This window comes from Atractosteus spatula, chromosome 16, assembly GCF_055471065.1.
Source record: "Atractosteus spatula isolate fAtrSpa1 chromosome 16, fAtrSpa1.hap1, whole genome shotgun sequence".
Lineage (NCBI taxonomy): Eukaryota > Metazoa > Chordata > Actinopteri > Semionotiformes > Lepisosteidae > Atractosteus > Atractosteus spatula.
The window spans coordinates 17865762-18154119 of record NC_142721.1 but is presented as its reverse complement, the minus strand read 5'-3'; positions in this window follow the sequence as shown (position 1 = coordinate 18154119).

Here is a 288358-nt window from a genome sequence, read left to right as displayed (position 1 = left end):
TGGCTCAGAAGAGCACACTGAGTCAGCCCTTAACCCCAGTGTGCAGAAATTGTCACAACTTGTTTTTCAGCAGAAATAAACACGTTTTGGCAACTTTGGTCACCACCATGTAACTTATAGGGCTGGAACAACACAGTTTTCAAAACGTGTTTTTCAGCCCGAAATAAACGCGTTTTCTCAGCCCTTGGAATCGCAGTGTAACTGCCTGGCTCAGAAGAGCACACTGAGTCAGCCCTTAACCCCAGTGTGCAGAAATTGTCACAACGTGTTTTTCAGCAGAAATAAACACGTTTTGGCAACTTTGGTCACCACCATGTAACTTATAGGGCAGGAACAGCACAGTTTTCAAAACGTGTTTTTCAGCCCGAAATAAACGCGTTTTCTCAGCCCTTGGAATCGCAGTGTAACTGCCTGGCTCAGAAGAGCACACTGAGTCAGCCCTTAACCCCAGTGTGCAGAAATTGTCACAACGTGTTTTTCAGCAGAAATAAACACGTTTTGGCAACTTTGGTCACCACCATGTAACTTATAGGGCAGGAACAGCACAGTTTTCAAAACGTGTTTTTCAGCTCGAAATAAACGCCATTTCTCAGCACTTGGAATCGCAGTGTAACTGCCTGGCTCCGAAGAGCACACTGAGTCAGCCCTTAACCCCAGTGATCAGAAATTTTCACAACGTGTTTTTCAGCAGAAATAAACACGTTTTGGCAACTTTGGTCACCACCATGTAACTTATAGGGAAGGAATAGCACAGTTTTCAAAACGTGTTTTTCAGCCCGAAATAAACGCGTTTTCTCAGCCCTTGGAATCGCAGTGTAACTGCCTGGCTCAGAAGAGCACACTGAGTCAGCCCTTAACCCCAGTGATCAGAAATTGTCACAACGTGTTTTTCAGCAGAAATAAACACGTTTTGGCAACTTTGGTCACCACCATGTAACTTATAGGGCAGGAACAGCACAGTTTTCAAAACGTGTTTTTCAGCCCGAAATAAACGCGTTTTCTCAGCCCTTGGAATCGCAGTGTAACTGCCTGGCTCAGAAGAGCACACTGAGTCAGCCCTTAACCCCAGTGTGCAGAAATTGTCACAACTTGTTTTTCAGCAGAAATAAACACGTTTTGGCAACTTTGGTCACCACCATGTAACTTATAGGGCTGGAACAACACAGTTTTCAAAACGTGTTTTTCAGCCCGAAATAAACGCGTTTTCTCAGCCCTTGGAATCGCAGTGTAACTGCCTGGCTCAGAAGAGCACACTGAATCAGCCCTTAACCCCAGGGTGCAGAAATTGTCACAACGTGTTTTTCAGCAGAAATAAACACGTTTCGGCAACTTTGGTCACCACCATGTAACTTATAGGGCAGGAACAGCACAGTTTTCAAAACGTGTTTTTCAGCCCGAAATAAACGCGTTTTCTCAGCCCTTGGAATCGCAGTGTAACTGCCTGGCTCAGAAGACCACACTGAGTCAGCCCTTAACCCCAGTGTGCAGAAATTGTCACAACGTGTTTTTAAGCAGAAATAAACACGTTTTGGCAACTTTGGTCACCACCATGTAACTTATAGGGCAGAAACAGCACAGTTTTCAAAACGTGTTTTTCAGCCCGAAATAAACGCGTTTTCTCAGCCCTTGGAATCGCAGTGTAACTGCCTGGCTCAGAAGAGCACACTGAGTCAGCCCTTAACCCCAGTGTGCAGAAATTGTCACAACTTGTTTTTCAGCAGAAATAAACACGTTTTGGCAACTTTGGTCACCACCATGTAACTTATAGGGCTGGAACAACACAGTTTTCAAAACGTGTTTTTCAGCCCGAAATAAACGCGTTTTCTCAGCCCTTGGAATCGCAGTGTAACTGCCTGGCTCAGAAGAGCACACTGAGTCAGCCCTTAACCCCAGTGTGCAGAAATTGTCACAACGTGTTTTTCAGCAGAAATAAACACGTTTTGGCAACTTTGGTCACCACCATGTAACTTATAGGGCAGGAACAGCACAGTTTTCAAAACGTGTTTTTCAGCCCGAAATAAACGCGTTTTCTCAGCCCTTGGAATCGCAGTGTAACTGCCTGGCTCAGAAGAGCACACTGAGTCAGCCCTTAACCCCAGTGATCAGAAATTGTCACAACGTGTTTTTCAGCAGAAATAAACACGTTTTGGCAACTTTGGTCACCACCATGTAACTTATAGGGCAGGAACACCACAGTTTTCAAAACGTGTTTTTCAGCTCGAAATAAACGCCATTTCTCAGCACTTGGAATCGCAGTGTAACTGCCTGGCTCCGAAGAGCACACTGAGTAAGCCCTTAACCCCAGTGATCAGAAATTTTCACAACGTGTTTTTCAGCAGAAATAAACACGTTTTGGCAACTTTGGTCACCACCATGTAACTTATAGGGAAGGAGTAGCACAGTTTTCAAAACGTGTTTTTCAGCCCGAAATAAACACGTTTTCTCAGCCCTTGGAATCGCAGTGTAACTGCCTGGCTCAGAAGAGCACACTGAGTCAGCCCTTAACCTCAGTGTGCAGAAATTGTCACAACGTGTTTTTCAGCAGAAATAAACACGTTTTGGCAACTTTGGTCACCACCATGTAACTTATAGGGCAGGAACAGCACAGTTTTCAAAACGTGTTTTTCAGCCCGAAATAAACGCGTTTTCTCAGCCTTGGAATCGCAGATTAACTGCCTGGCTCAGAAGAGCACACTGAGTCAGCCCTTTACCCCAGTGTGCAGAAATTGTCACAACGTGTTTTTCAGCAGAAATAAACACGTTTTGGCAACTTTGGTCACCACCATGTAACTTATAGGGCAGGAACAGCACAGTTTTCAAAACGTGTTTTTCAGCCCGAAATAAACGCGTTTTCTCAGTCCTTGGAATCGCAGTGTAACTGCCTGGCTCAGAAGAGCACACTGAGTCAGCTCTTAACCCCAGTGTGCAGAAATTGTCACAACGTGTTTTTCAGCAGAAATAAACACGTTTTGGCAACTTTGGTCACCACCATGTAACTTATAGGGCAGGAACAGCACAGTTTTCAAAACGTGTTTTTCAGCCCGAAATAAACGCGTTTTCTCAGCCCTTGGAATCGCAGTGTAACTGCCTGGCTCAGAAGAGCACACTGAGTCAGCCCTTAACCCCAGTGTGCAGAAATTGTCACAACGTGTTTTTCAGCAGAAATAAACATGTTTTGGCAACTTTGGTCACCACCATATAACTTATAGGGCAGGAACAGCACAGTTTTCAAAACGTGTTTTTCAGCCCGAAATAAACGCGTTTTCTCAGCCCTTGGAATCGCAGTGTAACTGCCTGGCTCAGAAGAGCACACTGAGTCAGCCCTTAACCCCAGTGTGCAGAAATTGTCACAACTTGTTTTTCAGCAGAAATAAACACGTTTTGGCAACTTTGGTCACCACCATGTAACTTATAGGGCTGGAACAACACAGTTTTCAAAACGTGTTTTTCAGCCCGAAATAAACGCGTTTTCTCAGCCCTTGGAATCGCAGTGTAACTGCCTGGCTCAGAAGAGCACACTGAATCAGCCCTTAACCCCAGGGTGCAGAAATTGTCACAACGTGTTTTTCAGCAGAAATAAACACGTTTCGGCAACTTTGGTCACCACCATGTAACTTATAGGGCAGGAACAGCACAGTTTTCAAAACGTGTTTTTCAGCCCGAAATAAACGCGTTTTCTCAGCCCTTGGAATCGCAGTGTAACTGCCTGGCTCAGAAGAGCACACTGAGTCAGCCCTTAACCCCACTGTGCAGAAATTGTCACAACGTGTTTTTCAGCAGAAATAAACACGTTTTGGCAACTTTGGTCACCACCATGTAACTTATAGGGCAGGAACAGCACAGTTTTCAAAACGTGTTTTTCAGCCCGAAATAAACGCCATTTCTCAGCCCTTGGAATCGCAGTGTAACTGCCTGGCTCCAAAGAGCACACTGAGTCAGCCCTTAACCCCAGTGATCAGAAATTGTCACAACGTGTTTTTCAGCAGAAATAAACACGTTTTGGCAACTTTGGTCACCACCATGTAACTTATAGGGCTGGAACAACACAGTTTTCAAAACGTGTTTTTCAGCCCGAAATAAACGCGTTTTCTCAGCCCTTGGAATCGCAGTGTAACTGCCTGGCTCAGAAGAGCACACTGAGTCAGCCCTTAACCCCAGTGTGCAGAAATTGTCACAACGTGTTTTTCAGCAGAAATAAACACGTTTTGGCAACTTTGGTCACCACCATGTAACTTATAGGGCAGGAACAGCACAGTTTTCAAAACGTGTTTTTCAGCTCGAAATAAACGCCATTTCTCAGCCCTTGGAATCGCAGTGTAACTGCCTTGCTCCAAAGAGCACACTGAGTCAGCCCTTAACCCCAGTGATCAGAAATTGTCACAACGTGTTTTTCAGCAGAAATAAACACGTTTTGGCAACTTTGGTCACCACCATGTAACTTATAGGAAAGGAATAGCACAGTTTTCAAAACGTGTTTTTCAGCCCGAAATAAACGCGTTTTCTCAGCCCTTGGAATCGCAGTGTAACTGCCTGGCTCAGAAGAGCACACTGAGTCAGCCCTTAACCCCAGTGATCAGAAATTGTCACAACGTGTTTTTCAGCAGAAATAAACACGTTTTGGCAACTTTGGTCACCACCATGTAACTTATAGGGAAGGAATAGCACAGTTTTCAAAACGTGTTTTTCAGCCCGAAATAAACGCGTTTTCTCAGCCCTTGGAATCGCAGTGTAACTGCCTGGCTCAGAAGAGCACACTAAGTCAGCCCTTAACCCCAGTGTGCAGAAATTGTCACAACTTGTTTTTCAGCAGAAATAAACATGTTTTGGCAACTTTGGTCACCACCATGTAACTTATAGGGCAGGAACAGCACAGTTTTCAAAACGTGTTTTTTAGCCCGAAATAAACGCGTTTTCTTAGCCCTTGGAATCGCAGTGTAACTGCCTGGCTCAGAAGAGCACACTGAGTCAGCCCTTAACCCCAGTGTGCAGAAATTGTCACAACGTGTTTTTCAGCAGAAATAAACACGTTTTGGCAACTTTGGTCACCACCATGTAACTTATAGGGCAGGAACAGCACAGTTTTCAAAACGTGTTTTTCAGCCCGAAATAAACGTGTTTTCTCAGCCCTTGGAATCGCAGTGTAACTGCCTGGCTCAGAAGAGCACACTGAGTCAGCCCTTAACCCCAGTGTGCAGAAATTGTCACAACGTGTTTTTCAGCAGAAATAAACATGTTTTGGCAACTTTGGTCACCACCATGTAACTTATAGGGCAGGAACAGCACAGTTTTCAAAACGTGTTTTTCAGCCCGAAATAAACGCGTTTTCTCAGCCCTTGGAATCGCAGTGTAACTGCCTGGCTCAGAAGAGCTCACTGAGTCAGCCCTTAACCCCAGTGTGCAGAAATTGTCACAACTTGTTTTTCAGCAGAAATAAACACGTTTTGGCAACTTTGGTCACCACCATGTAACTTATAGGGCTGGAACAACACAGTTTTCAAAACGTGTTTTTCAGCCCGAAATAAACGCGTTTTCTCAGCCCTTGGAATCGCAGTGTAACTGCCTGGCTCAGAAGAGCACACTGAATCAGCCCTTAACCCCAGTGTGCAGAAATTGTCACAACGTGTTTTTCAGCAGAAATAAACACGTTTCGGCAACTTTGGTCACCACCATGTAACTTATAGGGCAGGAACAGCACAGTTTTCAAAACGTGTTTTTCAGCCCGAAATAAACGCGTTTTCTCAGCCCTTGGAATCGCACTGTAACTGCCTGGCTCAGAAGAGCACACTAAGTCAGCCCTTAACCCCAGTGTGCAGAAATTGTCACAACTTGTTTTTCAGCAGAAATAAACATGTTTTGGCAACTTTGGTCACCACCATGTAACTTATAGGGCAGGAACAGCACAGTTTTCAAAACGTGTTTTTCAGCCCGAAATAAACGTGTTTTCTCAGCCCTTGGAATCGCAGTGTAACTGCCTGGCTCAGAAGAGCACACTGAGTCAGCCCTTAACCCCAGTGTGCAGAAATTGTCACAACGTGTTTTTCAGCAGAAATAAACATGTTTTGGCAACTTTGGTCACCACCATATAACTTATAGGGCAGGAACAGCACAGTTTTCAAAACGTGTTTTTCAGCCCGAAATAAACGCGTTTTCTCAGCCCTTGGAATCGCAGTGTAACTGCCTGGCTCAGAAGAGCACACTGAGTCAGCCCTTAACCCCAGTGTGCAGAAATTGTCACAACTTGTTTTTCAGCAGAAATAAACACGTTTTGGCAACTTTGGTCACCACCATGTAACTTATAGGGCTGGAACAACACAGTTTTCAAAACGTGTTTTTCAGCCCGAAATAATCGCGTTTTCTCAGCCCTTGGAATCGCAGTGTAACTGCCTGGCTCAGAAGAGCACACTGAATCAGCCCTTAACCCCAGGGTGCAGAAATTGTCACAACGTGTTTTTCAGCAGAAATAAACACGTTTCGGCAACTTTGGTCACCACCATGTAACTTATAGGGCAGGAACAGCACAGTTTTCAAAACGTGTTTTTCAGCCCGAAATAAACGCGTTTTCTCAGCCCTTGGAATCGCAGTGTAACTGCCTGGCTCAGAAGAGCACACTGAGTCAGCCCTTAACCCCACTGTGCAGAAATTGTCACAACGTGTTTTTCAGCAGAAATAAACACGTTTTGGCAACTTTGGTCACCACCATGTAACTTATAGGGCAGGAACAGCACAGTTTTCAAAACGTGTTTTTCAGCCCGAAATAAACGCCATTTCTCAGCCCTTGGAATCGCAGTGTAACTGCCTGGCTCCAAAGAGCACACTGAGTCAGCCCTTAACCCCAGTGATCAGAAATTGTCACAACGTGTTTTTCAGCAGAAATAAACACGTTTTGGCAACTTTGGTCACCACCATGTAACTTATAGGGCTGGAACAACACAGTTTTCAAAACGTGTTTTTCAGCCCGAAATAAACGCGTTTTCTCAGCCCTTGGAATCGCAGTGTAACTGCCTGGCTCAGAAGAGCACACTGAGTCAGCCCTTAACCCCAGTGTGCAGAAATTGTCACAACGTGTTTTTCAGCAGAAATAAACACGTTTTGGCAACTTTGGTCACCACCATGTAACTTATAGGGCAGGAACAGCACAGTTTTCAAAACGTGTTTTTCAGCTCGAAATAAACGCCATTTCTCAGCCCTTGGAATCGCAGTGTAACTGCCTTGCTCCAAAGAGCACACTGAGTCAGCCCTTAACCCCAGTGATCAGAAATTGTCACAACGTGTTTTTCAGCAGAAATAAACACGTTTTGGCAACTTTGGTCACCACCATGTAACTTATAGGGAAGGAATAGCACAGTTTTCAAAACGTGTTTTTCAGCCCGAAATAAACGCGTTTTCTCAGCCCTTGGAATCGCAGTGTAACTGCCTGGCTCAGAAGAGCACACTAGTCAGCCCTTAACCCCAGTGTGCAGAAATTGTCACAACTTGTTTTTCAGCAGAAATAAACACGTTTTGGCAACTTTGGTCACCACCATGTAACTTATAGGGCTGGAACAACACAGTTTTCAAAACGTGTTTTTCAGCCCGAAATAAACGCGTTTTCTCAGCCCTTGGAATCGCAGTGTAACTGCCTGGCTCAGAAGAGCACACTGAATCAGCCCTTAACCCCAGTGTGCAGAAATTGTCACAACGTGTTTTTCAGCAGAAATAAACACGTTTCGGCAACTTTGGTCACCACCATGTAACTTATAGGGCAGGAACAGCACAGTTTTCAAAACGTGTTTTTCAGCCCGAAATAAACGCGTTTTCTCAGCCCTTGGAATCGCAGTGTAACTGCCTGGCTCAGAAGAGCACACTGAGTCAGCCCTTAACCCCAGTGTGCAGAAATTGTCACAACGTGTTTTTAAGCAGAAATAAACACGTTTTGGCAACTTTGGTCACCACCATGTAACTTATAGGGCAGGAACAGCACAGTTTTCAAAACGTGTTTTTCAGCTCGAAATGAACGCCATTTCTCAGCCCTTGGAATCGCAGTGTAACTGCCTGGCTCCAAAGAGCACACTGAGTCAGCCCTTAACCCCAGTGATCAGAAATTGTCACAACGTGTTTTTCAGCAGAAATAAACACGTTTTGGCAACTTTGGTCACCACCATGTAACTTATAGGGTAGGAATAGCACAGTTTTCAAAACGTGTTTTTCAGCCCGAAATAAACGCGTTTTCTCAGCCCTTGGAATCGCAGTGTAACTGCCTGGCTCAGAAGAGCACACTGAGTCAGCCCTTAACCCCAGTGTGCAGAAATTGTCACAACTTGTTTTTCAGCAGAAATAAACACGTTTTGGCAACTTTGGTCACCACCATGTAACTTATAGGGCTGGAACAACACAGTTTTCAAAACGTGTTTTTCAGCCCGAAATAAACGCGTTTTCTCAGCCCTTGGAATCGCAGTGTAACTGCCTGGCTCAGAAGAGCACACTGAGTCAGCCCTTAACCCCAGTGTGCAGAAATTGTCACAACGTGTTTTTCAGCAGAAATAAACACGTTTTGGCAACTTTGGTCACCACCATGTAACTTATAGGGCAGGAACAGCACAGTTTTCAAAACGTGTTTTTCAGCCCGAAATAAACGCGTTTTCTCAGCCCTTGGAATCGCAGTGTAACTGCCTGGCTCAGAAGAGCACACTGAGTCAGCCCTTAACCCCAGTGTGCAGAAATTGTCACAACGTGTTTTTCAGCAGAAATAAACACGTTTTGGCAACTTTGGTCACCACCATGTAACTTATAGGGCAGGAACAGCACAGTTTTCAAAACGTGTTTTTCAGCTCGAAATAAACGCCATTTCTCAGCACTTGGAATCGCAGTGTAACTGCCTGGCTCCGAAGAGCACACTGAGTCAGCCCTTAACCCCAGTGATCAGAAATTTTCACAACGTGTTTTTCAGCAGAAATAAACACGTTTTGGCAACTTTGGTCACCACCATGTAACTTATAGGGAAGGAATAGCACAGTTTTCAAAACGTGTTTTTCAGCCCGAAATAAACGCGTTTTCTCAGCCCTTGGAATCGCAGTGTAACTGCCTGGCTCAGAAGAGCACACTGAGTCAGCCCTTAACCCCAGTGATCAGAAATTGTCACAACGTGTTTTTCAGCAGAAATAAACACGTTTTGGCAACTTTGGTCACCACCATGTAACTTATAGGGCAGGAACAGCACAGTTTTCAAAACGTGTTTTTCAGCCCGAAATAAACGCGTTTTCTCAGCCCTTGGAATCGCAGTGTAACTGCCTGGCTCAGAAGAGCACACTGAGTCAGCCCTTAACCCCAGTGTGCAGAAATTGTCACAACTTGTTTTTCAGCAGAAATAAACACGTTTTGGCAACTTTGGTCACCACCATGTAACTTATAGGGCTGGAACAACACAGTTTTCAAAACGTGTTTTTCAGCCCGAAATAAACGCGTTTTCTCAGCCCTTGGAATCGCAGTGTAACTGCCTGGCTCAGAAGAGCACACTGAATCAGCCCTTAACCCCAGGGTGCAGAAATTGTCACAACGTGTTTTTCAGCAGAAATAAACACGTTTCGGCAACTTTGGTCACCACCATGTAACTTATAGGGCAGGAACAGCACAGTTTTCAAAACGTGTTTTTCAGCCCGAAATAAACGCGTTTTCTCAGCCCTTGGAATCGCAGTGTAACTGCCTGGCTCAGAAGACCACACTGAGTCAGCCCTTAACCCCAGTGTGCAGAAATTGTCACAACGTGTTTTTAAGCAGAAATAAACACGTTTTGGCAACTTTGGTCACCACCATGTAACTTATAGGGCAGAAACAGCACAGTTTTCAAAACGTGTTTTTCAGCCCGAAATAAACGCGTTTTCTCAGCCCTTGGAATCGCAGTGTAACTGCCTGGCTCAGAAGAGCACACTGAGTCAGCCCTTAACCCCAGTGTGCAGAAATTGTCACAACTTGTTTTTCAGCAGAAATAAAGACGTTTTGGCAACTTTGGTCACCACCATGTAACTTATAGGGCTGGAACAACACAGTTTTCAAAACGTGTTTTTCAGCCCGAAATAAACGCGTTTTCTCAGCCCTTGGAATCGCAGTGTAACTGCCTGGCTCAGAAGAGCACACTGAGTCAGCCCTTAACCCCAGTGTGCAGAAATTGTCACAACGTGTTTTTCAGCAGAAATAAACACGTTTTGGCAACTTTGGTCACCACCATGTAACTTATAGGGCAGGAACAGCACAGTTTTCAAAACGTGTTTTTCAGCCCGAAATAAACGCGTTTTCTCAGCCCTTGGAATCGCAGTGTAACTGCCTGGCTCAGAAGAGCACACTGAGTCAGCCCTTAACCCCAGTGATCAGAAATTGTCACAACGTGTTTTTCAGCAGAAATAAACACGTTTTGGCAACTTTGGTCACCACCATGTAACTTATAGGGCAGGAACACCACAGTTTTCAAAACGTGTTTTTCAGCTCGAAATAAACGCCATTTCTCAGCACTTGGAATCGCAGTGTAACTGCCTGGCTCCGAAGAGCACACTGAGTAAGCCCTTAACCCCAGTGATCAGAAATTTTCACAACGTGTTTTTCAGCAGAAATAAACACGTTTTGGCAACTTTGGTCACCACCATGTAACTTATAGGGAAGGAGTAGCACAGTTTTCAAAACGTGTTTTTCAGCCCGAAATAAACACGTTTTCTCAGCCCTTGGAATCGCAGTGTAACTGCCTGGCTCAGAAGAGCACACTGAGTCAGCCCTTAACCTCAGTGTGCAGAAATTGTCACAACGTGTTTTTCAGCAGAAATAAACACGTTTTGGCAACTTTGGTCACCACCATGTAACTTATAGGGCAGGAACAGCACAGTTTTCAAAACGTGTTTTTCAGCCCGAAATAAACGCGTTTTCTCAGCCTTGGAATCGCAGATTAACTGCCTGGCTCAGAAGAGCACACTGAGTCAGCCCTTTACCCCAGTGTGCAGAAATTGTCACAACGTGTTTTTCAGCAGAAATAAACACGTTTTGGCAACTTTGGTCACCACCATGTAACTTATAGGGCAGGAACAGCACAGTTTTCAAAACGTGTTTTTCAGCCCGAAATAAACGCGTTTTCTCAGTCCTTGGAATCGCAGTGTAACTGCCTGGCTCAGAAGAGCACACTGAGTCAGCTCTTAACCCCAGTGTGCAGAAATTGTCACAACGTGTTTTTCAGCAGAAATAAACACGTTTTGGCAACTTTGGTCACCACCATGTAACTTATAGGGCAGGAACAGCACAGTTTTCAAAACGTGTTTTTCAGCCCGAAATAAACGCGTTTTCTCAGCCCTTGGAATCGCAGTGTAACTGCCTGGCTCAGAAGAGCACACTGAGTCAGCCCTTAACCCCAATGTGCAGAAATTGTCACAACGTGTTTTTCAGCAGAAATAAACATGTTTTGGCAACTTTGGTCACCACTATGTAACTTATAGGGCAGGAACAGCACAGTTTTCAAAACGTGTTTTTCAGCCCGAAATAAACGCGTTTTCTCAGCCCTTGGAATCGCAGTGTAACTGCCTGGCTCAGAAGAGCACACTGAGTCAGCCCTTAACCCCAGTGTGCAGAAATTGTCACAACTTGTTTTTCAGCAGAAATAAACACGTTTTGGCAACTTTGGTCACCACCATGTAACTTATAGGGCTGGAACAACACAGTTTTCAAAACGTGTTTTTCAGCCCGAAATAAACGCGTTTTCTCAGCCCTTGGAATCGCAGTGTAACTGCCTGGCTCAGAAGAGCACATTGAATCAGCCCTTAACCCCAGTGTGCAGAAATTGTCACAACGTGTTTTTCAGCAGAAATAAACAAGTTTCGGCAACTTTGGTCACCACCATGTAACTTATAGGGCAGGAACAGCACAGTTTTCAAAACGTGTTTTTCAGCCCGAAATAAACGCGTTTTCTCAGCCCTTGGAATCGCAGTGTAACTGCCTGGCTCAGAAGAGCACACTGAGTCAGCCCTTAACCCCAGTGTGCAGAAATTGTCACAACGTGTTTTTCAGCAGAAATAAACACGTTTTGGCAACTTTGGTCACCACCATGTAACTTATAGGGCAGGAACAGCACAGTTTTCAAAACGTGTTTTTCAGCCCGAAATAAACGTGTTTTCTCAGCCCTTGGAATCGCAGTGTAACTGCCTGGCTCAGAAGAGCACACTAAGTCAGCCCTTAACCCCAGTGTGCAGAAATTGTCACAACTTGTTTTTCAGCAGAAATAAACATGTTTTGGCAACTTTGGTCACCACCATGTAACTTATAGGGCAGGAACAGCACAGTTTTCAAAACGTGTTTTTTAGCCCGAAATAAACGCGTTTTCTCAGCCCTTGGAATCGCAGTGTAACTGCCTGGCTCAGAAGAGCACACTGAGTCAGCCCTTAACCCCAGTGTGCAGAAATTGTCACAACGTGTTTTTCAGCAGAAATAAACACGTTTTGGCAACTTTGGTCACCACCATGTAACTTATAGGGCAGGAACAGCACAGTTTTCAAAACGTGTTTTTCAGCCCGAAATAAACGTGTTTTCTCAGCCCTTGGAATCGCAGTGTAACTGCCTGGCTCAGAAGAGCACACTGAGTCAGCCCTTAACCCCAGTGTGCAGAAATTGTCACAACGTGTTTTTCAGCAGAAATAAACACGTTTTGGCAACTTTGGTCACCACCATGTAACTTATAGGGCTGGAACAACACAGTTTTCAAAACGTGTTTTTCAGCCCGAAATAAACGCGTTTTCTCAGCCCTTGGAATCGCAGTGTAACTGCCTGGCTCAGAAGAGCACACTGAATCAGCCCTTAACCCCAGTGTGCAGAAATTGTCACAACGTGTTTTTCAGCAGAAATAAACACGTTTCGGCAACTTTGGTCACCACCATGTAACTTATAGGGCAGGAACAGCACAGTTTTCAAAACGTGTTTTTCAGCCCGAAATAAACGCGTTTTCTCAGCCCTTGGAATCGCAGTGTAACTGCCTGGCTCAGAAGAGCACACTGAGTCAGCCCTTAACCCCAGTGTGCAGAAATTGTCACAACGTGTTTTTAAGCACAAATAAACACGTTTCGGCAACTTTGGTCACCACCATGTAACTTATAGGGCAGGAACAGCACAGTTTTCAAAACGTGTTTTTCAGCCCGAAATAAACGCGTTTTCTCAGCCCTTGGAATCGCAGTGTAACTGCCTGGCTCCAAAGAGCACACTGAGTCAGCCCTTAACCCCAGTGTGCAGAAATTGTCACAACGTGTTTTTCAGCAGAAATAAACATGTTTTGGCAACTTTGGTCACCACCATGTAACTTATAGGGCAGGAACAGCACAGTTTTCAAAACGTGTTTTTCAGCCCGAAATAAACGCGTTTTCTCAGCCCTTGGAATCGCAGTGTAACTGCCTGGCTCAGAAGAGCACACTGAATCAGCCCTTAAACCCAGTGTGCAGAAATTGTCACAACGTGTTTTTCAGCAGAAATAAACACGTTTCGGCAACTTTGGTCACCACCATGTAACTTATAGGGCAGGAACAGCACAGTTTTCAAAACGTGTTTTTCAGCCCGAAATAAACGCGTTTTCTCAGCCCTTGGAATCGCAGTGTAACTGCCTGGCTCAGAAGAGCACACTGAGTCAGCCCTTAACCCCAGTGTGCAGAAATTGTCACAACGTGTTTTTCAGCAGAAATAAACACGTTTTGGCAACTTTGGTCACCACCATGTAACTTATAGGGCAGGAACAGCACAGTTTTCAAAACGTGTTTTTCAGCCCGAAATAAACGCGTTTTCTCAGCCCTTGGAATCGCAGTGTAACTGCCTGGCTCAGAAGAGCACACTGAGTCAGCCCTTAACCCCAGTGATCAGAAATTGTCACAACGTGTTTTTCAGCAGAAATAAACACGTTTTGGCATCTTTGGTCACCACCATGTAACTTATAGGGAAGGAATAGCACAGTTTTCAAAACGTGTTTTTCAGCCCGAAATAAACGCGTTTTCTCAGCCCTTGGAATCGCACTGTAACTGCCTGTCTCAGAAGAGCACACTAAGTCAGCCCTTAACCCCAGTGTGCAGAAATTGTCACAACTTGTTTTTCAGCAGAAATAAACATGTTTTGGCAACTTTGGTCACCACCATGTAACTTATAGGGCAGGAACAGCACAGTTTTCAAAACGTGTTTTTCAGCCCGAAATAAACGTGTTTTCTCAGCCCTTGGAATCGCAGTGTAACTGCCTGGCTCAGAAGAGCACACTGAGTCAGCCCTTTAACCCCAGTGTGCAGAAATTGTCACAACGTGTTTTTCAGCAGAAATAAACATGTTTTGGCAACTTTGGTCACCACCATGTAACTTATAGGGCAGGAACAGCACAGTTTTCAAAACGTGTTTTTCAGCCCGAAATAAACGCGTTTTCTCAGCCCTTGGAATCGCAGTGTAACTGCCTGGCTCAGAAGAGCACACTGAGTCAGCCCTTAACCCCAGTGTGCAGAAATTGTCACAACTTGTTTTTCAGCAGAAATAAACACGTTTTGGCAACTTTGGTCACCACCATGTAACTTATAGGGCTGGAACAACACAGTTTTCAAAACGTGTTTTTCAGCCCGAAATAAACGCGTTTTCTCAGCCCTTGGAATCGCAGTGTAACTGCCTGGCTCAGAAGAGCACACTGAATCAGCCCTTAACCCCAGGGTGCAGAAATTGTCACAACGTGTTTTTCAGCAGAAATAAACACGTTTCGGCAACTTTGGTCACCACCATGTAACTTATAGGGCAGGAACAGCACAGTTTTCAAAACGTGTTTTTCAGCCCGAAATAAACGCGTTTTCTCAGCCCTTGGAATCGCAGTGTAACTGCCTGGCTCAGAAGAGCACACTGAGTCAGCCCTTAACCCCACTGTGCAGAAATTGTCACAACGTGTTTTTCAGCAGAAATAAACACGTTTTGGCAACTTTGGTTACCACCATGTAACTTATAGGGCAGGAACAGCACAGTTTTCAAAACGTGTTTTTCAGCCCGAAATAAACGCCATTTCTCAGCCCTTGGAATCGCAGTGTAACTGCCTGGCTCCAAAGAGCACACTGAGTCAGCCCTTAACCCCAGTGATCAGAAATTGTCACAACGTGTTTTTCAGCAGAAATAAACACGTTTTGGCAACTTTGGTCACCACCATGTAACTTATAGGGCTGGAACAACACAGTTTTCAAAACGTGTTTTTCAGCCCGAAATAAACGCGTTTTCTCAGCCCTTGGAATCGCAGTGTAACTGCCTGGCTCAGAAGAGCACACTGAGTCAGCCCTTAACCCCAGTGTGCAGAAATTGTCACAACGTGTTTTTCAGCAGAAATAAACACGTTTTGGCAACTTTGGTCACCACCATGTAACTTATAGGGCAGGAACAGCACAGTTTTCAAAACGTGTTTTTCAGCTCGAAATAAACGCCATTTCTCAGCCCTTGGAATCGCAGTGTAACTGCCTTGCTCCAAAGAGCACACTGAGTCAGCCCTTAACCCCAGTGATCAGAAATTGTCACAACGTGTTTTTCAGCAGAAATAAACACGTTTTGGCAACTTTGGTCACCACCATGTAACTTATAGGAAAGGAATAGCACAGTTTTCAAAACGTGTTTTTCAGCCCGAAATAAACGCGTTTTCTCAGCCCTTGGAATCGCAGTGTAACTGCCTGGCTCAGAAGAGCACACTGAGTCAGCCCTTAACCCCAGTGATCAGAAATTGTCACAACGTGTTTTTCAGCAGAAATAAACACGTTTTGGCAACTTTGGTCACCACCATGTAACTTATAGGGAAGGAATAGCACAGTTTTCAAAACGTGTTTTTCAGCCCGAAATAAACGCGTTTTCTCAGCCCTTGGAATCGCAGTGTAACTGCCTGGCTCAGAAGAGCACACTAAGTCAGCCCTTAACCCCAGTGTGCAGAAATTGTCACAACGTGTTTTTCAGCAGAAATAAACATGTTTTGGCAACTTTGGTCACCACCATGTAACTTATAGGGCAGGAACAGCACAGTTTTCAAAACGTGTTTTTTAGCCCGAAATAAACGCGTTTTCTCAGCCCTTGGAATCGCAGTGTAACTGCCTGGCTCAGAAGAGCACACTGAGTCAGCCCTTAACCCCAGTGTGCAGAAATTGTCACAACGTGTTTTTCAGCAGAAATAAACATGTTTTGGCAACTTTGGTCACCACCATGTAACTTATAGGGCAGGAACAGCACAGTTTTCAAAACGTGTTTTTCAGCCCGAAATAAACGCGTTTCTCAGCCCTTGGAATCGCAGTGTAACTGCCTGGCTCAGAAGAGCTCACTGAGTCAGCCCTTAACCCCAGTGTGCAGAAATTGTCACAACTTGTTTTTCAGCAGAAATAAACACGTTTTGGCAACTTTGGTCACCACCATGTAACTTATAGGGCTGGAACAACACAGTTTTCAAAACGTGTTTTTCAGCCCGAAATAAACGCGTTTTCTCAGCCCTTGGAATCGCAGTGTAACTGCCTGGCTCAGAAGAGCACACTGAATCAGCCCTTAACCCCAGTGTGCAGAAATTGTCACAACGTGTTTTTCAGCAGAAATAAACACGTTTCGGCAACTTTGGTCACCACCATGTAACTTATAGGGCAGGAACAGCACAGTTTTCAAAACGTGTTTTTCAGCCCGAAATAAACGCGTTTTCTCAGCCCTTGGAATCGCACTGTAACTGCCTGGCTCAGAAGAGCACACTAAGTCAGCCCTTAACCCCAGTGTGCAGAAATTGTCACAACTTGTTTTTCAGCAGAAATAAACATGTTTTGGCAACTTTGGTCACCACCATGTAACTTATAGGGCAGGAACAGCACAGTTTTCAAAACGTGTTTTTCAGCCCGAAATAAACATGTTTTCTCAGCCCTTGGAATCGCAGTGTAACTGCCTGGCTCAGAAGAGCACACTGAGTCAGCCCTTAACCCCAGTGTGCAGAAATTGTCACAACGTGTTTTTCAGCAGAAATAAACATGTTTTGGCAACTTTGGTCACCACCATGTAACTTATAGGGCAGGAACAGCACAGTTTTCAAAACGTGTTTTTCAGCCCGAAATAAACGCGTTTTCTCAGCCCTTGGAATCGCAGTGTAACTGCCTGGCTCAGAAGAGCACACTGAGTCAGCCCTTAACCCCAGTGTGCAGAAATTGTCACAACTTGTTTTTCAGCAGAAATAAACACGTTTTGGCAACTTTGGTCACCACCATGTAACTTATAGGGCTGGAACAACACAGTTTTCAAAACGTGTTTTTCAGCCCGAAATAAACGCGTTTTCTCAGCCCTTGGAATCGCAGTGTAACTGCCTGGCTCAGAAGAGCACACTGAATCAGCCCTTAACCCCAGGGTGCAGAAATTGTCACAACGTGTTTTTCAGCAGAAATAAACACGTTTCGGCAACTTTGGTCACCACCATGTAACTTATAGGGCAGGAACAGCACAGTTTTCAAAACGTGTTTTTCAGCCCGAAATAAACGCGTTTTCTCAGCCCTTGGAATCGCAGTGTAACTGCCTGGCTCAGAAGAGCACACTGAGTCAGCCCTTAACCCCACTGTGCAGAAATTGTCACAACGTGTTTTTCAGCAGAAATAAACACGTTTTGGCAACTTTGGTCACCACCATGTAACTTATAGGGCAGGAACAGCACAGTTTTCAAAACGTGTTTTTCAGCCCGAAATAAACGCCATTTCTCAGCCCTTGGAATCGCAGTGTAACTGCCTGGCTCCAAAGAGCACACTGAGTCAGCCCTTAACCCCAGTGATCAGAAATTGTCACAACGTGTTTTTCAGCAGAAATAAACACGTTTTGGCAACTTTGGTCACCACCATGTAACTTATAGGGCTGGAACAACACAGTTTTCAAAACGTGTTTTTCAGCCCGAAATAAACGCGTTTTCTCAGCCCTTGGAATCGCAGTGTAACTGCCTGGCTCAGAAGAGCACACTGAGTCAGCCCTTAACCCCAGTGTGCAGAAATTGTCACAACGTGTTTTTTAGCAGAAATAAACACGTTTTGGCAACTTTGGTCACCACCATGTAACTTATAGGGCAGGAACAGCACAGTTTTCAAAACGTGTTTTTCAGCTCGAAATAAACGCCATTTCTCAGCCCTTGGAATCGCAGTGTAACTGCCTTGCTCCAAAGAGCACACTGAGTCAGCCCTTAACCCCAGTGTGCAGAAATTGTCACAACGTGTTTTTCAGCAGAAATAAACACGTTTTGGCAACTTTGGTCACCACCATGTAACTTATAGGGCAGGAACAGCACAGTTTTCAAAACGTGTTTTTCAGCCCGAAATAAACGTGTTTTCTCAGCCCTTGGAATCGCAGTGTAACTGCCTGGCTCAGAAGAGCACACTAAGTCAGCCCTTAACCCCAGTGTGCAGAAATTGTCACAACTTGTTTTTCAGCAGAAATAAACATGTTTTGGCAACTTTGGTCACCACCATGTAACTTATAGGGCAGGAACAGCACAGTTTTCAAAACGTGTTTTTTAGCCCGAAATAAACGCGTTTTCTCAGCCCTTGGAATCGCAGTGTAACTGCCTGGCTCAGAAGAGCACACTGAGTCAGCCCTTAACCCCAGTGTGCAGAAATTGTCACAACGTGTTTTTCAGCAGAAATAAACACGTTTTGGCAACTTTGGTCACCACCATGTAACTTATAGGGCAGGAACAGCACAGTTTTCAAAACGTGTTTTTCAGCCCGAAATAAACGTGTTTTCTCAGCCCTTGGAATCGCAGTGTAACTGCCTGGCTCAGAAGAGCACACTGAGTCAGCCCTTAACCCCAGTGTGCAGAAATTGTCACAACGTGTTTTTCAGCAGAAATAAACACGTTTTGGCAACTTTGGTCACCACCATGTAACTTATAGGGCTGGAACAACACAGTTTTCAAAACGTGTTTTTCAGCCCGAAATAAACGCGTTTTCTCAGCCTTTGGAATCGCAGTGTAACTGCCTGGCTCAGAAGAGCACACTGAATCAGCCCTTAACCCCAGTGTGCAGAAATTGTCACAACGTGTTTTTCAGCAGAAATAAACACGTTTCGGCAACTTTGGTCACCACCATGTAACTTATAGGGCAGGAACAGCACAGTTTTCAAAACGTGTTTTTCAGCCCGAAATAAACGCGTTTTCTCAGCCCTTGGAATCGCAGTGTAACTGCCTGGCTCAGAAGAGCACACTGAATCAGCCCTTAACCCCAGGGTGCAGAAATTGTCACAACGTGTTTTTCAGCAGAAATAAACACGTTTCGGCAACTTTGGTCACCACCATGTAACTTATAGGGCAGGAACAGCACAGTTTTCAAAACGTGTTTTTCAGCCCGAAATAAACGCGTTTTCTCAGCCCTTGGAATCGCAGTGTAACTGCCTGGCTCAGAAGAGCACACTGAGTCAGCCCTTAACCCCAGTGATCAGAAATTGTCACAACGTGTTTTTCAGCAGAAATAAACACGTTTTGGCAACTTTGGTCACCACCATGTAACTTATAGGGCTGGAACAACACAGTTTTCAAAACGTGTTTTTCAGCCCGAAATAAACGCGTTTTCTCAGCCCTTGGAATCGCAGTGTAACTGCCTGGCTCAGAAGAGCACACTGAGTCAGCCCTTAACCCCAGTGTGCAGAAATTGTCACAACGTGTTTTTCAGCAGAAATAAACACGTTTTGGCAACTTTGGTCACCACCATGTAACTTATAGGGCAGGAACAGCACAGTTTTCAAAACGTGTTTTTCAGCTCGAAATAAACGCCATTTCTCAGCCCTTGGAATCGCAGTGTAACTGCCTTGCTCCAAAGAGCACACTGAGTCAGCCCTTAACCCCAGTGATCAGAAATTGTCACAACGTGTTTTTCAGCAGAAATAAACACGTTTTGGCAACTTTGGTCACCACCATGTAACTTATAGGAAAGGAATAGCACAGTTTTCAAAACGTGTTTTTCAGCCCGAAATAAACGCGTTTTCTCAGCCCTTGGAATCGCAGTGTAACTGCCTGGCTCAGAAGAGCACACTGAGTCAGCCCTTAACCCCAGTGATTAGAAATTGTCACAACGTGTTTTTCAGCAGAAATAAACACGTTTTGGCAACTTTGGTCACCACCATGTAACTTATAGGGAAGGAATAGCACAGTTTTCAAAACGTGTTTTTCAGCCCGAAATAAACGCGTTTTCTCAGCCCTTGGAATCGCAGTGTAACTGCCTGGCTCAGAAGAGCACACTAAGTCAGCCCTTAACCCCAGTGTGCAGAAATTGTCACAACTTGTTTTTCAGCAGAAATAAACATGTTTTGGCAACTTTGGTCACCACCATGTAACTTATAGGGCAGGAACAGCACAGTTTTCAAAACGTGTTTTTTAGCCCGAAATAAACGCGTTTTCTCAGCCCTTGGAATCGCAGTGTAACTGCCTGGCTCAGAAGAGCACACTGAGTCAGCCCTTAACCCCAGTGTGCAGAAATTGTCACAACGTGTTTTTCAGCAGAAATAAACACGTTTTGGCAACTTTGGTCACCACCATGTAACTTATAGGGCAGGAACAGCACAGTTTTCAAAACGTGTTTTTCAGCCCGAAATAAACGTGTTTTCTCAGCCCTTGGAATCGCAGTGTAACTGCCTGGCTCAGAAGAGCACACTGAGTCAGCCCTTAACCCCAGTGTGCAGAAATTGTCACAACGTGTTTTTCAGCAGAAATAAACATGTTTTGGCAACTTTGGTCACCACCATGTAACTTATAGGGCAGGAACAGCACAGTTTTCAAAACGTGTTTTTCAGCCCGAAATAAACGCGTTTTCTCAGCCCTTGGAATCGCAGTGTAACTGCCTGGCTCAGAAGAGCACACTGAGTCAGCCCTTAACCCCAGTGTGCAGAAATTGTCACAACTTGTTTTTCAGCAGAAATAAACACGTTTTGGCAACTTTGGTCACCACCATGTAACTTATAGGGCTGGAACAACACAGTTTTCAAAACGTGTTTTTCAGCCCGAAATAAACGCGTTTTCTCAGCCCTTGGAATCGCAGTGTAACTGCCTGGCTCAGAAGAGCACACTGAATCAGCCCTTAACCCCAGGGTGCAGAAATTGTCACAACGTGTTTTTCAGCAGAAATAAACACGTTTCGGCAACTTTGGTCACCACCATGTAACTTATAGGGCAGGAACAGCACAGTTTTCAAAACGTGTTTTTCAGCCCGAAATAAACGCGTTTTCTCAGCCCTTGGAATCGCAGTGTAACTGCCTGGCTCAGAAGAGCACACTGAGTCAGCCCTTAACCCCACTGTGCAGAAATTGTCACAACGTGTTTTTCAGCAGAAATAAACACGTTTTGGCAACTTTGGTCACCACCATGTAACTTATAGGGCAGGAACAGCACAGTTTTCAAAACGTGTTTTTCAGCCCGAAATAAACGCCATTTCTCAGCCCTTGGAATCGCAGTGTAACTGCCTGGCTCCAAAGAGCACACTGAGTCAGCCCTTAACCCCAGTGATCAGAAATTGTCACAACGTGTTTTTCAGCAGAAATAAACACGTTTTGGCAACTTTGGTCACCACCATGTAACTTATAGGGCTGGAACAACACAGTTTTCAAAACGTGTTTTTCAGCCCGAAATAAACGCGTTTTCTCAGCCCTTGGAATCGCAGTGTAACTGCCTGGCTCAGAAGAGCACACTGAGTCAGCCCTTAACCCCAGTGTGCAGAAATTGTCACAACGTGTTTTTTAGCAGAAATAAACACGTTTTGGCAACTTTGGTCACCACCATGTAACTTATAGGGCAGGAACAGCACAGTTTTCAAAACGTGTTTTTCAGCTCGAAATAAACGCCATTTCTCAGCCCTTGGAATCGCAGTGTAACTGCCTTGCTCCAAAGAGCACACTGAGTCAGCCCTTAACCCCAGTGTGCAGAAATTGTCACAACGTGTTTTTCAGCAGAAATAAACACGTTTTGGCAACTTTGGTCACCACCATGTAACTTATAGGGCAGGAACAGCACAGTTTTCAAAACGTGTTTTTCAGCCCGAAATAAACGTGTTTTCTCAGCCCTTGGAATCGCAGTGTAACTGCCTGGCTCAGAAGAGCACACTAAGTCAGCCCTTAACCCCAGTGTGCAGAAATTGTCACAACTTGTTTTTCAGCAGAAATAAACATGTTTTGGCAACTTTGGTCACCACCATGTAACTTATAGGGCAGGAACAGCACAGTTTTCAAAACGTGTTTTTTAGCCCGAAATAAACGCGTTTTCTCAGCCCTTGGAATCGCAGTGTAACTGCCTGGCTCAGAAGAGCACACTGAGTCAGCCCTTAACCCCAGTGTGCAGAAATTGTCACAACGTGTTTTTCAGCAGAAATAAACACGTTTTGGCAACTTTGGTCACCACCATGTAACTTATAGGGCAGGAACAGCACAGTTTTCAAAACGTGTTTTTCAGCCCGAAATAAACGTGTTTTCTCAGCCCTTGGAATCGCAGTGTAACTGCCTGGCTCAGAAGAGCACACTGAGTCAGCCCTTAACCCCAGTGTGCAGAAATTGTCACAACGTGTTTTTCAGCAGAAATAAACACGTTTTGGCAACTTTGGTCACCACCATGTAACTTATAGGGCTGGAACAACACAGTTTTCAAAACGTGTTTTTCAGCCCGAAATAAACGCGTTTTCTCAGCCTTTGGAATCGCAGTGTAACTGCCTGGCTCAGAAGAGCACACTGAATCAGCCCTTAACCCCAGTGTGCAGAAATTGTCACAACGTGTTTTTCAGCAGAAATAAACACGTTTCGGCAACTTTGGTCACCACCATGTAACTTATAGGGCAGGAACAGCACAGTTTTCAAAACGTGTTTTTCAGCCCGAAATGAACGCGTTTTCTCAGCCCTTGGAATCGCAGTGTAACTGCCTGGCTCAGAAGAGCACACTGAGTCAGCCCTTAACCCCAGTGTGCAGAAATTGTCACAACGTGTTTTTAAGCACAAATAAACACGTTTCGGCAACTTTGGTCACCACCATGTAACTTATAGGGCAGGAACAGCACAGTTTTCAAAACGTGTTTTTCAGCCCGAAATAAACGCGTTTTCTCAGCCCTTGGAATCGCAGTGTAACTGCCTGGCTCCAAAGAGCACACTGAGTCAGCCCTTAACCCCAGTGTGCAGAAATTGTCACAACGTGTTTTTCAGCAGAAATAAACATGTTTTGGCAACTTTGGTCACCACCATGTAACTTATAGGGCAGGAACAGCACAGTTTTCAAAACGTGTTTTTCAGCCCGAAATAAACGCGTTTTCTCAGCCCTTGGAATCGCAGTGTAACTGCCTGGCTCAGAAGAGCACACTGAATCAGCCCTTAAACCCAGTGTGCAGAAATTGTCACAACGTGTTTTTCAGCAGAAATAAACACGTTTCGGCAACTTTGGTCACCACCATGTAACTTATAGGGCAGGAAAAGCACAGTTTTCAAAACGTGTTTTTCAGCCCGAAATAAACGCGTTTTCTCAGCCCTTGGAATCGCAGTGTAACTGCCTGGCTCAGAAGAGCACACTGAGTCAGCCCTTAACCCCAGTGTGCAGAAATTGTCACAACGTGTTTTTCAGCAGAAATAAACACGTTTTGTCAACTTTGGTCACCACCATGTAACTTATAGGGCAGGAACAGCACAGTTTTCAAAACGTGTTTTTCAGCCCGAAATAAACGCGTTTTCTCAGCCCTTGGAATCGCAGTGTAACTGCCTGGCTCAGAAGAGCACACTGAATCAGCCCTTAACCCCAGGGTGCAGAAATTGTCACAACGTGTTTTTCAGCAGAAATAAACACGTTTCGGCAACTTTGGTCACCACCATGTAACTTATAGGGCAGGAACAGCACAGTTTTCAAAACGTGTTTTTCAGCCCGAAATAAACGCGTTTTCTCAGCCCTTGGAATCGCAGTGTAACTGCCTGGCTCAGAAGAGCACACTGAGTCAGCCCTTAACCCCAGTGATCAGAAATTGTCACAACGTGTTTTTCAGCAGAAATAAACACGTTTTGGCAACTTTGGTCACCACCATGTAACTTATAGGGCTGGAACAACACAGTTTTCAAAACGTGTTTTTCAGCCCGAAATAAACGCGTTTTCTCAGCCCTTGGAATCGCAGTGTAACTGCCTGGCTCAGAAGAGCACACTGAGTCAGCCCTTAACCCCAGTGTGCAGAAATTGTCACAACGTGTTTTTCAGCAGAAATAAACACGTTTTGGCAACTTTGGTCACCACCATGTAACTTATAGGGCAGGAACAGCACAGTTTTCAAAACGTGTTTTTCAGCTCGAAATAAACGCCATTTCTCAGCCCTTGGAATCGCAGTGTAACTGCCTTGCTCCAAAGAGCACACTGAGTCAGCCCTTAACCCCAGTGATCAGAAATTGTCACAACGTGTTTTTCAGCAGAAATAAACACGTTTTGGCAACTTTGGTCACCACCATGTAACTTATAGGAAAGGAATAGCACAGTTTTCAAAACGTGTTTTTCAGCCCGAAATAAACGCGTTTTCTCAGCCCTTGGAATCGCAGTGTAACTGCCTGGCTCAGAAGAGCACACTGAGTCAGCCCTTAACCCCAGTGATTAGAAATTGTCACAACGTGTTTTTCAGCAGAAATAAACACGTTTTGGCAACTTTGGTCACCACCATGTAACTTATAGGGAAGGAATAGCACAGTTTTCAAAACGTGTTTTTCAGCCCGAAATAAACGCTTTTCTCAGCCCTTGGAATCGCAGTGTAACTGCCTGGCTCAGAAGAGCACACTAAGTCAGCCCTTAACCCCAGTGTGCAGAAATTGTCACAACTTGTTTTTCAGCAGAAATAAACATGTTTTGGCAACTTTGGTCACCACCATGTAACTTATAGGGCAGGAACAGCACAGTTTTCAAAACGTGTTTTTTAGCCCGAAATAAACGCGTTTTCTCAGCCCTTGGAATCGCAGTGTAACTGCCTGGCTCAGAAGAGCACACTGAGTCAGCCCTTAACCCCAGTGTGCAGAAATTGTCACAACGTGTTTTTCAGCAGAAATAAACACGTTTTGGCAACTTTGGTCACCACCATGTAACTTATAGGGCAGGAACAGCACAGTTTTCAAAACGTGTTTTTCAGCCCGAAATAAACGTGTTTTCTCAGCCCTTGGAATCGCAGTGTAACTGCCTGGCTCAGAAGAGCACACTGAGTCAGCCCTTAACCCCAGTGTGCAGAAATTGTCACAACGTGTTTTTCAGCAGAAATAAACATGTTTTGGCAACTTTGGTCACCACCATGTAACTTATAGGGCAGGAACAGCACAGTTTTCAAAACGTGTTTTTCAGCCCGAAATAAACGCGTTTTCTCAGCCCTTGGAATCGCAGTGTAACTGCCTGGCTCAGAAGAGCTCACTGAGTCAGCCCTTAACCCCAGTGTGCAGAAATTGTCACAACTTGTTTTTCAGCAGAAATAAACACGTTTTGGCAACTTTGGTCACCACCATGTAACTTATAGGGCTGGAACAACACAGTTTTCAAAACGTGTTTTTCAGCCCGAAATAAACGCGTTTTCTCAGCCCTTGGAATCGCAGTGTAACTGCCTGGCTCAGAAGAGCACACTGAATCAGCCCTTAACCCCAGTGTGCAGAAATTGTCACAACGTGTTTTTCAGCAGAAATAAACACGTTTCGGCAACTTTGGTCACCACCATGTAACTTATAGGGCAGGAACAGCACAGTTTTCAAAACGTGTTTTTCAGCCCGAAATAAACGCGTTTTCTCAGCCCTTGGAATCGCAGTGTAACTGCCTGGCTCAGAAGAGCACACTGAGTCAGCCCTTAACCCCAGTGTGCAGAAATTGTCACAACGTGTTTTTAAGCAGAAATAAACACGTTTTGGCAACTTTGGTCACCACCATGTAACTTATAGGGCAGGAACAGCACAGTTTTCAAAACGTGTTTTTCAGCTCGAAATGAACGCCATTTCTCAGCCCTTGGAATCGCAGTGTAACTGCCTGGCTCCAAAGAGCACACTGAGTCAGCCCTTAACCCCAGTGATCAGAAATTGTCACAACGTGTTTTTCAGCAGAAATAAACACGTTTTGGCAACTTTGGTCACCACCATGTAACTTATAGGGAAGGAATAGCACAGTTTTCAAAACGTGTTTTTCAGCCCGAAATAAACGCGTTTTCTCAGCCCTTGGAATCGCAGTGTAACTGCCTGGCTCAGAAGAGCACACTGAGTCAGCCCTTAACCCCAGTGTGCAGAAATTGTCACAACTTGTTTTTCAGCAGAAATAAACACGTTTTGGCAACTTTGGTCACCACCATGTAACTTATAGGGCTGGAACAACACAGTTTTCAAAACGTGTTTTTCAGCCCGAAATAAACGCGTTTTCTCAGCCCTTGGAATCGCAGTGTAACTGCCTGGCTCAGAAGAGCACACTGAGTCAGCCCTTAACCCCAGTGTGCAGAAATTGTCACAACGTGTTTTTCAGCAGAAATAAACACGTTTTGGCAACTTTGGTCACCACCATGTAACTTATAGGGCAGGAACAGCACAGTTTTCAAAACGTGTTTTTCAGCCCGAAATAAACGCGTTTTCTCAGCCCTTGGAATCGCAGTGTAACTGCCTGGCTCAGAAGAGCACACTGAGTCAGCCCTTAACCCCAGTGTGCAGAAATTGTCACAACGTGTTTTTCAGCAGAAATAAACACGTTTTGGCAACTTTGGTCACCACCATGTAACTTATAGGGCAGGAACAGCACAGTTTTCAAAACGTGTTTTTCAGCTCGAAATAAACGCCATTTCTCAGCACTTGGAATCGCAGTGTAACTGCCTGGCTCCGAAGAGCACACTGAGTCAGCCCTTAACCCCAGTGATCAGAAATTTTCACAACGTGTTTTTCAGCAGAAATAAACACGTTTTGGCAACTTTGGTCACCACCATGTAACTTATAGGGAAGGAATAGCACAGTTTTCAAAACGTGTTTTTCAGCCCGAAATAAACGCGTTTTCTCAGCCCTTGGAATCGCAGTGTAACTGCCTGGCTCAGAAGAGCACACTGAGTCAGCCCTTAACCCCAGTGATCAGAAATTGTCACAACGTGTTTTTCAGCAGAAATAAACACGTTTTGGCAACTTTGGTCACCACCATGTAACTTATAGGGCAGGAACAGCACAGTTTTCAAAACGTGTTTTTCAGCCCGAAATAAACGCGTTTTCTCAGCCCTTGGAATCGCAGTGTAACTGCCTGGCTCAGAAGAGCACACTGAGTCAGCCCTTAACCCCAGTGTGCAGAAATTGTCACAACTTGTTTTTCAGCAGAAATAAACACGTTTTGGCAACTTTGGTCACCACCATGTAACTTATAGGGCTGGAACAACACAGTTTTCAAAACGTGTTTTTCAGCCCGAAATAAACGCGTTTTCTCAGCCCTTGGAATCGCAGTGTAACTGCCTGGCTCAGAAGAGCACACTGAGTCAGCCCTTAACCCCATTGTGCAGAAATTGTCACAACGTGTTTTTAAGCAGAAATAAACACGTTTTGGCAACTTTGGTCACCACCATGTAACTTATAGGGCAGGAACAGCACAGTTTTCAAAACGTGTTTTTCAGCCCGAAATAAACGCGTTTTCTCAGCCCTTGGAATCGCAGTGTAACTGCCTGGCTCAGAAGAGCACACTGAGTCAGCCCTTAACCCCAGTGTGCAGAAATTGTCACAACTTGTTTTTCAGCAGAAATAAACATGTTTTGGCAACTTTGGTCACCACCATGTAACTTATAGGGCAGGAACAGCACAGTTTTCAAAACGTGTTTTTTAGCCCGTAATAAACGCGTTTTCTCAGCCCTTGGAATCGCAGTGTAACTGCCTGGCTCAGAAGAGCACACTGAGTCAGCCCTTAACCCCAGTGTGCAGAAATTGTCACAACTTGTTTTTCAGCAGAAATAAACACGTTTTGGCAACTTTGGTCACCACCATGTAACTTATAGGGCTGGAACAACACAGTTTTCAAAACGTGTTTTTCAGCCCGAAATAAACGCGTTTTCTCAGCCCTTGGAATCGCAGTGTAACTGCCTGGCTCAGAAGAGCACACTGAGTCAGCCCTTAACCCCAGTGTGCAGAAATTGTCACAACGTGTTTTTCAGCAGAAATAAACACGTTTTGGCAACTTTGGTCACCACCATGTAACTTATAGGGCTGGAACAACACAGTTTTCAAAACGTGTTTTTCAGCCCGAAATAAACGCGTTTTCTCAGCCCTTGGAATCGCAGTGTAACTGCCTGGCTCAGAAGAGCACACTGAATCAGCCCTTAACCCCAGTGTGCAGAAATTGTCACAACGTGTTTTTCAGCAGAAATAAACACGTTTCGGCAACTTTGGTCACCACCATGTAACTTATAGGGCAGGAACAGCACAGTTTTCAAAACGTGTTTTTCAGCCCGAAATAAACGCGTTTTCTCAGCCCTTGGAATCGCAGTGTAACTGCCTGGCTCAGAAGAGCACACTGAGTCAGCCCTTAACCCCAGTGTGCAGAAATTGTCACAACGTGTTTTTAAGCAGAAATAAACACGTTTTGGCAACTTTGGTCACCACCATGTAACTTATAGGGCAGGAACAGCACAGTTTTCAAAACGTGTTTTTCAGCTCGAAATGAACGCCATTTCTCAGCCCTTGGAATCGCAGTGTAACTGCCTGGCTCCAAAGAGCACACTGAGTCAGCCCTTAACCCCAGTGATCAGAAATTGTCACAACGTGTTTTTCAGCAGAAATAAACACGTTTTGGCAACTTTGGTCACCACCATGTAACTTATAGGGAAGGAATAGCACAGTTTTCAAAACGTGTTTTTCAGCCCGAAATAAACGCGTTTTCTCAGCCCTTGGAATCGCAGTGTAACTGCCTGGCTCAGAAGAGCACACTGAGTCAGCCCTTAACCCCAGTGTGCAGAAATTGTCACAACTTGTTTTTCAGCAGAAATAAACACGTTTTGGCAACTTTGGTCACCACCATGTAACTTATAGGGCTGGAACAACACAGTTTTCAAAACGTGTTTTTCAGCCCGAAATAAACGCGTTTTCTCAGCCCTTGGAATCGCAGTGTAACTGCCTGGCTCAGAAGAGCACACTGAGTCAGCCCTTAACCCCAGTGTGCAGAAATTGTCACAACGTGTTTTTCAGCAGAAATAAACACGTTTTGGCAACTTTGGTCACCACCATGTAACTTATAGGGCAGGAACAGCACAGTTTTCAAAACGTGTTTTTCAGCCCGAAATAAACGCGTTTTCTCAGCCCTTGGAATCGCAGTGTAACTGCCTGGCTCAGAAGAGCACACTGAGTCAGCCCTTAACCCCAGTGTGCAGAAATTGTCACAACGTGTTTTTCAGCAGAAATAAACACGTTTTGGCAACTTTGGTCACCACCATGTAACTTATAGGGCAGGAACAGCACAGTTTTCAAAACGTGTTTTTCAGCTCGAAATAAACGCCATTTCTCAGCACTTGGAATCGCAGTGTAACTGCCTGGCTCCGAAGAGCACACTGAGTCAGCCCTTAACCCCAGTGATCAGAAATTTTCACAACGTGTTTTTCAGCAGAAATAAACACGTTTTGGCAACTTTGGTCACCACCATGTAACTTATAGGGAAGGAATAGCACAGTTTTCAAAACGTGTTTTTCAGCCCGAAATAAACGCGTTTTCTCAGCCCTTGGAATCGCAGTGTAACTGCCTGGCTCAGAAGAGCACACTGAGTCAGCCCTTAACCCCAGTGATCAGAAATTGTCACAACGTGTTTTTCAGCAGAAATAAACACGTTTTGGCAACTTTGGTCACCACCATGTAACTTATAGGGCAGGAACAGCACAGTTTTCAAAACGTGTTTTTCAGCCCGAAATAAACGCGTTTTCTCAGCCCTTGGAATCGCAGTGTAACTGCCTGGCTCAGAAGAGCACACTGAGTCAGCCCTTAACCCCAGTGTGCAGAAATTGTCACAACTTGTTTTTCAGCAGAAATAAACACGTTTTGGCAACTTTGGTCACCACCATGTAACTTATAGGGCTGGAACAACACAGTTTTCAAAACGTGTTTTTCAGCCCGAAATAAACGCGTTTTCTCAGCCCTTGGAATCGCAGTGTAACTGCCTGGCTCAGAAGAGCACACTGAGTCAGCCCTTAACCCCATTGTGCAGAAATTGTCACAACGTGTTTTTAAGCAGAAATAAACACGTTTTGGCAACTTTGGTCACCACCATGTAACTTATAGGGCAGGAACAGCACAGTTTTCAAAACGTGTTTTTCAGCCCGAAATAAACGCGTTTTCTCAGCCCTTGGAATCGCAGTGTAACTGCCTGGCTCAGAAGAGCACACTGAGTCAGCCCTTAACCCCAGTGTGCAGAAATTGTCACAACTTGTTTTTCAGCAGAAATAAACATGTTTTGGCAACTTTGGTCACCACCATGTAACTTATAGGGCAGGAACAGCACAGTTTTCAAAACGTGTTTTTTAGCCCGTAATAAACGCGTTTTCTCAGCCCTTGGAATCGCAGTGTAACTGCCTGGCTCAGAAGAGCACACTGAGTCAGCCCTTAACCCCAGTGTGCAGAAATTGTCACAACTTGTTTTTCAGCAGAAATAAACACGTTTTGGCAACTTTGGTCACCACCATGTAACTTATAGGGCTGGAACAACACAGTTTTCAAAACGTGTTTTTCAGCCCGAAATAAACGCGTTTTCTCAGCCCTTGGAATCGCAGTGTAACTGCCTGGCTCAGAAGAGCACACTGAGTCAGCCCTTAACCCCAGTGTGCAGAAATTGTCACAACGTGTTTTTCAGCAGAAATAAACACGTTTTGGCAACTTTGGTCACCACCATGTAACTTATAGGGCAGGAACAGCACAGTTTTCAAAACGTGTTTTTCAGCCCGAAATAAACGCGTTTTCTCAGCCCTTGGAATCGCAGTGTAACTGCCTGGCTCAGAAGAGCACACTGAGTCAGCCCTTAACCCCAGTGTGCAGAAATTGTCACAACGTGTTTTTCAGCAGAAATAAACACGTTTTGGCAACTTTGGTCACCACCATGTAACTTATAGGGCAGGAACAGCACAGTTTTCAAAACGTGTTTTTCAGCCCGAAATAAACGCGTTTTCTCAGCCCTTGGAATCGCAGTGTAACTGCCTGGCTCAGAAGAGCACACTGAGTCAGCCCTTAACCTCAGTGTGCAGAAATTGTCACAACGTGTTTTTCAGCAGAAATAAACACGTTTTGGCAACTTTGGTCACCACCATGTAACTTATAGGGCAGGAACAGCACAGTTTTCAAAACGTGTTTTTCAGCCCGAAATAAACGCGTTTTCTCAGCCTTGGAATCGCAGATTAACTGCCTGGCTCAGAAGAGCACACTGAGTCAGCCCTTAACCCCAGTGTGCAGAAATTGTCACAACGTGTTTTTCAGCAGAAATAAACACGTTTTGGCAACTTTGGTCACCACCATGTAACTTATAGGGCAGGAACAGCACAGTTTTCAAAACGTGTTTTTCAGCCCGAAATAAACGCGTTTTCTCAGTCCTTGGAATCGCAGTGTAACTGCCTGGCTCAGAAGAGCACACTGAGTCAGCCCTTAACCCCAGTGTGCAGAAATTGTCACAACGTGTTTTTCAGCAGAAATAAACACGTTTTGGCAACTTTGGTCACCACCATGTAACTTATAGGGCAGGAACAGCACAGTTTTCAAAACGTGTTTTTCAGCCCGAAATAAACGCGTTTTCTCAGCCCTTGGAATCGCAGTGTAACTGCCTGGCTCAGAAGAGCACACTGAGTCAGCCCTTAACCCCAATGTGCAGAAATTGTCACAACGTGTTTTTCAGCAGAAATAAACATGTTTTGGCAACTTTGGTCACCACTATGTAACTTATAGGGCAGGAACAGCACAGTTTTCAAAACGTGTTTTTCAGGCCGAAATAAACGCGTTTTCTCAGCCCTTGGAATCGCAGTGTAACTGCCTGGCTCAGAAGAGCACACTGAGTCAGCCCTTAACCCCAGTGTGCAGAAATTGTCACAACTTGTTTTTCAGCAGAAATAAACACGTTTTGGCAACTTTGGTCACCACCATGTAACTTATAGGGCTGGAACAACACAGTTTTCAAAACGTATTTTTCAGCCCGAAATAAACGCGTTTTCTCAGCCCTTGGAATCGCAGTGTAACTGCCTGGCTCAGAAGAGCACACTGAATCAGCCCTTAACCCCAGTGTGCAGAAATTGTCACAACGTGTTTTTCAGCAGAAATAAACACGTTTCGGCAACTTTGGTCACCACCATGTAACTTATAGGGCAGGAACAGCACAGTTTTCAAAACGTGTTTTTCAGCCCGAAATAAACGCGTTTTCTCAGCCCTTGGAATCGCAGTGTAACTGCCTGGCTCAGAAGAGCACACTGAGTCAGCCCTTAACCCCAGTGTGCAGAAATTGTCACAACGTGTTTTTCAGCAGAAATAAACACGTTTTGGCAACTTTGGTCACCACCATGTAACTTATAGGGCAGGAACAGCACAGTTTTCAAAACGTGTTTTTCAGCCCGAAATAAACGTGTTTTCTCAGCCCTTGGAATCGCAGTGTAACTGCCTGGCTCAGAAGAGCACACTGAGTCAGCCCTTAACCCCAGTGTGCAGAAATTGTCACAACGTGTTTTTCAGCAGAAATAAACATGTTTTGGCAACTTTGGTCACCACCATGTAACTTATAGGGCAGGAACAGCACAGTTTTCAAAACGTGTTTTTCAGCCCGAAATAAACGCGTTTTCTCAGCCCTTGGAATCGCAGTGTAACTGCCTGGCTCAGAAGAGCACACTGAGTCAGCCCTTAACCCCAGTGTGCAGAAATTGTCACAACTTGTTTTTCAGCAGAAATAAACACGTTTTGGCAACTTTGGTCACCACCATGTAACTTATAGGGCTGGAACAACACAGTTTTCAAAACGTGTTTTTCAGCCCGAAATAAACGCATTTTCTCAGCCCTTGGAATCGCAGTGTAACTGCCTGGCTCAGAAGAGCACACTGAATCAGCCCTTAACCCCAGTGTGCAGAAATTGTCACAACGTGTTTTTCAGCAGAAATAAACACGTTTCGGCAACTTTGGTCACCACCATGTAACTTATAGGGCAGGAACAGCACAGTTTTCAAAACGTGTTTTTCAGCCCGAAATGAACGCGTTTTCTCAGCCCTTGGAATCGCAGTGTAACTGCCTGGCTCAGAAGAGCACACTGAGTCAGCCCTTAACCCCAGTGTGCAGAAATTGTCACAACGTGTTTTTCAGCAGAAATAAACACGTTTTGGCAACTTTGGTCACCACCATGTAACTTATAGGGCAGGAACAGCACAGTTTTCAAAACGTGTTTTTCAGCTCGAAATAAACGCCATTTCTCAGCCCTTGGAATCGCAGTGTAACTGCCTGGCTCAGAAGAGCACACTGAATCAGCCCTTAACCCCAGTGTGCAGAAATTGTCACAACGTGTTTTTCAGCAGAAATAAACATGTTTTGGCAACTTTGGTCACCACCATGTAACTTATAGGGCAGGAACAGCACAGTTTTCAAAACGTGTTTTTCAGCCCGAAATAAACGCGTTTTCTCAGCCCTTGGAATCGCAGTGTAACTGCCTGGCTCAGAAGAGCACACTGAGTCAGCCCTTAACCCCAGTGTGCAGAAATTGTCACAACGTGTTTTTCAGCAGAAATAAACACGTTTTGGCAACTTTGGTCACCACCATGTAACTTATAGGGCTGGAACAACACAGTTTTCAAAACGTGTTTTTCAGCCCGAAATAAACGCGTTTTCTCAGCCCTTGGAATCGCAGTGTAACTGCCTGGCTCAGAAGAGCACACTGAATCAGCCCTTAACCCCAGTGTGCAGAAATTGTCACAACGTGTTTTTCAGCAGAAATAAACACGTTTCGGCAACTTTGGTCACCACCATGTAACTTATAGGGCAGGAACAGCACAGTTTTCAAAACGTGTTTTTCAGCCCGAAATAAACGCGTTTTCTCAGCCCTTGGAATCGCAGTGTAACTGCCTGGCTCAGAAGAGCACTCTGAGTCAGCCCTTAACCCCAGTGTGCAGAAATTGTCACAACGTGTTTTTAAGCAGAAATAAACACGTTTCGGCAACTTTGGTCACCACCATGTAACTTATAGGGCAGGAACAGCACAGTTTTCAAAACGTGTTTTTCAGCCCGAAATAAACGCGTTTTCTCAGCCCTTGGAATCGCAGTGTAACTGCCTGGCTCCAAAGAGCACACTGAGTCAGCCCTTAACCCCAGTGATCAGAAATTGTCACAACGTGTTTTTCAGCAGAAATAAACACGTTTTGGCAACTTTGGTCACCACCATGTAACTTATAGGGAAGGAATAGCACAGTTTTCAAAACGTGTTTTTCAGCCCGAAATAAACGCGTTTTCTCAGCCCTTGGAATCGCAGTGTAACTGCCTGGCACAGAAGAGCACACTGAGTCAGCCCTTAACCCCAGTGATCAGAAATTGTCACAACGTGTTTTTCAGCAGAAATAAACACGTTTTGGCAACTTTGGTCACCACCATGTAACTTATAGGGAAGGAATAGCACAGTTTTCAAAACGTGTTTTTCAACCCGAAATAAACGCGTTTTCTCAGCCCTTGGAATCGCAGTGTAACTGCCTGGCTCAGAAGAGCACACTAAGTCAGCCCTTAACCCCAGTGTGCAGAAATTGTCACAACTTGTTTTTCAGCAGAAATAAACATGTTTTGGCAACTTTGGTCACCACCATGTAACTTATAGGGCAGGAACAGCACAGTTTTCAAAACGTGTTTTTTAGCCCGAAATAAACGCGTTTTCTCAGCCCTTGGAATCGCAGTGTAACTGCCTGGCTCAGAAGAGCACACTGAGTCAGCCCTTAACCCCAGTGTGCAGAAATTGTCACAACGTGTTTTTCAGCAGAAATAAACACGTTTCGGCAACTTTGGTCACCACCATGTAACTTATAGGGCAGGAACAGCACAGTTTTCAAAACGTGTTTTTCAGCCCGAAATAAACGCGTTTTCTCAGCCCTTGGAATCGCACTGTAACTGCCTGGCTCAGAAGAGCACACTAAGTCAGCCCTTAACCCCAGTGTGCAGAAATTGTCACAACTTGTTTTTCAGCAGAAATAAACATGTTTTGGCAACTTTGGTCACCACCATGTAACTTATAGGGCAGGAACAGCACAGTTTTCAAAACGTGTTTTTCAGCCCGAAATAAACGTGTTTTCTCAGCCCTTGGAATCGCAGTGTAACTGCCTGGCTCAGAAGAGCACACTGAGTCAGCCCTTAACCCCAGTGTGCAGAAATTGTCACAACGTGTTTTTCAGCAGAAATAAACATGTTTTGGCAACTTTGGTCACCACCATATAACTTATAGGGCAGGAACAGCACAGTTTTCAAAACGTGTTTTTCAGCCCGAAATAAACGCGTTTTCTCAGCCCTTGGAATCGCAGTGTAACTGCCTGGCTCAGAAGAGCACACTGAGTCAGCCCTTAACCCCAGTGTGCAGAAATTGTCACAACTTGTTTTTCAGCAGAAATAAACACGTTTTGGCAACTTTGGTCACCACCATGTAACTTATAGGGCTGGAACAACACAGTTTTCAAAACGTGTTTTTCAGCCCGAAATAAACGCGTTTTCTCAGCCCTTGGAATCGCAGTGTAACTGCCTGGCTCAGAAGAGCACACTGAATCAGCCCTTAACCCCAGGGTGCAGAAATTGTCACAACGTGTTTTTCAGCAGAAATAAACACGTTTCGGCAACTTTGGTCACCACCATGTAACTTATAGGGCAGGAACAGCACAGTTTTCAAAACGTGTTTTTCAGCCCGAAATAAACGCGTTTTCTCAGCCCTTGGAATCGCAGTGTAACTGCCTGGCTCAGAAGAGCACACTGAGTCAGCCCTTAACCCCACTGTGCAGAAATTGTCACAACGTGTTTTTCAGCAGAAATAAACACGTTTTGGCAACTTTGGTCACCACCATGTAACTTATAGGGCAGGAACAGCACAGTTTTCAAAACGTGTTTTTCAGCCCGAAATAAACGCCATTTCTCAGCCCTTGGAATCGCAGTGTAACTGCCTGGCTCCAAAGAGCACACTGAGTCAGCCCTTAACCCCAGTGATCAGAAATTGTCACAACGTGTTTTTCAGCAGAAATAAACACGTTTTGGCAACTTTGGTCACCACCATGTAACTTATAGGGCTGGAACAACACAGTTTTCAAAACGTGTTTTTCAGCCCGAAATAAACGCGTTTTCTCAGCCCTTGGAATCGCAGTGTAACTGCCTGGCTCAGAAGAGCACACTGAGTCAGCCCTTAACCCCAGTGATCAGAAATTGTCACAACGTGTTTTTCAGCAGAAATAAACACGTTTTGGCAACTTTGGTCACCACCATGTAACTTATAGGGAAGAAATAGCACAGTTTTCAAAACGTGTTTTTCAGCCCGAAATAAACGCGTTTTCTCAGCCCTTGGAATCGCAGTGTAACTGCCTGGCTCAGAAGAGCACACTAGTCAGCCCTTAACCCCAGTGTGCAGAAATTGTCACAACTTGTTTTTCAGCAGAAATAAACACGTTTTGGCAACTTTGGTCACCACCATGTAACTTATAGGGCTGGAACAACACAGTTTTCAAAACGTGTTTTTCAGCCCGAAATAAACGCGTTTTCTCAGCCCTTGGAATCGCAGTGTAACTGCCTGGCTCAGAAGAGCACACTGAATCAGCCCTTAACCCCAGTGTGCAGAAATTGTCACAACGTGTTTTTCAGCAGAAATAAACACGTTTCGGCAACTTTGGTCACCACCATGTAACTTATAGGGCAGGAACAGCACAGTTTTCAAAACGTGTTTTTCAGCCCGAAATAAACGCGTTTTCTCAGCCCTTGGAATCGCAGTGTAACTGCCTGGCTCAGAAGAGCACACTGAGTCAGCCCTTAACCCCAGTGTGCAGAAATTGTCACAACGTGTTTTTAAGCAGAAATAAACACGTTTTGGCAACTTTGGTCACCACCATGTAACTTATAGGGCAGGAACAGCACAGTTTTCAAAATGTGTTTTTCAGCTCGAAATGAACGCCATTTCTCAGCCCTTGGAATCGCAGTGTAACTGCCTGGCTCCAAAGAGCACACTGAGTCAGCCCTTAACCCCAGTGATCAGAAATTGTCACAACGTGTTTTTCAGCAGAAATAAACAATATTTGGCAACTTTGGTCACCACCATGTAACTTATAGGGTAGGAATAGCACAGTTTTCAAAACGTGTTTTTCAGCCCGAAATAAACGCGTTTTCTCAGCCCTTGGAATCGCAGTGTAACTGCCTGGCTCAGAAGAGCACACTGAGTCAGCCCTTAACCCCAGTGTGCAGAAATTGTCACAACTTGTTTTTCAGCAGAAATAAACACGTTTTGGCAACTTTGGTCACCACCATGTAACTTATAGGGCTGGAACAACACAGTTTTCAAAACGTGTTTTTCAGCCCGAAATAAACGCGTTTTCTCAGCCCTTGGAATCGCAGTGTAACTGCCTGGCTCAGAAGAGCACACTGAGTCAGCCCTTAACCCCAGTGTGCAGAAATTGTCACAACGTGTTTTTCAGCAGAAATAAACACGTTTTGGCAACTTTGGTCACCACCATGTAACTTATAGGGCAGGAACAGCACAGTTTTCAAAACGTGTTTTTCAGCCCGAAATAAACGCGTTTTCTCAGCCCTTGGAATCGCAGTGTAACTGCCTGGCTCAGAAGAGCACACTGAGTCAGCCCTTAACCCCAGTGTGCAGAAATTGTCACAACGTGTTTTTCAGCAGAAATAAACACGTTTTGGCAACTTTGGTCACCACCATGTAACTTATAGGGCAGGAACAGCACAGTTTTCAAAACGTGTTTTTCAGCTCGAAATAAACGCCATTTCTCAGCACTTGGAATCGCAGTGTAACTGCCTGGCTCCGAAGAGCACACTGAGTCAGCCCTTAACCCCAGTGATCAGAAATTTTCACAACGTGTTTTTCAGCAGAAATAAACACGTTTTGGCAACTTTGGTCACCACCATGTAACTTATAGGGAAGGAATAGCACAGTTTTCAAAACGTGTTTTTCAGCCCGAAATAAACGCGTTTTCTCAGCCCTTGGAATCGCAGTGTAACTGCCTGGCTCAGAAGAGCACACTGAGTCAGCCCTTAACCCCAGTGATCAGAAATTGTCACAACGTGTTTTTCAGCAGAAATAAACACGTTTTGGCAACTTTGGTCACCACCATGTAACTTATAGGGCAGGAACAGCACAGTTTTCAAAACGTGTTTTTCAGCCCGAAATAAACGCGTTTTCTCAGCCCTTGGAATCGCAGTGTAACTGCCTGGCTCAGAAGAGCACACTGAGTCAGCCCTTAACCCCAGTGTGCAGAAATTGTCACAACTTGTTTTTCAGCAGAAATAAACACGTTTTGGCAACTTTGGTCACCACCATGTAACTTATAGGGCTGGAACAACACAGTTTTCAAAACGTGTTTTTCAGCCCGAAATAAACGCGTTTTCTCAGCCCTTGGAATCGCAGTGTAACTGCCTGGCTCAGAAGAGCACACTGAATCAGCCCTTAACCCCAGGGTGCAGAAATTGTCACAACGTGTTTTTCAGCAGAAATAAACACGTTTCGGCAACTTTGGTCACCACCATGTAACTTATAGGGCAGGAACAGCACAGTTTTCAAAACGTGTTTTTCAGCCCGAAATAAACGCGTTTTCTCAGCCCTTGGAATCGCAGTGTAACTGCCTGGCTCAGAAGAGCACACTGAGTCAGCCCTTAACCCCAGTGTGCAGAAATTGTCACAACGTGTTTTTAAGCAGAAATAAACACGTTTTGGCAACTTTGGTCACCACCATGTAACTTATAGGGCAGAAACAGCACAGTTTTCAAAACGTGTTTTTCAGCCCGAAATAAACGCGTTTTCTCAGCCCTTGGAATCGCAGTGTAACTGCCTGGCTCAGAAGAGCACACTGAGTCAGCCCTTAACCCCAGTGTGCAGAAATTGTCACAACTTGTTTTTCAGCAGAAATAAACACGTTTTGGCAACTTTGGTCACCACCATGTAACTTATAGGGCTGGAACAACACAGTTTTCAAAACGTGTTTTTCAGCCCGAAATAAACGCGTTTTCTCAGCCCTTGGAATCGCAGTGTAACTGCCTGGCTCAGAAGAGCACACTGAGTCAGCCCTTAACCCCAGTGTGCAGAAATTGTCACAACGTGTTTTTCAGCAGAAATAAACACGTTTTGGCAACTTTGGTCACCACCATGTAACTTATAGGGCAGGAACAGCACAGTTTTCAAAACGTGTTTTTCAGCCCGAAATAAACGCGTTTTCTCAGCCCTTGGAATCGCAGTGTAACTGCCTGGCTCAGAAGAGCACACTGAGTCAGCCCTTAACCCCAGTGATCAGAAATTGTCACAACGTGTTTTTCAGCAGAAATAAACACGTTTTGGCAACTTTGGTCACCACCATGTAACTTATAGGGCAGGAACACCACAGTTTTCAAAACGTGTTTTTCAGCTCGAAATAAACGCCATTTCTCAGCACTTGGAATCGCAGTGTAACTGCCTGGCTCCGAAGAGCACACTGAGTAAGCCCTTAACCCCAGTGATCAGAAATTTTCACAACGTGTTTTTCAGCAGAAATAAACACGTTTTGGCAACTTTGGTCACCACCATGTAACTTATAGGGAAGGAGTAGCACAGTTTTCAAAACGTGTTTTTCAGCCCGAAATAAACACGTTTTCTCAGCCCTTGGAATCGCAGTGTAACTGCCTGGCTCAGAAGAGCACACTGAGTCAGCCCTTAACCTCAGTGTGCAGAAATTGTCACAACGTGTTTTTCAGCAGAAATAAACACGTTTTGGCAACTTTGGTCACCACCATGTAACTTATAGGGCAGGAACAGCACAGTTTTCAAAACGTGTTTTTCAGCCCGAAATAAACGCGTTTTCTCAGCCTTGGAATCGCAGATTAACTGCCTGGCTCAGAAGAGCACACTGAGTCAGCCCTTTACCCCAGTGTGCAGAAATTGTCACAACGTGTTTTTCAGCAGAAATAAACACGTTTTGGCAACTTTGGTCACCACCATGTAACTTATAGGGCAGGAACAGCACAGTTTTCAAAACGTGTTTTTCAGCCCGAAATAAACGCGTTTTCTCAGTCCTTGGAATCGCAGTGTAACTGCCTGGCTCAGAAGAGCACACTGAGTCAGCTCTTAACCCCAGTGTGCAGAAATTGTCACAACGTGTTTTTCAGCAGAAATAAACACGTTTTGGCAACTTTGGTCACCACCATGTAACTTATAGGGCAGGAACAGCACAGTTTTCAAAACGTGTTTTTCAGCCCGAAATAAACGCGTTTTCTCAGCCCTTGGAATCGCAGTGTAACTGCCTGGCTCAGAAGAGCACACTGAGTCAGCCCTTAACCCCAATGTGCAGAAATTGTCACAACGTGTTTTTCAGCAGAAATAAACATGTTTTGGCAACTTTGGTCACCACTATGTAACTTATAGGGCAGGAACAGCACAGTTTTCAAAACGTGTTTTTCAGCCCGAAATAAACGCGTTTTCTCAGCCCTTGGAATCGCAGTGTAACTGCCTGGCTCAGAAGAGCACACTGAGTCAGCCCTTAACCCCAGTGTGCAGAAATTGTCACAACTTGTTTTTCAGCAGAAATAAACACGTTTTGGCAACTTTGGTCACCACCATGTAACTTATAGGGCTGGAACAACACAGTTTTCAAAACGTGTTTTTCAGCCCGAAATAAACGCGTTTTCTCAGCCCTTGGAATCGCAGTGTAACTGCCTGGCTCAGAAGAGCACACTGAATCAGCCCTTAACCCCAGTGTGCAGAAATTGTCACAACGTGTTTTTCAGCAGAAATAAACAAGTTTCGGCAACTTTGGTCACCACCATGTAACTTATAGGGCAGGAACAGCACAGTTTTCAAAACGTGTTTTTCAGCCCGAAATAAACGCGTTTTCTCAGCCCTTGGAATCGCAGTGTAACTGCCTGGCTCAGAAGAGCACACTGAGTCAGCCCTTAACCCCAGTGTGCAGAAATTGTCACAACTTGTTTTTCAGCAGAAATAAACACGTTTTGGCAACTTTGGTCACCACCATGTAACTTATAGGGCTGGAACAACACAGTTTTCAAAACGTGTTTTTCAGCCCGAAATAAACGCGTTTTCTCAGCCCTTGGAATCGCAGTGTAACTGCCTGGCTCAGAAGAGCACACTGAATCAGCCCTTAACCCCAGGGTGCAGAAATTGTCACAACGTGTTTTTCAGCAGAAATAAACACGTTTCGGCAACTTTGGTCACCACCATGTAACTTATAGGGCAGGAACAGCACAGTTTTCAAAACGTGTTTTTCAGCCCGAAATAAACGCGTTTTCTCAGCCCTTGGAATCGCAGTGTAACTGCCTGGCTCAGAAGAGCACACTGAGTCAGCCCTTAACCCCAGTGTGCAGAAATTGTCACAACGTGTTTTTAAGCAGAAATAAACACGTTTTGGCAACTTTGGTCACCACCATGTAACTTATAGGGCAGAAACAGCACAGTTTTCAAAACGTGTTTTTCAGCCCGAAATAAACGCGTTTTCTCAGCCCTTGGAATCGCAGTGTAACTGCCTGGCTCAGAAGAGCACACTGAGTCAGCCCTTAACCCCAGTGTGCAGAAATTGTCACAACTTGTTTTTCAGCAGAAATAAACACGTTTTGGCAACTTTGGTCACCACCATGTAACTTATAGGGCTGGAACAACACAGTTTTCAAAACGTGTTTTTCAGCCCGAAATAAACGCGTTTTCTCAGCCCTTGGAATCGCAGTGTAACTGCCTGGCTCAGAAGAGCACACTGAGTCAGCCCTTAACCCCAGTGTGCAGAAATTGTCACAACGTGTTTTTCAGCAGAAATAAACACGTTTTGGCAACTTTGGTCACCACCATGTAACTTATAGGGCAGGAACAGCACAGTTTTCAAAACGTGTTTTTCAGCCCGAAATAAACGCGTTTTCTCAGCCCTTGGAATCGCAGTGTAACTGCCTGGCTCAGAAGAGCACACTGAGTCAGCCCTTAACCCCAGTGATCAGAAATTGTCACAACGTGTTTTTCAGCAGAAATAAACACGTTTTGGCAACTTTGGTCACCACCATGTAACTTATAGGGCAGGAACACCACAGTTTTCAAAACGTGTTTTTCAGCTCGAAATAAACGCCATTTCTCAGCACTTGGAATCGCAGTGTAACTGCCTGGCTCCGAAGAGCACACTGAGTAAGCCCTTAACCCCAGTGATCAGAAATTTTCACAACGTGTTTTTCAGCAGAAATAAACACGTTTTGGCAACTTTGGTCACCACCATGTAACTTATAGGGAAGGAGTAGCACAGTTTTCAAAACGTGTTTTTCAGCCCGAAATAAACACGTTTTCTCAGCCCTTGGAATCGCAGTGTAACTGCCTGGCTCAGAAGAGCACACTGAGTCAGCCCTTAACCTCAGTGTGCAGAAATTGTCACAACGTGTTTTTCAGCAGAAATAAACACGTTTTGGCAACTTTGGTCACCACCATGTAACTTATAGGGCAGGAACAGCACAGTTTTCAAAACGTGTTTTTCAGCCCGAAATAAACGCGTTTTCTCAGCCTTGGAATCGCAGATTAACTGCCTGGCTCAGAAGAGCACACTGAGTCAGCCCTTTACCCCAGTGTGCAGAAATTGTCACAACGTGTTTTTCAGCAGAAATAAACACGTTTTGGCAACTTTGGTCACCACCATGTAACTTATAGGGCAGGAACAGCACAGTTTTCAAAACGTGTTTTTCAGCCCGAAATAAACGCGTTTTCTCAGTCCTTGGAATCGCAGTGTAACTGCCTGGCTCAGAAGAGCACACTGAGTCAGCTCTTAACCCCAGTGTGCAGAAATTGTCACAACGTGTTTTTCAGCAGAAATAAACACGTTTTGGCAACTTTGGTCACCACCATGTAACTTATAGGGCAGGAACAGCACAGTTTTCAAAACGTGTTTTTCAGCCCGAAATAAACGCGTTTTCTCAGCCCTTGGAATCGCAGTGTAACTGCCTGGCTCAGAAGAGCACACTGAGTCAGCCCTTAACCCCAATGTGCAGAAATTGTCACAACGTGTTTTTCAGCAGAAATAAACATGTTTTGGCAACTTTGGTCACCACTATGTAACTTATAGGGCAGGAACAGCACAGTTTTCAAAACGTGTTTTTCAGCCCGAAATAAACGCGTTTTCTCAGCCCTTGGAATCGCAGTGTAACTGCCTGGCTCAGAAGAGCACACTGAGTCAGCCCTTAACCCCAGTGTGCAGAAATTGTCACAACGTGTTTTTCAGCAGAAATAAACAAGTTTCGGCAACTTTGGTCACCACCATGTAACTTATAGGGCAGGAACAGCACAGTTTTCAAAACGTGTTTTTCAGCCCGAAATAAACGCGTTTTCTCAGCCCTTGGAATCGCAGTGTAACTGCCTGGCTCAGAAGAGCACACTGAGTCAGCCCTTAACCCCAGTGTGCAGAAATTGTCACAACGTGTTTTTCAGCAGAAATAAACACGTTTTGGCAACTTTGGTCACCACCATGTAACTTATAGGGCAGGAACAGCACAGTTTTCAAAACGTGTTTTTCAGCCCGAAATAAACGTGTTTTCTCAGCCCTTGGAATCGCAGTGTAACTGCCTGGCTCAGAAGAGCACACTAAGTCAGCCCTTAACCCCAGTGTGCAGAAATTGTCACAACTTGTTTTTCAGCAGAAATAAACATGTTTTGGCAACTTTGGTCACCACCATGTAACTTATAGGGCAGGAACAGCACAGTTTTCAAAACGTGTTTTTTAGCCCGAAATAAACGCGTTTTCTCAGCCCTTGGAATCGCAGTGTAACTGCCTGGCTCAGAAGAGCACACTGAGTCAGCCCTTAACCCCAGTGTGCAGAAATTGTCACAACGTGTTTTTCAGCAGAAATAAACACGTTTTGGCAACTTTGGTCACCACCATGTAACTTATAGGGCAGGAACAGCACAGTTTTCAAAACGTGTTTTTCAGCCCGAAATAAACGTGTTTTCTCAGCCCTTGGAATCGCAGTGTAACTGCCTGGCTCAGAAGAGCACACTGAGTCAGCCCTTAACCCCAGTGTGCAGAAATTGTCACAACGTGTTTTTCAGCAGAAATAAACACGTTTTGGCAACTTTGGTCACCACCATGTAACTTATAGGGCTGGAACAACACAGTTTTCAAAACGTGTTTTTCAGCCCGAAATAAACGCGTTTTCTCAGCCCTTGGAATCGCAGTGTAACTGCCTGGCTCAGAAGAGCACACTGAATCAGCCCTTAACCCCAGTGTGCAGAAATTGTCACAACGTGTTTTTCAGCAGAAATAAACACGTTTCGGCAACTTTGGTCACCACCATGTAACTTATAGGGCAGGAACAGCACAGTTTTCAAAACGTGTTTTTCAGCCCGAAATAAACGCGTTTTCTCAGCCCTTGGAATCGCAGTGTAACTGCCTGGCTCAGAAGAGCACACTGAGTCAGCCCTTAACCCCAGTGTGCAGAAATTGTCACAACGTGTTTTTAAGCACAAATAAACACGTTTCGGCAACTTTGGTCACCACCATGTAACTTATAGGGCAGGAACAGCACAGTTTTCAAAACGTGTTTTTCAGCCCGAAATAAACGCGTTTTCTCAGCCCTTGGAATCGCAGTGTAACTGCCTGGCTCCAAAGAGCACACTGAGTCAGCCCTTAACCCCAGTGTGCAGAAATTGTCACAACGTGTTTTTCAGCAGAAATAAACATGTTTTGGCAACTTTGGTCACCACCATGTAACTTATAGGGCAGGAACAGCACAGTTTTCAAAACGTGTTTTTCAGCCCGAAATAAACGCGTTTTCTCAGCCCTTGGAATCGCAGTGTAACTGCCTGGCTCAGAAGAGCACACTGAATCAGCCCTTAAACCCAGTGTGCAGAAATTGTCACAACGTGTTTTTCAGCAGAAATAAACACGTTTCGGCAACTTTGGTCACCACCATGTAACTTATAGGGCAGGAACAGCACAGTTTTCAAAACGTGTTTTTCAGCCCGAAATAAACGCGTTTTCTCAGCCCTTGGAATCGCAGTGTAACTGCCTGGCTCAGAAGAGCACACTGAGTCAGCCCTTAACCCCAGTGTGCAGAAATTGTCACAACGTGTTTTTCAGCAGAAATAAACACGTTTTGGCAACTTTGGTCACCACCATGTAACTTATAGGGCAGGAACAGCACAGTTTTCAAAACGTGTTTTTCAGCCCGAAATAAACGCGTTTTCTCAGCCCTTGGAATCGCAGTGTAACTGCCTGGCTCAGAAGAGCACACTGAGTCAGCCCTTAACCCCAGTGATCAGAAATTGTCACAACGTGTTTTTCAGCAGAAATAAACACGTTTTGGCATCTTTGGTCACCACCATGTAACTTATAGGGAAGGAATAGCACAGTTTTCAAAACGTGTTTTTCAGCCCGAAATAAACGCGTTTTCTCAGCCCTTGGAATCGCACTGTAACTGCCTGTCTCAGAAGAGCACACTAAGTCAGCCCTTAACCCCAGTGTGCAGAAATTGTCACAACTTGTTTTTCAGCAGAAATAAACATGTTTTGGCAACTTTGGTCACCACCATGTAACTTATAGGGCAGGAACAGCACAGTTTTCAAAACGTGTTTTTCAGCCCGAAATAAACGTGTTTTCTCAGCCCTTGGAATCGCAGTGTAACTGCCTGGCTCAGAAGAGCACACTGAGTCAGCCCTTTAACCCCAGTGTGCAGAAATTGTCACAACGTGTTTTTCAGCAGAAATAAACATGTTTTGGCAACTTTGGTCACCACCATGTAACTTATAGGGCAGGAACAGCACAGTTTTCAAAACGTGTTTTTCAGCCCGAAATAAACGCGTTTTCTCAGCCCTTGGAATCGCAGTGTAACTGCCTGGCTCAGAAGAGCACACTGAGTCAGCCCTTAACCCCAGTGTGCAGAAATTGTCACAACTTGTTTTTCAGCAGAAATAAACACGTTTTGGCAACTTTGGTCACCACCATGTAACTTATAGGGCTGGAACAACACAGTTTTCAAAACGTGTTTTTCAGCCCGAAATAAACGCGTTTTCTCAGCCCTTGGAATCGCAGTGTAACTGCCTGGCTCAGAAGAGCACACTGAATCAGCCCTTAACCCCAGGGTGCAGAAATTGTCACAACGTGTTTTTCAGCAGAAATAAACACGTTTCGGCAACTTTGGTCACCACCATGTAACTTATAGGGCAGGAACAGCACAGTTTTCAAAACGTGTTTTTCAGCCCGAAATAAACGCGTTTTCTCAGCCCTTGGAATCGCAGTGTAACTGCCTGGCTCAGAAGAGCACACTGAGTCAGCCCTTAACCCCACTGTGCAGAAATTGTCACAACGTGTTTTTCAGCAGAAATAAACACGTTTTGGCAACTTTGGTTACCACCATGTAACTTATAGGGCAGGAACAGCACAGTTTTCAAAACGTGTTTTTCAGCCCGAAATAAACGCCATTTCTCAGCCCTTGGAATCGCAGTGTAACTGCCTGGCTCCAAAGAGCACACTGAGTCAGCCCTTAACCCCAGTGATCAGAAATTGTCACAACGTGTTTTTCAGCAGAAATAAACACGTTTTGGCAACTTTGGTCACCACCATGTAACTTATAGGGCTGGAACAACACAGTTTTCAAAACGTGTTTTTCAGCCCGAAATAAACGCGTTTTCTCAGCCCTTGGAATCGCAGTGTAACTGCCTGGCTCAGAAGAGCACACTGAGTCAGCCCTTAACCCCAGTGTGCAGAAATTGTCACAACGTGTTTTTCAGCAGAAATAAACACGTTTTGGCAACTTTGGTCACCACCATGTAACTTATAGGGCAGGAACAGCACAGTTTTCAAAACGTGTTTTTCAGCTCGAAATAAACGCCATTTCTCAGCCCTTGGAATCGCAGTGTAACTGCCTTGCTCCAAAGAGCACACTGAGTCAGCCCTTAACCCCAGTGATCAGAAATTGTCACAACGTGTTTTTCAGCAGAAATAAACACGTTTTGGCAACTTTGGTCACCACCATGTAACTTATAGGAAAGGAATAGCACAGTTTTCAAAACGTGTTTTTCAGCCCGAAATAAACGCGTTTTCTCAGCCCTTGGAATCGCAGTGTAACTGCCTGGCTCAGAAGAGCACACTGAGTCAGCCCTTAACCCCAGTGATCAGAAATTGTCACAACGTGTTTTTCAGCAGAAATAAACACGTTTTGGCAACTTTGGTCACCACCATGTAACTTATAGGGAAGGAATAGCACAGTTTTCAAAACGTGTTTTTCAGCCCGAAATAAACGCGTTTTCTCAGCCCTTGGAATCGCAGTGTAACTGCCTGGCTCAGAAGAGCACACTAAGTCAGCCCTTAACCCCAGTGTGCAGAAATTGTCACAACGTGTTTTTCAGCAGAAATAAACATGTTTTGGCAACTTTGGTCACCACCATGTAACTTATAGGGCAGGAACAGCACAGTTTTCAAAACGTGTTTTTTAGCCCGAAATAAACGCGTTTTCTCAGCCCTTGGAATCGCAGTGTAACTGCCTGGCTCAGAAGAGCACACTGAGTCAGCCCTTAACCCCAGTGTGCAGAAATTGTCACAACGTGTTTTTCAGCAGAAATAAACATGTTTTGGCAACTTTGGTCACCACCATGTAACTTATAGGGCAGGAACAGCACAGTTTTCAAAACGTGTTTTTCAGCCCGAAATAAACGCGTTTCTCAGCCCTTGGAATCGCAGTGTAACTGCCTGGCTCAGAAGAGCTCACTGAGTCAGCCCTTAACCCCAGTGTGCAGAAATTGTCACAACTTGTTTTTCAGCAGAAATAAACACGTTTTGGCAACTTTGGTCACCACCATGTAACTTATAGGGCTGGAACAACACAGTTTTCAAAACGTGTTTTTCAGCCCGAAATAAACGCGTTTTCTCAGCCCTTGGAATCGCAGTGTAACTGCCTGGCTCAGAAGAGCACACTGAATCAGCCCTTAACCCCAGTGTGCAGAAATTGTCACAACGTGTTTTTCAGCAGAAATAAACACGTTTCGGCAACTTTGGTCACCACCATGTAACTTATAGGGCAGGAACAGCACAGTTTTCAAAACGTGTTTTTCAGCCCGAAATAAACGCGTTTTCTCAGCCCTTGGAATCGCACTGTAACTGCCTGGCTCAGAAGAGCACACTAAGTCAGCCCTTAACCCCAGTGTGCAGAAATTGTCACAACTTGTTTTTCAGCAGAAATAAACATGTTTTGGCAACTTTGGTCACCACCATGTAACTTATAGGGCAGGAACAGCACAGTTTTCAAAACGTGTTTTTCAGCCCGAAATAAACGTGTTTTCTCAGCCCTTGGAATCGCAGTGTAACTGCCTGGCTCAGAAGAGCACACTGAGTCAGCCCTTAACCCCAGTGTGCAGAAATTGTCACAACGTGTTTTTCAGCAGAAATAAACATGTTTTGGCAACTTTGGTCACCACCATGTAACTTATAGGGCAGGAACAGCACAGTTTTCAAAACGTGTTTTTCAGCCCGAAATAAACGCGTTTTCTCAGCCCTTGGAATCGCAGTGTAACTGCCTGGCTCAGAAGAGCACACTGAGTCAGCCCTTAACCCCAGTGTGCAGAAATTGTCACAACTTGTTTTTCAGCAGAAATAAACACGTTTTGGCAACTTTGGTCACCACCATGTAACTTATAGGGCTGGAACAACACAGTTTTCAAAACGTGTTTTTCAGCCCGAAATAAACGCGTTTTCTCAGCCCTTGGAATCGCAGTGTAACTGCCTGGCTCAGAAGAGCACACTGAATCAGCCCTTAACCCCAGGGTGCAGAAATTGTCACAACGTGTTTTTCAGCAGAAATAAACACGTTTCGGCAACTTTGGTCACCACCATGTAACTTATAGGGCAGGAACAGCACAGTTTTCAAAACGTGTTTTTCAGCCCGAAATAAACGCGTTTTCTCAGCCCTTGGAATCGCAGTGTAACTGCCTGGCTCAGAAGAGCACACTGAGTCAGCCCTTAACCCCACTGTGCAGAAATTGTCACAACGTGTTTTTCAGCAGAAATAAACACGTTTTGGCAACTTTGGTCACCACCATGTAACTTATAGGGCAGGAACAGCACAGTTTTCAAAACGTGTTTTTCAGCCCGAAATAAACGCCATTTCTCAGCCCTTGGAATCGCAGTGTAACTGCCTGGCTCCAAAGAGCACACTGAGTCAGCCCTTAACCCCAGTGATCAGAAATTGTCACAACGTGTTTTTCAGCAGAAATAAACACGTTTTGGCAACTTTGGTCACCACCATGTAACTTATAGGGCTGGAACAACACAGTTTTCAAAACGTGTTTTTCAGCCCGAAATAAACGCGTTTTCTCAGCCCTTGGAATCGCAGTGTAACTGCCTGGCTCAGAAGAGCACACTGAGTCAGCCCTTAACCCCAGTGTGCAGAAATTGTCACAACGTGTTTTTTAGCAGAAATAAACACGTTTTGGCAACTTTGGTCACCACCATGTAACTTATAGGGCAGGAAGAGCACAGTTTTCAAAACGTGTTTTTCAGCTCGAAATAAACGCCATTTCTCAGCCCTTGGAATCGCAGTGTAACTGCCTTGCTCCAAAGAGCACACTGAGTCAGCCCTTAACCCCAGTGTGCAGAAATTGTCACAACGTGTTTTTCAGCAGAAATAAACACGTTTTGGCAACTTTGGTCACCACCATGTAACTTATAGGGCAGGAACAGCACAGTTTTCAAAACGTGTTTTTCAGCCCGAAATAAACGCGTTTTCTCAGCCCTTGGAATCGCAGTGTAACTGCCTGGCTCAGAAGAGCACACTGAGTCAGCCCTTAACCCCACTGTGCAGAAATTGTCACAACGTGTTTTTCAGCAGAAATAAACACGTTTTGGCAACTTTGGTCACCACCATGTAACTTATAGGGCAGGAACAGCACAGTTTTCAAAACGTGTTTTTCAGCCCGAAATAAACGCCATTTCTCAGCCCTTGGAATCGCAGTGTAACTGCCTGGCTCCAAAGAGCACACTGAGTCAGCCCTTAACCCCAGTGATCAGAAATTGTCACAACGTGTTTTTCAGCAGAAATAAACACGTTTTGGCAACTTTGGTCACCACCATGTAACTTATAGGGCTGGAACAACACAGTTTTCAAAACGTGTTTTTCAGCCCGAAATAAACGCGTTTTCTCAGCCCTTGGAATCGCAGTGTAACTGCCTGGCTCAGAAGAGCACACTGAGTCAGCCCTTAACCCCACTGTGCAGAAATTGTCACAACGTGTTTTTCAGCAGAAATAAACACGTTTTGGCAACTTTGGTCACCACCATGTAACTTATAGGGCAGGAACAGCACAGTTTTCAAAACGTGTTTTTTAGCCCGAAATAAACGCGTTTTCTCAGCCCTTGGAATCGCAGTGTAACTGCCTGGCTCAGAAGAGCACACTGAGTCAGCCCTTAACCCCAGTGTGCAGAAATTGTCACAACGTGTTTTTCAGCAGAAATAAACACGTTTTGGCAACTTTGGTCACCACCATGTAACTTATAGGGCAGGAACAGCACAGTTTTCAAAACGTGTTTTTCAGCCCGAAATAAACGTGTTTTCTCAGCCCTTGGAATCGCAGTGTAACTGCCTGGCTCAGAAGAGCACACTGAGTCAGCCCTTAACCCCAGTGTGCAGAAATTGTCACAACGTGTTTTTCAGCAGAAATAAACACGTTTTGGCAACTTTGGTCACCACCATGTAACTTATAGGGCTGGAACAACACAGTTTTCAAAACGTGTTTTTCAGCCCGAAATAAACGCGTTTTCTCAGCCTTTGGAATCGCAGTGTAACTGCCTGGCTCAGAAGAGCACACTGAATCAGCCCTTAACCCCAGTGTGCAGAAATTGTCACAACGTGTTTTTCAGCAGAAATAAACACGTTTCGGCAACTTTGGTCACCACCATGTAACTTATAGGGCAGGAACAGCACAGTTTTCAAAACGTGTTTTTCAGCCCGAAATGAACGCGTTTTCTCAGCCCTTGGAATCGCAGTGTAACTGCCTGGCTCAGAAGAGCACACTGAGTCAGCCCTTAACCCCAGTGTGCAGAAATTGTCACAACGTGTTTTTAAGCACAAATAAACACGTTTCGGCAACTTTGGTCACCACCATGTAACTTATAGGGCAGGAACAGCACAGTTTTCAAAACGTGTTTTTCAGCCCGAAATAAACGCGTTTTCTCAGCCCTTGGAATCGCAGTGTAACTGCCTGGCTCCAAAGAGCACACTGAGTCAGCCCTTAACCCCAGTGTGCAGAAATTGTCACAACCTGTTTTTCAGCAGAAATAAACATGTTTTGGCAACTTTGGTCACCACCATGTAACTTATAGGGCAGGAACAGCACAGTTTTCAAAACGTGTTTTTCAGCCCGAAATAAACGCGTTTTCTCAGCCCTTGGAATCGCAGTGTAACTGCCTGGCTCAGAAGAGCACACTGAATCAGCCCTTAAACCCAGTGTGCAGAAATTGTCACAACGTGTTTTTCAGCAGAAATAAACACGTTTCGGCAACTTTGGTCACCACCATGTAACTTATAGGGCAGGAAAAGCACAGTTTTCAAAACGTGTTTTTCAGCCCGAAATAAACGCGTTTTCTCAGCCCTTGGAATCGCAGTGTAACTGCCTGGCTCAGAAGAGCACACTGAGTCAGCCCTTAACCCCAGTGTGCAGAAATTGTCACAACGTGTTTTTCAGCAGAAATAAACACGTTTTGGCAACTTTGGTCACCACCATGTAACTTATAGGGCAGGAACAGCACAGTTTTCAAAACGTGTTTTTCAGCCCGAAATAAACGCGTTTTCTCAGCCCTTGGAATCGCAGTGTAACTGCCTGGCTCAGAAGAGCACACTGAATCAGCCCTTAACCCCAGGGTGCAGAAATTGTCACAACGTGTTTTTCAGCAGAAATAAACACGTTTCGGCAACTTTGGTCACCACCATGTAACTTATAGGGCAGGAACAGCACAGTTTTCAAAACGTGTTTTTCAGCCCGAAATGAACGCGTTTTCTCAGCCCTTGGAATCGCAGTGTAACTGCCTGGCTCAGAAGAGCACACTGAGTCAGCCCTTAACCCCAGTGTGCAGAAATTGTCACAACGTGTTTTTAAGCACAAATAAACACGTTTCGGCAACTTTGGTCACCACCATGTAACTTATAGGGCAGGAACAGCACAGTTTTCAAAACGTGTTTTTCAGCCCGAAATAAACGCGTTTTCTCAGCCCTTGGAATCGCAGTGTAACTGCCTGGCTCCAAAGAGCACACTGAGTCAGCCCTTAACCCCAGTGTGCAGAAATTGTCACAACGTGTTTTTCAGCAGAAATAAACATGTTTTGGCAACTTTGGTCACCACCATGTAACTTATAGGGCAGGAACAGCACAGTTTTCAAAACGTGTTTTTCAGCCCGAAATAAACGCGTTTTCTCAGCCCTTGGAATCGCAGTGTAACTGCCTGGCTCAGAAGAGCACACTGAATCAGCCCTTAAACCCAGTGTGCAGAAATTGTCACAACGTGTTTTTCAGCAGAAATAAACACGTTTCGGCAACTTTGGTCACCACCATGTAACTTATAGGGCAGGAAAAGCACAGTTTTCAAAACGTGTTTTTCAGCCCGAAATAAACGCGTTTTCTCAGCCCTTGGAATCGCAGTGTAACTGCCTGGCTCAGAAGAGCACACTGAGTCAGCCCTTAACCCCAGTGTGCAGAAATTGTCACAACGTGTTTTTCAGCAGAAATAAACACGTTTTGGCAACTTTGGTCACCACCATGTAACTTATAGGGCAGGAACAGCACAGTTTTCAAAACGTGTTTTTCAGCCCGAAATAAACGCGTTTTCTCAGCCCTTGGAATCGCAGTGTAACTGCCTGGCTCAGAAGAGCACACTGAATCAGCCCTTAACCCCAGGGTGCAGAAATTGTCACAACGTGTTTTTCAGCAGAAATAAACACGTTTCGGCAACTTTGGTCACCACCATGTAACTTATAGGGCAGGAACAGCACAGTTTTCAAAACGTGTTTTTCAGCCCGAAATAAACGCGTTTTCTCAGCCCTTGGAATCGCAGTGTAACTGCCTGGCTCAGAAGAGCACACTGAGTCAGCCCTTAACCCCAGTGATCAGAAATTGTCACAACGTGTTTTTCAGCAGAAATAAACACGTTTTGGCAACTTTGGTCACCACCATGTAACTTATAGGGCTGGAACAACACAGTTTTCAAAACGTGTTTTTCAGCCCGAAATAAACGCGTTTTCTCAGCCCTTGGAATCGCAGTGTAACTGCCTGGCTCAGAAGAGCACACTGAGTCAGCCCTTAACCCCAGTGTGCAGAAATTGTCACAACGTGTTTTTCAGCAGAAATAAACACGTTTTGGCAACTTTGGTCACCACCATGTAACTTATAGGGCAGGAACAGCACAGTTTTCAAAACGTGTTTTTCAGCTTGAAATAAACGCCATTTCTCAGCCCTTGGAATCGCAGTGTAACTGCCTTGCTCCAAAGAGCACACTGAGTCAGCCCTTAACCCCAGTGATCAGAAATTGTCACAACGTGTTTTTCAGCAGAAATAAACACGTTTTGGCAACTTTGGTCACCACCATGTAACTTATAGGAAAGGAATAGCACAGTTTTCAAAACGTGTTTTTCAGCCCGAAATAAACGCGTTTTCTCAGCCCTTGGAATCGCAGTGTAACTGCCTGGCTCAGAAGAGCACACTGAGTCAGCCCTTAACCCCAGTGATTAGAAATTGTCACAACGTGTTTTTCAGCAGAAATAAACACGTTTTGGCAACTTTGGTCACCACCATGTAACTTATAGGGAAGGAATAGCACAGTTTTCAAAACGTGTTTTTCAGCCCGAAATAAACGCGTTTTCTCAGCCCTTGGAATCGCAGTGTAACTGCCTGGCTCAGAAGAGCACACTAAGTCAGCCCTTAACCCCAGTGTGCAGAAATTGTCACAACTTGTTTTTCAGCAGAAATAAACATGTTTTGGCAACTTTGGTCACCACCATGTAACTTATAGGGCAGGAACAGCACAGTTTTCAAAACGTGTTTTTTAGCCCGAAATAAACGCGTTTTCTCAGCCCTTGGAATCGCAGTGTAACTGCCTGGCTCAGAAGAGCACACTGAGTCAGCCCTTAACCCCAGTGTGCAGAAATTGTCACAACGTGTTTTTCAGCAGAAATAAACACGTTTTGGCAACTTTGGTCACCACCATGTAACTTATAGGGCAGGAACAGCACAGTTTTCAAAACGTGTTTTTCAGCCCGAAATAAACGTGTTTTCTCAGCCCTTGGAATCGCAGTGTAACTGCCTGGCTCAGAAGAGCACACTGAGTCAGCCCTTAACCCCAGTGTGCAGAAATTGTCACAACGTGTTTTTCAGCAGAAATAAACATGTTTTGGCAACTTTGGTCACCACCATGTAACTTATAGGGCAGGAACAGCACAGTTTTCAAAACGTGTTTTTCAGCCCGAAATAAACGCGTTTTCTCAGCCCTTGGAATCGCAGTGTAACTGCCTGGCTCAGAAGAGCTCACTGAGTCAGCCCTTAACCCCAGTGTGCAGAAATTGTCACAACTTGTTTTTCAGCAGAAATAAACACGTTTTGGCAACTTTGGTCACCACCATGTAACTTATAGGGCTGGAACAACACAGTTTTCAAAACGTGTTTTTCAGCCCGAAATAAACGCGTTTTCTCAGCCCTTGGAATCGCAGTGTAACTGCCTGGCTCAGAAGAGCACACTGAATCAGCCCTTAACCCCAGTGTGCAGAAATTGTCACAACGTGTTTTTCAGCAGAAATAAACACGTTTCGGCAACTTTGGTCACCACCATGTAACTTATAGGGCAGGAACAGCACAGTTTTCAAAACGTGTTTTTCAGCCCGAAATAAACGCGTTTTCTCAGCCCTTGGAATCGCAGTGTAACTGCCTGGCTCAGAAGAGCACACTGAGTCAGCCCTTAACCCCAGTGTGCAGAAATTGTCACAACGTGTTTTTAAGCAGAAATAAACACGTTTTGGCAACTTTGGTCACCACCATGTAACTTATAGGGCAGGAACAGCACAGTTTTCAAAACGTGTTTTTCAGCTCGAAATGAACGCCATTTCTCAGCCCTTGGAATCGCAGTGTAACTGCCTGGCTCCAAAGAGCACACTGAGTCAGCCCTTAACCCCAGTGATCAGAAATTGTCACAACGTGTTTTTCAGCAGAAATAAACACGTTTTGGCAACTTTGGTCACCACCATGTAACTTATAGGGAAGGAATAGCACAGTTTTCAAAACGTGTTTTTCAGCCCGAAATAAACGCGTTTTCTCAGCCCTTGGAATCGCAGTGTAACTGCCTGGCTCAGAAGAGCACACTGAGTCAGCCCTTAACCCCAGTGTGCAGAAATTGTCACAACTTGTTTTTCAGCAGAAATAAACACGTTTTGGCAACTTTGGTCACCACCATGTAACTTATAGGGCTGGAACAACACAGTTTTCAAAACGTGTTTTTCAGCCCGAAATAAACGCGTTTTCTCAGCCCTTGGAATCGCAGTGTAACTGCCTGGCTCAGAAGAGCACACTGAGTCAGCCCTTAACCCCAGTGTGCAGAAATTGTCACAACGTGTTTTTCAGCAGAAATAAACACGTTTTGGCAACTTTGGTCACCACCATGTAACTTATAGGGCAGGAACAGCACAGTTTTCAAAACGTGTTTTTCAGCCCGAAATAAACGCGTTTTCTCAGCCCTTGGAATCGCAGTGTAACTGCCTGGCTCAGAAGAGCACACTGAGTCAGCCCTTAACCCCAGTGTGCAGAAATTGTCACAACGTGTTTTTCAGCAGAAATAAACACGTTTTGGCAACTTTGGTCACCACCATGTAACTTATAGGGCAGGAACAGCACAGTTTTCAAAACGTGTTTTTCAGCTCGAAATAAACGCCATTTCTCAGCACTTGGAATCGCAGTGTAACTGCCTGGCTCCGAAGAGCACACTGAGTCAGCCCTTAACCCCAGTGATCAGAAATTTTCACAACGTGTTTTTCAGCAGAAATAAACACGTTTTGGCAACTTTGGTCACCACCATGTAACTTATAGGGAAGGAATAGCACAGTTTTCAAAACGTGTTTTTCAGCCCGAAATAAACGCGTTTTCTCAGCCCTTGGAATCGCAGTGTAACTGCCTGGCTCAGAAGAGCACACTGAGTCAGCCCTTAACCCCAGTGATCAGAAATTGTCACAACGTGTTTTTCAGCAGAAATAAACACGTTTTGGCAACTTTGGTCACCACCATGTAACTTATAGGGCAGGAACAGCACAGTTTTCAAAACGTGTTTTTCAGCCCGAAATAAACGCGTTTTCTCAGCCCTTGGAATCGCAGTGTAACTGCCTGGCTCAGAAGAGCACACTGAGTCAGCCCTTAACCCCAGTGTGCAGAAATTGTCACAACTTGTTTTTCAGCAGAAATAAACACGTTTTGGCAACTTTGGTCACCACCATGTAACTTATAGGGCTGGAACAACACAGTTTTCAAAACGTGTTTTTCAGCCCGAAATAAACGCGTTTTCTCAGCCCTTGGAATCGCAGTGTAACTGCCTGGCTCAGAAGAGCACACTGAGTCAGCCCTTAACCCCATTGTGCAGAAATTGTCACAACGTGTTTTTAAGCAGAAATAAACACGTTTTGGCAACTTTGGTCACCACCATGTAACTTATAGGGCAGGAACAGCACAGTTTTCAAAACGTGTTTTTCAGCCCGAAATAAACGCGTTTTCTCAGCCCTTGGAATCGCAGTGTAACTGCCTGGCTCAGAAGAGCACACTGAGTCAGCCCTTAACCCCAGTGTGCAGAAATTGTCACAACTTGTTTTTCAGCAGAAATAAACATGTTTTGGCAACTTTGGTCACCACCATGTAACTTATAGGGCAGGAACAGCACAGTTTTCAAAACGTGTTTTTTAGCCCGTAATAAACGCGTTTTCTCAGCCCTTGGAATCGCAGTGTAACTGCCTGGCTCAGAAGAGCACACTGAGTCAGCCCTTAACCCCAGTGTGCAGAAATTGTCACAACTTGTTTTTCAGCAGAAATAAACACGTTTTGGCAACTTTGGTCACCACCATGTAACTTATAGGGCTGGAACAACACAGTTTTCAAAACGTGTTTTTCAGCCCGAAATAAACGCGTTTTCTCAGCCCTTGGAATCGCAGTGTAACTGCCTGGCTCAGAAGAGCACACTGAGTCAGCCCTTAACCCCAGTGTGCAGAAATTGTCACAACGTGTTTTTCAGCAGAAATAAACACGTTTTGGCAACTTTGGTCACCACCATGTAACTTATAGGGCAGGAACAGCACAGTTTTCAAAACGTGTTTTTCAGCCCGAAATAAACGCGTTTTCTCAGCCCTTGGAATCGCAGTGTAACTGCCTGGCTCAGAAGAGCACACTGAGTCAGCCCTTAACCCCAGTGTGCAGAAATTGTCACAACGTGTTTTTCAGCAGAAATAAACACGTTTTGGCAACTTTGGTCACCACCATGTAACTTATAGGGCAGGAACAGCACAGTTTTCAAAACGTGTTTTTCAGCCCGAAATAAACGCGTTTTCTCAGCCCTTGGAATCGCAGTGTAACTGCCTGGCTCAGAAGAGCACACTGAGTCAGCCCTTAACCTCAGTGTGCAGAAATTGTCACAACGTGTTTTTCAGCAGAAATAAACACGTTTTGGCAACTTTGGTCACCACCATGTAACTTATAGGGCAGGAACAGCACAGTTTTCAAAACGTGTTTTTCAGCCCGAAATAAACGCGTTTTCTCAGCCTTGGAATCGCAGATTAACTGCCTGGCTCAGAAGAGCACACTGAGTCAGCCCTTAACCCCAGTGTGCAGAAATTGTCACAACGTGTTTTTCAGCAGAAATAAACACGTTTTGGCAACTTTGGTCACCACCATGTAACTTATAGGGCAGGAACAGCACAGTTTTCAAAACGTGTTTTTCAGCCCGAAATAAACGCGTTTTCTCAGTCCTTGGAATCGCAGTGTAACTGCCTGGCTCAGAAGAGCACACTGAGTCAGCCCTTAACCCCAGTGTGCAGAAATTGTCACAACGTGTTTTTCAGCAGAAATAAACACGTTTTGGCAACTTTGGTCACCACCATGTAACTTATAGGGCAGGAACAGCACAGTTTTCAAAACGTGTTTTTCAGCCCGAAATAAACGCGTTTTCTCAGCCCTTGGAATCGCAGTGTAACTGCCTGGCTCAGAAGAGCACACTGAGTCAGCCCTTAACCCCAATGTGCAGAAATTGTCACAACGTGTTTTTCAGCAGAAATAAACATGTTTTGGCAACTTTGGTCACCACTATGTAACTTATAGGGCAGGAACAGCACAGTTTTCAAAACGTGTTTTTCAGGCCGAAATAAACGCGTTTTCTCAGCCCTTGGAATCGCAGTGTAACTGCCTGGCTCAGAAGAGCACACTGAGTCAGCCCTTAACCCCAGTGTGCAGAAATTGTCACAACTTGTTTTTCAGCAGAAATAAACACGTTTTGGCAACTTTGGTCACCACCATGTAACTTATAGGGCTGGAACAACACAGTTTTCAAAACGTATTTTTCAGCCCGAAATAAACGCGTTTTCTCAGCCCTTGGAATCGCAGTGTAACTGCCTGGCTCAGAAGAGCACACTGAATCAGCCCTTAACCCCAGTGTGCAGAAATTGTCACAACGTGTTTTTCAGCAGAAATAAACACGTTTCGGCAACTTTGGTCACCACCATGTAACTTATAGGGCAGGAACAGCACAGTTTTCAAAACGTGTTTTTCAGCCCGAAATAAACGCGTTTTCTCAGCCCTTGGAATCGCAGTGTAACTGCCTGGCTCAGAAGAGCACACTGAGTCAGCCCTTAACCCCAGTGTGCAGAAATTGTCACAACGTGTTTTTCAGCAGAAATAAACACGTTTTGGCAACTTTGGTCACCACCATGTAACTTATAGGGCAGGAACAGCACAGTTTTCAAAACGTGTTTTTCAGCCCGAAATAAACGTGTTTTCTCAGCCCTTGGAATCGCAGTGTAACTGCCTGGCTCAGAAGAGCACACTGAGTCAGCCCTTAACCCCAGTGTGCAGAAATTGTCACAACGTGTTTTTCAGCAGAAATAAACATGTTTTGGCAACTTTGGTCACCACCATGTAACTTATAGGGCAGGAACAGCACAGTTTTCAAAACGTGTTTTTCAGCCCGAAATAAACGCGTTTTCTCAGCCCTTGGAATCGCAGTGTAACTGCCTGGCTCAGAAGAGCACACTGAGTCAGCCCTTAACCCCAGTGTGCAGAAATTGTCACAACTTGTTTTTCAGCAGAAATAAACACGTTTTGGCAACTTTGGTCACCACCATGTAACTTATAGGGCTGGAACAACACAGTTTTCAAAACGTGTTTTTCAGCCCGAAATAAACGCGTTTTCTCAGCCCTTGGAATCGCAGTGTAACTGCCTGGCTCAGAAGAGCACACTGAATCAGCCCTTAACCCCATTGTGCAGAAATTGTCACAACGTGTTTTTCAGCAGAAATAAACACGTTTCGGCAACTTTGGTCACCACCATGTAACTTATAGGGCAGGAACAGCACAGTTTTCAAAACGTGTTTTTCAGCCCGAAATGAACGCGTTTTCTCAGCCCTTGGAATCGCAGTGTAACTGCCTGGCTCAGAAGAGCACACTGAGTCAGCCCTTAACCCCAGTGTGCAGAAATTGTCACAACGTGTTTTTCAGCAGAAATAAACACGTTTTGGCAACTTTGGTCACCACCATGTAACTTATAGGGCAGGAACAGCACAGTTTTCAAAACGTGTTTTTCAGCTCGAAATAAACGCCATTTCTCAGCCCTTGGAATCGCAGTGTAACTGCCTGGCTCAGAAGAGCACACTGAATCAGCCCTTAACCCCAGTGTGCAGAAATTGTCACAACGTGTTTTTCAGCAGAAATAAACATGTTTTGGCAACTTTGGTCACCACCATGTAACTTATAGGGCAGGAACAGCACAGTTTTCAAAACGTGTTTTTCAGCCCGAAATAAACGCGTTTTCTCAGCCCTTGGAATCGCAGTGTAACTGCCTGGCTCAGAAGAGCACACTGAGTCAGCCCTTAACCCCAGTGTGCAGAAATTGTCACAACGTGTTTTTCAGCAGAAATAAACACGTTTTGGCAACTTTGGTCACCACCATGTAACTTATAGGGCTGGAACAACACAGTTTTCAAAACGTGTTTTTCAGCCCGAAATAAACGCGTTTTTTCAGCCCTTGGAATCGCAGTTTAACTGCCTGGCTCAATAGAGCACACTGAATCAGCCCTTAACCCCAGTGTGCAGAAATTGTCACAACGTGTTTTTCAGCAGAAATAAACACGTTTCGGCAACTTTGGTCACCACCATGTAACTTATAGGGCAGGAACAGCACAGTTTTCAAAACGTGTTTTTCAGCCCGAAATAAACGCGTTTTCTCAGCCCTTGGAATCGCAGTGTAACTGCCTGGCTCAGAAGAGCACACTGAGTCAGCCCTTAACCCCAGTGTGCAGAAATTGTCACAACGTGTTTTTAAGCAGAAATAAACACGTTTCGGCAACTTTGGTCACCACCATGTAACTTATAGGGCAGGAACAGCACAGTTTTCAAAACGTGTTTTTCAGCCCGAAATAAACGCGTTTTCTCAGCCCTTGGAATCGCAGTGTAACTGCCTGGCTCCAAAGAGCACACTGAGTCAGCCCTTAACCCCAGTGATCAGAAATTGTCACAACGTGTTTTTCAGCAGAAATAAACACGTTTTGGCAACTTTGGTCACCACCATGTAACTTATAGGAAAGGAATAGCACAGTTTTCAAAACGTGTTTTTCAGCCCGAAATAAACGCGTTTTCTCAGCCCTTGGAATCGCAGTGTAACTGCCTGGCTCAGAAGAGCACACTAAGTCAGCCCTTAACCCCAGTGTGCAGAAATTGTCACAACGTGTTTTTCAGCAGAAATAAACATGTTTTGGCAACTTTGGTCACCACCATGTAACTTATAGGGCAGGAACAGCACAGTTTTAAAAACGTGTTTTTCAGCCCGAAATAAACGCGTTTTCTCAGCCCTTGGAATCGCAGTGTAACTGCCTGGCTCAGAAGAGCACACTGAATCAGCCCTTAACCCCAGTGTGCAGAAATTGTCACAACGTGTTTTTCAGCAGAAATAAACATGTTTTGGCAACTTTGGTCACCACCATGTAACTTATAGGGCAGGAACAGCACAGTTTTCAAAACGTGTTTTTCAGCCCGAAATAAACGCGTTTTCTCAGCCCTTGGAATCGCAGTGTAACTGCCTGGCTCAGAAGAGCACACTGAGTCAGCCCTTAACCCCAGTGTGCAGAAATTGTCACAATGTGTTTTTCAGCAGAAATAAACACGTTTTGGCAACTTTGGTCACCACCATGTAACTTATAGGGCTGGAACAACACAGTTTTCAAAACGTGTTTTTCAGCCCGAAATAAACGCGTTTTCTCAGCCCTTGGAATCGCAGTGTAACTGCCTGGCTCAGAAGAGCACACTGAATCAGCCCTTAACCCCAGTGTGCAGAAATTGTCACAACGTGTTTTTCAGCAGAAATAAACACGTTTCGGCAACTTTGGTCACCACCATGTAACTTATAGGGCAGGAACAGCACAGTTTTCAAAACGTGTTTTTCAGCCCGAAATAAACGCGTTTTCTCAGCCCTTGGAATCGCAGTGTAACTGCCTGGCTCAGAAGAGCACTCTGAGTCAGCCCTTAACCCCAGTGTGCAGAAATTGTCACAACGTGTTTTTAAGCAGAAATAAACACGTTTCGGCAACTTTGGTCACCACCATGTAACTTATAGGGCAGGAACAGCACAGTTTTCAAAACGTGTTTTTCAGCCCGAAATAAACGCGTTTTCTCAGCCCTTGGAATCGCAGTGTAACTGCCTGGCTCCAAAGAGCACACTGAGTCAGCCCTTAACCCCAGTGATCAGAAATTGTCACAACGTGTTTTTCAGCAGAAATAAACACGTTTTGGCAACTTTGGTCACCACCATGTAACTTATAGGGAAGGAATAGCACAGTTTTCAAAACGTGTTTTTCAGCCCGAAATAAACGCGTTTTCTCAGCCCTTGGAATCGCAGTGTAACTGCCTGGCACAGAAGAGCACACTGAGTCAGCCCTTAACCCCAGTGATCAGAAATTGTCACAACGTGTTTTTCAGCAGAAATAAACACGTTTTGGCAACTTTGGTCACCACCATGTAACTTATAGGGAAGGAATAGCACAGTTTTCAAAACGTGTTTTTCAACCCGAAATAAACGCGTTTTCTCAGCCCTTGGAATCGCAGTGTAACTGCCTGGCTCAGAAGAGCACACTAAGTCAGCCCTTAACCCCAGTGTGCAGAAATTGTCACAACTTGTTTTTCAGCAGAAATAAACATGTTTTGGCAACTTTGGTCACCACCATGTAACTTATAGGGCAGGAACAGCACAGTTTTCAAAACGTGTTTTTTAGCCCGAAATAAACGCGTTTTCTCAGCCCTTGGAATCGCAGTGTAACTGCCTGGCTCAGAAGAGCACACTGAGTCAGCCCTTAACCCCAGTGTGCAGAAATTGTCACAACGTGTTTTTCAGCAGAAATAAACACGTTTTGGCAACTTTGGTCACCACCATGTAACTTATAGGGCAGGAACAGCACAGTTTTCAGAACGTGTTTTTCAGCCCGAAATAAACGCGTTTTCTCAGTCCTTGGAATCGCAGTGTAACTGCCTGGCTCAGAAGAGCACACTGAGTCAGCCCTTAACCCCAGTGTGCAGAAATTGTCACAACGTGTTTTTCAGCAGAAATAAACACGTTTTGGCAACTTTGGTCACCACCATGTAACTTATAGGGCAGGAACAGCACAGTTTTCAAAACGTGTTTTTCAGCCCGAAATAAACGCGTTTTCTCAGCCCTTGGAATCGCAGTGTAACTGCCTGGCTCAGAAGAGCACACTGAGTCAGCTCTTAACCCCAATGTGCAGAAATTGTCACAACGTGTTTTTCAGCAGAAATAAACATGTTTTGGCAACTTTGGTCACCACCATGTAACTTATAGGGCAGGAACAGCACAGTTTTCAAAACGTGTTTTTCAGCCCGAAATAAACGCGTTTTCTCAGCCCTTGGAATCGCAGTGTAACTGCCTGGCTCAGAAGAGCACACAGAGTCAGCCCTTAACCCCAGTGTGCAGAAATTGTCACAACTTGTTTTTCAGCAGAAATAAACACGTTTTGGCAACTTTGGTCACCACCATGTAACTTATAGGGCTGGAACAACACAGTTTTCAAAACGTGTTTTTCAGCCCGAAATAAACGCGTTTTCTCAGCCCTTGGAATCGCAGTGTAACTGCCTGGCTCAGAAGAGCACACTGAATCAGCCCTTAACCCCAGTGTGCAGAAATTGTCACAACGTGTTTTTCAGCAGAAATAAACACGTTTCGGCAACTTTGGTCACCACCATGTAACTTATAGGGCAGGAACAGCACAGTTTTCAAAACGTGTTTTTCAGCCCGAAATAAACGCGTTTTCTCAGCCCTTGGAATCGCAGTGTAACTGCCTGGCTCAGAAGAGCACACTGAGTCAGCCCTTAACCCCAGTGTGCAGAAATTGTCACAACGTGTTTTTAAGCAGAAATAAACACGTTTCGGCAACTTTGGTCACCACCATGTAACTTATAGGGCAGGAACAGCACAGTTTTCAAAACGTGTTTTTCAGCCCGAAATAAACGCGTTTTCTCAGCCCTTGGAATCGCAGTGTAACTGCCTGGCTCCAAAGAGCACACTGAGTCAGCCCTTAACCCCAGTGATCAGAAATTGTCACAACGTGTTTTTCAGCAGAAATAAACACGTTTTGGCAACTTTGGTCACCACCATGTAACTTATAGGGAAGGAATAGCACAGTTTTCAAAACGTGTTTTTCAGCCCGAAATAAACGCGTTTTCTCAGCCCTTGGAATCGCAGTGTAACTGCCTGGCTCAGAAGAGCACACTGAGTCAGCCCTTAACCCCAGTGTGCAGAAATTGTCACAACGTGTTTTTCAGCAGAAATAAACATGTTTTGGCAACTTTGGTCACCACCATGTAACTTATAGGGCAAGAACAGCACAGTTTTCAAAACGTGTTTTTCAGCCCGAAATAAACGCGTTTTCTCAGCCCTTGGAATCGCAGTGTAACTGCCTGGCTCAGAAGAGCACACTGAATCAGCCCTTAACCCCAGTGTGCAGAAATTGTCACAACGTGTTTTTCAGCAGAAATAAACACGTTTCGGCAACTTTGGTCACCACCATGTAACTTATAGGGCAGGAACAGCACAGTTTTCAAAACGTGTTTTTCAGCCCGAAATAAACGCGTTTTCTCAGCCCTTGGAATCGCAGTGTAACTGCCTGGCTCAGAAGAGCACACTGAGTCAGCCCTTAACCCCAGTGTGCAGAAATTGTCACAACGTGTTTTTCAGCAGAAATAAACATGTTTTGGCAACTTTGGTCACCACCATGTAACTTATAGGGCAGGAACAGCACAGTTTTCAAAACGTGTTTTTCAGCCCGAAATAAACACGTTTTCTCAGCCCTTGGAATCGCAGTGTAACTGCCTGGCTCAGAAGAGCACACTGAGTCAGCCCTTAACCCCAGTGATCAGAAATTGTCACAACGTGTTTTTCAGCAGAAATAAACACGTTTTGGCAACTTTGGTCACCACCATGTAACTTATAGGGCTGGAACAACACAGTTTTCAAAACGTGTTTTTCAGCCCGAAATAAACGCGTTTTTTCAGCCCTTGGAATCGCAGTTTAACTGCCTGGCTCAATAGAGCACACTGAATCAGCCCTTAACCCCAGTGTGCAGAAATTGTCACAACGTGTTTTTCAGCAGAAATAAACACGTTTCGGCAACTTTGGTCACCACCATGTAACTTATAGGGCAGGAACAGCACAGTTTTCAAAACGTGTTTTTCAGCCCGAAATAAACGCGTTTTCTCAGCCCTTGGAATCGCAGTGTAACTGCCTGGCTCAGAAGAGCACACTGAGTCAGCCCTTAACCCCAGTGTGCAGAAATTGTCACAACGTGTTTTTAAGCAGAAATAAACACGTTTCGGCAACTTTGGTCACCACCATGTAACTTATAGGGCAGGAACAGCACAGTTTTCAAAACGTGTTTTTCAGCCCGAAATAAACGCGTTTTCTCAGCCCTTGGAATCGCAGTGTAACTGCCTGGCTCCAAAGAGCACACTGAGTCAGCCCTTAACCCCAGTGATCAGAAATTGTCACAACGTGTTTTTCAGCAGAAATAAACACGTTTTGGCAACTTTGGTCACCACCATGTAACTTATAGGAAAGGAATAGCACAGTTTTCAAAACGTGTTTTTCAGCCCGAAATAAACGCGTTTTCTCAGCCCTTGGAATCGCAGTGTAACTGCCTGGCTCAGAAGAGCACACTAAGTCAGCCCTTAACCCCAGTGTGCAGAAATTGTCACAACGTGTTTTTCAGCAGAAATAAACATGTTTTGGCAACTTTGGTCACCACCATGTAACTTATAGGGCAGGAACAGCACAGTTTTAAAAACGTGTTTTTCAGCCCGAAATAAACGCGTTTTCTCAGCCCTTGGAATCGCAGTGTAACTGCCTGGCTCAGAAGAGCACACTGAATCAGCCCTTAACCCCAGTGTGCAGAAATTGTCACAACGTGTTTTTCAGCAGAAATAAACATGTTTTGGCAACTTTGGTCACCACCATGTAACTTATAGGGCAGGAACAGCACAGTTTTCAAAACGTGTTTTTCAGCCCGAAATAAACGCGTTTTCTCAGCCCTTGGAATCGCAGTGTAACTGCCTGGCTCAGAAGAGCACACTGAGTCAGCCCTTAACCCCAGTGTGCAGAAATTGTCACAATGTGTTTTTCAGCAGAAATAAACACGTTTTGGCAACTTTGGTCACCACCATGTAACTTATAGGGCTGGAACAACACAGTTTTCAAAACGTGTTTTTCAGCCCGAAATAAACGCGTTTTCTCAGCCCTTGGAATCGCAGTGTAACTGCCTGGCTCAGAAGAGCACACTGAATCAGCCCTTAACCCCAGTGTGCAGAAATTGTCACAACGTGTTTTTCAGCAGAAATAAACACGTTTCGGCAACTTTGGTCACCACCATGTAACTTATAGGGCAGGAACAGCACAGTTTTCAAAACGTGTTTTTCAGCCCGAAATAAACGCGTTTTCTCAGCCCTTGGAATCGCAGTGTAACTGCCTGGCTCAGAAGAGCACTCTGAGTCAGCCCTTAACCCCAGTGTGCAGAAATTGTCACAACGTGTTTTTAAGCAGAAATAAACACGTTTCGGCAACTTTGGTCACCACCATGTAACTTATAGGGCAGGAACAGCACAGTTTTCAAAACGTGTTTTTCAGCCCGAAATAAACGCGTTTTCTCAGCCCTTGGAATCGCAGTGTAACTGCCTGGCTCCAAAGAGCACACTGAGTCAGCCCTTAACCCCAGTGATCAGAAATTGTCACAACGTGTTTTTCAGCAGAAATAAACACGTTTTGGCAACTTTGGTCACCACCATGTAACTTATAGGGAAGGAATAGCACAGTTTTCAAAACGTGTTTTTCAGCCCGAAATAAACGCGTTTTCTCAGCCCTTGGAATCGCAGTGTAACTGCCTGGCACAGAAGAGCACACTGAGTCAGCCCTTAACCCCAGTGATCAGAAATTGTCACAACGTGTTTTTCAGCAGAAATAAACACGTTTTGGCAACTTTGGTCACCACCATGTAACTTATAGGGAAGGAATAGCACAGTTTTCAAAACGTGTTTTTCAACCCGAAATAAACGCGTTTTCTCAGCCCTTGGAATCGCAGTGTAACTGCCTGGCTCAGAAGAGCACACTAAGTCAGCCCTTAACCCCAGTGTGCAGAAATTGTCACAACTTGTTTTTCAGCAGAAATAAACATGTTTTGGCAACTTTGGTCACCACCATGTAACTTATAGGGCAGGAACAGCACAGTTTTCAAAACGTGTTTTTTAGCCCGAAATAAACGCGTTTTCTCAGCCCTTGGAATCGCAGTGTAACTGCCTGGCTCAGAAGAGCACACTGAGTCAGCCCTTAACCCCAGTGTGCAGAAATTGTCACAACGTGTTTTTCAGCAGAAATAAACACGTTTTGGCAACTTTGGTCACCACCATGTAACTTATAGGGCAGGAACAGCACAGTTTTCAGAACGTGTTTTTCAGCCCGAAATAAACGCGTTTTCTCAGTCCTTGGAATCGCAGTGTAACTGCCTGGCTCAGAAGAGCACACTGAGTCAGCCCTTAACCCCAGTGTGCAGAAATTGTCACAACGTGTTTTTCAGCAGAAATAAACACGTTTTGGCAACTTTGGTCACCACCATGTAACTTATAGGGCAGGAACAGCACAGTTTTCAAAACGTGTTTTTCAGCCCGAAATAAACGCGTTTTCTCAGCCCTTGGAATCGCAGTGTAACTGCCTGGCTCAGAAGAGCACACTGAGTCAGCTCTTAACCCCAATGTGCAGAAATTGTCACAACGTGTTTTTCAGCAGAAATAAACATGTTTTGGCAACTTTGGTCACCACCATGTAACTTATAGGGCAGGAACAGCACAGTTTTCAAAACGTGTTTTTCAGCCCGAAATAAACGCGTTTTCTCAGCCCTTGGAATCGCAGTGTAACTGCCTGGCTCAGAAGAGCACACAGAGTCAGCCCTTAACCCCAGTGTGCAGAAATTGTCACAACTTGTTTTTCAGCAGAAATAAACACGTTTTGGCAACTTTGGTCACCACCATGTAACTTATAGGGCTGGAACAACACAGTTTTCAAAACGTGTTTTTCAGCCCGAAATAAACGCGTTTTCTCAGCCCTTGGAATCGCAGTGTAACTGCCTGGCTCAGAAGAGCACACTGAATCAGCCCTTAACCCCAGTGTGCAGAAATTGTCACAACGTGTTTTTCAGCAGAAATAAACACGTTTCGGCAACTTTGGTCACCACCATGTAACTTATAGGGCAGGAACAGCACAGTTTTCAAAACGTGTTTTTCAGCCCGAAATAAACGCGTTTTCTCAGCCCTTGGAATCGCAGTGTAACTGCCTGGCTCAGAAGAGCACACAGAGTCAGCCCTTAACCCCAGTGTGCAGAAATTGTCACAACTTGTTTTTCAGCAGAAATAAACACGTTTTGGCAACTTTGGTCACCACCATGTAACTTATAGGGCTGGAACAACACAGTTTTCAAAACGTGTTTTTCAGCCCGAAATAAACGCGTTTTCTCAGCCCTTGGAATCGCAGTGTAACTGCCTGGCTCAGAAGAGCACACTGAGTCAGCCCTTAACCCCAGTGTGCAGAAATTGTCACAACGTGTTTTTCAGCAGAAATAAACACGTTTTGGCAACTTTGGTCACCACCATGTAACTTATAGGGCAGGAACAGCACAGTTTTCAAAACGTGTTTTTCAGCTCGAAATAAACGCCATTTCTCAGCCCTTGGAATCGCAGTGTAACTGCCTGGCTCCAAAGAGCACACTGAGTCAGCCCTTAACCCCAGTGATCAGAAATTGTCACAACGTGTTTTTCAGCAGAAATAAACACGTTTTGGCAACTTTGGTCACCACCATGTAACTTATAGGGAAGGAATAGCACAGTTTTCAAAACGTGTTTTTCAGCCCGAAATAAACGCGATTTCTCAGCCCTTGGAATCGCAGTGTAACTGCCTGGCTCAGAAGAGCACACTGAGTCAGCCCTTAACCCCAGTGATCAGAAATTGTAACAACGTGTTTTTCAGCAGAAATAAACACGTTTTGGCAACTTTGGTCACCACCATGTAACTTATAGGGCAGGAACAGCACAGTTTTCAAAACGTGTTTTTCAGCCCGAAATAAACGCGTTTTCTCAGCCCTTGGATTCGCAGTGTAACTGCCTGGCTCAGAAGAGCACACTAAGTCAGCCCTTAACCCCAGTGTGCAGAAATTGTCACAACTTGTTTTTCAGCAGAAATAAACATGTTTTGGCAACTTTGGTCACCACCATGTAACTTATAGGGCAGGAACAGCACAGTTTTCAAAACGTGTTTTTTAGCCCGAAATAAACGCGTTTTCTCAGCCCTTGGAATCGCAGTGTAACTGCCTGGCTCAGAAGAGCACACTGAGTCAGCCCTTAACCCCAGTGTGCAGAAATTGTCACAACGTGTTTTTCAGCAGAAATAAACACGTTTTGGCAACTTTGGTCACCACCATGTAACTTATAGGGCAGGAACAGCACAGTTTTCAAAACGTGTTTTTCAGCCCGAAATAAACGTGTTTTCTCAGCCCTTGGAATCGCAGTGTAACTGCCTGGCTCAGAAGAGCACACTGAGTCAGCCCTTAACCCCAGTGTGCAGAAATTGTCACAACGTGTTTTTCAGCAGAAATAAACATGTTTTGGCAACTTTGGTCACCACCATGTAACTTATAGGGCAGGAACAGCACAGTTTTCAAAACGTGTTTTTCAGCCCGAAATAAACGCGTTTTCTCAGCCCTTGGAATCGCAGTGTAACTGCCTGGCTCAGAAGAGCTCACTGAGTCAGCCCTTAACCCCAGTGTGCAGAAATTGTCACAACTTGTTTTTCAGCAGAAATAAACACGTTTTGGCAACTTTGGTCACCACCATGTAACTTATAGGGCTGGAACAACACAGTTTTCAAAACGTGTTTTTCAGCCCGAAATAAACGCGTTTTCTCAGCCCTTGGAATCGCAGTGTAACTGCCTGGCTCAGAAGAGCACACTGAATCAGCCCTTAACCCCAGTGTGCAGAAATTGTCACAACGTGTTTTTCAGCAGAAATAAACACGTTTCGGCAACTTTGGTCACCACCATGTAACTTATAGGGCAGGAACAGCACAGTTTTCAAAACGTGTTTTACAGCCCGAAATAAACGCGTTTTCTCAGCCCTTGGAATCGCAGTGTAACTGCCTGGCTCAGAAGAGCACACTGAGTCAGCCCTTAACCCCAGTGTGCAGAAATTGTCACAACGTGTTTTTAAGCAGAAATAAACACGTTTTGGCAACTTTGGTCACCACCATGTAACTTATAGGGCAGGAACAGCACAGTTTTCAAAACGTGTTTTTCAGCTCGAAATAAACGCCATTTCTCAGCCCTTGGAATCGCAGTGTAACTGCCTGGCTCCAAAGAGCACACTGAGTCAGCCCTTAACCCCAGTGATCAGAAATTGTCACAACGTGTTTTTCAGCAGAAATAAATACGTTTTGGCAACTTTGGTCACCACCATGTAACTTATAGGGAAGGAATAGCACAGTTTTCAAAACGTGTTTTTCAGCCCGAAATAAACGCGTTTTCTCAGCCCTTGGAATCGCAGTGTAACTGCCTGGCTCAGAAGAGCACACTGAGTCAGCCCTTAACCCCAGTGATCAGAAATTGTCACAACGTGTTTTTCAGCAGAAATAAACACGTTTTGGCAACTTTGGTCACCACCATGTAACTTATAGGGAAGGAATAGCACAGTTTTCAAAACGTCTTTTTCAGCCCGAAATAAACGCGTTTTCTCAGCCCTTGGAATCGCAGTGTAACTGCCTGGCTCAGAAGAGCACACTAAGTCAGCCCTTAACCCCAGTGTGCAGAAATTGTCACAACTTGTTTTTCAGCAGAAATAAACATGTTTTGGCAACTTTGGTCACCACCATGTAACTTATAGGGCAGGAACAGCACAGTTTTCAAAACGTGTTTTTTAGCCCGAAATAAACGCGTTTTCTCAGCCCTTGGAATCGCAGTGTAACTGCCTGGCTCAGAAGAGCACACTGAGTCAGCCCTTAACCCCAGTGTGCAGAAATTGTCACAACGTGTTTTTCAGCAGAAATAAACACGTTTTGGCAACTTTGGTCACCACCATGTAACTTATAGGGCAGGAACAGCACAGTTTTCAAAACATGTTTTTCAGCCCGAAATAAACGCGTTTTCTCAGCCCTTGGAATCGCAGTGTAACTGCCTGGCTCAGAAGAGCACACTGAGTCAGCCCTTAACCCCAGTGTGCAGAAATTGTCACAACGTGTTTTTCAGCAGAAATAAACACGTTTTGGCAACTTTGGTCACCACCATGTAACTTATAGGGCAGGAACAGCACAGTTTTCAAAACGTGTTTTTCAGCTCGAAATAAACGCCATTTCTCAGCACTTGGAATCGCAGTGTAACTGCCTGGCTCCGAAGAGCACACTGAGTCAGCCCTTAACCCCAGTGATCAGAAATTTTCACAACGTGTTTTTCAGCAGAAATAAACACGTTTTGGCAACTTTGGTCACCACCATGTAACTTATAGGGAAGGAATAGCACAGTTTTCAAAACGTGTTTTTCAGCCCGAAATAAACGCGTTTTCTCAGCCCTTGGAATCGCAGTGTAACTGCCTGGCTCAGAAGAGCACACTGAGTCAGCCCTTAACCCCAGTGATCAGAAATTGTCAAAACGTGTTTTTCAGCAGAAATAAACACGTTTTGGCAACTTTGGTCACCACCATCTAACTTATAGGGCAGGAACAGCACAGTTTTCAAAACGTGTTTTTCAGCCCGAAATAAACGCGTTTTCTCAGCCCTTGGAATCGCAGTGTAACTTTCTGGCGCAGAAGAGCACACTGAGTCAGCCCTTAACCCCAGTGTGCAGAAATTGTCACAACGTGTTTTTCAGCAGAAATAAACACGTTTTGGCAACTTTGGTCACCACCATGTAACTTATAGGGCAGGAACAGCACAGTTTTCAAAACGAGTTTTTCAGCCCGAAATAAACGAGTTTCTCAGCCCTTGGAATCGCAGTGTAACTGCCTGGCTCAGAAGAGCACACTGAGTCAGCCCTTAACCTCAGTGTGCAGAAATTGTCACAACGTGTTTTTCAGCAGAAATAAACACGTTTTGGCAACTTTGGTCACCACCATGTAACTTATAGGGCAGGAACAGCACAGTTTTCAAAACGTGTTTTTCAGCCCGAAATAAACGCGTTTTCTCAGCCTTGGAATCGCAGAGTAACTGCCTGGCTCAGAAGAGCACACTGAGTCAGCCCTTAACCCCAGTGTGCAGAAATTGTCACAACGTGTTTTTCAGCAGAAATAAACACGTTTTGGCAACTTTGGTCACCACCATGTAACTTATAGGGCAGGAACAGCACAGTTTTCAAAACGTGTTTTTCAGCCCGAAATAAACGCGTTTTCTCAGCCCTTGGAATCGCAGTGTAACTGCCTGGCTCAGAAGAGCACACTGAATCAGCCCTTAACCCCAGTGTGCAGAAATTGTCACAACGTGTTTTTCAGCAGAAATAAACACGTTTCGGCAACTTTGGTCACCACCATGTAACTTATAGGGCAGGAACAGCACAGTTTTCAAAACGTGTTTTTCAGCCCGAAATAAACGCGTTTTCTCAGCCCTTGGAATCGCAGTGTAACTGCCTGGCTCAGAAGAGCACACTGAGTCAGCCCTTAATCCCAGTGATCAGAAATTGTCACAACGTGTTTTTCAGCAGAAATAAACACGTTTTGGCAACTTTGGTCACCACCATGTAACTTATAGGGCAGGAACAGCACAGTTTTCAAAACGTGTTTTTCAGCCCGAAATAAACGCGTTTTCTCAGCCCTTGGAATCGCAGTGTAACTGCCTGGCTCAGAAGAGCACACTAAGTCAGCCCTTAACCCCAGTGTGCAGAAATTGTCACAACTTGTTTTTCAGCAGAAATAAACATGTTTTGGCAACTTTGGTCACCACCATGTAACTTATAGGGCAGGAACAGCACAGTTTTCAAAACGTGTTTTTTAGCCCGAAATAAACGCGTTTTCTCAGCCCTTGGAATCGCAGTGTAACTGCCTGGCTCAGAAGAGCACACTGAGTCAGCCCTTAACCCCAGTGTGCAGAAATTGTCACAACGTGTTTTTCAGCAGAAATAAACACGTTTTGGCAACTTTGGTCACCACCATGTAACTTATAGGGCAGGAACAGCACAGTTTTCAAAACGTGTTTTTCAGCCCGAAATAAACGTGTTTTCTCAGCCCTTGGAATCGCAGTGTAACTGCCTGGCTCAGAAGAGCACACTGAGTCAGCCCTTAACCCCAGTGTGCAGAAATTGTCACAACGTGTTTTTCAGCAGAAATAAACATGTTTTGGCAACTTTGGTCACCACCATGTAACTTATAGGGCAGGAACAGCACAGTTTTCAAAACGTGTTTTTCAGCCCGAAATAAACGCGTTTTCTCAGCCCTTGGAATCGCAGTGTAACTGCCTGGCTCAGAAGAGCTCACTGAGTCAGCCCTTAACCCCAGTGTGCAGAAATTGTCACAACTTGTTTTTCAGCAGAAATAAACACGTTTTGGCAACTTTGGTCACCACCATGTAACTTATAGGGCTGGAACAACACAGTTTTCAAAACGTGTTTTTCAGCCCGAAATAAACGCGTTTTCTCAGCCCTTGGAATCGCAGTGTAACTGCCTGGCTCAGAAGAGCACACTGAATCAGCCCTTAACCCCAGTGTGCAGAAATTGTCACAACGTGTTTTTCAGCAGAAATAAACACGTTTCGGCAACTTTGGTCACCACCATGTAACTTATAGGGCAGGAACAGCACAGTTTTCAAAACGTGTTTTACAGCCCGAAATAAACGCGTTTTCTCAGCCCTTGGAATCGCAGTGTAACTGCCTGGCTCAGAAGAGCACACTGAGTCAGCCCTTAACCCCAGTGTGCAGAAATTGTCACAACGTGTTTTTAAGCAGAAATAAACACGTTTTGGCAACTTTGGTCACCACCATGTAACTTATAGGGCAGGAACAGCACAGTTTTCAAAACGTGTTTTTCAGCTCGAAATAAACGCCATTTCTCAGCCCTTGGAATCGCAGTGTAACTGCCTGGCTCCAAAGAGCACACTGAGTCAGCCCTTAACCCCAGTGATCAGAAATTGTCACAACGTGTTTTTCAGCAGAAATAAACACGTTTTGGCAACTTTGGTCACCACCATGTAACTTATAGGGAAGGAATAGCACAGTTTTCAAAACGTGTTTTTCAGCCCGAAATAAACGCGTTTTCTCAGCCCTTGGAATCGCAGTGTAACTGCCTGGCTCAGAAGAGCACACTGAGTCAGCCCTTAACCCCAGTGATCAGAAATTGTCACAACGTGTTTTTCAGCAGAAATAAACACGTTTTGGCAACTTTGGTCACCACCATGTAACTTATAGGGAAGGAATAGCACAGTTTTCAAAACGTGTTTTTCAGCCCGAAATAAACGCGTTTTCTCAGCCCTTGGAATCGCAGTGTAACTGCCTGGCTCAGAAGAGCACACTAAGTCAGCCCTTAACCCCAGTGTGCAGAAATTGTCACAACTTGTTTTTCAGCAGAAATAAACATGTTTTGGCAACTTTGGTCACCACCATGTAACTTATAGGGCAGGAACAGCACAGTTTTCAAAACGTGTTTTTTAGCCCGAAATAAACGCGTTTTCTCAGCCCTTGGAATCGCAGTGTAACTGCCTGGCTCAGAAGAGCACACTGAGTCAGCCCTTAACCCCAGTGTGCAGAAATTGTCACAACGTGTTTTTCAGCAGAAATAAACACGTTTTGGCAACTTTGGTCACCACCATGTAACTTATAGGGCAGGAACAGCACAGTTTTCAAAACATGTTTTTCAGCCCGAAATAAACGCGTTTTCTCAGCCCTTGGAATCGCAGTGTAACTGCCTGGCTCAGAAGAGCACACTGAGTCAGCCCTTAACCCCAGTGTGCAGAAATTGTCACAACGTGTTTTTCAGCAGAAATAAACACGTTTTGGCAACTTTGGTCACCACCATGTAACTTATAGGGCAGGAACAGCACAGTTTTCAAAACGTGTTTTTCAGCTCGAAATAAACGCCATTTCTCAGCACTTGGAATCGCAGTGTAACTGCCTGGCTCCGAAGAGCACACTGAGTCAGCCCTTAACCCCAGTGATCAGAAATTTTCACAACGTGTTTTTCAGCAGAAATAAACACGTTTTGGCAACTTTGGTCACCACCATGTAACTTATAGGGAAGGAATAGCACAGTTTTCAAAACGTGTTTTTCAGCCCGAAATAAACGCGTTTTCTCAGCCCTTGGAATCGCAGTGTAACTGCCTGGCTCAGAAGAGCACACTGAGTCAGCCCTTAACCCCAGTGATCAGAAATTGTCAAAACGTGTTTTTCAGCAGAAATAAACACGTTTTGGCAACTTTGGTCACCACCATCTAACTTATAGGGCAGGAACAGCACAGTTTTCAAAACGTGTTTTTCAGCCCGAAATAAACGCGTTTTCTCAGCCCTTGGAATCGCAGTGTAACTTTCTGGCGCAGAAGAGCACACTGAGTCAGCCCTTAACCCCAGTGTGCAGAAATTGTCACAACGTGTTTTTCAGCAGAAATAAACACGTTTTGGCAACTTTGGTCACCACCATGTAACTTATAGGGCAGGAACAGCACAGTTTTCAAAACGAGTTTTTCAGCCCGAAATAAACGAGTTTCTCAGCCCTTGGAATCGCAGTGTAACTGCCTGGCTCAGAAGAGCACACTGAGTCAGCCCTTAACCTCAGTGTGCAGAAATTGTCACAACGTGTTTTTCAGCAGAAATAAACACGTTTTGGCAACTTTGGTCACCACCATGTAACTTATAGGGCAGGAACAGCACAGTTTTCAAAACGTGTTTTTCAGCCCGAAATAAACGCGTTTTCTCAGCCTTGGAATCGCAGAGTAACTGCCTGGCTCAGAAGAGCACACTGAGTCAGCCCTTAACCCCAGTGTGCAGAAATTGTCACAACGTGTTTTTCAGCAGAAATAAACACGTTTTGGCAACTTTGGCCACCACCATGTAACTTATAGGGCAGGAACAGCACAGTTTTCAAAACGTGTTTTTCAGCCCGAAATAAACGCGTTTTCTCAGCCCTTGGAATCGCAGTGTAACTGCCTGGCTCAGAAGAGCACACTGAATCAGCCCTTAACCCCAGTGTGCAGAAATTGTCACAACGTGTTTTTCAGCAGAAATAAACATGTTTTGGCAACTTTGGTCACCACCATATAACTTATAGGGCAGGAACAGCACAGTTTTCAAAACGTGTTTTTCAGCCCGAAATAAACGCGTTTTCTCAGCCCTTGGAATCGCAGTGTAACTGCCTGGCTCAGAAGAGCACACTGAGTCAGCCCTTAACCCCAGTGTGCAGAAATTGTCACAACTTGTTTTTCAGCAGAAATAAACACGTTTTGGCAACTTTGGTCACCACCATGTAACTTATAGGGCTGGAACAACACAGTTTTCAAAACGTGTTTTTCAGCCCGAAATAAACGCGTTTTCTCAGCCCTTGGAATCGCAGTGTAACTGCCTGGCTCAGTAGAGCACACTGAATCAGCCCTTAACCCCAGTGTGCAGAAATTGTCACAACGTGTTTTTCAGCAGAAATAAACACGTTTCGGCAACTTTGGTCACCACCATGTAACTTATAGGGCAGGAACAGCACAGTTTCAAAACGTGTTTTTCAGCCCGAAATAAACGCGTTTTCTCAGCCCTTGGAATCGCAGTGTAACTGCCTTGCTCAGAAGAGCACACTGAGTCAGCCCTTAACCCCAGTGTGCAGAAATTGTCACAACGTGTTTTTCAGCAGAAATAAACACGTTTTGGCAACTTTGGTCACCACCATGTAACTTATAGGGCAGGAACAGCACAGTTTTCAAAACGTGTTTTTCAGCTCGAAATAAACGCCATTTCTCAGCCCTTGGAATCGCAGTGTAACTGCCTGGCTCAGAAGAGCACACTGAATCAGCCCTTAACCCAAGTGTGCAGAAATTGTCACAACGTGTTTTTCAGCAGAAATAAACACGTTTTGGCAACTTTGGTCACCACCATGTAACTTATAGGGCAGGAACAGCACAGTTTTCAAAACGTGTTTTTCAGCCCGAAATAAACGCGTTTTCTCAGCCCTTGGAATCGCAGTGTAACTGCCTGGCTCAGAAGAGCACACTGAGTCAGCCCTTAACCCCAGTGTGCAGAAATTGTCACAACGTGTTTTTCAGCAGAAATAAACACGTTTTGGCAACTTTGGTCACCACCATGTAACTTATAGGGCAGGAACAGCACAGTTTTCAAAACATGTTTTTCAGCCCGAAATAAACGCGTTTTCTCAGCCCTTGGAATCGCAGTGTAACTGCCTGGCTCAGAAGAGCACACTGAGTCAGCCCTTAACCCCAGTGTGCAGAAATTGTCACAACGTGTTTTTCAGCAGAAATAAACACGTTTTGGCAACTTTGGTCACCACCATGTAACTTATAGGGCAGGAACAGCACAGTTTTCAAAACGTGTTTTTCAGCTCGAAATAAACGCCATTTCTCAGCACTTGGAATCGCAGTGTAACTGCCTGGCTCCGAAGAGCACACTGAGTCAGCCCTTAACCCCAGTGATCAGAAATTTTCACAACGTGTTTTTCAGCAGAAATAAACACGTTTTGGCAACTTTGGTCACCACCATGTAACTTATAGGGAAGGAATAGCACAGTTTTCAAAACGTGTTTTTCAGCCCGAAATAAACGCGTTTTCTCAGCCCTTGGAATCGCAGTGTAACTGCCTGGCTCAGAAGAGCACACTGAGTCAGCCCTTAACCCCAGTGATCAGAAATTGTCAAAACGTGTTTTTCAGCAGAAATAAACACGTTTTGGCAACTTTGGTCACCACCATCTAACTTATAGGGCAGGAACAGCACAGTTTTCAAAACGTGTTTTTCAGCCCGAAATAAACGCGTTTTCTCAGCCCTTGGAATCGCAGTGTAACTTTCTGGCGCAGAAGAGCACACTGAGTCAGCCCTTAACCCCAGTGTGCAGAAATTGTCACAACGTGTTTTTCAGCAGAAATAAACACGTTTTGGCAACTTTGGTCACCACCATGTAACTTATAGGGCAGGAACAGCACAGTTTTCAAAACGAGTTTTTCAGCCCGAAATAAACGAGTTTCTCAGCCCTTGGAATCGCAGTGTAACTGCCTGGCTCAGAAGAGCACACTGAGTCAGCCCTTAACCTCAGTGTGCAGAAATTGTCACAACGTGTTTTTCAGCAGAAATAAACACGTTTTGGCAACTTTGGTCACCACCATGTAACTTATAGGGCAGGAACAGCACAGTTTTCAAAACGTGTTTTTCAGCCCGAAATAAACGCGTTTTCTCAGCCTTGGAATCGCAGAGTAACTGCCTGGCTCAGAAGAGCACACTGAGTCAGCCCTTAACCCCAGTGTGCAGAAATTGTCACAACGTGTTTTTCAGCAGAAATAAACACGTTTTGGCAACTTTGGCCACCACCATGTAACTTATAGGGCAGGAACAGCACAGTTTTCAAAACGTGTTTTTCAGCCCGAAATAAACGCGTTTTCTCAGCCCTTGGAATCGCAGTGTAACTGCCTGGCTCAGAAGAGCACACTGAATCAGCCCTTAACCCCAGTGTGCAGAAATTGTCACAACGTGTTTTTCAGCAGAAATAAACACGTTTCGGCAACTTTGGTCACCACCATGTAACTTATAGGGCAGGAACAGCACAGTTTTCAAAACGTGTTTTTCAGCCCGAAATAAACGCGTTTTCTCAGCCCTTGGAATCGCAGTGTAACTGCCTGGCTCAGAAGAGCACACTGAGTCAGCCCTTAACCCCAGTGTGCAGAAATTGTCACAACGTGTTTTTCAGCAGAAATAAACACGTTTTGGCAACTTTGGTCACCACCATGTAACTTATAGGGCAGGAACAGCACAGTTTTCAAAACGTGTTTTTCAGCCCGAAATAAACGTGTTTTCTCAGCCCTTGGAATCGCAGTGTAACTGCCTGGCTCAGAAGAGCACACTGAGTCAGCCCTTAACCCCAGTGTGCAGAAATTGTCACAACGTGTTTTTCAGCAGAAATAAACATGTTTTGGCAACTTTGGTCACCACCATGTAACTTATAGGGCAGGAACAGCACAGTTTTCAAAACGTGTTTTTCAGCCCGAAATAAACGCGTTTTCTCAGCCCTTGGAATCGCAGTGTAACTGCCTGGCTCAGAAGAGCACACTGAGTCAGCCCTTAACCCCAGTGTGCAGAAATTGTCACAACTTGTTTTTCAGCAGAAATAAACACGTTTTGGCAACTTTGGTCACCACCATGTAACTTATAGGGCTGGAACAACACAGTTTTCAAAACGTGTTTTTCAGCCCGAAATAAACGCGTTTTCTCAGCCCTTGGAATCGCAGTGTAACTGCCTGGCTCAGTAGAGCACACTGAATCAGCCCTTAACCCCAGTGTGCAGAAATTGTCACAACGTGTTTTTCAGCAGAAATAAACACGTTTCGGCAACTTTGGTCACCACCATGTAACTTATAGGGCAGGAACAGCACAGTTTCAAAACGTGTTTTTCAGCCCGAAATAAACGCGTTTTCTCAGCCCTTGGAATCGCAGTGTAACTGCCTTGCTCAGAAGAGCACACTGAGTCAGCCCTTAACCCCAGTGTGCAGAAATTGTCACAACGTGTTTTTCAGCAGAAATAAACACGTTTTGGCAACTTTGGTCACCACCATGTAACTTATAGGGCAGGAACAGCACAGTTTTCAAAACGTGTTTTTCAGCTCGAAATAAACGCCATTTCTCAGCCCTTGGAATCGCAGTGCAACTGCCTGGCTCAGAAGAGCACACTGAATCAGCCCTTAACCCAAGTGTGCAGAAATTGTCACAACGTGTTTTTCAGCAGAAATAAACACGTTTTGGCAACTTTGGTCACCACCATGTAACTTATAGGGCAGGAACAGCACAGTTTTCAAAACGTGTTTTTCAGCCCGAAATAAACGCGTTTTCTCAGCCCTTGGAATCGCAGTGTAACTGCCTGGCTCAGAAGAGCACACTGAGTCAGCCCTTAACCCCAATGTGCAGAAATTGTCACAACGTGTTTTTCAGCAGAAATAAACATGTTTTGGCAACTTTGGTCACCACCATGTAACTTATAGGGCAGGAACAGCACAGTTTTCAAAACGTGTTTTTCAGCCCGAAATAAACGCGTTTTCTCAGCCCTTGGAATCGCAGTGTAACTGCCTGGCTCAGAAGAGCACACAGAGTCAGCCCTTAACCCCAGTGTGCAGAAATTGTCACAACTTGTTTTTCAGCAGAAATAAACACGTTTTGGCAACTTTGGTCACCACCATGTAACTTATAGGGCTGGAACAACACAGTTTTCAAAACGTGTTTTTCAGCCCGAAATAAACGCGTTTTCTCAGCCCTTGGAATCGCAGTGTAACTGCCTGGCTCAGAAGAGCACACTGAATCAGCCCTTAACCCCAGTGTGCAGAAATTGTCACAACGTGTTTTTCAGCAGAAATAAACACGTTTCGGCAACTTTGGTCACCACCATGTAACTTATAGGGCAGGAACAGCACAGTTTTCAAAACGTGTTTTTCAGCCCGAAATAAACGCGTTTTCTCAGCCCTTGGAATCGCAGTGTAACTGCCTGGCTCAGAAGAGCACACTGAATCAGCCCTTAACCCCAGTGTGCAGAAATTGTCACAACTTGTTTTTCAGCAGAAATAAACACGTTTTGGCAACTTTGGTCACCACCATGTAACTTATAGGCCTGGAACAACACAGTTTTCAAAACGTGTTTTTCAGCCCGAAATAAACGCGTTTTCTCAGCCCTTGGAATCGCAGTGTAACTGCCTGGCTCAGAAGAGCACACTGAATCAGCCCTTAACCCCAGTGTGCAGAAATTGTCACAACGTGTTTTTCAGCAGAAATAAACACGTTTCGGCAACTTTGGTCACCACCATGTAACTTATAGGGCAGGAACAGCACAGTTTTCAAAACGTGTTTTTCAGCCCGAAATAAACGCGTTTTCTCAGCCCTTGGAATCGCAGTGTAACTGCCTGGCTCAGAAGAGCACACTGAGTCAGCCCTTAACCCCAGTGTGCAGAAATTGTCACAACGTGTTTTTCAGCAGAAATAAACACGTTTTGGCAACTTTGGTCACCACCATGTAACTTATAGGGCAGGAACAGCACAGTTTTCAAAACGTGTTTTTCAGCCCGAAATAAACGTGTTTTCTCAGCCCTTGGAATCGCATTGTAACTGCCTGGCTCAGAAGAGCACACTGAGTCAGCCCTTAACCCCAGTGTGCAGAAATTGTCACAACGTGTTTTTCAGCAGAAATAAACATGTTTTGGCAACTTTGGTCACCACCATGTAACTTATAGGGCAGGAACAGCACAGTTTTCAAAACGTGTTTTTCAGCCCGAAATAAACGCGTTTTCTCAGCCCTTGGAATCGCAGTGTAACTGCCTGGCTCAGAAGAGCACACAGAGTCAGCCCTTAACCCCAGTGTGCAGAAATTGTCACAACTTGTTTTTCAGCAGAAATAAACACGTTTTGGCAACTTTGGTCACCACCATGTAACTTATAGGGCTGGAACAACACAGTTTTCAAAACGTGTTTTTCAGCCCGAAATAAACGCGTTTTCTCAGCCCTTGGAATCGCAGTGTAACTGCCTGGCTCAGAAGAGCACACTGAATCAGCCCTTAACCCCAGTGTGCAGAAATTGTCACAACGTGTTTTTCAGCAGAAATCAACACGTTTCGGCAACTTTGGTCACCACCATGTAACTTATAGGGCAGGAACAGCACAGTTTTCAAAACGTGTTTTTCAGCCCGAAATAAACGCGTTTTCTCAGCCCTTGGAATCGCAGTGTAACTGCCTGGCTCAGAAGAGCACACTGAGTCAGCCCTTAACCCCAGTGTGCAGATATTGTCACAACGTGTTTTTCAGCAGAAATAAACACGTTTTGGCAACTTTGGTCACCACCATGTAACTTATAGGGCAGGAACAGCACAGTTTTCAAAACGTGTTTTTCAGCTCGAAATAAACGCCATTTCTCAGCCCTTGGAATCGCAGTGTAACTGCCTGGCTCCAAAGAGCACACTGAGTCAGCCCTTAACCCCAGTGATCAGAAATTGTCACAACGTGTTTTTCAGCAGAAATAAACACGTGTTGGCAACTTTGGTCACCACCATGTAACTTATAGGGCAGGAACAGCACAGTTTTCAAAACGTGTTTTTCAGCCTGAAATAAACGCGTTTTCTCAGCCCTTGGAATCGCAGTGTAACTGCCTGGCTCAGAAGAGCACACTGAGTCAGCCCTTAACCCCAGTGATCAGAAATTGTCACAACGTGTTTTTCAGCTGAAATAAACACGTTTTGGCAACTTTGGTCACCACCATGTAACTTATAGGGCAGGAACAGCACAGTTTTCAAAACGTGTTTTTCAGCCCGAAATAAACGCGTTTTCTCAGCCCTTGGAATCGCAGTGTAACTGCCTGGCTCAGAAGAGCACACAGAGTCAGCCCTTAACCCCAGTGTGCAGAAATTGTCACAACTTGTTTTTCAGCAGAAATAAACACGTTTTGGCAACTTTGGTCACCGCCATGTAACTTATAGGGCTGGAACAACACAGTTTTCAAAACGTGTTTTTCAGCCCGAAATAAACGCGTTTTCTCAGCCCTTGGAATCGCAGTGTAACTGCCTGGCTCAGAAGAGCACACTGAATCAGCCCTTAACCCCAGTGTGCAGTAATTGTCACAACGTGTTTTTCAGCAGAAATAAACACGTTTCGGCAACTTTGGTCACCACCATGTAACTTATAGGGCAGGAACAGCACAGTTTTCAAAACGTGTTTTTCAGCCCGAAATAAACGCGTTTTCTCAGCCCTTGGAATCGCAGTGTAACTGCCTGGCTCAGAAGAGCACACTGAGTCAGCCCTTAACCCCAGTGTGCAGAAATTGTCACAACGTGTTTTTCAGCAGAAATAAACACGTTTTGGCAACTTTGGTCACCACCATGTAACTTATAGGGCAGGAACAGCACAGTTTTCAAAACGTGTTTTTCAGCTCGAAATAAACGCCATTTCTCAGCCCTTGGAATCGCAGTGTAACTGCCTGGCTCCAAAGAGCACACTGAGTCAGCCCTTAACCCCAGTGATCAGAAATTGTCACAACGTGTTTTTCAGCAGAAATAAACACGTTTTGGCAACTTTGGTCACCACCATGTAACTTATAGGGCAGGAACAGCACAGTTTTCAAAACGTGTTTTTCAGCCCGAAATAAACGCGTTTTCTCAGCCCTTGGAATCGCAGTGTAACTGCCTGGCTCAGAAGAGCACACTGAGTCAGCCCTTAACCCCAGTGATCAGAAATTGTCACAACGTGTTTTTCAGCAGAAATAAACACGTTTTGGCAACTTTGGTCACCACCATGTAACTTATAGGGCTGTAACAACACAGTTTTCAAAACGTGTTTTTCAGCCCGAAATAAACGCGTTTTCTCAGCCCTTGGAATCGCAGTGTAACTGCCTGGCTCAGAAGAGCACACTGAGTCAGCCCTTAACCCCAGTGTGCAGAAATTGTCACAACGTGTTTTTCAGCAGAAATAAACATGTTTTGGTAACTTTGGTCACCACCATGTAACTTATAGGGCAGGAACAGCACAGTTTTCAAAACGTGTTTTTCAGCCCGAAATAAACGCGTTTTCTCAGCCCTTGGAATCGCAGTGTAACTGCCTGGCTCAGAAGAGCACACTGAGTCAGCCCTTAACCCCAGTGTGCAGAAATTGTCACAACTTGTTTTTCAGCAGAAATAAACACGTTTTGGCAATTTTGGTCACCACCATGTAACTTATAGGGCTGGAACAACACAGTTTTCAAAACGTGTTTTTCAGCCCGAAATAAACGCGTTTTCTCAGCCCTTGGAATCGAAGTGTAACTGCCTGGCTCAATAGAGCACACTGAATCAGCCCTTAACCCCAGTGTGCAGAAATTGTCACAACGTGTTTTTCATCAGAAATAAACACGTTTCGGCAACTTTGGTCACCACCATGTAACTTATAGGGCAGGAACAGCACAGTTTTCAAAACGTGTTTTTCAGCCCGAAATAAACGCGTTTTCTCAGCCCTTGGAATCGCAGTGTAACTGCCTGGCTCAGAAGAGCACACTGAGTCAGCCCTTAACCCCAGTGATCAGAAATTGTCACAACGTGTTTTTCAGCAGAAATAAACACGTTTTGGCAACTTTGGTCACCACCATGTAACTTATAGGGAAGGAATAGCACAGTTTTCAAAACGTGTTTTTCAGCCCGAAATAAACGCGTTTTCTCAGCCCTTGGAATCGCAGTGTAACTGCCTGGCTCAGAAGAGCACACTAAGTCAGCCCTTAACCCCAGTGTGCAGAAATTGTCACAACGTGTTTTTCAGCAGAAATAAACATGTTTTGGCAACTTTGGTCACCACCATGTAACTTATAGGGCAGGAACAGCACAGTTTTCAAAACGTGTTTTTCAGCCCGAAATAAACGCGTTTTCTCAGCCCTTGGAATCGCAGTGTAACTGCCTGGCTCAGAAGAGCACACTGAATCAGCCCTTAACCCCAGTGTGCAGAAATTGTCACAACGTGTTTTTCAGCAGAAATAAACACGTTTCGGCAACTTTGGTCACCACCATGTAACTTATAGGGCAGGAACAGCACAGTTTTCAAAACGTGTTTTTCAGCCCGAAATGAACGCGTTTTCTCAGCCCTTGGAATCGCAGTGTAACTGCCTGGCTCAGAAGAGCACACTGAGTCAGCCCTTAACCCCAGTGTGCAGAAATTGTCACAACGTGTTTTTAAGCAGAAATAAACACGTTTCGGCAACTTTGGTCACCACCATGTAACTTATAGGGCAGGAACAGCACAGTTTTCAAAACGTGTTTTTCAGCCCGAAATAAACGCGTTTTCTCAGCCCTTGGAATCGCAGTGTAACTGCCTGGCTCAGAAGAGCACACTGAGTCAGCCCTTAACCCCAATGTGCAGAAATTGTCACAACGTGTTTTTCAGCAGAAATAAACATGTTTTGGCAACTTTGGTCACCACCATGTAACTTATAGGGCAGGAACAGCACAGTTTTCAAAACGTGTTTTTCAGCCCGAAATAAACGCGTTTTCTCAGCCCTTGGAATCGCAGTGTAACTGCCTGGCTCAGAAGAGCACACAGAGTCAGCCCTTAACCCCAGTGTGCAGAAATTGTCACAACTTGTTTTTCAGCAGAAATAAACACGTTTTGGCAACTTTGGTCACCACCATGTAACTTATAGGGCTGGAACAACACAGTTTTCAAAACGTGTTTTTCAGCCCGAAATAAACGCGTTTTCTCAGCCCTTGGAATCGCAGTGTAACTGCCTGGCTCAGAAGAGCACACTGAATCAGCCCTTAACCCCAGTGTGCAGAAATTGTCACAACGTGTTTTTCAGCAGAAATAAACACGTTTCGGCAACTTTGGTCACCACCATGTAACTTATAGGGCAGGAACAGCACAGTTTTCAAAACGTGTTTTTCAGCCCGAAATAAACGCGTTTTCTCAGCCCTTGGAATCGCAGTGTAACTGCCTGGCTCAGAAGAGCACACTGAATCAGCCCTTAACCCCAGTGTGCAGAAATTGTCACAACTTGTTTTTCAGCAGAAATAAACACGTTTTGGCAACTTTGGTCACCACCATGTAACTTATAGGCCTGGAACAACACAGTTTTCAAAACGTGTTTTTCAGCCCGAAATAAACGCGTTTTCTCAGCCCTTGGAATCGCAGTGTAACTGCCTGGCTCAGAAGAGCACACTGAATCAGCCCTTAACCCCAGTGTGCAGAAATTGTCACAACGTGTTTTTCAGCAGAAATAAACACGTTTCGGCAACTTTGGTCACCACCATGTAACTTATAGGGCAGGAACAGCACAGTTTTCAAAACGTGTTTTTCAGCCCGAAATAAACGCGTTTTCTCAGCCCTTGGAATCGCAGTGTAACTGCCTGGCTCAGAAGAGCACACTGAGTCAGCCCTTAACCCCAGTGTGCAGAAATTGTCACAACGTGTTTTTCAGCAGAAATAAACACGTTTTGGCAACTTTGGTCACCACCATGTAACTTATAGGGCAGGAACAGCACAGTTTTCAAAACGTGTTTTTCAGCCCGAAATAAACGTGTTTTCTCAGCCCTTGGAATCGCATTGTAACTGCCTGGCTCAGAAGAGCACACTGAGTCAGCCCTTAACCCCAGTGTGCAGAAATTGTCACAACGTGTTTTTCAGCAGAAATAAACATGTTTTGGCAACTTTGGTCACCACCATGTAACTTATAGGGCAGGAACAGCACAGTTTTCAAAACGTGTTTTTCAGCCCGAAATAAACGCGTTTTCTCAGCCCTTGGAATCGCAGTGTAACTGCCTGGCTCAGAAGAGCACACAGAGTCAGCCCTTAACCCCAGTGTGCAGAAATTGTCACAACTTGTTTTTCAGCAGAAATAAACACGTTTTGGCAACTTTGGTCACCACCATGTAACTTATAGGGCTGGAACAACACAGTTTTCAAAACGTGTTTTTCAGCCCGAAATAAACGCGTTTTCTCAGCCCTTGGAATCGCAGTGTAACTGCCTGGCTCAGAAGAGCACACTGAATCAGCCCTTAACCCCAGTGTGCAGAAATTGTCACAACGTGTTTTTCAGCAGAAATCAACACGTTTCGGCAACTTTGGTCACCACCATGTAACTTATAGGGCAGGAACAGCACAGTTTTCAAAACGTGTTTTTCAGCCCGAAATAAACGCGTTTTCTCAGCCCTTGGAATCGCAGTGTAACTGCCTGGCTCAGAAGAGCACACTGAGTCAGCCCTTAACCCCAGTGTGCAGATATTGTCACAACGTGTTTTTCAGCAGAAATAAACACGTTTTGGCAACTTTGGTCACCACCATGTAACTTATAGGGCAGGAACAGCACAGTTTTCAAAACGTGTTTTTCAGCTCGAAATAAACGCCATTTCTCAGCCCTTGGAATCGCAGTGTAACTGCCTGGCTCCAAAGAGCACACTGAGTCAGCCCTTAACCCCAGTGATCAGAAATTGTCACAACGTGTTTTTCAGCAGAAATAAACACGTGTTGGCAACTTTGGTCACCACCATGTAACTTATAGGGCAGGAACAGCACAGTTTTCAAAACGTGTTTTTCAGCCTGAAATAAACGCGTTTTCTCAGCCCTTGGAATCGCAGTGTAACTGCCTGGCTCAGAAGAGCACACTGAGTCAGCCCTTAACCCCAGTGATCAGAAATTGTCACAACGTGTTTTTCAGCTGAAATAAACACGTTTTGGCAACTTTGGTCACCACCATGTAACTTATAGGGCAGGAACAGCACAGTTTTCAAAACGTGTTTTTCAGCCCGAAATAAACGCGTTTTCTCAGCCCTTGGAATCGCAGTGTAACTGCCTGGCTCAGAAGAGCACACAGAGTCAGCCCTTAACCCCAGTGTGCAGAAATTGTCACAACTTGTTTTTCAGCAGAAATAAACACGTTTTGGCAACTTTGGTCACCGCCATGTAACTTATAGGGCTGGAACAACACAGTTTTCAAAACGTGTTTTTCAGCCCGAAATAAACGCGTTTTCTCAGCCCTTGGAATCGCAGTGTAACTGCCTGGCTCAGAAGAGCACACTGAATCAGCCCTTAACCCCAGTGTGCAGTAATTGTCACAACGTGTTTTTCAGCAGAAATAAACACGTTTCGGCAACTTTGGTCACCACCATGTAACTTATAGGGCAGGAACAGCACAGTTTTCAAAACGTGTTTTTCAGCCCGAAATAAACGCGTTTTCTCAGCCCTTGGAATCGCAGTGTAACTGCCTGGCTCAGAAGAGCACACTGAGTCAGCCCTTAACCCCAGTGTGCAGAAATTGTCACAACGTGTTTTTCAGCAGAAATAAACACGTTTTGGCAACTTTGGTCACCACCATGTAACTTATAGGGCAGGAACAGCACAGTTTTCAAAACGTGTTTTTCAGCTCGAAATAAACGCCATTTCTCAGCCCTTGGAATCGCAGTGTAACTGCCTGGCTCCAAAGAGCACACTGAGTCAGCCCTTAACCCCAGTGATCAGAAATTGTCACAACGTGTTTTTCAGCAGAAATAAACACGTTTTGGCAACTTTGGTCACCACCATGTAACTTATAGGGCAGGAACAGCACAGTTTTCAAAACGTGTTTTTCAGCCCGAAATAAACGCGTTTTCTCAGCCCTTGGAATCGCAGTGTAACTGCCTGGCTCAGAAGAGCACACTGAGTCAGCCCTTAACCCCAGTGATCAGAAATTGTCACAACGTGTTTTTCAGCAGAAATAAACACGTTTTGGCAACTTTGGTCACCACCATGTAACTTATAGGGCTGTAACAACACAGTTTTCAAAACGTGTTTTTCAGCCCGAAATAAACGCGTTTTCTCAGCCCTTGGAATCGCAGTGTAACTGCCTGGCTCAGAAGAGCACACTGAGTCAGCCCTTAACCCCAGTGTGCAGAAATTGTCACAACGTGTTTTTCAGCAGAAATAAACATGTTTTGGTAACTTTGGTCACCACCATGTAACTTATAGGGCAGGAACAGCACAGTTTTCAAAACGTGTTTTTCAGCCCGAAATAAACGCGTTTTCTCAGCCCTTGGAATCGCAGTGTAACTGCCTGGCTCAGAAGAGCACACTGAGTCAGCCCTTAACCCCAGTGTGCAGAAATTGTCACAACTTGTTTTTCAGCAGAAATAAACACGTTTTGGCAATTTTGGTCACCACCATGTAACTTATAGGGCTGGAACAACACAGTTTTCAAAACGTGTTTTTCAGCCCGAAATAAACGCGTTTTCTCAGCCCTTGGAATCGAAGTGTAACTGCCTGGCTCAATAGAGCACACTGAATCAGCCCTTAACCCCAGTGTGCAGAAATTGTCACAACGTGTTTTTCATCAGAAATAAACACGTTTCGGCAACTTTGGTCACCACCATGTAACTTATAGGGCAGGAACAGCACAGTTTTCAAAACGTGTTTTTCAGCCCGAAATAAACGCGTTTTCTCAGCCCTTGGAATCGCAGTGTAACTGCCTGGCTCAGAAGAGCACACTGAGTCAGCCCTTAACCCCAGTGATCAGAAATTGTCACAACGTGTTTTTCAGCAGAAATAAACACGTTTTGGCAACTTTGGTCACCACCATGTAACTTATAGGGAAGGAATAGCACAGTTTTCAAAACGTGTTTTTCAGCCCGAAATAAACGCGTTTTCTCAGCCCTTGGAATCGCAGTGTAACTGCCTGGCTCAGAAGAGCACACTAAGTCAGCCCTTAACCCCAGTGTGCAGAAATTGTCACAACGTGTTTTTCAGCAGAAATAAACATGTTTTGGCAACTTTGGTCACCACCATGTAACTTATAGGGCAGGAACAGCACAGTTTTCAAAACGTGTTTTTCAGCCCGAAATAAACGCGTTTTCTCAGCCCTTGGAATCGCAGTGTAACTGCCTGGCTCAGAAGAGCACACTGAATCAGCCCTTAACCCCAGTGTGCAGAAATTGTCACAACGTGTTTTTCAGCAGAAATAAACACGTTTCGGCAACTTTGGTCACCACCATGTAACTTATAGGGCAGGAACAGCACAGTTTTCAAAACGTGTTTTTCAGCCCGAAATGAACGCGTTTTCTCAGCCCTTGGAATCGCAGTGTAACTGCCTGGCTCAGAAGAGCACACTGAGTCAGCCCTTAACCCCAGTGTGCAGAAATTGTCACAACGTGTTTTTAAGCAGAAATAAACACGTTTCGGCAACTTTGGTCACCACCATGTAACTTATAGGGCAGGAACAGCACAGTTTTCAAAACGTGTTTTTCAGCCCGAAATAAACGCGTTTTCTCAGCCCTTGGAATCGCAGTGTAACTGCCTGGCTCCAAAGAGCACACTGAGTCAGCCCTTAACCCCAGTGATCAGAAATTGTCACAACGTGTTTTTCAGCAGAAATAAACACGTTTTGGCAACTTTGGTCACCACCATGTAACTTATAGGGAAGGAATAGCACAGTTTTCAAAACGTGTTTTTCAGCCAGAAATAAACGCGTTTTCTCAGCCCTTGGAATCGCAGTGTAACTGCCTGGCTCAGAAGAGCACACTGAGTCAGCCCTTAACCCCAGTGTGCAGAAATTGTCACAACTTGTTTTTCAGCAGAAATAAACACGTTTTGGCAACTTTGGTCACCACCATGTAACTTATAGGGCTGGAACAACACAGTTTTCAAAACGTGTTTTTCAGCCCGAAATAAACGCGTTTTCTCAGCCCTTGGAATCGCAGTGTAACTGCCTGGCTCAGAAGAGCACACTGAATCAGCCCTTAACCCCAGTGTGCAGAAATTGTCACAACGTGTTTTTCAGCAGAAATAAACACGTTTCGGCAACTTTGGTCACCACCATGTAACTTATAGGGCAGGAACAGCACAGTTTTCAAAACGTGTTTTTCAGCTCGAAATAAACGCCATTTCTCAGCCCTTGGAATCGCAGTGTAACTGCCTGGCTCAGAAGAGCACACTGAATCAGCCCTTAACCCCAGTGTGCAGAAATTGTCACAACGTGTTTTTCAGCAGAAATAAACATGTTTTGGCAACTTTGGTCACCACCATGTAACTTATAGGGCAGGAACAGCACAGTTTTCAAAACGTGTTTTTCAGCCCGAAATGAACGCGTTTTCTCAGCCCTTGGAATCGCAGTGTAAATGCCTGGCTCAGAAGAGCACACTGAGTCAGCCCTTAACCCCAGTGTGCAGAAATTGTCACAACGTGTTTTTCAGCAGAAATAAACACGTTTTGGCAACTTTGGTCACCACCATGTAACTTATAGGGCTGGAACAACACAGTTTTCAAAACGTGTTTTTCAGCCCGAAATAAACGCGTTTTTTCAGCCCTTGGAATCGCAGTTTAACTGCCTGGCTCAATAGAGCACACTGAATCAGCCCTTAACCCCAGTGTGCAGAAATTGTCACAACGTGTTTTTCAGCAGAAATAAACACGTTTCGGCAACTTTGGTCACCACCATGTAACTTATAGGGCAGGAACAGCACAGTTTTCAAAACGTGTTTTTCAGCCCGAAATAAACGCGTTTTCTCAGCCCTTGGAATCGCAGTGTAACTGCCTGGCTCAGAAGAGCACACTGAGTCAGCCCTTAACCCCAGTGTGCAGAAATTGTCACAACGTGTTTTTAAGCAGAAATAAACACGTTTCGGCAACTTTGGTCACCACCATGTAACTTATAGGGCAGGAACAGCACAGTTTTCAAAACGTGTTTTTCAGCCCGAAATAAACGCGTTTTCTCAGCCCTTGGAATCGCAGTGTAACTGCCTGGCTCCAAAGAGCACACTGAGTCAGCCCTTAACCCCAGTGATCAGAAATTGTCACAACGTGTTTTTCAGCAGAAATAAACACGTTTTGGCAACTTTGGTCACCACCATGTAACTTATAGGAAAGGAATAGCACAGTTTTCAAAACGTGTTTTTCAGCCCGAAATAAACGCGTTTTCTCAGCCCTTGGAATCGCAGTGTAACTGCCTGGCTCAGAAGAGCACACTAAGTCAGCCCTTAACCCCAGTGTGCAGAAATTGTCACAACGTGTTTTTCAGCAGAAATAAACATGTTTTGGCAACTTTGGTCACCACCATGTAACTTATAGGGCAGGAACAGCACAGTTTTAAAAACGTGTTTTTCAGCCCGAAATAAACGCGTTTTCTCAGCCCTTGGAATCGCAGTGTAACTGCCTGGCTCAGAAGAGCACACTGAATCAGCCCTTAACCCCAGTGTGCAGAAATTGTCACAACGTGTTTTTCAGCAGAAATAAACATGTTTTGGCAACTTTGGTCACCACCATGTAACTTATAGGGCAGGAACAGCACAGTTTTCAAAACGTGTTTTTCAGCCCGAAATAAACGCGTTTTCTCAGCCCTTGGAATCGCAGTGTAACTGCCTGGCTCAGAAGAGCACACTGAGTCAGCCCTTAACCCCAGTGTGCAGAAATTGTCACAATGTGTTTTTCAGCAGAAATAAACACGTTTTGGCAACTTTGGTCACCACCATGTAACTTATAGGGCTGGAACAACACAGTTTTCAAAACGTGTTTTTCAGCCCGAAATAAACGCGTTTTCTCAGCCCTTGGAATCGCAGTGTAACTGCCTGGCTCAGAAGAGCACACTGAATCAGCCCTTAACCCCAGTGTGCAGAAATTGTCACAACGTGTTTTTCAGCAGAAATAAACACGTTTCGGCAACTTTGGTCACCACCATGTAACTTATAGGGCAGGAACAGCACAGTTTTCAAAACGTGTTTTTCAGCCCGAAATAAACGCGTTTTCTCAGCCCTTGGAATCGCAGTGTAACTGCCTGGCTCAGAAGAGCACTCTGAGTCAGCCCTTAACCCCAGTGTGCAGAAATTGTCACAACGTGTTTTTAAGCAGAAATAAACACGTTTCGGCAACTTTGGTCACCACCATGTAACTTATAGGGCAGGAACAGCACAGTTTTCAAAACGTGTTTTTCAGCCCGAAATAAACGCGTTTTCTCAGCCCTTGGAATCGCAGTGTAACTGCCTGACTCCAAAGAGCACACTGAGTCAGCCCTTAACCCCAGTGATCAGAAATTGTCACAACGTGTTTTTCAGCAGAAATAAACACGTTTTGGCAACTTTGGTCACCACCATGTAACTTATAGGGAAGGAATAGCACAGTTTTCAAAACGTGTTTTTCAGCCCGAAATAAACGCGTTTTCTCAGCCCTTGGAATCGCAGTGTAACTGCCTGGCACAGAAGAGCACACTGAGTCAGCCCTTAACCCCAGTGATCAGAAATTGTCACAACATGTTTTTCAGCAGAAATAAACACGTTTTGGCAACTTTGGTCACCACCATGTAACTTATAGGGAAGGAATAGCACAGTTTTCAAAACGTGTTTTTCAACCCGAAATAAACGCGTTTTCTCAGCCCTTGGAATCGCAGTGTAACTGCCTGGCTCAGAAGAGCACACTAAGTCAGCCCTTAACCCCAGTGTGCAGAAATTGTCACAACTTGTTTTTCAGCAGAAATAAACATGTTTTGGCAACTTTGGTCACCACCATGTAACTTATAGGGCAGGAACAGCACAGTTTTCAAAACGTGTTTTTTAGCCCGAAATAAACGCGTTTTCTCAGCCCTTGGAATCGCAGTGTAACTGCCTGGCTCAGAAGAGCACACTGAGTCAGCCCTTAACCCCAGTGTGCAGAAATTGTCACAACGTGTTTTTCAGCAGAAATAAACACATTTTGGCAACTTTGGTCACCACCATGTAACTTATAGGGCAGGAACAGCACAGTTTTCAGAACGTGTTTTTCAGCCCGAAATAAACGCGTTTTCTCAGTCCTTGGAATCGCAGTGTAACTGCCTGGCTCAGAAGAGCACACTGAGTCAGCCCTTAACCCCAGTGTGCAGAAATTGTCACAACGTGTTTTTCAGCAGAAATAAACACGTTTTGGCAACTTTGGTCACCACCATGTAACTTATAGGGCAGGAACAGCACAGTTTTCAAAACGTGTTTTTCAGCCCGAAATAAACGCGTTTTCTCAGCCCTTGGAATCGCAGTGTAACTGCCTGGCTCAGAAGAGCACACTGAGTCAGCCCTTAACCCCAATGTGCAGAAATTGTCACAACGTGTTTTTCAGCAGAAATAAACATGTTTTGGCAACTTTGGTCACCACCATGTAACTTATAGGGCAGGAACAGCACAGTTTTCAAAACGTGTTTTTCAGCCCGAAATAAACGCGTTTTCTCAGCCCTTGGAATCGCAGTGTAACTGCCTGGCTCAGAAGAGCACACAGAGTCAGCCCTTAACCCCAGTGTGCAGAAATTGTCACAACTTGTTTTTCAGCAGAAATAAACACGTTTTGGCAACTTTGGTCACCACCATGTAACTTATAGGGCTGGAACAACACAGTTTTCAAAACGTGTTTTTCAGCCCGAAATAAACGCGTTTTCTCAGCCCTTGGAATCGCAGTGTAACTGCCTGGCTCAGAAGAGCACACTGAATCAGCCCTTAACCCCAGTGTGCAGAAATTGTCACAACGTGTTTTTCAGCAGAAATAAACACGTTTCGGCAACTTTGGTCACCACCATGTAACTTATAGGGCAGGAACAGCACAGTTTTCAAAACGTGTTTTTCAGCCCGAAATAAACGCGTTTTCTCAGCCCTTGGAATCGCAGTGTAACTGCCTGGCTCAGAAGAGCACACTGAGTCAGCCCTTAACCCCAGTGTGCAGAAATTGTCACAACGTGTTTTTAAGCAGAAATAAACACGTTTCGGCAACTTTGGTCACCACCATGTAACTTATAGGGCAGGAACAGCACAGTTTTCAAAACGTGTTTTTCAGCCCGAAATAAACGCGTTTTCTCAGCCCTTGGAATCGCAGTGTAACTGCCTGACTCCAAAGAGCACACTGAGTCAGCCCTTAACCCCAGTGATCAGAAATTGTCACAACGTGTTTTTCAGCAGAAATAAACACGTTTTGGCAACTTTGGTCACCACCATGTAACTTATAGGGAAGGAATAGCACAGTTTTCAAAACGTGTTTTTCAGCCCGAAATAAACGCGTTTTCTCAGCCCTTGGAATCGCAGTGTAACTGCCTGGCACAGAAGAGCACACTGAGTCAGCCCTTAACCCCAGTGATCAGAAATTGTCACAACGTGTTTTTCAGCAGAAATAAACACGTTTTGGCAACTTTGGTCACCACCATGTAACTTATAGGGAAGGAATAGCACAGTTTTCAAAACGTGTTTTTCAACCCGAAATAAACGCGTTTTCTCAGCCCTTGGAATCGCAGTGTAACTGCCTGGCTCAGAAGAGCACACTAAGTCAGCCCTTAACCCCAGTGTGCAGAAATTGTCACAACTTGTTTTTCAGCAGAAATAAACATGTTTTGGCAACTTTGGTCACCACCATGTAACTTATAGGGCAGGAACAGCACAGTTTTCAAAACGTGTTTTTTAGCCCGAAATAAACGCGTTTTCTCAGCCCTTGGAATCGCAGTGTAACTGCCTGGCTCAGAAGAGCACACTGAGTCAGCCCTTAACCCCAGTGTGCAGAAATTGTCACAACGTGTTTTTCAGCAGAAATAAACACGTTTTGGCAACTTTGGTCACCACCATGTAACTTATAGGGCAGGAACAGCACAGTTTTCAGAACGTGTTTTTCAGCCCGAAATAAACGCGTTTTCTCAGTCCTTGGAATCGCAGTGTAACTGCCTGGCTCAGAAGAGCACACTGAGTCAGCCCTTAACCCCAATGTGCAGAAATTGTCACAACGTGTTTTTCAGCAGAAATAAACATGTTTTGGCAACTTTGGTCACCACCATGTAACTTATAGGGCAGGAACAGCACAGTTTTCAAAACGTGTTTTTCAGCCCGAAATAAACGCGTTTTCTCAGCCCTTGGAATCGCAGTGTAACTGCCTGGCTCAGAAGAGCACACAGAGTCAGCCCTTAACCCCAGTGTGCAGAAATTGTCACAACTTGTTTTTCAGCAGAAATAAACACGTTTTGGCAACTTTGGTCACCACCATGTAACTTATAGGGCTGGAACAACACAGTTTTCAAAACGTGTTTTTCAGCCCGAAATAAACGCGTTTTCTCAGCCCTTGGAATCGCAGTGTAACTGCCTGGCTCAGAAGAGCACACTGAATCAGCCCTTAACCCCAGTGTGCAGAAATTGTCACAACGTGTTTTTCAGCAGAAATAAACACGTTTCGGCAACTTTGGTCACCACCATGTAACTTATAGGGCAGGAACAGCACAGTTTTCAAAACGTGTTTTTCAGCCCGAAATAAACGCGTTTTCTCAGCCCTTGGAATCGCAGTGTAACTGCCTGGCTCAGAAGAGCACACTGAGTCAGCCCTTAACCCCAGTGTGCAGAAATTGTCACAACGTGTTTTTAAGCAGAAATAAACACGTTTCGGCAACTTTGGTCACCACCATGTAACTTATAGGGCAGGAACAGCACAGTTTTCAAAACGTGTTTTTCAGCCCGAAATAAACGCGTTTTCTCAGCCCTTGGAATCGCAGTGTAACTGCCTGGCTCCAAAGAGCACACTGAGTCAGCCCTTAACCCCAGTGATCAGAAATTGTCACAACGTGTTTTTCAGCAGAAATAAACACGTTTTGGCAACTTTGGTCACCACCATGTAACTTATAGGGAAGGAATAGCACAGTTTTCAAAACGTGTTTTTCAGCCCGAAATAAACGCGTTTTCTCAGCCCTTGGAATCGCAGTGTAACTGCCTGGCTCAGAAGAGCACACTGAGTCAGCCCTTAACCCCAGTGTGCAGAAATTGTCACAACGTGTTTTTCAGCAGAAATAAACATGTTTTGGCAACTTTGGTCACCACCATGTAACTTATAGGGCAAGAACAGCACAGTTTTCAAAACGTGTTTTTCAGCCCGAAATAAACGCGTTTTCTCAGCCCTTGGAATCGCAGTGTAACTGCCTGGCTCAGAAGAGCACACTGAATCAGCCCTTAACCCCAGTGTGCAGAAATTGTCACAACGTGTTTTTCAGCAGAAATAAACACGTTTCGGCAACTTTGGTCACCACCATGTAACTTATAGGGCAGGAACAGCACAGTTTTCAAAACGTGTTTTTCAGCCCGAAATAAACGCGTTTTCTCAGCCCTTGGAATCGCAGTGTAACTGCCTGGCTCAGAAGAGCACACTGAGTCAGCCCTTAACCCCAGTGTGCAGAAATTGTCACAACGTGTTTTTCAGCAGAAATAAACATGTTTTGGCAACTTTGGTCACCACCATGTAACTTATAGGGCAGGAACAGCACAGTTTTCAAAACATGTTTTTCAGCCCGAAATAAACGCGTTTTCTCAGCCCTTGGAATCGCAGTGTAACTGCCTGGCTCAGAAGAGCACACTGAGTCAGCCCTTAACCCCAGTGTGCAGAAATTGTCACAACGTGTTTTTCAGCAGAAATAAACACGTTTTGGCAACTTTGGTCACCACCATGTAACTTATAGGGCTGGAACAACACAGTTTTCAAAACGTGTTTTTTAGCCCGAAATAAACGCGTTTTCTCAGCCCTTGGAATCGCAGTGTAACTGCCTGGCTCAGAAGAGCACACTGAATCAGCCCTTAACCCCAGGGTGCAGAAATTGTCACAACGTGTTTTTCAGCAGAAATAAACACGTTTCGGCAACTTTGGTCACCACCATGTAACTTATAGGGCAGGAACAGCACAGTTTTCAAAACGTGTTTTTCAGCCCGAAATAAACGCGTTTTCTCAGCCCTTGGAATCGCAGTGTAACTGCCTGGCTCAGAAGAGCACACTGAGTCAGCCCTTAACCCCAGTGTGCAGAAATTGTCACAACTTGTTTTTCAGCAGAAATAAACACGTTTTGGCAACTTTGGTCACCACCATGTAACTTATAGGGCTGGAACAACACAGTTTTCAAAACGTGTTTTTCAGCCCGAAATAAACGCGTTTTCTCAGCCCTTGGAATCGCAGTGTAACTGCCTGGCTCAGAAGAGCACACTGAATCAGCCCTTAACCCCAGTGTGCAGAAATTGTCACAACGTGTTTTTCAGCAGAAATAAACACGTTTCGGCAACTTTGGTCACCACCATGTAACTTATAGGGCAGGAACAGCACAGTTTTCAAAACGTGTTTTTCAGCCCGAAATGAACGCGTTTTCTCAGCCCTTGGAATCGCAGTGTAACTGCCTGGCTCAGAAGAGCACACTGAGTCAGCCCTTAACCCCAGTGTGCAGAAATTGTCACAACGTGTTTTTCAGCAGAAATAAACACGTTTTGGCAACTTTGGTCACCACCATGTAACTTATAGGGCAGGAACAGCACAGTTTTCAAAACGTGTTTTTCAGCTCGAAATAAACGCCATTTCTCAGCCCTTGGAATCGCAGTGTAACTGCCTGGCTCAGAAGAGCACACTGAATCAGCCCTTAACCCCAGTGTGCAGAAATTGTCACAACGTGTTTTTCAGCAGAAATAAACATGTTTTGGCAACTTTGGTCACCACCATGTAACTTATAGGGCAGGAACAGCACAGTTTTCAAAACGTGTTTTTCAGCCCGAAATGAACGCGTTTTCTCAGCCCTTGGAATCGCAGTGTAAATGCCTGGCTCAGAAGAGCACACTGAGTCAGCCCTTAACCCCAGTGTGCAGAAATTGTCACAACGTGTTTTTCAGCAGAAATAAACACGTTTTGGCAACTTTGGTCACCACCATGTAACTTATAGGGCTGGAACAACACAGTTTTCAAAACGTGTTTTTCAGCCCGAAATAAACGCGTTTTTTCAGCCCTTGGAATCGCAGTTTAACTGCCTGGCTCAATAGAGCACACTGAATCAGCCCTTAACCCCAGTGTGCAGAAATTGTCACAACGTGTTTTTCAGCAGAAATAAACACGTTTCGGCAACTTTGGTCACCACCATGTAACTTATAGGGCAGGAACAGCACAGTTTTCAAAACGTGTTTTTCAGCCCGAAATAAACGCGTTTTCTCAGCCCTTGGAATCGCAGTGTAACTGCCTGGCTCAGAAGAGCACACTGAGTCAGCCCTTAACCCCAGTGTGCAGAAATTGTCACAACGTGTTTTTAAGCAGAAATAAACACGTTTCGGCAACTTTGGTCACCACCATGTAACTTATAGGGCAGGAACAGCACAGTTTTCAAAACGTGTTTTTCAGCCCGAAATAAACGCGTTTTCTCAGCCCTTGGAATCGCAGTGTAACTGCCTGGCTCCAAAGAGCACACTGAGTCAGCCCTTAACCCCAGTGATCAGAAATTGTCACAACGTGTTTTTCAGCAGAAATAAACACGTTTTGGCAACTTTGGTCACCACCATGTAACTTATAGGAAAGGAATAGCACAGTTTTCAAAACGTGTTTTTCAGCCCGAAATAAACGCGTTTTCTCAGCCCTTGGAATCGCAGTGTAACTGCCTGGCTCAGAAGAGCACACTAAGTCAGCCCTTAACCCCAGTGTGCAGAAATTGTCACAACGTGTTTTTCAGCAGAAATAAACATGTTTTGGCAACTTTGGTCACCACCATGTAACTTATAGGGCAGGAACAGCACAGTTTTAAAAACGTGTTTTTCAGCCCGAAATAAACGCGTTTTCTCAGCCCTTGGAATCGCAGTGTAACTGCCTGGCTCAGAAGAGCACACTGAATCAGCCCTTAACCCCAGTGTGCAGAAATTGTCACAACGTGTTTTTCAGCAGAAATAAACACGTTTCGGCAACTTTGGTCACCACCATGTAACTTATAGGGCAGGAACAGCACAGTTTTCAAAACGTGTTTTTCAGCCCGAAATAAACGCGTTTTCTCAGCCCTTGGAATCGCAGTGTAACTGCCTGGCTCAGAAGAGCACTCTGAGTCAGCCCTTAACCCCAGTGTGCAGAAATTGTCACAACGTGTTTTTAAGCAGAAATAAACACGTTTCGGCAACTTTGGTCACCACCATGTAACTTATAGGGCAGGAACAGCACAGTTTTCAAAACGTGTTTTTCAGCCCGAAATAAACGCGTTTTCTCAGCCCTTGGAATCGCAGTGTAACTGCCTGACTCCAAAGAGCACACTGAGTCAGCCCTTAACCCCAGTGATCAGAAATTGTCACAACGTGTTTTTCAGCAGAAATAAACACGTTTTGGCAACTTTGGTCACCACCATGTAACTTATAGGGAAGGAATAGCACAGTTTTCAAAACGTGTTTTTCAGCCCGAAATAAACGCGTTTTCTCAGCCCTTGGAATCGCAGTGTAACTGCCTGGCACAGAAGAGCACACTGAGTCAGCCCTTAACCCCAGTGATCAGAAATTGTCACAACGTGTTTTTCAGCAGAAATAAACACGTTTTGGCAACTTTGGTCACCACCATGTAACTTATAGGGAAGGAATAGCACAGTTTTCAAAACGTGTTTTTCAACCCGAAATAAACGCGTTTTCTCAGCCCTTGGAATCGCAGTGTAACTGCCTGGCTCAGAAGAGCACACTAAGTCAGCCCTTAACCCCAGTGTGCAGAAATTGTCACAACTTGTTTTTCAGCAGAAATAAACATGTTTTGGCAACTTTGGTCACCACCATGTAACTTATAGGGCAGGAACAGCACAGTTTTCAAAACGTGTTTTTTAGCCCGAAATAAACGCGTTTTCTCAGCCCTTGGAATCGCAGTGTAACTGCCTGGCTCAGAAGAGCACACTGAGTCAGCCCTTAACCCCAGTGTGCAGAAATTGTCACAACGTGTTTTTCAGCAGAAATAAACACGTTTTGGCAACTTTGGTCACCACCATGTAACTTATAGGGCAGGAACAACACAGTTTTCAGAACGTGTTTTTCAGCCCGAAATAAACGCGTTTTCTCAGTCCTTGGAATCGCAGTGTAACTGCCTGGCTCAGAAGAGCACACTGAGTCAGCCCTTAACCCCAGTGTGCAGAAATTGTCACAACGTGTTTTTCAGCAGAAATAAACACGTTTTGGCAACTTTGGTCACCACCATGTAACTTATAGGGCAGGAACAGCACAGTTTTCAAAACGTGTTTTTCAGCCCGAAATAAACGCGTTTTCTCAGCCCTTGGAATCGCAGTGTAACTGCCTGGCTCAGAAGAGCACACTGAGTCAGCCCTTAACCCCAATGTGCAGAAATTGTCACAACGTGTTTTTCAGCAGAAATAAACATGTTTTGGCAACTTTGGTCACCACCATGTAACTTATAGGGCAGGAACAGCACAGTTTTCAAAACGTGTTTTTCAGCCCGAAATAAACGCGTTTTCTCAGCCCTTGGAATCGCAGTGTAACTGCCTGGCTCAGAAGAGCACACAGAGTCAGCCCTTAACCCCAGTGTGCAGAAATTGTCACAACTTGTTTTTCAGCAGAAATAAACACGTTTTGGCAACTTTGGTCACCACCATGTAACTTATAGGGCTGGAACAACACAGTTTTCAAAACGTGTTTTTCAGCCCGAAATAAACGCGTTTTCTCAGCCCTTGGAATCGCAGTGTAACTGCCTGGCTCAGAAGAGCACACTGAATCAGCCCTTAACCCCAGTGTGCAGAAATTGTCACAACGTGTTTTTCAGCAGAAATAAACACGTTTCGGCAACTTTGGTCACCACCATGTAACTTATAGGGCAGGAACAGCACAGTTTTCAAAACGTGTTTTTCAGCCCGAAATAAACGCGTTTTCTCAGCCCTTGGAATCGCAGTGTAACTGCCTGGCTCAGAAGAGCACACTGAGTCAGCCCTTAACCCCAGTGTGCAGAAATTGTCACAACGTGTTTTTAAGCAGAAATAAACACGTTTCGGCAACTTTGGTCACCACCATGTAACTTATAGGGCAGGAACAGCACAGTTTTCAAAACGTGTTTTTCAGCCCGAAATAAACGCGTTTTCTCAGCCCTTGGAATCGCAGTGTAACTGCCTGACTCCAAAGAGCACACTGAGTCAGCCCTTAACCCCAGTGATCAGAAATTGTCACAACGTGTTTTTCAGCAGAAATAAACACGTTTTGGCAACTTTGGTCACCACCATGTAACTTATAGGGAAGGAATAGCACAGTTTTCAAAACGTGTTTTTCAGCCCGAAATAAACGCGTTTTCTCAGCCCTTGGAATCGCAGTGTAACTGCCTGGCACAGAAGAGCACACTGAGTCAGCCCTTAACCCCAGTGATCAGAAATTGTCACAACGTGTTTTTCAGCAGAAATAAACACGTTTTGGCAACTTTGGTCACCACCATGTAACTTATAGGGAAGGAATAGCACAGTTTTCAAAACGTGTTTTTCAACCCGAAATAAACGCGTTTTCTCAGCCCTTGGAATCGCAGTGTAACTGCCTGGCTCAGAAGAGCACACTAAGTCAGCCCTTAACCCCAGTGTGCAGAAATTGTCACAACTTGTTTTTCAGCAGAAATAAACATGTTTTGGCAACTTTGGTCACCACCATGTAACTTATAGGGCAGGAACAGCACAGTTTTCAAAACGTGTTTTTTAGCCCGAAATAAACGCGTTTTCTCAGCCCTTGGAATCGCAGTGTAACTGCCTGGCTCAGAAGAGCACACTGAGTCAGCCCTTAACCCCAGTGTGCAGAAATTGTCACAACGTGTTTTTCAGCAGAAATAAACACGTTTTGGCAACTTTGGTCACCACCATGTAACTTATAGGGCAGGAACAGCACAGTTTTCAGAACGTGTTTTTCAGCCCGAAATAAACGCGTTTTCTCAGTCCTTGGAATCGCAGTGTAACTGCCTGGCTCAGAAGAGCACACTGAGTCAGCCCTTAACCCCAGTGTGCAGAAATTGTCACAACGTGTTTTTCAGCAGAAATAAACACGTTTTGGCAACTTTGGTCACCACCATGTAACTTATAGGGCAGGAACAGCACAGTTTTCAAAACGTGTTTTTCAGCCCGAAATAAACGCGTTTTCTCAGCCCTTGGAATCGCAGTGTAACTGCCTGGCTCAGAAGAGCACACTGAGTCAGCCCTTAACCCCAATGTGCAGAAATTGTCACAACGTGTTTTTCAGCAGAAATAAACATGTTTTGGCAACTTTGGTCACCACCATGTAACTTATAGGGCAGGAACAGCACAGTTTTCAAAACGTGTTTTTCAGCCCGAAATAAACGCGTTTTCTCAGCCCTTGGAATCGCAGTGTAACTGCCTGGCTCAGAAGAGCACACAGAGTCAGCCCTTAACCCCAGTGTGCAGAAATTGTCACAACTTGTTTTTCAGCAGAAATAAACACGTTTTGGCAACTTTGGTCACCACCATGTAACTTATAGGGCTGGAACAACACAGTTTTCAAAACGTGTTTTTCAGCCCGAAATAAACGCGTTTTCTCAGCCCTTGGAATCGCAGTGTAACTGCCTGGCTCAGAAGAGCACACTGAATCAGCCCTTAACCCCAGTGTGCAGAAATTGTCACAACGTGTTTTTCAGCAGAAATAAACACGTTTCGGCAACTTTGGTCACCACCATGTAACTTATAGGGCAGGAACAGCACAGTTTTCAAAACGTGTTTTTCAGCCCGAAATAAACGCGTTTTCTCAGCCCTTGGAATCGCAGTGTAACTGCCTGGCTCAGAAGAGCACTCTGAGTCAGCCCTTAACCCCAGTGTGCAGAAATTGTCACAACGTGTTTTTAAGCAGAAATAAACACGTTTCGGCAACTTTGGTCACCACCATGTAACTTATAGGGCAGGAACAGCACAGTTTTCAAAACGTGTTTTTCAGCCCGAAATAAACGCGTTTTCTCAGCCCTTGGAATCGCAGTGTAACTGCCTGACTCCAAAGAGCACACTGAGTCAGCCCTTAACCCCAGTGATCAGAAATTGTCACAACGTGTTTTTCAGCAGAAATAAACACGTTTTGGCAACTTTGGTCACCACCATGTAACTTATAGGGAAGGAATAGCACAGTTTTCAAAACGTGTTTTTCAGCCCGAAATAAACGCGTTTTCTCAGCCCTTGGAATCGCAGTGTAACTGCCTGGCACAGAAGAGCACACTGAGTCAGCCCTTAACCCCAGTGATCAGAAATTGTCACAACGTGTTTTTCAGCAGAAATAAACACGTTTTGGCAACTTTGGTCACCACCATGTAACTTATAGGGAAGGAATAGCACAGTTTTCAAAACGTGTTTTTCAACCCGAAATAAACGCGTTTTCTCAGCCCTTGGAATCGCAGTGTAACTGCCTGGCTCAGAAGAGCACACTAAGTCAGCCCTTAACCCCAGTGTGCAGAAATTGTCACAACTTGTTTTTCAGCAGAAATAAACATGTTTTGGCAACTTTGGTCACCACCATGTAACTTATAGGGCAGGAACAGCACAGTTTTCAAAACGTGTTTTTTAGCCCGAAATAAACGCGTTTTCTCAGCCCTTGGAATCGCAGTGTAACTGCCTGGCTCAGAAGAGCACACTGAGTCAGCCCTTAACCCCAGTGTGCAGAAATTGTCACAACGTGTTTTTCAGCAGAAATAAACACGTTTTGGCAACTTTGGTCACCACCATGTAACTTATAGGGCAGGAACAGCACAGTTTTCAGAACGTGTTTTTCAGCCCGAAATAAACGCGTTTTCTCAGTCCTTGGAATCGCAGTGTAACTGCCTGGCTCAGAAGAGCACACTGAGTCAGCCCTTAACCCCAGTGTGCAGAAATTGTCACAACGTGTTTTTCAGCAGAAATAAACACGTTTTGGCAACTTTGGTCACCACCATGTAACTTATAGGGCAGGAACAGCACAGTTTTCAAAACGTGTTTTTCAGCCCGAAATAAACGCGTTTTCTCAGCCCTTGGAATCGCAGTGTAACTGCCTGGCTCAGAAGAGCACACTGAGTCAGCCCTTAACCCCAATGTGCAGAAATTGTCACAACGTGTTTTTCAGCAGAAATAAACATGTTTTGGCAACTTTGGTCACCACCATGTAACTTATAGGGCAGGAACAGCACAGTTTTCAAAACGTGTTTTTCAGCCCGAAATAAACGCGTTTTCTCAGCCCTTGGAATCGCAGTGTAACTGCCTGGCTCAGAAGAGCACACAGAGTCAGCCCTTAACCCCAGTGTGCAGAAATTGTCACAACTTGTTTTTCAGCAGAAATAAACACGTTTTGGCAACTTTGGTCACCACCATGTAACTTATAGGGCTGGAACAACACAGTTTTCAAAACGTGTTTTTCAGCCCGAAATAAACGCGTTTTCTCAGCCCTTGGAATCGCAGTGTAACTGCCTGGCTCAGAAGAGCACACTGAATCAGCCCTTAACCCCAGTGTGCAGAAATTGTCACAACGTGTTTTTCAGCAGAAATAAACACGTTTCGGCAACTTTGGTCACCACCATGTAACTTATAGGGCAGGAACAGCACAGTTTTCAAAACGTGTTTTTCAGCCCGAAATAAACGCGTTTTCTCAGCCCTTGGAATCGCAGTGTAACTGCCTGGCTCAGAAGAGCACTCTGAGTCAGCCCTTAACCCCAGTGTGCAGAAATTGTCACAACGTGTTTTTAAGCAGAAATAAACACGTTTCGGCAACTTTGGTCACCACCATGTAACTTATAGGGCAGGAACAGCACAGTTTTCAAAACGTGTTTTTCAGCCCGAAATAAACGCGTTTTCTCAGCCCTTGGAATCGCAGTGTAACTGCCTGACTCCAAAGAGCACACTGAGTCAGCCCTTAACCCCAGTGATCAGAAATTGTCACAACGTGTTTTTCAGCAGAAATAAACACGTTTTGGCAACTTTGGTCACCACCATGTAACTTATAGGGAAGGAATAGCACAGTTTTCAAAACGTGTTTTTCAGCCCGAAATAAACGCGTTTTCTCAGCCCTTGGAATCGCAGTGTAACTGCCTGGCACAGAAGAGCACACTGAGTCAGCCCTTAACCCCAGTGATCAGAAATTGTCACAACGTGTTTTTCAGCAGAAATAAACACGTTTTGGCAACTTTGGTCACCACCATGTAACTTATAGGGAAGGAATAGCACAGTTTTCAAAACGTGTTTTTCAACCCGAAATAAACGCGTTTTCTCAGCCCTTGGAATCGCAGTGTAACTGCCTGGCTCAGAAGAGCACACTAAGTCAGCCCTTAACCCCAGTGTGCAGAAATTGTCACAACTTGTTTTTCAGCAGAAATAAACATGTTTTGGCAACTTTGGTCACCACCATGTAACTTATAGGGCAGGAACAGCACAGTTTTCAAAACGTGTTTTTTAGCCCGAAATAAACGCGTTTTCTCAGCCCTTGGAATCGCAGTGTAACTGCCTGGCTCAGAAGAGCACACTGAGTCAGCCCTTAACCCCAGTGTGCAGAAATTGTCACAACGTGTTTTTCAGCAGAAATAAACACGTTTTGGCAACTTTGGTCACCACCATGTAACTTATAGGGCAGGAACAACACAGTTTTCAGAACGTGTTTTTCAGCCCGAAATAAACGCGTTTTCTCAGTCCTTGGAATCGCAGTGTAACTGCCTGGCTCAGAAGAGCACACTGAGTCAGCCCTTAACCCCAGTGTGCAGAAATTGTCACAACGTGTTTTTCAGCAGAAATAAACACGTTTTGGCAACTTTGGTCACCACCATGTAACTTATAGGGCAGGAACAGCACAGTTTTCAAAACGTGTTTTTCAGCCCGAAATAAACGCGTTTTCTCAGCCCTTGGAATCGCAGTGTAACTGCCTGGCTCAGAAGAGCACACTGAGTCAGCCCTTAACCCCAATGTGCAGAAATTGTCACAACGTGTTTTTCAGCAGAAATAAACATGTTTTGGCAACTTTGGTCACCACCATGTAACTTATAGGGCAGGAACAGCACAGTTTTCAAAACGTGTTTTTCAGCCCGAAATAAACGCGTTTTCTCAGCCCTTGGAATCGCAGTGTAACTGCCTGGCTCAGAAGAGCACACAGAGTCAGCCCTTAACCCCAGTGTGCAGAAATTGTCACAACTTGTTTTTCAGCAGAAATAAACACGTTTTGGCAACTTTGGTCACCACCATGTAACTTATAGGGCTGGAACAACACAGTTTTCAAAACGTGTTTTTCAGCCCGAAATAAACGCGTTTTCTCAGCCCTTGGAATCGCAGTGTAACTGCCTGGCTCAGAAGAGCACACTGAATCAGCCCTTAACCCCAGTGTGCAGAAATTGTCACAACGTGTTTTTCAGCAGAAATAAACACGTTTCGGCAACTTTGGTCACCACCATGTAACTTATAGGGCAGGAACAGCACAGTTTTCAAAACGTGTTTTTCAGCCCGAAATAAACGCGTTTTCTCAGCCCTTGGAATCGCAGTGTAACTGCCTGGCTCAGAAGAGCACACTGAGTCAGCCCTTAACCCCAGTGTGCAGAAATTGTCACAACGTGTTTTTAAGCAGAAATAAACACGTTTTGGCAACTTTGGTCACCACCATGTAACTTATAGGGCAGGAACAGCACAGTTTTCAAAACGTGTTTTTCAGCCCGAAATAAACGCGTTTTCTCAGCCCTTGGAATCGCAGTGTAACTGCCTGACTCCAAAGAGCACACTGAGTCAGCCCTTAACCCCAGTGATCAGAAATTGTCACAACGTGTTTTTCAGCAGAAATAAACACGTTTTGGCAACTTTGGTCACCACCATGTAACTTATAGGGAAGGAATAGCACAGTTTTCAAAACGTGTTTTTCAGCCCGAAATAAACGCGTTTTCTCAGCCCTTGGAATCGCAGTGTAACTACCTGGCAGAGAAGAGCACACTGAGTCAGCCTTTAACCCCAGTGATCAGAAATTGTCACAACGTGTTTTTCAGCAGAAATAAACACGTTTTGGCAACTTTGGTCACCACCATGTAACTTATAGGGAAGGAATAGCACAGTTTTCAAAACGTGTTTTTCAACCCGAAATAAACGCGTTTTCTCAGCCCTTGGAATCGCAGTGTAACTGCCTGGCTCAGAAGAGCACACTAAGTCAGCCCTTAACCCCAGTGTGCAGAAATTGTCACAACTTGTTTTTCAGCAGAAATAAACATGTTTTGGCAACTTTGGTCACCACCATGTAACTTATAGGGCAGGAACAGCACAGTTTTCAAAACGTGTTTTTTAGCCCGAAATAAACGCGTTTTCTCAGCCCTTGGAATCGCAGTGTAACTGCCTGGCTCAGAAGAGCACACTGAGTCAGCCCTTAACCCCAGTGTGCAGAAATTGTCACAACGTGTTTTTCAGCAGAAATAAACACGTTTTGGCAACTTTGGTCACCACCATGTAACTTATAGGGCAGGAACAGCACAGTTTTCAGAACGTGTTTTTCAGCCCGAAATAAACGCGTTTTCTCAGTCCTTGGAATCGCAGTGTAACTGCCTGGCTCAGAAGAGCACACTGAGTCAGCCCTTAACCCCAGTGTGCAGAAATTGTCACAACGTGTTTTTCAGCAGAAATAAACACGTTTTGGCAACTTTGGTCACCACCATGTAACTTATAGGGCAGGAACAGCACAGTTTTCAAAACGTGTTTTTCAGCCCGAAATAAACGCGTTTTCTCAGCCCTTGGAATCGCAGTGTAACTGCCTGGCTCAGAAGAGCACACTGAGTCAGCCCTTAACCCCAATGTGCAGAAATTGTCACAACGTGTTTTTCAGCAGAAATAAACATGTTTTGGCAACTTTGGTCACCACCATGTAACTTATAGGGCAGGAACAGCACAGTTTTCAAAACGTGTTTTTCAGCCCGAAATAAACGCGTTTTCTCAGCCCTTGGAATCGCAGTGTAACTGCCTGGCTCAGAAGAGCACACAGAGTCAGCCCTTAACCCCAGTGTGCAGAAATTGTCACAACTTGTTTTTCAGCAGAAATAAACACGTTTTGGCAACTTTGGTCACCACCATGTAACTTATAGGGCTGGAACAACACAGTTTTCAAAACGTGTTTTTCAGCCCGAAATAAACGCGTTTTCTCAGCCCTTGGAATCGCAGTGTAACTGCCTGGCTCAGAAGAGCACACTGAATCAGCCCTTAACCCCAGTGTGCAGAAATTGTCACAACGTGTTTTTCAGCAGAAATAAACACGTTTCGGCAACTTTGGTCACCACCATGTAACTTATAGGGCAGGAACAGCACAGTTTTCAAAACGTGTTTTTCAGCCCGAAATAAACGCGTTTTCTCAGCCCTTGGAATCGCAGTGTAACTGCCTGGCTCAGAAGAGCACACTGAGTCAGCCCTTAACCCCAGTGTGCAGAAATTGTCACAACGTGTTTTTAAGCAGAAATAAACACGTTTCGGCAACTTTGGTCACCACCATGTAACTTATAGGGCAGGAACAGCACAGTTTTCAAAACGTGTTTTTCAGCCCGAAATAAACGCGTTTTCTCAGCCCTTGGAATCGCAGTGTAACTGCCTGGCTCCAAAGAGCACACTGAGTCAGCCCTTAACCCCAGTGATCAGAAATTGTCACAACGTGTTTTTCAGCAGAAATAAACACGTTTTGGCAACTTTGGTCACCACCATGTAACTTATAGGGAAGGAATAGCACAGTTTTCAAAACGTGTTTTTCAGCCCGAAATAAACGCGTTTTCTCAGCCCTTGGAATCGCAGTGTAACTGCCTGGCTCAGAAGAGCACACTGAGTCAGCCCTTAACCCCAGTGTGCAGAAATTGTCACAACGTGTTTTTCAGCAGAAATAAACATGTTTTGGCAACTTTGGTCACCACCATGTAACTTATAGGGCAAGAACAGCACAGTTTTCAAAACGTGTTTTTCAGCCCGAAATAAACGCGTTTTCTCAGCCCTTGGAATCGCAGTGTAACTGCCTGGCTCAGAAGAGCACACTGAATCAGCCCTTAACCCCAGTGTGCAGAAATTGTCACAACGTGTTTTTCAGCAGAAATAAACACGTTTCGGCAACTTTGGTCACCACCATGTAACTTATAGGGCAGGAACAGCACAGTTTTCAAAACGTGTTTTTCAGCCCGAAATAAACGCGTTTTCTCAGCCCTTGGAATCGCAGTGTAACTGCCTGGCTCAGAAGAGCACACTGAGTCAGCCCTTAACCCCAGTGTGCAGAAATTGTCACAACGTGTTTTTCAGCAGAAATAAACATGTTTTGGCAACTTTGGTCACCACCATGTAACTTATAGGGCAGGAACAGCACAGTTTTCAAAACATGTTTTTCAGCCCGAAATAAACGCGTTTTCTCAGCCCTTGGAATCGCAGTGTAACTGCCTGGCTCAGAAGAGCACACTGAGTCAGCCCTTAACCCCAGTGTGCAGAAATTGTCACAACGTGTTTTTCAGCAGAAATAAACACGTTTTGGCAACTTTGGTCACCACCATGTAACTTATAGGGCTGGAACAACACAGTTTTCAAAACGTGTTTTTTAGCCCGAAATAAACGCGTTTTCTCAGCCCTTGGAATCGCAGTGTAACTGCCTGGCTCAGAAGAGCACACTGAATCAGCCCTTAACCCCAGGGTGCAGAAATTGTCACAACGTGTTTTTCAGCAGAAATAAACACGTTTCGGCAACTTTGGTCACCACCATGTAACTTATAGGGCAGGAACAGCACAGTTTTCAAAACGTGTTTTTCAGCCCGAAATAAACGCGTTTTCTCAGCCCTTGGAATCGCAGTGTAACTGCCTGGCTCAGAAGAGCACACTGAGTCAGCCATTAACCCCAGTGTGCAGAAATTGTCACAACGTGTTTTTAAGCAGAAATAAACACGTTATGGCAACTTTGGTCACCACCATGTAACTTATAGGGCAGGAACAGCACAGTTTTCAAAACGTGTTTTTCAGCTCGAAATAAACGCCATTTCTCAGCCCTTGGAATCGCAGTGTAACTGCCTGGCTCCAAAGAGCACACTGAGTCAGCCCTTAACCCCAGTGATCAGAAATTGTCACAACGTGTTTTTCAGCAGAAATAAACACGTTTTGGCAACTTTGGTCACCACCATGTAACTTATAGGGAAGGAATAGCACAGTTTTCAAAACGTGTTTTTCAGCCCGAAATAAACGCGTTTTCTCAGCCCTTGGAATCGCAGTGTAACTGCCTGGCACAGAAGAGCACACTGAGTCAGCCCTTAACCCCAGTGATCAGAAATTGTCACAACGTGTTTTTCAGCAGAAATAAACACGTTTTGGCAACTTTGGTCACCACCATGTAACTTATAGGGAAGGAATAGCACAGTTTTCTAAACGTGTGTTTCAACCCGAAATAAACGCGTTTTCTCAGCCCTTGGAATCGCAGTGTAACTGCCTGGCTCAGAAGAGCACACTAAGTCAGCCCTTAACCCCAGTGTGCAGAAATTGTCACAACTTGTTTTTCAGCAGAAATAAACATGTTTTGGCAACTTTGGTCACCACCATGTAACTTATAGGGCAGGAACAGCACAGTTTTCAAAACGTGTTTTTTAGCCCGAAATAAACGCGTTTTCTCAGCCCTTGGAATCGCAGTGTAACTGCCTGGCTCAGAAGAGCACACTGAGTCAGCCCTTAACCCCAGTGTGCAGAAATTGTCACAACGTGTTTTTCAGCAGAAATAAACACGTTTTGGCAACTTTGGTCACCACCATGTAACTTATAGGGCAGGAACAGCACAGTTTTCAGAACGTGTTTTTCAGCCCGAAATAAACGCGTTTTCTCAGTCCTTGGAATCGCAGTGTAACTGCCTGGCTCAGAAGAGCACACTGAGTCAGCCCTTAACCCCAGTGTGCAGAAATTGTCACAACGTGTTTTTCAGCAGAAATAAACACGTTTTGGCAACTTTGGTCACCACCATGTAACTTATAGGGCAGGAACAGCACAGTTTTCAAAACGTGTTTTTCAGCCCGAAATAAACGCGTTTTCTCAGCCCTTGGAATCGCAGTGTAACTGCCTGGCTCAGAAGAGCACACTGAGTCAGCCCTTAACCCCAATGTGCAGAAATTGTCACAACGTGTTTTTCAGCAGAAATAAACATGTTTTGGCAACTTTGGTCACCACCATGTAACTTATAGGGCAGGAACAGCACAGTTTTCAAAACGTGTTTTTCAGCCCGAAATAAACGCGTTTTCTCAGCCCTTGGAATCGCAGTGTAACTGCCTGGCTCAGAAGAGCACACAGAGTCAGCCCTTAACCCCAGTGTGCAGAAATTGTCACAACTTGTTTTTCAGCAGAAATAAACACGTTTTGGCAACTTTGGTCACCACCATGTAACTTATAGGGCTGGAACAACACAGTTTTCAAAACGTGTTTTTCAGCCCGAAATAAACGCGTTTTCTCAGCCCTTGGAATCGCAGTGTAACTGCCTGGCTCAGAAGAGCACACTGAATCAGCCCTTAACCCCAGTGTGCAGAAATTGTCACAACGTGTTTTTCAGCAGAAATAAACACGTTTCGGCAACTTTGGTCACCACCATGTAACTTATAGGGCAGGAACAGCACAGTTTTCAAAACGTGTTTTTCAGCCCGAAATAAACGCGTTTTCTCAGCCCTTGGAATCGCAGTGTAACTGCCTGGCTCAGAAGAGCACACTGAGTCAGCCCTTAACCCCAGTGTGCAGAAATTGTCACAACGTGTTTTTAAGCAGAAATAAACACGTTTCGGCAACTTTGGTCACCACCATGTAACTTATAGGGCAGGAACAGCACAGTTTTCAAAACGTGTTTTTCAGCCCGAAATAAACGCGTTTTCTCAGCCCTTGGAATCGCAGTGTAACTGCCTGGCTCCAAAGAGCACACTGAGTCAGCCCTTAACCCCAGTGATCAGAAATTGTCACAACGTGTTTTTCAGCAGAAATAAACACGTTTTGGCAACTTTGGTCACCACCATGTAACTTATAGGGAAGGAATAGCACAGTTTTCAAAACGTGTTTTTCAGCCCGAAATAAACGCGTTTTCTCAGCCCTTGGAATCGCAGTGTAACTGCCTGGCTCAGAAGAGCACACTGAGTCAGCCCTTAACCCCAGTGTGCAGAAATTGTCACAACGTGTTTTTCAGCAGAAATAAACATGTTTTGGCAACTTTGGTCACCACCATGTAACTTATAGGGCAAGAACAGCACAGTTTTCAAAACGTGTTTTTCAGCCCGAAATAAACGCGTTTTCTCAGCCCTTGGAATCGCAGTGTAACTGCCTGGCTCAGAAGAGCACACTGAATCAGCCCTTAACCCCAGTGTGCAGAAATTGTCACAACGTGTTTTTCAGCAGAAATAAACACGTTTCGGCAACTTTGGTCACCACCATGTAACTTATAGGGCAGGAACAGCACAGTTTTCAAAACGTGTTTTTCAGCCCGAAATAAACGCGTTTTCTCAGCCCTTGGAATCGCAGTGTAACTGCCTGGCTCAGAAGAGCACACTGAGTCAGCCCTTAACCCCAGTGTGCAGAAATTGTCACAACGTGTTTTTCAGCAGAAATAAACATGTTTTGGCAACTTTGGTCACCACCATGTAACTTATAGGGCAGGAACAGCACAGTTTTCAAAACATGTTTTTCAGCCCGAAATAAACGCGTTTTCTCAGCCCTTGGAATCGCAGTGTAACTGCCTGGCTCAGAAGAGCACACTGAGTCAGCCCTTAACCCCAGTGTGCAGAAATTGTCACAACGTGTTTTTCAGCAGAAATAAACACGTTTTGGCAACTTTGGTCACCACCATGTAACTTATAGGGCAGGAACAGCACAGTTTTCAAAACGTGTTTTTCAGCCTGAAATAAACGCGTTTTCTCAGCCCTTGGAATCGCAGTGTAACTGCCTGGCTCAGAAGAGCACACTGAGTCAGCCCTTAACCCCAATGTGCAGAAATTGTCACAACGTGTTTTTCAGCAGAAATAAACATGTTTTGGCAACTTTGGTCACCACCATGTAACTTATAGGGCAGGAACAGCACAGTTTTCAAAACGTGTTTTTCAGCCCGAAATAAACGCGTTTTCTCAGCCCTTGGAATCGCAGTGTAACTGCCTGGCTCAGAAGAGCACACAGAGTCAGCCCTTAACCCCAGTGTGCAGAAATTGTCACAACTTGTTTTTCAGCAGAAATAAACACGTTTTGGCAACTTTGGTCACCACCATGTAACTTATAGGGCTGGAACAACACAGTTTTCAAAACTTGTTTTTCAGCCCGAAATAAACGCGTTTTCTCAGCCCTTGGAATCGCAGTGTAACTGCCTGGCTCAGAAGAGCACACTGAATCAGCCCTTAACCCCAGTGTGCAGAAATTGTCACAACGTGTTTTTCAGCAGAAATAAACACGTTTCGGCAACTTTGGTCACCACCATGTAACTTATAGGGCAGGAACAGCACAGTTTTCAAAACGTGTTTTTCAGCCCGAAATAAACGCGTTTTCTCAGCCCTTGGAATCGCAGTGTAACTGCCTGGCTCAGAAGAGCACACTGAGTCAGCCCTTAACCCCAGTGTGCAGAAATTGTCACAACGTGTTTTTAAGCAGAAATAAACACGTTTCGGCAACTTTGGTCACCACCATGTAACTTATAGGGCAGGAACAGCACAGTTTTCAAAACGTGTTTTTCAGCCCGAAATAAACGCGTTTTCTCAGCCCTTGGAATCGCAGTGTAACTGCCTGGCTCCAAAGAGCACACTGAGTCAGCCCTTAACCCCAGTGATCAGAAATTGTCACAACGTGTTTTTCAGCAGAAATAAACACGTTTTGGCAACTTTGGTCACCACCATGTAACTTATAGGGAAGGAATAGCACAGTTTTCAAAACGTGTTTTTCAGCCCGAAATAAACGCGTTTTCTCAGCCCTTGGAATCGCAGTGTAACTGCCTGGCTCAGAAGAGCACACTGAGTCAGCCCTTAACCCCAGTGTGCAGAAATTGTCACAACGTGTTTTTCAGCAGAAATAAACACGTTTCGGCAACTTTGGTCACCACCATGTAACTTATAGGGCAGGAACAGCACAGTTTTCAAAACGTGTTTTTCAGCCCGAAATAAACGCGTTTTCTCAGCCCTTGGAATCGCAGTGTAACTGCCTGGCTCAGAAGAGCACACTGAGTCAGCCCTTAACCCCAGTGTGCAGAAATTGTCACAACGTGTTTTTCAGCAGAAATAAACATGTTTTGGCAACTTTGGTCACCACCATGTAACTTATAGGGCAGGAACAGCACAGTTTTCAAAACATGTTTTTCAGCCCGAAATAAACGCGTTTTCTCAGCCCTTGGAATCGCAGTGTAACTGCCTGGCTCAGAAGAGCACACTGAGTCAGCCCTTAACCCCAGTGTGCAGAAATTGTCACAACGTGTTTTTCAGCAGAAATAAACACGTTTTGGCAACTTTGGTCACCACCATGTAACTTATAGGGCAGGAACAGCACAGTTTTCAAAACGTGTTTTTCAGCCTGAAATAAACGCGTTTTCTCAGCCCTTGGAATCGCAGTGTAACTGCCTGGCTCAGAAGAGCACACTGAGTCAGCCCTTAACCCCAATGTGCAGAAATTGTCACAACGTGTTTTTCAGCAGAAATAAACATGTTTTGGCAACTTTGGTCACCACCATGTAACTTATAGGGCAGGAACAGCACAGTTTTCAAAACGTGTTTTTCAGCCCGAAATAAACGCGTTTTCTCAGCCCTTGGAATCGCAGTGTAACTGCCTGGCTCAGAAGAGCACACAGAGTCAGCCCTTAACCCCAGTGTGCAGAAATTGTCACAACTTGTTTTTCAGCAGAAATAAACACGTTTTGGCAACTTTGGTCACCACCATGTAACTTATAGGGCTGGAACAACACAGTTTTCAAAACTTGTTTTTCAGCCCGAAATAAACGCGTTTTCTCAGCCCTTGGAATCGCAGTGTAACTGCCTGGCTCAGAAGAGCACACTGAATCAGCCCTTAACCCCAGTGTGCAGAAATTGTCACAACGTGTTTTTCAGCAGAAATAAACACGTTTCGGCAACTTTGGTCACCACCATGTAACTTATAGGGCAGGAACAGCACAGTTTTCAAAACGTGTTTTTCAGCCCGAAATAAACGCGTTTTCTCAGCCCTTGGAATCGCAGTGTAACTGCCTGGCTCAGAAGAGCACACTGAGTCAGCCCTTAACCCCAGTGTGCAGAAATTGTCACAACGTGTTTTTCAGCAGAAATAAACATGTTTTGGCAACTTTGGTCACCACCATGTAACTTATAGGGCAGGAACAGCACAGTTTTCAAAACATGTTTTTCAGCCCGAAATAAACGCGTTTTCTCAGCCCTTGGAATCGCAGTGTAACTGCCTGGCTCAGAAGAGCACACTGAGTCAGCCCTTAACCCCAGTGTGCAGAAATTGTCACAACGTGTTTTTCAGCAGAAATAAACACGTTTTGGCAACTTTGGTCACCACCATGTAACTTATAGGGCTGGAACAACACAGTTTTCAAAACGTGTTTTTTAGCCCGAAATAAACGCGTTTTCTCAGCCCTTGGAATCGCAGTGTAACTGCCTGGCTCAGAAGAGCACACTGAATCAGCCCTTAACCCCAGGGTGCAGAAATTGTCACAACGTGTTTTTCAGCAGAAATAAACACGTTTCGGCAACTTTGGTCACCACCATGTAACTTATAGGGCAGGAACAGCACAGTTTTCAAAACGTGTTTTTCAGCCCGAAATAAACGCGTTTTCTCAGCCCTTGGAATCGCAGTGTAACTGCCTGGCTCAGAAGAGCACACTGAGTCAGCCATTAACCCCAGTGTGCAGAAATTGTCACAACGTGTTTTTAAGCAGAAATAAACACGTTATGGCAACTTTGGTCACCACCATGTAACTTATAGGGCAGGAACAGCACAGTTTTCAAAACGTGTTTTTCAGCTCGAAATAAACGCCATTTCTCAGCCCTTGGAATCGCAGTGTAACTGCCTGGCTCCAAAGAGCACACTGAGTCAGCCCTTAACCCCAGTGATCAGAAATTGTCACAACGTGTTTTTCAGCAGAAATAAACACGTTTTGGCAACTTTGGTCACCACCATGTCACTTATAGGGAAGGAATAGCACAGTTTTCAAAACGTGTTTTTCAGCCCGAAATAAACGCGTTTTCTCAGCCCTTGGAATCGCAGAGTAACTGCCTGGCTCAGAAGAGTACACTGAGTCAGCCCTTAACCCCAGTGATCAGAAATTGTCACAACGTGTTTTTAAGCAGAAATAAACACGTTTTGGCAACTTTGGTCACCACCATGTAACTTATAGGGATGGAACAGCACAGTTTTCAAAACGTGTTTTTCAGCCCGAAATAAACGCGTTTTCTCAGCCCTTGGAATCGCAGTGTAACTGCCTGGCTCAGAAGAGCACACAGAGTCAGCCCTTAACCCCAGTGTGCAGAAATTGTCACAACTTGTTTTTCAGCAGAAATAAACACGTTTTGGCAACTTTGGTCACCACCATGTAACTTATAGGGCTGGAACACCACAGTTTTCAAAACGTGTTTTTCAGCCCGAAATAAACGCGTTTTCTCAGCCCTTGGAATCGCAGTGTAACTGCCTGGCTCAGAAGAGCACACTGAGTCAGCCCTTAACCCCAGTGTGCAGAAATTGTCACAACGTGTTTTTCAGCAGAAATAAACACGTTTTGGCAACTTTGGTCACCACCATGTAACTTATAGGGCAGGAACAGCACAGTTTTCAAAACGTGTTTTTCAGCTCGAAATAAACGCCATTTCTCAGCCCTTGGAATCGCAGTGTAACTGCCTGGCTCCAAAGAGCACACTGAGTCAGCCCTTAACCCCAGTGATCAGAAATTGTCACAACGTGTTTTTCAGCAGAAATAAACACGTTTTGGCAACTTTGGTCACCACCATGTAACTTATAGGGAAGGAATAGCACAGTTTTCAAAACGTGTTTTTCAGCCCGAAATAAACGCGATTTCTCAGCCCTTGGAATCGCAGTGTAACTGCCTGGCTCAGAAGAGCACACTGAGTCAGCCCTTAACCCCAGTGATCAGAAATTGTCACAACGTGTTTTTCAGCAGAAATAAACACGTTTTGGCAACTTTGGTCACCACCATGTAACTTATAGGGCAGGAACAGCACAGTTTTCAAAACGTGTTTTTCAGCCCGAAATAAACGCGTTTTCTCAGCCCTTGGAATCGCAGTGTAACTGCCTGGCTCAGAAGAGCACACTAAGTCAGCCCTTAACCCCAGTGTGCAGAAATTGTCACAACTTGTTTTTCAGCAGAAATAAACATGTTTTGGCAACTTTGGTCACCACCATGTAACTTATAGGGCAGGAACAGCACAGTTTTCAAAACGTGTTTTTCAGCCCGAAATAAACGCGTTTTCTCAGCCCTTGGAATCGCAGTGTAACTGCCTGGCTCAGAAGAGCTCACTGAGTCAGCCCTTAACCCCAGTGTGCAGAAATTGTCACAACTTGTTTTTCAGCAGAAATAAACACGTTTTGGCAACTTTGGTCACCACCATGTAACTTATAGGGCTGGAACAACACAGTTTTCAAAACGTGTTTTTCAGCCCGAAATAAACGCGTTTTCTCAGCCCTTGGAATCGCAGTGTAACTGCCTGGCTCAGAAGAGCACACTGAATCAGCCCTTAACCCCAGTGTGCAGAAATTGTCACAACGTGTTTTTCAGCAGAAATAAACACGTTTCGGCAACTTTGGTCACCACCATGTAACTTATAGGGCAGGAACAGCACAGTTTTCAAAACGTGTTTTACAGCCCGAAATAAACGCGTTTTCTCAGCCCTTGGAATCGCAGTGTAACTGCCTGGCTCAGAAGAGCACACTGAGTCAGCCCTTAACCCCAGTGTGCAGAAATTGTCACAACGTGTTTTTAAGCAGAAATAAACACGTTTTGGCAACTTTGGTCACCACCATGTAACTTATAGGGCAGGAACAGCACAGTTTTCAAAACGTGTTTTTCAGCTCGAAATAAACGCCATTTCTCAGCCCTTGGAATCGCAGTGTAACTGCCTAGCTCCAAAGAGCACACTGAGTCAGCCCTTAACCCCAGTGATCAGAAATTGTCACAACGTGTTTTTCAGCAGAAATAAACACGTTTTGGCAACTTTGGTCACCACCATGTAACTTATAGGGAAGGAATAGCACAGTTTTCAAAACGTGTTTTTCAGCCCGAAATAAACGCGTTTTCTCAGCCCTTGGAATCGCAGTGTAACTGCCTGGCTCAGAAGAGCACACTGAGTCAGCCCTTAACCCCAGTGATCAGAAATTGTCACAACGTGTTTTTCAGCAGAAATAAACACGTTTTGGCAACTTTGGTCACCACCATGTAACTTATAGGGAAGGAATAGCACAGTTTTCAAAACGTGTTTTTCAGCCCGAAATAAACGCGTTTTCTCAGCCCTTGGAATCGCAGTGTAACTGCCTGGCTCAGAAGAGCACACTAAGTCAGCCCTTAACCCCAGTGTGCAGAAATTGTCACAACTTGTTTTTCAGCAGAAATAAACATGTTTTGGCAACTTTGGTCACCACCATGTAACTTATAGGGCAGGAACAGCACAGTTTTCAAAACGTGTTTTTTAGCCCGAAATAAACGCGTTTTCTCAGCCCTTGGAATCGCAGTGTAACTGCCTGGCTCAGAAGAGCACACTGAGTCAGCCCTTAACCCCAGTGTGCAGAAATTGTCACAACGTGTTTTTCAGCAGAAATAAACACGTTTTGGCAACTTTGGTCACCACCATGTAACTTATAGGGCAGGAACAGCACAGTTTTCAAAACATGTTTTTCAGCCCGAAATAAACGCGTTTTCTCAGCCCTTGGAATCGCAGTGTAACTGCCTGGCTCAGAAGAGCACACTGAGTCAGCCCTTAACCCCAGTGTGCAGAAATTGTCACAACGTGTTTTTCAGCAGAAATAAACACGTTTTGGCAACTTTGGTCACCACCATGTAACTTATAGGGCAGGAACAGCACAGTTTTCAAAACGTGTTTTTCAGCTCGAAATAAACGCCATTTCTCAGCACTTGGAATCGCAGTGTAACTGCCTGGCTCCGAAGAGCACACTGAGTCAGCCCTTAACCCCAGTGATCAGAAATTTTCACAACGTGTTTTTCAGCAGAAATAAACACGTTTTGGCAACTTTGGTCACCACCATGTAACTTATAGGAAAGGAATAGCACAGTTTTCAAAACGTGTTTTTCAGCCCGAAATAAACGCGTTTTCTCAGCCCTTGGAATCGCAGTGTAACTGCCTGGCTCAGAAGAGCACACTGAGTCAGCCCTTAACCCCAGTGATCAGAAATTGTCAAAACGTGTTTTTCAGCAGAAATAAACACGTTTTGGCAACTTTGGTCACCACCATCTAACTTATAGGGCAGGAACAGCACAGTTTTCAAAACGTGTTTTTCAGCCCGAAATAAACGCGTTTTCTCAGCCCTTGGAATCGCAGTGTAACTTTCTGGCGCAGAAGAGCACACTGAGTCAGCCCTTAACCCCAGTGTGCAGAAATTGTCACAACGTGTTTTTCAGCAGAAATAAACACGTTTTGGCAACTTTGGTCACCACCATGTAACTTATAGGGCAGGAACAGCACAGTTTTCAAAACGAGTTTTTCAGCCCGAAATAAACGAGTTTCTCAGCCCTTGGAATCGCAGTGTAACTGCCTGGCTCAGAAGAGCACACTGAGTCAGCCCTTAACCTCAGTGTGCAGAAATTGTCACAACGTGTTTTTCAGCAGAAATAAACACGTTTTGGCAACTTTGGTCACCACCATGTAACTTATAGGGCAGGAACAGCACAGTTTTCAAAACGTGTTTTTCAGCCCGAAATAAACGCGTTTTCTCAGCTTTGGAATCGCAGAGTAACTGCCTGGCTCAGAAGAGCACACTGAGTCAGCCCTTAACCCCAGTGTGCAGAAATTGTCACAACGTGTTTTTCAGCAGAAATAAACACGTTTTGGCAACTTTGGTCACCACCATGTAACTTATAGGGCAGGAACAGCACAGTTTTCAAAACGTGTTTTTCAGCCCGAAATAAACGCGTTTTCTCAGCCCTTGGAATCGCAGTGTAACTGCCTGGCTCAGAAGAGCACACTGAATCAGCCCTTAACCCCAGTGTGCAGAAATTGTCACAACGTGTTTTTCAGCAGAAATAAACACGTTTCGGCAACTTTGGTCACCACCATGTAACTTATAGGGCAGGAACAGCACAGTTTTCAAAACGTGTTTTTCAGCCCGAAATAAACGCGTTTTCTCAGCCCTTGGAATCGCAGTGTAACTGCCTGGCTCAGAAGAGCACACTGAGTCAGCCCTTAACCCCAGTGATCAGAAATTGTCACAACGTGTTTTTCAGCAGAAATAAACACGTTTTGGCAACTTTGGTCACCACCATGTAACTTATAGGGCAGGAACAGCACAGTTTTCAAAACGTGTTTTTCAGCCCGAAATAAACGCGTTTTCTCAGCCCTTGGAATCGCAGTGTAACTGCCTGGCTCAGAAGAGCACACTAAGTCAGCCCTTAACCCCAGTGTGCAGAAATTGTCACAACTTGTTTTTCAGCAGAAATAAACATGTTTTGGCAACTTTGGTCACCACCATGTAACTTATAGGGCAGGAACAGCACAGTTTTCAAAACGTGTTTTTTAGCCCGAAATAAACGCGTTTTCTCAGCCCTTGGAATCGCAGTGTAACTGCCTGGCTCAGAAGAGCACACTGAGTCAGCCCTTAACCCCAGTGTGCAGAAATTGTCACAACGTGTTTTTCAGCAGAAATAAACACGTTTTGGCAACTTTGGTCACCACCATGAAACTTATAGGGCAGGAACAGCACAGTTTTCAAAACGTGTTTTTCAGCCCGAAATAAACGTGTTTTCTCAGCCCTTGGAATCGCAGTGTAACTGCCTGGCTCAGAAGAGCACACTGAGTCAGCCCTTAACCCCAGTGTGCAGAAATTGTCACAACGTGTTTTTCAGCAGAAATAAACATGTTTTGGCAACTTTGGTCACCACCATGTAACTTATAGGGCAGGAACAGCACAGTTTTCAAAACGTGTTTTTCAGCCCGAAATAAACGCGTTTTCTCAGCCCTTAGAATCGCAGTGTAACTGCCTGGCTCAGAAGAGCACACAGAGTCAGCCCTTAACCCCAGTGTGCAGAAATTGTCACAACTTGTTTTTCAGCAGAAATAAACACGTTTTGGCAACTTTGGTCACCACCATGTAACTTATAGGGCTGGAACAACACAGTTTTCAAAACGTGTTTTTCAGCCCGAAATAAACGCGTTTTCTCAGCCCTTGGAATCGCAGTGTAACTGCCTGGCTCAGAAGAGCACACTGAATCAGCCCTTAACCCCAGTGTGCAGAAATTGTCACAACGTGTTTTTCAGCAGAAATAAACACGTTTCGGCAACTTTGGTCACCACCATGTAACTTATAGGGCAGGAACAGCACAGTTTTCAAAACGTGTTTTTCAGCCCGAAATAAACGCGTTTTCTCAGCCCTTGGAATCGCAGTGTAACTGCCTGGCTCAGAAGAGCACACTGAATCAGCCCTTAACCCCAGTGTGCAGAAATTGTCACAACTTGTTTTTCAGCAGAAATAAACACGTTTTGGCAACTTTGGTCACCACCATGTAACTTATAGGCCTGGAACAACACAGTTTTCAAAACGTGTTTTTCAGCCCGAAATAAACGCGTTTTCTCAGCCCTTGGAATCGCAGTGTAACTGCCTGGCTCAGAAGAGCACACTGAATCAGCCCTTAACCCCAGTGTGCAGAAATTGTCACAACGTGTTTTTCAGCAGAAATAAACACGTTTCGGCAACTTTGGTCACCACCATGTAACTTATAGGGCAGGAACAGCACAGTTTTCAAAACGTGTTTTTCAGCCCGAAATAAACGCGTTTTCTCAGCCCTTGGAATCGCAGTGTAACTGCCTGGCTCAGAAGAGCACACTGAGTCAGCCCTTAACCCCAGTGTGCAGAAATTGTCACAACGTGTTTTTCAGCAGAAATAAACACGTTTTGGCAACTTTGGTCACCACCATGTAACTTATAGGGCAGGAACAGCACAGTTTTCAAAACGTGTTTTTCAGCCCGAAATAAACGTGTTTTCTCAGCCCTTGGAATCGCATTGTAACTGCCTGGCTCAGAAGAGCACACTGAGTCAGCCCTTAACCCCAGTGTGCAGAAATTGTCACAACGTGTTTTTCAGCAGAAATAAACATGTTTTGGCAACTTTGGTCACCACCATGTAACTTATAGGGCAGGAACAGCACAGTTTTCAAAACGTGTTTTTCAGCCCGAAATAAACGCGTTTTCTCAGCCCTTGGAATCGCAGTGTAACTGCCTGGCTCAGAAGAGCACACAGAGTCAGCCCTTAACCCCAGTGTGCAGAAATTGTCACAACTTGTTTTTCAGCAGAAATAAACACGTTTTGGCAACTTTGGTCACCACCATGTAACTTATAGGGCTGGAACAACACAGTTTTCAAAACGTGTTTTTCAGCCCGAAATAAACGCGTTTTCTCAGCCCTTGGAATCGCAGTGTAACTGCCTGGCTCAGAAGAGCACACTGAATCAGCCCTTAACCCCAGTGTGCAGAAATTGTCACAACGTGTTTTTCAGCAGAAATCAACACGTTTCGGCAACTTTGGTCACCACCATGTAACTTATAGGGCAGGAACAGCACAGTTTTCAAAACGTGTTTTTCAGCCCGAAATAAACGCGTTTTCTCAGCCCTTGGAATCGCAGTGTAACTGCCTGGCTCAGAAGAGCACACTGAGTCAGCCCTTAACCCCAGTGTGCAGATATTGTCACAACGTGTTTTTCAGCAGAAATAAACACGTTTTGGCAACTTTGGTCACCACCATGTAACTTATAGGGCAGGAACAGCACAGTTTTCAAAACGTGTTTTTCAGCTCGAAATAAACGCCATTTCTCAGCCCTTGGAATCGCAGTGTAACTGCCTGGCTCCAAAGAGCACACTGAGTCAGCCCTTAACCCCAGTGTGCAGAAATTGTCACAACGTGTTTTTCAGCAGAAATAAACATGTTTTGGCAACTTTGGTCACCACCATGTAACTTATAGGGCAGGAACAGCACAGTTTTCAAAACATGTTTTTCAGCCCGAAATAAACGCGTTTTCTCAGCCCTTGGAATCGCAGTGTAACTGCCTGGCTCAGAAGAGCACACTGAGTCAGCCCTTAACCCCAGTGTGCAGAAATTGTCACAACGTGTTTTTCAGCAGAAATAAACACGTTTTGGCAACTTTGGTCACCACCATGTAACTTATAGGGCTGGAACAACACAGTTTTCAAAACGTGTTTTTTAGCCCGAAATAAACGCGTTTTCTCAGCCCTTGGAATCGCAGTGTAACTGCCTGGCTCAGAAGAGCACACTGAATCAGCCCTTAACCCCAGGGTGCAGAAATTGTCACAACGTGTTTTTCAGCAGAAATAAACACGTTTCGGCAACTTTGGTCACCACCATGTAACTTATAGGGCAGGAACAGCACAGTTTTCAAAACGTGTTTTTCAGCCCGAAATAAACGCGTTTTCTCAGCCCTTGGAATCGCAGTGTAACTGCCTGGCTCAGAAGAGCACACTGAGTCAGCCATTAACCCCAGTGTGCAGAAATTGTCAGAACGTGTTTTTAAGCAGAAATAAACACGTTATGGCAACTTTGGTCACCACCATGTAACTTATAGGGCAGGAACAGCACAGTTTTCAAAACGTGTTTTTCAGCTCGAAATAAACGCCATTTCTCAGCCCTTGGAATCGCAGTGTAACTGCCTGGCTCCAAAGAGCACACTGAGTCAGCCCTTAACCCCAGTGATCAGAAATTGTCACAACGTGTTTTTCAGCAGAAATAAACACGTTTTGGCAACTTTGGTCACCACCATGTAACTTATAGGGAAGGAATAGCACAGTTTTCAAAACGTGTTTTTCAGCCCGAAATAAACGCGTTTTCTCAGCCCTTGGAATCGCAGTGTAACTGCCTGGCACAGAAGAGCACACTGAGTCAGCCCTTAACCCCAGTGATCAGAAATTGTCACAACGTGTTTTTCAGCAGAAATAAACACGTTTTGGCAACTTTGGTCACCACCATGTAACTTATAGGGAAGGAATAGCACAGTTTTCTAAACGTGTGTTTCAACCCGAAATAAACGCGTTTTCTCAGCCCTTGGAATCGCAGTGTAACTGCCTGGCTCAGAAGAGCACACTAAGTCAGCCCTTAACCCCAGTGTGCAGAAATTGTCACAACTTGTTTTTCAGCAGAAATAAACATGTTTTGGCAACTTTGGTCACCACCATGTAACTTATAGGGCAGGAACAGCACAGTTTTCAAAACGTGTTTTTTAGCCCGAAATAAACGCGTTTTCTCAGCCCTTGGAATCGCAGTGTAACTGCCTGGCTCAGAAGAGCACACTGAGTCAGCCCTTAACCCCAGTGTGCAGAAATTGTCACAACGTGTTTTTCAGCAGAAATAAACACGTTTTGGCAACTTTGGTCACCACCATGTAACTTATAGGGCAGGAACAGCACAGTTTTCAGAACGTGTTTTTCAGCCCGAAATAAACGCGTTTTCTCAGTCCTTGGAATCGCAGTGTAACTGCCTGGCTCAGAAGAGCACACTGAGTCAGCCCTTAACCCCAGTGTGCAGAAATTGTCACAACGTGTTTTTCAGCAGAAATAAACACGTTTTGGCAACTTTGGTCACCACCATGTAACTTATAGGGCAGGAACAGCACAGTTTTCAAAACGTGTTTTTCAGCCCGAAATAAACGCGTTTTCTCAGCCCTTGGAATCGCAGTGTAACTGCCTGGCTCAGAAGAGCACACTGAGTCAGCCCTTAACCCCAATGTGCAGAAATTGTCACAACGTGTTTTTCAGCAGAAATAAACATGTTTTGGGAACTTTGGTCACCACCATGTAACTTATAGGGCAGGAACAGCACAGTTTTCAAAACGTGTTTTTCAGCCCGAAATAAACGCGTTTTCTCAGCCCTTGGAATCGCAGTGTAACTGCCTGGCTCAGAAGAGCACACAGAGTCAGCCCTTAACCCCAGTGTGCAGAAATTGTCACAACTTGTTTTTCAGCAGAAATAAACACGTTTTGGCAACTTTGGTCACCACCATGTAACTTATAGGGCTGGAACAACACAGTTTTCAAAACGTGTTTTTCAGCCCGAAATAAACGCGTTTTCTCAGCCCTTGGAATCGCAGTGTAACTGCCTGGCTCAGAAGAGCACACTGAATCAGCCCTTAACCCCAGTGTGCAGAAATTGTCACAACGTGTTTTTCAGCAGAAATAAACACGTTTCGGCAACTTTGGTCACCACCATGTAACTTATAGGGCAGGAACAGCACAGTTTTCAAAACGTGTTTTTCAGCCCGAAATAAACGCGTTTTCTCAGCCCTTGGAATCGCAGTGTAACTGCCTGGCTCAGAAGAGCACACTGAGTCAGCCCTTAACCCCAGTGTGCAGAAATTGTCACAACGTGTTTTTAAGCAGAAATAAACACGTTTCGGCAACTTTGGTCACCACCATGTAACTTATAGGGCAGGAACAGCACAGTTTTCAAAACGTGTTTTTCAGCCCGAAATAAACGCGTTTTCTCAGCCCTTGGAATCGCAGTGTAACTGCCTGGCTCCAAAGAGCACACTGAGTCAGCCCTTAACCCCAGTGATCAGAAATTGTCACAACGTGTTTTTCAGCAGAAATAAACACGTTTTGGCAACTTTGGTCACCACCATGTAACTTATAGGGAAGGAATAGCACAGTTTTCAAAACGTGTTTTTCAGCCCGAAATAAACGCGTTTTCTCAGCCCTTGGAATCGCAGTGTAACTGCCTGGCTCAGAAGAGCACACTGAGTCAGCCCTTAACCCCAGTGTGCAGAAATTGTCACAACGTGTTTTTCAGCAGAAATAAACATGTTTTGGCAACTTTGGTCACCACCATGTAACTTATAGGGCAAGAACAGCACAGTTTTCAAAACGTGTTTTTCAGCCCGAAATAAACGCGTTTTCTCAGCCCTTGGAATCGCAGTGTAACTGCCTGGCTCAGAAGAGCACACTGAATCAGCCCTTAACCCCAGTGTGCAGAAATTGTCACAACGTGTTTTTCAGCAGAAATAAACACGTTTCGGCAACTTTGGTCACCACCATGTAACTTATAGGGCAGGAACAGCACAGTTTTCAAAACGTGTTTTTCAGCCCGAAATAAACGCGTTTTCTCAGCCCTTGGAATCGCAGTGTAACTGCCTGGCTCAGAAGAGCACACTGAGTCAGCCCTTAACCCCAGTGTGCAGAAATTGTCACAACGTGTTTTTCAGCAGAAATAAACATGTTTTGGCAACTTTGGTCACCACCATGTAACTTATAGGGCAGGAACAGCACAGTTTTCAAAACATGTTTTTCAGCCCGAAATAAACGCGTTTTCTCAGCCCTTGGAATCGCAGTGTAACTGCCTGGCTCAGAAGAGCACACTGAGTCAGCCCTTAACCCCAGTGTGCAGAAATTGTCACAACGTGTTTTTCAGCAGAAATAAACACGTTTTGGCAACTTTGGTCACCACCATGTAACTTATAGGGCAGGAACAGCACAGTTTTCAAAACGTGTTTTTCAGCCTGAAATAAACGCGTTTTCTCAGCCCTTGGAATCGCAGTGTAACTGCCTGGCTCAGAAGAGCACACTGAGTCAGCCCTTAACCCCAATGTGCAGAAATTGTCACAACGTGTTTTTCAGCAGAAATAAACATGTTTTGGCAACTTTGGTCACCACCATGTAACTTATAGGGCAGGAACAGCACAGTTTTCAAAACGTGTTTTTCAGCCCGAAATAAACGCGTTTTCTCAGCCCTTGGAATCGCAGTGTAACTGCCTGGCTCAGAAGAGCACACAGAGTCAGCCCTTAACCCCAGTGTGCAGAAATTGTCACAACTTGTTTTTCAGCAGAAATAAACACGTTTTGGCAACTTTGGTCACCACCATGTAACTTATAGGGCTGGAACAACACAGTTTTCAAAACTTGTTTTTCAGCCCGAAATAAACGCGTTTTCTCAGCCCTTGGAATCGCAGTGTAACTGCCTGGCTCAGAAGAGCACACTGAATCAGCCCTTAACCCCAGTGTGCAGAAATTGTCACAACGTGTTTTTCAGCAGAAATAAACACGTTTCGGCAACTTTGGTCACCACCATGTAACTTATAGGGCAGGAACAGCACAGTTTTCAAAACGTGTTTTTCAGCCCGAAATAAACGCGTTTTCTCAGCCCTTGGAATCGCAGTGTAACTGCCTGGCTCAGAAGAGCACACTGAGTCAGCCCTTAACCCCAGTGTGCAGAAATTGTCACAACGTGTTTTTAAGCAGAAATAAACACGTTTCGGCAACTTTGGTCACCACCATGTAACTTATAGGGCAGGAACAGCACAGTTTTCAAAACGTGTTTTTCAGCCCGAAATAAACGCGTTTTCTCAGCCCTTGGAATCGCAGTGTAACTGCCTGGCTCCAAAGAGCACACTGAGTCAGCCCTTAACCCCAGTGATCAGAAATTGTCACAACGTGTTTTTCAGCAGAAATAAACACGTTTTGGCAACTTTGGTCACCACCATGTAACTTATAGGGAAGGAATAGCACAGTTTTCAAAACGTGTTTTTCAGCCCGAAATAAACGCGTTTTCTCAGCCCTTGGAATCGCAGTGTAACTGCCTGGCTCAGAAGAGCACACTGAGTCAGCCCTTAACCCCAGTGTGCAGAAATTGTCACAACGTGTTTTTCAGCAGAAATAAACACGTTTCGGCAACTTTGGTCACCACCATGTAACTTATAGGGCAGGAACAGCACAGTTTTCAAAACGTGTTTTTCAGCCCGAAATAAACGCGTTTTCTCAGCCCTTGGAATCGCAGTGTAACTGCCTGGCTCAGAAGAGCACACTGAGTCAGCCCTTAACCCCAGTGTGCAGAAATTGTCACAACGTGTTTTTCAGCAGAAATAAACATGTTTTGGCAACTTTGGTCACCACCATGTAACTTATAGGGCAGGAACAGCACAGTTTTCAAAACATGTTTTTCAGCCCGAAATAAACGCGTTTTCTCAGCCCTTGGAATCGCAGTGTAACTGCCTGGCTCAGAAGAGCACACTGAGTCAGCCCTTAACCCCAGTGTGCAGAAATTGTCACAACGTGTTTTTCAGCAGAAATAAACACGTTTTGGCAACTTTGGTCACCACCATGTAACTTATAGGGAAGGAATAGCACAGTTTTCAAAACGTGTTTTTCAGCCCGAAATAAACGCGTTTTCTCAGCCCTTGGAATCGCAGTGTAACTGCCTGGCTCAGAAGAGCACACTGAATCAGCCCTTAACCCCAGTGTGCAGAAATTGTCACAACGTGTTTTTCAGCAGAAATAAACACGTTTCGGCAACTTTGGTCACCACCATGTAACTTATAGGGCAGGAACAGCACAGTTTTCAAAACGTGTTTTTCAGCCCGAAATAAACGCGTTTTCTCAGCCCTTGGAATCGCAGTGTAACTGCCTGGCTCAGAAGAGCACACTGAGTCAGCCCTTAACCCCAGTGTGCAGAAATTGTCACAACGTGTTTTTCAGCAGAAATAAACATGTTTTGGCAACTTTGGTCACCACCATGTAACTTATAGGGCAGGAACAGCACAGTTTTCAAAACATGTTTTTCAGCCCGAAATAAACGCGTTTTCTCAGCCCTTGGAATCGCAGTGTAACTGCCTGGCTCAGAAGAGCACACTGAGTCAGCCCTTAACCCCAGTGTGCAGAAATTGTCACAACGTGTTTTTCAGCAGAAATAAACACGTTTTGGCAACTTTGGTCACCACCATGTAACTTATAGGGCTGGAACAACACAGTTTTCAAAACGTGTTTTTTAGCCCGAAATAAACGCGTTTTCTCAGCCCTTGGAATCGCAGTGTAACTGCCTGGCTCAGAAGAGCACACTGAATCAGCCCTTAACCCCAGGGTGCAGAAATTGTCACAACGTGTTTTTCAGCAGAAATAAACACGTTTCGGCAACTTTGGTCACCACCATGTAACTTATAGGGCAGGAACAGCACAGTTTTCAAAACGTGTTTTTCAGCCCGAAATAAACGCGTTTTCTCAGCCCTTGGAATCGCAGTGTAACTGCCTGGCTCAGAAGAGCACACTGAGTCAGCCATTAACCCCAGTGTGCAGAAATTGTCACAACGTGTTTTTAAGCAGAAATAAACACGTTATGGCAACTTTGGTCACCACCATGTAACTTATAGGGCAGGAACAGCACAGTTTTCAAAACGTGTTTTTCAGCTCGAAATAAACGCCATTTCTCAGCCCTTGGAATCGCAGTGTAACTGCCTGGCTCCAAAGAGCACACTGAGTCAGCCCTTAACCCCAGTGATCAGAAATTGTCACAACGTGTTTTTCAGCAGAAATAAACACGTTTTGGCAACTTTGGTCACCACCATGTCACTTATAGGGAAGGAATAGCACAGTTTTCAAAACGTGTTTTTCAGCCCGAAATAAACGCGTTTTCTCAGCCCTTGGAATCGCAGAGTAACTGCCTGGCTCAGAAGAGTACACTGAGTCAGCCCTTAACCCCAGTGATCAGAAATTGTCACAACGTGTTTTTAAGCAGAAATAAACACGTTTTGGCAACTTTGGTCACCACCATGTAACTTATAGGGATGGAACAGCACAGTTTTCAAAACGTGTTTTTCAGCCCGAAATAAACGCGTTTTCTCAGCCCTTGGAATCGCAGTGTAACTGCCTGGCTCAGAAGAGCACACAGAGTCAGCCCTTAACCCCAGTGTGCAGAAATTGTCACAACTTGTTTTTCAGCAGAAATAAACACGTTTTGGCAACTTTGGTCACCACCATGTAACTTATAGGGCTGGAACACCACAGTTTTCAAAACGTGTTTTTCAGCCCGAAATAAACGCGTTTTCTCAGCCCTTGGAATCGCAGTGTAACTGCCTGGCTCAGAAGAGCACACTGAGTCAGCCCTTAACCCCAGTGTGCAGAAATTGTCACAACGTGTTTTTCAGCAGAAATAAACACGTTTTGGCAACTTTGGTCACCACCATGTAACTTCTAGGGCAGGAACAGCACAGTTTTCAAAACGTGTTTTTCAGCCCGAAATAAACGCGATTTCTCAGCCCTTGGAATCGCAGTGTAACTGCCTGGCTCAGAAGAGCACACTGAGTCAGCCCTTAACCCCAGTGATCAGAAATTGTCACAACGTGTTTTTCAGCAGAAATAAACACGTTTTGGCAACTTTGGTCACCACCATGTAACTTATAGGGCAGGAACAGCACAGTTTTCAAAACGTGTTTTTCAGCCCGAAATAAACGCGTTTTCTCAGCCCTTGGAATCGCAGTGTAACTGCCTGGCTCAGAAGAGCACACTAAGTCAGCCCTTAACCCCAGTGTGCAGAAATTGTCACAACTTGTTTTTCAGCAGAAATAAACATGTTTTGGCAACTTTGGTCACCACCATGTAACTTATAGGGCAGGAACAGCACAGTTTTCAAAACGTGTTTTTCAGCCCGAAATAAACGCGTTTTCTCAGCCCTTGGAATCGCAGTGTAACTGCCTGGCTCAGAAGAGCTCACTGAGTCAGCCCTTAACCCCAGTGTGCAGAAATTGTCACAACTTGTTTTTCAGCAGAAATAAACACGTTTTGGCAACTTTGGTCACCACCATGTAACTTATAGGGCTGGAACAACACAGTTTTCAAAACGTGTTTTTCAGCCCGAAATAAACGCGTTTTCTCAGCCCTTGGAATCGCAGTGTAACTGCCTGGCTCAGAAGAGCACACTGAATCAGCCCTTAACCCCAGTGTGCAGAAATTGTCACAACGTGTTTTTCAGCAGAAATAAACACGTTTCGGCAACTTTGGTCACCACCATGTAACTTATAGGGCAGGAACAGCACAGTTTTCAAAACGTGTTTTACAGCCCGAAATAAACGCGTTTTCTCAGCCCTTGGAATCGCAGTGTAACTGCCTGGCTCAGAAGAGCACACTGAGTCAGCCCTTAACCCCAGTGTGCAGAAATTGTCACAACGTGTTTTTAAGCAGAAATAAACACGTTTTGGCAACTTTGGTCACCACCATGTAACTTATAGGGCAGGAACAGCACAGTTTTCAAAACGTGTTTTTCAGCTCGAAATAAACGCCATTTCTCAGCCCTTGGAATCGCAGTGTAACTGCCTGGCTCCAAAGAGCACACTGAGTCAGCCCTTAACCCCAGTGATCAGAAATTGTCACAACGTGTTTTTCAGCAGAAATAAACACGTTTTGGCAACTTTGGTCACCACCATGTAACTTATAGGGAAGGAATAGCACAGTTTTCAAAACGTGTTTTTCAGCCCGAAATAAACGCGTTTTCTCAGCCCTTGGAATCGCAGTGTAACTGCCTGGCTCAGAAGAGCACACTGAGTCAGCCCTTAACCCCAGTGATCAGAAATTGTCACAACGTGTTTTTCAGCAGAAATAAACACGTTTTGGCAACTTTGGTCACCACCATGTAACTTATAGGGAAGGAATAGCACAGTTTTCAAAACGTGTTTTTCAGCCCGAAATAAACGCGTTTTCTCAGCCCTTGGAATCGCAGTGTAACTGCCTGGCTCAGAAGAGCACACTAAGTCAGCCCTTAACCCCAGTGTGCAGAAATTGTCACAACTTGTTTTTCAGCAGAAATAAACATGTTTTGGCAACTTTGGTCACCACCATGTAACTTATAGGGCAGGAACAGCACAGTTTTCAAAACGTGTTTTTTAGCCCGAAATAAACGCGTTTTCTCAGCCCTTGGAATCGCAGTGTAACTGCCTGGCTCAGAAGAGCACACTGAGTCAGCCCTTAACCCCAGTGTGCAGAAATTGTCACAACGTGTTTTTCAGCAGAAATAAACACGTTTTGGCAACTTTGGTCACCACCATGTAACTTATAGGGCAGGAACAGCACAGTTTTCAAAACATGTTTTTCAGCCCGAAATAAACGCGTTTTCTCAGCCCTTGGAATCGCAGTGTAACTGCCTGGCTCAGAAGAGCACACTGAGTCAGCCCTTAACCCCAGTGTGCAGAAATTGTCACAACGTGTTTTTCAGCAGAAATAAACACGTTTTGGCAACTTTGGTCACCACCATGTAACTTATAGGGCAGGAACAGCACAGTTTTCAAAACGTGTTTTTCAGCTCGAAATAAACGCCATTTCTCAGCACTTGGAATCGCAGTGTAACTGCCTGGCTCCGAAGAGCACACTGAGTCAGCCCTTAACCCCAGTGATCAGAAATTTTCACAACGTGTTTTTCAGCAGAAATAAACACGTTTTGGCAACTTTGGTCACCACCATGTAACTTATAGGAAAGGAATAGCACAGTTTTCAAAACGTGTTTTTCAGCCCGAAATAAACGCGTTTTCTCAGCCCTTGGAATCGCAGTGTAACTGCCTGGCTCAGAAGAGCACACTGAGTCAGCCCTTAACCCCAGTGATCAGAAATTGTCAAAACGTGTTTTTCAGCAGAAATAAACACGTTTTGGCAACTTTGGTCACCACCATCTAACTTATAGGGCAGGAACAGCACAGTTTTCAAAACGTGTTTTTCAGCCCGAAATAAACGCGTTTTCTCAGCCCTTGGAATCGCAGTGTAACTTTCTGGCGCAGAAGAGCACACTGAGTCAGCCCTTAACCCCAGTGTGCAGAAATTGTCACAACGTGTTTTTCAGCAGAAATAAACACGTTTTGGCAACTTTGGTCACCACCATGTAACTTATAGGGCAGGAACAGCACAGTTTTCAAAACGAGTTTTTCAGCCCGAAATAAACGAGTTTCTCAGCCCTTGGAATCGCAGTGTAACTGCCTGGCTCAGAAGAGCACACTGAGTCAGCCCTTAACCTCAGTGTGCAGAAATTGTCACAACGTGTTTTTCAGCAGAAATAAACACGTTTTGGCAACTTTGGTCACCACCATGTAACTTATAGGGCAGGAACAGCACAGTTTTCAAAACGTGTTTTTCAGCCCGAAATAAACGCGTTTTCTCAGCCTTGGAATCGCAGAGTAACTGCCTGGCTCAGAAGAGCACACTGAGTCAGCCCTTAACCCCAGTGTGCAGAAATTGTCACAACGTGTTTTTCAGCAGAAATAAACACGTTTTGGCAACTTTGGTCACCACCATGTAACTTATAGGGCAGGAACAGCACAGTTTTCAAAACGTGTTTTTCAGCCCGAAATAAACGCGTTTTCTCAGCCCTTGGAATCGCAGTGTAACTGCCTGGCTCAGAAGAGCACACTGAATCAGCCCTTAACCCCAGTGTGCAGAAATTGTCACAACGTGTTTTTCAGCAGAAATAAACACGTTTCGGCAACTTTGGTCACCACCATGTAACTTATAGGGCAGGAACAGCACAGTTTTCAAAACGTGTTTTTCAGCCCGAAATAAACGCGTTTTCTCAGCCCTTGGAATCGCAGTGTAACTGCCTGGCTCAGAAGAGCACACTGAGTCAGCCCTTAACCCCAGTGATCAGAAATTGTCACAACGTGTTTTTCAGCAGAAATAAACACGTTTTGGCAACTTTGGTCACCACCATGTAACTTATAGGGCAGGAACAGCACAGTTTTCAAAACGTGTTTTTCAGCCCGAAATAAACGCGTTTTCTCAGCCCTTGGAATCGCAGTGTAACTGCCTGGCTCAGAAGAGCACACTAAGTCAGCCCTTAACCCCAGTGTGCAGAAATTGTCACAACTTGTTTTTCAGCAGAAATAAACATGTTTTGGCAACTTTGGTCACCACCATGTAACTTATAGGGCAGGAACAGCACAGTTTTCAAAACGTGTTTTTTAGCCCGAAATAAACGCGTTTTCTCAGCCCTTGGAATCGCAGTGTAACTGCCTGGCTCAGAAGAGCACACTGAGTCAGCCCTTAACCCCAGTGTGCAGAAATTGTCACAACGTGTTTTTCAGCAGAAATAAACACGTTTTGGCAACTTTGGTCACCACCATGAAACTTATAGGGCAGGAACAGCACAGTTTTCAAAACGTGTTTTTCAGCCCGAAATAAACGTGTTTTCTCAGCCCTTGGAATCGCAGTGTAACTGCCTGGCTCAGAAGAGCACACTGAGTCAGCCCTTAACCCCAGTGTGCAGAAATTGTCACAACGTGTTTTTCAGCAGAAATAAACATGTTTTGGCAACTTTGGTCACCACCATGTAACTTATAGGGCAGGAACAGCACAGTTTTCAAAACGTGTTTTTCAGCCCGAAATAAACGCGTTTTCTCAGCCCTTAGAATCGCAGTGTAACTGCCTGGCTCAGAAGAGCACACAGAGTCAGCCCTTAACCCCAGTGTGCAGAAATTGTCACAACTTGTTTTTCAGCAGAAATAAACACGTTTTGGCAACTTTGGTCACCACCATGTAACTTATAGGGCTGGAACAACACAGTTTTCAAAACGTGTTTTTCAGCCCGAAATAAACGCGTTTTCTCAGCCCTTGGAATCGCAGTGTAACTGCCTGGCTCAGAAGAGCACACTGAATCAGCCCTTAACCCCAGTGTGCAGAAATTGTCACAACGTGTTTTTCAGCAGAAATAAACACGTTTCGGCAACTTTGGTCACCACCATGTAACTTATAGGGCAGGAACAGCACAGTTTTCAAAACGTGTTTTTCAGCCCGAAATAAACGCGTTTTCTCAGCCCTTGGAATCGCAGTGTAACTGCCTGGCTCAGAAGAGCACACTGAATCAGCCCTTAACCCCAGTGTGCAGAAATTGTCACAACTTGTTTTTCAGCAGAAATAAACACGTTTTGGCAACTTTGGTCACCACCATGTAACTTATAGGCCTGGAACAACACAGTTTTCAAAACGTGTTTTTCAGCCCGAAATAAACGCGTTTTCTCAGCCCTTGGAATCGCAGTGTAACTGCCTGGCTCAGAAGAGCACACTGAATCAGCCCTTAACCCCAGTGTGCAGAAATTGTCACAACGTGTTTTTCAGCAGAAATAAACACGTTTCGGCAACTTTGGTCACCACCATGTAACTTATAGGGCAGGAACAGCACAGTTTTCAAAACGTGTTTTTCAGCCCGAAATAAACGCGTTTTCTCAGCCCTTGGAATCGCAGTGTAACTGCCTGGCTCAGAAGAGCACACTGAGTCAGCCCTTAACCCCAGTGTGCAGAAATTGTCACAACGTGTTTTTCAGCAGAAATAAACACGTTTTGGCAACTTTGGTCACCACCATGTAACTTATAGGGCAGGAACAGCACAGTTTTCAAAACGTGTTTTTCAGCCCGAAATAAACGCGTTTTCTCAGCCCTTGGAATCGCAGTGTAACTGCCTGGCTCAGAAGAGCACACTGAGTCAGCCCTTAACCCCAGTGTGCAGATATTGTCACAACGTGTTTTTCAGCAGAAATAAACACGTTTTGGCAACTTTGGTCACCACCATGTAACTTATAGGGCAGGAACAGCACAGTTTTCAAAACGTGTTTTTCAGCTCGAAATAAACGCCATTTCTCAGCCCTTGGAATCGCAGTGTAACTGCCTGGCTCCAAAGAGCACACTGAGTCAGCCCTTAACCCCAGTGATCAGAAATTGTCACAACGTGTTTTTCAGCAGAAATAAACACGTGTTGGCAACTTTGGTCACCACCATGTAACTTATAGGGCAGGAACAGCACAGTTTTCAAAACGTGTTTTTCAGCCCGAAATAAACGCGTTTTCTCAGCCCTTGGAATCGCAGTGTAACTGCCTGGCTCAGAAGAGCACACTGAGTCAGCCCTTAACCCCAGTGATCAGAAATTGTCACAACGTGTTTTTCAGCAGAAATAAACACGTTTTGGCAACTTTGGTCACCACCATGTAACTTATAGGGCAGGAACAGCACAGTTTTCAAAACGTGTTTTTCAGCCCGAAATAAACGCGTTTTCTCAGCCCTTGGAATCGCAGTGTAACTGCCTGGCTCAGAAGAGCACACAGAGTCAGCCCTTAACCCCAGTGTGCAGAAATTGTCACAACTTGTTTTTCAGCAGAAATAAACACGTTTTGGCAACTTTGGTCACCGCCATGTAACTTATAGGGCTGGAACAACACAGTTTTCAAAACGTGTTTTTCAGCCCGAAATAAACGCGTTTTCTCAGCCCTTGGAATCGCAGTGTAACTGCCTGGCTCAGAAGAGCACACTGAATCAGCCCTTAACCCCAGTGTGCAGTAATTGTCACAACGTGTTTTTCAGCAGAAATAAACACGTTTCGGCAACTTTGGTCACCACCATGTAACTTATAGGGCAGGAACAGCACAGTTTTCAAAACGTGTTTTTCAGCCCGAAATAAACGCGTTTTCTCAGCCCTTGGAATCGCAGTGTAACTGCCTGGCTCAGAAGAGCACACTGAGTCAGCCCTTAACCCCAGTGTGCAGAAATTGTCACAACGTGTTTTACAGCAGAAATAAACACGTTTTGGCAACTTTGGTCACCACCATGTAACTTATAGGGCAGGAACAGCACAGTTTTCAAAACGTGTTTTTCAGCTCGAAATAAACGCCATTTCTCAGCCCTTGGAATCGCAGTGTAACTGCCTGGCTCCAAAGAGCACACTGAGTCAGCCCTTAACCCCAGTGATCAGAAATTGTCACAACGTGTTTTTCAGCAGAAATAAACACGTTTTGGCAACTTTGGTCACCACCATGTAACTTATAGGGCAGGAACAGCACAGTTTTCAAAACGTGTTTTTCAGCCCGAAATAAACGCGTTTTCTCAGCCCTTGGAATCGCAGTGTAACTGCCTGGCTCAGAAGAGCACACTGAGTCAGCCCTTAACCCCAGTGATCAGAAATTGTCACAACGTGTTTTTCAGCAGAAATAAACACGTTTTGGCAACTTTGGTCACCACCATGTAACTTATAGGGCTGTAACAACACAGTTTTCAAAACGTGTTTTTCAGCCCGAAATAAACGCGTTTTCTCAGCCCTTGGAATCGCAGTGTAACTGCCTGGCTCAGAAGAGCACACTGAGTCAGCCCTTAACCCCAGTGTGCAGAAATTGTCACAACTTGTTTTTCAGCAGAAATAAACACGTTTTGGCAACTTTGGTCACCACCATGTAACTTATAGGGCTGGAACAACACAGTTTTCAAAACGTGTTTTTCAGCCCGAAATAAACGCGTTTTCTCAGCCCTTGGAATCGCAGTGTAACTGCCTGGCTCAGAAGAGCACACTGAATCAGCCCTTAACCCCAGTGTGCAGAAATTGTCACAACGTGTTTTTCAGCAGAAATAAACACGTTTCGGCAACTTTGGTCACCACCATGTAACTTATAGGGCAGGAACAGCACAGTTTTCAAAACGTGTTTTTCAGCCCGAAATGAACGCGTTTTCTCAGCCCTTGGAATCGCAGTGTAACTGCCTGGCTCAGAAGAGCACACTGAGTCAGCCCTTAACCCCAGTGTGCAGAAATTGTCACAACGTGTTTTTCAGCAGAAATAAACACGTTTTGGCAACTTTGGTCACCACCATGTAACTTATAGGGCAGGAACAGCACAGTTTTCAAAACGTGTTTTTCAGCTCGAAATAAACGCCATTTCTCAGCCCTTGGAATCGCAGTGTAACTGCCTGGCTCAGAAGAGCACACTGAATCAGCCCTTAACCCCAGTGTGCAGAAATTGTCACAACGTGTTTTTCAGCAGAAATAAACATGTTTTGGCAACTTTGGTCACCACCATGTAACTTATAGGGCAGGAACAGCACAGTTTTCAAAACGTGTTTTTCAGCCCGAAATGAACGCGTTTTCTCAGCCCTTGGAATCGCAGTGTAAATGCCTGGCTCAGAAGAGCACACTGAGTCAGCCCTTAACCCCAGTGTGCAGAAATTGTCACAACGTGTTTTTCAGCAGAAATAAACACGTTTTGGCAACTTTGGTCACCACCATGTAACTTATAGGGCTGGAACAACACAGTTTTCAAAACGTGTTTTTCAGCCCAAAATAAACGCGTTTTTTCAGCCCTTGGAATCGCAGTTTAACTGCCTGGCTCAATAGAGCACACTGAATCAGCCCTTAACCCCAGTGTGCAGAAATTGTCACAACGTGTTTTTCAGCAGAAATAAACACGTTTCGGCAACTTTGGTCACCACCATGTAACTTATAGGGCAGGAACAGCACAGTTTTCAAAACGTGTTTTTCAGCCCGAAATAAACGCGTTTTCTCAGCCCTTGGAATCGCAGTGTAACTGCCTGGCTCAGAAGAGCACACTGAGTCAGCCCTTAACCCCAGTGTGCAGAAATTGTCACAACGTGTTTTTAAGCAGAAATAAACACGTTTCGGCAACTTTGGTCACCACCATGTAACTTATAGGGCAGGAACAGCACAGTTTTCAAAACGTGTTTTTCAGCCCGAAATAAACGCGTTTTCTCAGCCCTTGGAATCGCAGTGTAACTGCCTGGCTCCAAAGAGCACACTGAGTCAGCCCTTAACCCCAGTGATCAGAAATTGTCACAACGTGTTTTTCAGCAGAAATAAACACGTTTTGGCAACTTTGGTCACCACCATGTAACTTATAGGAAAGGAATAGCACAGTTTTCAAAACGTGTTTTTCAGCCCGAAATAAACGCGTTTTCTCAGCCCTTGGAATCGCAGTGTAACTGCCTGGCTCAGAAGAGCACACTAAGTCAGCCCTTAACCCCAGTGTGCAGAAATTGTCACAACGTGTTTTTCAGCAGAAATAAACATGTTTTGGCAACTTTGGTCACCACCATGTAACTTATAGGGCAGGAACAGCACAGTTTTAAAAACGTGTTTTTCAGCCCGAAATAAACGCGTTTTCTCAGCCCTTGGAATCGCAGTGTAACTGCCTGGCTCAGAAGAGCACACTGAATAAGCCCTTAACCCCAGTGTGCAGAAATTGTCACAACGTGTTTTTCAGCAGAAATAAACATGTTTTGGCAACTTTGGTCACCACCATGTAACTTATAGGGCAGGAACAGCACAGTTTTCAAAACGTGTTTTTCAGCCCGAAATAAACGCGTTTTCTCAGCCCTTGGAATCGCAGTGTAACTGCCTGGCTCAGAAGAGCACACTGAGTCAGCCCTTAACCCCAGTGTGCAGAAATTGTCACAATGTGTTTTTCAGCAGAAATAAACACGTTTTGGCAACTTTGGTCACCACCATGTAACTTATAGGGCTGGAACAACACAGTTTTCAAAACGTGTTTTTCAGCCCGAAATAAACGCGTTTTCTCAGCCCTTGGAATCGCAGTGTAACTGCCTGGCTCAGAAGAGCACACTGAATCAGCCCTTAACCCCAGTGTGCAGAAATTGTCACAACGTGTTTTTCAGCAGAAATAAACACGTTTCGGCAACTTTGGTCACCACCATGTAACTTATAGGGCAGGAACAGCACAGTTTTCAAAACGTGTTTTTCAGCCCGAAATAAACGCGTTTTCTCAGCCCTTGGAATCGCAGTGTAACTGCCTGGCTCAGAAGAGCACTCTGAGTCAGCCCTTAACCCCAGTGTGCAGAAATTGTCACAACGTGTTTTTAAGCAGAAATAAACACGTTTCGGCAACTTTGGTCACCACCATGTAACTTATAGGGCAGGAACAGCACAGTTTTCAAAACGTGTTTTTCAGCCCGAAATAAACGCGTTTTCTCAGCCCTTGGAATCGCAGTGTAACTGCCTGACTCCAAAGAGCACACTGAGTCAGCCCTTAACCCCAGTGATCAGAAATTGTCACAACGTGTTTTTCAGCAGAAATAAACACGTTTTGGCAACTTTGGTCACCACCATGTAACTTATAGGGAAGGAATAGCACAGTTTTCAAAACGTGTTTTTCAGCCCGAAATAAACGCGTTTTCTCAGCCCTTGGAATCGCAGTGTAACTGCCTGGCACAGAAGAGCACACTGAGTCAGCCCTTAACCCCAGTGATCAGAAATTGTCACAACGTGTTTTTCAGCAGAAATAAACACGTTTTGGCAACTTTGGTCACCACCATGTAACTTATAGGGAAGGAATAGCACAGTTTTCAAAACGTGTTTTTCAACCCGAAATAAACGCGTTTTCTCAGCCCTTGGAATCGCAGTGTAACTGCCTGGCTCAGAAGAGCACACTAAGTCAGCCCTTAACCCCAGTGTGCAGAAATTGTCACAACTTGTTTTTCAGCAGAAATAAACATGTTTTGGCAACTTTGGTCACCACCATGTAACTTATAGGGCAGGAACAGCACAGTTTTCAAAACGTGTTTTTTAGCCCGAAATAAACGCGTTTTCTCAGCCCTTGGAATCGCAGTGTAACTGCCTGGCTCAGAAGAGCACACTGAGTCAGCCCTTAACCCCAGTGTGCAGAAATTGTCACAACGTGTTTTTCAGCAGAAATAAACACGTTTTGGCAACTTTGGTCACCACCATGTAACTTATAGGGCAGGAACAGCACAGTTTTCAGAACGTGTTTTTCAGCCCGAAATAAACGCGTTTTCTCAGTCCTTGGAATCGCAGTGTAACTGCCTGGCTCAGAAGAGCACACTGAGTCAGCCCTTAACCCCAGTGTGCAGAAATTGTCACAACGTGTTTTTCATCAGAAATAAACACGTTTTGGCAACTTTGGTCACCACCATGTAACTTATAGGGCAGGAACAGCACAGTTTTCAAAACGTGTTTTTCAGCCCGAAATAAACGCGTTTTCTCAGCCCTTGGAATCGCAGTGTAACTGCCTGGCTCAGAAGAGCACACTGAGTCAGCCCTTAACCCCAATGTGCAGAAATTGTCACAACGTGTTTTTCAGCAGAAATAAACATGTTTTGGCAACTTTGGTCACCACCATGTAACTTATAGGGCAGGAACAGCACAGTTTTCAAAACGTGTTTTTCAGCCCGAAATAAACGCGTTTTCTCAGCCCTTGGAATCGCAGTGTAACTGCCTGGCTCAGAAGAGCACACAGAGTCAGCCCTTAACCCCAGTGTGCAGAAATTGTCACAACTTGTTTTTCAGCAGAAATAAACACGTTTTGGCAACTTTGGTCACCACCATGTAACTTATAGGGCTGGAACAACACAGTTTTCAAAACGTGTTTTTCAGCCCGAAATAAACGCGTTTTCTCAGCCCTTGGAATCGCAGTGTAACTGCCTGGCTCAGAAGAGCACACTGAATCAGCCCTTAACCCCAGTGTGCAGAAATTGTCACAACGTGTTTTTCAGCAGAAATAAACACGTTTCGGCAACTTTGGTCACCACCATGTAACTTATAGGGCAGGAACAGCACAGTTTTCAAAACGTGTTTTTCAGCCCGAAATAAACGCGTTTTCTCAGCCCTTGGAATCGCAGTGTAACTGCCTGGCTCAGAAGAGCACACTGAGTCAGCCCTTAACCCCAGTGTGCAGAAATTGTCACAACGTGTTTTTAAGCAGAAATAAACACGTTTCGGCAACTTTGGTCACCACCATGTAACTTATAGGGCAGGAACAGCACAGTTTTCAAAACGTGTTTTTCAGCCCGAAATAAACGCGTTTTCTCAGCCCTTGGAATCGCAGTGTAACTGCCTGGTTCCAAAGAGCACACTGAGTCAGCCCTTAACCCCAGTGATCAGAAATTGTCACAACGTGTTTTTCAGCAGAAATAAACACGTTTTGGCAACTTTGGTCACCACCATGTAACTTATAGGGAAGGAATAGCACAGTTTTCAAAACGTGTTTTTCAGCCCGAAATAAACGCGTTTTCTCAGCCCTTGGAATCGCAGTGTAACTGCCTGGCTCAGAAGAGCACACTGAGTCAGCCCTTAACCCCAGTGTGCAGAAATTGTCACAACGTGTTTTTCAGCAGAAATAAACATGTTTTGGCAACTTTGGTCACCACCATGTAACTTATAGGGCAAGAACAGCACAGTTTTCAAAACGTGTTTTTCAGCCCGAAATAAACGCGTTTTCTCAGCCCTTGGAATCGCAGTGTAACTGCCTGGCTCAGAAGAGCACACTGAATCAGCCCTTAACCCCAGTGTGCAGAAATTGTCACAACGTGTTTTTCAGCAGAAATAAACACGTTTCGGCAACTTTGGTCACCACCATGTAACTTATAGGGCAGGAACAGCACAGTTTTCAAAACGTGTTTTTCAGCCCGAAATAAACGCGTTTTCTCAGCCCTTGGAATCGCAGTGTAACTGCCTGGCTCAGAAGAGCACACTGAGTCAGCCCTTAACCCCAGTGTGCAGAAATTGTCACAACGTGTTTTTCAGCAGAAATAAACATGTTTTGGCAACTTTGGTCACCACCATGTAACTTATAGGGCAGGAACAGCACAGTTTTCAAAACATGTTTTTCAGCCCGAAATAAACGCGTTTTCTCAGCCCTTGGAATCGCAGTGTAACTGCCTGGCTCAGAAGAGCACACTGAGTCAGCCCTTAACCCCAGTGTGCAGAAATTGTCACAACGTGTTTTTCAGCAGAAATAAACACGTTTTGGCAACTTTGGTCACCACCATGTAACTTATAGGGCTGGAACAACACAGTTTTCAAAACGTGTTTTTTAGCCCGAAATAAACGCGTTTTCTCAGCCCTTGGAATCGCAGTGTAACTGCCTGGCTCAGAAGAGCACACTGAATCAGCCCTTAACCCCAGGGTGCAGAAATTGTCACAACGTGTTTTTCAGCAGAAATAAACACGTTTCGGCAACTTTGGTCACCACCATGTAACTTATAGGGCAGGAACAGCACAGTTTTCAAAACGTGTTTTTCAGCCCGAAATAAACGCGTTTTCTCAGCCCTTGGAATCGCAGTGTAACTGCCTGGCTCAGAAGAGCACACTGAGTCAGCCATTAACCCCAGTGTGCAGAAATTGTCACAACGTGTTTTTAAGCAGAAATAAACACGTTATGGCAACTTTGGTCACCACCATGTAACTTATAGGGCAGGAACAGCACAGTTTTCAAAACGTGTTTTTCAGCTCGAAATAAACGCCATTTCTCAGCCCTTGGAATCGCAGTGTAACTGCCTGGCTCCAAAGAGCACACTGAGTCAGCCCTTAACCCCAGTGATCAGAAATTGTCACAACGTGTTTTTCAGCAGAAATAAACACGTTTTGGCAACTTTGGTCACCACCATGTAACTTATAGGGAAGGAATAGCACAGTTTTCAAAACGTGTTTTTCAGCCCGAAATAAACGCGTTTTCTCAGCCCTTGGAATCGCAGTGTAACTGCCTGGCACAGAAGAGCACACTGAGTCAGCCCTTAACCCCAGTGATCAGAAATTGTCACAACGTGTTTTTCAGCAGAAATAAACACGTTTTGGCAACTTTGGTCACCACCATGTAACTTATAGGGAAGGAATAGCACAGTTTTCAAAACGTGTTTTTCAACCCGAAATAAACGCGTTTTCTCAGCCCTTGGAATCGCAGTGTAACTGCCTGGCTCAGAAGAGCACACTAAGTCAGCCCTTAACCCCAGTGTGCAGAAATTGTCACAACTTGTTTTTCAGCAGAAATAAACATGTTTTGGCAACTTTGGTCACCACCATGTAACTTATAGGGCAGGAACAGCACAGTTTTCAAAACGTGTTTTTTAGCCCGAAATAAACGCGTTTTCTCAGCCCTTGGAATCGCAGTGTAACTGCCTGGCTCAGAAGAGCACACTGAGTCAGCCCTTAACCCCAGTGTGCAGAAATTGTCACAACGTGTTTTTCAGCAGAAATAAACACGTTTTGGCAACTTTGGTCACCACCATGTAACTTATAGGGCAGGAACAGCACAGTTTTCAGAACGTGTTTTTCAGCCCGAAATAAACGCGTTTTCTCAGTCCTTGGAATCGCAGTGTAACTGCCTGGCTCAGAAGAGCACACTGAGTCAGCCCTTAACCCCAGTGTGCAGAAATTGTCACAACGTGTTTTTCAGCAGAAATAAACACGTTTTGGCAACTTTGGTCACCACCATGTAACTTATAGGGCAGGAACAGCACAGTTTTCAAAACGTGTTTTTCAGCCCGAAATAAACGCGTTTTCTCAGCCCTTGGAATCGCAGTGTAACTGCCTGGCTCAGAAGAGCACACTGAGTCAGCCCTTAACCCCAATGTGCAGAAATTGTCACAACGTGTTTTTCAGCAGAAATAAACATGTTTTGGCAACTTTGGTCACCACCATGTAACTTATAGGGCAGGAACAGCACAGTTTTCAAAACGTGTTTTTCAGCCGGAAATAAACGCGTTTTCTCAGCCCTTGGAATCGCAGTGTAACTGCCTGGCTCAGAAGAGCACACAGAGTCAGCCCTTAACCCCAGTGTGCAGAAATTGTCACAACTTGTTTTTCAGCAGAAATAAACACGTTTTGGCAACTTTGGTCACCACCATGTAACTTATAGGGCTGGAACAACACAGTTTTCAAAACGTGTTTTTCAGCCCGAAATAAACGCGTTTTCTCAGCCCTTGGAATCGCAGTGTAACTGCCTGGCTCAGAAGAGCACACTGAATCAGCCCTTAACCCCAGTGTGCAGAAATTGTCACAACGTGTTTTTCAGCAGAAATAAACACGTTTCGGCAACTTTGGTCACCACCATGTAACTTATAGGGCAGGAACAGCACAGTTTTCAAAACGTGTTTTTCAGCCCGAAATAAACGCGTTTTCTCAGCCCTTGGAATCGCAGTGTAACTGCCTGGCTCAGAAGAGCACACTGAGTCAGCCCTTAACCCCAGTGTGCAGAAATTGTCACAACGTGTTTTTAAGCAGAAATAAACACGTTTCGGCAACTTTGGTCACCACCATGTAACTTATAGGGCAGGAACAGCACAGTTTTCAAAACGTGTTTTTCAGCCCGAAATAAACGCGTTTTCTCAGCCCTTGGAATCGCAGTGTAACTGCCTGGCTCCAAAGAGCACACTGAGTCAGCCCTTAACCCCAGTGATCAGAAATTGTCACAACGTGTTTTTCAGCAGAAATAAACACGTTTTGGCAACTTTGGTCACCACCATGTAACTTATAGGGAAGGAATAGCACAGTTTTCAAAACGTGTTTTTCAGCCCGAAATAAACGCGTTTTCTCAGCCCTTGGAATCGCAGTGTAACTGCCTGGCTCAGAAGAGCACACTGAGTCAGCCCTTAACCCCAGTGTGCAGAAATTGTCACAACGTGTTTTTCAGCAGAAATAAACATGTTTTGGCAACTTTGGTCACCACCATGTAACTTATAGGGCAAGAACAGCACAGTTTTCAAAACGTGTTTTTCAGCCCGAAATAAACGCGTTTTCTCAGCCCTTGGAATCGCAGTGTAACTGCCTGGCTCAGAAGAGCACACTGAATCAGCCCTTAACCCCAGTGTGCAGAAATTGTCACAACGTGTTTTTCAGCAGAAATAAACACGTTTCGGCAACTTTGGTCACCACCATGTAACTTATAGGGCAGGAACAGCACAGTTTTCAAAACGTGTTTTTCAGCCCGAAATAAACGCGTTTTCTCAGCCCTTGGAATCGCAGTGTAACTGCCTGGCTCAGAAGAGCACACTGAGTCAGCCCTTAACCCCAGTGTGCAGAAATTGTCACAACGTGTTTTTCAGCAGAAATAAACATGTTTTGGCAACTTTGGTCACCACCATGTAACTTATAGGGCAGGAACAGCACAGTTTTCAAAACATGTTTTTCAGCCCGAAATAAACGCGTTTTCTCAGCCCTTGGAATCGCAGTGTAACTGCCTGGCTCAGAAGAGCACACTGAGTCAGCCCTTAACCCCAGTGTGCAGAAATTGTCACAACGTGTTTTTCAGCAGAAATAAACACGTTTTGGCAACTTTGGTCACCACCATGTAACTTATAGGGCAGGAACAGCACAGTTTTCAAAACGTGTTTTTCAGCCCGAAATAAACGCGTTTTCTCAGCCCTTGGAATCGCAGTGTAACTGCCTGGCTCAGAAGAGCACACTGAGTCAGCCCTTAACCCCAATGTGCAGAAATTGTCACAACGTGTTTTTCAGCAGAAATAAACATGTTTTGGCAACTTTGGTCACCACCATGTAACTTATAGGGCAGGAACAGCACAGTTTTCAAAACGTGTTTTTCAGCCCGAAATAAACGCGTTTTCTCAGCCCTTGGAATCGCAGTGTAACTGCCTGGCTCAGAAGAGCACACAGAGTCAGCCCTTAACCCCAGTGTGCAGAAATTGTCACAACTTGTTTTTCAGCAGAAATAAACACGTTTTGGCAACTTTGGTCACCACCATGTAACTTATAGGGCTGGAACAACACAGTTTTCAAAACTTGTTTTTCAGCCCGAAATAAACGCGTTTTCTCAGCCCTTGGAATCGCAGTGTAACTGCCTGGCTCAGAAGAGCACACTGAATCAGCCCTTAACCCCAGTGTGCAGAAATTGTCACAACGTGTTTTTCAGCAGAAATAAACACGTTTCGGCAACTTTGGTCACCACCATGTAACTTATAGGGCAGGAACAGCACAGTTTTCAAAACGTGTTTTTCAGCCCGAAATAAACGCGTTTTCTCAGCCCTTGGAATCGCAGTGTAACTGCCTGGCTCAGAAGAGCACACTGAGTCAGCCCTTAACCCCAGTGTGCAGAAATTGTCACAACGTGTTTTTAAGCAGAAATAAACACGTTTCGGCAACTTTGGTCACCACCATGTAACTTATAGGGCAGGAACAGCACAGTTTTCAAAACGTGTTTTTCAGCCCGAAATAAACGCGTTTTCTCAGCCCTTGGAATCGCAGTGTAACTGCCTGGCTCCAAAGAGCACACTGAGTCAGCCCTTAACCCCAGTGATCAGAAATTGTCACAACGTGTTTTTCAGCAGAAATAAACACGTTTTGGCAACTTTGGTCACCACCATGTAACTTATAGGGAAGGAATAGCACAGTTTTCAAAACGTGTTTTTCAGCCCGAAATAAACGCGTTTTCTCAGCCCTTGGAATCGCAGTGTAACTGCCTGGCTCAGAAGAGCACACTGAGTCAGCCCTTAACCCCAGTGTGCAGAAATTGTCACAACGTGTTTTTCAGCAGAAATAAACACGTTTCAGCAACTTTGGTCACCACCATGTAACTTATAGGGCAGGAACAGCACAGTTTTCAAAACGTGTTTTTCAGCCCGAAATAAACGCGTTTTCTCAGCCCTTGGAATCGCAGTGTAACTGCCTGGCTCAGAAGAGCACACTGAGTCAGCCCTTAACCCCAGTGTGCAGAAATTGTCACAACGTGTTTTTCAGCAGAAATAAACATGTTTTGGCAACTTTGGTCACCACCATGTAACTTATAGGGCAGGAACAGCACAGTTTTCAAAACATGTTTTTCAGCCCGAAATAAACGCGTTTTCTCAGCCCTTGGAATCGCAGTGTAACTGCCTGGCTCAGAAGAGCACACTGAGTCAGCCCTTAACCCCAGTGTGCAGAAATTGTCACAACGTGTTTTTCAGCAGAAATAAACACGTTTTGGCAACTTTGGTCACCACCATGTAACTTATAGGGAAGGAATAGCACAGTTTTCAAAACGTGTTTTTCAGCCCGAAATAAACGCGTTTTCTCAGCCCTTGGAATCGCAGTGTAACTGCCTGGCTCAGAAGAGCACACTGAGTCAGCCCTTAACCCCAGTGTGCAGAAATTGTCACAACGTGTTTTTCAGCAGAAATAAACATGTTTTGGCAACTTTGGTCACCACCATGTAACTTATAGGGCAAGAACAGCACAGTTTTCAAAACGTGTTTTTCAGCCCGAAATAAACGCGTTTTCTCAGCCCTTGGAATCGCAGTGTAACTGCCTGGCTCAGAAGAGCACACTGAATCAGCCCTTAACCCCAGTGTGCAGAAATTGTCACAACGTGTTTTTCAGCAGAAATAAACACGTTTCGGCAACTTTGGTCACCACCATGTAACTTATAGGGCAGGAACAGCACAGTTTTCAAAACGTGTTTTTCAGCCCGAAATAAACGCGTTTTCTCAGCCCTTGGAATCGCAGTGTAACTGCCTGGCTCAGAAGAGCACACTGAGTCAGCCCTTAACCCCAGTGTGCAGAAATTGTCACAACGTGTTTTTCAGCAGAAATAAACATGTTTTGGCAACTTTGGTCACCACCATGTAACTTATAGGGCAGGAACAGCACAGTTTTCAAAACATGTTTTTCAGCCCGAAATAAACGCGTTTTCTCAGCCCTTGGAATCGCAGTGTAACTGCCTGGCTCAGAAGAGCACACTGAGTCAGCCCTTAACCCCAGTGTGCAGAAATTGTCACAACGTGTTTTTCAGCAGAAATAAACACGTTTTGGCAACTTTGGTCACCACCATGTAACTTATAGGGCTGGAACAACACAGTTTTCAAAACGTGTTTTTTAGCCCGAAATAAACGCGTTTTCTCAGCCCTTGGAATCGCAGTGTAACTGCCTGGCTCAGAAGAGCACACTGAATCAGCCCTTAACCCCAGTGTGCAGAAATTGTCACAACGTGTTTTTCAGCAGAAATAAACACGTTTCGGCAACTTTGGTCACCACCATGTAACTTATAGGGCAGGAACAGCACAGTTTTCAAAACGTGTTTTTCAGCCCGAAATAAACGCGTTTTCTCAGCCCTTGGAATCGCAGTGTAACTGCCTGGCTCAGAAGAGCACACTGAGTCAGCCATTAACCCCAGTGTGCAGAAATTGTCACAACGTGTTTTTAAGCAGAAATAAACACGTTATGGCAACTTTGGTCACCACCATGTAACTTATAGGGCAGGAACAGCACAGTTTTCAAAACGTGTTTTTCAGCTCGAAATAAACGCCATTTCTCAGCCCTTGGAATCGCAGTGTAACTGCCTGGCTCCAAAGAGCACACTGAGTCAGCCCTTAACCCCAGTGATCAGAAATTGTCACAACGTGTTTTTCAGCAGAAATAAACACGTTTTGGCAACTTTGGTCACCACCATGTCACTTATAGGGAAGGAATAGCACAGTTTTCAAAACGTGTTTTTCAGCCCGAAATAAACGCGTTTTCTCAGCCCTTGGAATCGCAGAGTAACTGCCTGGCTCAGAAGAGTACACTGAGTCAGCCCTTAACCCCAGTGATCAGAAATTGTCACAACGTGTTTTTAAGCAGAAATAAACACGTTTTGGCAACTTTGGTCACCACCATGTAACTTATAGGGATGGAACAGCACAGTTTTCAAAACGTGTTTTTCAGCCCGAAATAAACGCGTTTTCTCAGCCCTTGGAATCGCAGTGTAACTGCCTGGCTCAGAAGAGCACACAGAGTCAGCCCTTAACCCCAGTGTGCAGAAATTGTCACAACTTGTTTTTCAGCAGAAATAAACACGTTTTGGCAACTTTGGTCACCACCATGTAACTTATAGGGCTGGAACAACACAGTTTTCAAAACGTGTTTTTCAGCCCGAAATAAACGCGTTTTCTCAGCCCTTGGAATCGCAGTGTAACTGCCTGGCTCAGAAGAGCACACTGAGTCAGCCCTTAACCCCAGTGTGCAGAAATTGTCACAACGTGTTTTTCAGCAGAAATAAACACGTTTTGGCAACTTTGGTCACCACCATGTAACTTATAGGGCAGGAACAGCACAGTTTTCAAAACGTGTTTTTCAGCTCGAAATAAACGCCATTTCTCAGCCCTTGGAATCGCAGTGTAACTGCCTGGCTCCAAAGAGCACACTGAGTCAGCCCTTAACCCCAGTGATCAGAAATTGTCACAACGTGTTTTTCAGCAGAAATAAACACGTTTTGGCAACTTTGGTCACCACCATGTAACTTATAGGGAAGGAATAGCACAGTTTTCAAAACGTGTTTTTCAGCCCGAAATAAACGCGATTTCTCAGCCCTTGGAATCGCAGTGTAACTGCCTGGCTCAGAAGAGCACACTGAGTCAGCCCTTAACCCCAGTGATCAGAAATTGTCACAACGTGTTTTTCAGCAGAAATAAACACGTTTTGGCAACTTTGGTCACCACCATGTAACTTATAGGGCAGGAACAGCACAGTTTTCAAAACGTGTTTTTCAGCCCGAAATAAACGCGTTTTCTCAGCCCTTGGAATCGCAGTGTAACTGCCTGGCTCAGAAGAGCACACTAAGTCAGCCCTTAACCCCAGTGTGCAGAAATTGTCACAACTTGTTTTTCAGCAGAAATAAACATGTTTTGGCAACTTTGGTCACCACCATGTAACTTATAGGGCAGGAACAGCACAGTTTTCAAAACGTGTTTTTCAGCCCGAAATAAACGCGTTTTCTCAGCCCTTGGAATCGCAGTGTAACTGCCTGGCTCAGAAGAGCACACTGAGTCAGCCCTTAACCCCAGTGTGCAGAAATTGTCACAACGTGTTTTTCAGCAGAAATAAACATGTTTTGGCAACTTTGGTCACCACCATGTAACTTATAGGGCAGGAACAGCACAGTTTTCAAAACGTGTTTTTCAGCCCGAAATAAACGCGTTTTCTCAGCCCTTGGAATCGCAGTGTAACTGCCTGGCTCAGAAGAGCTCACTGAGTCAGCCCTTAACCCCAGTGTGCAGAAATTGTCACAACTTGTTTTTCAGCAGAAATAAACACGTTTTGGCAACTTTGGTCACCACCATGTAACTTATAGGGCTGGAACAACACAGTTTTCAAAACGTGTTTTTCAGCCCGAAATAAACGCGTTTTCTCAGCCCTTGGAATCGCAGTGTAACTGCCTGGCTCAGAAGAGCACACTGAGTCAGCCCTTAACCCCAGTGTGCAGAAATTGTCACAACGTGTTTTTAAGCAGAAATAAACACGTTTTGGCAACTTTGGTCACCACCATGTAACTTATAGGGCAGGAACAGCACAGTTTTCAAAACGTGTTTTTCAGCTCGAAATAAACGCCATTTCTCAGCCCTTGGAATCGCAGTGTAACTGCCTGGCTCCAAAGAGCACACTGAGTCAGCCCTTAACCCCAGTGATCAGAAATTGTCACAACGTGTTTTTCAGCAGAAATAAACACGTTTTGGCAACTTTGGTCACCACCATGTAACTTATAGGGAAGGAATAGCACAGTTTTCAAAACGTGTTTTTCAGCCCGAAATAAACGCGTTTTCTCAGCCCTTGGAATCGCAGTGTAACTGCCTGGCTCAGAAGAGCACACTGAGTCAGCCCTTAACCCCAGTGATCAGAAATTGTCACAACGTGTTTTTCAGCAGAAATAAACACGTTTTGGCAACTTTGGTCACCACCATGTAACTTATAGGGAAGGAATAGCACAGTTTTCAAAACGTGTTTTTCAGCCCGAAATAAACGCGTTTTCTCAGCCCTTGGAATCGCAGTGTAACTGCCTGGCTCAGAAGAGCACACAGAGTCAGCCCTTAACCCCAGTGTGCAGAAATTGTCACAACTTGTTTTTCAGCAGAAATAAACACGTTTTGGCAACTTTGGTCACCACCATGTAACTTATAGGGCTGGAACAACACAGTTTTCAAAACGTGTTTTTCAGCCCGAAATAAACGCGTTTTCTCAGCCCTTGGAATCGCAGTGTAACTGCCTGGCTCAGAAGAGCACACTGAGTCAGCCCTTAACCCCAGTGTGCAGAAATTGTCACAACGTGTTTTTCAGCAGAAATAAACACGTTTTGGCAACTTTGGTCACCACCATGTAACTTATAGGGCAGGAACAGCACAGTTTTCAAAACGTGTTTTTCAGCTCGAAATAAACGCCATTTCTCAGCCCTTGGAATCGCAGTGTAACTGCCTGGCTCCAAAGAGCACACTGAGTCAGCCCTTAACCCCAGTGATCAGAAATTGTCACAACGTGTTTTTCAGCAGAAATAAACACGTTTTGGCAACTTTGGTCACCACCATGTAACTTATAGGGAAGGAATAGCACAGTTTTCAAAACGTGTTTTTCAGCCCGAAATAAACGCGATTTCTCAGCCCTTGGAATCGCAGTGTAACTGCCTGGCTCAGAAGAGCACACTGAGTCAGCCCTTAACCCCAGTGATCAGAAATTGTCACAACGTGTTTTTCAGCAGAAATAAACACGTTTTGGCAACTTTGGTCACCACCATGTAACTTATAGGGCAGGAACAGCACAGTTTTCAAAACGTGTTTTTCAGCCCGAAATAAACGCGTTTTCTCAGCCCTTGGAATCGCAGTGTAACTGCCTGGCTCAGAAGAGCACACTAAGTCAGCCCTTAACCCCAGTGTGCAGAAATTGTCACAACTTGTTTTTCAGCAGAAATAAACATGTTTTGGCAACTTTGGTCACCACCATGTAACTTATAGGGCAGGAACAGCACAGTTTTCAAAAAGTGTTTTTCAGCCCGAAATAAACGCGTTTTCTCAGCCCTTGGAATCGCAGTGTAACTGCCTGGCTCAGAAGAGCACACTGAGTCAGCACTTAACCCCAGTGTGCAGAAATTGTCACAACGTGTTTTTCAGCAGAAATAAACATGTTTTGGCAACTTTGGTCACCACCATGTAACTTATAGGGCAGGAACAGCACAGTTTTCAAAACGTGTTTTTCAGCCCGAAATAAACGCGTTTTCTCAGCCCTTGGAATCGCAGTGTAACTGCCTGGCTCAGAAGAGCTCACTGAGTCAGCCCTTAACCCCAGTGTGCAGAAATTGTCACAACTTGTTTTTCAGCAGAAATAAACACGTTTTGGCAACTTTGGTCACCACCATGTAACTTATAGGGCTGGAACAACACAGTTTTCAAAACGTGTTTTTCAGCCCGAAATAAACGCGTTTTCTCAGCCCTTGGAATCGCAGTGTAACTGCCTGGCTCAGAAGAGCACACTGAGTCAGCCCTTAACCCCAGTGTGCAGAAATTGTCACAACGTGTTTTTAAGCAGAAATAAACACGTTTTGGCAACTTTGGTCACCACCATGTAACTTATAGGGCAGGAACAGCACAGTTTTCAAAACGTGTTTTTCAGCTCGAAATAAACGCCATTTCTCAGCCCTTGGAATCGCAGTGTAACTGCCTGGCTCCAAAGAGCACACTTAGTCAGCCCTTAACCCCAGTGATCAGAAATTGTCACAACGTGTTTTTCAGCAGAAATAAACACGTTTTGGCAACTTTGGTCACCACCATGTAACTTATAGGGAAGGAATAGCACAGTTTTCAAAACGTGTTTTTCAGCCCGAAATAAACGCGTTTTCTCAGCCCTTGGAATCGCAGTGTAACTGCCTGGCTCAGAAGAGCACACTGAGTCAGCCCTTAACCCCAGTGATCAGAAATTGTCACAACGTGTTTTTCAGCAGAAATAAACACGTTTTGGCAACTTTGGTCACCACCATGTAACTTATAGGGAAGGAATAGCACAGTTTTCAAAACGTGTTTTTCAGCCCGAAATAAACGCGTTTTCTCAGCCCTTGGAATCGCAGTGTAACTGCCTGGCTCAGAAGAGCACACTAAGTCAGCCCTTAACCCCAGTGTGCAGAAATTGTCACAACTTGTTTTTCAGCAGAAATAAACATGTTTTGGCAACTTTGGTCACCACCATGTAACTTATAGGGAAGGAATAGCACAGTTTTCAAAACGTGTTTTTCAGCCCGAAATAAACGCGTTTTCTCAGCCCTTGGAATCGCAGTGTAACTGCCTGGCTCAGAAGAGCACACTGAGTCAGCCCTTAACCCCAGTGTGCAGAAATTGTCACAACGTGTTTTTCAGCAGAAATAAACACGTTTTGGCAACTTTGGTCACCACCATGTAACTTATAGGGCAGGAACAGCACAGTTTTCAAAACATGTTTTTCAGCCCGAAATAAACGCGTTTTCTCAGCCCTTGGAATCGCAGTGTAACTGCCTGGCTCAGAAGAGCACACTGAGTCAGCCCTTAACCCCAGTGTGCAGAAATTGTCACAACGTGTTTTTCAGCAGAAATAAACACGTTTTGGCAACTTTGGTCACCACCATGTAACTTATAGGGCAGGAACAGCACAGTTTTCAAAACGTGTTTTTCAGCTCGAAATAAACGCCATTTCTCAGCACTTGGAATCGCAGTGTAACTGCCTGGCTCCGAAGAGCACACTGAGTCAGCCCTTAACCCCAGTGATCAGAAATTTTCACAACGTGTTTTTCAGCAGAAATAAACACGTTTTGGCAACTTTGGTCACCACCATGTAACTTATAGGGAAGGAATAGCACAGTTTTCAAAACGTGTTTTTCAGCCCGAAATAAACGCGTTTTCTCAGCCCTTGGAATCGCAGTGTAACTGCCTGGCTCAGAAGAGCACACTGAGTCAGCCCTTAACCCCAGTGATCAGAAATTGTCAAAACGTGTTTTTCAGCAGAAATAAACACGTTTTGGCAACTTTGGTCACCACCATCTAACTTATAGGGCAGGAACAGCACAGTTTTCAAAACGAGTTTTTCAGCCCGAAATAAACGAGTTTCTCAGCCCTTGGAATCGCAGTGTAACTGCCTGGCTCAGAAGAGCACACTGAGTCAGCCCTTAACCTCAGTGTGCAGAAATTGTCACAACGTGTTTTTCAGCAGAAATAAACACGTTTTGGCAACTTTGGTCACCACCATGTAACTTATAGGGCAGGAACAGCACAGTTTTCAAAACGTGTTTTTCAGCCCGAAATAAACGCGTTTTCTCAGCCTTGGAATCGCAGAGTAACTGCCTGGCTCAGAAGAGCACACTGAGTCAGCCCTTAACCCCAGTGTGCAGAAATTGTCACAACGTGTTTTTCAGCAGAAATAAACACGTTTTGGCAACTTTGGTCACCACCATGTAACTTATAGGGCAGGAACAGCACAGTTTTCAAAACGTGTTTTTCAGCCCGAAATAAACGCGTTTTCTCAGCCCTTGGAATCGCAGTGTAACTGCCTGGCTCAGAAGAGCACACTGAATCAGCCCTTAACCCCAGTGTGCAGAAATTGTCACAACGTGTTTTTCAGCAGAAATAAACACGTTTCGGCAACTTTGGTCACCACCATGTAACTTATAGGGCAGGAACAGCACAGTTTTCAAAACGTGTTTTTCAGCCCGAAATAAACGCGTTTTCTCAGCCCTTGGAATCGCAGTGTAACTGCCTGGCTCAGAAGAGCACACTGAGTCAGCCCTTAACCCCAGTGATCAGAAATTGTCACAACGTGTTTTTCAGCAGAAATAAACACGTTTTGGCAACTTTGGTCACCACCATGTAACTTATAGGGCAGGAACAGCACAGTTTTCAAAACGTGTTTTTCAGCCCGAAATAAACGCGTTTTCTCAGCCCTTGGAATCGCAGTGTAACTGCCTGGCTCAGAAGAGCACACTAAGTCAGCCCTTAACCCCAGTGTGCAGAAATTGTCACAACTTGTTTTTCAGCAGAAATAAACATGTTTTGGCAACTTTGGTCACCACCATGTAACTTATAGGGCAGGAACAGCACAGTTTTCAAAACGTGTTTTTTAGCCCGAAATAAACGCGTTTTCTCAGCCCTTGGAATCGCAGTGTAACTGCCTGGCTCAGAAGAGCACACTGAGTCAGCCCTTAACCCCAGTGTGCAGAAATTGTCACAACGTGTTTTTCAGCAGAAATAAACACGTTTTGGCAACTTTGGTCACCACCATGTAACTTATAGGGCAGGAACAGCACAGTTTTCAAAACGTGTTTTTCAGCCCGAAATAAACGCGTTTTCTCAGCCCTTGGAATCGCAGTGTAACTGCCTGGCTCAGAAGAGCACACTGAGTCAGCCCTTAACCCCAGTGTGCAGAAATTGTCACAACGTGTTTTTCAGCAGAAATAAACATGTTTTGGCAACTTTGGTCACCACCATGTAACTTATAGGGCAGGAACAGCACAGTTTTCAAAACGTGTTTTTCAGCCCGAAATAAACGCGTTTTCTCAGCCCTTGGAATCGCAGTGTAACTGCCTGGCTCAGAAGAGCTCACTGAGTCAGCCCTTAACCCCAGTGTGCAGAAATTGTCACAACTTGTTTTTCAGCAGAAATAAACACGTTTTGGCAACTTTGGTCACCACCATGTAACTTATAGGGCTGGAACAACACAGTTTTCAAAACGTGTTTTTCAGCCCGAAATAAACGCGTTTTCTCAGCCCTTGGAATCGCAGTGTAACTGCCTGGCTCAGAAGAGCACACTGAATCAGCCCTTAACCCCAGTGTGCAGAAATTGTCACAACGTGTTTTTCAGCAGAAATAAACACGTTTCGGCAACTTTGGTCACCACCATGTAACTTATAGGGCAGGAACAGCACAGTTTTCAAAATGTGTTTTACAGCCCGAAATAAACGCGTTTTCTCAGCCCTTGGAATCGCAGTGTAACTGCCTGGCTCAGAAGAGCACACTGAGTCAGCCCTTAACCCCAGTGTGCAGAAATTGTCACAACGTGTTTTTAAGCAGAAATAAACACGTTTTGGCAACTTTGGTCACCACCATGTAACTTATAGGGCAGGAACAGCACAGTTTTCAAAACGTGTTTTTCAGCTCGAAATAAACGCCATTTCTCAGCCCTTGGAATCGCAGTGTAACTGCCTGGCTCCAAAGAGCACACTGAGTCAGCCCTTAACCCCAGTGATCAGAAATTGTCACAACGTGTTTTTCAGCAGAAATAAACACGTTTTGGCAACTTTGGTCACCACCATGTAACTTATAGGGAAGGAATAGCACAGTTTTCAAAACGTGTTTTTCAGCCCGAAATAAACGCGTTTTCTCAGCCCTTGGAATCGCAGTGTAACTGCCTGGCTCAGAAGAGCACACTGAGTCAGCCCTTAACCCCAGTGATCAGAAATTGTCACAACGTGTTTTTCAGCAGAAATAAACACGTTTTGGCAACTTTGGTCACCACCATGTAACTTATAGGGAAGGAATAGCACAGTTTTCAAAACGTGTTTTTCAGCCCGAAATAAACGCGTTTTCTCAGCCCTTGGAATCGCAGTGTAACTGCCTGGCTCAGAAGAGCACACTAAGTCAGCCCTTAACCCCAGTGTGCAGAAATTGTCACAACTTGTTTTTCAGCAGAAATAAACATGTTTTGGCAACTTTGGTCACCACCATGTAACTTATAGGGCAGGAACAGCACAGTTTTCAAAACGTGTTTTTTAGCACGAAATAAACGCGTTTTCTCAGCCCTTGGAATCGCAGTGTAACTGCCTGGCTCAGAAGAGCACACTGAGTCAGCCCTTAACCCCAGTGTGCAGAAATTGTCACAACGTGTTTTTCAGCAGAAATAAACACGTTTTGGCAACTTTGGTCACCACCATGTAACTTATAGGGCAGGAACAGCACAGTTTTCAAAACATGTTTTTCAGCCCGAAATAAACGCGTTTTCTCAGCCCTTGGAATCGCAGTGTAACTGCCTGGCTCAGAAGAGCACACTGAGTCAGCCCTTAACCCCAGTGTGCAGAAATTGTCACAACGTGTTTTTCAGCAGAAATAAACACGTTTTGGCAACTTTGGTCACCACCATGTAACTTATAGGGCAGGAACAGCACAGTTTTCAAAACGTGTTTTTCAGCTCGAAATAAACGCCATTTCTCAGCACTTGGAATCGCAGTGTAACTGCCTGGCTCCGAAGAGCACACTGAGTCAGCCCTTAACCCCAGTGATCAGAAATTTTCACAACGTGTTTTTCAGCAGAAATAAACACGTTTTGGCAACTTTGGTCACCACCATGTAACTTATAGGGAAGGAATAGCACAGTTTTCAAAACGTGTTTTTCAGCCCGAAATAAACGCGTTTTCTCAGCCCTTGGAATCGCAGTGTAACTGCCTGGCTCAGAAGAGCACACTGAGTCAGCCCTTAACCCCAGTGATCAGAAATTGTCAAAACGTGTTTTTCAGCAGAAATAAACACGTTTTGGCAACTTTGGTCACCACCATGTAACTTATAGGGAAGGAATAGCACAGTTTTCAAAACGTGTTTTTCAGCCAGAAATAAACGCGTTTTCTCAGCCCTTGGAATCGCAGTGTAACTGCCTGGCTCAGAAGAGCACACTGAGTCAGCCCTTAACCCCAGTGTGCAGAAATTGTCACAACTTGTTTTTCAGCAGAAATAAACACGTTTTGGCAACTTTGGTCACCACCATGTAACTTATAGGGCTGGAACAACACAGTTTTCAAAACGTGTTTTTCAGCCCGAAATAAACGCGTTTTCTCAGCCCTTGGAATCGCAGTGTAACTGCCTGGCTCAGAAGAGCACACTGAATCAGCCCTTAACCCCAGTGTGCAGAAATTGTCACAACGTGTTTTTCAGCAGAAATAAACACGTTTCGGCAACTTTGGTCACCACCATGTAACTTATAGGGCAGGAACAGCACAGTTTTCAAAACGTGTTTTTCAGCCCGAAATGAACGCGTTTTCTCAGCCCTTGGAATCGCAGTGTAACTGCCTGGCTCAGAAGAGCACACTGAGTCAGCCCTTAACCCCAGTGTGCAGAAATTGTCACAACGTGTTTTTCAGCAGAAATAAACACGTTTTGGCAACTTTGGTCACCACCATGTAACTTATAGGGCAGGAACAGCACAGTTTTCAAAACGTGTTTTTCAGCTCGAAATAAACGCCATTTCTCAGCCCTTGGAATCGCAGTGTAACTGCCTGGCTCAGAAGAGCACACTGAATCAGCCCTTAACCCCAGTGTGCAGAAATTGTCACAACGTGTTTTTCAGCAGAAATAAACATGTTTTGGCAACTTTGGTCACCACCATGTAACTTATAGGGCAGGAACAGCACAGTTTTCAAAACGTGTTTTTCAGCCCGAAATGAACGCGTTTTCTCAGCCCTTGGAATCGCAGTGTAAATGCCTGGCTCAGAAGAGCACACTGAGTCAGCCCTTAACCCCAGTGTGCAGAAATTGTCACAACGTGTTTTTCAGCAGAAATAAACACGTTTTGGCAACTTTGGTCACCACCATGTAACTTATAGGGCTGGAACAACACAGTTTTCAAAACGTGTTTTTCAGCCCGAAATAAACGCGTTTTTTCAGCCCTTGGAATCGCAGTTTAACTGCCTGGCTCAATAGAGCACACTGAATCAGCCCTTAACCCCAGTGTGCAGAAATTGTCACAACGTGTTTTTCAGCAGAAATAAACACGTTTCGGCAACTTTGGTCACCACCATGTAACTTATAGGGCAGGAACAGCACAGTTTTCAAAACGTGTTTTTCAGCCCGAAATAAACGCGTTTTCTCAGCCCTTGGAATCGCAGTGTAACTGCCTGGCTCAGAAGAGCACACTGAGTCAGCCCTTAACCCCAGTGATCAGAAATTGTCACAACGTGTTTTTCAGCAGAAATAAACACGTTTTGGCAACTTTGGTCACCACCATGTAACTTATAGGAAAGGAATAGCACAGTTTTCAAAACGTGTTTTTCAGCCCGAAATAAACGCGTTTTCTCAGCCCTTGGAATCGCAGTGTAACTGCCTGGCTCAGAAGAGCACACTAAGTCAGCCCTTAACCCCAGTGTGCAGAAATTGTCACAACGTGTTTTTCAGCAGAAATAAACATGTTTTGGCAACTTTGGTCACCACCATGTAACTTATAGGGCAGGAACAGCACAGTTTTAAAAACGTGTTTTTCAGCCCGAAATAAACGCGTTTTCTCAGCCCTTGGAATCGCAGTGTAACTGCCTGGCTCAGAAGAGCACACTGAATCAGCCCTTAACCCCAGTGTGCAGAAATTGTCACAACGTGTTTTTCAGCAGAAATAAACATGTTTTGGCAACTTTGGTCACCACCATGTAACTTATAGGGCAGGAACAGCACAGTTTTCAAAACGTGTTTTTCAGCCCGAAATAAACGCGTTTTCTCAGCCCTTGGAATCGCAGTGTAACTGCCTGGCTCAGAAGAGCACACTGAGTCAGCCCTTAACCCCAGTGTGCAGAAATTGTCACAATGTGTTTTTCAGCAGAAATAAACACGTTTTGGCAACTTTGGTCACCACCATGTAACTTATAGGGCTGGAACAACACAGTTTTCAAAACGTGTTTTTCAGCCCGAAATAAACGCGTTTTCTCAGCCCTTGGAATCGCAGTGTAACTGCCTGGCTCAGAAGAGCACACTGAATCAGCCCTTAACCCCAGTGTGCAGAAATTGTCACAACGTGTTTTTCAGCAGAAATAAACACGTTTCGGCAACTTTGGTCACCACCATGTAACTTATAGGGCAGGAACAGCACAGTTTTCAAAACGTGTTTTTCAGCCCGAAATAAACGCGTTTTCTCAGCCCTTGGAATCGCAGTGTAACTGCCTGGCTCAGAAGAGCACTCTGAGTCAGCCCTTAACCCCAGTGTGCAGAAATTGTCACAACGTGTTTTTAAGCAGAAATAACCACGTTTCGGCAACTTTGGTCACCACCATGTAACTTATAGGGCAGGAACAGCACAGTTTTCAAAACGTGTTTTTCAGCCCGAAATAAACGCGTTTTCTCAGCCCTTGGAATCGCAGTGTAACTGCCTGACTCCAAAGAGCACACTGAGTCAGCCCTTAACCCCAGTGATCAGAAATTGTCACAACGTGTTTTTCAGCAGAAATAAACACGTTTTGGCAACTTTGGTCACCACCATGTAACTTATAGGGAAGGAATAGCACAGTTTTCAAAACGTGTTTTTCAGCCCGAAATAAACTCGTTTTCTCAGCCCTTGGAATCGCAGTGTAACTGCCTGGCACAGAAGAGCACACTGAGTCAGCCCTTAACCCCAGTGATCAGAAATTGTCACAACGTGTTTTTCAGCAGAAATAAACACGTTTTGGCAACTTTGGTCACCACCATGTAACTTATAGGGAAGGAATAGCACAGTTTTCAAAACGTGTTTTTCAACCCGAAATAAACGCGTTTTCTCAGCCCTTGGAATCGCAGTGTAACTGCCTGGCTCAGAAGAGCACACTAAGTCAGCCCTTAACCCCAGTGTGCAGAAATTGTCACAACTTGTTTTTCAGCAGAAATAAACATGTTTTGGCAACTTTGGTCACCACCATGTAACTTATAGGGCAGGAACAGCACAGTTTTCAAAACGTGTTTTTTAGCCCGAAATAAACGCGTTTTCTCAGCCCTTGGAATCGCAGTGTAACTGCCTGGCTCAGAAGAGCACACTGAGTCAGCCCTTAACCCCAGTGTGCAGAAATTGTCACAACGTGTTTTTCAGCAGAAATAAACACGTTTTGGCAACTTTGGTCACCACCATGTAACTTATAGGGCAGGAACAGCACAGTTTTCAGAACGTGTTTTTCAGCCCGAAATAAACGCGTTTTCTCAGTCCTTGGAATCGCAGTGTAACTGCCTGGCTCAGAAGAGCACACTGAGTCAGCCCTTAACCCCAGTGTGCAGAAATTGTCACAACGTGTTTTTCAGCAGAAATAAACACGTTTTGGCAACTTTGGTCACCACCATGTAACTTATAGGGCAGGAACAGCACAGTTTTCAAAACGTGTTTTTCAGCCCGAAATAAACGCGTTTTCTCAGCCCTTGGAATCGCAGTGTAACTGCCTGGCTCAGAAGAGCACACTGAGTCAGCCCTTAACCCCAATGTGCAGAAATTGTCACAACGTGTTTTTCAGCAGAAATAAACATGTTTTGGCAACTTTGGTCACCACCATGTAACTTATAGGGCAGGAACAGCACAGTTTTCAAAACGTGTTTTTCAGCCCGAAATAAACGCGTTTTCTCAGCCCTTGGAATCGCAGTGTAACTGCCTGGCTCAGAAGAGCACACAGAGTCAGCCCTTAACCCCAGTGTGCAGAAATTGTCACAACTTGTTTTTCAGCAGAAATAAACACGTTTTGGCAACTTTGGTCACCACCATGTAACTTATAGGGCTGGAACAACACAGTTTTCAAAACGTGTTTTTCAGCCCGAAATAAACGCGTTTTCTCAGCCCTTGGAATCGCAGTGTAACTGCCTGGCTCAGAAGAGCACACTGAATCAGCCCTTAACCCCAGTGTGCAGAAATTGTCACAACGTGTTTTTCAGCAGAAATAAACACGTTTCGGCAACTTTGGTCACCACCATGTAACTTATAGGGCAGGAACAGCACAGTTTTCAAAACGTGTTTTTCAGCCCGAAATAAACGCGTTTTCTCAGCCCTTGGAATCGCAGTGTAACTGCCTGGCTCAGAAGAGCACACTGAGTCAGCCCTTAACCCCAGTGTGCAGAAATTGTCACAACGTGTTTTTAAGCAGAAATAAACACGTTTCGGCAACTTTGGTCACCACCATGTAACTTATAGGGCAGGAACAGCACAGTTTTCAAAACGTGTTTTTCAGCCCGAAATAAACGCGTTTTCTCAGCCCTTGGAATCGCAGTGTAACTGCCTGGCTCCAAAGAGCACACTGAGTCAGCCCTTAACCCCAGTGATCAGAAATTGTCACAACGTGTTTTTCAGCAGAAATAAACACGTTTTGGCAACTTTGGTCACCACCATGTAACTTATAGGGAAGGAATAGCACAGTTTTCAAAACGTGTTTTTCAGCCCGAAATAAACGCGTTTTCTCAGCCCTTGGAATCGCAGTGTAACTGCCTGGCTCAGAAGAGCACACTGAGTCAGCCCTTAACCCCAGTGTGCAGAAATTGTCACAACGTGTTTTTCAGCAGAAATAAACATGTTTTGGCAACTTTGGTCACCACCATGTAACTTATAGGGCAAGAACAGCACAGTTTTCAAAACGTGTTTTTCAGCCCGAAATAAACGCGTTTTCTCAGCCCTTGGAATCGCAGTGTAACTGCCTGGCTCAGAAGAGCACACTGAATCAGCCCTTAACCCCAGTGTGCAGAAATTGTCACAACGTGTTTTTCAGCAGAAATAAACACGTTTCGGCAACTTTGGTCACCACCATGTAACTTATAGGGCAGGAACAGCACAGTTTTCAAAACGTGTTTTTCAGCCCGAAATAAACGCGTTTTCTCAGCCCTTGGAATCGCAGTGTAACTGCCTGGCTCAGAAGAGCACACTGAGTCAGCCCTTAACCCCAGTGTGCAGAAATTGTCACAACGTGTTTTTCAGCAGAAATAAACATGTTTTGGCAACTTTGGTCACCACCATGTAACTTATAGGGCAGGAACAGCACAGTTTTCAAAACATGTTTTTCAGCCCGAAATAAACGCGTTTTCTCAGCCCTTGGAATCGCAGTGTAACTGCCTGGCTCAGAAGAGCACACTGAGTCAGCCCTTAACCCCAGTGTGCAGAAATTGTCACAACGTGTTTTTCAGCAGAAATAAACACGTTTTGGCAACTTTGGTCACCACCATGTAACTTATAGGGCTGGAACAACACAGTTTTCAAAACGTGTTTTTTAGCCCGAAATAAACGCGTTTTCTCAGCCCTTGGAATCGCAGTGTAACTGCCTGGCTCAGAAGAGCACACTGAATCAGCCCTTAACCCCAGGGTGCAGAAATTGTCACAACGTGTTTTTCAGCAGAAATAAACACGTTTCGGCAACTTTGGTCACCACCATGTAACTTATAGGGCAGGAACAGCACAGTTTTCAAAACGTGTTTTTCAGCCCGAAATAAACGCGTTTTCTCAGCCCTTGGAATCGCAGTGTAACTGCCTGGCTCAGAAGAGCACACTGAGTCAGCCATTAACCCCAGTGTGCAGAAATTGTCACAACGTGTTTTTAAGCAGAAATAAACACGTTATGGCAACTTTGGTCACCACCATGTAACTTATAGGGCAGGAACAGCACAGTTTTCAAAACGTGTTTTTCAGCTCGAAATAAACGCCATTTCTCAGCCCTTGGAATCGCAGTGTAACTGCCTGGCTCCAAAGAGCACACTGAGTCAGCCCTTAACCCCAGTGATCAGAAATTGTCACAACGTGTTTTTCAGCAGAAATAAACACGTTTTGGCAACTTTGGTCACCACCATGTAACTTATAGGGAAGGAATAGCACAGTTTTCAAAACGTGTTTTTCAGCCCGAAATAAACGCGTTTTCTCAGCCCTTGGAATCGCAGTGTAACTGCCTGGCACAGAAGAGCACACTGAGTCAGCCCTTAACCCCAGTGATCAGAAATTGTCACAACGTGTTTTTCAGCAGAAATAAACACGTTTTGGCAACTTTGGTCACCACCATGTAACTTATAGGGAAGGAATAGCACAGTTTTCAAAACGTGTTTTTCAACCCGAAATAAACGCGTTTTCTCAGCCCTTGGAATCGCAGTGTAACTGCCTGGCTCAGAAGAGCACACTAAGTCAGCCCTTAACCCCAGTGTGCAGAAATTGTCACAACTTGTTTTTCAGCAGAAATAAACATGTTTTGGCAACTTTGGTCACCACCATGTAACTTATAGGGCAGGAACAGCACAGTTTTCAAAACGTGTTTTTTAGCCCGAAATAAACGCGTTTTCTCAGCCCTTGGAATCGCAGTGTAACTGCCTGGCTCAGAAGAGCACACTGAGTCAGCCCTTAACCCCAGTGTGCAGAAATTGTCACAACGTGTTTTTCAGCAGAAATAAACACGTTTTGGCAACTTTGGTCACCACCATGTAACTTATAGGGCAGGAACAGCACAGTTTTCAGAACGTGTTTTTCAGCCCGAAATAAACGCGTTTTCTCAGTCCTTGGAATCGCAGTGTAACTGCCTGGCTCAGAAGAGCACACTGAGTCAGCCCTTAACCCCAGTGTGCAGAAATTGTCACAACGTGTTTTTCAGCAGAAATAAACACGTTTTGGCAACTTTGGTCACCACCATGTAACTTATAGGGCAGGAACAGCACAGTTTTCAAAACGTGTTTTTCAGCCCGAAATAAACGCGTTTTCTCAGCCCTTGGAATCGCAGTGTAACTGCCTGGCTCAGAAGAGCACACTGAGTCAGCCCTTAACCCCAATGTGCAGAAATTGTCACAACGTGTTTTTCAGCAGAAATAAACATGTTTTGGCAACTTTGGTCACCACCATGTAACTTATAGGGCAGGAACAGCACAGTTTTCAAAACGTGTTTTTCAGCCCGAAATAAACGCGTTTTCTCAGCCCTTGGAATCGCAGTGTAACTGCCTGGCTCAGAAGAGCACACAGAGTCAGCCCTTAACCCCAGTGTGCAGAAATTGTCACAACTTGTTTTTCAGCAGAAATAAACACGTTTTGGCAACTTTGGTCACCACCATGTAACTTATAGGGCTGGAACAACACAGTTTTCAAAACGTGTTTTTCAGCCCGAAATAAACGCGTTTTCTCAGCCCTTGGAATCGCAGTGTAACTGCCTGGCTCAGAAGAGCACACTGAATCAGCCCTTAACCCCAGTGTGCAGAAATTGTCACAACGTGTTTTTCAGCAGAAATAAACACGTTTCGGCAACTTTGGTCACCACCATGTAACTTATAGGGCAGGAACAGCACAGTTTTCAAAACGTGTTTTTCAGCCCGAAATAAACGCGTTTTCTCAGCCCTTGGAATCGCAGTGTAACTGCCTGGCTCAGAAGAGCACACTGAGTCAGCCCTTAACCCCAGTGTGCAGAAATTGTCACAACGTGTTTTTAAGCAGAAATAAACACGTTTCGGCAACTTTGGTCACCACCATGTAACTTATAGGGCAGGAACAGCACAGTTTTCAAAACGTGTTTTTCAGCCCGAAATAAACGCGTTTTCTCAGCCCTTGGAATCGCAGTGTAACTGCCTGGCTCCAAAGAGCACACTGAGTCAGCCCTTAACCCCAGTGATCAGAAATTGTCACAACGTGTTTTTCAGCAGAAATAAACACGTTTTGGCAACTTTGGTCACCACCATGTAACTTATAGGGAAGGAATAGCACAGTTTTCAAAACGTGTTTTTCAGCCCGAAATAAACGCGTTTTCTCAGCCCTTGGAATCGCAGTGTAACTGCCTGGCTCAGAAGAGCACACTGAGTCAGCCCTTAACCCCAGTGTGCAGAAATTGTCACAACGTGTTTTTCAGCAGAAATAAACATGTTTTGGCAACTTTGGTCACCACCATGTAACTTATAGGGCAAGAACAGCACAGTTTTCAAAACGTGTTTTTCAGCCCGAAATAAACGCGTTTTCTCAGCCCTTGGAATCGCAGTGTAACTGCCTGGCTCAGAAGAGCACACTGAGTCAGCCCTTAACCCCAGTGTGCAGAAATTGTCACAACGTGTTTTTCAGCAGAAATAAACATGTTTTGGCAACTTTGGTCACCACCATGTAACTTATAGGGCAGGAACAGCACAGTTTTCAAAACATGTTTTTCAGCCCGAAATAAACGCGTTTTCTCAGCCCTTGGAATCGCAGTGTAACTGCCTGGCTCAGAAGAGCACACTGAGTCAGCCCTTAACCCCAGTGTGCAGAAATTGTCACAACGTGTTTTTCAGCAGAAATAAACACGTTTTGGCAACTTTGGTCACCACCATGTAACTTATAGGGCAGGAACAGCACAGTTTTCAAAACGTGTTTTTCAGCCCGAAATAAACGCGTTTTCTCAGCCCTTGGAATCGCAGTGTAACTGCCTGGCTCAGAAGAGCACACTGAGTCAGCCCTTAACCCCAATGTGCAGAAATTGTCACAACGTGTTTTTCAGCAGAAATAAACATGTTTTGGCAACTTTGGTCACCACCATGTAACTTATAGGGCAGGAACAGCACAGTTTTCAAAACGTGTTTTTCAGCCCGAAATAAACGCGTTTTCTCAGCCCTTGGAATCGCAGTGTAACTGCCTGGCTCAGAAGAGCACACAGAGTCAGCCCTTAACCCCAGTGTGCAGAAATTGTCACAACTTGTTTTTCAGCAGAAATAAACACGTTTTGGCAACTTTGGTCACCACCATGTAACTTATAGGGCTGGAACAACACAGTTTTCAAAACTTGTTTTTCAGCCCGAAATAAACGCGTTTTCTCAGCCCTTGGAATCGCAGTGTAACTGCCTGGCTCAGAAGAGCACACTGAATCAGCCCTTAACCCCAGTGTGCAGAAATTGTCACAACGTGTTTTTCAGCAGAAATAAACACGTTTCGGCAACTTTGGTCACCACCATGTAACTTATAGGGCAGGAACAGCACAGTTTTCAAAACGTGTTTTTCAGCCCGAAATAAACGCGTTTTCTCAGCCCTTGGAATCGCAGTGTAACTGCCTGGCTCAGAAGAGCACACTGAGTCAGCCCTTAACCCCAGTGTGCAGAAATTGTCACAACGTGTTTTTAAGCAGAAATAAACACGTTTCGGCAACTTTGGTCACCACCATGTAACTTATAGGGCAGGAACAGCACAGTTTTCAAAACGTGTTTTTCAGCCCGAAATAAACGCGTTTTCTCAGCCCTTGGAATCGCAGTGTAACTGCCTGGCTCCAAAGAGCACACTGAGTCAGCCCTTAACCCCAGTGATCAGAAATTGTCACAACGTGTTTTTCAGCAGAAATAAACACGTTTTGGCAACTTTGGTCACCACCATGTAACTTATAGGGAAGGAATAGCACAGTTTTCAAAACGTGTTTTTCAGCCCGAAATAAACGCGTTTTCTCAGCCCTTGGAATCGCAGTGTAACTGCCTGGCTCAGAAGAGCACACTGAGTCAGCCCTTAACCCCAGTGTGCAGAAATTGTCACAACGTGTTTTTCAGCAGAAATAAACACGTTTCGGCAACTTTGGTCACCACCATGTAACTTATAGGGCAGGAACAGCACAGTTTTCAAAACGTGTTTTTCAGCCCGAAATAAACGCGTTTTCTCAGCCCTTGGAATCGCAGTGTAACTGCCTGGCTCAGAAGAGCACACTGAGTCAGCCCTTAACCCCAGTGTGCAGAAATTGTCACAACGTGTTTTTCAGCAGAAATAAACATGTTTTGGCAACTTTGGTCACCACCATGTAACTTATAGGGCAGGAACAGCACAGTTTTCAAAACATGTTTTTCAGCCCGAAATAAACGCGTTTTCTCAGCCCTTGGAATCGCAGTGTAACTGCCTGGCTCAGAAGAGCACACTGAGTCAGCCCTTAACCCCAGTGTGCAGAAATTGTCACAACGTGTTTTTCAGCAGAAATAAACACGTTTTGGCAACTTTGGTCACCACCATGTAACTTATAGGGAAGGAATAGCACAGTTTTCAAAACGTGTTTTTCAGCCCGAAATAAACGCGTTTTCTCAGCCCTTGGAATCGCAGTGTAACTGCCTGGCTCAGAAGAGCACACTGAGTCAGCCCTTAACCCCAGTGTGCAGAAATTGTCACAACGTGTTTTTCAGCAGAAATAAACATGTTTTGGCAACTTTGGTCACCACCATGTAACTTATAGGGCAAGAACAGCACAGTTTTCAAAACGTGTTTTTCAGCCCGAAATAAACGCGTTTTCTCAGCCCTTGGAATCGCAGTGTAACTGCCTGGCTCAGAAGAGCACACTGAATCAGCCCTTAACCCCAGTGTGCAGAAATTGTCACAACGTGTTTTTCAGCAGAAATAAACACGTTTCGGCAACTTTGGTCACCACCATGTAACTTATAGGGCAGGAACAGCACAGTTTTCAAAACGTGTTTTTCAGCCCGAAATAAACGCGTTTTCTCAGCCCTTGGAATCGCAGTGTAACTGCCTGGCTCAGAAGAGCACACTGAGTCAGCCCTTAACCCCAGTGTGCAGAAATTGTCACAACGTGTTTTTCAGCAGAAATAAACATGTTTTGGCAACTTTGGTCACCACCATGTAACTTATAGGGCAGGAACAGCACAGTTTTCAAAACATGTTTTTCAGCCCGAAATAAACGCGTTTTCTCAGCCCTTGGAATCGCAGTGTAACTGCCTGGCTCAGAAGAGCACACTGAGTCAGCCCTTAACCCCAGTGTGCAGAAATTGTCACAACGTGTTTTTCAGCAGAAATAAACACGTTTTGGCAACTTTGGTCACCACCATGTAACTTATAGGGCTGGAACAACACAGTTTTCAAAACGTGTTTTTTAGCCCGAAATAAACGCGTTTTCTCAGCCCTTGGAATCGCAGTGTAACTGCCTGGCTCAGAAGAGCACACTGAATCAGCCCTTAACCCCAGGGTGCAGAAATTGTCACAACGTGTTTTTCAGCAGAAATAAACACGTTTCGGCAACTTTGGTCACCACCATGTAACTTATAGGGCAGGAACAGCACAGTTTTCAAAACGTGTTTTTCAGCCCGAAATAAACGCGTTTTCTCAGCCCTTGGAATCGCAGTGTAACTGCCTGGCTCAGAAGAGCACACTGAGTCAGCCATTAACCCCAGTGTGCAGAAATTGTCACAACGTGTTTTTAAGCAGAAATAAACACGTTATGGCAACTTTGGTCACCACCATGTAACTTATAGGGCAGGAACAGCACAGTTTTCAAAACGTGTTTTTCAGCTCGAAATAAACGCCATTTCTCAGCCCTTGGAATCGCAGTGTAACTGCCTGGCTCCAAAGAGCACACTGAGTCAGCCCTTAACCCCAGTGATCAGAAATTGTCACAACGTGTTTTTCAGCAGAAATAAACACGTTTTGGCAACTTTGGTCACCACCATGTCACTTATAGGGAAGGAATAGCACAGTTTTCAAAACGTGTTTTTCAGCCCGAAATAAACGCGTTTTCTCAGCCCTTGGAATCGCAGAGTAACTGCCTGGCTCAGAAGAGTACACTGAGTCAGCCCTTAACCCCAGTGATCAGAAATTGTCACAACGTGTTTTTAAGCAGAAATAAACACGTTTTGGCAACTTTGGTCACCACCATGTAACTTATAGGGATGGAACAGCACAGTTTTCAAAACGTGTTTTTCAGCCCGAAATAAACGCGTTTTCTCAGCCCTTGGAATCGCAGTGTAACTGCCTGGCTCAGAAGAGCACACAGAGTCAGCCCTTAACCCCAGTGTGCAGAAATTGTCACAACTTGTTTTTCAGCAGAAATAAACACGTTTTGGCAACTTTGGTCACCACCATGTAACTTATAGGGCTGGAACAACACAGTTTTCAAAACGTGTTTTTCAGCCCGAAATAAACGCGTTTTCTCAGCCCTTGGAATCGCAGTGTAACTGCCTGGCTCAGAAGAGCACACTGAGTCAGCCCTTAACCCCAGTGTGCAGAAATTGTCACAACGTGTTTTTCAGCAGAAATAAACACGTTTTGGCAACTTTGGTCACCACCATGTAACTTATAGGGCAGGAACAGCACAGTTTTCAAAACGTGTTTTTCAGCTCGAAATAAACGCCATTTCTCAGCCCTTGGAATCGCAGTGTAACTGCCTGGCTCCAAAGAGCACACTGAGTCAGCCCTTAACCCCAGTGATCAGAAATTGTCACAACGTGTTTTTCAGCAGAAATAAACACGTTTTGGCAACTTTGGTCACCACCATGTAACTTATAGGGAAGGAATAGCACAGTTTTCAAAACGTGTTTTTCAGCCCGAAATAAACGCGATTTCTCAGCCCTTGGAATCGCAGTGTAACTGCCTGGCTCAGAAGAGCACACTGAGTCAGCCCTTAACCCCAGTGATCAGAAATTGTCACAACGTGTTTTTCAGCAGAAATAAACACGTTTTGGCAACTTTGGTCACCACCATGTAACTTATAGGGCAGGAACAGCACAGTTTTCAAAACGTGTTTTTCAGCCCGAAATAAACGCGTTTTCTCAGCCCTTGGAATCGCAGTGTAACTGCCTGGCTCAGAAGAGCACACTAAGTCAGCCCTTAACCCCAGTGTGCAGAAATTGTCACAACTTGTTTTTCAGGAGAAATAAACATGTTTTGGCAACTTTGGTCACCACCATGTAACTTATAGGGCAGGAACAGCACAGTTTTCAAAACGTGTTTTTCAGCCCGAAATAAACGCGTTTTCTCAGCCCTTGGAATCGCAGTGTAACTGCCTGGCTCAGAAGAGCACACTGAGTCAGCCCTTAACCCCAGTGTGCAGAAATTGTCACAACGTGTTTTTCAGCAGAAATAAACATGTTTTGGCAACTTTGGTCACCACCATGTAACTTATAGGGCAGGAACAGCACAGTTTTCAAAACGTGTTTTTCAGCCCGAAATAAACGCGTTTTCTCAGCCCTTGGAATCGCAGTGTAACTGCCTGGCTCAGAAGAGCTCACTGAGTCAGCCCTTAACCCCAGTGTGCAGAAATTGTCACAACTTGTTTTTCAGCAGAAATAAACACGTTTTAGCAACTTTGGTCACCACCATGTAACTTATAGGGCTGGAACAACACAGTTTTCAAAACGTGTTTTTCAGCCCGAAATAAACGCGTTTTCTCAGCCCTTGGAATCGCAGTGTAACTGCCTGGCTCAGAAGAGCACACTGAATCAGCCCTTAACCCCAGTGTGCAGAAATTGTCACAACGTGTTTTTCAGCAGAAATAAACACGTTTCGGCAACTTTGGTCACCACCATGTAACTTATAGGGCAGGAACAGCACAGTTTTCAAAACGTGTTTTTCAGCCCGAAATAAACGCGTTTTCTCAGCCCTTGGAATCGCAGTGTAACTGCCTGGCTCAGAAGAGCACACTGAGTCAGCCCTTAACCCCAGTGTGCAGAAATTGTCACAACGTGTTTTTCAGCAGAAATAAACATGTTTTGGCAACTTTGGTCACCACCATGTAACTTATAGGGCAAGAACAGCACAGTTTTCAAAACGTGTTTTTCAGCCCGAAATAAACGCGTTTTCTCAGCCCTTGGAATCGCAGTGTAACTGCCTGGCTCAGAAGAGCACACTGAATCAGCCCTTAACCCCAGTGTGCAGAAATTGTCACAACGTGTTTTTCAGCAGAAATAAACACGTTTCGGCAACTTTGGTCACCACCATGTAACTTATAGGGCAGGAACAGCACAGTTTTCAAAACGTGTTTTTCAGCCCGAAATAAACGCGTTTTCTCAGCCCTTGGAATCGCAGTGTAACTGCCTGGCTCAGAAGAGCACACTGAGTCAGCCCTTAACCCCAGTGTGCAGAAATTGTCACAACGTGTTTTTCAGCAGAAATAAACATGTTTTGGCAACTTTGGTCACCACCATGTAACTTATAGGGCAGGAACAGCACAGTTTTCAAAACATGTTTTTCAGCCCGAAATAAACGCGTTTTCTCAGCCCTTGGAATCGCAGTGTAACTGCCTGGCTCAGAAGAGCACACTGAGTCAGCCCTTAACCCCAGTGTGCAGAAATTGTCACAACGTGTTTTTCAGCAGAAATAAACACGTTTTGGCAACTTTGGTCACCACCATGTAACTTATAGGGCAGGAACAGCACAGTTTTCAAAACGTGTTTTTCAGCCCGAAATAAACGCGTTTTCTCAGCCCTTGGAATCGCAGTGTAACTGCCTGGCTCAGAAGAGCACACTGAGTCAGCCCTTAACCCCAATGTGCAGAAATTGTCACAACGTGTTTTTCAGCAGAAATAAACATGTTTTGGCAACTTTGGTCACCACCATGTAACTTATAGGGCAGGAACAGCACAGTTTTCAAAACGTGTTTTTCAGCCCGAAATAAACGCGTTTTCTCAGCCCTTGGAATCGCAGTGTAACTGCCTGGCTCAGAAGAGCACACAGAGTCAGCCCTTAACCCCAGTGTGCAGAAATTGTCACAACTTGTTTTTCAGCAGAAATAAACACGTTTTGGCAACTTTGGTCACCACCATGTAACTTATAGGGCTGGAACAACACAGTTTTCAAAACTTGTTTTTCAGCCCGAAATAAACGCGTTTTCTCAGCCCTTGGAATCGCAGTGTAACTGCCTGGCTCAGAAGAGCACACTGAATCAGCCCTTAACCCCAGTGTGCAGAAATTGTCACAACGTGTTTTTCAGCAGAAATAAACACGTTTCGGCAACTTTGGTCACCACCATGTAACTTATAGGGCAGGAACAGCACAGTTTTCAAAACGTGTTTTTCAGCCCGAAATAAACGCGTTTTCTCAGCCCTTGGAATCGCAGTGTAACTGCCTGGCTCAGAAGAGCACACTGAGTCAGCCCTTAACCCCAGTGTGCAGAAATTGTCACAACGTGTTTTTAAGCAGAAATAAACACGTTTCGGCAACTTTGGTCACCACCATGTAACTTATAGGGCAGGAACAGCACAGTTTTCAAAACGTGTTTTTCAGCCCGAAATAAACGCGTTTTCTCAGCCCTTGGAATCGCAGTGTAACTGCCTGGCTCCAAAGAGCACACTGAGTCAGCCCTTAACCCCAGTGATCAGAAATTGTCACAACGTGTTTTTCAGCAGAAATAAACACGTTTTGGCAACTTTGGTCACCACCATGTAACTTATAGGGAAGGAATAGCACAGTTTTCAAAACGTGTTTTTCAGCCCGAAATAAACGCGTTTTCTCAGCCCTTGGAATCGCAGTGTAACTGCCTGGCTCAGAAGAGCACACTGAGTCAGCCCTTAACCCCAGTGTGCAGAAATTGTCACAACGTGTTTTTCAGCAGAAATAAACACGTTTCGGCAACTTTGGTCACCACCATGTAACTTATAGGGCAGGAACAGCACAGTTTTCAAAACGTGTTTTTCAGCCCGAAATAAACGCGTTTTCTCAGCCCTTGGAATCGCAGTGTAACTGCCTGGCTCAGAAGAGCACACTGAGTCAGCCCTTAACCCCAGTGTGCAGAAATTGTCACAACGTGTTTTTCAGCAGAAATAAACATGTTTTGGCAACTTTGGTCACCACCATGTAACTTATAGGGCAGGAACAGCACAGTTTTCAAAACATGTTTTTCAGCCCGAAATAAACGCGTTTTCTCAGCCCTTGGAATCGCAGTGTAACTGCCTGGCTCAGAAGAGCACACTGAGTCAGCCCTTAACCCCAGTGTGCAGAAATTGTCACAACGTGTTTTTCAGCAGAAATAAACACGTTTTGGCAACTTTGGTCACCACCATGTAACTTATAGGGAAGGAATAGCACAGTTTTCAAAACGTGTTTTTCAGCCCGAAATAAACGCGTTTTCTCAGCCCTTGGAATCGCAGTGTAACTGCCTGGCTCAGAAGAGCACACTGAGTCAGCCCTTAACCCCAGTGTGCAGAAATTGTCACAACGTGTTTTTCAGCAGAAATAAACATGTTTTGGCAACTTTGGTCACCACCATGTAACTTATAGGGCAAGAACAGCACAGTTTTCAAAACGTGTTTTTCAGCCCGAAATAAACGCGTTTTCTCAGCCCTTGGAATCGCAGTGTAACTGCCTGGCTCAGAAGAGCACACTGAATCAGCCCTTAACCCCAGTGTGCAGAAATTGTCACAACGTGTTTTTCAGCAGAAATAAACACGTTTCGGCAACTTTGGTCACCACCATGTAACTTATAGGGCAGGAACAGCACAGTTTTCAAAACGTGTTTTTCAGCCCGAAATAAACGCGTTTTCTCAGCCCTTGGAATCGCAGTGTAACTGCCTGGCTCAGAAGAGCACACTGAGTCAGCCCTTAACCCCAGTGTGCAGAAATTGTCACAACGTGTTTTTCAGCAGAAATAAACATGTTTTGGCAACTTTGGTCACCACCATGTAACTTATAGGGCAGGAACAGCACAGTTTTCAAAACATGTTTTTCAGCCCGAAATAAACGCGTTTTCTCAGCCCTTGGAATCGCAGTGTAACTGCCTGGCTCAGAAGAGCACACTGAGTCAGCCCTTAACCCCAGTGTGCAGAAATTGTCACAACGTGTTTTTCAGCAGAAATAAACACGTTTTGGCAACTTTGGTCACCACCATGTAACTTATAGGGCTGGAACAACACAGTTTTCAAAACGTGTTTTTTAGCCCGAAATAAACGCGTTTTCTCAGCCCTTGGAATCGCAGTGTAACTGCCTGGCTCAGAAGAGCACACTGAATCAGCCCTTAACCCCAGGGTGCAGAAATTGTCACAACGTGTTTTTCAGCAGAAATAAACACGTTTCGGCAACTTTGGTCACCACCATGTAACTTATAGGGCAGGAACAGCACAGTTTTCAAAACGTGTTTTTCAGCCCGAAATAAACGCGTTTTCTCAGCCCTTGGAATCGCAGTGTAACTGCCTGGCTCAGAAGAGCACACTGAGTCAGCCATTAACCCCAGTGTGCAGAAATTGTCACAACGTGTTTTTAAGCAGAAATAAACACGTTATGGCAACTTTGGTCACCACCATGTAACTTATAGGGCAGGAACAGCACAGTTTTCAAAACGTGTTTTTCAGCTCGAAATAAACGCCATTTCTCAGCCCTTGGAATCGCAGTGTAACTGCCTGGCTCCAAAGAGCACACTGAGTCAGCCCTTAACCCCAGTGATCAGAAATTGTCACAACGTGTTTTTCAGCAGAAATAAACACGTTTTGGCAACTTTGGTCACCACCATGTCACTTATAGGGAAGGAATAGCACAGTTTTCAAAACGTGTTTTTCAGCCCGAAATAAACGCGTTTTCTCAGCCCTTGGAATCGCAGAGTAACTGCCTGGCTCAGAAGAGTACACTGAGTCAGCCCTTAACCCCAGTGATCAGAAATTGTCACAACGTGTTTTTAAGCAGAAATAAACACGTTTTGGCAACTTTGGTCACCACCATGTAACTTATAGGGATGGAACAGCACAGTTTTCAAAACGTGTTTTTCAGCCCGAAATAAACGCGTTTTCTCAGCCCTTGGAATCGCAGTGTAACTGCCTGGCTCAGAAGAGCACACAGAGTCAGCCCTTAACCCCAGTGTGCAGAAATTGTCACAACTTGTTTTTCAGCAGAAATAAACACGTTTTGGCAACTTTGGTCACCACCATGTAACTTATAGGGCTGGAACAACACAGTTTTCAAAACGTGTTTTTCAGCCCGAAATAAACGCGTTTTCTCAGCCCTTGGAATCGCAGTGTAACTGCCTGGCTCAGAAGAGCACACTGAGTCAGCCCTTAACCCCAGTGTGCAGAAATTGTCACAACGTGTTTTTCAGCAGAAATAAACACGTTTTGGCAACTTTGGTCACCACCATGTAACTTATAGGGCAGGAACAGCACAGTTTTCAAAACGTGTTTTTCAGCTCGAAATAAACGCCATTTCTCAGCCCTTGGAATCGCAGTGTAACTGCCTGGCTCCAAAGAGCACACTGAGTCAGCCCTTAACCCCAGTGATCAGAAATTGTCACAACGTGTTTTTCAGCAGAAATAAACACGTTTTGGCAACTTTGGTCACCACCATGTAACTTATAGGGAAGGAATAGCACAGTTTTCAAAACGTGTTTTTCAGCCCGAAATAAACGCGATTTCTCAGCCCTTGGAATCGCAGTGTAACTGCCTGGCTCAGAAGAGCACACTGAGTCAGCCCTTAACCCCAGTGATCAGAAATGGTCACAACGTGTTTTTCAGCAGAAATAAACACGTTTTGGCAACTTTGGTCACCACCATGTAACTTATAGGGCAGGAACAGCACAGTTTTCAAAACGTGTTTTTCAGCCCGAAATAAACGCGTTTTCTCAGCCCTTGGAATCGCAGTGTAACTGCCTGGCTCAGAAGAGCACACTAAGTCAGCCCTTAACCCCAGTGTGCAGAAATTGTCACAACTTGTTTTTCAGGAGAAATAAACATGTTTTGGCAACTTTGGTCACCACCATGTAACTTATAGGGCAGGAACAGCACAGTTTTCAAAACGTGTTTTTCAGCCCGAAATAAACGCGTTTTCTCAGCCCTTGGAATCGCAGTGTAACTGCCTGGCTCAGAAGAGCACACTGAGTCAGCCCTTAACCCCAGTGTGCAGAAATTGTCACAACGTGTTTTTCAGCAGAAATAAACATGTTTTGGCAACTTTGGTCACCACCATGTAACTTATAGGGCAGGAACAGCACAGTTTTCAAAACGTGTTTTTCAGCCCGAAATAAACGCGTTTTCTCAGCCCTTGGAATCGCAGTGTAACTGCCTGGCTCAGAAGAGCTCACTGAGTCAGCCCTTAACCCCAGTGTGCAGAAATTGTCACAACGTGTTTTTCAGCAGAAATAAACACGTTTTGGCAACTTTGGTCACCACCATGTAACTTATAGGGCTGGAACAACACAGTTTTCAAAACGTGTTTTTCAGCCCGAAATAAACGCGTTTTCTCAGCCCTTGGAATCGCAGTGTAACTGCCTGGCTCAGAAGAGCACACTGAATCAGCCCTTAACCCCAGTGATCAGAAATTGTCACAACGTGTTTTTCAGCAGAAATAAACACGTTTCGGCAACTTTGGTCACCACCATGTAACTTATAGGGCAGGAACAGCACAGTTTTCAAAACGTGTTTTTCAGCCCGAAATAAACGCGTTTTCTCAGCCCTTGGAATCGCAGTGTAACTGCCTGGCTCAGAAGAGCACACTGAGTCAGCCCTTAACCCCAGTGTGCAGAAATTGTCACAACGTGTTTTTCAGCAGAAATAAACATGTTTTGGCAACTTTGGTCACCACCATGTAACTTATAGGGCAAGAACAGCACAGTTTTCAAAACGTGTTTTTCAGCCCGAAATAAACGCGTTTTCTCAGCCCTTGGAATCGCAGTGTAACTGCCTGGCTCAGAAGAGCACACTGAATCAGCCCTTAACCCCAGTGTGCAGAAATTGTCACAACGTGTTTTTCAGCAGAAATAAACACGTTTCGGCAACTTTGGTCACCACCATGTAACTTATAGGGCAGGAACAGCACAGTTTTCAAAACGTGTTTTTCAGCCCGAAATAAACGCGTTTTCTCAGCCCTTGGAATCGCAGTGTAACTGCCTGGCTCAGAAGAGCACACTGAATCAGCCCTTAACCCCAGTGTGCAGAAATTGTCACAACGTGTTTTTCAGCAGAAATAAACACGTTTCGGCAACTTTGGTCACCACCATGTAACTTATAGGGCAGGAACAGCACAGTTTTCAAAACGTGTTTTTCAGCCCGAAATAAACGCGTTTTCTCAGCCCTTGGAATCGCAGTGTAACTGCCTGGCTCAGAAGAGCACACTGAGTCAGCCCTTAACCCCAGTGTGCAGAAATTGTCACAACGTGTTTTTAAGCAGAAATAAACACGTTTCGGCAACTTTGGTCACCACCATGTAACTTATAGGGCAGGAACAGCACAGTTTTCAAAACGTGTTTTTCAGCCCGAAATAAACGCGTTTTCTCAGCCCTTGGAATCGCAGTGTAACTGCCTGGCTCCAAAGAGCACACTGAGTCAGCCCTTAACCCCAGTGATCAGAAATTGTCACAACGTGTTTTTCAGCAGAAATAAACACGTTTTGGCAACTTTGGTCACCACCATGTAACTTATAGGGAAGGAATAGCACAGTTTTCAAAACGTGTTTTTCAGCCCGAAATAAACGCGTTTTCTCAGCCCTTGGAATCGCAGTGTAACTGCCTGGCTCAGAAGAGCACACTGAGTCAGCCCTTAACCCCAGTGTGCAGAAATTGTCACAACGTGTTTTTCAGCAGAAATAAACACGTTTCGGCAACTTTGGTCACCACCATGTAACTTATAGGGCAGGAACAGCACAGTTTTCAAAACGTGTTTTTCAGCCCGAAATAAACGCGTTTTCTCAGCCCTTGGAATCGCAGTGTAACTGCCTGGCTCAGAAGAGCACACTGAGTCAGCCCTTAACCCCAGTGTGCAGAAATTGTCACAACGTGTTTTTCAGCAGAAATAAACATGTTTTGGCAACTTTGGTCACCACCATGTAACTTATAGGGCAGGAACAGCACAGTTTTCAAAACATGTTTTTCAGCCCGAAATAAACGCGTTTTCTCAGCCCTTGGAATCGCAGTGTAACTGCCTGGCTCAGAAGAGCACACTGAGTCAGCCCTTAACCCCAGTGTGCAGAAATTGTCACAACGTGTTTTTCAGCAGAAATAAACACGTTTTGGCAACTTTGGTCACCACCATGTAACTTATAGGGAAGGAATAGCACAGTTTTCAAAACGTGTTTTTCAGCCCGAAATAAACGCGTTTTCTCAGCCCTTGGAATCGCAGTGTAACTGCCTGGCTCAGAAGAGCACACTGAGTCAGCCCTTAACCCCAGTGTGCAGAAATTGTCACAACGTGTTTTTCAGCAGAAATAAACATGTTTTGGCAACTTTGGTCACCACCATGTAACTTATAGGGCAAGAACAGCACAGTTTTCAAAACGTGTTTTTCAGCCCGAAATAAACGCGTTTTCTCAGCCCTTGGAATCGCAGTGTAACTGCCTGGCTCAGAAGAGCACACTGAATCAGCCCTTAACCCCAGTGTGCAGAAATTGTCACAACGTGTTTTTCAGCAGAAATAAACACGTTTCGGCAACTTTGGTCACCACCATGTAACTTATAGGGCAGGAACAGCACAGTTTTCAAAACGTGTTTTTCAGCCCGAAATAAACGCGTTTTCTCAGCCCTTGGAATCGCAGTGTAACTGCCTGGCTCAGAAGAGCACACTGAGTCAGCCCTTAACCCCAGTGTGCAGAAATTGTCACAACGTGTTTTTCAGCAGAAATAAACATGTTTTGGCAACTTTGGTCACCACCATGTAACTTATAGGGCAGGAACAGCACAGTTTTCAAAACATGTTTTTCAGCCCGAAATAAACGCGTTTTCTCAGCCCTTGGAATCGCAGTGTAACTGCCTGGCTCAGAAGAGCACACTGAGTCAGCCCTTAACCCCAGTGTGCAGAAATTGTCACAACGTGTTTTTCAGCAGAAATAAACACGTTTTGGCAACTTTGGTCACCACCATGTAACTTATAGGGCTGGAACAACACAGTTTTCAAAACGTGTTTTTTAGCCCGAAATAAACGCGTTTTCTCAGCCCTTGGAATCGCAGTGTAACTGCCTGGCTCAGAAGAGCACACTGAATCAGCCCTTAACCCCAGGGTGCAGAAATTGTCACAACGTGTTTTTCAGCAGAAATAAACACGTTTCGGCAACTTTGGTCACCACCATGTAACTTATAGGGCAGGAACAGCACAGTTTTCAAAACGTGTTTTTCAGCCCGAAATAAACGCGTTTTCTCAGCCCTTGGAATCGCAGTGTAACTGCCTGGCTCAGAAGAGCACACTGAGTCAGCCATTAACCCCAGTGTGCAGAAATTGTCACAACGTGTTTTTAAGCAGAAATAAACACGTTATGGCAACTTTGGTCACCACCATGTAACTTATAGGGCAGGAACAGCACAGTTTTCAAAACGTGTTTTTCAGCTCGAAATAAACGCCATTTCTCAGCCCTTGGAATCGCAGTGTAACTGCCTGGCTCCAAAGAGCACACTGAGTCAGCCCTTAACCCCAGTGATCAGAAATTGTCACAACGTGTTTTTCAGCAGAAATAAACACGTTTTGGCAACTTTGGTCACCACCATGTCACTTATAGGGAAGGAATAGCACAGTTTTCAAAACGTGTTTTTCAGCCCGAAATAAACGCGTTTTCTCAGCCCTTGGAATCGCAGAGTAACTGCCTGGCTCAGAAGAGTACACTGAGTCAGCCCTTAACCCCAGTGATCAGAAATTGTCACAACGTGTTTTTAAGCAGAAATAAACACGTTTTGGCAACTTTGGTCACCACCATGTAACTTATAGGGATGGAACAGCACAGTTTTCAAAACGTGTTTTTCAGCCCGAAATAAACGCGTTTTCTCAGCCCTTGGAATCGCAGTGTAACTGCCTGGCTCAGAAGAGCACACAGAGTCAGCCCTTAACCCCAGTGTGCAGAAATTGTCACAACTTGTTTTTCAGCAGAAATAAACACGTTTTGGCAACTTTGGTCACCACCATGTAACTTATAGGGCTGGAACAACACAGTTTTCAAAACGTGTTTTTCAGCCCGAAATAAACGCGTTTTCTCAGCCCTTGGAATCGCAGTGTAACTGCCTGGCTCAGAAGAGCACACTGAGTCAGCCCTTAACCCCAGTGTGCAGAAATTGTCACAACGTGTTTTTCAGCAGAAATAAACACGTTTTGGCAACTTTGGTCACCACCATGTAACTTATAGGGCAGGAACAGCACAGTTTTCAAAACGTGTTTTTCAGCTCGAAATAAACGCCATTTCTCAGCCCTTGGAATCGCAGTGTAACTGCCTGGCTCCAAAGAGCACACTGAGTCAGCCCTTAACCCCAGTGATCAGAAATTGTCACAACGTGTTTTTCAGCAGAAATAAACACGTTTTGGCAACTTTGGTCACCACCATGTAACTTATAGGGAAGGAATAGCACAGTTTTCAAAACGTGTTTTTCAGCCCGAAATAAACGCGATTTCTCAGCCCTTGGAATCGCAGTGTAACTGCCTGGCTCAGAAGAGCACACTGAGTCAGCCCTTAACCCCAGTGATCAGAAATTGTCACAACGTGTTTTTCAGCAGAAATAAACACGTTTTGGCAACTTTGGTCACCACCATGTAACTTATAGGGCAGGAACAGCACAGTTTTCAAAACGTGTTTTTCAGCCCGAAATAAACGCGTTTTCTCAGCCCTTGGAATCGCAGTGTAACTGCCTGGCTCAGAAGAGCACACTAAGTCAGCCCTTAACCCCAGTGTGCAGAAATTGTCACAACTTGTTTTTCAGGAGAAATAAACATGTTTTGGCAACTTTGGTCACCACCATGTAACTTATAGGGCAGGAACAGCACAGTTTTCAAAACGTGTTTTTCAGCCCGAAATAAACGCGTTTTCTCAGCCCTTGGAATCGCAGTGTAACTGCCTGGCTCAGAAGAGCACACTGAGTCAGCCCTTAACCCCAGTGTGCAGAAATTGTCACAACGTGTTTTTCAGCAGAAATAAACATGTTTTGGCAACTTTGGTCACCACCATGTAACTTATAGGGCAGGAACAGCACAGTTTTCAAAACGTGTTTTTCAGCCCGAAATAAACGCGTTTTCTCAGCCCTTGGAATCGCAGTGTAACTGCCTGGCTCAGAAGAGCTCACTGAGTCAGCCCTTAACCCCAGTGTGCAGAAATTGTCACAACTTGTTTTTCAGCAGAAATAAACACGTTTTGGCAACTTTGGTCACCACCATGTAACTTATAGGGCTGGAACAACACAGTTTTCAAAACGTGTTTTTCAGCCCGAAATAAACGCGTTTTCTCAGCCCTTGGAATCGCAGTGTAACTGCCTGGCTCAGAAGAGCACACTGAATCAGCCCTTAACCCCAGTGTGCAGAAATTGTCACAACGTGTTTTTCAGCAGAAATAAACACGTTTCGGCAACTTTGGTCACCACCATGTAACTTATAGGGCAGGAACAGCACAGTTTTCAAAACGTGTTTTACAGCCCGAAATAAACGCGTTTTCTCAGCCCTTGGAATCGCAGTGTAACTGCCTGGCTCAGAAGAGCACACTGAGTCAGCCCTTAACCCCAGTGTGCAGAAATTGTCACAACGTGTTTTTAAGCAGAAATAAACACGTTTTGGCAACTTTGGTCACCACCATGTAACTTATAGGGCAGGAACAGCACAGTTTTCAAAACGTGTTTTTCAGCTCGAAATAAACGCCATTTCTCAGCCCTTGGAATCGCAGTGTAACTGCCTGGCTCCAAAGAGCACACTGAGTCAGCCCTTAACCCCAGTGATCAGAAATTGTCACAACGTGTTTTTCAGCAGAAATAAACACGTTTTGGCAACTTTGGTCACCACCATGTAACTTATAGGGAAGGAATAGCACAGTTTTCAAAACGTGTTTTTCAGCCCGAAATAAACGCGTTTTCTCAGCCCTTGGAATCGCAGTGTAACTGCCTGGCTCAGAAGAGCACACTGAGTCAGCCCTTAACCCCAGTGATCAGAAATTGTCACAACGTGTTTTTCAGCAGAAATAAACACGTTTTGGCAACTTTGGTCACCACCATGTAACTTATAGGGAAGGAATAGCACAGTTTTCAAAACGTGTTTTTCAGCCCGAAATAAACGCGTTTTCTCAGCCCTTGGAATCGCAGTGTAACTGCCTGGCTCAGAAGAGCACACTGAGTCAGCCCTTAACCCCAGTGTGCAGAAATTGTCACAACGTGTTTTTCAGCAGAAATAAACATGTTTTGGCAACTTTGGTCACCACCATGTAACTTATAGGGCAAGAACAGCACAGTTTTCAAAACGTGTTTTTCAGCCCGAAATAAACGCGTTTTCTCAGCCCTTGGAATCGCAGTGTAACTGCCTGGCTCAGAAGAGCACACTGAATCAGCCCTTAACCCCAGTGTGCAGAAATTGTCACAACGTGTTTTTCAGCAGAAATAAACACGTTTCGGCAACTTTGGTCACCACCATGTAACTTATAGGGCAGGAACAGCACAGTTTTCAAAACGTGTTTTTCAGCCCGAAATAAACGCGTTTTCTCAGCCCTTGGAATCGCAGTGTAACTGCCTGGCTCAGAAGAGCACACTGAGTCAGCCCTTAACCCCAGTGTGCAGAAATTGTCACAACGTGTTTTTCAGCAGAAATAAACATGTTTTGGCAACTTTGGTCACCACCATGTAACTTATAGGGCAGGAACAGCACAGTTTTCAAAACATGTTTTTCAGCCCGAAATAAACGCGTTTTCTCAGCCCTTGGAATCGCAGTGTAACTGCCTGGCTCAGAAGAGCACACTGAGTCAGCCCTTAACCCCAGTGTGCAGAAATTGTCACAACGTGTTTTTCAGCAGAAATAAACACGTTTTGGCAACTTTGGTCACCACCATGTAACTTATAGGGCAGGAACAGCACAGTTTTCAAAACGTGTTTTTCAGCCCGAAATAAACGCGTTTTCTCAGCCCTTGGAATCGCAGTGTAACTGCCTGGCTCAGAAGAGCACACTGAGTCAGCCCTTAACCCCAATGTGCAGAAATTGTCACAACGTGTTTTTCAGCAGAAATAAACATGTTTTGGCAACTTTGGTCACCACCATGTAACTTATAGGGCAGGAACAGCACAGTTTTCAAAACGTGTTTTTCAGCCCGAAATAAACGCGTTTTCTCAGCCCTTGGAATCGCAGTGTAACTGCCTGGCTCAGAAGAGCACACAGAGTCAGCCCTTAACCCCAGTGTGCAGAAATTGTCACAACTTGTTTTTCAGCAGAAATAAACACGTTTTGGCAACTTTGGTCACCACCATGTAACTTATAGGGCTGGAACAACACAGTTTTCAAAACTTGTTTTTCAGCCCGAAATAAACGCGTTTTCTCAGCCCTTGGAATCGCAGTGTAACTGCCTGGCTCAGAAGAGCACACTGAATCAGCCCTTAACCCCAGTGTGCAGAAATTGTCACAACGTGTTTTTCAGCAGAAATAAACACGTTTCGGCAACTTTGGTCACCACCATGTAACTTATAGGGCAGGAACAGCACAGTTTTCAAAACGTGTTTTTCAGCCCGAAATAAACGCGTTTTCTCAGCCCTTGGAATCGCAGTGTAACTGCCTGGCTCAGAAGAGCACACTGAGTCAGCCCTTAACCCCAGTGTGCAGAAATTGTCACAACGTGTTTTTAAGCAGAAATAAACACGTTTCGGCAACTTTGGTCACCACCATGTAACTTATAGGGCAGGAACAGCACAGTTTTCAAAACGTGTTTTTCAGCCCGAAATAAACGCGTTTTCTCAGCCCTTGGAATCGCAGTGTAACTGCCTGGCTCCAAAGAGCACACTGAGTCAGCCCTTAACCCCAGTGATTAGAAATTGTCACAACGTGTTTTTCAGCAGAAATAAACACGTTTTGGCAACTTTGGTCACCACCATGTAACTTATAGGGAAGGAATAGCACAGTTTTCAAAACGTGTTTTTCAGCCCGAAATAAACGCGTTTTCTCAGCCCTTGGAATCGCAGTGTAACTGCCTGGCTCAGAAGAGCACACTGAGTCAGCCCTTAACCCCAGTGTGCAGAAATTGTCACAACGTGTTTTTCAGCAGAAATAAACACGTTTCGGCAACTTTGGTCACCACCATGTAACTTATAGGGCAGGAACAGCACAGTTTTCAAAACGTGTTTTTCAGCCCGAAATAAACGCGTTTTCTCAGCCCTTGGAATCGCAGTGTAACTGCCTGGCTCAGAAGAGCACACTGAGTCAGCCCTTAACCCCAGTGTGCAGAAATTGTCACAACGTGTTTTTCAGCAGAAATAAACATGTTTTGGCAACTTTGGTCACCACCATGTAACTTATAGGGCAGGAACAGCACAGTTTTCAAAACATGTTTTTCAGCCCGAAATAAACGCGTTTTCTCAGCCCTTGGAATCGCAGTGTAACTGCCTGGCTCAGAAGAGCACACTGAGTCAGCCCTTAACCCCAGTGTGCAGAAATTGTCACAACGTGTTTTTCAGCAGAAATAAACACGTTTTGGCAACTTTGGTCACCACCATGTAACTTATAGGGAAGGAATAGCACAGTTTTCAAAACGTGTTTTTCAGCCCGAAATAAACGCGTTTTCTCAGCCCTTGGAATCGCAGTGTAACTGCCTGGCTCAGAAGAGCACACTGAGTCAGCCCTTAACCCCAGTGTGCAGAAATTGTCACAACGTGTTTTTCAGCAGAAATAAACATGTTTTGGCAACTTTGGTCACCACCATGTAACTTATAGGGCAAGAACAGCACAGTTTTCAAAACGTGTTTTTCAGCCCGAAATAAACGCGTTTTCTCAGCCCTTGGAATCGCAGTGTAACTGCCTGGCTCAGAAGAGCACACTGAATCAGCCCTTAACCCCAGTGTGCAGAAATTGTCACAACGTGTTTTTCAGCAGAAATAAACACGTTTCGGCAACTTTGGTCACCACCATGTAACTTATAGGGCAGGAACAGCACAGTTTTCAAAACGTGTTTTTCAGCCCGAAATAAACGCGTTTTCTCAGCCCTTGGAATCGCAGTGTAACTGCCTGGCTCAGAAGAGCACACTGAGTCAGCCCTTAACCCCAGTGTGCAGAAATTGTCACAACGTGTTTTTCAGCAGAAATAAACATGTTTTGGCAACTTTGGTCACCACCATGTAACTTATAGGGCAGGAACAGCACAGTTTTCAAAACATGTTTTTCAGCCCGAAATAAACGCGTTTTCTCAGCCCTTGGAATCGCAGTGTAACTGCCTGGCTCAGAAGAGCACACTGAGTCAGCCCTTAACCCCAGTGTGCAGAAATTGTCACAACGTGTTTTTCAGCAGAAATAAACACGTTTTGGCAACTTTGGTCACCACCATGTAACTTATAGGGCTGGAACAACACAGTTTTCAAAACGTGTTTTTTAGCCCGAAATAAACGCGTTTTCTCAGCCCTTGGAATCGCAGTGTAACTGCCTGGCTCAGAAGAGCACACTGAATCAGCCCTTAACCCCAGGGTGCAGAAATTGTCACAACGTGTTTTTCAGCAGAAATAAACACGTTTCGGCAACTTTGGTCACCACCATGTAACTTATAGGGCAGGAACAGCACAGTTTTCAAAACGTGTTTTTCAGCCCGAAATAAACGCGTTTTCTCAGCCCTTGGAATCGCAGTGTAACTGCCTGGCTCAGAAGAGCACACTGAGTCAGCCATTAACCCCAGTGTGCAGAAATTGTCACAACGTGTTTTTAAGCAGAAATAAACACGTTATGGCAACTTTGGTCACCACCATGTAACTTATAGGGCAGGAACAGCACAGTTTTCAAAACGTGTTTTTCAGCTCGAAATAAACGCCATTTCTCAGCCCTTGGAATCGCAGTGTAACTGCCTGGCTCCAAAGAGCACACTGAGTCAGCCCTTAACCCCAGTGATCAGAAATTGTCACAACGTGTTTTTCAGCAGAAATAAACACGTTTTGGCAACTTTGGTCACCACCATGTCACTTATAGGGAAGGAATAGCACAGTTTTCAAAACGTGTTTTTCAGCCCGAAATAAACGCGTTTTCTCAGCCCTTGGAATCGCAGAGTAACTGCCTGGCTCAGAAGAGTACACTGAGTCAGCCCTTAACCCCAGTGATCAGAAATTGTCACAACGTGTTTTTAAGCAGAAATAAACACGTTTTGGCAACTTTGGTCACCACCATGTAACTTATAGGGATGGAACAGCACAGTTTTCAAAACGTGTTTTTCAGCCCGAAATAAACGCGTTTTCTCAGCCCTTGGAATCGCAGTGTAACTGCCTGGCTCAGAAGAGCACACAGAGTCAGCCCTTAACCCCAGTGTGCAGAAATTGTCACAACTTGTTTTTCAGCAGAAATAAACACGTTTTGGCAACTTTGGTCACCACCATGTAACTTATAGGGCTGGAACAACACAGTTTTCAAAACGTGTTTTTCAGCCCGAAATAAACGCGTTTTCTCAGCCCTTGGAATCGCAGTGTAACTGCCTGGCTCAGAAGAGCACACTGAGTCAGCCCTTAACCCCAGTGTGCAGAAATTGTCACAACGTGTTTTTCAGCAGAAATAAACACGTTTTGGCAACTTTGGTCACCACCATGTAACTTATAGGGCAGGAACAGCACAGTTTTCAAAACGTGTTTTTCAGCTCGAAATAAACGCCATTTCTCAGCCCTTGGAATCGCAGTGTAACTGCCTGGCTCCAAAGAGCACACTGAGTCAGCCCTTAACCCCAGTGATCAGAAATTGTCACAACGTGTTTTTCAGCAGAAATAAACACGTTTTGGCAACTTTGGTCACCACCATGTAACTTATAGGGAAGGAATAGCACAGTTTTCAAAACGTGTTTTTCAGCCCGAAATAAACGCGATTTCTCAGCCCTTGGAATCGCAGTGTAACTGCCTGGCTCAGAAGAGCACACTGAGTCAGCCCTTAACCCCAGTGTGCAGAAATTGTCACAACGTGTTTTTCAGCAGAAATAAACACGTTTTGGCAACTTTGGTCACCACCATGTAACTTATAGGGCAGGAACAGCACAGTTTTCAAAACGAGTTTTTCAGCCCGAAATAAACGAGTTTCTCAGCCCTTGGAATCGCAGTGTAACTGCCTGGCTCAGAAGAGCACACTGAGTCAGCCCTTAACCTCAGTGTGCAGAAATTGTCACAACGTGTTTTTCAGCAGAAATAAACACGTTTTGGCAACTTTGGTCACCACCATGTAACTTATAGGGCAGGAACAGCACAGTTTTCAAAACGTGTTTTTCAGCCCGAAATAAACGCGTTTTCTCAGCCCTTGGAATCGCAGTGTAACTGCCTGGCTCAGAAGAGCACACTAAGTCAGCCCTTAACCCCAGTGTGCAGAAATTGTCACAACTTGTTTTTCAGCAGAAATAAACATGTTTTGGCAACTTTGGTCACCACCATGTAACTTATAGGGCAGGAACAGCACAGTTTTCAAAACGTGTTTTTCAGCCCGAAATAAACGCGTTTTCTCAGCCCTTGGAATCGCAGTGTAACTGCCTGGCTCAGAAGAGCACACTGAGTCAGCCCTTAACCCCAGTGTGCAGAAATTGTCACAACGTGTTTTTCAGCAGAAATAAACATGTTTTGGCAACTTTGGTCACCACCATGTAACTTATAGGGCAGGAACAGCACAGTTTTCAAAACGTGTTTTTCAGCCCGAAATAAACGCGTTTTCTCAGCCCTTGGAATCGCAGTGTAACTGCCTGGCTCAGAAGAGCTCACTGAGTCAGCCCTTAACCCCAGTGTGCAGAAATTGTCACAACTTGTTTTTCAGCAGAAATAAACACGTTTTGGCAACTTTGGTCACCACCATGTAACTTATAGGGCTGGAACAACACAGTTTTCAAAACGTGTTTTTCAGCCCGAAATAAACGCGTTTTCTCAGCCCTTGGAATCGCAGTGTAACTGCCTGGCTCAGAAGAGCACACTGAATCAGCCCTTAACCCCAGTGTGCAGAAATTGTCACAACGTGTTTTTCAGCAGAAATAAACACGTTTCGGCAACTTTGGTCACCACCATGTAACTTATAGGGCAGGAACAGCACAGTTTTCAAAACGTGTTTTACAGCCCGAAATAAACGCGTTTTCTCAGCCCTTGGAATCGCAGTGTAACTGCCTGGCTCAGAAGAGCACACTGAGTCAGCCCTTAACCCCAGTGTGCAGAAATTGTCACAACGTGTTTTTAAGCAGAAATAAACACGTTTTGGCAACTTTGGTCACCACCATGTAACTTATAGGGCAGGAACAGCACAGTTTTCAAAACGTGTTTTTCAGCTCGAAATAAACGCCATTTCTCAGCCCTTGGAATCGCAGTGTAACTGCCTGGCTCCAAAGAGCACACTGAGTCAGCCCTTAACCCCAGTGATCAGAAATTGTCACAACGTGTTTTTCAGCAGAAATAAACACGTTTTGGCAACTTTGGTCACCACCATGTAACTTATAGGGAAGGAATAGCACAGTTTTCAAAACGTGTTTTTCAGCCCGAAATAAACGCGTTTTCTCAGCCCTTGGAATCGCAGTGTAACTGCCTGGCTCAGAAGAGCACACTGAGTCAGCCCTTAACCCCAGTGATCAGAAATTGTCACAACGTGTTTTTCAGCAGAAATAAACACGTTTTGGCAACTTTGGTCACCACCATGTAACTTATAGGGAAGGAATAGCACAGTTTTCAAAACGTGTTTTTCAGCCCGAAATAAACGCGTTTTCTCAGCCCTTGGAATCGCAGTGTAACTGCCTGGCTCAGAAGAGCACACTAAGTCAGCCCTTAACCCCAGTGTGCAGAAATTGTCACAACTTGTTTTTCAGCAGAAATAAACATGTTTTGGCAACTTTGGTCACCACCATGTAACTTATAGGGCAGGAACAGCACAGTTTTCAAAACGTGTTTTTTAGCCCGAAATAAACGCGTTTTCTCAGCCCTTGGAATCGCAGTGTAACTGCCTGGCTCAGAAGAGCACACTGAGTCAGCCCTTAACCCCAGTGTGCAGAAATTGTCACAACGTGTTTTTCAGCAGAAATAAACACGTTTTGGCAACTTTGGTCACCACCATGTAACTTATAGGGCAGGAACAGCACAGTTTTCAAAACATGTTTTTCAGCCCGAAATAAACGCGTTTTCTCAGCCCTTGGAATCGCAGTGTAACTGCCTGGCTCAGAAGAGCACACTGAGTCAGCCCTTAACCCCAGTGTGCAGAAATTGTCACAACGTGTTTTTCAGCAGAAATAAACACGTTTTGGCAACTTTGGTCACCACCATGTAACTTATACGGCAGGAACAGCACAGTTTTCAAAACGTGTTTTTCAGCTCGAAATAAACGCCATTTCTCAGCACTTGGAATCGCAGTGTAACTGCCTGGCTCCGAAGAGCACACTGAGTCAGCCCTTAACCCCAGTGATCAGAAATTTTCACAACGTGTTTTTCAGCAGAAATAAACACGTTTTGGCAACTTTGGTCACCACCATGTAACTTATAGGGAAGGAATAGCACAGTTTTCAAAACGTGTTTTTCAGCCCGAAATAAACGCGTTTTCTCAGCCCTTGGAATCGCAGTGTAACTGCCTGGCTCAGAAGAGCACACTGAGTCAGCCCTTAACCCCAGTGATCAGAAATTGTCAAAACGTGTTTTTCAGCAGAAATAAACACGTTTTGGCAACTTTGGTCACCACCATCTAACTTATAGGGCAGGAACAGCACAGTTTTCAAAACGTGTTTTTCAGCCCGAAATAAACGCGTTTTCTCAGCCCTTGGAATCGCAGTGTAACTTTCTGGCGCAGAAGAGCACACTGAGTCAGCCCTTAACCCCAGTGTGCAGAAATTGTCACAACGTGTTTTTCAGCAGAAATAAACACGTTTTGGCAACTTTGGTCACCACCATGTAACTTATAGGGCAGGAACAGCACAGTTTTCAAAACGAGTTTTTCAGCCCGAAATAAACGAGTTTCTCAGCCCTTGGAATCGCAGTGTAACTGCCTGGCTCAGAAGAGCACACTGAGTCAGCCCTTAACCTCAGTGTGCAGAAATTGTCACAACGTGTTTTTCAGCAGAAATAAACACGTTTTGGCAACTTTGGTCACCACCATGTAACTTATAGGGCAGGAACAGCACAGTTTTCAAAACGTGTTTTTCAGCCCGAAATAAACGCGTTTTCTCAGCCTTGGAATCGCAGAGTAACTGCCTGGCTCAGAAGAGCACACTGAGTCAGCCCTTAACCCCAGTGTGCAGAAATTGTCACAACGTGTTTTTCAGCAGAAATAAACACGTTTTGGCAACTTTGGTCACCACCATGTAACTTATAGGGCAGGAACAGCACAGTTTTCAAAACGTGTTTTTCAGCCCGAAATAAACGCGTTTTCTCAGCCCTTGGAATCGCAGTGTAACTGCCTGGCTCAGAAGAGCACACTGAATCAGCCCTTAACCCCAGTGTGCAGAAATTGTCACAACGTGTTTTTCAGCAGAAATAAACACGTTTCGGCAACTTTGGTCACCACCATGTAACTTATAGGGCAGGAACAGCACAGTTTTCAAAACGTGTTTTTCAGCCCGAAATAAACGCGTTTTCTCAGCCCTTGGAATCGCAGTGTAACTGCCTGGCTCAGAAGAGCACACTGAGTCAGCCCTTAACCCCAGTGATCAGAAATTGTCACAACGTGTTTTTCAGCAGAAATAAACACGTTTTGGCAACTTTGGTCACCACCATGTAACTTATAGGGCAGGAACAGCACAGTTTTCAAAACGTGTTTTTCAGCCCGAAATAAACGCGTTTTCTCAGCCCTTGGAATCGCAGTGTAACTGCCTGGCTCAGAAGAGCACACTAAGTCAGCCCTTAACCCCAGTGTGCAGAAATTGTCACAACTTGTTTTTCAGCAGAAATAAACATGTTTTGGCAACTTTGGTCACCACCATGTAACTTATAGGGCAGGAACAGCACAGTTTTCAAAACGTGTTTTTCAGCCCGAAATAAACGTGTTTTCTCAGCCCTTGGAATCGCAGTGTAACTGCCTGGCTCAGAAGAGCACACTGAGTCAGCCCTTAACCCCAGTGTGCAGAAATTGTCACAACGTGTTTTTCAGCAGAAATAAACATGTTTTGGCAACTTTGGTCACCACCATGTAACTTATAGGGCAGGAACAGCACAGTTTTCAAAACGTGTTTTTCAGCCCGAAATAAACGCGTTTTCTCAGCCCTTGGAATCGCAGTGTAACTGCCTGGCTCAGAAGAGCTCACTGAGTCAGCCCTTAACCCCAGTGTGCAGAAATTGTCACAACTTGTTTTTCAGCAGAAATAAACACGTTTTGGCAACTTTGGTCACCACCATGTAACTTATAGGGCTGGAACAACACAGTTTTCAAAACGTGTTTTTCAGCCCGAAATAAACGCGTTTTCTCAGCCCTTGGAATCGCAGTGTAACTGCCTGGCTCAGAAGAGCACACTGAATCAGCCCTTAACCCCAGTGTGCAGAAATTGTCACAACGTGTTTTTCAGCAGAAATAAACACGTTTCGGCAACTTTGGTCACCACCATGTAACTTATAGGGCAGGAACAGCACAGTTTTCAAAACGTGTTTTACAGCCCGAAATAAACGCGTTTTCTCAGCCCTTGGAATCGCAGTGTAACTGCCTGGCTCAGAAGAGCACACTGAGTCAGCCCTTAACCCCAGTGTGCAGAAATTGTCACAACGTGTTTTTAAGCAGAAATAAACACGTTTTGGCAACTTTGGTCACCACCATGTAACTTATAGGGCAGGAACAGCACAGTTTTCAAAACGTGTTTTTCAGCTCGAAATAAACGCCATTTCTCAGCCCTTGGAATCGCAGTGTAACTGCCTGGCTCCAAAGAGCACACTGAGTCAGCCCTTAACCCCAGTGATCAGAAATTGTCACAACGTGTTTTTCAGCAGAAATAAACACGTTTTGGCAACTTTGGTCACCACCATGTAACTTATAGGGAAGGAATAGCACAGTTTTCAAAACGTGTTTTTCAGCCCGAAATAAACGCGTTTTCTCAGCCCTTGGAATCGCAGTGTAACTGCCTGGCTCAGAAGAGCACACTGAGTCAGCCCTTAACCCCAGTGATCAGAAATTGTCACAACGTGTTTTTCAGCAGAAATAAACACGTTTTGGCAACTTTGGTCACCACCATGTAACTTATAGGGAAGGAATAGCACAGTTTTCAAAACGTGTTTTTCAGCCCGAAATAAACGCGTTTTCTCAGCCCTTGGAATCGCAGTGTAACTGCCTGGCTCAGAAGAGCACACTAAGTCAGCCCTTAACCCCAGTGTGCAGAAATTGTCACAACTTGTTTTTCAGCAGAAATAAACATGTTTTGGCAACTTTGGTCACCACCATGTAACTTATAGGGCAGGAACAGCACAGTTTTCAAAACGTGTTTTTTAGCACGAAATAAACGCGTTTTCTCAGCCCTTGGAATCGCAGTGTAACTGCCTGGCTCAGAAGAGCACACTGAGTCAGCCCTTAACCCCAGTGTGCAGAAATTGTCACAACGTGTTTTTCAGCAGAAATAAACACGTTTTGGCAACTTTGGTCACCACCATGTAACTTATAGGGCAGGAACAGCACAGTTTTCAAAACATGTTTTTCAGCCCGAAATAAACGCGTTTTCTCAGCCCTTGGAATCGCAGTGTAACTGCCTGGCTCAGAAGAGCACACTGAGTCAGCCCTTAACCCCAGTGTGCAGAAATTGTCACAACGTGTTTTTCAGCAGAAATAAACACGTTTTGGCAACTTTGGTCACCACCATGTAACTTATAGGGCAGGAACAGCACAGTTTTCAAAACGTGTTTTTCAGCTCGAAATAAACGCCATTTCTCAGCACTTGGAATCGCAGTGTAACTGCCTGGCTCCGAAGAGCACACTGAGTCAGCCCTTAACCCCAGTGATCAGAAATTTTCACAACGTGTTTTTCAGCAGAAATAAACACGTTTTGGCAACTTTGGTCACCACCATGTAACTTATAGGGAAGGAATAGCACAGTTTTCAAAACGTGTTTTTCAGCCCGAAATAAACGCGTTTTCTCAGCCCTTGGAATCGCAGTGTAACTGCCTGGCTCAGAAGAGCACACTGAGTCAGCCCTTAACCCCAGTGATCAGAAATTGTCAAAACGTGTTTTTCAGCAGAAATAAACACGTTTTGGCAACTTTGGTCACCACCATCTAACTTATAGGGCAGGAACAGCACAGTTTTCAAAACGTGTTTTTCAGCCCGAAATAAACGCGTTTTCTCAGCCCTTGGAATCGCAGTGTAACTTTCTGGCGCAGAAGAGCACACTGAGTCAGCCCTTAACCCCAGTGTGCAGAAATTGTCACAACGTGTTTTTCAGCAGAAATAAACACGTTTTGGCAACTTTGGTCACCACCATGTAACTTATAGGGCAGGAACAGCACAGTTTTCAAAACGAGTTTTTCAGCCCGAAATAAACGAGTTTCTCAGCCCTTGGAATCGCAGTGTAACTGCCTGGCTCAGAAGAGCACACTGAGTCAGCCCTTAACCTCAGTGTGCAGAAATTGTCACAACGTGTTTTTCAGCAGAAATAAACACGTTTTGGCAACTTTGGTCACCACCATGTAACTTATAGGGCAGGAACAGCACAGTTTTCAAAACGTGTTTTTCAGCCCGAAATAAACGCGTTTTCTCAGCCTTGGAATCGCAGAGTAACTGCCTGGCTCAGAAGAGCACACTGAGTCAGCCCTTAACCCCAGTGTGCAGAAATTGTCACAACGTGTTTTTCAGCAGAAATAAACACGTTTTGGCAACTTTGGTCACCACCATGTAACTTATAGGGCAGGAACAGCACAGTTTTCAAAACGTGTTTTTCAGCCCGAAATAAACGCGTTTTCTCAGCCCTTGGAATCGCAGTGTAACTGCCTGGCTCAGAAGAGCACACTGAATCAGCCCTTAACCCCAGTGTGCAGAAATTGTCACAACGTGTTTTTCAGCAGAAATAAACACGTTTCGGCAACTTTGGTCACCACCATGTAACTTATAGGGCAGGAACAGCACAGTTTTCAAAACGTGTTTTTCAGCCCGAAATAAACGCGTTTTCTCAGCCCTTGGAATCGCAGTGTAACTGCCTGGCTCAGAAGAGCACACTGAGTCAGCCCTTAACCCCAGTGTGCAGAAATTGTCACAACGTGTTTTTCAGCAGAAATAAACACGTTTTGGCAACTTTGGTCACCACCATGTAACTTATAGGGCAGGAACAGCACAGTTTTCAAAACGTGTTTTTCAGCCCGAAATAAACGTGTTTTCTCAGCCCTTGGAATCGCATTGTAACTGCCTGGCTCAGAAGAGCACACTGAGTCAGCCCTTAACCCCAGTGTGCAGAAATTGTCACAACGTGTTTTTCAGCAGAAATAAACATGTTTTGGCAACTTTGGTCACCACCATGTAACTTATAGGGCAGGAACAGCACAGTTTTCAAAACGTGTTTTTCAGCCCGAAATAAAAGCGTTTTCTCAGCCCTTGGAATCGCAGTGTAACTGCCTGGCTCAGAAGAGCACACTGAGTCAGCCCTTAACCCCAGTGTGCAGAAATTGTCACAACTTGTTTTTCAGCAGAAATAAACACGTTTTGGCAACTTTGGTCACCACCATGTAACTTATAGGGCTGGAACAACACAGTTTTCAAAACGTGTTTTTCAGCCCGAAATAAACGCGTTTTCTCAGCCCTTGGAATCGCAGTGTAACTGCCTGGCTCAGTAGAGCACACTGAATCAGCCCTTAACCCCAGTGTGCAGAAATTGTCACAACGTGTTTTTCAGCAGAAATAAACACGTTTCGGCAACTTTGGTCACCACCATGTAACTTATAGGGCAGGAACAGCACAGTTTCAAAACGTGTTTTTCAACCCGAAATAAACGCGTTTTCTCAGCCCTTGGAATCGCAGTGTAACTGCCTTGCTCAGAAGAGCACACTGAGTCAGCCCTTAACCCCAGTGTGCAGAAATTGTCACAACGTGTTTTTCAGCAGAAATAAACACGTTTTGGCAACTTTGGTCACCACCATGTAACTTATAGGGCAGGAACAGCACAGTTTTCAAAACGTGTTTTTCAGCTCGAAATAAACGCCATTTCTCAGCCCTTGGAATCGCAGTGTAACTGCCTGGCTCAGAAGAGCACACTGAATCAGCCCTTAACCCAAGTGTGCAGAAATTGTCACAACGTGTTTTTCAGCAGAAATAAACACGTTTTGGCAACTTTGGTCACCACCATGTAACTTATAGGGCAGGAACAGCACAGTTTTCAAAACGTGTTTTTCAGCCCGAAATAAACGCGTTTTCTCAGCCCTTGGAATCGCAGTGTAACTGCCTGGCTCAGAAGAGCACACTGAGTCAGCCCTTAACCCCAATGTGCAGAAATTGTCACAACGTGTTTTTCAGCAGAAATAAACATGTTTTGGCAACTTTGGTCACCACCATGTAACTTATAGGGCAGGAACAGGACAGTTTTCAAAACGTGTTTTTCAGCCCGAAATAAACGCGTTTTCTCAGCCCTTGGAATCGCAGTGTAACTGCCTGGCTCAGAAGAGCACACAGAGTCAGCCCTTAACCCCAGTGTGCAGAAATTGTCACAACTTGTTTTTCAGCAGAAATAAACACGTTTTGGCAACTTTGGTCACCACCATGTAACTTATAGGGCTGGAACAACACAGTTTTCAAAACGTGTTTTTCAGCCCGAAATAAACGCGTTTTCTCAGCCCTTGGAATCGCAGTGTAACTGCCTGGCTCAGAAGAGCACACTGAATCAGCCCTTAACCCCAGTGTGCAGAAATTGTCACAACGTGTTTTTCAGCAGAAATAAACACGTTTCGGCAACTTTGGTCACCACCATGTAACTTATAGGGCAGGAACAGCACAGTTTTCAAAACGTGTTTTTCAGCCCGAAATAAACGCGTTTTCTCAGCCCTTGGAATCGCAGTGTAACTGCCTGGCTCAGAAGAGCACACTGAATCAGCCCTTAACCCCAGTGTGCAGAAATTGTCACAACTTGTTTTTCAGCAGAAATAAACACGTTTTGGCAACTTTGGTCACCACCATGTAACTTATAGGCCTGGAACAACACAGTTTTCAAAACGTGTTTTTCAGCCCGAAATAAACGCGTTTTCTCAGCCCTTGGAATCGCAGTGTAACTGCCTGGCTCAGAAGAGCACACTGAATCAGCCCTTAACCCCAGTGTGCAGAAATTGTCACAACGTGTTTTTCAGCAGAAATAAACACGTTTCGGCAACTTTGGTCACCACCATGTAACTTATAGGGCAGGAACAGCACAGTTTTCAAAACGTGTTTTTCAGCCCGAAATAAACGCGTTTTCTCAGCCCTTGGAATCGCAGTGTAACTGCCTGGCTCAGAAGAGCACACTGAGTCAGCCCTTAACCCCAGTGTGCAGAAATTGTCACAACGTGTTTTTCAGCAGAAATAAACACGTTTTGGCAACTTTGGTCACCACCATGTAACTTATAGGGCAGGAACAGCACAGTTTTCAAAACGTGTTTTTCAGCCCGAAATAAACGTGTTTTCTCAGCCCTTGGAATCGCATTGTAACTGCCTGGCTCAGAAGAGCACACTGAGTCAGCCCTTAACCCCAGTGTGCAGAAATTGTCACAACGTGTTTTTCAGCAGAAATAAACATGTTTTGGCAACTTTGGTCACCACCATGTAACTTATAGGGCAGGAACAGCACAGTTTTCAAAACGTGTTTTTCAGCCCGAAATAAACGCGTTTTCTCAGCCCTTGGAATCGCAGTGTAACTGCCTGGCTCAGAAGAGCACACTGAGTCAGCCCTTAACCCCAGTGTGCAGAAATTGTCACAACTTGTTTTTCAGCAGAAATAAACACGTTTTGGCAACTTTGGTCACCACCATGTAACTTATAGGGCTGGAACAACACAGTTTTCAAAACGTGTTTTTCAGCCCGAAATAAACGCGTTTTCTCAGCCCTTGGAATCGCAGTGTAACTGCCTGGCTCAGTAGAGCACACTGAATCAGCCCTTAACCCCAGTGTGCAGAAATTGTCACAACGTGTTTTTCAGCAGAAATAAACACGTTTCGGCAACTTTGGTCACCACCATGTAACTTATAGGGCAGGAACAGCACAGTTTCAAAACGTGTTTTTCAGCCCGAAATAAACGCGTTTTCTCAGCCCTTGGAATCGCAGTGTAACTGCCTGGCTCAGAAGAGCACACTGAGTCAGCCCTTAACCCCAGTGTGCAGAAATTGTCACAACGTGTTTTTCAGCAGAAATAAACACGTTTTGGCAACTTTGGTCACCACCATGTAACTTATAGGGCAGGAACAGCACAGTTTTCAAAACGTGTTTTTCAGCCCGAAATAAACGCGTTTTCTCAGCCCTTGGAATCGCAGTGTAACTGCCTGGCTCAGAAGAGCACACTGAGTCAGCCCTTAACCCCAATGTGCAGAAATTGTCACAACGTGTTTTTCAGCAGAAATAAACATGTTTTGGCAACTTTGGTCACCACCATGTAACTTATAGGGCAGGAACAGCACAGTTTTCAAAACGTGTTTTTCAGCCCGAAATAAACGCGTTTTCTCAGCCCTTGGAATCGCAGTGTAACTGCCTGGCTCAGAAGAGCACACAGAGTCAGCCCTTAACCCCAGTGTGCAGAAATTGTCACAACTTGTTTTTCAGCAGAAATAAACACGTTTTGGCAACTTTGGTCACCACCATGTAACTTATAGGGCTGGAACAACACAGTTTTCAAAACGTGTTTTTCAGCCCGAAATAAACGCGTTTTCTCAGCCCTTGGAATCGCAGTGTAACTGCCTGGCTCAGAAGAGCACACTGAATCAGCCCTTAACCCCAGTGTGCAGAAATTGTCACAACGTGTTTTTCAGCAGAAATCAACACGTTTCGGCAACTTTGGTCACCACCATGTAACTTATAGGGCAGGAACAGCACAGTTTTCAAAACGTGTTTTTCAGCCCGAAATAAACGCGTTTTCTCAGCCCTTGGAATCGCAGTGTAACTGCCTGGCTCAGAAGAGCACACTGAGTCAGCCCTTAACCCCAGTGTGCAGAAATTGTCACAACGTGTTTTTCAGCAGAAATAAACACGTTTTGGCAACTTTGGTCACCACCATGTAACTTATAGGGCAGGAACAGCACAGTTTTCAAAACGTGTTTTTCAGCTCGAAATAAACGCCATTTCTCAGCCCTTGGAATCGCAGTGTAACTGCCTGGCTCCAAAGAGCACACTGAGTCAGCCCTTAACCCCAGTGATCAGAAATTGTCACAACGTGTTTTTCAGCAGAAATAAACACGTGTTGGCAACTTTGGTCACCACCATGTAACTTATAGGGCAGGAACAGCACAGTTTTCAAAACGTGTTTTTCAGCCCGAAATAAACGCGTTTTCTCAGCCCTTGGAATCGCAGTGTAACTGCCTGGCTCAGAAGAGCACACTGAGTCAGCCCTTAACCCCAGTGATCAGAAATTGTCACAACGTGTTTTTCAGCAGAAATAAACACGTTTTGGCAACTTTGGTCACCACCATGTAACTTATAGGGCAGGAACAGCACAGTTTTCAAAACGTGTTTTTCAGCCCGAAATAAACGCGTTTTCTCAGCCCTTGGAATCGCAGTGTAACTGCCTGGCTCAGAAGAGCACACAGAGTCAGCCCTTAACCCCAGTGTGCAGAAATTGTCACAACTTGTTTTTAAGCAGAAATAAACACGTTTTGGCAACTTTGGTCACCGCCATGTAACTTATAGGGCTGGAACAACACAGTTTTCAAAACGTGTTTATCAGCCCGAAATAAACGCGTTTTCTCAGCCCTTGGAATCGCAGTGTAACTGCCTGGCTCAGAAGAGCACACTGAATCAGCCCTTAACCCCAGTGTGCAGTAATTGTCACAACGTGTTTTTCAGCAGAAATAAACACGTTTCGGCAACTTTGGTCACCACCATGTAACTTATAGGGCAGGAACAGCACAGTTTTCAAAACGTGTTTTTCAGCCCGAAATAAACGCGTTTTCTCAGCCCTTGGAATCGCAGTGTAACTGCCTGGCTCAGAAGAGCACACTGAGTCAGCCCTTAACCCCAGTGTGCAGAAATTGTCACAACGTGTTTTTCAGCAGAAATAAACACGTTTTGGCAACTTTGGTCACCACCATGTAACTTATAGGGCAGGAACAGCACAGTTTTCAAAACGTGTTTTTCAGCTCGAAATAAACGCCATTTCTCAGCCCTTGGAATCGCAGTGTAACTGCCTGGCTCCAAAGAGCACACTGAGTCAGCCCTTAACCCCAGTGATCAGAAATTGTCACAACGTGTTTTTCAGCAGAAATAAACACGTTTTGGCAACTTTGGTCACCACCATGTAACTTATAGGGCAGGAACAGCACAGTTTTCAAAACGTGTTTTTCAGCCCGAAATAAACGCGTTTTCTCAGCCCTTGGAATCGCAGTGTAACTGCCTGGCTCAGAAGAGCACACTGAGTCAGCCCTTAACCCCAGTGATCAGAAATTGTCACAACGTGTTTTTCAGCAGAAATAAACACGTTTTGGCAACTTTGGTCACCACCATGTAACTTATAGGGCTGTAACAACACAGTTTTCAAAACGTGTTTTTCAGCCCGAAATAAACGCGTTTTCTCAGCCCTTGGAATCGCAGTGTAACTGCCTGGCTCAGAAGAGCACACTGAGTCAGCCCTTAACCCCAGTGTGCAGAAATTGTCACAACGTGTTTTTCAGCAGAAATAAACATGTTTTGGTAACTTTGGTCACCACCATGTAACTTATAGGGCAGGAACAGCACAGTTTTCAAAACGTGTTTTTCAGCCCGAAATAAACGCGTTTTCTCAGCCCTTGGAATCGCAGTGTAACTGCCTGGCTCAGAAGAGCACACTGAGTCAGCCCTTAACCCCAGTGTGCAGAAATTGTCACAACGTGTTTTTCAGCAGAAATAAACACGTTTTGGCAATTTTGGTCACCACCATGTAACTTATAGGGCTGGAACAACACAGTTTTCAAAACGTGTTTTTCAGCCCGAAATAAACGCGTTTTCTCAGCCCTTGGAATCGAAGTGTAACTGCCTGGCTCAATAGAGCACACTGAATCAGCCCTTAACCCCAGTGTGCAGAAATTGTCACAACGTGTTTTTCATCAGAAATAAACACGTTTCGGCAACTTTGGTCACCACCATGTAACTTATAGGGCAGGAACAGCACAGTTTTCAAAACGTGTTTTTCAGCCCGAAATAAACGCGTTTTCTCAGCCCTTGGAATCGCAGTGTAACTGCCTGGCTCAGAAGAGCACACTGAGTCAGCCCTTAACCCCAGTGATCAGAAATTGTCACAACGTGTTTTTCAGCAGAAATAAACACGTTTTGGCAACTTTGGTCACCACCATGTAACTTATAGGGAAGGAATAGCACAGTTTTCAAAACGTGTTTTTCAGCCCGAAATAAACGCGTTTTCTCAGCCCTTGGAATCGCAGTGTAACTGCCTGGCTCAGAAGAGCACACTGAGTCAGCCCTTAACCCCAGTGATCAGAAATTGTCACAACGTGTTTTTCAGCAGAAATAAACACGTTTTGGCAACTTTGGTCACCACCATGTAACTTATAGGGAAGGAATAGCACAGTTTTCAAAACGTGTTTTTCAGCCCGAAATAAACGCGTTTTCTCAGCCCTTGGAATCGCAGTGTAACTGCCTGGCTCAGAAGAGCACACTGAATCAGCCCTTAACCCCAGTGTGCAGAAATTGTCACAACGTGTTTTTCAGCAGAAATAAACACGTTTCGGCAACTTTGGTCACCACCATGTAACTTATAGGGCAGGAACAGCACAGTTTTCAAAACGTGTTTTTCAGCCCGAAATGAACGCGTTTTCTCAGCCCTTGGAATCGCAGTGTAACTGCCTGGCTCAGAAGAGCACACTGAGTCAGCCCTTAACCCCAGTGTGCAGAAATTGTCACAACGTGTTTTTAAGCAGAAATAAACACGTTTCGGCAACTTTGGTCACCACCATGTAACTTATAGGGCAGGAACAGCACAGTTTTCAAAACGTGTTTTTCAGCCCGAAATAAACGCGTTTTCTCAGCCCTTGGAATCGCAGTGTAACTGCCTGGCTCCAAAGAGCACACTGAGTCAGCCCTTAACCCCAGTGATCAGAAATTGTCACAACGTGTTTTTCAGCAGAAATAAACACGTTTTGGCAACTTTGGTCACCACCATGTAACTTATAGGGAAGGAATAGCACAGTTTTCAAAACGTGTTTTTCAGCCAGAAATAAACGCGTTTTCTCAGCCCTTGGAATCGCAGTGTAACTGCCTGGCTCAGAAGAGCACACTGAGTCAGCCCTTAACCCCAGTGTGCAGAAATTGTCACAACGTGTTTTTCAGCAGAAATAAACATGTTTTGGCAACTTTGGTCACCACCATGTAACTTATAGGGCAGGAACAGCACAGTTTTCAAAACGTGTTTTTCAGCCCGAAATAAACGCGTTTTCTCAGCCCTTGGAATCGCAGTGTAACTGCCTGGCTCCAAAGAGCACACTGAGTCAGCCCTTAACCCCAGTGATCAGAAATTGTCACAACGTGTTTTTCAGCAGAAATAAACACGTTTTGGCAACTTTGGTCACCACCATGTAACTTATAGGGAAGGAATAGCACAGTTTTCAAAACGTGTTTTTCAGACCGAAATAAACGCGTTTTCTCAGCCCTTGGAATCGCAGTGTAACTGCCTGGCTCAGAAGAGCACACTGAGTCAGCCCTTAACCCCAGTGATCAGAAATTGTCACAACGTGTTTTTCAGCAGAAATAAACACGTTTTGGCAACTTTGGTCACCACCATGTAACTTATAGGGAAGGAATAGCACAGTTTTCAAAACGTGTTTTTCAGCCCGAAATAAACGCGTTTTCTCAGCCCTTGGAATCGCAGTGTAACTGCCTGGCTCAGAAGAGCACACTAAGTCAGCCCTTAACCCCAGTGTGCAGAAATTGTCACAACGTGTTTTTCAGCAGAAATAAACAAGTTTTGGCAACTTTGGTCACCACCATGTAACTTATAGGGCAGGAACAGCACAGTTTTCAAAACGTGTTTTTCAGCCCGAAATAAACGCGTTTTCTCAGCCCTTGGAATCGCAGTGTAACTGCCTGGCTCAGAAGAGCACACTGAATCAGCCCTTAACCCCAGTGTGCAGAAATTGTCACAACGTGTTTTTCAGCAGAAATAAACACGTTTTGGCAACTTTGGTCACCACCATGTAACTTATAGGGCAGGAACAGCACAGTTTTCAAAACGTGTTTTTCAGGCCGAAATGAACGCGTTTTCTCAGCCCTTGGAATCGCAGTGTAACTGCCTGGCTCAGAAGAGCACACTGAGTCAGCCCTTAACCCCAGTGTGCAGAAATTGTCACAACGTGTTTTTAAGCAGAAATAAACACGTTTCGGCAACTTTGGTCACCACCATGTAACTTATAGGGCAGGAACAGCACAGTTTTCAAAACGTGTTTTTCAGCCCGAAATAAACGCGTTTTCTCAGCCCTTGGAATCGAAGTGTAACTGCCTGGCTCCAAAGAGCACACTGAGTCAGCCCTTAACCCCAGTGTGCAGAAATTGTCACAACGTGTTTTTCAGCAGAAATAAACACGTTTTGGCAACTTTGGTCACCACCATGTAACTTATAGGGAAGGAATAGCACAGTTTTCAAAACGTGTTTTTCAGCCCGAAATAAACGCGTTTTCTCAGACCTTGGAATCGCAGTGTAACTGCCGGGCTCAGAAGAGCACACTGAGTCAGCCCTTAACCCCAGTGTGCAGAAATTGTCACAACGTGTTTTTCAGCAGAAATAAACATGTTTTGGCAACTTTGGTCACCACCATGTAACTTATAGGGCAGGAACAGCACAGTTTTCAAAACGTGTTTTTCAGCCCGAAATAAACGCGTTTTCTCAGCCCTTGGAATCGCAGTGTAACTGCCTGGCTCAGAAGAGCACAATGAATCAGCCCTTAACCCCAGTGTGCAGAAACTGTCACAACGTGTTTTTCAGCAGAAATAAACACGTTTCGGCAACTTTGGTCACCACCATGTAACTTGTAGGGCAGGAACAGCACAGTTTTCAAAACGTGTTTTTCAGCCCGAAATAAACGCGTTTTCTCAGCCCTTGGAATCGTAGTGTAACTGCCTGGCTCAGAAGAGCACACTGAGTCAGCCCTTAACCCCAGTGTGCAGAAATTGTCACAACGTGTTTTTCAGCAGAAATAAACATGTTTTGGCAACTTGGTCACCACCATGTAACTTATAGGGCAGGAACAGCACAGTTTTCAAAACGTGTTTTTCAGCCCGAAATAAACGCGTTTTCTCAGCCTTGGAATCGCAGAGTAACTGCCTGGCTCAGAAGAGCACACTGATTCAGCCCTTAACCCCAGTGTGCAGAAATTGTCACAACGTGTTTTTCAGCAGAAATAAACACGTTTTGGCAACTTTGGTCACCACCATGTAACTTATAGGGCAGGAACAGCACAGTTTTCAAAACGTGTTTTTCAGTCCGAAATAAACGCGTTTTCTCAGTCCTTGGAATCGCAGTGTAACTGCCTGGCTCAGAAGAGCACACTGAGTCAGCCCTTAACCCCAGTGTGCAGAAATTGTCACAACGTGTTTTTCAGCAGAAATAAACACGTTTTGGCAACTTTGGTCACCACCATGTAACTTATAGGGCAGGAACAGCACAGTTTTCAAAACGTGTTTTTCAGCCCGAAATAAACGCGTTTTCTCAGCCCTTGGAATCGCAGTGTAACTGCCTGGCTCAGAAGAGCACACTGAGTCAGCCCTTAACCCCAATGTGCAGAAATTGTCACAACGTGTTTTTCAGCAGAAATAAACATGTTTTGGCAACTTTGGTCACCACCATGTAACTTATAGGGCAGGAACAGCACAGTTTTCAAAACGTGTTTTTCAGCCCGAAATAAACGCGTTTTCTCAGCCCTTGGAATCGCAGTGTAACTGCCTGGCTCAGAAGAGCACACTGAGTCAGCCCTTAACCCCAGTGATCAGAAATTGTCACAACGTGTTTTTCAGCAGAAATAAACACGTTTTGGCAACTTTGGTCACCACCATGTAACTTATAGGGCAGGAACAACACAGTTTTCAAAACGTGTTTTTCAGCCCGAAATAAACGCGTTTTCTCAGCCCTTGGAATCGCAGTGTAACTGCCTGGCTCAGAAGAGCACACTGAGTCAGCCCTTAACCCCAGTGTGCAGAAATTGTCACAACGTGTTTTTCAGCAGAAATAAACATGTTTTGGCAACTTTGGTCACCACCATGTAACTTATAGGGCAGGAACAGCACAGTTTTCAAAACGTGTTTTTCAGCCCGAAATAAACGCGTTTTCTCAGCCCTTGGAATCGCAGTGTAACTGCCTGGCTCAGAAGAGCACACTGAGTCAGCCCTTAACCTCAGTGTGCAGAAATTGTCACAACGTGTTTTTCAGCAGAAATAAACACGTTTTGGCAACTTTGGTCACCACCATGTAACTTATAGGGCAGGAACAGCACAGTTTTCAAAACGTGTTTTTCAGCCCGAAATAAACGCGTTTTCTCAGCCTTGGAATCGCAGAGTAACTGCCTGGCTCAGAAGAGCACACTGAGTCAGCCCTTAACCCCAGTGTGCAGAAATTGTCACAACGTGTTTTTCAGCAGAAATAAACACGTTTTGGCAACTTTGGTCACCACCATGTAACTTATAGGGCAGGAACAGCACAGTTTTCAAAACGTGTTTTTCAGCCCGAAATAAACGCGTTTTCTCAGCCCTTGGAATCGCAGTGTAACTGCCTGGCTCAGAAGAGCACACTGAGTCAGCCCTTAACCCCAGTGTGCAGAAATTGTCACAACGTGTTTTTAAGCAGAAATAAACACGTTTCGGCAACTTTGGTCACCACCATGTAACTTATAGGGCAGGAACAGCACAGTTTTCAAAACGTGTTTTTCAGCCCGAAATAAACGCGTTTTCTCAGCCCTTGGAATCGCAGTGTAACTGCCTGGCTCCAAAGAGCACACTGAGTCAGCCCTTAACCCCAGTGATCAGAAATTGTCACAACGTGTTTTTCAGCAGAAATAAACACGTTTTGGCAACTTTGGTCACCACCATGTAACTTATAGGGAAGGAATAGCACAGTTTTCAAAACGTGTTTTTCAGCCCGAAATAAACGCGTTTTCTCAGCCCTTGGAATCGCAGTGTAACTGCCTGGCTCAGAAGAGCACACTGAGTCAGCCCTTAACCCCAGTGTGCAGAAATTGTCACAACGTGTTTTTCAGCAGAAATAAACATGTTTTGGCAACTTTGGTCACCACCATGTAACTTATAGGGCAGGAACAGCACAGTTTTCAAAACGTGTTTTTCAGCCCGAAATAAACGCGTTTTCTCAGCCCTTGGAATCGCAGTGTAACTGCCTGGCTCAGAAGAGCACACTGAATCAGCCCTTAACCCCAGTGTGCAGAAATTGTCACAACGTGTTTTTCAGCAGAAATAAACACGTTTCGGCAACTTTGGTCACCACCATGTAACTTATAGGGCAGGAACAGCACAGTTTTCAAAACGTGTTTTTCAGCCCGAAATAAACGCGTTTTCTCAGCCCTTGGAATCGCAGTGTAACTGCCTGGCTCAGAAGAGCACACTGAGTCAGCCCTTAACCCCAGTGTGCAGAAATTGTCACAACGTGTTTTTAAGCAGAAATAAACACGTTTTGGCAACTTTGGTCACCACCATGTAACTTATAGGGCAGGAACAGCACAGTTTTCAAAACGTGTTTTTCAGCTCGAAATAAACGCCATTTCTCAGCCCTTGGAATCGCAGTGTAACTGCCTGGCTCCAAAGAGCACACTGAGTCAGCCCTTAACCCCAGTGATCAGAAATTGTCACAACGTGTTTTTCAGCAGAAATAAACACGTTTTGGCAACTTTGGTCACCACCATGTAACTTATAGGGAAGGAATAGCACAGTTTTCAAAACGTGTTTTTCAGCCCGAAATAAACGCGTTTTCTCAGCCCTTGGAATCGCAGAGTAACTGCCTGGCTCAGAAGAGCACACTGAGTCAGCCCTTAACCCCAGTGATCAGAAATTGTCACAACGTGTTTTTAAGCAGAAATAAACACGTTTTGGCAACTTTGGTCACCACCATGTAACTTATAGGGAAGGAACAGCACAGTTTTCAAAACGTGTTTTTCAGCCCGAAATAAACGCGTTTTCTCAGCCCTTGGAATCGCAGTGTAACTGCCTGGCTCAGAAGAGCACACTGAGTCAGCCCTTAACCCCAGTGTGCAGAAATTGTCACAACGTGTTTTTCAGCAGAAATAAACATGTTTTGGCAACTTTGGTCACCACCATGTAACTTATAGGGCAGGAACAGCACAGTTTTCAAAACGTGTTTTTCAGCCCGAAATAAACGCGTTTTCTCAGCCCTTGGAATCGCAGTGTAACTGCCTGGCTCAGAAGAGCACACAGAGTCAGCCCTTAACCCCAGTGTGCAGAAATTGTCACAACTTGTTTTTCAGCAGAAATAAACACGTTTTGGCAACTTTGGTCACCACCATGTAACTTATAGGGCTGGAACAACACAGTTTTCAAAACGTGTTTTTCAGCCCGAAATAAACGCGTTTTCTCAGCCCTTGGAATCGCAGTGTAACTGCCTGGCTCAGAAGAGCACACTGAGTCAGCCCTTAACCCCAGTGTGCAGAAATTGTCACAACGTGTTTTTCAGCAGAAATAAACACGTTTTGGCAACTTTGGTCACCACCATGTAACTTATAGGGCAGGAACAGCACAGTTTTCAAAACGTGTTTTTCAGCCCGAAATAAACGCGTTTTCTCAGCCCTTGGAATCGCAGTGTAACTGCCTGGCTCAGAAGAGCACAATGAATCAGCCCTTAACCCCAGTGTGCAGAAATTGTCACAACGTGTTTTTCAGCAGAAATAAACACGTTTCGGCAACTTTGGTCACCACCATGTAACTTGTAGGGCAGGAACAGCACAGTTTTCAAAACGTGTTTTTCAGCCCGAAATAAACGCGTTTTCTCAGCCCTTGGAATCGCAGTGTAACTGCCTGGCTCAGAAGAGCACACTGAGTCAGCCCTTAACCCCAGTGTGCAGAAATTGTCACAACGTGTTTTTCAGCAGAAATAAACATGTTTTGGCAACTTGGTCACCACCATGTAACTTATAGGGCAGGAACAGCACAGTTTTCAAAACGTGTTTTTCAGCCCGAAATAAACGCGTTTTCTCAGCCTTGGAATCGCAGAGTAACTGCCTGGCTCAGAAGAGCACACTGATTCAGCCCTTAACCCCAGTGTGCAGAAATTGTCACAACGTGTTTTTCAGCAGAAATAAACACGTTTTGGCAACTTTGGTCACCACCATGTAACTTATAGGGCAGGAACAGCACAGTTTTCAAAACGTGTTTTTCAGTCCGAAATAAACGCGTTTTCTCAGTCCTTGGAATCGCAGTGTAACTGCCTGGCTCAGAAGAGCACACTGAGTCAGCCCTTAACCCCAGTGTGCAGAAATTGTCACAACGTGTTTTTCAGCAGAAATAAACACGTTTTGGCAACTTTGGTCACCACCATGTAACTTATAGGGCAGGAACAGCACAGTTTTCAAAACGTGTTTTTCAGCCCGAAATAAACGCGTTTTCTCAGCCCTTGGAATCGCAGTGTAACTGCCTGGCTCAGAAGAGCACACTGAGTCAGCCCTTAACCCCAATGTGCAGAAATTGTCACAACGTGTTTTTCAGCAGAAATAAACATGTTTTGGCAACTTTGGTCACCACCATGTAACTTATAGGGCAGGAACAGCACAGTTTTCAAAACGTGTTTTTCAGCCCGAAATAAACGCGTTTTCTCAGCCCTTGGAATCGCAGTGTAACTGCCTGGCTCAGAAGAGCACACTGAGTCAGCCCTTAACCCCAGTGATCAGAAATTGTCACAACGTGTTTTTCAGCAGAAATAAACACGTTTTGGCAACTTTGGTCACCACCATGTAACTTATAGGGCTGTAACAACACAGTTTTCAAAACGTGTTTTTCAGCCCGAAATAAACGCGTTTTCTCAGCCCTTGGAATCGCAGTGTAACTGCCTGGCTCAGAAGAGCACACTGAGTCAGCCCTTAACCCCAGTGTGCAGAAATTGTCACAACGTGTTTTTCAGCAGAAATAAACATGTTTTGGCAACTTTGGTCACCACCATGTAACTTATAGGGCAGGAACAGCACAGTTTTCAAAACATGTTTTTCAGCCCGAAATAAACGCGTTTTCTCAGCCCTTGGAATCGCAGTGTAACTGCCTGGCTCAGAAGAGCACACTGAGTCAGCCCTTAACCCCAGTGTGCAGAAATTGTCACAACGTGTTTTTCAGCAGAAATAAACACGTTTTGGCAACTTTGGTCACCACCATGTAACTTATAGGGAAGGAATAGCACAGTTTTCAAAACGTGTTTTTCAGCCCGAAATAAACGCGTTTTCTCAGCCCTTGGAATCGCAGTGTAACTGCCTGGCTCAGAAGAGCACACTGAGTCAGCCCTTAACCCCAGTGTGCAGAAATTGTCACAACGTGTTTTTCAGCAGAAATAAACATGTTTTGGCAACTTTGGTCACCACCATGTAACTTATAGGGCAAGAACAGCACAGTTTTCAAAACGTGTTTTTCAGCCCGAAATAAACGCGTTTTCTCAGCCCTTGGAATCGCAGTGTAACTGCCTGGCTCAGAAGAGCACACTGAATCAGCCCTTAACCCCAGTGTGCAGAAATTGTCACAACGTGTTTTTCAGCAGAAATAAACACGTTTCGGCAACTTTGGTCACCACCATGTAACTTATAGGGCAGGAACAGCACAGTTTTCAAAACGTGTTTTTCAGCCCGAAATAAACGCGTTTTCTCAGCCCTTGGAATCGCAGTGTAACTGCCTGGCTCAGAAGAGCACACTGAGTCAGCCCTTAACCCCAGTGTGCAGAAATTGTCACAACGTGTTTTTCAGCAGAAATAAACATGTTTTGGCAACTTTGGTCACCACCATGTAACTTATAGGGCAGGAACAGCACAGTTTTCAAAACATGTTTTTCAGCCCGAAATAAACGCGTTTTCTCAGCCCTTGGAATCGCAGTGTAACTGCCTGGCTCAGAAGAGCACACTGAGTCAGCCCTTAACCCCAGTGTGCAGAAATTGTCACAACGTGTTTTTCAGCAGAAATAAACACGTTTTGGCAACTTTGGTCACCACCATGTAACTTATAGGGCTGGAACAACACAGTTTTCAAAACGTGTTTTTTAGCCCGAAATAAACGCGTTTTCTCAGCCCTTGGAATCGCAGTGTAACTGCCTGGCTCAGAAGAGCACACTGAATCAGCCCTTAACCCCAGGGTGCAGAAATTGTCACAACGTGTTTTTCAGCAGAAATAAACACGTTTCGGCAACTTTGGTCACCACCATGTAACTTATAGGGCAGGAACAGCACAGTTTTCAAAACGTGTTTTTCAGCCCGAAATAAACGCGTTTTCTCAGCCCTTGGAATCGCAGTGTAACTGCCTGGCTCAGAAGAGCACACTGAGTCAGCCATTAACCCCATTGTGCAGAAATTGTCACAACGTGTTTTTAAGCAGAAATAAACACGTTATGGCAACTTTGGTCACCACCATGTAACTTATAGGGCAGGAACAGCACAGTTTTCAAAACGTGTTTTTCAGCTCGAAATAAACGCCATTTCTCAGCCCTTGGAATCGCAGTGTAACTGCCTGGCTCCAAAGAGCACACTGAGTCAGCCCTTAACCCCAGTGATCAGAAATTGTCACAACGTGTTTTTCAGCAGAAATAAACACGTTTTGGCAACTTTGGTCACCACCATGTCACTTATAGGGAAGGAATAGCACAGTTTTCAAAACGTGTTTTTCAGCCCGAAATAAACGCGTTTTCTCAGCCCTTGGAATCGCAGAGTAACTGCCTGGCTCAGAAGAGTACACTGAGTCAGCCCTTAACCCCAGTGATCAGAAATTGTCACAACGTGTTTTTAAGCAGAAATAAACACGTTTTGGCAACTTTGGTCACCACCATGTAACTTATAGGGATGGAACAGCACAGTTTTCAAAACGTGTTTTTCAGCCCGAAATAAACGCGTTTTCTCAGCCCTTGGAATCGCAGTGTAACTGCCTGGCTCAGAAGAGCACACAGAGTCAGCCCTTAACCCCAGTGTGCAGAAATTGTCACAACTTGTTTTTCAGCAGAAATAAACACGTTTTGGCAACTTTGGTCACCACCATGTAACTTATAGGGCTGGAACAACACAGTTTTCAAAACGTGTTTTTCAGCCCGAAATAAACGCGTTTTCTCAGCCCTTGGAATCGCAGTGTAACTGCCTGGCTCAGAAGAGCACACTGAGTCAGCCCTTAACCCCAGTGTGCAGAAATTGTCACAACGTGTTTTTCAGCAGAAATAAACACGTTTTGGCAACTTTGGTCACCACCATGTAACTTATAGGGCAGGAACAGCACAGTTTTCAAAACGTGTTTTTCAGCTCGAAATAAACGCCATTTCTCAGCCCTTGGAATCGCAGTGTAACTGCCTGGCTCCAAAGAGCACACTGAGTCAGCCCTTAACCCCAGTGATCAGAAATTGTCACAACGTGTTTTTCAGCAGAAATAAACACGTTTTGGCAACTTTGGTCACCACCATGTAACTTATAGGGAAGGAATAGCACAGTTTTCAAAACGTGTTTTTCAGCCCGAAATAAACGCGATTTCTCAGCCCTTGGAATCGCAGTGTAACTGCCTGGCTCAGAAGAGCACACTGAGTCAGCCCTTAACCCCAGTGATCAGAAATTGTCACAACGTGTTTTTCAGCAGAAATAAACACGTTTTGGCAACTTTGGTCACCACCATGTAACTTATAGGGCAGGAACAGCACAGTTTTCAAAACGTGTTTTTCAGCCCGAAATAAACGCGTTTTCTCAGCCCTTGGAATCGCAGTGTAACTGCCTGGCTCAGAAGAGCACACTAAGTCAGCCCTTAACCCCAGTGTGCAGAAATTGTCACAACTTGTTTTTCAGCAGAAATAAACATGTTTTGGCAACTTTGGTCACCACCATGTAACTTATAGGGCAGGAACAGCACAGTTTTCAAAACGTGTTTTTCAGCCCGAAATAAACGCGTTTTCTCAGCCCTTGGAATCGCAGTGTAACTGCCTGGCTCAGAAGAGCACACTGAGTCAGCCCTTAACCCCAGTGTGCAGAAATTGTCACAACGTGTTTTTCAGCAGAAATAAACATGTTTTGGCAACTTTGGTCACCACCATGTAACTTATAGGGCAGGAACAGCACAGTTTTCAAAACGTGTTTTTCAGCCCGAAATAAACGCGTTTTCTCAGCCCTTGGAATCGCAGTGTAACTGCCTGGCTCAGAAGAGCTCACTGAGTCAGCCCTTAACCCCAGTGTGCAGAAATTGTCACAACTTGTTTTTCAGCAGAAATAAACACGTTTTGGCAACTTTGGTCACCACCATGTAACTTATAGGGCTGGAACAACACAGTTTTCAAAACGTGTTTTTCAGCCCGAAATAAACGCGTTTTCTCAGCCCTTGGAATCGCAGTGTAACTGCCTGGCTCAGAAGAGCACACTGAATCAGCCCTTAACCCCAGTGTGCAGAAATTGTCACAACGTGTTTTTCAGCAGAAATAAACACGTTTCGGCAACTTTGGTCACCACCATGTAACTTATAGGGCAGGAACAGCACAGTTTTCAAAACGTGTTTTACAGCCCGAAATAAACGCGTTTTCTCAGCCCTTGGAATCGCAGTGTAACTGCCTGGCTCAGAAGAGCACACTGAGTCAGCCCTTAACCCCAGTGTGCAGAAATTGTCACAACGTGTTTTTAAGCAGAAATAAACACGTTTTGGCAACTTTGGTCACCACCATGTAACTTATAGGGCAGGAACAGCACAGTTTTCAAAACGTGTTTTTCAGCTCGAAATAAACGCCATTTCTCAGCCCTTGGAATCGCAGTGTAACTGCCTGGCTCCAAAGAGCACACTGAGTCAGCCCTTAACCCCAGTGATCAGAAATTGTCACAACGTGTTTTTCAGCAGAAATAAACACGTTTTGGCAACTTTGGTCACCACCATGTAACTTATAGGGAAGGAATAGCACAGTTTTCAAAACGTGTTTTTCAGCCCGAAATAAACGCGTTTTCTCAGCCCTTGGAATCGCAGTGTAACTGCCTGGCTCAGAAGAGCACACTGAGTCAGCCCTTAACCCCAGTGATCAGAAATTGTCACAACGTGTTTTTCAGCAGAAATAAACACGTTTTGGCAACTTTGGTCACCACCATGTAACTTATAGGGAAGGAATAGCACAGTTTTCAAAACGTGTTTTTCAGCCCGAAATAAACGCGTTTTCTCAGCCCTTGGAATCGCAGTGTAACTGCCTGGCTCAGAAGAGCACACTAAGTCAGCCCTTAACCCCAGTGTGCAGAAATTGTCACAACTTGTTTTTCAGCAGAAATAAACATGTTTTGGCAACTTTGGTCACCACCATGTAACTTATAGGGCAGGAACAGCACAGTTTTCAAAACGTGTTTTTTAGCCCGAAATAAACGCGTTTTCTCAGCCCTTGGAATCGCAGTGTAACTGCCTGGCTCAGAAGAGCACACTGAGTCAGCCCTTAACCCCAGTGTGCAGAAATTGTCACAACGTGTTTTTCAGCAGAAATAAACACGTTTTGGCAACTTTGGTCACCACCATGTAACTTATAGGGCAGGAACAGCACAGTTTTCAAAACGTGTTTTTCAGCCCGAAATAAACGTGTTTTCTCAGCCCTTGGAATCGCAGTGTAACTGCCTGGCTCAGAAGAGCACACTGAGTCAGCCCTTAACCCCAGTGTGCAGAAATTGTCACAACGTGTTTTTCAGCAGAAATAAACATGTTTTGGCAACTTTGGTCACCACCATGTAACTTATAGGGCAGGAACAGCACAGTTTTCAAAACGTGTTTTTCAGCCCGAAATAAACGCGTTTTCTCAGCCCTTGGAATCGCAGTGTAACTGCCTGGCTCAGAAGAGCACACAGAGTCAGCCCTTAACCCCAGTGTGCAGAAATTGTCACAACTTGTTTTTCAGCAGAAATAAACACGTTTTGGCAACTTTGGTCACCACCATGTAACTTATAGGGCTGGAACAACACAGTTTTCAAAACGTGTTTTTCAGCCCGAAATAAACGCGTTTTCTCAGCCCTTGGAATCGCAGTGTAACTGCCTGGCTCAGAAGAGCACACTGAATCAGCCCTTAACCCCAGTGTGCAGAAATTGTCACAACGTGTTTTTCAGCAGAAATAAACACGTTTCGGCAACTTTGGTCACCACCATGTAACTTATAGGGCAGGAACAGCACAGTTTTCAAAACGTGTTTTTCAGCCCGAAATAAACGCGTTTTCTCAGCCCTTGGAATCGCAGTGTAACTGCCTGGCTCAGAAGAGCACACTGAATCAGCCCTTAACCCCAGTGTGCAGAAATTGTCACAACTTGTTTTTCAGCAGAAATAAACACGTTTTGGCAACTTTGGTCACCACCATGTAACTTATAGGCCTGGAACAACACAGTTTTCAAAACGTGTTTTTCAGCCCGAAATAAACGCGTTTTCTCAGCCCTTGGAATCGCAGTGTAACTGCCTGGCTCAGAAGAGCACACTGAATCAGCCCTTAACCCCAGTGTGCAGAAATTGTCACAACGTGTTTTTCAGCAGAAATAAACACGTTTCGGCAACTTTGGTCACCACCATGTAACTTATAGGGCAGGAACAGCACAGTTTTCAAAACGTGTTTTTCAGCCCGAAATAAACGCGTTTTCTCAGCCCTTGGAATCGCAGTGTAACTGCCTGGCTCAGAAGAGCACACTGAGTCAGCCCTTAACCCCAGTGTGCAGAAATTGTCACAACGTGTTTTTCAGCAGAAATAAACACGTTTTGGCAACTTTGGTCACCACCATGTAACTTATAGGGCAGGAACAGCACAGTTTTCAAAACGTGTTTTTCAGCCCGAAATAAACGTGTTTTCTCAGCCCTTGGAATCGCATTGTAACTGCCTGGCTCAGAAGAGCACACTGAGTCAGCCCTTAACCCCAGTGTGCAGAAATTGTCACAACGTGTTTTTCAGCAGAAATAAACATGTTTTGGCAACTTTGGTCACCACTATGTAACTTATAGGGCAGGAACAGCACAGTTTTCAAAACGTGTTTTTCAGCCCGAAATAAACGCGTTTTCTCAGCCCTTGGAATCGCAGTGTAACTGCCTGGCTCAGAAGAGCACACAGAGTCAGCCCTTAACCCCAGTGTGCAGAAATTGTCACAACTTGTTTTTCAGCAAAAATAAACACGTTTTGGCAACTTTGGTCACCACCATGTAACTTATAGGGCTGGAACAACACAGTTTTCAAAACGTGTTTTTCAGCCCGAAATAAACGCGTTTTCTCAGCCCTTGGAATCGCAGTGTAACTGCCTGGCTCAGAAGAGCACACTGAATCAGCCCTTAACCCCAGTGTGCAGAAATTGTCACAACGTGTTTTTCAGCAGAAATCAACACGTTTCGGCAACTTTGGTCACCACCATGTAACTTATAGGGCAGGAACAGCACAGTTTTCAAAACGTGTTTTTCAGCCCGAAATAAACGCGTTTTCTCAGCCCTTGGAATCGCAGTGTAACTGCCTGGCTCAGAAGAGCACACTGAGTCAGCCCTTAACCCCAGTGTGCAGATATTGTCACAACGTGTTTTTCAGCAGAAATAAACACGTTTTGGCAACTTTGGTCACCACCATGTAACTTATAGGGCAGGAACAGCACAGTTTTCAAAACGTGTTTTTCAGCTCGAAATAAACGCCATTTCTCAGCCCTTGGAATCGCAGTGTAACTGCCTGGCTCCAAAGAGCACACTGAGTCAGCCCTTAACCCCAGTGATCAGAAATTGTCACAACGTGTTTTTCAGCAGAAATAAACACGTGTTGGCAACTTTGGTCACCACCATGTAACTTATAGGGCAGGAACAGCACAGTTTTCAAAACGTGTTTTTCAGCCCGAAATAAACGCGTTTTCTCAGCCCTTGGAATCGCAGTGTAACTGCCTGGCTCAGAAGAGCACACTGAGTCAGCCCTTAACCCCAGTGATCAGAAATTGTCACAACGTGTTTTTCAGCAGAAATAAACACGTTTTGGCAACTTTGGTCACCACCATGTAACTTATAGGGCAGGAACAGCACAGTTTTCAAAACGTGTTTTTCAGCCCGAAATAAACGCGTTTTCTCAGCCCTTGGAATCGCAGTGTAACTGCCTGGCTCAGAAGAGCACACAGAGTCAGCCCTTAACCCCAGTGTGCAGAAATTGTCACAACTTGTTTTTCAGCAGAAATAAACACGTTTTGGCAACTTTGGTCACCGCCATGTAACTTATAGGGCTGGAACAACACAGTTTTCAAAACGTGTTTTTCAGCCCGAAATAAACGCGTTTTCTCAGCCCTTGGAATCGCAGTGTAACTGCCTGGCTCAGAAGAGCACACTGAATCAGCCCTTAACCCCAGTGTGCAGTAATTGTCACAACGTGTTTTTCAGCAGAAATAAACACGTTTCGGCAACTTTGGTCACCACCATGTAACTTATAGGGCAGGAACAGCACAGTTTTCAAAACGTGTTTTTCAGCCCGAAATAAACGCGTTTTCTCAGCCCTTGGAATCGCAGTGTAACTGCCTGGCTCAGAAGAGCACACTGAGTCAGCCCTTAACCCCAGTGTGCAGAAATTGTCACAACGTGTTTTTCAGCAGAAATAAACACGTTTTGGCAACTTTGGTCACCACCATGTAACTTATAGGGCAGGAACAGCACAGTTTTCAAAACGTGTTTTTCAGCTCGAAATAAACGCCATTTCTCAGCCCTTGGAATCGCAGTGTAACTGCCTGGCTCCAAAGAGCACACTGAGTCAGCCCTTAACCCCAGTGATCAGAAATTGTCACAACGTGTTTTTCAGCAGAAATAAACACGTTTTGGCAACTTTGGTCACCACCATGTAACTTATAGGGCAGGAACAGCACAGTTTTCAAAACGTGTTTTTCAGCCCGAAATAAACGCGTTTTCTCAGCCCTTGGAATCGCAGTGTAACTGCCTGGCTCAGAAGAGCACACTGAGTCAGCCCTTAACCCCAGTGATCAGAAATTGTCACAACGTGTTTTTCAGCAGAAATAAACACGTTTTGGCAACTTTGGTCACCACCATGTAACTTATAGGGCTGTAACAACACAGTTTTCAAAACGTGTTTTTCAGCCCGAAATAAACGCGTTTTCTCAGCCCTTGGAATCGCAGTGTAACTGCCTGGCTCAGAAGAGCACACTGAGTCAGCCCTTAACCCCAGTGTGCAGAAATTGTCACAACGTGTTTTTCAGCAGAAATAAACATGTTTTGGTAACTTTGGTCACCACCATGTAACTTATAGGGCAGGAACAGCACAGTTTTCAAAACGTGTTTTTCAGCCCGAAATAAACGCGTTTTCTCAGCCCTTGGAATCGCAGTGTAACTGCCTGGCTCAGAAGAGCACACTGAGTCAGCCCTTAACCCCAGTGTGCAGAAATTGTCACAACGTGTTTTTCAGCAGAAATAAACATGTTTTGGCAACTTTGGTCACCACCATGTAACTTATAGGGCAGGAACAGCACAGTTTTCAAAACGTGTTTTTCAGCCCGAAATAAACGCGTTTTCTCAGCCCTTGGAATCGCAGTGTAACTGCCTGGCTCAGAAGAGCACACTGAATCAGCCCTTAACCCCAGTGTGCAGAAATTGTCACAACGTGTTTTTCAGCAGAAATAAACACGTTTCGGCAACTTTGGTCACCACCATGTAACTTATAGGGCAGGAACAGCACAGTTTTCAAAACGTGTTTTTCAGCCCGAAATGAACGCGTTTTCTCAGCCCTTGGAATCGCAGTGTAACTGCCTGGCTCAGAAGAGCACACTGAGTCAGCCCTTAACCCCAGTGTGCAGAAATTGTCACAACGTGTTTTTAAGCAGAAATAAACACGTTTCGGCAACTTTGGTCACCACCATGTAACTTATAGGGCAGGAACAGCACAGTTTTCAAAACGTGTTTTTCAGCCCGAAATAAACGCGTTTTCTCAGCCCTTGGAATCGCAGTGTAACTGCCTGGCTCCAAAGAGCACACTGAGTCAGCCCTTAACCCCAGTGATCAGAAATTGTCACAACGTGTTTTTCAGCAGAAATAAACACGTTTTGGCAACTTTGGTCACCACCATGTAACTTATAGGGAAGGAATAGCACAGTTTTCAAAACGTGTTTTTCAGCCAGAAATAAACGCGTTTTCTCAGCCCTTGGAATCGCAGTGTAACTGCCTGGCTCAGAAGAGCACACTGAGTCAGCCCTTAACCCCAGTGTGCAGAAATTGTCACAACTTGTTTTTCAGCAGAAATAAACACGTTTTGGCAACTTTGGTCACCACCATGTAACTTATAGGGCTGGAACAACACAGTTTTCAAAACGTGTTTTTCAGCCCGAAATAAACGCGTTTTCTCAGCCCTTGGAATCGCAGTGTAACTGCCTGGCTCAGAAGAGCACACTGAATCAGCCCTTAACCCCAGTGTGCAGAAATTGTCACAACGTGTTTTTCAGCAGAAATAAACACGTTTCGGCAACTTTGGTCACCACCATGTAACTTATAGGGCAGGAACAGCACAGTTTTCAAAACGTGTTTTTCAGCCCGAAATGAACGCGTTTTCTCAGCCCTTGGAATCGCAGTGTAACTGCCTGGCTCAGAAGAGCACACTGAGTCAGCCCTTAACCCCAGTGTGCAGAAATTGTCACAACGTGTTTTTCAGCAGAAATAAACACGTTTTGGCAACTTTGGTCACCACCATGTAACTTATAGGGCAGGAACAGCACAGTTTTCAAAACGTGTTTTTCAGCTCGAAATAAACGCCATTTCTCAGCCCTTGGAATCGCAGTGTAACTGCCTGGCTCAGAAGAGCACACTGAATCAGCCCTTAACCCCAGTGTGCAGAAATTGTCACAACGTGTTTTTCAGCAGAAATAAACATGTTTTGGCAACTTTGGTCACCACCATGTAACTTATAGGGCAGGAACAGCACAGTTTTCAAAACGTGTTTTTCAGCCCGAAATGAACGCGTTTTCTCAGCCCTTGGAATCGCAGTGTAAATGCCTGGCTCAGAAGAGCACACTGAGTCAGCCCTTAACCCCAGTGTGCAGAAATTGTCACAACGTGTTTTTCAGCAGAAATAAACACGTTTTGGCAACTTTGGTCACCACCATGTAACTTATAGGGCTGGAACAACACAGTTTTCAAAACGTGTTTTTCAGCCCGAAATAAACGCGTTTTTTCAGCCCTTGGAATCGCAGTTTAACTGCCTGGCTCAATAGAGCACACTGAATCAGCCCTTAACCCCAGTGTGCAGAAATTGTCACAACGTGTTTTTCAGCAGAAATAAACACGTTTCGGCAACTTTGGTCACCACCATGTAACTTATAGGGCAGGAACAGCACAGTTTTCAAAACGTGTTTTTCAGCCCGAAATAAACGCGTTTTCTCAGCCCTTGGAATCGCAGTGTAACTGCCTGGCTCAGAAGAGCACACTGAGTCAGCCCTTAACCCCAGTGTGCAGAAATTGTCACAACGTGTTTTTAAGCAGAAATAAACACGTTTCGGCAACTTTGGTCACCACCATGTAACTTATAGGGCAGGAACAGCACAGTTTTCAAAACGTGTTTTTCAGCCCGAAATAAACGCGTTTTCTCAGCCCTTGGAATCGCAGTGTAACTGCCTGGCTCCAAAGAGCACACTGAGTCAGCCCTTAACCCCAGTGATCAGAAATTGTCACAACGTGTTTTTCAGCAGAAATAAACACGTTTTGGCAACTTTGGTCACCACCATGTAACTTATAGGAAAGGAATAGCACAGTTTTCAAAACGTGTTTTTCAGCCCGAAATAAACGCGTTTTCTCAGCCCTTGGAATCGCAGTGTAACTGCCTGGCTCAGAAGAGCACACTAAGTCAGCCCTTAACCCCAGTGTGCAGAAATTGTCACAACGTGTTTTTCAGCAGAAATAAACATGTTTTGGCAACTTTGGTCACCACCATGTAACTTATAGGGCAGGAACAGCACAGTTTTAAAAACGTGTTTTTCAGCCCGAAATAAACGCGTTTTCTCAGCCCTTGGAATCGCAGTGTAACTGCCTGGCTCAGAAGAGCACACTGAATCAGCCCTTAACCCCAGTGTGCAGAAATTGTCACAACGTGTTTTTCAGCAGAAATAAACATGTTTTGGCAACTTTGGTCACCACCATGTAACTTATAGGGCAGGAACAGCACAGTTTTCAAAACGTGTTTTTCAGCCCGAAATAAACGCGTTTTCTCAGCCCTTGGAATCGCAGTGTAACTGCCTGGCTCAGAAGAGCACACTGAGTCAGCCCTTAACCCCAGTGTGCAGAAATTGTCACAATGTGTTTTTCAGCAGAAATAAACACGTTTTGGCAACTTTGGTCACCACCATGTAACTTATAGGGCTGGAACAACACAGTTTTCAAAACGTGTTTTTCAGCCCGAAATAAACGCGTTTTCTCAGCCCTTGGAATCGCAGTGTAACTGCCTGGCTCAGAAGAGCACACTGAATCAGCCCTTAACCCCAGTGTGCAGAAATTGTCACAACGTGTTTTTCAGCAGAAATAAACACGTTTCGGCAACTTTGGTCACCACCATGTAACTTATAGGGCAGGAACAGCACAGTTTTCAAAACGTGTTTTTCAGCCCGAAATAAACGCGTTTTCTCAGCCCTTGGAATCGCAGTGTAACTGCCTGGCTCAGAAGAGCACTCTGAGTCAGCCCTTAACCCCAGTGTGCAGAAATTGTCACAACGTGTTTTTAAGCAGAAATAAACACGTTTCGGCAACTTTGGTCACCACCATGTAACTTATAGGGCAGGAACAGCACAGTTTTCAAAACGTGTTTTTCAGCCCGAAATAAACGCGTTTTCTCAGCCCTTGGAATCGCAGTGTAACTGCCTGACTCCAAAGAGCACACTGAGTCAGCCCTTAACCCCAGTGATCAGAAATTGTCACAACGTGTTTTTCAGCAGAAATAAACACGTTTTGGCAACTTTGGTCACCACCATGTAACTTATAGGGAAGGAATAGCACAGTTTTCAAAACGTGTTTTTCAGCCCGAAATAAACGCGTTTTCTCAGCCCTTGGAATCGCAGTGTAACTGCCTGGCACAGAAGAGCACACTGAGTCAGCCCTTAACCCCAGTGATCAGAAATTGTCACAACGTGTTTTTCAGCAGAAATAAACACGTTTTGGCAACTTTGGTCACCACCATGTAACTTATAGGGAAGGAATAGCACAGTTTTCAAAACGTGTTTTTCAACCCGAAATAAACGCGTTTTCTCAGCCCTTGGAATCGCAGTGTAACTGCCTGGCTCAGAAGAGCACACTAAGTCAGCCCTTAACCCCAGTGTGCAGAAATTGTCACAACTTGTTTTTCAGCAGAAATAAACATGTTTTGGCAACTTTGGTCACCACCATGTAACTTATAGGGCAGGAACAGCACAGTTTTCAAAACGTGTTTTTTAGCCCGAAATAAACGCGTTTTCTCAGCCCTTGGAATCGCAGTGTAACTGCCTGGCTCAGAAGAGCACACTGAGTCAGCCCTTAACCCCAGTGTGCAGAAATTGTCACAACGTGTTTTTCAGCAGAAATAAACACGTTTTGGCAACTTTGGTCACCACCATGTAACTTATAGGGCAGGAACAGCACAGTTTTCAGAACGTGTTTTTCAGCCCGAAATAAACGCGTTTTCTCAGTCCTTGGAATCGCAGTGTAACTGCCTGGCTCAGAAGAGCACACTGAGTCAGCCCTTAACCCCAGTGTGCAGAAATTGTCACAACGTGTTTTTCAGCAGAAATAAACACGTTTTGGCAACTTTGGTCACCACCATGTAACTTATAGGGCAGGAACAGCACAGTTTTCAAAACGTGTTTTTCAGCCCGAAATAAACGCGTTTTCTCAGCCCTTGGAATCGCAGTGTAACTGCCTGGCTCAGAAGAGCACACTGAGTCAGCCCTTAACCCCAATGTGCAGAAATTGTCACAACGTGTTTTTCAGCAGAAATAAACATGTTTTGGCAACTTTGGTCACCACCATGTAACTTATAGGGCAGGAACAGCACAGTTTTCAAAACGTGTTTTTCAGCCCGAAATAAACGCGTTTTCTCAGCCCTTGGAATCGCAGTGTAACTGCCTGGCTCAGAAGAGCACACAGAGTCAGCCCTTAACCCCAGTGTGCAGAAATTGTCACAACTTGTTTTTCAGCAGAAATAAACACGTTTTGGCAACTTTGGTCACCACCATGTAACTTATAGGGCTGGAACAACACAGTTTTCAAAACGTGTTTTTCAGCCCGAAATAAACGCGTTTTCTCAGCCCTTGGAATCGCAGTGTAACTGCCTGGCTCAGAAGAGCACACTGAATCAGCCCTTAACCCCAGTGTGCAGAAATTGTCACAACGTGTTTTTCAGCAGAAATAAACACGTTTCGGCAACTTTGGTCACCACCATGTAACTTATAGGGCAGGAACAGCACAGTTTTCAAAACGTGTTTTTCAGCCCGAAATAAACGCGTTTTCTCAGCCCTTGGAATCGCAGTGTAACTGCCTGGCTCAGAAGAGCACACTGAGTCAGCCCTTAACCCCAGTGTGCAGAAATTGTCACAACGTGTTTTTAAGCAGAAATAAACACGTTTCGGCAACTTTGGTCACCACCATGTAACTTATAGGGCAGGAACAGCACAGTTTTCAAAACGTGTTTTTCAGCCCGAAATAAACGCGTTTTCTCAGCCCTTGGAATCGCAGTGTAACTGCCTGGCTCCAAAGAGCACACTGAGTCAGCCCTTAACCCCAGTGATCAGAAATTGTCACAACGTGTTTTTCAGCAGAAATAAACACGTTTTGGCAACTTTGGTCACCACCATGTAACTTATAGGGCAGGAATAGCACAGTTTTCAAAACGTGTTTTTCAGCCCGAAATAAACGCGTTTTCTCAGCCCTTGGAATCGCAGTGTAACTGCCTGGCTCAGAAGAGCACACTGAGTCAGCCCTTAACCCCAGTGTGCAGAAATTGTCACAACGTGTTTTTCAGCAGAAATAAACATGTTTTGGCAACTTTGGTCACCACCATGTAACTTATAGGGCAAGAACAGCACAGTTTTCAAAACGTGTTTTTCAGCCCGAAATAAACGCGTTTTCTCAGCCCTTGGAATCGCAGTGTAACTGCCTGGCTCAGAAGAGCACACTGAATCAGCCCTTAACCCCAGTGTGCAGAAATTGTCACAACGTGTTTTTCAGCAGAAATAAACACGTTTCGGCAACTTTGGTCACCACCATGTAACTTATAGGGCAGGAACAGCACAGTTTTCAAAACGTGTTTTTCAGCCCGAAATAAACGCGTTTTCTCAGCCCTTGGAATCGCAGTGTAACTGCCTGGCTCAGAAGAGCACACTGAGTCAGCCCTTAACCCCAGTGTGCAGAAATTGTCACAACGTGTTTTTCAGCAGAAATAAACATGTTTTGGCAACTTTGGTCACCACCATGTAACTTATAGGGCAGGAACAGCACAGTTTTCAAAACATGTTTTTCAGCCCGAAATAAACGCGTTTTCTCAGCCCTTGGAATCGCAGTGTAACTGCCTGGCTCAGAAGAGCACACTGAGTCAGCCCTTAACCCCAGTGTGCAGAAATTGTCACAACGTGTTTTTCAGCAGAAATAAACACGTTTTGGCAACTTTGGTCACCACCATGTAACTTATAGGGCTGGAACAACACAGTTTTCAAAACGTGTTTTTTAGCCCGAAATAAACGCGTTTTCTCAGCCCTTGGAATCGCAGTGTAACTGCCTGGCTCAGAAGAGCACACTGAATCAGCCCTTAACCCCAGGGTGCAGAAATTGTCACAACGTGTTTTTCAGCAGAAATAAACACGTTTCGGCAACTTTGGTCACCACCATGTAACTTATAGGGCAGGAACAGCACAGTTTTCAAAACGTGTTTTTCAGCCCGAAATAAACGCGTTTTCTCAGCCCTTGGAATCGCAGTGTAACTGCCTGGCTCAGAAGAGCACACTGAGTCAGCCATTAACCCCAGTGTGCAGAAATTGTCACAACGTGTTTTTAAGCAGAAATAAACACGTTATGGCAACTTTGGTCACCACCATGTAACTTATAGGGCAGGAACAGCACAGTTTTCAAAACGTGTTTTTCAGCTCGAAATAAACGCCATTTCTCAGCCCTTGGAATCGCAGTGTAACTGCCTGGCTCCAAAGAGCACACTGAGTCAGCCCTTAACCCCAGTGATCAGAAATTGTCACAACGTGTTTTTCAGCAGAAATAAACACGTTTTGGCAACTTTGGTCACCACCATGTAACTTATAGGGAAGGAATAGCACAGTTTTCAAAACGTGTTTTTCAGCCCGAAATAAACGCGTTTTCTCAGCCCTTGGAATCGCAGTGTAACTGCCTGGCACAGAAGAGCACACTGAGTCAGCCCTTAACCCCAGTGATCAGAAATTGTCACAACGTGTTTTTCAGCAGAAATAAACACGTTTTGGCAACTTTGGTCACCACCATGTAACTTATAGGGAAGGAATAGCACAGTTTTCAAAACGTGTTTTTCAACCCGAAATAAACGCGTTTTCTCAGCCCTTGGAATCGCAGTGTAACTGCCTGGCTCAGAAGAGCACACTAAGTCAGCCCTTAACCCCAGTGTGCAGAAATTGTCACAACTTGTTTTTCAGCAGAAATAAACATGTTTTGGCAACTTTGGTCACCACCATGTAACTTATAGGGCAGGAACAGCACAGTTTTCAAAACGTGTTTTTTAGCCCGAAATAAACGCGTTTTCTCAGCCCTTGGAATCGCAGTGTAACTGCCTGGCTCAGAAGAGCACACTGAGTCAGCCCTTAACCCCAGTGTGCAGAAATTGTCACAACGTGTTTTTCAGCAGAAATAAACACGTTTTGGCAACTTTGGTCACCACCATGTAACTTATAGGGCAGGAACAGCACAGTTTTCAGAACGTGTTTTTCAGCCCGAAATAAACGCGTTTTCTCAGTCCTTGGAATCGCAGTGTAACTGCCTGGCTCAGAAGAGCACACTGAGTCAGCCCTTAACCCCAGTGTGCAGAAATTGTCACAACGTGTTTTTCAGCAGAAATAAACACGTTTTGGCAACTTTGGTCACCACCATGTAACTTATAGGGCAGGAACAGCACAGTTTTCAAAACGTGTTTTTCAGCCCGAAATAAACGCGTTTTCTCAGCCCTTGGAATCGCAGTGTAACTGCCTGGCTCAGAAGAGCACACTGAGTCAGCCCTTAACCCCAATGTGCAGAAATTGTCACAACGTGTTTTTCAGCAGAAATAAACATGTTTTGGCAACTTTGGTCACCACCATGTAACTTATAGGGCAGGAACAGCACAGTTTTCAAAACGTGTTTTTCAGCCCGAAATAAACGCGTTTTCTCAGCCCTTGGAATCGCAGTGTAACTGCCTGGCTCAGAAGAGCACACAGAGTCAGCCCTTAACCCCAGTGTGCAGAAATTGTCACAACTTGTTTTTCAGCAGAAATAAACACGTTTTGGCAACTTTGGTCACCACCATGTAACTTATAGGGCTGGAACAACACAGTTTTCAAAACGTGTTTTTCAGCCCGAAATAAACGCGTTTTCTCTGCCCTTGGAATCGCAGTGTAACTGCCTGGCTCAGAAGAGCACACTGAATCAGCCCTTAACCCCAGTGTGCAGAAATTGTCACAACGTGTTTTTCAGCAGAAATAAACACGTTTCGGCAACTTTGGTCACCACCATGTAACTTATAGGGCAGGAACAGCACAGTTTTCAAAACGTGTTTTTCAGCCCGAAATAAACGCGTTTTCTCAGCCCTTGGAATCGCAGTGTAACTGCCTGGCTCAGAAGAGCACACTGAGTCAGCCCTTTACCCCAGTGTGCAGAAATTGTCACAACGTGTTTTTAAGCAGAAATAAACACGTTTCGGCAACTTTGGTCACCACCATGTAACTTATAGGGCAGGAACAGCACAGTTTTCAAAACGTGTTTTTCAGCCCGAAATAAACGCGTTTTCTCAGCCCTTGGAATCGCAGTGTAACTGCCTGGCTCCAAAGAGCACACTGAGTCAGCCCTTAACCCCAGTGATCAGAAATTGTCACAACGTGTTTTTCAGCAGAAATAAACACGTTTTGGCAACTTTGGTCACCACCATGTAACTTATAGGGAAGGAATAGCACAGTTTTCAAAACGTGTTTTTCAGCCCGAAATAAACGCGTTTTCTCAGCCCTTGGAATCGCAGTGTAACTGCCTGGCTCAGAAGAGCACACTGAGTCAGCCCTTAACCCCAGTGTGCAGAAATTGTCACAACGTGTTTTTCAGCAGAAATAAACATGTTTTGGCAACTTTGGTCACCACCATGTAACTTATAGGGCAAGAACAGCACAGTTTTCAAAACGTGTTTTTCAGCCCGAAATAAACGCGTTTTCTCAGCCCTTGGAATCGCAGTGTAACTGCCTGGCTCAGAAGAGCACACTGAATCAGCCCTTAACCCCAGTGTGCAGAAATTGTCACAACGTGTTTTTCAGCAGAAATAAACACGTTTCGGCAACTTTGGTCACCACCATGTAACTTATAGGGCAGGAACAGCACAGTTTTCAAAACGTGTTTTTCAGCCCGAAATAAACGCGTTTTCTCAGCCCTTGGAATCGCAGTGTAACTGCCTGGCTCAGAAGAGCACACTGAGTCAGCCCTTAACCCCAGTGTGCAGAAATTGTCACAACGTGTTTTTCAGCAGAAATAAACATGTTTTGGCAACTTTGGTCACCACCATGTAACTTATAGGGCAGGAACAGCACAGTTTTCAAAACATGTTTTTCAGCCCGAAATAAACGCGTTTTCTCAGCCCTTGGAATCGCAGTGTAACTGCCTGGCTCAGAAGAGCACACTGAGTCAGCCCTTAACCCCAGTGTGCAGAAATTGTCACAACGTGTTTTTCAGCAGAAATAAACACGTTTTGGCAACTTTGGTCACCACCATGTAACTTATAGGGCAGGAACAGCACAGTTTTCAAAACGTGTTTTTCAGCCCGAAATAAACGCGTTTTCTCAGCCCTTGGAATCGCAGTGTAACTGCCTGGCTCAGAAGAGCACACTGAGTCAGCCCTTAACCCCAATGTGCAGAAATTGTCACAACGTGTTTTTCAGCAGAAATAAACATGTTTTGGCAACTTTGGTCACCACCATGTAACTTATAGGGCAGGAACAGCACAGTTTTCAAAACGTGTTTTTCAGCCCGAAATAAACGCGTTTTCTCAGCCCTTGGAATCGCAGTGTAACTGCCTGGCTCAGAAGAGCACACAGAGTCAGCCCTTAACCCCAGTGTGCAGAAATTGTCACAACTTGTTTTTCAGCAGAAATAAACACGTTTTGGCAACTTTGGTCACCACCATGTAACTTATAGGGCTGGAACAACACAGTTTTCAAAACTTGTTTTTCAGCCCGAAATAAACGCGTTTTCTCAGCCCTTGGAATCGCAGTGTAACTGCCTGGCTCAGAAGAGCACACTGAATCAGCCCTTAACCCCAGTGTGCAGAAATTGTCACAACGTGTTTTTCAGCAGAAATAAACACGTTTCGGCAACTTTGGTCACCACCATGTAACTTATAGGGCAGGAACAGCACAGTTTTCAAAACGTGTTTTTCAGCCCGAAATAAACGCGTTTTCTCAGCCCTTGGAATCGCAGTGTAACTGCCTGGCTCAGAAGAGCACACTGAGTCAGCCCTTAACCCCAGTGTGCAGAAATTGTCACAACGTGTTTTTAAGCAGAAATAAACACGTTTCGGCAACTTTGGTCACCACCATGTAACTTATAGGGCAGGAACAGCACAGTTTTCAAAACGTGTTTTTCAGCCCGAAATAAACGCGTTTTCTCAGCCCTTGGAATCGCAGTGTAACTGCCTGGCTCCAAAGAGCACACTGAGTCAGCCCTTAACCCCAGTGATCAGAAATTGTCACAACGTGTTTTTCAGCAGAAATAAACACGTTTTGGCAACTTTGGTCACCACCATGTAACTTATAGGGAAGGAATAGCACAGTTTTCAAAACGTGTTTTTCAGCCCGAAATAAACGCGTTTTCTCAGCCCTTGGAATCGCAGTGTAACTGCCTGGCTCAGAAGAGCACACTGAGTCAGCCCTTAACCCCAGTGTGCAGAAATTGTCACAACGTGTTTTTCAGCAGAAATAAACACGTTTCGGCAACTTTGGTCACCACCATGTAACTTATAGGGCAGGAACAGCACAGTTTTCAAAACGTGTTTTTCAGCCCGAAATAAACGCGTTTTCTCAGCCCTTGGAATCGCAGTGTAACTGCCTGGCTCAGAAGAGCACACTGAGTCAGCCCTTAACCCCAGTGTGCAGAAATTGTCACAACGTGTTTTTCAGCAGAAATAAACATGTTTTGGCAACTTTGGTCACCACCATGTAACTTATAGGGCAGGAACAGCACAGTTTTCAAAACATGTTTTTCAGCCCGAAATAAACGCGTTTTCTCAGCCCTTGGAATCGCAGTGTAACTGCCTGGCTCAGAAGAGCACACTGAGTCAGCCCTTAACCCCAGTGTGCAGAAATTGTCACAACGTGTTTTTCAGCAGAAATAAACATGTTTTGGCAACTTTGGTCACCACCATGTAACTTATAGGGCAAGAACAGCACAGTTTTCAAAACGTGTTTTTCAGCCCGAAATAAACGCGTTTTCTCAGCCCTTGGAATCGCAGTGTAACTGCCTGGCTCAGAAGAGCACACTGAATCAGCCCTTAACCCCAGTGTGCAGAAATTGTCACAACGTGTTTTTCAGCAGAAATAAACACGTTTCGGCAACTTTGGTCACCACCATGTAACTTATAGGGCAGGAACAGCACAGTTTTCAAAACGTGTTTTTCAGCCCGAAATAAACGCGTTTTCTCAGCCCTTGGAATCGCAGTGTAACTGCCTGGCTCAGAAGAGCACACTGAGTCAGCCCTTAACCCCAGTGTGCAGAAATTGTCACAACGTGTTTTTCAGCAGAAATAAACATGTTTTGGCAACTTTGGTCACCACCATGTAACTTATAGGGCAGGAACAGCACAGTTTTCAAAACATGTTTTTCAGCCCGAAATAAACGCGTTTTCTCAGCCCTTGGAATCGCAGTGTAACTGCCTGGCTCAGAAGAGCACACTGAGTCAGCCCTTAACCCCAGTGTGCAGAAATTGTCACAACGTGTTTTTCAGCAGAAATAAACACGTTTTGGCAACTTTGGTCACCACCATGTAACTTATAGGGCTGGAACAACACAGTTTTCAAAACGTGTTTTTTAGCCCGAAATAAACGCGTTTTCTCAGCCCTTGGAATCGCAGTGTAACTGCCTGGCTCAGAAGAGCACACTGAATCAGCCCTTAACCCCAGGGTGCAGAAATTGTCACAACGTGTTTTTCAGCAGAAATAAACACGTTTCGGCAACTTTGGTCACCACCATGTAACTTATAGGGCAGGAACAGCACAGTTTTCAAAACGTGTTTTTCAGCCCGAAATAAACGCGTTTTCTCAGCCCTTGGAATCGCAGTGTAACTGCCTGGCTCAGAAGAGCACACTGAGTCAGCCATTAACCCCAGTGTGCAGAAATTGTCACAACGTGTTTTTAAGCAGAAATAAACACGTTATGGCAACTTTGGTCACCACCATGTAACTTATAGGGCAGGAACAGCACAGTTTTCAAAACGTGTTTTTCAGCTCGAAATAAACGCCATTTCTCAGCCCTTGGAATCGCAGTGTAACTGCCTGGCTCCAAAGAGCACACTGAGTCAGCCCTTAACCCCAGTGATCAGAAATTGTCACAACGTGTTTTTCAGCAGAAATAAACACGTTTTGGCAACTTTGGTCACCACCATGTAACTTATAGGGAAGGAATAGCACAGTTTTCAAAACGTGTTTTTCAGCCCGAAATAAACGCGTTTTCTCAGCCCTTGGAATCGCAGTGTAACTGCCTGGCACAGAAGAGCACACTGAGTCAGCCCTTAACCCCAGTGATCAGAAATTGTCACAACGTGTTTTTCAGCAGAAATAAACACGTTTTGGCAACTTTGGTCACCACCATGTAACTTATAGGGAAGGAATAGCACAGTTTTCAAAACGTGTTTTTCAACCCGAAATAAACGCGTTTTCTCAGCCCTTGGAATCGCAGTGTAACTGCCTGGCTCAGAAGAGCACACTAAGTCAGCCCTTAACCCCAGTGTGCAGAAATTGTCACAACTTGTTTTTCAGCAGAAATAAACATGTTTTGGCAACTTTGGTCACCACCATGTAACTTATAGGGCAGGAACAGCACAGTTTTCAAAACGTGTTTTTTAGCCCGAAATAAACGCGTTTTCTCAGCCCTTGGAATCGCAGTGTAACTGCCTGGCTCAGAAGAGCACACTGAGTCAGCCCTTAACCCCAGTGTGCAGAAATTGTCACAACGTGTTTTTCAGCAGAAATAAACACGTTTTGGCAACTTTGGTCACCACCATGTAACTTATAGGGCAGGAACAGCACAGTTTTCAGAACGTGTTTTTCAGCCCGAAATAAACGCGTTTTCTCAGTCCTTGGAATCGCAGTGTAACTGCCTGGCTCAGAAGAGCACACTGAGTCAGCCCTTAACCCCAGTGTGCAGAAATTGTCACAACGTGTTTTTCAGCAGAAATAAACACGTTTTGGCAACTTTGGTCACCACCATGTAACTTATAGGGCAGGAACAGCACAGTTTTCAAAACGTGTTTTTCAGCCCGAAATAAACGCGTTTTCTCAGCCCTTGGAATCGCAGTGTAACTGCCTGGCTCAGAAGAGCACACTGAGTCAGCCCTTAACCCCAATGTGCAGAAATTGTCACAACGTGTTTTTCAGCAGAAATAAACATGTTTTGGCAACTTTGGTCACCACCATGTAACTTATAGGGCAGGAACAGCACAGTTTTCAAAACGTGTTTTTCAGCCCGAAATAAACGCGTTTTCTCAGCCCTTGGAATCGCAGTGTAACTGCCTGGCTCAGAAGAGCACACAGAGTCAGCCCTTAACCCCAGTGTGCAGAAATTGTCACAACTTGTTTTTCAGCAGAAATAAACACGTTTTGGCAACTTTGGTCACCACCATGTAACTTATAGGGCTGGAACAACACAGTTTTCAAAACGTGTTTTTCAGCCCGAAATAAACGCGTTTTCTCAGCCCTTGGAATCGCAGTGTAACTGCCTGGCTCAGAAGAGCACACTGAATCAGCCCTTAACCCCAGTGTGCAGAAATTGTCACAACGTGTTTTTCAGCAGAAATAAACACGTTTCGGCAACTTTGGTCACCACCATGTAACTTATAGGGCAGGAACAGCACAGTTTTCAAAACGTGTTTTTCAGCCCGAAATAAACGCGTTTTCTCAGCCCTTGGAATCGCAGTGTAACTGCCTGGCTCAGAAGAGCACACTGAGTCAGCCCTTAACCCCAGTGTGCAGAAATTGTCACAACGTGTTTTTAAGCAGAAATAAACACGTTTCGGCAACTTTGGTCACCACCATGTAACTTATAGGGCAGGAACAGCACAGTTTTCAAAACGTGTTTTTCAGCCCGAAATAAACGCGTTTTCTCAGCCCTTGGAATCGCAGTGTAACTGCCTGGCTCCAAAGAGCACACTGAGTCAGCCCTTAACCCCAGTGATCAGAAATTGTCACAACGTGTTTTTCAGCAGAAATAAACACGTTTTGGCAACTTTGGTCACCACCATGTAACTTATAGGGAAGGAATAGCACAGTTTTCAAAACGTGTTTTTCAGCCCGAAATAAACGCGTTTTCTCAGCCCTTGGAATCGCAGTGTAACTGCCTGGCTCAGAAGAGCACACTGAGTCAGCCCTTAACCCCAGTGTGCAGAAATTGTCACAACGTGTTTTTCAGCAGAAATAAACATGTTTTGGCAACTTTGGTCACCACCATGTAACTTATAGGGCAAGAACAGCACAGTTTTCAAAACGTGTTTTTCAGCCCGAAATAAACGCGTTTTCTCAGCCCTTGGAATCGCAGTGTAACTGCCTGGCTCAGAAGAGCACACTGAATCAGCCCTTAACCCCAGTGTGCAGAAATTGTCACAACGTGTTTTTCAGCAGAAATAAACACGTTTCGGCAACTTTGGTCACCACCATGTAACTTATAGGGCAGGAACAGCACAGTTTTCAAAACGTGTTTTTCAGCCCGAAATAAACGCGTTTTCTCAGCCCTTGGAATCGCAGTGTAACTGCCTGGCTCAGAAGAGCACACTGAGTCAGCCCTTAACCCCAGTGTGCAGAAATTGTCACAACGTGTTTTTCAGCAGAAATAAACATGTTTTGGCAACTTTGGTCACCACCATGTAACTTATAGGGCAGGAACAGCACAGTTTTCAAAACATGTTTTTCAGCCCGAAATAAACGCGTTTTCTCAGCCCTTGGAATCGCAGTGTAACTGCCTGGCTCAGAAGAGCACACTGAGTCAGCCCTTAACCCCAATGTGCAGAAATTGTCACAACGTGTTTTTCAGCAGAAATAAACATGTTTTGGCAACTTTGGTCACCACCATGTAACTTATAGGGCAGGAACAGCACAGTTTTCAAAACGTGTTTTTCAGCCCGAAATAAACGCGTTTTCTCAGCCCTTGGAATCGCAGTGTAACTGCCTGGCTCAGAAGAGCACACAGAGTCAGCCCTTAACCCCAGTGTGCAGAAATTGTCACAACTTGTTTTTCAGCAGAAATAAACACGTTTTGGCAACTTTGGTCACCACCATGTAACTTATAGGGCTGGAACAACACAGTTTTCAAAACTTGTTTTTCAGCCCGAAATAAACGCGTTTTCTCAGCCCTTGGAATCGCAGTGTAACTGCCTGGCTCAGAAGAGCACACTGAATCAGCCCTTAACCCCAGTGTGCAGAAATTGTCACAACGTGTTTTTCAGCAGAAATAAACACGTTTCGGCAACTTTGGTCACCACCATGTAACTTATAGGGCAGGAACAGCACAGTTTTCAAAACGTGTTTTTCAGCCCGAAATAAACGCGTTTTCTCAGCCCTTGGAATCGCAGTGTAACTGCCTGGCTCAGAAGAGCACACTGAGTCAGCCCTTAACCCCAGTGTGCAGAAATTGTCACAACGTGTTTTTAAGCAGAAATAAACACGTTTCGGCAACTTTGGTCACCACCATGTAACTTATAGGGCAGGAACAGCACAGTTTTCAAAACGTGTTTTTCAGCCCGAAATAAACGCGTTTTCTCAGCCCTTGGAATCGCAGTGTAACTGCCTGGCTCCAAAGAGCACACTGAGTCAGCCCTTAACCCCAGTGATCAGAAATTGTCACAACGTGTTTTTCAGCAGAAATAAACACGTTTTGGCAACTTTGGTCACCACCATGTAACTTATAGGGAAGGAATAGCACAGTTTTCAAAACGTGTTTTTCAGCCCGAAATAAACGCGTTTTCTCAGCCCTTGGAATCGCAGTGTAACTGCCTGGCTCAGAAGAGCACACAGAGTCAGCCCTTAACCCCAGTGTGCAGAAATTGTCACAACTTGTTTTTCAGCAGAAATAAACACGTTTTGGCAACTTTGGTCACCACCATGTAACTTATAGGGCTGGAACAACACAGTTTTCAAAACTTGTTTTTCAGCCCGAAATAAACGCGTTTTCTCAGCCCTTGGAATCGCAGTGTAACTGCCTGGCTCAGAAGAGCACACTGAATCAGCCCTTAACCCCAGTGTGCAGAAATTGTCACAACGTGTTTTTCAGCAGAAATAAACACGTTTCGGCAACTTTGGTCACCACCATGTAACTTATAGGGCAGGAACAGCACAGTTTTCAAAACGTGTTTTTCAGCCCGAAATAAACGCGTTTTCTCAGCCCTTGGAATCGCAGTGTAACTGCCTGGCTCAGAAGAGCACACTGAGTCAGCCCTTAACCCCAGTGTGCAGAAATTGTCACAACGTGTTTTTAAGCAGAAATAAACACGTTTCGGCAACTTTGGTCACCACCATGTAACTTATAGGGCAGGAACAGCACAGTTTTCAAAACGTGTTTTTCAGCCCGAAATAAACGCGTTTTCTCAGCCCTTGGAATCGCAGTGTAACTGCCTGGCTCCAAAGAGCACACTGAGTCAGCCCTTAACCCCAGTGATCAGAAATTGTCACAACGTGTTTTTCAGCAGAAATAAACACGTTTTGGCAACTTTGGTCACCACCATGTAACTTATAGGGAAGGAATAGCACAGTTTTCAAAACGTGTTTTTCAGCCCGAAATAAACGCGTTTTCTCAGCCCTTGGAATCGCAGTGTAACTGCCTGGCTCAGAAGAGCACACTGACTCAGCCCTTAACCCCAGTGTGCAGAAATTGTCACAACGTGTTTTTCAGCAGAAATAAACACGTTTCGGCAACTTTGGTCACCACCATGTAACTTATAGGGCAGGAACAGCACAGTTTTCAAAACGTGTTTTTCAGCCCGAAATAAACGCGTTTTCTCAGCCCTTGGAATCGCAGTGTAACTGCCTGGCTCAGAAGAGCACACTGAGTCAGCCCTTAACCCCAGTGTGCAGAAATTGTCACAACGTGTTTTTCAGCAGAAATAAACATGTTTTGGCAACTTTGGTCACCACCATGTAACTTATAGGGCAGGAACAGCACAGTTTTCAAAACATGTTTTTCAGCCCGAAATAAACGCGTTTTCTCAGCCCTTGGAATCGCAGTGTAACTGCCTGGCTCAGAAGAGCACACTGAGTCAGCCCTTAACCCCAGTGTGCAGAAATTGTCACAACGTGTTTTTCAGCAGAAATAAACACGTTTTGGCAACTTTGGTCACCACCATGTAACTTATAGGGAAGGAATAGCACAGTTTTCAAAACGTGTTTTTCAGCCCGAAATAAACGCGTTTTCTCAGCCCTTGGAATCGCAGTGTAACTGCCTGGCTCAGAAGAGCACACTGAGTCAGCCCTTAACCCCAGTGTGCAGAAATTGTCACAACGTGTTTTTCAACAGAAATAAACATGTTTTGGCAACTTTGGTCACCACCATGTAACTTATAGGGCAAGAACAGCACAGTTTTCAAAACGTGTTTTTCAGCCCGAAATAAACGCGTTTTCTCAGCCCTTGGAATCGCAGTGTAACTGCCTGGCTCAGAAGAGCACACTGAATCAGCCCTTAACCCCAGTGTGCAGAAATTGTCACAACGTGTTTTTCAGCAGAAATAAACACGTTTCGGCAACTTTGGTCACCACCATGTAACTTATAGGGCAGGAACAGCACAGTTTTCAAAACGTGTTTTTCAGCCCGAAATAAACGCGTTTTCTCAGCCCTTGGAATCGCAGTGTAACTGCCTGGCTCAGAAGAGCACACTGAGTCAGCCCTTAACCCCAGTGTGCAGAAATTGTCACAACGTGTTTTTCAGCAGAAATAAACATGTTTTGGCAACTTTGGTCACCACCATGTAACTTATAGGGCAGGAACAGCACAGTTTTCAAAACATGTTTTTCAGCCCGAAATAAACGCGTTTTCTCAGCCCTTGGAATCGCAGTGTAACTGCCTGGCTCAGAAGAGCACACTGAGTCAGCCCTTAACCCCAGTGTGCAGAAATTGTCACAACGTGTTTTTCAGCAGAAATAAACACGTTTTGGCAACTTTGGTCACCACCATGTAACTTATAGGGCTGGAACAACACAGTTTTCAAAACGTGTTTTTTAGCCCGAAATAAACGCGTTTTCTCAGCCCTTGGAATCGCAGTGTAACTGCCTGGCTCAGAAGAGCACACTGAATCAGCCCTTAACCCCAGGGTGCAGAAATTGTCACAACGTGTTTTTCAGCAGAAATAAACACGTTTCGGCAACTTTGGTCACCACCATGTAACTTATAGGGCAGGAACAGCACAGTTTTCAAAACGTGTTTTTCAGCCCGAAATAAACGCGTTTTCTCAGCCCTTGGAATCGCAGTGTAACTGCCTGGCTCAGAAGAGCACACTGAGTCAGCCATTAACCCCAGTGTGCAGAAATTGTCACAACGTGTTTTTAAGCAGAAATAAACACGTTATGGCAACTTTGGTCACCACCATGTAACTTATAGGGCAGGAACAGCACAGTTTTCAAAACGTGTTTTTCAGCTCGAAATAAACGCCATTTCTCAGCCCTTGGAATCGCAGTGTAACTGCCTGGCTCCAAAGAGCACACTGAGTCAGCCCTTAACCCCAGTGATCAGAAATTGTCACAACGTGTTTTTCAGCAGAAATAAACACGTTTTGGCAACTTTGGTCACCACCATGTCACTTATAGGGAAGGAATAGCACAGTTTTCAAAACGTGTTTTTCAGCCCGAAATAAACGCGTTTTCTCAGCCCTTGGAATCGCAGAGTAACTGCCTGGCTCAGAAGAGTACACTGAGTCAGCCCTTAACCCCAGTGATCAGAAATTGTCACAACGTGTTTTTAAGCAGAAATAAACACGTTTTGGCAACTTTGGTCACCACCATGTAACTTATAGGGCAGGAACAGCACAGTTTTCAAAACGTGTTTTTCAGCCCGAAATAAACGCGTTTTCTCAGCCCTTGGAATCGCAGTGTAACTGCCTGGCTCAGAAGAGCACACTGAGTCAGCCCTTAACCCCAGTGTGCAGAAATTGTCACAACGTGTTTTTCAGCAGAAATAAACATGTTTTGGCAACTTTGGTCACCACCATGTAACTTATAGGGCAGGAACAGCACAGTTTTCAAAACATGTTTTTCAGCCCGAAATAAACGCGTTTTCTCAGCCCTTGGAATCGCAGTGTAACTGCCTGGCTCAGAAGAGCACACTGAGTCAGCCCTTAACCCCAGTGTGCAGAAATTGTCACAACGTGTTTTTCAGCAGAAATAAACACGTTTTGGCAACTTTGGTCACCACCATGTAACTTATAGGGAAGGAATAGCACAGTTTTCAAAACGTGTTTTTCAGCCCGAAATAAACGCGTTTTCTCAGCCCTTGGAATCGCAGTGTAACTGCCTGGCTCAGAAGAGCACACTGAGTCAGCCCTTAACCCCAGTGTGCAGAAATTGTCACAACGTGTTTTTCAGCAGAAATAAACATGTTTTGGCAACTTTGGTCACCACCATGTAACTTATAGGGCAAGAACAGCACAGTTTTCAAAACGTGTTTTTCAGCCCGAAATAAACGCGTTTTCTCAGCCCTTGGAATCGCAGTGTAACTGCCTGGCTCAGAAGAGCACACTGAATCAGCCCTTAACCCCAGTGTGCAGAAATTGTCACAACGTGTTTTTCAGCAGAAATAAACACGTTTCGGCAACTTTGGTCACCACCATGTAACTTATAGGGCAGGAACAGCACAGTTTTCAAAACGTGTTTTTCAGCCCGAAATAAACGCGTTTTCTCAGCCCTTGGAATCGCAGTGTAACTGCCTGGCTCAGAAGAGCACACTGAGTCAGCCCTTAACCCCAGTGTGCAGAAATTGTCACAACGTGTTTTTCAGCAGAAATAAACATGTTTTGGCAACTTTGGTCACCACCATGTAACTTATAGGGCAGGAACAGCACAGTTTTCAAAACATGTTTTTCAGCCCGAAATAAACGCGTTTTCTCAGCCCTTGGAATCGCAGTGTAACTGCCTGGCTCAGAAGAGCACACTGAGTCAGCCCTTAACCCCAGTGTGCAGAAATTGTCACAACGTGTTTTTCAGCAGAAATAAACACGTTTTGGCAACTTTGGTCACCACCATGTAACTTATAGGGCTGGAACAACACAGTTTTCAAAACGTGTTTTTTAGCCCGAAATAAACGCGTTTTCTCAGCCCTTGGAATCGCAGTGTAACTGCCTGGCTCAGAAGAGCACACTGAATCAGCCCTTAACCCCAGGGTGCAGAAATTGTCACAACGTGTTTTTCAGCAGAAATAAACACGTTTCGGCAACTTTGGTCACCACCATGTAACTTATAGGGCAGGAACAGCACAGTTTTCAAAACGTGTTTTTCAGCCCGAAATAAACGCGTTTTCTCAGCCCTTGGAATCGCAGTGTAACTGCCTGGCTCAGAAGAGCACACTGAGTCAGCCATTAACCCCAGTGTGCAGAAATTGTCACAACGTGTTTTTAAGCAGAAATAAACACGTTATGGCAACTTTGGTCACCACCATGTAACTTATAGGGCAGGAACAGCACAGTTTTCAAAACGTGTTTTTCAGCTCGAAATAAACGCCATTTCTCAGCCCTTGGAATCGCAGTGTAACTGCCTGGCTCCAAAGAGCACACTGAGTCAGCCCTTAACCCCAGTGATCAGAAATTGTCACAACGTGTTTTTCAGCAGAAATAAACACGTTTTGGCAACTTTGGTCACCACCATGTCACTTATAGGGAAGGAATAGCACAGTTTTCAAAACGTGTTTTTCAGCCCGAAATAAACGCGTTTTCTCAGCCCTTGGAATCGCAGAGTAACTGCCTGGCTCAGAAGAGTACACTGAGTCAGCCCTTAACCCCAGTGATCAGAAATTGTCACAACGTGTTTTTAAGCAGAAATAAACACGTTTTGGCAACTTTGGTCACCACCATGTAACTTATAGGGATGGAACAGCACAGTTTTCAAAACGTGTTTTTCAGCCCGAAATAAACGCGTTTTCTCAGCCCTTGGAATCGCAGTGTAACTGCCTGGCTCAGAAGAGCACACAGAGTCAGCCCTTAACCCCAGTGTGCAGAAATTGTCACAACTTGTTTTTCAGCAGAAATAAACACGTTTTGGCAACTTTGGTCACCACCATGTAACTTATAGGGCTGGAACAACACAGTTTTCAAAACGTGTTTTTCAGCCCGAAATAAACGCGTTTTCTCAGCCCTTGGAATCGCAGTGTAACTGCCTGGCTCAGAAGAGCACACTGAGTCAGCCCTTAACCCCAGTGTGCAGAAATTGTCACAACGTGTTTTTCAGCAGAAATAAACACGTTTTGGCAACTTTGGTCACCACCATGTAACTTATAGGGCAGGAACAGCACAGTTTTCAAAACGTGTTTTTCAGCTCGAAATAAACGCCATTTCTCAGCCCTTGGAATCGCAGTGTAACTGCCTGGCTCCAAAGAGCACACTGAGTCAGCCCTTAACCCCAGTGATCAGAAATTGTCACAACGTGTTTTTCAGCAGAAATAAACACGTTTTGGCAACTTTGGTCACCACCATGTAACTTATAGGGAAGGAATAGCACAGTTTTCAAAACGTGTTTTTCAGCCCGAAATAAACGCGATTTCTCAGCCCTTGGAATCGCAGTGTAACTGCCTGGCTCAGAAGAGCACACTGAGTCAGCCCTTAACCCCAGTGATCAGAAATTGTCACAACGTGTTTTTCAGCAGAAATAAACACGTTTTGGCAACTTTGGTCACCACCATGTAACTTATAGGGCAGGAACAGCACAGTTTTCAAAACGTGTTTTTCAGCCCGAAATAAACGCGTTTTCTCAGCCCTTGGAATCGCAGTGTAACTGCCTGGCTCAGAAGAGCTCACTGAGTCAGCCCTTAACCCCAGTGTGCAGAAATTGTCACAACTTGTTTTTCAGCAGAAATAAACACGTTTTGGCAACTTTGGTCACCACCATGTAACTTATAGGGCTGGAACAACACAGTTTTCAAAACGTGTTTTTCAGCCCGAAATAAACGCGTTTTCTCAGCCCTTGGAATCGCAGTGTAACTGCCTGGCTCAGAAGAGCACACTGAATCAGCCCTTAACCCCAGTGTGCAGAAATTGTCACAACGTGTTTTTCAGCAGAAATAAACACGTTTCGGCAACTTTGGTCACCACCATGTAACTTATAGGGCAGGAACAGCACAGTTTTCAAAACGTGTTTTACAGCCCGAAATAAACGCGTTTTCTCAGCCCTTGGAATCGCAGTGTAACTGCCTGGCTCAGAAGAGCACACTGAGTCAGCCCTTAACCCCAGTGTGCAGAAATTGTCACAACGTGTTTTTAAGCAGAAATAAACACGTTTTGGCAACTTTGGTCACCACCATGTAACTTATAGGGCAGGAACAGCACAGTTTTCAAAACGTGTTTTTCAGCTCGAAATAAACGCCATTTCTCAGCCCTTGGAATCGCAGTGTAACTGCCTGGCTCCAAAGAGCACACTGAGTCAGCCCTTAACCCCAGTGATCAGAAATTGTCACAACGTGTTTTTCAGCAGAAATAAACACGTTTTGGCAACTTTGGTCACCACCATGTAACTTATAGGGAAGGAATAGCACAGTTTTCAAAACGTGTTTTTCAGCCCGAAATAAACGCGTTTTCTCAGCCCTTGGAATCGCAGTGTAACTGCCTGGCTCAGAAGAGCACACTGAGTCAGCCCTTAACCCCAGTGATCAGAAATTGTCACAACGTGTTTTTCAGCAGAAATAAACACGTTTTGGCAACTTTGGTCACCACCATGTAACTTATAGGGAAGGAATAGCACAGTTTTCAAAACGTGTTTTTCAGCCCGAAATAAACGCGTTTTCTCAGCCCTTGGAATCGCAGTGTAACTGCCTGGCTCAGAAGAGCACACTAAGTCAGCCCTTAACCCCAGTGTGCAGAAATTGTCACAACTTGTTTTTCAGCAGAAATAAACATGTTTTGGCAACTTTGGTCACCACCATGTAACTTATAGGGCAGGAACAGCACAGTTTTCAAAACGTGTTTTTTAGCCCGAAATAAACGCGTTTTCTCAGCCCTTGGAATCGCAGTGTAACTGCCTGGCTCAGAAGAGCACACTGAGTCAGCCCTTAACCCCAGTGTGCAGAAATTGTCACAACGTGTTTTTCAGCAGAAATAAACACGTTTTGGCAACTTTGGTCACCACCATGTAACTTATAGGGCAGGAACAGCACAGTTTTCAAAACATGTTTTTCAGCCCGAAATAAACGCGTTTTCTCAGCCCTTGGAATCGCAGTGTAACTGCCTGGCTCAGAAGAGCACACTGAGTCAGCCCTTAACCCCAGTGTGCAGAAATTGTCACAACGTGTTTTTCAGCAGAAATAAACACGTTTTGGCAACTTTGGTCACCACCATGTAACTTATAGGGCAGGAACAGCACAGTTTTCAAAACGTGTTTTTCAGCTCGAAATAAACGCCATTTCTCAGCACTTGGAATCGCAGTGTAACTGCCTGGCTCCGAAGAGCACACTGAGTCAGCCCTTAACCCCAGTGATCAGAAATTTTCACAACGTGTTTTTCAGCAGAAATAAACACGTTTTGGCAACTTTGGTCACCACCATGTAACTTATAGGGAAGGAATAGCACAGTTTTCAAAACGTGTTTTTCAGCCCGAAATAAACGCGTTTTCTCAGCCCTTGGAATCGCAGTGTAACTGCCTGGCTCAGAAGAGCACACTGAGTCAGCCCTTAACCCCAGTGATCAGAAATTGTCAAAACGTGTTTTTCAGCAGAAATAAACACGTTTTGGCAACTTTGGTCACCACCATCTAACTTATAGGGCAGGAACAGCACAGTTTTCAAAACGTGTTTTTCAGCCCGAAATAAACGCGTTTTCTCAGCCCTTGGAATCGCAGTGTAACTTTCTGGCGCAGAAGAGCACACTGAGTCAGCCCTTAACCCCAGTGTGCAGAAATTGTCACAACGTGTTTTTCAGCAGAAATAAACACGTTTTGGCAACTTTGGTCACCACCATGTAACTTATAGGGCAGGAACAGCACAGTTTTCAAAACGAGTTTTTCAGCCCGAAATAAACGAGTTTCTCAGCCCTTGGAATCGCAGTGTAACTGCCTGGCTCAGAAGAGCACACTGAGTCAGCCCTTAACCTCAGTGTGCAGAAATTGTCACAACGTGTTTTTCAGCAGAAATAAACACGTTTTGGCAACTTTGGTCACCACCATGTAACTTATAGGGCAGGAACAGCACAGTTTTCAAAACGTGTTTTTCAGCCCGAAATAAACGCGTTTTCTCAGCCTTGGAATCGCAGAGTAACTGCCTGGCTCAGAAGAGCACACTGAGTCAGCCCTTAACCCCAGTGTGCAGAAATTGTCACAACGTGTTTTTCAGCAGAAATAAACACGTTTTGGCAACTTTGGTCACCACCATGTAACTTATAGGGCAGGAACAGCACAGTTTTCAAAACGTGTTTTTCAGCCCGAAATAAACGCGTTTTCTCAGCCCTTGGAATCGCAGTGTAACTGCCTGGCTCAGAAGAGCACACTGAATCAGCCCTTAACCCCAGTGTGCAGAAATTGTCACAACGTGTTTTTCAGCAGAAATAAACACGTTTCGGCAACTTTGGTCACCACCATGTAACTTATAGGGCAGGAACAGCACAGTTTTCAAAACGTGTTTTTCAGCCCGAAATAAACGCGTTTTCTCAGCCCTTGGAATCGCAGTGTAACTGCCTGGCTCAGAAGAGCACACTGAGTCAGCCCTTAACCCCAGTGATCAGAAATTGTCACAACGTGTTTTTCAGCAGAAATAAACACGTTTTGGCAACTTTGGTCACCACCATGTAACTTATAGGGCAGGAACAGCACAGTTTTCAAAACGTGTTTTTCAGCCCGAAATAAACGCGTTTTCTCAGCCCTTGGAATCGCAGTGTAACTGCCTGGCTCAGAAGAGCACACTAAGTCAGCCCTTAACCCCAGTGTGCAGAAATTGTCACAACTTGTTTTTCAGCAGAAATAAACATGTTTTGGCAACTTTGGTCACCACCATGTAACTTATAGGGCAGGAACAGCACAGTTTTCAAAACGTGTTTTTCAGCCCGAAATAAACGCGTTTTCTCAGCCCTTGGAATCGCAGTGTAACTGCCTGGCTCAGAAGAGCTCACTGAGTCAGCCCTTAACCCCAGTGTGCAGAAATTGTCACAACTTGTTTTTCAGCAGAAATAAACACGTTTTGGCAACTTTGGTCACCACCATGTAACTTATAGGGCTGGAACAACACAGTTTTCAAAACGTGTTTTTCAGCCCGAAATAAACGCGTTTTCTCAGCCCTTGGAATCGCAGTGTAACTGCCTGGCTCAGAAGAGCACACTGAATCAGCCCTTAACCCCAGTGTGCAGAAATTGTCACAACGTGTTTTTCAGCAGAAATAAACACGTTTCGGCAACTTTGGTCACCACCATGTAACTTATAGGGCAGGAACAGCACAGTTTTCAAAACGTGTTTTACAGCCCGAAATAAACGCGTTTTCTCAGCCCTTGGAATCGCAGTGTAACTGCCTGGCTCAGAAGAGCACACTGAGTCAGCCCTTAACCCCAGTGTGCAGAAATTGTCACAACGTGTTTTTAAGCAGAAATAAACACGTTTTGGCAACTTTGGTCACCACCATGTAACTTATAGGGCAGGAACAGCACAGTTTTCAAAACGTGTTTTTCAGCTCGAAATAAACGCCATTTCTCAGCCCTTGGAATCGCAGTGTAACTGCCTGGCTCCAAAGAGCACACTGAGTCAGCCCTTAACCCCAGTGATCAGAAATTGTCACAACGTGTTTTTCAGCAGAAATAAACACGTTTTGGCAACTTTGGTCACCACCATGTAACTTATAGGGAAGGAATAGCACAGTTTTCAAAACGTGTTTTTCAGCCCGAAATAAACGCGTTTTCTCAGCCCTTGGAATCGCAGTGTAACTGCCTGGCTCAGAAGAGCACACTGAGTCAGCCCTTAACCCCAGTGATCAGAAATTGTCACAACGTGTTTTTCAGCAGAAATAAACACGTTTTGGCAACTTTGGTCACCACCATGTAACTTATAGGGAAGGAATAGCACAGTTTTCAAAACGTGTTTTTCAGCCCGAAATAAACGCGTTTTCTCAGCCCTTGGAATCGCAGTGTAACTGCCTGGCTCAGAAGAGCACACTAAGTCAGCCCTTAACCCCAGTGTGCAGAAATTGTCACAACTTGTTTTTCAGCAGAAATAAACATGTTTTGGCAACTTTGGTCACCACCATGTAACTTATAGGGCAGGAACAGCACAGTTTTCAAAACGTGTTTTTTAGCACGAAATAAACGCGTTTTCTCAGCCCTTGGAATCGCAGTGTAACTGCCTGGCTCAGAAGAGCACACTGAGTCAGCCCTTAACCCCAGTGTGCAGAAATTGTCACAACGTGTTTTTCAGCAGAAATAAACACGTTTTGGCAACTTTGGTCACCACCATGTAACTTATAGGGCAGGAACAGCACAGTTTTCAAAACATGTTTTTCAGCCCGAAATAAACGCGTTTTCTCAGCCCTTGGAATCGCAGTGTAACTGCCTGGCTCAGAAGAGCACACTGAGTCAGCCCTTAACCCCAGTGTGCAGAAATTGTCACAACGTGTTTTTCAGCAGAAATAAACACGTTTTGGCAACTTTGGTCACCACCATGTAACTTATAGGGCAGGAACAGCACAGTTTTCAAAACGTGTTTTTCAGCTCGAAATAAACGCCATTTCTCAGCACTTGGAATCGCAGTGTAACTGCCTGGCTCCGAAGAGCACACTGAGTCAGCCCTTAACCCCAGTGATCAGAAATTTTCACAACGTGTTTTTCAGCAGAAATGAACACGTTTTGGCAACTTTGGTCACCACCATGTAACTTATAGGGAAGGAATAGCACAGTTTTCAAAACGTGTTTTTCAGCCCGAAATAAACGCGTTTTCTCAGCCCTTGGAATCGCAGTGTAACTGCCTGGCTCAGAAGAGCACACTGAGTCAGCCCTTAACCCCAGTGATCAGAAATTGTCAAAACGTGTTTTTCAGCAGAAATAAACACGTTTTGGCAACTTTGGTCACCACCATCTAACTTATAGGGCAGGAACAGCACAGTTTTCAAAACGTGTTTTTCAGCCCGAAATAAACGCGTTTTCTCAGCCCTTGGAATCGCAGTGTAACTTTCTGGCGCAGAAGAGCACACTGAGTCAGCCCTTAACCCCAGTGTGCAGAAATTGTCACAACGTGTTTTTCAGCAGAAATAAACACGTTTTGGCAACTTTGGTCACCACCATGTAACTTATAGGGCAGGAACAGCACAGTTTTCAAAACGAGTTTTTCAGCCCGAAATAAACGAGTTTCTCAGCCCTTGGAATCGCAGTGTAACTGCCTGGCTCAGAAGAGCACACTGAGTCAGCCCTTAACCTCAGTGTGCAGAAATTGTCACAACGTGTTTTTCAGCAGAAATAAACACGTTTTGGCAACTTTGGTCACCACCATGTAACTTATAGGGCAGGAACAGCACAGTTTTCAAAACGTGTTTTTCAGCCCGAAATAAACGCGTTTTCTCAGCCTTGGAATCGCAGAGTAACTGCCTGGCTCAGAAGAGCACACTGAGTCAGCCCTTAACCCCAGTGTGCAGAAATTGTCACAACGTGTTTTTCAGCAGAAATAAACACGTTTTGGCAACTTTGGTCACCACCATGTAACTTATAGGGCAGGAACAGCACAGTTTTCAAAACGTGTTTTTCAGCCCGAAATAAACGCGTTTTCTCAGCCCTTGGAATCGCAGTGTAACTGCCTGGCTCAGAAGAGCACACTGAATCAGCCCTTAACCCCAGTGTGCAGAAATTGTCACAACGTGTTTTTCAGCAGAAATAAACACGTTTCGGCAACTTTGGTCACCACCATGTAACTTATAGGGCAGGAACAGCACAGTTTTCAAAACGTGTTTTTCAGCCCGAAATAAACGCGTTTTCTCAGCCCTTGGAATCGCAGTGTAACTGCCTGGCTCAGAAGAGCACACTGAGTCAGCCCTTAACCCCAGTGTGCAGAAATTGTCACAACGTGTTTTTCAGCAGAAATAAACACGTTTTGGCAACTTTGGTCACCACCATGTAACTTATAGGGCAGGAACAGCACAGTTTTCAAAACGTGTTTTTCAGCCCGAAATAAACGTGTTTTCTCAGCCCTTGGAATCGCATTGTAACTGCCTGGCTCAGAAGAGCACACTGAGTCAGCCCTTAACCCCAGTGTGCAGAAATTGTCACAACGTGTTTTTCAGCAGAAATAAACATGTTTTGGCAACTTTGGTCACCACCATGTAACTTATAGGGCAGGAACAGCACAGTTTTCAAAACGTGTTTTTCAGCCCGAAATAAACGCGTTTTCTCAGCCCTTGGAATCGCAGTGTAACTGCCTGGCTCAGAAGAGCACACTGAGTCAGCCCTTAACCCCAGTGTGCAGAAATTGTCACAACTTGTTTTTCAGCAGAAATAAACACGTTTTGGCAACTTTGGTCACCACCATGTAACTTATAGGGCTGGAACAACACAGTTTTCAAAACGTGTTTTTCAGCCCGAAATAAACGCGTTTTCTCAGCCCTTGGAATCGCAGTGTAACTGCCTGGCTCAGTAGAGCACACTGAATCAGCCCTTAACCCCAGTGTGCAGAAATTGTCACAACGTGTTTTTCAGCAGAAATAAACACGTTTCGGCAACTTTGGTCACCACCATGTAACTTATAGGGCAGGAACAGCACAGTTTCAAAACGTGTTTTTCAGCCCGAAATAAACGCGTTTTCTCAGCCCTTGGAATCGCAGTGTAACTGCCTTGCTCAGAAGAGCACACTGAGTCAGCCCTTAACCCCAGTGTGCAGAAATTGTCACAACGTGTTTTTCAGCAGAAATAAACACGTTTTGGCAACTTTGGTCACCACCATGTAACTTATAGGGCAGGAACAGCACAGTTTTCAAAACGTGTTTTTCAGCTCGAAATAAACGCCATTTCTCAGCCCTTGGAATCGCAGTGTAACTGCCTGGCTCAGAAGAGCACACTGAATCAGCCCTTAACCCAAGTGTGCAGAAATTGTCACAACGTGTTTTTCAGCAGAAATAAACACGTTTTGGCAACTTTGGTCACCACCATGTAACTTATAGGGCAGGAACAGCACAGTTTTCAAAACGTGTTTTTCAGCCCGAAATAAACGCGTTTTCTCAGCCCTTGGAATCGCAGTGTAACTGCCTGGCTCAGAAGAGCACACTGAGTCAGCCCTTAACCCCAATGTGCAGAAATTGTCACAACGTGTTTTTCAGCAGAAATAAACATGTTTTGGCAACTTTGGTCACCACCATGTAACTTATAGGGCAGGAACAGCACAGTTTTCAAAACGTGTTTTTCAGCCCGAAATAAACGCGTTTTCTCAGCCCTTGGAATCGCAGTGTAACTGCCTGGCTCAGAAGAGCACACAGAGTCAGCCCTTAACCCCAGTGTGCAGAAATTGTCACAACTTGTTTTTCAGCAGAAATAAACACGTTTTGGCAACTTTGGTCACCACCATGTAACTTATAGGGCTGGAACAACACAGTTTTCAAAACGTGTTTTTCAGCCCGAAATAAACGCGTTTTCTCAGCCCTTGGAATCGCAGTGTAACTGCCTGGCTCAGAAGAGCACACTGAATCAGCCCTTAACCCCAGTGTGCAGAAATTGTCACAACGTGTTTTTCAGCAGAAATAAACACGTTTCGGCAACTTTGGTCACCACCATGTAACTTATAGGGCAGGAACAGCACAGTTTTCAAAACGTGTTTTTCAGCCCGAAATAAACGCGTTTTCTCAGCCCTTGGAATCGCAGTGTAACTGCCTGGCTCAGAAGAGCACACTGAATCAGCCCTTAACCCCAGTGTGCAGAAATTGTCACAACTTGTTTTTCAGCAGAAATAAACACGTTTTGGCAACTTTGGTCACCACCATGTAACTTATAGGCCTGGAACAACACAGTTTTCAAAACGTGTTTTTCAGCCCGAAATAAACGCGTTTTCTCAGCCCTTGGAATCGCAGTGTAACTGCCTGGCTCAGAAGAGCACACTGAATCAGCCCTTAACCCCAGTGTGCAGAAATTGTCACAACGTGTTTTTCAGCAGAAATAAACACGTTTCGGCAACTTTGGTCACCACCATGTAACTTATAGGGCAGGAACAGCACAGTTTTCAAAACGTGTTTTTCAGCCCGAAATAAACGCGTTTTCTCAGCCCTTGGAATCGCAGTGTAACTGCCTGGCTCAGAAGAGCACACTGAGTCAGCCCTTAACCCCAGTGTGCAGAAATTGTCACAACGTGTTTTTCAGCAGAAATAAACACGTTTTGGCAACTTTGGTCACCACCATGTAACTTATAGGGCAGGAACAGCACAGTTTTCAAAACGTGTTTTTCAGCCCGAAATAAACGTGTTTTCTCAGCCCTTGGAATCGCATTGTAACTGCCTGGCTCAGAAGAGCACACTGAGTCAGCCCTTAACCCCAGTGTGCAGAAATTGTCACAACGTGTTTTTCAGCAGAAATAAACATGTTTTGGCAACTTTGGTCACCACCATGTAACTTATAGGGCAGGAACAGCACAGTTTTCAAAACGTGTTTTTCAGCCCGAAATAAACGCGTTTTCTCAGCCCTTGGAATCGCAGTGTAACTGCCTGGCTCAGAAGAGCACACTGAGTCAGCCCTTAACCCCAGTGTGCAGAAATTGTCACAACTTGTTTTTCAGCAGAAATAAACACGTTTTGGCAACTTTGGTCACCACCATGTAACTTATAGGGCTGGAACAACACAGTTTTCAAAACGTGTTTTTCAGCCCGAAATAAACGCGTTTTCTCAGCCCTTGGAATCGCAGTGTAACTGCCTGGCTCAGTAGAGCACACTGAATCAGCCCTTAACCCCAGTGTGCAGAAATTGTCACAACGTGTTTTTCAGCAGAAATAAACACGTTTCGGCAACTTTGGTCACCACCATGTAACTTATAGGGCAGGAACAGCACAGTTTCAAAACGTGTTTTTCAGCCCGAAATAAACGCGTTTTCTCAGCCCTTGGAATCGCAGTGTAACTGCCTGGCTCAGAAGAGCACACTGAGTCAGCCCTTAACCCCAGTGTGCAGAAATTGTCACAACGTGTTTTTCAGCAGAAATAAACACGTTTTGGCAACTTTGGTCACCACCATGTAACTTATAGGGCAGGAACAGCACAGTTTTCAAAACGTGTTTTTCAGCCCGAAATAAACGCGTTTTCTCAGCCCTTGGAATCGCAGTGTAACTGCCTGGCTCAGAAGAGCACACTGAGTCAGCCCTTAACCCCAATGTGCAGAAATTGTCACAACGTGTTTTTCAGCAGAAATAAACATGTTTTGGCAACTTTGGTCACCACCATGTAACTTATAGGGCAGGAACAGCACAGTTTTCAAAACGTGTTTTTCAGCCCGAAATAAACGCGTTTTCTCAGCCCTTGGAATCGCAGTGTAACTGCCTGGCTCAGAAGAGCACACAGAGTCAGCCCTTAACCCCAGTGTGCAGAAATTGTCACAACTTGTTTTTCAGCAGAAATAAACACGTTTTGGCAACTTTGGTCACCACCATGTAACTTATAGGGCTGGAACAACACAGTTTTCAAAACGTGTTTTTCAGCCCGAAATAAACGCGTTTTCTCAGCCCTTGGAATCGCAGTGTAACTGCCTGGCTCAGAAGAGCACACTGAATCAGCCCTTAACCCCAGTGTGCAGAAATTGTCACAACGTGTTTTTCAGCAGAAATCAACACGTTTCGGCAACTTTGGTCACCACCATGTAACTTATAGGGCAGGAACAGCACAGTTTTCAAAACGTGTTTTTCAGCCCGAAATAAACGCGTTTTCTCAGCCCTTGGAATCGCAGTGTAACTGCCTGGCTCAGAAGAGCACACTGAGTCAGCCCTTAACCCCAGTGTGCAGAAATTGTCACAACGTGTTTTTCAGCAGAAATAAACACGTTTTGGCAACTTTGGTCACCACCATGTAACTTATAGGGCAGGAACAGCACAGTTTTCAAAACGTGTTTTTCAGCTCGAAATAAACGCCATTTCTCAGCCCTTGGAATCGCAGTGTAACTGCCTGGATCCAAAGAGCACACTGAGTCAGCCCTTAACCCCAGTGATCAGAAATTGTCACAACGTGTTTTTCAGCAGAAATAAACACGTGTTGGCAACTTTGGTCACCACCATGTAACTTATAGGGCAGGAACAGCACAGTTTTCAAAACGTGTTTTTCAGCCCGAAATAAACGCGTTTTCTCAGCCCTTGGAATCGCAGTGTAACTGCCTGGCTCAGAAGAGCACACTGAGTCAGCCCTTAACCCCAGTGATCAGAAATTGTCACAACGTGTTTTTCAGCAGAAATAAACACGTTTTGGCAACTTTGGTCACCACCATGTAACTTATAGGGCAGGAACAGCACAGTTTTCAAAACGTGTTTTTCAGCCCGAAATAAACGCGTTTTCTCAGCCCTTGGAATCGCAGTGTAACTGCCTGGCTCAGAAGAGCACACAGAGTCAGCCCTTAACCCCAGTGTGCAGAAATTGTCACAACTTGTTTTTCAGCAGAAATAAACACGTTTTGGCAACTTTGGTCACCGCCATGTAACTTATAGGGCTGGAACAACACAGTTTTCAAAACGTGTTTTTCAGCCCGAAATAAACGCGTTTTCTCAGCCCTTGGAATCGCAGTGTAACTGCCTGGCTCAGAAGAGCACACTGAATCAGCCCTTAACCCCAGTGTGCAGTAATTGTCACAACGTGTTTTTCAGCAGAAATAAACACGTTTCGGCAACTTTGGTCACCACCATGTAACTTATAGGGCAGGAACAGCACAGTTTTCAAAACGTGTTTTTCAGCCCGAAATAAACGCGTTTTCTCAGCCCTTGGAATCGCAGTGTAACTGCCTGGCTCAGAAGAGCACACTGAGTCAGCCCTTAACCCCAGTGTGCAGAAATTGTCACAACGTGTTTTTCAGCAGAAATAAACACGTTTTGGCAACTTTGGTCACCACCATGTAACTTATAGGGCAGGAACAGCACAGTTTTCAAAACGTGTTTTTCAGCTCGAAATAAACGCCATTTCTCAGCCCTTGGAATCGCAGTGTAACTGCCTGGCTCCAAAGAGCACACTGAGTCAGCCCTTAACCCCAGTGATCAGAAATTGTCACAACGTGTTTTTCAGCAGAAATAAACACGTTTTGGCAACTTTGGTCACCACCATGTAACTTATAGGGCAGGAACAGCACAGTTTTCAAAACGTGTTTTTCAGCCCGAAATAAACGCGTTTTCTCAGCCCTTGGAATCGCAGTGTAACTGCCTGGCTCAGAAGAGCACACTGAGTCAGCCCTTAACCCCAGTGATCAGAAATTGTCACAACGTGTTTTTCAGCAGAAATAAACACGTTTTGGCAACTTTGGTCACCACCATGTAACTTATAGGGCTGTAACAACACAGTTTTCAAAACGTGTTTTTCAGCCCGAAATAAACGCGTTTTCTCAGCCCTTGGAATCGCAGTGTAACTGCCTGGCTCAGAAGAGCACACTGAGTCAGCCCTTAACCCCAGTGTGCAGAAATTGTCACAACGTGTTTTTCAGCAGAAATAAACATGTTTTGGTAACTTTGGTCACCACCATGTAACTTATAGGGCAGGAACAGCACAGTTTTCAAAACGTGTTTTTCAGCCCGAAATAAACGCGTTTTCTCAGCCCTTGGAATCGCAGTGTAACTGCCTGGCTCAGAAGAGCACACTGAGTCAGCCCTTAACCCCAGTGTGCAGAAATTGTCACAACGTGTTTTTCAGCAGAAATAAACACGTTTTGGCAATTTTGGTCACCACCATGTAACTTATAGGGCTGGAACAACACAGTTTTCAAAACGTGTTTTTCAGCCCGAAATAAACGCGTTTTCTCAGCCCTTGGAATCGAAGTGTAACTGCCTGGCTCAATAGAGCACACTGAATCAGCCCTTAACCCCAGTGTGCAGAAATTGTCACAACGTGTTTTTCATCAGAAATAAACACGTTTCGGCAACTTTGGTCACCACCATGTAACTTATAGGGCAGGAACAGCACAGTTTTCAAAACGTGTTTTTCAGCCCGAAATAAACGCGTTTTCTCAGCCCTTGGAATCGCAGTGTAACTGCCTGGCTCAGAAGAGCACACTGAGTCAGCCCTTAACCCCAGTGATCAGAAATTGTCACAACGTGTTTTTCAGCAGAAATAAACACGTTTTGGCAACTTTGGTCACCACCATGTAACTTATAGGGAAGGAATAGCACAGTTTTCAAAACGTGTTTTTCAGCCCGAAATAAACGCGTTTTCTCAGCCCTTGGAATCGCAGTGTAACTGCCTGGCTCAGAAGAGCACACTGAGTCAGCCCTTAACCCCAGTGATCAGAAATTGTCACAACGTGTTTTTCAGCAGAAATAAACACGTTTTGGCAACTTTGGTCACCACCATGTAACTTATAGGGAAGGAATAGCACAGTTTTCAAAACGTGTTTTTCAGCCCGAAATAAACGCGTTTTCTCAGCCCTTGGAATCGCAGTGTAACTGCCTGGCTCAGAAGAGCACACTGAATCAGCCCTTAACCCCAGTGTGCAGAAATTGTCACAACGTGTTTTTCAGCAGAAATAAACACGTTTCGGCAACTTTGGTCACCACCATGTAACTTATAGGGCAGGAACAGCACAGTTTTCAAAACGTGTTTTTCAGCCCGAAATGAACGCGTTTTCTCAGCCCTTGGAATCGCAGTGTAACTGCCTGGCTCAGAAGAGCACACTGAGTCAGCCCTTAACCCCAGTGTGCAGAAATTGTCACAACGTGTTTTTAAGCAGAAATAAACACGTTTCGGCAACTTTGGTCACCACCATGTAACTTATAGGGCAGGAACAGCACAGTTTTCAAAACGTGTTTTTCAGCCCGAAATAAACGCGTTTTCTCAGCCCTTGGAATCGCAGTGTAACTGCCTGGCTCCAAAGAGCACACTGAGTCAGCCCTTAACCCCAGTGATCAGAAATTGTCACAACGTGTTTTTCAGCAGAAATAAACACGTTTTGGCAACTTTGGTCACCACCATGTAACTTATAGGGAAGGAATAGCACAGTTTTCAAAACGTGTTTTTCAGCCAGAAATAAACGCGTTTTCTCAGCCCTTGGAATCGCAGTGTAACTGCCTGGCTCAGAAGAGCACACTGAGTCAGCCCTTAACCCCAGTGTGCAGAAATTGTCACAACGTGTTTTTCAGCAGAAATAAACATGTTTTGGCAACTTTGGTCACCACCATGTAACTTATAGGGCAGGAACAGCACAGTTTTCAAAACGTGTTTTTCAGCCCGAAATAAACGCGTTTTCTCAGCCCTTGGAATCGCAGTGTAACTGCCTGGCTCCAAAGAGCACACTGAGTCAGCCCTTAACCCCAGTGATCAGAAATTGTCACAACGTGTTTTTCAGCAGAAATAAACACGTTTTGGCAACTTTGGTCACCACCATGTAACTTATAGGGAAGGAATAGCACAGTTTTCAAAACGTGTTTTTCAGACCGAAATAAACGCGTTTTCTCAGCCCTTGGAATCGCAGTGTAACTGCCTGGCTCAGAAGAGCACACTGAGTCAGCCCTTAACCCCAGTGATCAGAAATTGTCACAACGTGTTTTTCAGCAGAAATAAACACGTTTTGGCAACTTTGGTCACCACCATGTAACTTATAGGGAAGGAATAGCACAGTTTTCAAAACGTGTTTTTCAGCCCGAAATAAACGCGTTTTCTCAGCCCTTGGAATCGCAGTGTAACTGCCTGGCTCAGAAGAGCACACTAAGTCAGCCCTTAACCCCAGTGTGCAGAAATTGTCACAACGTGTTTTTCAGCAGAAATAAACAAGTTTTGGCAACTTTGGTCACCACCATGTAACTTATAGGGCAGGAACAGCACAGTTTTCAAAACGTGTTTTTCAGCCCGAAATAAACGCGTTTTCTCAGCCCTTGGAATCGCAGTGTAACTGCCTGGCTCAGAAGAGCACACTGAATCAGCCCTTAACCCCAGTGTGCAGAAATTGTCACAACGTGTTTTTCAGCAGAAATAAACACGTTTCGGCAACTTTGGTCACCACCATGTAACTTATAGGGCAGGAACAGCACAGTTTTCAAAACGTGTTTTTCAGGCCGAAATGAACGCGTTTTCTCAGCCCTTGGAATCGCAGTGTAACTGCCTGGCTCAGAAGAGCACACTGAGTCAGCCCTTAACCCCAGTGTGCAGAAATTGTCACAACGTGTTTTTAAGCAGAAATAAACACGTTTCGGCAACTTTGGTCACCACCATGTAACTTATAGGGCAGGAACAGCACAGTTTTCAAAACGTGTTTTTCAGCCCGAAATAAACGCGTTTTCTCAGCCCTTGGAATCGAAGTGTAACTGCCTGGCTCCAAAGAGCACACTGAGTCAGCCCTTAACCCCAGTGTGCAGAAATTGTCACAACGTGTTTTTCAGCAGAAATAAACACGTTTTGGCAACTTTGGTCACCACCATGTAACTTATAGGGAAGGAATAGCACAGTTTTCAAAACGTGTTTTTCAGCCCGAAATAAACGCGTTTTCTCAGCCCTTGGAATCGCAGTGTAACTGCCGGGCTCAGAAGAGCACACTGAGTCAGCCCTTAACCCCAGTGTGCAGAAATTGTCACAACGTGTTTTTCAGCAGAAATAAACATGTTTTGGCAACTTTGGTCACCACCATGTAACTTATAGGGCAGGAACAGCACAGTTTTCAAAACGTGTTTTTCAGCCCGAAATAAACGCGTTTTCTCAGCCCTTGGAATCGCAGTGTAACTGCCTGGCTCAGAAGAGCACAATGAATCAGCCCTTAACCCCAGTGTGCAGAAACTGTCACAACGTGTTTTTCAGCAGAAATAAACACGTTTCGGCAACTTTGGTCACCACCATGTAACTTGTAGGGCAGGAACAGCACAGTTTTCAAAACGTGTTTTTCAGCCCGAAATAAACGCGTTTTCTCAGCCCTTGGAATCGTAGTGTAACTGCCTGGCTCAGAAGAGCACACTGAGTCAGCCCTTAACCCCAGTGTGCAGAAATTGTCACAACGTGTTTTTCAGCAGAAATAAACATGTTTTGGCAACTTGGTCACCACCATGTAACTTATAGGGCAGGAACAGCACAGTTTTCAAAACGTGTTTTTCAGCCCGAAATAAACGCGTTTTCTCAGCCTTGGAATCGCAGAGTAACTGCCTGGCTCAGAAGAGCACACTGATTCAGCCCTTAACCCCAGTGTGCAGAAATTGTCACAACGTGTTTTTCAGCAGAAATAAACACGTTTTGGCAACTTTGGTCACCACCATGTAACTTATAGGGCAGGAACAGCACAGTTTTCAAAACGTGTTTTTCAGTCCGAAATAAACGCGTTTTCTCAGTCCTTGGAATCGCAGTGTAACTGCCTGGCTCAGAAGAGCACACTGAGTCAGCCCTTAACCCCAGTGTGCAGAAATTGTCACAACGTGTTTTTCAGCAGAAATAAACACGTTTTGGCAACTTTGGTCACCACCATGTAACTTATAGGGCAGGAACAGCACAGTTTTCAAAACGTGTTTTTCAGCCCGAAATAAACGCGTTTTCTCAGCCCTTGGAATCGCAGTGTAACTGCCTGGCTCAGAAGAGCACACTGAGTCAGCCCTTAACCCCAATGTGCAGAAATTGTCACAACGTGTTTTTCAGCAGAAATAAACATGTTTTGGCAACTTTGGTCACCACCATGTAACTTATAGGGCAGGAACAGCACAGTTTTCAAAACGTGTTTTTCAGCCCGAAATAAACGCGTTTTCTCAGCCCTTGGAATCGCAGTGTAACTGCCTGGCTCAGAAGAGCACACTGAGTCAGCCCTTAACCCCAGTGTGCAGAAATTGTCACAACGTGTTTTTCAGCAGAAATAAACATGTTTTGGCAACTTTGGTCACCACCATGTAACTTATAGGGCAGGAACAGCACAGTTTTCAAAACGTGTTTTTCAGCCCGAAATAAACGCGTTTTCTCAGCCCTTGGAATCGCAGTGTAACTGCCTGGCTCAGAAGAGCACACTGAGTCAGCCCTTAACCTCAGTGTGCAGAAATTGTCACAACGTGTTTTTCAGCAGAAATAAACACGTTTTGGCAACTTTGGTCACCACCATGTAACTTATAGGGCAGGAACAGCACAGTTTTCAAAACGTGTTTTTCAGCCCGAAATAAACGCGTTTTCTCAGCCTTGGAATCGCAGAGTAACTGCCTGGCTCAGAAGAGCACACTGAGTCAGCCCTTAACCCCAGTGTGCAGAAATTGTCACAACGTGTTTTTCAGCAGAAATAAACACGTTTTGGCAACTTTGGTCACCACCATGTAACTTATAGGGCAGGAACAGCACAGTTTTCAAAACGTGTTTTTCAGCCCGAAATAAACGCGTTTTCTCAGCCCTTGGAATCGCAGTGTAACTGCCTGGCTCAGAAGAGCACACTGAGTCAGCCCTTAACCCCAGTGTGCAGAAATTGTCACAACGTGTTTTTAAGCAGAAATAAACACGTTTCGGCAACTTTGGTCACCACCATGTAACTTATAGGGCAGGAACAGCACAGTTTTCAAAACGTGTTTTTCAGCCCGAAATAAACGCGTTTTCTCAGCCCTTGGAATCGCAGTGTAACTGCCTGGCTCCAAAGAGCACACTGAGTCAGCCCTTAACCCCAGTGATCAGAAATTGTCACAACGTGTTTTTCAGCAGAAATAAACACGTTTTGGCAACTTTGGTCACCACCATGTAACTTATAGGGAAGGAATAGCACAGTTTTCAAAACGTGTTTTTCAGCCCGAAATAAACGCGTTTTCTCAGCCCTTGGAATCGCAGTGTAACTGCCTGGCTCAGAAGAGCACACTGAGTCAGCCCTTAACCCCAGTGTGCAGAAATTGTCACAACGTGTTTTTCAGCAGAAATAAACATGTTTTGGCAACTTTGGTCACCACCATGTAACTTATAGGGCAGGAACAGCACAGTTTTCAAAACGTGTTTTTCAGCCCGAAATAAACGCGTTTTCTCAGCCCTTGGAATCGCAGTGTAACTGCCTGGCTCAGAAGAGCACACTGAATCAGCCCTTAACCCCAGTGTGCAGAAATTGTCACAACGTGTTTTTCAGCAGAAATAAACACGTTTCGGCAACTTTGGTCACCACCATGTAACTTATAGGGCAGGAACAGCACAGTTTTCAAAACGTGTTTTTCAGCCCGAAATAAACGCGTTTTCTCAGCCCTTGGAATCGCAGTGTAACTGCCTGGCTCAGAAGAGCACACTGAGTCAGCCCTTAACCCCAGTGTGCAGAAATTGTCACAACGTGTTTTTAAGCAGAAATAAACACGTTTTGGCAACTTTGGTCACCACCATGTAACTTATAGGGCAGGAACAGCACAGTTTTCAAAACGTGTTTTTCAGCTCGAAATAAACGCCATTTCTCAGCCCTTGGAATCGCAGTGTAACTGCCTGGCTCCAAAGAGCACACTGAGTCAGCCCTTAACCCCAGTGATCAGAAATTGTCACAACGTGTTTTTCAGCAGAAATAAACACGTTTTGGCAACTTTGGTCACCACCATGTAACTTATAGGGAAGGAATAGCACAGTTTTCAAAACGTGTTTTTCAGCCCGAAATAAACGCGTTTTCTCAGCCCTTGGAATCGCAGAGTAACTGCCTGGCTCAGAAGAGCACACTGAGTCAGCCCTTAACCCCAGTGATCAGAAATTGTCACAACGTGTTTTTAAGCAGAAATAAACACGTTTTGGCAACTTTGGTCACCACCATGTAACTTATAGGGAAGGAACAGCACAGTTTTCAAAACGTGTTTTTCAGCCCGAAATAAACGCGTTTTCTCAGCCCTTGGAATCGCAGTGTAACTGCCTGGCTCAGAAGAGCACACTGAGTCAGCCCTTAACCCCAGTGTGCAGAAATTGTCACAACGTGTTTTTCAGCAGAAATAAACATGTTTTGGCAACTTTGGTCACCACCATGTAACTTATAGGGCAGGAACAGCACAGTTTTCAAAACGTGTTTTTCAGCCCGAAATAAACGCGTTTTCTCAGCCCTTGGAATCGCAGTGTAACTGCCTGGCTCAGAAGAGCACACAGAGTCAGCCCTTAACCCCAGTGTGCAGAAATTGTCACAACTTGTTTTTCAGCAGAAATAAACACGTTTTGGCAACTTTGGTCACCACCATGTAACTTATAGGGCTGGAACAACACAGTTTTCAAAACGTGTTTTTCAGCCCGAAATAAACGCGTTTTCTCAGCCCTTGGAATCGCAGTGTAACTGCCTGGCTCAGAAGAGCACACTGAGTCAGCCCTTAACCCCAGTGTGCAGAAATTGTCACAACGTGTTTTTCAGCAGAAATAATCACGTTTTGGCAACTTTGGTCACCACCATGTAACTTATAGGGCAGGAACAGCACAGTTTTCAAAACGTGTTTTTCAGCCCGAAATAAACGCGTTTTCTCAGCCCTTGGAATCGCAGTGTAACTGCCTGGCTCAGAAGAGCACAATGAATCAGCCCTTAACCCCAGTGTGCAGAAATTGTCACAACGTGTTTTTCAGCAGAAATAAACACGTTTCGGCAACTTTGGTCACCACCATGTAACTTGTAGGGCAGGAACAGCACAGTTTTCAAAACGTGTTTTTCAGCCCGAAATAAACGCGTTTTCTCAGCCCTTGGAATCGCAGTGTAACTGCCTGGCTCAGAAGAGCACACTGAGTCAGCCCTTAACCCCAGTGTGCAGAAATTGTCACAACGTGTTTTTCAGCAGAAATAAACATGTTTTGGCAACTTGGTCACCACCATGTAACTTATAGGGCAGGAACAGCACAGTTTTCAAAACGTGTTTTTCAGCCCGAAATAAACGCGTTTTCTCAGCCTTGGAATCGCAGAGTAACTGCCTGGCTCAGAAGAGCACACTGATTCAGCCCTTAACCCCAGTGTGCAGAAATTGTCACAACGTGTTTTTCAGCAGAAATAAACACGTTTTGGCAACTTTGGTCACCACCATGTAACTTATAGGGCAGGAACAGCACAGTTTTCAAAACGTGTTTTTCAGTCCGAAATAAACGCGTTTTCTCAGTCCTTGGAATCGCAGTGTAACTGCCTGGCTCAGAAGAGCACACTGAGTCAGCCCTTAACCCCAGTGTGCAGAAATTGTCACAACGTGTTTTTCAGCAGAAATAAACACGTTTTGGCAACTTTGGTCACCACCATGTAACTTATAGGGCAGGAACAGCACAGTTTTCAAAACGTGTTTTTCAGCCCGAAATAAACGCGTTTTCTCAGCCCTTGGAATCGCAGTGTAACTGCCTGGCTCAGAAGAGCACACTGAGTCAGCCCTTAACCCCAGTGATCAGAAATTGTCACAACGTGTTTTTCAGCAGAAATAAACACGTTTTGGCAACTTTGGTCACCACCATGTAACTTATAGGGCTGTAACAACACAGTTTTCAAAACGTGTTTTTCAGCCCGAAATAAACGCGTTTTCTCAGCCCTTGGAATCGCAGTGTAACTGCCTGGCTCAGAAGAGCACACTGAGTCAGCCCTTAACCCCAGTGTGCAGAAATTGTCACAACGTGTTTTTCAGCAGAAATAAACATGTTTTGGCAACTTTGGTCACCACCATGTAACTTATAGGGCAGGAACAGCACAGTTTTCAAAACGTGTTTTTCAGCCCGAAATAAACGCGTTTTCTCAGCCCTTGGAATCGCAGTGTAACTGCCTGGCTCAGAAGAGCACACTGAGTCAGCCCTTAACCTCAGTGTGCAGAAATTGTCACAACGTGTTTTTCAGCAGAAATAAACACGTTTTGGCAACTTTGGTCACCACCATGTAACTTATAGGGCAGGAACAGCACAGTTTTCAAAACGTGTTTTTCAGCCCGAAATAAACGCGTTTTCTCAGCCTTGGAATCGCAGAGTAACTGCCTGGCTCAGAAGAGCACACTGAGTCAGCCCTTAACCCCAGTGTGCAGAAATTGTCACAACGTGTTTTTCAGCAGAAATAAACACGTTTTGGCAACTTTGGTCACCACCATGTAACTTATAGGGCAGGAACAGCACAGTTTTCAAAACGTGTTTTTCAGCCCGAAATAAACGCGTTTTCTCAGCCCTTGGAATCGCAGTGTAACTGCCTGGCTCAGAAGAGCACACTGAGTCAGCCCTTAACCCCAGTGTGCAGAAATTGTCACAACGTGTTTTTAAGCAGAAATAAACACGTTTCGGCAACTTTGGTCACCACCATGTAACTTATAGGGCAGGAACAGCACAGTTTTCAAAACGTGTTTTTCAGCCCGAAATAAACGCGTTTTCTCAGCCCTTGGAATCGCAGTGTAACTGCCTGGCTCCAAAGAGCACACTGAGTCAGCCCTTAACCCCAGTGATCAGAAATTGTCACAACGTGTTTTTCAGCAGAAATAAACACGTTTTGGCAACTTTGGTCACCACCATGTAACTTATAGGGAAGGAATAGCACAGTTTTCAAAACGTGTTTTTCAGCCCGAAATAAACGCGTTTTCTCAGCCCTTGGAATCGCAGTGTAACTGCCTGGCTCAGAAGAGCACACTGAGTCAGCCCTTAACCCCAGTGTGCAGAAATTGTCACAACGTGTTTTTCAGCAGAAATAAACATGTTTTGGCAACTTTGGTCACCACCATGTAACTTATAGGGCAGGAACAGCACAGTTTTCAAAACGTGTTTTTCAGCCCGAAATAAACGCGTTTTCTCAGCCCTTGGAATCGCAGTGTAACTGCCTGGCTCAGAAGAGCACACTGAATCAGCCCTTAACCCCAGTGTGCAGAAATTGTCACAACGTGTTTTTCAGCAGAAATAAACACGTTTCGGCAACTTTGGTCACCACCATGTAACTTATAGGGCAGGAACAGCACAGTTTTCAAAACGTGTTTTTCAGCCCGAAATAAACGCGTTTTCTCAGCCCTTGGAATCGCAGTGTAACTGCCTGGCTCAGAAGAGCACACTGAGTCAGCCCTTAACCCCAATGTGCAGAAATTGTCACAACGTGTTTTTCAGCAGAAATAAACATGTTTTGGCAACTTTGGTCACCACCATGTAACTTATAGGGCAGGAACAGCACAGTTTTCAAAACGTGTTTTTCAGCCCGAAATAAACGCGTTTTCTCAGCCCTTGGAATCGCAGTGTAACTGCCTGGCTCAGAAGAGCACACAGAGTCAGCCCTTAACCCCAATGTGCAGAAATTGTCACAACTTGTTTTTCAGCAGAAATAAACACGTTTTGGCAACTTTGGTCACCACCATGTAACTTATAGGGCTGGAACAACACAGTTTTCAAAACGTGTTTTTCAGCCCGAAATAAACGCGTTTTCTCAGCCCTTGGAATCGCAGTGTAACTGCCTGGCTCAGAAGAGCACACTGAATCAGCCCTTAACCCCAGTGTGCAGAAATTGTCACAACGTGTTTTTCAGCAGAAATAAACACGTTTCGGCAACTTTGGTCACCACCATGTAACTTATAGGGCAGGAACAGCACAGTTTTCAAAACGTGTTTTTCAGCCCGAAATAAACGCGTTTTCTCAGCCCTTGGAATCGCAGTGTAACTGCCTGGCTCAGAAGAGCACACTGAGTCAGCCCTTAACCCCAGTGTGCAGAAATTGTCACAACGTGTTTTTAAGCAGAAATAAACACGTTTTGGCAACTTTGGTCACCACCATGTAACTTATAGGGCAGGAACAGCACAGTTTTCAAAACGTGTTTTTCAGCTCGAAATAAACGCCATTTCTCAGCCCTTGGAATCGCAGTGTAACTGCCTGGCTCAGAAGAGCACACTGAGTCAGCCCTTAACCCCAATGTGCAGAAATTGTCACAACGTGTTTTTCAGCAGAAATAAACATGTTTTGGCAACTTTGGTCACCACCATGTAACTTATAGGGCAGGAACAGCACAGTTTTCAAAACGTGTTTTTCAGCCCGAAATAAACGCGTTTTCTCAGCCCTTGGAATCGCAGTGTAACTGCCTGGCTCAGAAGAGCACACTGAGTCAGCCCTTAACCCCAGTGTGCAGAAATTGTCACAACGTGTTTTTAAGCAGAAATAAACACGTTTCGGCAACTTTGGTCACCACCATGTAACTTATAGGGCAGGAACAGCACAGTTTTCAAAACGTGTTTTTCAGCCCGAAATAAACGCGTTTTCTCAGCCCTTGGAATCGCAGTGTAACTGCCTGGCTCCAAAGAGCACACTGAGTCAGCCCTTAACCCCAGTGATCAGAAATTGTCACAACGTGTTTTTCAGCAGAAATAAACACGTTTTGGCAACTTTGGTCACCACCATGTAACTTATAGGGAAGGAATAGCACAGTTTTCAAAACGTGTTTTTCAGCCCGAAATAAACGCGTTTTCTCAGCCCTTGGAATCGCAGTGTAACTGCCTGGCTCAGAAGAGCACACTGAGTCAGCCCTTAACCCCAGTGTGCAGAAATTGTCACAACGTGTTTTTCAGCAGAAATAAACATGTTTTGGCAACTTTGGTCACCACCATGTAACTTATAGGGCAGGAACAGCACAGTTTTCAAAACGTGTTTTTCAGCCCGAAATAAACGCGTTTTCTCAGCCCTTGGAATCGCAGTGTAACTGCCTGGCTCAGAAGAGCACACTGAATCAGCCCTTAACCCCAGTGTGCAGAAATTGTCACAACGTGTTTTTCAGCAGAAATAAACACGTTTCGGCAACTTTGGTCACCACCATGTAACTTATAGGGCAGGAACAGCACAGTTTTCAAAACGTGTTTTTCAGCCCGAAATAAACGCGTTTTCTCAGCCCTTGGAATCGCAGTGTAACTGCCTGGCTCAGAAGAGCACACTGAGTCAGCCCTTAACCCCAGTGTGCAGAAATTGTCACAACGTGTTTTTAAGCAGAAATAAACACGTTTTGGCAACTTTGGTCACCACCATGTAACTTATAGGGCAGGAACAGCACAGTTTTCAAAACGTGTTTTTCAGCTCGAAATAAACGCCATTTCTCAGCCCTTGGAATCGCAGTGTAACTGCCTGGCTCCAAAGAGCACACTGAGTCAGCCCTTAACCCCAGTGATCAGAAATTGTCACAACGTGTTTTTCAGCAGAAATAAACACGTTTTGGCAACTTTGGTCACCACCATGTAACTTATAGGGAAGGAATAGCACAGTTTTCAAAACGTGTTTTTCAGCCCGAAATAAACGCGTTTTCTCAGCCCTTGGAATCGCAGAGTAACTGCCTGGCTCAGAAGAGCACACTGAGTCAGCCCTTAACCCCAGTGATCAGAAATTGTCACAACGTGTTTTTAAGCAGAAATAAACACGTTTTGGCAACTTTGGTCACCACCATGTAACTTATAGGGAAGGAACAGCACAGTTTTCAAAACGTGTTTTTCAGCCCGAAATAAACGCGTTTTCTCAGCCCTTGGAATCGCAGTGTAACTGCCTGGCTCAGAAGAGCACACTGAGTCAGCCCTTAACCCCAGTGTGCAGAAATTGTCACAACGTGTTTTTCAGCAGAAATAAACATGTTTTGGCAACTTTGGTCACCACCATGTAACTTATAGGGCAGGAACAGCACAGTTTTCAAAACGTGTTTTTCAGCCCGAAATAAACGCGTTTTCTCAGCCCTTGGAATCGCAGTGTAACTGCCTGGCTCAGAAGAGCACACAGAGTCAGCCCTTAACCCCAGTGTGCAGAAATTGTCACAACTTGTTTTTCAGCAGAAATAAACACGTTTTGGCAACTTTGGTCACCACCATGTAACTTATAGGGCTGGAACAACACAGTTTTCAAAACGTGTTTTTCAGCCCGAAATAAACGCGTTTTCTCAGCCCTTGGAATCGCAGTGTAACTGCCTGGCTCAGAAGAGCACACTGAGTCAGCCCTTAACCCCAGTGTGCAGAAATTGTCACAACGTGTTTTTCAGCAGAAATAAACACGTTTTGGCAACTTTGGTCACCACCATGTAACTTATAGGGCAGGAACAGCACAGTTTTCAAAACGTGTTTTTCAGCCCGAAATAAACGCGTTTTCTCAGCCCTTGGAATCGCAGTGTAACTGCCTGGCTCAGAAGAGCACAATGAATCAGCCCTTAACCCCAGTGTGCAGAAATTGTCACAACGTGTTTTTCAGCAGAAATAAACACGTTTCGGCAACTTTGGTCACCACCATGTAACTTGTAGGGCAGGAACAGCACAGTTTTCAAAACGTGTTTTTCAGCCCGAAATAAACGCGTTTTCTCAGCCCTTGGAATCGCAGTGTAACTGCCTGGCTCAGAAGAGCACACTGAGTCAGCCCTTAACCCCAGTGTGCAGAAATTGTCACAACGTGTTTTTCAGCAGAAATAAACATGTTTTGGCAACTTGGTCACCACCATGTAACTTATAGGGCAGGAACAGCACAGTTTTCAAAACGTGTTTTTCAGCCCGAAATAAACGCGTTTTCTCAGCCTTGGAATCGCAGAGTAACTGCCTGGCTCAGAAGAGCACACTGATTCAGCCCTTAACCCCAGTGTGCAGAAATTGTCACAACGTGTTTTTCAGCAGAAATAAACACGTTTTGGCAACTTTGGTCACCACCATGTAACTTATAGGGCAGGAACAGCACAGTTTTCAAAACGTGTTTTTCAGTCCGAAATAAACGCGTTTTCTCAGTCCTTGGAATCGCAGTGTAACTGCCTGGCTCAGAAGAGCACACTGAGTCAGCCCTTAACCCCAGTGTGCAGAAATTGTCACAACGTGTTTTTCAGCAGAAATAAACACGTTTTGGCAACTTTGGTCACCACCATGTAACTTATAGGGCAGGAACAGCACAGTTTTCAAAACGTGTTTTTCAGCCCGAAATAAACGCGTTTTCTCAGCCCTTGGAATCGCAGTGTAACTGCCTGGCTCAGAAGAGCACACTGAGTCAGCCCTTAACCCCAATGTGCAGAAATTGTCACGTGTTTTTCAGCAGAAATAAACATGTTTTGGCAACTTTGGTCACCACCATGTAACTTATAGGGCAGGAACAGCACAGTTTTCAAAACGTGTTTTTCAGCCCGAAATAAACGCGTTTTCTCAGCCCTTGGAATCGCAGTGTAACTGCCTGGCTCAGAAGAGCACACTGAGTCAGCCCTTAACCCCAGTGATCAGAAATTGTCACAACGTGTTTTTCAGCAGAAATAAACACGTTTTGGCAACTTTGGTCACCACCATGTAACTTATAGGGCTGTAACAACACAGTTTTCAAAACGTGTTTTTCAGCCCGAAATAAACGCGTTTTCTCAGCCCTTGGAATCGCAGTGTAACTGCCTGGCTCAGAAGAGCACACTGAGTCAGCCCTTAACCCCAGTGTGCAGAAATTGTCACAACGTGTTTTTCAGCAGAAATAAACATGTTTTGGCAACTTTGGTCACCACCATGTAACTTATAGGGCAGGAACAGCACAGTTTTCAAAACGTGTTTTTCAGCCCGAAATAAACGCGTTTTCTCAGCCCTTGGAATCGCAGTGTAACTGCCTGGCTCAGAAGAGCACACTGAGTCAGCCCTTAACCTCAGTGTGCAGAAATTGTCACAACGTGTTTTTCAGCAGAAATAAACACGTTTTGGCAACTTTGGTCACCACCATGTAACTTATAGGGCAGGAACAGCACAGTTTTCAAAACGTGTTTTTCAGCCCGAAATAAACGCGTTTTCTCAGCCTTGGAATCGCAGAGTAACTGCCTGGCTCAGAAGAGCACACTGAGTCAGCCCTTAACCCCAGTGTGCAGAAATTGTCACAACGTGTTTTTCGGCAGAAATAAACACGTTTTGGCAACTTTGGTCACCACCATGTAACTTATAGGGCAGGAACAGCACAGTTTTCAAAACGTGTTTTTCAGCCCGAAATAAACGCGTTTTCTCAGCCCTTGGAATCGCAGTGTAACTGCCTGGCTCAGAAGAGCACACTGAGTCAGCCCTTAACCCCAGTGTGCAGAAATTGTCACAACGTGTTTTTAAGCAGAAATAAACACGTTTCGGCAACTTTGGTCACCACCATGTAACTTATAGGGCAGGAACAGCACAGTTTTCAAAACGTGTTTTTCAGCCCGAAATAAACGCGTTTTCTCAGCCCTTGGAATCGCAGTGTAACTGCCTGGCTCCAAAGAGCACACTGAGTCAGCCCTTAACCCCAGTGATCAGAAATTGTCACAACGTGTTTTTCAGCAGAAATAAACACGTTTTGGCAACTTTGGTCACCACCATGTAACTTATAGGGAAGGAATAGCACAGTTTTCAAAACGTGTTTTTCAGCCCGAAATAAACGCGTTTTCTCAGCCCTTGGAATCGCAGTGTAACTGCCTGGCTCAGAAGAGCACACTGAGTCAGCCCTTAACCCCAGTGTGCAGAAATTGTCACAACGTGTTTTTCAGCAGAAATAAACATGTTTTGGCAACTTTGGTCACCACCATGTAACTTATAGGGCAGGAACAGCACAGTTTTCAAAACGTGTTTTTCAGCCCGAAATAAACGCGTTTTCTCAGCCCTTGGAATCGCAGTGTAACTGCCTGGCTCAGAAGAGCACACTGAATCAGCCCTTAACCCCAGTGTGCAGAAATTGTCACAACGTGTTTTTCAGCAGAAATAAACACGTTTCGGCAACTTTGGTCACCACCATGTAACTTATAGGGCAGGAACAGCACAGTTTTCAAAACGTGTTTTTCAGCCCGAAATAAACGCGTTTTCTCAGCCCTTGGAATCGCAGTGTAACTGCCTGGCTCAGAAGAGCACACTGAGTCAGCCCTTAACCCCAATGTGCAGAAATTGTCACAACGTGTTTTTCAGCAGAAATAAACATGTTTTGGCAACTTTGGTCACCACCATGTAACTTATAGGGCAGGAACAGCACAGTTTTCAAAACGTGTTTTTCAGCCCGAAATAAACGCGTTTTCTCAGCCCTTGGAATCGCAGTGTAACTGCCTGGCTCAGAAGAGCACACAGAGTCAGCCCTTAACCCCAATGTGCAGAAATTGTCACAACTTGTTTTTCAGCAGAAATAAACACGTTTTGGCAACTTTGGTCACCACCATGTAACTTATAGGGCTGGAACAACACAGTTTTCAAAACGTGTTTTTCAGCCCGAAATAAACGCGTTTTCTCAGCCCTTGGAATCGCAGTGTAACTGCCTGGCTCAGAAGAGCACACTGAATCAGCCCTTAACCCCAGTGTGCAGAAATTGTCACAACGTGTTTTTCAGCAGAAATAAACACGTTTCGGCAACTTTGGTCACCACCATGTAACTTATAGGGCAGGAACAGCACAGTTTTCAAAACGTGTTTTTCAGCCCGAAATAAACGCGTTTTCTCAGCCCTTGGAATCGCAGTGTAACTGCCTGGCTCAGAAGAGCACACTGAGTCAGCCCTTAACCCCAGTGTGCAGAAATTGTCACAACGTGTTTTTAAGCAGAAATAAACACGTTTTGGCAACTTTGGTCACCACCATGTAACTTATAGGGCAGGAACAGCACAGTTTTCAAAACGTGTTTTTCAGCTCGAAATAAACGCCATTTCTCAGCCCTTGGAATCGCAGTGTAACTGCCTGGCTCCAAAGAGCACACTGAGTCAGCCCTTAACCCCAGTGATCAGAAATTGTCACAACGTGTTTTTCAGCAGAAATAAACACGTTTTGGCAACTTTGGTCACCACCATGTAACTTATAGGGAAGGAATAGCACAGTTTTCAAAACGTGTTTTTCAGCCCGAAATAAACGCGTTTTCTCAGCCCTTGGAATCGCAGAGTAACTGCCTGGCTCAGAAGAGCACACTGAGTCAGCCCTTAACCCCAGTGATCAGAAATTGTCACATCGTGTTTTTAAGCAGAAATAAACACGTTTTGGCAACTTTGGTCACCACCATGTAACTTATAGGGAAGGAACAGCACAGTTTTCAAAACGTGTTTTTCAGCCCGAAATAAACGCGTTTTCTCAGCCCTTGGAATCGCAGTGTAACTGCCTGGCTCAGAAGAGCACACTGAGTCAGCCCTTAACCCCAGTGTGCAGAAATTGTCACAACGTGTTTTTCAGCAGAAATAAACATGTTTTGGCAACTTTGGTCACCACCATGTTACTTATAGGGCAGGAACAGCACAGTTTTCAAAACGTGTTTTTCAGCCCGAAATAAACGCGTTTTCTCAGCCCTTGGAATCGCAGTGTAACTGCCTGGCTCAGAAGAGCACACAGAGTCAGCCCTTAACCCCAGTGTGCAGAAATTGTCACAACTTGTTTTTCAGCAGAAATAAACACGTTTTGGCAACTTTGGTCACCACCATGTAACTTATAGGGCTGGAACAACACAGTTTTCAAAACGTGTTTTTCAGCCCGAAATAAACGCGTTTTCTCAGCCCTTGGAATCGCAGTGTAACTGCCTGGCTCAGAAGAGCACACTGAGTCAGCCCTTAACCCCAGTGTGCAGAAATTGTCACAACGTGTTTTACAGCAGAAATAAACACGTTTTGGCAACTTTGGTCACCACCATGTAACTTATAGGGCAGGAACAGCACAGTTTTCAAAACGTGTTTTTCAGCTCGAAATAAACGCCATTTCTCAGCCCTTGGAATCGCAGTGTAACTGCCTGGCTCCAAAGAGCACACTGAGTCAGCCCTTAACCCCAGTGATCAGAAATTGTCACAACGTGTTTTTCAGCAGAAATAAACACGTTTTGGCAACTTTGGTCACCACCATGTAACTTATAGGGAAGGAATAGCACAGTTTTCAAAACGTGTTTTTCAGCCCGAAATAAACGCGATTTCTCAGCCCTTGGAATCGCAGTGTAACTGCCTGGCTCAGAAGAGCACACTGAGTCAGCCCTTAACCCCAGTGATCAGAAATTGTCACAACGTGTTTTTCAGCAGAAATAAACACGTTTTGGCAACTTTGGTCACCACCATGTAACTTATAGGGAAGGAATAGCACAGTTTTCAAAACGTGTTTTTCAGCCCGAAATAAACGCGTTTTCTCAGCCCTTGGAATCGCAGTGTAACTGCCTGGCTCAGAAGAGCACACTAAGTCAGCCCTTAACCCCAGTGTGCAGAAATTGTCACAACTTGTTTTTCAGCAGAAATAAACATGTTTTGGCAACTTTGGTCACCACCATGTAACTTATAGGGCAGGAACAGCACAGTTTTCAAAACGTGTTTTTTAGCCCGAAATAAACGCGTTTTCTCAGCCCTTGGAATCGCAGTGTAACTGCCTGGCTCAGAAGAGCACACTGAATCAGCCCTTAACCCCAGTGTGCAGAAATTGTCACAACGTGTTTTTCAGCAGAAATAAACACGTTTCGGCAACTTTGGTCACCACCATGTAACTTATAGGGCAGGAACAGCACAGTTTTCAAAACGTGTTTTACAGCCCGAAATAAACGCGTTTTCTCAGCCCTTGGAATCGCAGTGTAACCGCCTGGCTCAGAAGAGCACACTGAGTCAGCCCTTAACCCCAGTGTGCAGAAATTGTCACAACGTGTTTTTAAGCAGAAATAAACACGTTTTGGCAACTTTGGTCACCACCATGTAACTTATAGGGCAGGAACAGCACAGTTTTCAAAACGTGTTTTTCAGCTCGAAATAAACGCCATTTCTCAGCCCTTGGAATCGCAGTGTAACTGCCTGGCTCCAAAGAGCACACTGAGTCAGCCCTTAACCCCAGTGATCAGAAATTGTCACAACGTGTTTTTCAGCAGAAATAAACACGTTTTGGCAACTTTGGTCACCACCATGTAACTTATAGGGAAGGAATAGCACAGTTTTCAAAACGTGTTTTTCAGCCCGAAATAAACGCGTTTTCTCAGCCCTTGGAATCGCAGTGTAACTGCCTGGCTCAGAAGAGCACACTGAGTCAGCCCTTATCCCCAGTGATCAGAAATTGTCACAACGTGTTTTTCAGCAGAAATAAACACGTTTTGGCAACTTTGGTCACCACCATGTAACTTATAGGGAAGGAATAGCACAGTTTTCAAAACGTGTTTTTCAGCCCGAAATAAACGCGTTTTCTCAGCCCTTGGAATCGCAGTGTAACTGCCTGGCTCAGAAGAGCACACTGAGTCAGCCCTTAACCCCAGTGTGCAGAAATTGTCACAACGTGTTTTTCAGCAGAAATAAACATGTTTTGGCAACTTTGGTCACCACCATGTAACTTATAGGGCAGGAACAGCACAGTTTTCAAAACGTGTTTTTCAGCCCGAAATAAACGCGTTTTCTCAGCCCTTGGAATCGCAGTGTAACTGCCTGGCTCAGAAGAGCACACTGAATCAGCCCTTAACCCCAGTGTGCAGAAATTGTCACAACGTGTTTTTCAGCAGAAATAAACACGTTTCGGCAACTTTGGTCACCACCATGTAACTTATAGGGCAGGAACAGCACAGTTTTCAAAACGTGTTTTTCAGCCCGAAATAAACGCGTTTTCTCAGCCCTTGGAATCGCAGTGTAACTGCCTGGCTCAGAAGAGCACACTGAGTCAGCCCTTAACCCCAATGTGCAGAAATTGTCACAACGTGTTTTTCAGCAGAAATAAACATGTTTTGGCAACTTTGGTCACCACCATGTAACTTATAGGGCAGGAACAGCACAGTTTTCAAAACGTGTTTTTCAGCCCGAAATAAACGCGTTTTCTCAGCCCTTGGAATCGCAGTGTAACTGCCTGGCTCAGAAGAGCACACAGAGTCAGCCCTTAACCCCAATGTGCAGAAATTGTCACAACTTGTTTTTCAGCAGAAATAAACACGTTTTGGCAACTTTGGTCACCACCATGTAACTTATAGGGCTGGAACAACACAGTTTTCAAAACGTGTTTTTCAGCCCGAAATAAACGCGTTTTCTCAGCCCTTGGAATCGCAGTGTAACTGCCTGGCTCAGAAGAGCACACTGAATCAGCCCTTAACCCCAGTGTGCAGAAATTGTCACAACGTGTTTTTCAGCAGAAATAAACACGTTTCGGCAACTTTGGTCACCACCATGTAACTTATAGGGCAGGAACAGCACAGTTTTCAAAACGTGTTTTTCAGCCCGAAATAAACGCGTTTTCTCAGCCCTTGGAATCGCAGTGTAACTGCCTGGCTCAGAAGAGCACACTGAGTCAGCCCTTAACCCCAGTGTGCAGAAATTGTCACAACGTGTTTTTAAGCAGAAATAAACACGTTTTGGCAACTTTGGTCACCACCATGTAACTTATAGGGCAGGAACAGCACAGTTTTCAAAACGTGTTTTTCAGCTCGAAATAAACGCCATTTCTCAGCCCTTGGAATCGCAGTGTAACTGCCTGGCTCCAAAGAGCACACTGAGTCAGCCCTTAACCCCAGTGATCAGAAATTGTCACAACGTGTTTTTCAGCAGAAATAAACACGTTTTGGCAACTTTGGTCACCACCATGTAACTTATAGGGAAGGAATAGCACAGTTTTCAAAACGTGTTTTTCAGCCCGAAATAAACGCGTTTTCTCAGCCCTTGGAATCGCAGAGTAACTGCCTGTCTCAGAAGAGCACACTGAGTCAGCCCTTAACCCCAGTGATCAGAAATTGTCACAACGTGTTTTTAAGCAGAAATAAACACGTTTTGGCAACTTTGGTCACCACCATGTAACTTATAGGGAAGGAACAGCACAGTTTTCAAAACGTGTTTTTCAGCCCGAAATAAACGCGTTTTCTCAGCCCTTGGAATCGCAGTGTAACTGCCTGGCTCAGAAGAGCACACTGAGTCAGCCCTTAACCCCAGTGTGCAGAAATTGTCACAACGTGTTTTTCAGCAGAAATAAACATGTTTTGGCAACTTTGGTCACCACCATGTTACTTATAGGGCAGGAACAGCACAGTTTTCAAAACGTGTTTTTCAGCCCGAAATAAACGCGTTTTCTCAGCCCTTGGAATCGCAGTGTAACTGCCTGGCTCAGAAGAGCACACAGAGTCAGCCCTTAACCCCAGTGTGCAGAAATTGTCACAACTTGTTTTTCAGCAGAAATAAACACGTTTTGGCAACTTTGGTCACCACCATGTAACTTATAGGGCTGGAACAACACAGTTTTCAAAACGTGTTTTTCAGCCCGAAATAAACGCGTTTTCTCAGCCCTTGGAATCGCAGTGTAACTGCCTGGCTCAGAAGAGCACACTGAGTCAGCCCTTAACCCCAGTGTGCAGAAATTGTCACAACGTGTTTTTCAGCAGAAATAAACACGTTTTGGCAACTTTGGTCACCACCATGTAACTTATAGGGCAGGAACAGCACAGTTTTCAAAACGTGTTTTTCAGCTCGAAATAAACGCCATTTCTCAGCCCTTGGAATCGCAGTGTAACTGCCTGGCTCCAAAGAGCACACTGAGTCAGCCCTTAACCCCAGTGATCAGAAATTGTCACAACGTGTTTTTCAGCAGAAATAAACACGTTTTGGCAACTTTGGTCACCACCATGTAACTTATAGGGAAGGAATAGCACAGTTTTCAAAACGTGTTTTTCAGCCCGAAATAAACGCGATTTCTCAGCCCTTGGAATCGCAGTGTAACTGCCTGGCTCAGAAGAGCACACTGAGTCAGCCCTTAACCCCAGTGATCAGAAATTGTCACAACGTGTTTTTCAGCAGAAATAAACACGTTTTGGCAACTTTGGTCACCACCATGTAACTTATAGGGAAGGAATAGCACAGTTTTCAAAACGTGTTTTTCAGCCCGAAATAAACGCGTTTTCTCAGCCCTTGGAATCGCAGTGTAACTGCCTGGCTCAGAAGAGCACACTAAGTCAGCCCTTAACCCCAGTGTGCAGAAATTGTCACAACTTGTTTTTCAGCAGAAATAAACATGTTTTGGCAACTTTGGTCACCACCATGTAACTTATAGGGCAGGAACAGCACAGTTTTCAAAACGTGTTTTTTAGCCCGAAATAAACGCGTTTTCTCAGCCCTTGGAATCGCAGTGTAACTGCCTGGCTCAGAAGAGCACACTGAATCAGCCCTTAACCCCAGTGTGCAGAAATTGTCACAACGTGTTTTTCAGCAGAAATAAACACGTTTCGGCAACTTTGGTCACCACCATGTAACTTATAGGGCAGGAACAGCACAGTTTTCAAAACGTGTTTTACAGCCCGAAATAAACGCGTTTTCTCAGCCCTTGGAATCGCAGTGTAACCGCCTGGCTCAGAAGAGCACACTGAGTCAGCCCTTAACCCCAGTGTGCAGAAATTGTCACAACGTGTTTTTAAGCAGAAATAAACACGTTTTGGCAACTTTGGTCACCACCATGTAACTTATAGGGCAGGAACAGCACAGTTTTCAAAACGTGTTTTTCAGCTCGAAATAAACGCCATTTCTCAGCCCTTGGAATCGCAGTGTAACTGCCTGGCTCCAAAGAGCACACTGAGTCAGCCCTTAACCCCAGTGATCAGAAATTGTCACAACGTGTTTTTCAGCAGAAATAAACACGTTTTGGCAACTTTGGTCACCACCATGTAACTTATAGGGAAGGAATAGCACAGTTTTCAAAACGTGTTTTTCAGCCCGAAATAAACGCGTTTTCTCAGCCCTTGGAATCGCAGTGTAACTGCCTGGCTCAGAAGAGCACACTGAGTCAGCCCTTATCCCCAGTGATCAGAAATTGTCACAACGTGTTTTTCAGCAGAAATAAACACGTTTTGGCAACTTTGGTCACCACCATGTAACTTATAGGGAAGGAATAGCACAGTTTTCAAAACGTGTTTTTCAGCCCGAAATAAACGCGTTTTCTCAGCCCTTGGAATCGCAGTGTAACTGCCTGGCTCAGAAGAGCACACTGAGTCAGCCCTTAACCCCAGTGTGCAGAAATTGTCACAACGTGTTTTTCAGCAGAAATAAACATGTTTTGGCAACTTTGGTCACCACCATGTAACTTATAGGGCAGGAACAGCACAGTTTTCAAAACGTGTTTTTCAGCCCGAAATAAACGCGTTTTCTCAGCCCTTGGAATCGCAGTGTAACTGCCTGGCTCAGAAGAGCACACTGAATCAGCCCTTAACCCCAGTGTGCAGAAATTGTCACAACGTGTTTTTCAGCAGAAATAAACACGTTTCGGCAACTTTGGTCACCACCATGTAACTTATAGGGCAGGAACAGCACAGTTTTCAAAACGTGTTTTTCAGCCCGAAATAAACGCGTTTTCTCAGCCCTTGGAATCGCAGTGTAACTGCCTGGCTCAGAAGAGCACACTGAGTCAGCCCTTAACCCCAATGTGCAGAAATTGTCACAACGTGTTTTTCAGCAGAAATAAACATGTTTTGGCAACTTTGGTCACCACCATGTAACTTATAGGGCAGGAACAGCACAGTTTTCAAAACGTGTTTTTCAGCCCGAAATAAACGCGTTTTCTCAGCCCTTGGAATCGCAGTGTAACTGCCTGGCTCAGAAGAGCACACAGAGTCAGCCCTTAACCCCAATGTGCAGAAATTGTCACAACTTGTTTTTCAGCAGAAATAAACACGTTTTGGCAACTTTGGTCACCACCATGTAACTTATAGGGCTGGAACAACACAGTTTTCAAAACGTGTTTTTCAGCCCGAAATAAACGCGTTTTCTCAGCCCTTGGAATCGCAGTGTAACTGCCTGGCTCAGAAGAGCACACTGAATCAGCCCTTAACCCCAGTGTGCAGAAATTGTCACAACGTGTTTTTCAGCAGAAATAAACACGTTTCGGCAACTTTGGTCACCACCATGTAACTTATAGGGCAGGAACAGCACAGTTTTCAAAACGTGTTTTTCAGCCCGAAATAAACGCGTTTTCTCAGCCCTTGGAATCGCAGTGTAACTGCCTGGCTCAGAAGAGCACACTGAGTCAGCCCTTAACCCCAGTGTGCAGAAATTGTCACAACGTGTTTTTAAGCAGAAATAAACACGTTTTGGCAACTTTGGTCACCACCATGTAACTTATAGGGCAGGAACAGCACAGTTTTCAAAACGTGTTTTTCAGCTCGAAATAAACGCCATTTCTCAGCCCTTGGAATCGCAGTGTAACTGCCTGGCTCCAAAGAGCACACTGAGTCAGCCCTTAACCCCAGTGATCAGAAATTGTCACAACGTGTTTTTCAGCAGAAATAAACACGTTTTGGCAACTTTGGTCACCACCATGTAACTTATAGGGAAGGAATAGCACAGTTTTCAAAACGTGTTTTTCAGCCCGAAATAAACGCGTTTTCTCAGCCCTTGGAATCGCAGTGTAACTGCCTGGCTCAGAAGAGCACACTGAGTCAGCCCTTAACCCCAGTGATCAGAAATTGTCACAACGTGTTTTTAAGCAGAAATAAACACGTTTTGGCAACTTTGGTCACCACCATGTAACTTATAGGGAAGGAACAGCACAGTTTTCAAAACGTGTTTTTCAGCCCGAAATAAACGCGTTTTCTCAGCCCTTGGAATCGCAGTGTAACTGCCTGGCTCAGAAGAGCACACTGAGTCAGCCCTTAACCCCAGTGTGCAGAAATTGTCACAACGTGTTTTTCAGCAGAAATAAACATGTTTTGGCAACTTTGGTCACCACCATGTAACTTATAGGGCAGGAACAGCACAGTTTTCAAAACGTGTTTTTCAGCCCGAAATAAACGCGTTTTCTCAGCCCTTGGAATCGCAGTGTAACTGCCTGGCTCAGAAGAGCACACAGAGTCAGCCCTTAACCCCAGTGTGCAGAAATTGTCACAACTTGTTTTTCAGCAGAAATAAACACGTTTTGGCAACTTTGGTCACCACCATGTAACTTATAGGGCTGGAACAACACAGTTTTCAAAACGTGTTTTTCAGCCCGAAATAAACGCGTTTTCTCAGCCCTTGGAATCGCAGTGTAACTGCCTGGCTCAGAAGAGCACACTGAGTCAGCCCTTAACCCCAGTGTGCAGAAATTGTCACAACGTGTTTTTCAGCAGAAATAAACACGTTTTGGCAACTTTGGTCACCACCATGTAACTTATAGGGCAGGAACAGCACAGTTTTCAAAACGTGTTTTTCAGCTCGAAATAAACGCCATTTCTCAGCCCTTGGAATCGCAGTGTAACTGCCTGGCTCCAAAGAGCACACTGAGTCAGCCCTTAACCCCAGTGATCAGAAATTGTCACAACGTGTTTTTCAGCAGAAATAAACACGTTTTGGCAACTTTGGTCACCACCATGTAACTTATAGGGAAGGAATAGCACAGTTTTCAAAACGTGTTTTTCAGCCCGAAATAAACGCGATTTCTCAGCCCTTGGAATCGCAGTGTAACTGCCTGGCTCAGAAGAGCACACTGAGTCAGCCCTTAACCCCAGTGATCAGAAATTGTCACAACGTGTTTTTCAGCAGAAATAAACACGTTTTGGCAACTTTGGTCACCACCATGTAACTTATAGGGAAGGAATAGCACAGTTTTCAAAACGTGTTTTTCAGCCCGAAATAAACGCGTTTTCTCAGCCCTTGGAATCGCAGTGTAACTGCCTGGCTCAGAAGAGCACACTAAGTCAGCCCTTAACCCCAGTGTGCAGAAATTGTCACAACTTGTTTTTCAGCAGAAATAAACATGTTTTGGCAACTTTGGTCACCACCATGTAACTTATAGGGCAGGAACAGCACAGTTTTCAAAACGTGTTTTTTAGCCCGAAATAAACGCGTTTTCTCAGCCCTTGGAATCGCAGTGTAACTGCCTGGCTCAGAAGAGCACACTGAATCAGCCCTTAACCCCAGTGTGCAGAAATTGTCACAACGTGTTTTTCAGCAGAAATAAACACGTTTCGGCAACTTTGGTCACCACCATGTAACTTATAGGGCAGGAACAGCACAGTTTTCAAAACGTGTTTTACAGCCCGAAATAAACGCGTTTTCTCAGCCCTTGGAATCGCAGTGTAACCGCCTGGCTCAGAAGAGCACACTGAGTCAGCCCTTAACCCCAGTGTGCAGAAATTGTCACAACGTGTTTTTAAGCAGAAATAAACACGTTTTGGCAACTTTGGTCACCACCATGTAACTTATAGGGCAGGAACAGCACAGTTTTCAAAACGTGTTTTTCAGCTCGAAATAAACGCCATTTCTCAGCCCTTGGAATCGCAGTGTAACTGCCTGGCTCCAAAGAGCACACTGAGTCAGCCCTTAACCCCAGTGATCAGAAATTGTCACAACGTGTTTTTCAGCAGAAATAAACACGTTTTGGCAACATTGGTCACCACCATGTAACTTATAGGGAAGGAATAGCACAGTTTTCAAAACGTGTTTTTCAGCCCGAAATAAACGCGTTTTCTCAGCCCTTGGAATCGCAGTGTAACTGCCTGGCTCAGAAGAGCACACTGAGTCAGCCCTTATCCCCAGTGATCAGAAATTGTCACAACGTGTTTTTCAGCAGAAATAAACACGTTTTGGCAACTTTGGTCACCACCATGTAACTTATAGGGAAGGAATAGCACAGTTTTCAAAACGTGTTTTTCAGCCCGAAATAAACGCGTTTTCTCAGCCCTTGGAATCGCAGTGTAACTGCCTGGCTCAGAAGAGCACACTAAGTCAGCCCTTAACCCCAGTGTGCAGAAATTGTCACAACTTGTTTTTCAGCAGAAATAAACATGTTTTGGCAACTTTGGTCACCACCATGTAACTTATAGGGCAGGAACAGCACAGTTTTCAAAACGTGTTTTTTAGCCCGAAATAAACGCGTTTTCTCAGCCCTTGGAATCGCAGTGTAACTGCCTGGCTCAGAAGAGCACACTGAGTCAGCCCTTAACCCCAGTGTGCAGAAATTGTCACAACTTGTTTTTCAGCAGAAATAAACACGTTTTGGCAACTTTGGTCACCACCATGTAACTTATAGGGCTGGAACAACACAGTTTTCAAAACGTGTTTTTCAGCCCGAAATAAACGCGTTTTCTCAGCCCTTGGAATCGCAGTGTAACTGCCTGGCTCAGAAGAGCACACTGAGTCAGCCCTTAACCCCAGTGTGCAGAAATTGTCACAACGTGTTTTTCAGCAGAAATAAACACGTTTTGGCAACTTTGGTCACCACCATGTAACTTATAGGGCAGGAACAGCACAGTTTTCAAAACGTGTTTTTCAGCCCGAAATAAACGCGTTTTCTCAGCCCTTGGAATCGCAGTGTAACTGCCTGGCTCAGAAGAGCACACTGAGTCAGCCCTTAACCCCAGTGTGCACAAATTGTCACAACGTGTTTTTCAGCAGAAATAAACACGTTTTGGCAACTTTGGTCACCACCATGTAACTTATAGGGCAGGAACAGCACAGTTTTCAAAACGTGTTTTTCAGCTCGAAATAAACGCCATTTCTCAGCCCTTGGAATCGCAGTGTAACTGCCTGGCTCCAAAGAGCACACTGAGTCAGCCCTTAACCCCAGTGATCAGAAATTGTCACAACGTGTTTTTCAGCAGAAATAAACACGTTTTGGCAACTTTGGTCACCACCATGTAACTTATAGGGCAGGAACAGCACAGTTTTCAAAACGTGTTTTTCAGCCCGAAATAAACGCGTTTTCTCAGCCCTTGGAATCGCAGTGTAACTGCCTGGCTCAGAAGAGCACACTGAGTCAGCCCTTAACCCCAGTGATCAGATATTGTCACAACGTGTTTTTCAGCAGAAATAAACACGTTTTGGCAACTTTGGTCACCACCATGTAACTTATAGGGAAGGAATAGCACAGTTTTCAAAACGTGTTTTTCAGCCCGAAATAAACGCGTTTTCTCAGCCCTTGGAATCGCAGAGTAACTGCCTGGCTCAGAAGAGCACACTGAGTCAGCCCTTAACCCCAGTGATCAGAAATTGTCACAACGTGTTTTTAAGCAGAAATAAACAAGTTTTGGCAACTTTGGTCACCACCATGTAACTTATAGGGAAGGAACAGCACAGTTTTCAAAACGTGTTTTTCAGCCCGAAATAAACGCGTTTTCTCAGCCCTTGGAATCGCAGTGTAACTGCCTGGCTCAGAAGAGCACACTGAGTCAGCCCTTAACCCCAGTGCGCAGAAATTGTCACAACGTGTTTTTCAGCAGAAATAAACATGTTTTGGCAACTTTGGTCACCACCATGTAACTTATAGGGCAGGAACAGCACAGTTTTCAAAACGTGTTTTTCAGCCCGAAATAAACGCGTTTTCTCAGCCCTTGGAATCGCAGTGTAACTGCCTGGCTCAGAAGAGCACACAGAGTCAGCCCTTAACCCCAGTGTGCAGAAATTGTCACAACTTGTTTTTCAGCAGAAATAAACACGTTTTGGCAACTTTGGTCACCACCATGTAACTTATAGGGCTGGAACAACACAGTTTTCAAAACGTGTTTTTCAGCCCGAAATAAACGCGTTTTCTCAGCCCTTGGAATCGCAGTGTAACTGCCTGGCTCAGAAGAGCACACTGAGTCAGCCCTTAACCCCAGTGTGCAGAAATTGTCACAACGTGTTTTTCAGCAGAAATAAACACGTTTTGGCAACTTTGGTCACCACCATGTAACTTATAGGGCAGGAACAGCACAGTTTTCAAAACGTGTTTTTCAGCTCGAAATAAACGCCATTTCTCAGCCCTTGGAATCGCAGTGTAACTGCCTTGCTCCAAAGAGCACACTGAGTCAGCCCTTAACCCCAGTGATCAGAAATTGTCACAACGTGTTTTTCAGCAGAAATAAACACGTTTTGGCAACTTTGGTCACCACCATGTAACTTATAGGGAAGGAATAGCACAGTTTTCAAAACGTGTTTTTCAGCCCGAAATAAACGCGTTTTCTCAGCCCTTGGAATCGCAGTGTAACTGCCTGGCTCAGAAGAGCACACTGAGTCAGCCCTTAACCCCAGTGATCAGAAATTGTCACAACGTGTTTTTCAGCAGAAATAAACACGTTTTGGCAACTTTGGTCACCACCATGTAACTTATAGGGAAGGAATAGCACAGTTTTCAAAACGTGTTTTTCAGCCCGAAATAAACGCGTTTTCTCAGCCCTTGGAATCGCAGTGTAACTGCCTGGCTCAGAAGAGCACACTAAGTCAGCCCTTAACCCCAGTGTGCAGAAATTGTCACAACGTGTTTTTCAGCAGAAATAAACATGTTTTGGCAACTTTGGTCACCACCATGTAACTTATAGGGCTGGAACAGCACAGTTTTCAAAACGTGTTTTTCAGCCCGAAATAAACGCGTTTTCTCAGCCCTTGGAATCGCAGTGTAACTGCCTGGCTCATAAGAGCTCACTGAGTCAGCCCTTAACCCCAGTGTGCAGAAATTGTCACAACTTGTTTTTCAGCAGAAATAAACACGTTTTGGCAACTTTGTTCACCACCATGTAACTTATAGGGCTGGAACAACACAGTTTTCAAAACGTGTTTTTCAGCCCGAAATAAACGCGTTTTCTCAGCCCTTGGAATCGCAGTGTAACTGCCTGGCTCAGAAGAGCACACTGAATCAGCCCTTAACCCCAGTGTGCAGAAATTGTCACAACGTGTTTTTCAGCAGAAATAAACACGTTTCGGCAACTTTGGTCACCACCATGTAACTTATAGGGCAGGAACAGCACAGTTTTCAAAACGTGTTTTTCAGCCCGAAATAAACGCGTTTTCTCAGCCCTTGGAATCGCAGTGTAACTGCCTGGCTCAGAAGAGCACACTGAGTCAGCCCTTAACCCCAGTGTGCAGAAATTGTCACAACGTGTTTTTCAGCAGAAATAAACACGTTTTGGCAACTTTGGTCACCACCATGTAACTTATAGGGCAGGAACAGCACAGTTTTCAAAACGTGTTTTTCAGCCCGAAATAAACGCGTTTTCTCAGCCCTTGGAATCGCAGTGTAACTGCCTGGCTCAGAAGAGCACACTGAGTCAGCCCTTAACCCCAGTGTGCAGAAATTGTCACAACGTGTTTTTCAGCAGAAATAAACACGTTTTGGCAACTTTGGTCACCACCATGTAACTTATAGGGCAGGAACAGCACAGTTTTCAAAACGTGTTTTTCAGCTCGAAATAAACGCCATTTCTCAGCACTTGGAATCGCAGTGTAACTGCCTGGCTCCGAAGAGCACACTGAGTCAGCCCTTAACCCCAGTGATCAGAAATTTTCACAACGTGTTTTTCAGCAGAAATAAACACGTTTTGGCAACTTTGGTCACCACCATGTAACTTATAGGGAAGGAATACCACAGTTTTCAAAACGTGTTTTTCAGCCCGAAATAAACGCGTTTTCTCAGCCCTTGGAATCGCAGTGTAACTGCCTGGCTCAGAAGAGCACACTGAGTCAGCCCTTAACCCCAGTGTGCAGAAATTGTCACAACGTGTTTTTCAGCAGAAATAAACACGTTTTGGCAACTTTGGTCACCACCATGTAACTTATAGGGCAGGAACAGCACAGTTTTCAAAACGTGTTTTTCAGCCCGAAATAAACGCGTTTTCTCAGTCCTTGGAATCGCAGTGTAACTGCCTGGCTCAGAAGAGCACACTGAGTCAGCCCTTAACCCCAGTGTGCAGAAATTGTCACAACGTGTTTTTCAGCAGAAATAAACACGTTTTGGCAACTTTGGTCACCACCATGTAACTTATAGGGCAGGAACAGCACAGTTTTCAAAACGTGTTTTTCAGCCCGAAATAAACGCGTTTTCTCAGCCCTTGGAATCGCAGTGTAACTGCCTGGCTCAGAAGAGCACACTGAGTCAGCCCTTAACCCCAATGTGCAGAAATTGTCACAACGTGTTTTTCAGCAGAAATAAACATGTTTTGGCAACTTTGGTCACCACTATGTAACTTATAGGGCAGGAACAGCACAGTTTTCAAAACGTGTTTTTCAGCCCGAAATAAACGCGTTTTCTCAGCCCTTGGAATCGCAGTGTAACTGCCTGGCTCAGAAGAGCACACTGAGTCAGCCCTTAACCCCAGTGTGCAGAAATTGTCACAACTTGTTTTTCAGCAGAAATAAACACGTTTTGGCAACTTTGGTCACCACCATGTAACTTATAGGGCTGGAACAACACAGTTTTCAAAACGTGTTTTTCAGCCCGAAATAAACGCGTTTTCTCAGCCCTTGGAATCGCAGTGTAACTGCCTGGCTCAGAAGAGCACACTGAATCAGCCCTTAACCCCAGTGTGCAGAAATTGTCACAACGTGTTTTTCAGCAGAAATAAACACGTTTCGACAACTTTGGTCACCACCATGTAACTTATAGGGCAGGAACAGCACAGTTTTCAAAACGTGTTTTTCAGCCCGAAATAAACGCGTTTTCTCAGCCCTTGGAATCGCAGTGTAACTGCCTGGCTCAGAAGAGCACACTGAGTCAGCCCTTAACCCCAGTGTGCAGAAATTGTCACAACGTGTTTTTCAGCAGAAATAAACACGTTTTGGCAACTTTGGTCACCACCATGTAACTTATAGGGCAGGAACAGCACAGTTTTCAAAACGTGTTTTTCAGCCCGAAATAAACGTGTTTTCTCAGCCCTTGGAATCGCAGTGTAACTGCCTGGCTCAGAAGAGCACACTGAGTCAGCCCTTAACCCCAGTGTGCAGAAATTGTCACAACGTGTTTTTCAGCAGAAATAAACATGTTTTGGCAACTTTGGTCACCACCATGTAACTTATAGGGCAGGAACAGCACAGTTTTCAAAACGTGTTTTTCAGCCCGAAATAAACGCGTTTTCTCAGCCCTTGGAATCGCAGTGTAACTGCCTGGCTCAGAAGAGCACACTGAGTCAGCCCTTAACCCCAGTGTGCAGAAATTGTCACAACTTGTTTTTCAGCAGAAATAAACACGTTTTGGCAACTTTGGTCACCACCATGTAACTTATAGGGCTGGAACAACACAGTTTTCAAAACGTGTTTTTCAGCCCGAAATAAACGCGTTTTCTCAGCCCTTGGAATCGCAGTGTAACTGCCTGGCTCAGAAGAGCACACTGAATCAGCCCTTAACCCCAGTGTGCAGAAATTGTCACAACGTGTTTTTCAGCAGAAATAAACACGTTTCGGCAACTTTGGTCACCACCATGTAACTTATAGGGCAGGAACAGCACAGTTTTCAAAACGTGTTTTTCAGCCCGAAATGAACGTGTTTTCTCAGCCCTTGGAATCGCAGTGTAACTGCCTGGCTCAGAAGAGCACACTGAGTCAGCCCTTAACCCCAGTGTGCAGAAATTGTCACAACGTGTTTTTCAGCAGAAATAAACACGTTTTGGCAACTTTGGTCACCACCATGTAACTTATAGGGCAGGAACAGCACAGTTTTCAAAACGTGTTTTTCAGCTCGAAATAAACGCCATTTCTCAGCCCTTGGAATCGCAGTGTAACTGCCTGGCTCAGAAGAGCACACTGAATCAGCCCTTAACCCCAGTGTGCAGAAATTGTCACAACGTGTTTTTCAGCAGAAATAAACATGTTTTGGCAACTTTGGTCACCACCATGTAACTTATAGGGCTGTAACAACACAGTTTTCAAAACGTGTTTTTCAGCCCGAAATAAACGCGTTTTCTCAGCCCTTGGAATCGCAGTGTAACTGCCTGGCTCAGAAGAGCACACTGAGTCAGCCCTTAACCCCAATGTGCAGAAATTGTCACAACGTGTTTTTCAGCAGAAATAAACATGTTTTGGCAACTTTGGTCACCACCATGTAACTTATAGGGCAGGAACAGCACAGTTTTCAAAACGTGTTTTTCAGCCCGAAATAAACGCGTTTTCTCAGCCCTTGGAATCGCAGTGTAACTGCCTGGCTCAGAAGAGCACACTGAGTCAGCCCTTAACCCCAGTGTGCAGAAATTGTCACAACGTGTTTTTCAGCAGAAATAAACACGTTTTGGCAACTTTGGTCACCACCATGTAACTTATAGGGCTGGAACAACACAGTTTTCAAAACGTGTTTTTCAGCCCGAAATAAACGCGTTTTCTCAGCCCTTGGAATCGCAGTGTAACTGCCTGGCTCAGAAGAGCACACTGAGTCAGCCCTTAACCCCAATGTGCAGAAATTGTCACAACGTGTTTTTCAGCAGAAATAAACATGTTTTGGCAACTTTGGTCACCACCATGTAACTTATAGGGCAGGAACAGCACAGTTTTCAAAACGTGTTTTTCAGCCCGAAATAAACGCGTTTTCTCAGCCCTTGGAATCGCAGTGTAACTGCCTGGCTCAGAAGAGCACACTGAGTCAGCCCTTAACCCCAGTGTGCAGAAATTGTCACAACGTGTTTTTCAGCAGAAATAAACACGTTTCGGCAACTTTGGTCACCACCATGTAACTTATAGGGCAGGAACAGCACAGTTTTCAAAACGTGTTTTTCAGCCCGAAATAAACGCGTTTTCTCAGCCCTTGGAATCGCAGTGTAACTGCCTGGCTCAGAAGAGCACACTGAGTCAGCCCTTAACCCCAGTGTGCAGAAATTGTCACAACGTGTTTTTAAGCAGAAATAAACACGTTTCGGCAACTTTGGTCACCACCATGTAACTTATAGGGCAGGAACAGCACAGTTTTCAAAACGTGTTTTTCAGCCCGAAATAAACGCGTTTTCTCAGCCCTTGGAATCGCAGTGTAACTGCCTGGCTCCAAAGAGCACACTGAGTCAGCCCTTAACCCCAGTGATCAGAAATTGTCACAACGTGTTTTTCAGCAGAAATAAACACGTTTTGGCAACTTTGGTCACCACCATGTAACTTATAGGAAAGGAATAGCACAGTTTTCAAAACGTGTTTTTCAGCCCGAAATAAACGCGTTTTCTCAGCCCTTGGAATCGCAGTGTAACTGCCTGGCTCAGAAGAGCACACTAAGTCAGCCCTTAACCCCAGTGTGCAGAAATTGTCACAACGTGTTTTTCAGCAGAAATAAACATGTTTTGGCAACTTTGGTCACCACCATGTAACTTATAGGGCAGGAACAGCACAGTTTTCAAAACGTGTTTTTCAGCCCGAAATAAACGCGTTTTCTCAGCCCTTGGAATCGCAGTGTAACTGCCTGGCTCAGAAGAGCACACTGAATCAGCCCTTAACCCCAGTGTGCAGAAATTGTCACAACGTGTTTTTCAGCAGAAATAAACATGTTTTGGCAACTTTGGTCACCACCATGTAACTTATAGGGCTGTAACAACACAGTTTTCAAAACGTGTTTTTCAGCCCGAAATAAACGCGTTTTCTCAGCCCTTGGAATCGCAGTGTAACTGCCTGGCTCAGAAGAGCACACTGAGTCAGCCCTTAACCCCAGTGTGCAGAAATTGTCACAACGTGTTTTTCAGCAGAAATAAACATGTTTTGGCAACTTTGGTCACCACCATGTAACTTATAGGGCAGGAACAGCACAGTTTTCAAAACGTGTTTTTCAGCCCGAAATAAACGCGTTTTCTCAGCCCTTGGAATCGCAGTGTAACTGCCTGGCTCAGAAGAGCACACTGAGTCAGCCCTTAACCCCAGTGTGCAGAAATTGTCACAACGTGTTTTTCAGCAGAAATAAACACGTTTTGGCAACTTTGGTCACCACCATGTAACTTATAGGGCTGGAACAACACAGTTTTCAAAACGTGTTTTTCAGCCCGAAATAAACGCGTTTTCTCAGCCCTTGGAATCGCAGTGTAACTGCCTGGCTCAGAAGAGCACACTGAATCAGCCCTTAACCCCAGTGTGCAGAAATTGTCACAACGTGTTTTTCAGCAGAAATAAACACGTTTCGGCAACTTTGGTCACCACCATGTAACTTATAGGGCAGGAACAGCACAGTTTTCAAAACGTGTTTTTCAGCCCGAAATAAACGCGTTTTCTCAGCCCTTGGAATCGCAGTGTAACTGCCTGGCTCAGAAGAGCACACTGAGTCAGCCCTTAACCCCAGTGTGCAGAAATTGTCACAACGTGTTTTTAAGCAGAAATAAACACGTTTCGGCAACTTTGGTCACCACCATGTAACTTATAGGGCAGGAACAGCACAGTTTTCAAAACGTGTTTTTCAGCCCGAAATAAACGCGTTTTCTCAGCCCTTGGAATCGCAGTGTAACTGCCTGGCTCCAAAGAGCACACTGAGTCAGCCCTTAACCCCAGTGATCAGAAATTGTCACAACGTGTTTTTCAGCAGAAATAAACACGTTTTGGCAACTTTGGTCACCACCATGTAACTTATAGGGAAGGAATAGCACAGTTTTCAAAACGTGTTTTTCAGCCCGAAATAAACGCGTTTTCTCAGCCCTTGGAATCGCAGTGTAACTGCCTGGCTCAGAAGAGCACACTGAGTCAGCCCTTAACCCCAGTGATTAGAAATTGTCACAACGTGTTTTTCAGCAGAAATAAACACGTTTTGGCAACTTTGGTCACCACCATGTAACTTATAGGGAAGGAATAGCACAGTTTTCAAAACGTGTTTTTCAACCCGAAATAAACGCGTTTTCTCAGCCCTTGGAATCGCAGAGTAACTGCCTGGCTCAGAAGAGCACACTAAGTCAACCCTTAACCCCAGTGTGCAGAAATTGTCACAACTTGTTTTTCAGCAGAAATAAACATGTTTTGGCAACTTTGGTCACCACCATGTAACTTATAGGGCAGGAACAGCACAGTTTTCAAAACGTGTTTTTTAGCCCGAAATAAACGCGTTTTCTCAGCCCTTGGAATCGCAGTGTAACTGCCTGGCTCAGAAGAGCACACTGAGTCAGCCCTTAACCCCAGTGTGCAGAAATTGTCACAACGTGTTTTTCAGCAGAAATAAACACGTTTTGGCAACTTTGGTCACCACCATGTAACTTATAGGGCAGGAACAGCACAGTTTTCAAAACGTGTTTTTCAGCCCGAAATAAACGCGTTTTCTCAATCCTTGGAATCGCAGTGTAACTGCCTGGCTCAGAAGAGCACACTGAGTCAGCCCTTAACCCCAGTGTGCAGAAATTGTCACAACGTGTTTTTCAGCAGAAATAAACACGTTTTGGCAACTTTGGTCACCACCATGTAACTTATAGGGCAGGAACAGCACAGTTTTCAAAACGTGTTTTTCAGCCCGAAATAAACGCGTTTTCTCAGCCCTTGGAATCGCAGTGTAACTGCCTGGCTCAGAAGAGCACACAGAGTCAGCCCTTAACCCCAGTGTGCAGAAATTGTCACAACTTGTTTTTCAGCAGAAATAAACACGTTTTGGCAACTTTTGTCACCATGTAACTTATAGGGCTGGAACAACACAGTTTTCAAAACGTGTTTTTCAGCCCGAAATAAACGCGTTTTCTCAGCCCTTGGAATCGCAGTGTAACTGCCTGGCTCAGAAGAGCACACTGAATCAGCCCTTAACCCCAGTGTGCAGAAATTGTCACAACGTGTTTTTCAGCAGAAATAAACACGTTTCGGCAACTTTGGTCACCACCATGTAACTTATAGGGCAGGAACAGCACAGTTTTCAAAACGTGTTTTTCAGCCCGAAATAAACGCGTTTTCTCAGCCCTTGGAATCGCAGTGTAACTGCCTGGCTCAGAAGAGCACACTGAGTCAGCCCTTAACCCCAGTGTGCAGAAATTGTCACAATGTGTTTTTAAGCAGAAATAAACACGTTTCGGCAACTTTGGTCACCACCATGTAACTTATAGGGCAGGAACAGCACAGTTTTCAAAACGTGTTTTTCAGCCCGAAATAAACGCGTTTTCTCAGCCCTTGGAATCGCAGTGTAACTGCCTGGCTCCAAAGAGCACACTGAGTCAGCCCTTAACCCCAGTGATCAGAAATTGTCACAACGTGTTTTTCAGCAGAAATAAACACGTTTTGGCAACTTTGGTCACCACCATGTAACTTATAGGGAAGGAATAGCACAGTTTTCAAAACGTGTTTTTCAGCCCGAAATAAACGCGTTTTCTCAGCCCTTGGAATCGCAGTGTAACTGCCTGGCTCAGAAGAGCACACTGAGTCAGCCCTTAACCCCAGTGTGCAGAAATTGTCACAACGTGTTTTTCAGCAGAAATAAACATGTTTTGGCAACTTTGGTCACCACCATGTAACTTATAGGGCAGGAACAGCACAGTTTTCAAAACGTGTTTTTCAGCCCGAAATAAACGCGTTTTCTCAGCCCTTGGAATCGCAGTGTAACTGCCTGGCTCAGAAGAGCACACTGAATCAGCCCTTAACCCCAGTGTGCAGAAATTGTCACAACGTGTTTTTCAGCAGAAATAAACACGTTTCGGCAACTTTGGTCACCACCATGTAACTTATAGGGCAGGAACAGCACAGTTTTCAAAACGTGTTTTTCAGCCCGAAATAAACGCGTTTTCTCAGCCCTTGGAATCGCAGTGTAACTGCCTGGCTCAGAAGAGCACACTGAGTCAGCCCTTAACCCCAGTGTGCAGAAATTGTCACAACGTGTTTTTCAGCAGAAATAAACATGTTTTGGCAACTTTGGTCACCACCATGTAACTTATAGGGCAGGAACAGCACAGTTTTCAAAACGTGTTTTTCAGCCCGAAATAAACGCGTTTTCTCAGCCCTTGGAATCGCAGTGTAACTGCCTGGCTCAGAAGAGCACACTGAGTCAGCCCTTAACCCCAGTGTGCAGAAATTGTCACAACGTGTTTTTCAGCAGAAATAAACACGTTTTGGCAACTTTGGTCACCACCATGTAACTTATAGGGCTGGAACAACACAGTTTTCAAAACGTGTTTTTCAGCCCGAAATAAACGCGTTTTCTCAGCCCTTGGAATCGCAGTGTAACTGCCTGGCTCAGAAGAGCACACTGAATCAGCCCTTAACCCCAGGGTGCAGAAATTGTCACAACGTGTTTTTCAGCAGAAATAAACACGTTTCGGCAACTTTGGTCACCACCATGTAACTTATAGGGCAGGAACAGCACAGTTTTCAAAACGTGTTTTTCAGCCCAAAATAAACGCGTTTTCTCAGCCCTTGGAATCGCAGTGTAACTGCCTGGCTCAGAAGAGCACACTGAGTCAGCCATTAACCCCAGTGTTCAGAAATTGTCACAACGTGTTTTTAAGCAGAAATAAACACGTTATGGCAACTTTGGTCACCACCATGTAACTTATAGGGCAGGAACAGCACAGTTTTCAAAACGTGTTTTTCAGCTCGAAATAAACGCCATTTCTCAGCCCTTGGAATCGCAGTGTAACTGCCTGGCTCCAAAGAGC